The 262,958-nt window shown below is 39.5% G+C and overlaps 8 protein-coding genes, 2 long non-coding RNA genes, 3 other non-coding genes and 1 pseudogene across 39 annotated transcripts; 11 read left to right on the plus strand and 3 right to left on the minus strand.

Annotated features, from left to right (window-relative positions):
• Positions 1-25,051: 25,051 nt before the first annotated feature.
• On the minus strand, positions 25,052-30,728 carry LOC122873795 (fibroblast growth factor 20-like). Its single transcript, XM_044190964.1, has 3 exons — positions 29,012-30,728; positions 27,826-27,929; positions 25,052-27,640 (listed from the first exon to the last, which is right to left on the minus strand). The coding sequence occupies exons 1-3, from the start codon at positions 29,343-29,345 to the stop codon at positions 27,395-27,397; spliced, it is 684 nt and encodes a 227-aa protein (XP_044046899.1). The 5' UTR covers positions 29,346-30,728; the 3' UTR covers positions 25,052-27,394.
• Positions 30,729-33,979: 3,251 nt separating this feature from the next.
• LOC122873573 (calcium uptake protein 3, mitochondrial-like) lies at positions 33,980-68,635 on the plus strand. 14 transcript variants are annotated; one of them, XM_044190468.1, is made up of 16 exons: positions 33,994-34,369; positions 38,644-38,791; positions 40,277-40,308; positions 41,887-41,965; positions 46,107-46,154; positions 47,339-47,421; positions 49,051-49,122; positions 50,834-50,875; positions 53,323-53,418; positions 60,641-60,735; positions 60,862-61,033; positions 62,052-62,060; positions 62,779-62,887; positions 63,026-63,183; positions 64,830-64,894; positions 65,640-68,635. In XM_044190468.1, the coding sequence occupies exons 1-16, from the start codon at positions 34,106-34,108 to the stop codon at positions 65,644-65,646; spliced, it is 1,479 nt and encodes a 492-aa protein (XP_044046403.1). In that variant the 5' UTR covers positions 33,994-34,105; the 3' UTR covers positions 65,647-68,635. The 14 variants fall into 14 exon arrangements, with proteins under 14 accessions (XP_044046412.1, XP_044046409.1, XP_044046406.1 ...); XM_044190471.1 differs by lacking the exon at positions 64,830-64,894 and having other exon boundaries at positions 33,985-34,369; positions 47,384-47,421; positions 65,643-68,635; XM_044190464.1 differs by lacking the exon at positions 64,830-64,894 and having other exon boundaries at positions 33,989-34,369; positions 65,643-68,635.
• On the plus strand, positions 68,419-68,634 carry LOC122874142. The gene has a single exon (XR_006377568.1). It is a non-coding gene; the product is annotated as a small nucleolar RNA U3 (small nucleolar RNA).
• A 1,078-nt stretch (positions 68,636-69,713) lies between the features above and the next one.
• On the minus strand, positions 69,714-71,948 carry LOC122873574. Its single transcript, XR_006377472.1, has 3 exons — positions 71,800-71,948; positions 71,430-71,568; positions 69,714-70,239 (listed from the first exon to the last, which is right to left on the minus strand). It is a non-coding gene; the product is annotated as an uncharacterized LOC122873574 (long non-coding RNA).
• Positions 71,949-72,326: 378 nt separating this feature from the next.
• LOC122874151 lies at positions 72,327-72,540 on the plus strand. Its single transcript, XR_006377577.1, has one exon. It is a non-coding gene; the product is annotated as a small nucleolar RNA U3 (small nucleolar RNA).
• A 1,422-nt stretch (positions 72,541-73,962) lies between these two features.
• Positions 73,963-74,177, plus strand: LOC122874150. The gene has a single exon (XR_006377576.1). It is a non-coding gene; the product is annotated as a small nucleolar RNA U3 (small nucleolar RNA).
• A 1,658-nt stretch (positions 74,178-75,835) lies between these two features.
• Positions 75,836-84,581, plus strand: vps37a (VPS37A subunit of ESCRT-I). 5 transcript variants are annotated; one of them, XM_044190576.1, is made up of 12 exons: positions 75,836-76,332; positions 78,300-78,374; positions 79,181-79,298; positions 80,309-80,412; positions 80,849-81,074; positions 81,436-81,506; positions 81,654-81,781; positions 81,895-81,953; positions 82,102-82,170; positions 82,477-82,620; positions 82,760-82,840; positions 83,082-84,581. In XM_044190576.1, exons 1-11 carry the CDS (start codon positions 76,223-76,225, stop codon positions 82,838-82,840), a joined length of 1,185 nt encoding a protein of 394 aa, XP_044046511.1. In that variant the 5' UTR covers positions 75,836-76,222; the 3' UTR covers positions 83,082-84,581. The 5 variants fall into 5 exon arrangements, with proteins under 5 accessions (XP_044046511.1, XP_044046508.1, XP_044046509.1 ...); XM_044190573.1 differs by having other exon boundaries at positions 75,837-76,332; positions 80,846-81,074; positions 82,760-82,850; XM_044190574.1 differs by having other exon boundaries at positions 75,837-76,332; positions 80,846-81,074.
• An 8,068-nt stretch (positions 84,582-92,649) lies between these two features.
• On the plus strand, positions 92,650-98,653 carry nsmce1 (NSE1 homolog, SMC5-SMC6 complex component). 2 transcript variants are annotated; one of them, XM_044190797.1, is made up of 8 exons: positions 92,650-92,793; positions 93,112-93,243; positions 93,806-93,927; positions 94,547-94,624; positions 95,169-95,315; positions 96,867-96,983; positions 97,978-98,104; positions 98,479-98,653. In XM_044190797.1, exons 2-8 carry the CDS (start codon positions 93,126-93,128, stop codon positions 98,511-98,513), a joined length of 744 nt encoding a protein of 247 aa, XP_044046732.1. In that variant the 5' UTR covers positions 92,650-92,793; positions 93,112-93,125; the 3' UTR covers positions 98,514-98,653. The 2 variants fall into 2 exon arrangements, with proteins under 2 accessions (XP_044046732.1, XP_044046731.1); XM_044190796.1 differs by having other exon boundaries at positions 92,660-92,820.
• LOC122873716 (trace amine-associated receptor 13c-like) lies at positions 98,645-100,803 on the minus strand. Its single transcript, XM_044190795.1, has one exon. The coding sequence runs from the start codon at positions 100,645-100,647 to the stop codon at positions 99,652-99,654; it is 996 nt and encodes a 331-aa protein (XP_044046730.1). The 5' UTR covers positions 100,648-100,803; the 3' UTR covers positions 98,645-99,651.
• A 12,594-nt stretch (positions 100,804-113,397) lies between these two features.
• Positions 113,398-122,873, plus strand: LOC122873747 (annotated as a pseudogene).
• Positions 122,874-158,238: 35,365 nt separating this feature from the next.
• Positions 158,239-160,860, plus strand: LOC122873758 (homeobox protein MSH-C-like). The gene is made up of 2 exons (XM_044190888.1): positions 158,239-158,765; positions 159,444-160,860. The coding sequence occupies exons 1-2, from the start codon at positions 158,345-158,347 to the stop codon at positions 159,854-159,856; spliced, it is 834 nt and encodes a 277-aa protein (XP_044046823.1). The 5' UTR covers positions 158,239-158,344; the 3' UTR covers positions 159,857-160,860.
• A 1,168-nt stretch (positions 160,861-162,028) lies between these two features.
• LOC122872413 (ATP synthase subunit d, mitochondrial-like) lies at positions 162,029-165,955 on the plus strand. Its single transcript, XM_044188620.1, has 6 exons — positions 162,029-162,160; positions 163,637-163,767; positions 164,614-164,710; positions 165,167-165,238; positions 165,564-165,626; positions 165,771-165,955. Exons 2-6 carry the CDS (start codon positions 163,646-163,648, stop codon positions 165,900-165,902), a joined length of 486 nt encoding a protein of 161 aa, XP_044044555.1. The 5' UTR covers positions 162,029-162,160; positions 163,637-163,645; the 3' UTR covers positions 165,903-165,955.
• A 672-nt stretch (positions 165,956-166,627) lies between these two features.
• Positions 166,628-201,431, plus strand: pnpla6 (patatin-like phospholipase domain containing 6). Of its 8 annotated transcripts, none has more exons than XM_044188564.1 (37): positions 166,631-166,753; positions 171,582-171,670; positions 174,982-175,035; positions 175,370-175,457; positions 175,573-175,655; positions 175,819-175,910; positions 176,028-176,168; positions 176,508-176,667; positions 177,112-177,192; positions 177,594-177,722; positions 179,355-179,435; positions 179,720-179,855; positions 180,056-180,130; positions 181,184-181,284; positions 181,808-181,987; positions 182,944-183,021; positions 183,202-183,407; positions 183,758-183,889; positions 184,035-184,158; positions 184,555-184,668; positions 184,744-184,819; positions 184,947-185,096; positions 185,314-185,377; positions 185,628-185,796; positions 185,936-186,118; positions 186,380-186,498; positions 186,889-187,045; positions 187,248-187,364; positions 187,510-187,579; positions 190,503-190,619; positions 192,471-192,587; positions 194,566-194,714; positions 194,906-195,058; positions 195,936-196,052; positions 196,193-196,280; positions 197,458-197,603; positions 199,524-201,431. In XM_044188564.1, the coding sequence occupies exons 2-37, from the start codon at positions 171,623-171,625 to the stop codon at positions 199,596-199,598; spliced, it is 4,170 nt and encodes a 1,389-aa protein (XP_044044499.1). In that variant the 5' UTR covers positions 166,631-166,753; positions 171,582-171,622; the 3' UTR covers positions 199,599-201,431. The 8 variants fall into 8 exon arrangements, with proteins under 8 accessions (XP_044044539.1, XP_044044548.1, XP_044044499.1 ...); XM_044188573.1 differs by having other exon boundaries at positions 197,461-197,603; XM_044188581.1 differs by lacking the exon at positions 192,471-192,587.
• A 14,587-nt stretch (positions 201,432-216,018) lies between these two features.
• LOC122873392 lies at positions 216,019-235,959 on the plus strand. Of its 2 annotated transcripts, none has more exons than XR_006377436.1 (4): positions 216,019-216,292; positions 218,763-218,959; positions 233,436-233,618; positions 235,576-235,959. It is a non-coding gene; the product is annotated as an uncharacterized LOC122873392 (long non-coding RNA). The 2 variants fall into 2 exon arrangements; XR_006377435.1 differs by having other exon boundaries at positions 233,436-233,614.
• Positions 235,960-262,958: the final 26,999 nt, after the last annotated feature.

The following is a 262,958-nucleotide window of genomic DNA, read 5'->3' on the forward strand; positions in this document are numbered from 1 at the left end:
ACATGTTAATATATTGCATTGCTGCTTCATTAGATGGTGAGAGACAGAAAAAATGACATAATTTGGGTGTATGGTTTTCTGCAGTATGTGTGTGTGTGATAGAGAGAGAGTGCTGCTCTCGTTGCGCGTGAGATCATCCTGCTGGCCTTTTGACCTGGAAGTGCTTATGGTTCCTCAGAGACGCCCTGAAGGGTGTGGAGTGTTTCTGTCCTGCCCTGTTGTCTTTGACTCCTTGTTAGTCTGAACAATGTGAGGTGAATGGAGGAAATTCCACTGTGCAGGTTCAAGGTTTCACACACACACACACACACACACATGCAAACCCACAACGATGTACTCAGAAACATTCACTATTACATGATATTAAAAAAAATGCAAATAAAATGAAAATAACTGATCTAAATGACATGTTTATTGTTATCTTCTCTTATATGTGAGTTGAACATAAAACATGAGAGTTGGAGAAACATGAACTGTAACAGGGTCAATAATTCATTAATAATGGATGATAAATATTGCATAATTTTTCAGCAGTAAGTGCCACAAAAATGACAAGAATATTTGATATCAGTCAGTGTGCAAAACACACGCACATCTTTCTTGTTCTTGACGCGCAACACTGTGGAATGGTCCCTTTAATATTTTTTTTACTTTACTACAATTAGTAAAAGTGCATTTTGAGCCCAAATTGGCTCTTCATCAGCTACAGAGGTACGTCTGATTTTGTGTTCTGGATAATTATTGCCAAATGTGCAAAAGCTACAGCAAGAAACCACAGGCTCAATCAAAGCTCACAAACATAACCAGGCAGATGCTTGGTAATACTTTCTAATAAGTTTATAAGTTGTAGCTAATGGCTTTAATTCAATTCAATTTTATTTATATAGTGCCAATTCATAACAGAAGTTATTTCATTGCACATGTCCTATAGAGCAGGTCTAGACCGTACTATGATATTATTTACAGAGACCCAACAAATCCCACCATGAGCAAGCATTTGGCGACTGTGGCAAGGAAAAGCTTCCTTTTAACAGGCAGAAACCTCGAGCAGAACTATGGGTGGGCGGCCATCTGCCGCTGCTGTGTTGGGTTGAGAGAGAGAGAGAGAGAGAGAGAGAGAGAGAGAGAGAGAATAATAATAATAATAATAATAAAACTAATAATAATTGTAGCAGCGGGTGTTGAGCAGGAACACAGGGCAGTAGGTGGCCTGCAATCATAGATCCAGACTCTGCAGCTCTGGAGGCAGAAATACCTGCTGAAAGCGACAGAAGGAGAGAGACGAGAAAGCACAAAACTAAAGGGAGAGAGAAGATGTCGAGTTAGTAGCATGCATTAATGGGATTTATTAATGGTTCATAAATAATTTATTTTGCTTTGTCGTTTTAGTTGCAGGGCATTCATTTATTTATTATACTTACAAACATTTATAACTGCAGACTTGATTGAGAAACTCATTAGCATTTTGTGATTGACGTGATTATTAATCACTCCAACAAGAGAGATTTTTCACAACCTGGCAACCCAAAAGTCGCTCTTATTAGTGACTTAAAACTAATCAATAAAGTATTATAAGTATTTATAAACCATTAGTCATTAGTTACAACTAAAAACCCCCCTATTACAAAGTGGTGCCAGATTCTCAACAAAGTTGTACCTAAAAAAAGCACAAAAAATTGCACACAATTTAGTCAACACCTTTCTGACATTGTTTCAGCTGTAAATTGTGAATTGACAGTTGGTAATGGTATTAATCCTTCCATACTCTCCCTCCATTCCTCATCACTGTGCTGGCTCTTCTTTCCTTCAGCCTTTCTTTCTTTTCTTCCGTCTGTTCATTTGTCTCTTTTGACTTCTCTCCCTCCCATCCTCCCCAGTTCGCAGATCAACTTGAGGTGTCTATGGGAAATCATTAGTATAGATTGTTCTGCAGTGCTGCGTCATTACACACACACACACACACACACACACACACACACACACACACACACACACACACACACACACACACACACACACAGTAACTTGTGCATAATATGCCCTGTCTGCATCAAATAGTGGAGGGATGTTTCAACACTCTTAGCTGTTGTGTGTGTGTATATATATATGTTTGTATATATCAAACTTTCCATGTTCCATCTTTGCAATAGTAACCCAGGTATTTATTTCACTTCTGTCTACCAATACACCAAATGTTGTAGTGGTCAATGAAGAGTCCAAGTCAGTGTTTGTTTTAGAGGTGGCCTGCACCTTTGACTTTAGCTTAGAGGAAGCCTTTATGTCCAAGGTCATCAAATACCAACTAGTCCTAAATACCATCTCAGAGGTTATAGGTGCAGGTTTCATATTTGGCAGCCTAGGACATATTCACAGGTTGGTTGTAAGAGGGCTTCAACAACTTGGGATGTCCAAAAAGGGGGCTAAACAGCTTGCAAAATGCTGTGCTGTCTCCGTTATCAGTAGATGCTGCTACTTATACCCCTGACAACTGCTCTATGTTTTGTATTATGAAGAACTATGCCACTGGTCCATGATTTTGTGAATGTACTATACTGCACCTCCGATATTTGTGTCCTTGTACTGTTCTCCTCTATGTGGACATAAATAAATTGTTAAAATGTGTGTGTGTGTGTGTGTGTGTGTGTGTGTGTGTGTGTGTGTGTGTGTGTGTGTGTTGCTATGATGATGGTTGAACTCGGACACAGTCAAATACACACGCAAAAGGGATTGCAAAAAATGATGACACACTCATGCAGTGTGATAAAGACAAAGGTGTGCTTTGTCTGTCGTAAGTCAGCGGTTCTCAGATATCAAAGCCAAAGAGAGAAAAAGAACCACAACAGGATGTGGGTTAGAGTGACAGAAAGAGAGAGAGGGAGAGATTTGAGTGTGTGTGTGTTTGTGCACATGAAATGTATCAAAGATGGAGGGAATTTCCATTGAGAAAAGAAACAATTTGATACTGATATCAGACATATTTCAAATTCTCAGACACACGTACGTGAATGCTCGTGTTTATAATGCTGCTCATCAGTCCTACATGTTGTCATGCCTCAGGTATGGCTACTGTCATTGCATTTCTTCATTTCAAACATCTCTCACTCTTTCTCTTTGCCCTTCTCATTCTCCTTCTCATTCTTTGTCAGATTGGCGTTTAGCGCCACTCTATTAATATTTCATGTTGCCAGTCCAATACCTGCCTATCAATAACCGAGACAAGACACACCTCAGGTCCAATCCATCATGCTCACAACTGACCAGGCTGCAAAACTGTGTGTGCGCGAGTGAGTGTGTGTGTGTGTGTGTTGATAGATCATTTGTTTCTGCTGACAAAGCCCTGGTCGTTGGTTTGTATAAACAGGCTGAGGACTCCACAGCTGAGAGATCGAAATAAGCCATTTATCATTTCCCATAGACACAAGCATTCACAAGTCACATGTGCACATACACACATGCATTCACACACACACACACACACACACACACACATACACACACAGAGGTTTACTGGCACACAAAAAATAAAAAGTTTACGGGAAGTGGAAGCAGGAAACTAAGTTGAATAAAATTAATTATGATTAATCTTACAAACAGTAAATAAAATGTATTTTCTTTTCTAACTTGTAGTCATCAAACTCCTTAATTTTTAAGTTTTAAAACAATGCCAACTCTTCCAAGCACAACACATCTTTACACAGTGTCCAGTTTCTTCAGCAGTATGTCAAATTAACATCAGGTTTATGCTACTTGTTTGTTATTTGCTGTAAACACAAAGGACAAACTGTCACTTACAAGCAGGATGTGTGTGTGTTTTTTGGATGTGTCATGCACCATGACACAACCAAATTGTAGCAACAAGAGTTCATTAGTTATGGCATAAACAAATAAATAAAGATGGGGAGCTGTAACTGCGATGTTGCTGGTCAGATCATTGGTACATAGAGTAGTATTTGTGGAGTTTTATATGTATTTGTACCATGGAAACTACATTTCCTGTGTGTACTTGCATGAAAAAAGTGCAGGTGTGCTCTGTTGGATGTCATTGTAAGATTTAAGAAAACCTTTTGTCAAACGTTTGCCCGGATTAAGGTCAAGTGACTGAAAATTTGACTTTATTATTGAATATCCACATTGTGCTTAAGTATGCAGAATCTTTTCCATATTTAATGTTTTGCGCCTCAACTATGTCATAATATGTAAATTATAACAGCAATGCTTCTCCTAAAAATGTTAATATTGGTTGTGTTGAAGAATCACATGGTTTCAGGATATTTTTGCATGAGGACATTCCACATCCTTTTATAAAATAATTTCAACTCACACTGGATAAAACTGTGCAGTGTTCAGGCCAAAACAAGAATGTTTTATCCTGAAAAGAAAGCTACTGCTGTACTAACACATCCCCGATTTGTGGTGGCTAACTCCTGTGATGGTTACTACTGTTTGTGAATGCAGTAAAAAGCAATGAAAAGGTTTCACTGTATTGTCCTTAAACCAGCCCAGTCAAACTATCATCAGCATGCAAATGTGAGGCTTGTTTTAATCCACCTGTGTGCCTTCAAAGCAACTGCGCTATTTCAGCACGTTAGTGACACGCAGTAAAAGTGAGAGCAATAGACTAGTTTGTGGAGAAAGCACACCAATGCACAATCAAAGTTACTGGGAATGTTTTAAAAACATCCATCCATTTTTTTGTACCCACTTATCTCATGCAAGGTTGCAGGAGTTTTCAAACACTTATCCCACATGTTTGCCTGTATTTTGGACTATAACTACATACTCACGTGTAAATGCACAAATAAAGAAGTGAAACAAGGTCACACAATATAAAACTAAGTTCTCCATTTGCTCTGCACCTAAACCATGCGGCTGATTTTTTTCCAGTAACATGTAGCCTAGAAGAGACTGAGTGGCATTATCTGTGGATCAGCCAACTCCCCGTAACAAGAAAGGGAATCAAAGCAGTGGAGGAGAGACGGGGAGGGGCGACGGGGGCGCAGAGATGCATGGTAGAGAACTTCAAAGGTGAACACAGAGTTCACACAGATATGAGGCTCAGACAACAGGGCAGAGCCCACATAGACTCCACAAAAAAGACAGAGGGCAGAACTGAGAACATACACATAACATACACTTGGTGGGGGGTAAAGCTGCCAATACTGTCAACAGTAACATCCTTCATTTTTGTTGTGTGTCTGTGAGTGAAGAAGCCAGCTGGCAGGCAGAAAGGGGGGGAGGAGTTGGGGCTTTAGGGTCCAGTGGGGACTTTGGAGGGTGGGTGCTGTTGTGGGGGTGTGAGCCAGGTATCAGGTGTATCTAGGCTGAGAGGCCCCTCGCATGGGCATCCCCTATTCACCTGCTGCCCGGGCCTGGACAAAGGCTGGGGCTCTGGGGCTCCGCTGAGCCACAGACATACCAGGTAACTCTAGAAGGTCTTAATGGCTCCAAGGTGAAGGGAAGATGGTTAGAAGAAGATTATAACATGGGAAAATGTTGGGTTAAAAACCTATCTTTTTGATGATTTGAGGGTCCACCATGAACAAAGTCACCTTTTTCCCATACAGCCATTTTGAATAACTGAACAATGCAATGCTTCACAGAGTGTTTATTTTTGTATATTTATTTGGTCCAGAAATGTCTGTATTTATTTACTCATCATACAAACATGCAAGGTGAAAATCAGACTGAATAAATCAATAATGCTAATCACAATACCAGTACTGTGTTACTCATACACTGAACATTTGCAGCACAAACGTTTTGCAGTTTCATTGTTACCTTGATTCTGTCTCATCTGCAGCATGATCAGAAGATGTTTGGCATTTCTTACGAATTGTCTATCAGAAGCATGTTCTGAGCTGTCATTGCCATGTAAGTGCCCTGTTTACATGGTACAGCAGGAAAATAGAACAAGCTTTTTATAAAAAAAAGGAATGTAAAAAACTGGTGAAAACCAGTTTAAATGAAAAGTTTGACATTTTGGGAAATTTGCTTATTCACTTTCTTGCCAAGAGTGAGAATCGAAGATCAATACTACCCTCATGTCTGTGCATTAAGTATGGAGCTGGAGTCAGGAGCAGCAGCAAAAACATAACCAAAAACATCCAGCACCATGTAACTCCCTGTAAAACCAGGGACTTGTTTTTTCGCTTTGGTTTTAGTACAGACTAAACAAACAAAACATAAGTGTTAATTAGTGACCTTTAGAAGTGCTAGTAGGCAGATTTTGTTACCTTGGGACACAACCAGGCTTTCCCTTTGTTTCCAGTCTTTATGCTAAGCTAAGCTAATCGTCTCTTGGCTGTAGTTTCATATTTAGCGTACAGACATGAGAGTGGTATCGATCTTCTCATCTAACTCTCAGCAAGCGAGCAATTAAGTCTCTTTCTCAAAATGTCAAATCTATTCCTTCTTTACTCTCTAATTTAAAATAAAACCAGTGTATTTCTCTGTAAAAATTAGTATAAACTGAAAATAATGAACCTTGACTGAATGTTACAGAAAATATGTGTGAAAGTGTGAACATTTTCTAGTTTGACAATATATGTAGACATGAGGTAAATCTGTATGTTGCTAGTTAATGTGAGCATCTCTATTAATTAATTTAATGTTTTAAAACTGATGATGTAATTGTTTTCCTCTCTCACAAAGCATTCGGTTTCATTAACATCAGCTAGCTGCGGGCAGCTTATTGATGTCATGGCACAGGTTTTCTTAATACTCAAGCCCTGGCAACTCATCTCTTGCTGTTGTGTGTGGTTGTTTCGTCAATATGTACAAAAATTCCAACTGCATCTTAATGAATAAATATGGAATAAGAAAAACTGGTTCATGGTGTTGAACAGACAAGGCCAGCCTGATTTAGCTTTTACTGATTCAACTGTTTTAGTGGCCTTAGTTCAAATTCTTCAGATGCTCATCAATCTTGAAATGTTTGGAAATAGACAAAAATCCTTAGTGAAGAGTGAACATAGAAGCTCACATACTACATCTGTGTGTGTGTGTGTGTGTGTGTGTGTGTGTGTGTGTGTGTGTGTGTGTGTGTGTGTGTGTGTGTGTGTGTGTGTGTGTGTGTGTGAGTATGAAACTGATCCCTGTTTTAGCAGCAGGGTGTCCCCAATGCAACAAGAGCAGTGGATCACATACCCCACCTTTAAGTCTAAAACACATTGGTGGTGTACGACACATGTATATGTTTACATGTACATTTTAATAAGCTACACTTAACTTGACAGTTCATGCACTATTTCTTTATACCGTATTATTATCATCAACCGGTAAACCCACTTTGTACTTCACACTTATTTTGATTTTATACTTATACCCACTTGGTACTTAATTTATTTTCTGACCTGTATTATAGTGTATTATATTTTTTGCTTAGTACTTCTATTCCTGTGTGCACTGACGTGATAGTGAGCTGCTGTAGCAAAAGAGTTTCCCCTCAGGGATCAATAAAGTATTTCTGATTCTGATTCTGATTCTGAAGCAGCTTTGGGAGACAATAAGCACCTTGTTTTCTGTGTAAGACGTGCATCAAATGACACTTTGAGAAAATAATTTTTAATAATAATTTTGGAACATTCATTTGTCAGTTCATTTACTACAGAATTAGGTGACATCATTTTAGTTCCCAATGGCAGATTTCAGTATTCACTAATAGGCTAAATGACTTGTTGAGATGGGGGAGTTTTTACAGTGGTACTTTTGTAGAATAGTTGCAAAGTTGCTTGCCTAAAACTTTGATGTTACTTTGACATTAGATTCTTGACCATATCTATTCATTTCTCTATCTGAGCAGGACTAAATGGTTAAAAAAAGTTCAATTACTATTAGTTTTTAAATGTTATAAATGGTTGTAATAACATTATAAGAGATGAGATGATGGTATAGAGAGCTACTGTAGTGAACAATTTGTGTGTGTGAGAGACAGAGAGAGAGAGATGCAAGTACAGTGGGTAGGATGGAAAAAGTAGAGACATCAAAGAACAGTGGAAGAGAGAAACAGCTGGTCAGTGTGTGTGTGTGTGTGTGTGTGTGTGTGTGTGTGTGTGTGTGTGTGTGTGTGTGTGTGTGTGTGTGTACTGTATGTGTGTGTACATGAACACACCTTCAAAGGGGAACCTAGATGTGCCAGCCCACCTGACTTCAAGCTTCGGTATAGGGACACATACACAGTCCTGCAAACTCACACACACATACTCTGAAATAAACACACACAGTACACACAGCGACTGAACTTTACTCTCACATACACATGTACCTTATGTGCAAACCCCACCTGTCACTGATTCTGGGCATGTGCCTGCATGTGTGCATGAGTCTGTGTGTGTGTGTCTGTGTGTTTCTTGTCAGCGATTAAAGCACACAAAAGTTACACACAGATAAATCACTAGTTCTGTGGATGTTCTGGGGGCTGTACGTGTCCTGACATGTCCAGACTCAATGCACCACAGATGGGCAGGATCGGCCTTCAGCCTCTCTGAAGGAGAGAACCAGAAAGAGGAGCCGATGAGGCCAATGTCAAATTTTTGCTGTGCATAGTTTCTGCATTGTAGCCGGAGCATTCTGCACTATCTCTCATGTTGAAGAGGAATTTCATGGGAAACATTTTAACATTTAAGTCCAAGTTTTAGTCTTTAAATCCAGAGCTGCATGTCTAAGTCACATCTCAAGTCTCTCAGTTAAAATGTGATGTCCAGTCTTAAGTAATTTAGGCATGTCAGAATGTAAGGCAAGTCTTTCAGGTCTCTGAATGCTGATCATTGAAAATCACACGGCATTTGAACATTTTCTTTAAAACCTGTGTTACAATCAGTGTTTGTTACATAGCTGAGACCAAATCCCTTCAATGCACAAACTTATCATAATAATGAAATATCAAATTTCGAAATCAAAATATCAAGTTTTGTGCCTATGCAAGGCTTAATAATTACAGGATTTCAAACTCCAAAACACGAGTCTTCCAGTTTCAAGTCGTTAGGGAGTCAAGAAAGTAACTCACAATTTTATGATAGCTGTACTTTACTAGCAGTATTTTCATTTTATACTACTTCATAGTTAAACTTCACTACATTTCACAGGTTAATATTGTACTTTCTACTCCACTACATTTATTTAACAGCTGTAGTTACTTCAGATTAAGATTGTGCCTACAAAATATGTAAATATATGTAAACAAATTATATTTAATAGATTTAATTAACAGTATATAAAATTGTTTGCTCCACCTCAACCAACTAAATGCTACTTAGACATTAATGTGAGTTAGTGATAAAAATACAAAAATATTGTATCCAATAGTATAACACTCACAGAGGCCATTTTTCTGAATTATGAGTACATTTACTTTGATACTTTAAGTACATTTTGCTAATAATACTTACGTACTGTACTTTAAAGGTCCAGTATGTAACATTTAGGAGGAGCTATTGGCAGAAGTGGAATATAATATAAGTATGCTTTCATTAGTGTATAATTGCCTGAAAATAAGAATCGTTGTGTTTTCGTTACCTTTAGAATAAGCTGTTTTTATCTACAGAGGGAGCGGGTCCCCTTCCACGGAGGCCGCCATGTTGCACCGCCATGTTTCTACAGTAGCCCAGAACGGACAAACCAAACACTGGCTCTAGATAGGGCTGGAAGGGCAGGGTGAGGCGAGCGGTATTCAAATGGTTGCAAAGTGCAATTTCACCGCTAGATGCCACTAAATCCTACACAATGTATTCTCATATTGCAGTATTTCTACTGACTACTTAAGTAAATGAGCTGACTACTTTCTCCACCACTGTGAGTTTCACACTTTAATTTAATTTACTCACTTATTTACGCTTACCTAATATTTATGACTAAATGTATTGTCAGGGGTCTTTAACCTTTTTTACATCACAGAAACTCAAATTTGCAGAACTGGGAACCCTTCTATCCCTTTAATGGCATAAAGAACAGTAATGATCTTATCACCCATTGTATATATCCTGAATATGAGCGTAGCATAACTGCAGTATAATTATATGTCATGAACTAATTATTGATTTTGGTATCTAGTAGTGCACCAAATTTCTTCTCAATGACATACTGTTCGCCTTTTAGCAGTTGTTTTATTTTCAGTCATGCCTCGTCCAGTCCTGATCACCTCTACAGTACTAGGTGCAGCAAGAGGATAACACACAGGTCTGATGAGAATATTCAATGATAAAGCAGCTGCTGACCTGTCAGAGGCTGTGAAGCAGTGATGACCAATTGATGCCAATTAAAGGAACACTCCACTTTTGGGAAATAATTTGTATCTTCTTTCTCAGAGTCAGATGAGAAGAGAAACTGCTAGCATAGCTCCATCCAGAATCAAACAACTGCCTGGTTTCCATCCAAATGTAGGAAATCGGTATAAGACAACGCAAATTAATGCACATATCCATCCACTACTGTTGTGTGAATATTAGAAGTTGAGCGTAGTGACATAAACAGCTGGTGGTGCTAGTTCTCCTGTCAAGTGCTATTAAACCACTGTAGAAGAAGATGGTGCAATGAGATGATGTTATAAAAAAACGCCGGTCAAACCTTTAACAGTGGAAGATAGTTTAGAAAACGTGATGGAAATATGACATTTATGTTTGTTCATGTATTCATTTGAGGAATGTTATAGTCTCCTTATTGCTCCACACAAATCTTAGGTTTTCATCTCTTCAGAGAGGTTTCAATGGATGTTTAAGTCTCTTGCTTCATGTACATCATGATTTATTTGCAAAGTCTGTTTCCAGTGCATTTTGTTGCATTTTGCTTTTATTGATGCACCAACTTTTCCACCTCAGCCAAGTGTAAACACTTTGATGTTTCCCTTATAAATCTAAGTTTTAGTGTTGAAGCGTATGATTTACGGTGTCATTTACAGCTTTGTATTGTGATATGACAAGTGACAAAATTACTGAATGAGGCTCTTGATGAGTGAACACTGCTGTCTTTCACCTCCAAGGTTTATCAGTGTAGACCAACAATATGACACACTGCTTCTCTGTAGAGAAAATGTGTGTGTGTGTGTGTGTAGGTGTGTGTGTGTGAGTGTGCGGTAGTGCATGTGCTTACCTGCACTCATGAGTGCGTAATTGAGGTATATCTAAGAACAACCTGAGGTGACAATGTTGTTTATCTTCTGGCGGGTCAAAGCTGCTTGGAAGTGGTAAGGAGTACACACACACACACACACACACACACACACACACACACACACACTAATTTAATAGAGCTGCAACCAGGAAAGGAAACTCCCTGGCTTAGAAAGGCAGTGATCACTCATATCCTGATCTTCTGATAACAACACGTGTGTGTGTTTGGATGGTTCTTACAGTGTTTCATATGTAGCTATTGCCATAGTTACTGTCTGTCTTGCTGCTAAGGTACATATAAGACAAGCATTCCATAGCTCTGCTGCCATATATTCTGCATACAGGCACACACACACACACGCACACATGCTTTTCCAAATATTGTCTGTCACCTCCACATGTCGTAACGCCTCAGGTATGGATACTGTCATCACAGGCAAACACTCTCTACCGCTCTCTGTTTCTTTGTTGAGGTCTCTCTCCATTTAAAGAGAAATCATCGGTGAGGCAGAGGTGACACAACCACAAAATAAGACATGATCAGATACCTTCTATCTGTGTGCATGTTTGTGCATGTGTTTGCACAGCAGCTGTGACTGATAAGAACAAGCCCAATGAATAGTAATATTATTAGGGCAATCCTCTTTTTATTGTAGTTAACTATAAACACCTACAAGTTATTTTACTTACATTAAGGTAGTAATTTTGAAGCCTGGCTTCTTTTCCACAAAGGTCAATGAGGGAACCAGAAGTAGACAAGTCTGTTTAAAAATACGAGGCATAACTAATGGAGGATAGAAAACATATTTTATAACAAAAAGCAAGTAACAGAATTTGTTTTCAGATGCTAAAACAAAAACAGAGCTAAAAGAGAGGGAATATATTGGACTTACATTCATCAGGTGATCAGAAAAATGACACCAGGTAATTGATAATGTTGCTCTGTAACTTCTGGATGTGTAAATAAGCAACTGTTTTCTAACAAGTTTGCCATCTTGCCATGTCTTGGGATAAATTAAATATTAGGATTATTCTACTCAAAGATTTCCACCCTGCTAAAAAAATCTTGCAATTAACACAAAATTGTTTGACTTCATTATTTTTGGTATGACATTGTTGCATCAGCATATAATGTGCTGTACTCTCTCAGTAACCTGACGCACCAGATGGTTTGTCACATAGAACCATAGACTGTATTTAAAGATGGACGACACGCCTCCACTTCCTCCCACTGTACAAAAATGGAGCTAAAATATCCCGGATACAGGCGCTTCCATCTTGCACTGGAGACATCATTTGGAGCCAGAGTCCACGCAGAAGTGATATGGTATTGAGGTCCCGCCCATAATCCTGGCCCACTCAATCGCGAGCAGAGCTCAGCTGTCAATCATGATGTGGAACAACCCTTTTAATAGCATCAAATAACTAATTAAAACCAAACTTATCAGAAAAATGAACAATTAAACATACATCAACGTGATAAGAACTACCTAAAATGAGGATGCAGGGTTTCTGACCTATACTGCAGCCAGCCACCAGGGGGCGATCAAGACGTTTTGGATTCACTTTTGGGAAACTGTCATGTTGTCCATCTTGATATACAGTCTATGCACAGAACCATCTGAGAAGTCGTCCTTGGAAACTGTTTGGAAAAGGGCAGGCACTTTCATAAAATACTTGACAGGTGATTGGATGAACCATCTATCACCATATATCATGGGCTAACTTCAACCAATGAGATCAACGAACCATATGACACAGTAGGAGAGCCGAAGCCAGTTAGGAGAAGAGCGAAAACATCTTTTCCATCGAGAAAAGCCTTCAGTGCCATTCTTTTCTTCTTTCAATGAAGAAATACTCTACAGTTCTTATATACCTGATGCATTAGCAGCATCTACGCTAACCACTTTAGGAGCCACCATTGTTGTTTTCGAATGAACAGTCGCTTCGCTTCTTACTGTTGTCACGCCTAAACCACGCTCTTAGCTGCCAGTAGTTCTTCATAGGACCATTGTAGTTCGGCCACAAGTGCATAGCTTGAAGCCTGGCAAGCTGGAGCTCGCGTGATCTCGCAAATCCAGCTGCCTCACAAGGTAACTCTCTCAAAAGGTTTAACTCAGATTTTATTTTAAAAATTAAATGTGTGGTATTTTTTATTCACCGAGAAATGTTAAAAAATCCAGACCAGCTGAACCCTGTCTGTGTGTGGTGTTTGCACTGACAGCTACATGTTTCATTAAAGAGCAACAGATAAAAGCCTTTGTGAAGGCTGTGTTGTTGTGAAGTCATGTTTTGTTCTGAAAATCTGGCAACTCTTCAGCCTGACTGTTGTCTACACATTTCCCAGCTGAGAACACAGTAACACACACACTTTGCTTTTAGAAAAGGTGTAATAAAACTTCCCTGTCAGTCTTTCATGTGTGAGGCTTAAGAGCTGTCCCACTAACAGGAGGAAACCAGCATGCTTTGATGGGCCCTCCACACTGAACAGAAATCTGCACACAGCATGCATGGATATGTGTGTGTGTGTGTGTGTGTGTGTGTGTGTGTGTGTGTGTGTGTGTTTGTGCCAAATATTCTCAGGTTTCATTGCTCAATAAGGCCACTTGATATCTAAATATATATTAAATAGTGGTAAGGTTAAACAGCACAGACTGACTGTTTGAACTCTGCAGGACGCTATGCATCAATGTATCAAATCATATATTAGTTGCATTTAAAAAAATAATTTATTAATTCCCTAAAATTCCAATGATTTGAGATTTTAAAGGTACACTGTGGAGTTTTTTTACCTTTAGTGGCGCTATGGAGCAATGTTTAACTGAACGGGTCCCTGAGTCGTTTTTATTGCATGTTGTGCTCCACTAGCACGCACATGTATGTGCTAAGCATGTAGGTAACATGATACACATTCCAGCCAACTGGAGAGCACAGTAAGACAAATGTATAGCACGTGCAAATCACGGTATTCCACTGATTGACAGCTGGTAGTTGTAATGCAATAAGAAATGTAGAAATACAAAAGGATGCTAGCTGATGTAAACATGGATGTAAGTGCTGGGGCCTCATTTATCAAAGCATGTGTAGAACAAGTTGTAAATGTGTGTGTAGGAACTGTCTGTACAAACAAGACTATTGGTATTCATCAAACAAGCTATAAAATCTAAATGTAAATATAAATCTCACCTACATCCATCTGCTCGAGTACGTACAGGCTCATTTACATACAGAAACGCCTCCTGAATGCCAAATGTGGTCAACACATCACTTTGAAAGTCCTAGTATCCTTAATGCAGAGTTACCTGTTGTTAACAATAGTAGCAAGCGAGAAAGATAAAGACAAAAAGTGTCCCGGGAGCAGGCGTATGGGAAAGTTTCCCAGCATGCAGTGGGGCAACAAACCTATGGACATAAGTCTCATTTCCATAACTCATTGGTTGCAATGCAAGTGGTTATTATGAGCGAATGGGGTTAGTGATGTGGTTTGCACTACTCCTCATGATCTCCGTACTGTGGAAGCGTGAATGCTTAAATGAAATGATGTTGTGAGAAATTGAGAAACCACAGTGATAAATTCAATTCCATCAGGTTTATTATTTAAGTGGCTTGTCCAAAGATAAATAATGAGTATGGGGAGAGGTGATTGACAGATGACTCACTTTACGTGATGATTAAATAAAGATTTGCAGAATACAAAATAGCAATTGGCCACAGTACCACTTCAATGATATTCATAGATGACAAATTTATTTATTTTATAAATTTTACTTATTGTTGTACTTTTAACAGCTGAAGCATAACAGAAAACAGAGCTGTCAAATAAAATGAATGGTACTGAAACGTAACAGTTCATTGTTGTCAATGCAGATTGATAATAACTGAATGTCATTAACACATCCTCTAAATCTCTTATATTAAGCCACAGGTGTTCAATGGTACAGTACTAGAGAAATCATAGCAGCATTAATGGCATCATTTACTCGGAAAGAAATGATTATCTTGTTTTACAAAGAAAAACGGAAATGCACATCTTCACGAACAATAGTTTACAATTTATCCATTATTACATGGTTACATGGTCATCTTGCAACATGGTATCCGGTTCTCTTATTATGTCGACAAAAAACTCTGCAAAGTACTTTTAAAGGGTCGGTTCCCCCTAAATTACAAAAAAAAGAAAGGAACTATGTGTATGTTTTTGTGAATTTGGTTTAACCAACCATTTCCCACATTTACTCCTATTCATTTTGTGTTTTGAGCACCTTTAGTGATCATTTTCTGAGTAATGCATCCTTCCAGATGCCACTGTATCTAATTTATGTAGCTGACTTTAATTTAGCCATCCATCTTCATTTGCTTATAGGGGATATTTGATTTGTCTTTTACCTATTTATTGGAAAAATTCATCAAATCAAAAACAACTCTCATCAAAATGATATGTTATTGCAAATGTATCCACCACATCAAACACAACAAAATCAACACGTATAGAGAGAGAGAGATGGAGAAAGAATAAATGGAGGGGAAAAAGGAGCAGAAGCTCAGTCACACAGTGGAAGGACTGAGCCACTAGATGCAAACCCATTTAGGATTGATCACAAATAGGAGATAATCAATTCAACTCCAATTGAATTCTCATCAAGCAGAAGGGGAAAGGCATTTCAACAGAGCGGATGAGGCATTCTTCTCCTCCAGCTTTGACGGTGTGTTTGACACACATTTGTCATGTCGAGACCTTGTGGAGAATTCTAACCGATTATTCAGTAAAAATCCATAGCTTTCTACCTCACCGCTGTTTCTGGAAAATCTCTGCTGTAATTTGTTTTTCTTGTTGTTTCTCATTTGCAGGGTTTTGTCCTCGGTGCAGTGCAGAGTCACCTGGGGTATCGGGTATTTATGATGACTATACAGTCTGTGTGGATTTAACACACACAGGCATCTCCCCCATGATGAACACACAAACGCTGTTCCATTGATCCGCTAATCTAGTGGGGTGGGGAAGTGCAAGACTCTCATTTAGTTAAAATCATTACCCTCCCATAAGATAGATAAAGGGATTTAGAGAGAAAGAAAAAACAGAGAGGTGGAAACAGAGAGTAGGGCAGATGAGGTGGGAGGGAAAATATGAGAAAAAGAGAGAGAGGGGGGAAATGAGGGGTGAAGAGAGAGAAAAGCATGAAGGGCAATCCTAAAATTAGTTTTTGCAAATTCTGCTGCACAGAGCATCACTTTCTGTCTCTCTCTCTCTCTCTCTCTCTCTCTAAATTCTCCTGTCCTCTCTGCCTCTGTCCCTGTCCCTTTCTCTCATTCCTATCTCTCTCTCTCACACACACACACACACACACACACACACACACACACACACACACACACACACACACACACACACACACACACACACACACGCTGCAGAGAGGAGTGTTTTGCAGAGGGAAGTCTTTGCAGCGGTCGATAGCACTTGGCGAGTGATCTATCGACAGAGCGGGAGCGTGTGAGAGATGAGTTCAATATACTTCAATTTAGCTCCACTTGCTTTAATTACTTCCACCCTGTGTGTGTGTGTGTGTGTGTGTGTGCGTGCATGAGTGTGTGTACCCCCAGAGGCTGAGTGATGTTAGACTACCCGTGATGGCTGATAATAAAAAATACTGCTTTGGCCATTATTGAATTCAGGGTCTGCTGAGTATTTAGGAGGGTCATGGGGGTTGTGACCCCTCGAGCTTTGCATTTGTTTAAAGAATATGGTAAATTTTTAAACATTATGTCCATTGTTTTGTGATTTATCATCTTTTTTTGTTTGTAAAATAATAAATATTTGAAGCTGCTATAGTTCCTCTAGTGATTAAGAACATGTGACCCAGCAGGTTCAAGCCGGCCGGCTGGCTATAAATGGCAGCTTTCATGCTGTTGATGAGCCCACAAGGGCACATAACAATGGAAAACACATTATTCTCACTGGCTTTATTGTGTTTTAACAAATGCTGGGTTATGACCAGGATAGCCAAGTGGTTAAGGCATTGTATTCATGTCCTACTCCTGGTATACATGTAAATGCTTTAGCTTGCCTTGCATCCAGGAGAGACCAGCATATAGCTACAAACCATGTAGCTTTTCCATGAGAGACTGTCTTCGTTTGAAAAACAACAGCATCAGTCATTTTTAAAATTACTAAATGTTTACAACGAATATGACCTTTGTCTCTCAGAAACAAAGGCAGAAGTAGTGTGAAGTTCTTACAGCGCTCCGAAACCTCTGAGCTGTAGCAGTTGGCAGGGCGGGTCAACCATTTAAGAAAAAGTTTGCAATACTTTGGGAAATACTTTTATTCGCTTTCTTGCAGAGAGTAAGATAAGAAGATCATAACCACTCTCAAGTCTGTGCTTTAAGGACGAAGTTGCTTAAAGCAGGATGTGATTAGCTTAGCAAAGCACAAAGATTGGAAGCAGGGGGAAGTAGCTGGCTCTGTCCAAAGCCCAAAAATACACCTACCAGCACCTCTGAAGCTTTCTGCCAGCCAACCAGCGATTCTATACGTTCTATGACTTTTTATGCTTAAGTGTTGTGGGACATACTATAAATACAGTATGTACAACACGCAGTACATGAGCAGTATATGCAGTAATTCTTCTCTACTGTAGCTTTCAAACTCCCCTTCTGTATGTACCATAGCAGATTTTACCACTCCCTCTCTCCCTCTGTCACCCTCTCCCTCCCTGTACCCCTCCTTGTCTCGCATGTTAATGGATGTTTCCACTCCTATTACAAATTTAAGAGTGAATTTGTCTGTGAATCCATAGCATTGAGCGAACATGTCCGCCGAAAGCCACATAAATGATCTGACACCACAAGGGTGGAGAACCACAGGGGAATAAATGTCTGCCGTCTCATCTCTAATCCCTCCTTTTCCCTCCTATCGGTTCAGTTCCCAATACCTTTTTCTCTGCACTTCCACTCAGTGAGCTCTCAGAAATGACAGGACTTTTTAAAAGAAAAATTTAACAGCTTGATGCAGAAATGTCAGCAGTAGACAGCATTGTATCTGGTTTAGACTCTCACCCTTTTTTTTTCAAGTTTCACATTTGGTGCAGTGACAATGATGGTAGAAATTTACTATAAACAATAATTAGGACTATTTTTTTTATTTTTTTCCAAAATTTGCTTAAAGACATGCTGTTGTGTTTTTGACCACTAGAGTGGCTGTAGAGGAGTGTTGATGAGCATGTGCCCATATTGTATATATTTCAAGTTCAACCACCATGCACACAAGTGCACAAAAGCAAATGTATTGAGACTTTGTGCTAGATTTGTGTTGTAAACAATAAAAAGGGAGAAGAAGAAGAAAATTCTGCAGGGTACTATTAAAGTACTGTACCAGACAGTTGGTCCTAATCACTCAAGTGATCCCCTGACTTTTCTTCTAGTGCCATCATCAAGTCAAATTTCACTTTGTAGTAAAATTTGGTTTATGACTAAATACCTGTAAAACTAATGACATTCCCATCAGCCTCAGCTGTACTTTGTGTTATGTTAGTATGTTAACACACTAAACTAAAATTGTTAATATGGTGAACATTATACCTGCTAAACAAGAGCATGTTAACATCGTCACTGTGAGCATGTTAGCATGCTGATGTTAGCATGTAGCTCAAAGCACTGCAGCCTCAAAAAGCTGCAAACATGTCTAATTTAATACTTAAAATAGTAAGAACTTATTCTCCCACATTTTGAATAACTGAACCTACAAAAAATGTAAAGGATATGTGGCTGCAGTGATTCTTTCTTACTTGACTTATTTCTTTCCTCAGTCCCCAATTGACGTTCAGGAATAAGACCCCGGAGATTTCACACAGTACAACTAAAAGGAGGAAATTAACTTAAACTCACTTACTGTCCTATAGAGGACGTGCAGCTCCGCCAGGTTAGGTGCTTATTCTGCTTCAGTTCATCGTCACAATGAGCATTATCTGAACTTTTTTTTTTCAAACTGCTTCAGCTGAGATCACACCTGCAGGTTCAACTGAGTTTGTTCATTTTACATCTGTGTGTACTGGCAAATGTGCATTACGGGGCACCCTTGAGCTTGTTTCAGTCAGCTAAATTAATTAAAGTTAGAAGGTAGAAACTGTTTACAATTGTAGACAAACTGCTGATTTCATGTAGAACCATTTCACCACCAATTATGGCCTGTTGATATGTGTACATTACTTAAAAGGGAATTATTTTTATGTGCCGGCACTGTTTTGTGACCTTAGGGCCGATGAAAATCTTAACGGCAACACCCATTGTAAACTAACAAATCGTGATTGTCATAATCATCAAAGAAACAAACTTAGTTGTTTATAAAATATAATGTATAATATCTTGGGATCTGACAGAACTAGCGTTTTTATTCCATGTTGTGTGTAATTTGTGGTTTGTGGATATGAGCTGAAGACAGTGGTTAGATGGGTATTTGACATGGAATCTGCACGGTGCCTTCTGCTCAACAACATGTTCTACGCCTGCTGCAGAATTGTCGATGATAACAGGGTTGAAAATATGTGCACCGGTGTGAATCTTTCATCTGCAATATGTCAGGTAACACTCTTTCATTGAAACAGACCAAGAGAAAACAGCAGGAGGGTGTGGAGATACGTTTGGTTTACTTTAGCTTATGATGTGGTTTGACTGTGTATTGTTGTGTCTTCTGAGACAATTTAACATTTATTTTGGCTGACTTCCTCACACTATTTAGACTGCACTTTCTATGATTTTAAATGTATGCCCTTTCCATAATAATGATGCTTTTGCTACTCAAATACATTTCTGTTAAAGTAATAGTCTGCAACATTTTAATTCAGTAAATACAGTACATCTACAGTATATATGCTTAAACCTGCATTAATTGACTTTTTGGCCACTTGAGGGCAGTGGAACAAGCTGTAAACACAACATTGACAAGTTATTATGGAGAGCGTGTATATCCAGCAGACACAGAGCAACATTAGCATTTTATTTGGAGTCGTATTTCTGTCCACCTGGTGAATGTAAGTCTAATATTCACCCTCCTTTTAGTTCTGTTTTGCTCTCTACCAACTCCTGAGGGAAATATTTTGCTCTTTAGCTGCTAACGTCTAAATGTTCACCAGCTAGTTGTCAGCAACTTTGTCTGTCTGTCATTTAGTTAGTATAAAATATCGATTATTGCAGCTTTAAAACAAACAGTAGCAAAAGTGAAAGTACAGTAGCGTGATGCTACACTGCTGTAAAAAGTATGTGTGGTGACAGGTGGATGGTTTGGCGTACAAAGCCTGTGACTTTATAACACCTGAGACAATGGTTCATGTCCTGCCAACAGTTAACATTGGTTTCTTTTAAGGTAATCTTTCCCTTCAGTTTCAACTATACCCATGACCATGAGCTTTCCTAAAACAAAACACACATGGATTACCTTTTGAAGGCCCTGTTCACATAGAGATGTTTCAATTTGTATTTCAACTGTAAGGTGCAACTCCTAGATACTGTATTTGGTATCTTTGGAAATTTTAGGATATTCAATAGAATTTAAGTTTTGTGGGTTTTAACAGTGTATTGCTGCACAACGCGAGTTAAGATGGAGCCACTGGTTGGTACGTCAGAGTTTAAGTTTAAGAGATTAAGTCATTTGTTAGTCAAGAGTTAGATGAGTTCATAGCTGTCTAATATGTCTAAGAATTTTTTGTCTGTGTGTCTTAATTCACCATAGCTGAGTCACTGCACAGCACCATTAATCTCACACACAGAGAGGTGATGACAGACCGTGTGCGCTTGTGTTAAGTGTGTGTGCATGTGTGTTTTGACGACTGCAGGAAGAACACCTGTGTGGACTCCGCTAGTCGCAGATACGTACCAGCAGAGATCACTGACTTCGACACCTGCCTGCTGAGAAAAACAAAAAACACACACACACTTTATGGCACATAAAAGGGACAGTGGCTGAAAAGTGTTTGAATTGTTTTCACTCTGACAAATTCTCTATGATATTAAGTTTGAAGGGGCCTAAAAACACTGTTCTGTTCTTCTTTCAGTGTTGCTTTTATAAATACAGTACTTGATCACAAGACAAGAAACAATACATTAAAGCCATTTATGATTTAAATATTAGAAAATTTTCTTGCTTCTTGGGTAGAAGACATAAGAAGACATTAGTAATTTTTATAGAGCTTTATTGGACAGCGCACTGAAGAGACGGACAGGAAAGATGCAAAGAAGAGGTGAAATGATTTTAAGAGAAGAGAATCGTTTTTTCCCATTTTCTATTTCATTTGCCCTGGTTATCTCCACATGGACCATTAGCTGCTGGATCCAACAGTGGAGATCTCTCTAGTCGATGGAAAACCCCACAGAGGAAAGACAGACAGTGAAGGGAGGGGGTGGAGGCACGGTACTACACACACAAACACACACACAAGCCTTCACACATCAGTCAAACAGCCCTCTAGTCAGGAGAACCCCTGGCTCACCTTCACACAGATTCACAGATCACACACGCACACACACACACAAAAGTTGTGCTGACATGAATCTACACAGTCACTTTGACTCACATAAACATGCCCCCCCCCCCCTGCAAACACACACACACTTCAAAGGAAGATTGTAACCTGACAGGCCGGCAACACTAAGAACCCACATACAGCTTTTTTTTTCTCATTCTTCCTCTCAGAAACCCACCTGTTTCTTACAAACTTTCAAGTCATACCTCTCTCTCTCTCTCTTGCCTGGTTTTAAGATCTATCTCTCTCTCCCTGTCTGACATACACTCTCAGTCAGTGTATGTATGCTGGTACTCAGGCGCTGTCTGTCTGATGTTCTCTCCGTCTCATCCTACACTGTATACCCTTATCAGAGGATTATACACACAGTGAACCATGTCCTAACTAGACACAATGTAGCCATGCTCCTGCCTGTACAACTGGGCAGATGTGAACTGCAGAGCCTTGTAATCTTATCTGAAACACGTTGCCGAGCTGATGAGCCTGTATGCTGGCACCGACGAATACATGGCAATATCTCCTAGATGTGAAATGCAGCTGGCGACACAGAACAATTTGAGACAAATATGACAGAACTGGTGTTTCCCCAGTGTCAGGCAAACATAGGCCAGATGTTGTAGGGTACAGGCTGACAGGCAGCACTGAGGGGCTTCAAGCATCGTACTTTACTCACATGACCCTTAGCCTGTACTAAGCAGAACAAAGGTTACAAATTACTTGGGGGGTAAATTCCTACATCATGCGTGGTCCCCAGGTAATTTTAGTCCTGTGCAAGGAGGGCTTAAGGTGTGCCAAGGTAATTCAAAAGATTGACAAATTACTGAGCTCTGGTATCTGAATTATGCTTACTCCATTTTCACTCCACTTACAAAGTAGGCTATTAACTTAATCTGATTACACTTGAATTATTGGAATACTCATAAACTCACTCTCACCAACAAACTCACTTCAAGGCCCATTTAGTAGCTGTTTTGCAGCTTTTCATCATACCACAAGATTGTCCTCAGCAGATGGAGTTCGCCCAGTTATCATGGAATTTACTCTTCTAAGCCTCACCCCCTTAGTTACTGTTGCTACCCCTGTCATGATACTGGGGGCAGATATATCACTCTAAATTCTTAGTCATTTTTCAAACAGTGGGTCCTTAATTTCAAACAGAAGTGAATGCAGGCTTCTCAACTGTAGCCTCGGACCACCAATTTTGCCAGCTGAAATGATAACTGTCTGTCGCTAGCATATTTTTACTGTAGCTAGCTAATTATTGTTGGCTCCATGTGTTGGTTGAAAAAAGGGACTTAAATGTGCACTCTATGGCTACATACATAATATTATGCTAAACAACTAAGACTAAGCTAAAAAGCTATGCAAAAAGTTAGCATACTCACCAGATTATCGAGCATTATTGTTTTTGTACTGCATAGAGCTAGTTAGCCCTTACATACAGTGCAGTATAATAAGGTCAGACAGTTATTTTGTTTTGACATTATTGGATGATTAGCTTACAGAAAAAACATATGTTTAACTTTCAGCATTACAAGAGTAGAGGCTTTGAGGATGAGAACTAACCAATGTGTCTGGCAAACAAATGCTATCTCTAGTGACGACTGGGCTGGGGCTCCTGAGTGTCAACCTATACATATTAGAACAGAGCCACTGACATTACACAGTGGATGTCCCGGTCCTGAACTGGTACTTTTTCTAACGCAACCTGTAACCCCACAAAATAATGTAGTTAGGTAATAATATGCTGCTTGGTTTTGGAAGTAACTCTACATTAGCATGACAACTGTAGGTAGGCCTACTGCAGTAAGCTAGCTAGGCAGACATGCTAACGTTTGCAGTTTATGTTCGAGCAGAACAACACATTGATTCACTCCTTACAGGTTTGCTCTTGTGTTTTTGGTTTTAGAAAGGCTAAAAAATTAGACACCACCCTCCAAATATAGCCCCCTGCACCTGCTTCAACATGTGGAGAAATCCAAAGCTTGACAGACTTTCCGTGCCTAGTTATGGTTGCTAAGCTGTGATTGGACAATCACTGTTAAGCAGAAGGGTTTAGCAAATGGTCAATTGTCAATGTTTAAATTTCCATTTTATCATAAAATTAGCATCATATGATTGAAAGCTCCAGCACAGCTGCTAATTGGACTTTCAGGTGAGATTGTTTTGTCAACTGCTAAGGTCAAGAATGAACTTCAACTTTAAAGCCAACGTGGGCAGGTGGTCCTTTAAGTGCTCAGGAAATGGGAATTTAAACATCTACAGTTTCACGACAACTGGAAAAACTCCATCTGCTGAGGAGGTTCATGTGATACGAACTAAGCAGGACCTTGATGCAAGATTGTTTTGTCCACTGCTGTTTCCAAGGTCAAGAATGAACATTTAAACTCAACACACAGAGCTGCTTCCATCTGTATTTGTTTGCAATAGGCTGCAAAACAAATATCCCGCAACTCCTTCTTTCTCATACTCATCTTTCTCTGCCTTGCTACATCAGTTTCTAACTCTAGCACTCCTCTTTCTGTCTCCGTAGCTCTCTGTCTGTCTATGCCAGAGTTGACATCTGGTCAATTGAGTCTCAGGTGTCATAAGAACAAGGGATGACTCACCCAAGACAGGCGGATGAAGAGAGCGATAAAGGGATGATGAAGGGGAGGATGAAAGAGAGTAGCAGTGCACTTGGCCTGCCAGTCACTTGTCTAATTGCAGTGTCTGTCAGAGGAAGCGCGTGCTGTCTCTTCACACGGATGACTTTATGTTATTTTTCACCTCCTTTCCCATTACTCCCATCACTCTGTTTGTCTCTTTTAGCAGAACCACACTCTGAACCATTTGTGTGACACATTATTTAGGTCAGTTACAGTTAAGATATAAAACTATAGATTCTCCTCACACTAATTTTATCTGCAAAAAAATTGGTTAAACTGGTTATACAGTATGCTATTCCATAATAACACTGGAACCTGCCCATAAGAACCATTTGGAAATACAAAAATGTATGAAACTGAACTAGTTTTTTATTCTTGAAGAAAATCAGGAAAACCAAGCTTTTATTGTTACCTAGGAGACTGGCACACTCATTATCTGTCTCTCACTAAAAGACTTTAAATAATTTACAGGAATGGTTTTGACCTTCAAACTTGAAAAAGTTTGATCTAGAAGTTTTAATGTCACATACTTACAACATGGAGGAGTTTGTAGTTTAATGGCTGTGGCAGTGTAGCAGTTAAAAACACTGAGTCTCTTACTAGCATCAGTGGTGTGTAACTGTAACTGTAATTGAGCTTGGCCTCTTTCCCCCTGGATGCCGGCAATTGAAAACTTTACAGTTCACAGTATCACAAAGAATGGTCCTTTAGGTGTTGCTTTCAGCAGGGGGAGAAAACACAAAGCATGCAATTAAGATCTCTATCTTTATTGGTTATTATTAGAGCTATGAGCTACTACATGATGCTGTCATACATTTAGGACTGAGACATTCCTCAGCAGAATTGGACAGACATGGACCCATTCTTTATTGTTTAATAAATTAATATCTGCACATCGTTTGCAACACTAATCTTTCAGTATGGAGAAAACCAACAGCTTGCTAATGGTAACTACAGCAGCTCATATCCTGTCTAAACAATCTTGTGGCATTGCTGCATATTGCCCTTTGCCACTGCAAGAGCAAAAGGAAAGTCATAGTTGTTGTATAAGTTGTGCCTGTGAAGTCTGTGCTGCTGCTTCATGTGAATCAGCCACTGCATATCATGGGATATGCGACAGCTAGAAATACTACTCAACGAATGGTTGCCTTTGATCTGTTAAAGTACAATCAAGATGATAAATGGCTTGTCTCACATGCTCTCTTTTTAACAGATGTTATGGGCATTGTCAGCCAGGACATGTAGGACAATCCCATTGTCCATTTCTCAATAACATTATATGGAGAGTCTGCAGGTTTGTGCTGTGTATAGTTTGCAACATGGACAGGTACTGTATATTAAAGGGGCACTCCAGTGATATTACATGTCAAAGTCAGTTTACTAGTCTTGGGGAGTACCACTCAGCCTGTGTAAAAAAAGTTGCATCATGTCTTCTGTGGCTCTGCAGGAGCCTTGTCAAGTCTGAGAAAGTTACCAAAGTGACATCACTTGAAGACTACAAATATTCAACACAAACTGAGGTTGTGGAGTTTGAAACTCATGGACTTTAGTTGCATTATGGGAATTATTATTATTACTTTTTAGGATCCAGTGTTTTTGGTGCTTGACTAAAAGTCAGAATATTTCTCTCTGCTGCATCGACTTGGACCTTTCTCTTTTTTATGCCTCTTGCAAGTCCCCCAGCTTTATCAAAGTGCAATACTAAATCTCCACTTTAAGTATTGTTAAGTCTTTTGAACACCATCTTTAAGGTTAAGGACTTGTTGTTCCAACAACAGCCCCAGATCAAAATTGGGCCAGCCTCGAAGAACTGACAATTTTAGGAGTTTGTCAGCAAGCAAGGTCAAGTTAACCAAATCAGCTCAGATATCCACATTATAAACGCACTCAATGGTGTGCTGTGTTTGACTGGGAAGACCTTGCTTCATCACTGACCCATATGATGCAAGGCCGTTTTACAATTTTACAACGTTGTGAACACAAAGTCTGAAAAACTGATGTGAATATACTTCTTCAATCAGACTGTGAGAATGGAAAACAGCAGTGTATACTATGACACAATAAGAAAAACCTCTCATGGCTTGTTCTGAATATTTTTATTTTATCTCATACCTGTAAAAATATATTCTCAAAATAAATAAATATATGAAATAAATATACTGTATGTCCTAGGAAACAAAAAATAAATAAAATCTGTCAACAGGTTTGTAAAGGTATCTCTGTCGGTGCTTGTTGCTTGACTGCAGTCGGTGGGAGAACAGCAGAATGTCTTCACTGGGTTCTAGAATGAGCCTCTAGTAGAGTTCCAACAAAACACGCAGTATTCCGCCACAGAAGTCCTTATAAAACTCCATTGGATTTGTACTTCTCTTGTTCCACATGCAGAAAAGTCATATTTTCTGAGCAGCATCTGTCTTTGGAGCAGTTTCAAAGGGAATCCATCCCAACAGTCAGTCCGATACGGGTGATTCCCCAGCTCTCAGACCCGTTTCCAAGAACAGACATGGCTGCTTTCCAGTGCATGAAACTACCTTTTTTTTGTGTAAACCAGCCACACTGTATGGTTGATTATGCATTTTCAATAAACTGTTTACTTAGCAGCCACAGTAGTGTTTTAAATAAAATTAAAAGGCCTACTGAAAACAGTGGAATTGACAAGACTCACAAGCCACAGCAGTAAAAAGCTACTAGCAGCCAGTTGTTAATTAGTTCCACACTTTTGTCCTGTTGTACATGCAGTTTGGACTAGCAGGTAGTTGGATTTAATTAGTGGAAACTCAAACGAAATCCTTATCTGTTTGGCCACCAGGGCATCTGCATAGGCCAATGAAGGGGTAATATTAGGGGCCCAGTTAGCCTCTGTGTCTGTCATGGGGCCTTTACATCTTCCACAGAAGATCCCTAGTGCTGTTCAATCAAACTCCCCGGCTAGTCTGCTTCAGAGAGGGTCTCTTTCCTTCCTCCATGCCAGCAGTGGGGAGTGTTGATTTGGTGAACTTTTTATGATCCTGTTTTGTCCAGAGCAACAAGATCTTCCATCTCCCTCACAAGGGGGTGAGGATTAGGTGCACTTGGGTTGCTTTTCAGCTCAGACTGGCTCTGACAGGGTCATGGTAACACCCCTTCAGTCTCAGCTCTGGCCCAGTATGTCCCTGTACAGCTCCGGTACTCTATCCGGGTCTACAGGCCTCGGTAGGAAGTGAGTGAACCTCTGATGTCGCCTCGACCTCGTTCCATCCCTGGACGTCCCATCTTTGTTCAGAGCAACAAAGTAAAATGCTCCTTTTTCTCCATGCCGGTAGATGTTGGATGAGTAAGTGTTGTACCAGTTTTCTTCAAATTGCTCCCTAAAAACGGATTCTGCAGACAGCTTCTCCTGCAGAAGGAAAGACAAGCAGAGAAAAATATGAGTTTAGTGATGCAAAATGTGCCACCTGCTGGCCGGGGGTTACACATCAGATATGTTGAGAATTGGTATACAATGCCGTGGGCTGAAATTTACATCGGTGTGCAGATGGATGTGTGTGTGTTTAGTGTGTATCCAATAGTGCGTGTACTCACCGATCCATACAGTTCTCCCTTGCTGTTCATGGCGAGGTAGAGGCCACTGTCCACCCCTCTGATGCTAACCAGTCCCACAGCCAGACTGATGAACTCCAAAATACCTGCAGACACACAATACGTTACATTAATGGATTTCCTTTGTTTAAATAGCTTTACAATAAGCACATTCAACCTCAAGTATTGGATATTATGTGGCATTAGTTCTGCTAAGGTGTGTTCCACTGCTTCTTGTATAGGCCTACAATATCCCACAATATCAATTTTGTGAAATAATTTAGATATACAAGCCAAATGGAACACGTCTGAATAAGGACAACGGCAAGACTAAAATTTACATGCACTGGATACATTAAAAGTACAGTAAATAACTTCACACCAGCTGACTCTGACAAGCAAGGCTGGGCGTCTGGAACGGCCTCTGGCATTATGTTACATCCAAGTCTCAAATGGAATGAACCAAGTGCCAGAAGTGTTACAGCCGCGCAGCACTAAAGGAAATCTCTAAGAGGTCTACTTTTGATCTGCCGTAAGCTGCAGCTGTTTATCTAGATAACTGAAGATAAGCTGGTAAAAGTAAAGTAAAGCTTCTGATTTAATCTTAAAGAGGAAATGTGCAAACATAAAATACTCAGTGTCCCACCTGGAAAGCTTATTTATCTTGAAATAATTTATGTTTCTCTGGATGCATTATGACTACAGTTCAGTTCAGCAGCAGCTGCCATCACACTACTACAAATGCTGTTGGCATTTGATTAGTAACCTGTATGGCTGGAGAAGCATGTGTTATTGTCATGTGATATTAATAGTTTTCATGGTTATATAAAGTGGGTGCTCCAGTGGGTGGGAGTGATGCAGCTATATCCCCCTATGTTGTGAGCTAGACCCCCCCCCCCTCCATCGCTTTGCCATTTAAATCGAATTGTAATCTATTGCTCACTTAAGACCAGCCAGAGTAAAGACATTCAAATTAAAACATTACATTAAACTTTCACTTGTTTTTAATCTCTCTCGTCACACACACTCTCTTCATGTGTGTGTGTGTGTGTGTTCCAGTGCCTCCACCATAAGGGTACCTGTCAGTCTACTGTATCTATAGCAGAAATTTCGCAATAGACTAGTACTACTACTAATAACAATAATAATCATAATAATAATGACTATAGGCTTGTAGTGGGGTCTGTACCGAATCTGCTGTGGTCCTTCCTGGTACCCTGCACGGTGCCATCGGGACGGATCTCCAGGTGGAAGCCGGTCCTGCAGTAGAGCTGCCGCCGCCTCAGAATCCCCTTCAGATGGCTGAGGTCCGCCAGGCTCCGGGACAGCCTCTCCGCGGAGACCAGGCGCTCCTGCTGATGCCCCTGTCCCCCCATCATCAGTCCGGTTACCGAGTTGTAGTCCACCGCCCCGGCTGGGGTGAGAACGAAATGAGAGCCAACGGGAGCCGGAGCGACACCCGCGGGGCCAATGCTGTCCAGAAATCCGTTGGTGAAGCTCCCAACCTCCGCCGCTGCCCCCATCACAGAAAAGACACCCGATCCGGTTTACAGCACAGGAGATCCAAGTCGAGGTCCAAGTGATGAGCAGAGAGCCTCGGCACGAGCCAGCGAGCGAAGGTCAGCCCGTGAAGCGGAGAAAAAGAAAAGTTGGACGTTCGGGCTGAGAAAATCCCCAATGAGTGCGCGTTGTGGCGCAGTCACCAGCACCGTTAATTAGATTGTCATCTAACTGAGATTTAACTCCCGCATTACCTTGATGTACGCAGGTATCCCCGGTTGCAGCAGCCCGTGTCCCTTCTTCTGCGCTCTTCTGGTATTTATCCCTCTCTCATGTGCTCTGTCCGCTCCCTCTCTCTCCTCTTCACCTCGGGATACTCCCCTTTGCTCCGGAGCACTTCAGGGTTTTCCCCTATTCTCTCTCTCTCTCTCTCTCTCTCTCTCAATTCACTACAGCCTTTTATTTCTGCGGTACCCTCCGCTCTCTCAGCTCCTCCAGCAGCAGCGTGTAGCGCAGTGAGACCAGTACACGGCACTCCTCATCTATATAACGCAATACTCCCTATGGAAATTCACCCCGAGTTGCCTTTTTATGCAAATGCGCCCCGATCTCCTCCCTTTATGGCTTATTTCTGTTCCCGTTTGAAACGGCGCCCCTTCATCCTTCTGCTCATCGTTCTCCTGCATCACCTTTGATGTTCAGTTTCAGTGCAGAGAGCGCAGGGAGTTGGAGAGGAAATTAAAAACTACTAATAAAAATTTGCCTGCCAGGCTTATATTCCCTTGCTCCCCCTTGCAGCAACACAACGGCTTCACTGAAGCTCATATAGGCGCAGTGTCGTATTGCTCGTGGGCACGTCAGCAGTCAGTCAGTTCCCGATTGAACTGTGTGTGTGTCGCAGGGGAGTGCGCAACTCAGCAGCAACTTGTGTAAAATAGACGTAGAGGGACAGAGAGAGAGCGTGTGTATGTCAAACAGCATGAAAGTGATATTGCCATTACCCTAAACGCTTTACAACCCCACGCCCCCATTTCGAAATGACTCAGGTGCGGCGGGAGAGAGAGGAAAGCCCCCATTTGCGTAATTTTCTCACTCGGTTGTTGATTTATTGCCCCTGTTTTAAGTAACCCAGTCGCACGCTTACAGCGCCGCACAGACACAAACACGCGCTGACACACACACACACGCACCCACACACACCTGTGCAAACGACATCACTTGACTGTCAATCCCTTCATTGATCTTGCCACGATTCTTTGAACAGCACAGGAGCCCATATATCCTTAATTGTGGTCTTAAAAGACGAATCAAAGACACAGATGCTTCAAAGTGCAGGGATCTTGTAAGGGGATCAGGCAATAACAACCAGAAGAAGGGAATATAGCCTACCTGTTTGAACTGCAAGCTTAGATAATACCCCGACACTTGACACTTGAAGCGCCTCAGATAAAATAAGTATGATAATTCTTTATGTAAATTAACGCAGTTTGTTATGCATATACCATCTTTTTATTGATCATACCTTTGAATATATTCCATTGACCATATATTTGTCACTTACTATATATGTAAGAAACAATACTTGAACTCATTGCAGAATAAAGATTTTCAATTATGCTTTATTGGCAGGGAAAAAGCATTAGCCTACATTGCCTATGAATCTTTGCATGGGATATTTCGTATCAGACTAGTGTAAAATATGAAGATAATAAATTGATGGTTGTTGGCCTTATGTTCAGTCACTCATAGCTTGCCCACCTATTGTTTACCATTTACACTGCATATTAAAAGTGTCAACTGTTGATTGTCAAGTAATAATGCAAGATTGGTTACTTAGCCCACCTCTTTCCAAATATGCCATTTGGACTTGTAGCACTAACAAAATACACTTTTTTTAAAAATTCATGCCATGTGATGGATTCAGATGTGCGTTGTGAAACCGCAGTTTAGATGGTTGATTCAGACCGTGGTTTTATCCAAACAGTGGCACGGGGGCTCATGTTCCAACCTATATGGCATTGATTTTGGCAGCTATACGGACACGCGCACGCGCACACACAGCTGCCCCCTCCCTTGGGAGTTGCGTTGATAAATGAGTTGACGGTGCAGAGGTGTTTTTGTGTGTTCGCGCGCGCGTGTGTGGTCACTATACGCAGGTCATTTGTTACTCATTTGGATTTCTCCAGCATGACAGGAAGACAGAGGCATCGTGGGACGACCGTATGTATTTTTTTATTTTATTTTACTGTTGTCTTCGTCTTTTTATATATAGGTCTATATGTTATATCGTGGGTGTAGGCTACACTAATTGTGTGCATGTGTGTGTGTGTGACACAGACAAATTGAGTGGGCATCTATGCGTGTGGCGTGCGTCCTTCTCCCCGTTTCCCTCGCTTCATTAGTATTTATGACCAGCAAAAAAAGGAACTTTTTTTTAAAGGAGACGAGATCGATCGGAATCGCCTGCAGGCTGATCAGATCCTGATGCACTGGATATCGACCTGGCCACGATGAAGATGTCAACTACAATGCAACATGTCCACGCAGGCTTACAAGGAGCAAGTAAACAGTTCCCAGGGTCACATGGTTTGCTTTAAAATACATTTTCTATAGGTTTTCTGTGACATGTTTGTGACAAAGTGAAGCCAACCATGTAGCCACTATATCAGTCATGGAGGAGGAGGAGGCCCCCAGGGTTATACCCCTCACCCCCCTCCCCTCACCCACCCACCCACACACACACACACACACATACAAAGAAATTACAACCTAATCAATGCCTGGATAATGGAATAACTGAATAAGTAGCCTAGAGGTTATTAATGCAAGTAGTTTCCAAACTGGGGTCTGGGGAACTCCAGGGGTCCTTCAGAAGGCCCCTATCAAAATGTAGACTTGTTTAATATAATCATAATTCAATCGGCTACATGCCAGTTAGAAAATGCATAAGCATCTGAGATTTTACTCACCACTTTTATGTTCCTAGATATGAATAGGAGTTATCAAATTAGGGTGTGCAGTACCTAATGTATTTGTGCTTGGAGCACTGTTATATGTAAATATTTTAAATGGACAGATCTTATGCAACAGTCAATATTGAATTGTCAAATGTGTTGAATTAGATGTCAAAACTGTGGGCATTCAACATCTGATGATTTGTTTTACAGATCAGTTGTAAGTTAGCATTAATTATTAAACATTTCCATCTCCATCAGTCCACCATTTAGGGAACCCATTGTTATGATTAGTCACCAACACCTAATAGGCTAATCTTGCTTGGGTTATGAGCAAAAATAAAAATAAAAGGAACAAATTAAGGGCTTAATAACTATAATTAACATTTTAAAGGGGTTATTCCTACCAAGAGGTTTTGATAGTCCTTGTTTGATCTGTTTTCAACTTTTGGCTAAATGGAGCTTATAGGGTGATCCACCGTGCTTCATGTGTGAACAGGTGACAGGCCCATCTATTAGACTTCTCTCCTTTATTCTCTCAGCATCAAAGTCATAAGAAAAGCCCCATCAGGTTAACATTAGTCCTACATGTAAAGACTTAAATGAAGAGTTCATCTTTGATATTCGTTTGATTTTCTGCTCTCCACTGGCTCCTTTGATCCTGCACTTCCCACTGGAAATCTGATGCCACACTGACCCTCAATGAAAAGTGAAGATTGACAAATGTTGATGTCATCGGTCACTTATGATTTCCCCCATGTAAACCGAGATGTCTTTCAAGTTTATCCCAAGATGTAGACTCACTTGTTGTGAGTCTCCCTGACTGGTTTTGAATGTGATTTGCCAGATTTTGCATGTGTGTCACAGCATGCAGTCAGTTTGCTAGTTTCTCATGGCAGTAGGCCTTTGCAGTGGTGGAAAGTACATTTATTAAGTAAAGTTCTGAGGTGGTTCTTTACTTGAGTATTTCCATTTGATGTTACTTTATACTTCTACTTTACCACATTTGAGAAGGAAATGCTGCACTTTTTACTCCATTACATTTATCTGACAGCCTTGCTGGTTATTTAGCTGATTAAGATTTTACATACAAAATATCTGATCAGTTAACAAAATATGATGCATTGTTATGGATTAAACTACCCAACAGCAGCCTATAAAAATAAGCTTAACTTCCACCAGCGACAACATGAAAATGTTGTTTACACAGTAATGCATCAATGTTAATATTTCAAATGTATAACATAGCCTATAATGTCATAACTCTGACAGGGGCATTTCTACCGATTATTGAGTGTTTTTGCTGTTGATGTTCTAAGTAGCCTACATTTTGATGATAATACGTATGTAACCTACTTTTACCTAACTATTCCTATTTTTAATTAATCAAAAGATCTGATTACTTCTACCACTAGTTGGTATTAGAACGGTTAAATATGGTCTCCAGTCAATGAATTCGACTTTTAGCTTTGATGTAGGCCATCAAATTTAGTCATGTTATATCAATTTTATGTTACTGAATTTGATGTATAGCCTATTGAAAATTATGCCAGTTTATTGGTTAAACTAAATTCATGTAAACTGGGTGAACTGAGTCCACAGTTTATCTTCGAACACATAGGCCTACATGTTTATAATTGACCGCGGTTCAAATTAATCACTCACTCTCACTCAGTGAAGCATCAAATCCTCTCCACCCTGTGTGGGACTTTGCTCTCAGCCTCAGCATCAACTGAGTCTCGCGATGAAAGCGAGGAAACGCGATAGTTTTGTGCAGCCCGCAAAGTTCTTATCATAGCAGCACAGCGGCAGCAGCAACAACAGCAGCAATGGCCGCTTTCCGCAGAGTGGCAGCGCTGGCCGGTAAGCTAAACCTCTGGTCGGCGGCGAGAAACGAGTTTGTTGGCGGTCAGACGGCCAGTAGAGGAAGGGCACGGAGGTGTCTGGCTGTCGGGATGTGTCTTGCAACAGGAGGCGCCGTGGCGCTTTACTTCTACAACGATAAGATGAGCGGTAAAGGCAGGAAGAGGATGGGGAGTCACAGCATCAACGGGTTGCTGCCGTCCATCCCTGCCGTTGAAGCCAAGGAGAAGGTAGGAGGCTGACTGAAACCGGCGCTTCGATTGGTAACGGCGACAACAAGGCTTTAGTGCCACGTCGAGACTTGGTGGGTCATTGACAGAAAATGTGTTGTCCACAGTGTTGACATAGGGGCCTCGGTGTGGAGGACTGTGGAGTAAAAACGACAGACCACTAAGAGAAAAGGCAGAGAACGCTGAGTATTTTCGCATCTCCATCCGCTGAGATTAGACCCACATAGGCCCAGTTAGACGGACCTACTTCTGTTTTGTAGCCATGGTGTGGTTGGCAGTTTATATGTTTTCCTCTCTGGCGGATAAACTGTGTCATTCATTCCCAGCACGCCCAGTGGAAACAGTTCGCTCACTGTTTGGCTGCAGGACTATGTGCGCGCGCAGACGCAGTAATGGCGCTCTCCGCTCGAGCTGGTGCTGAAAACACAACAAGTTGAGGATGTTACTGTCAGTCAAGCAGCTGCACACAGCCAATGCATAGAAGGATGCTTTGAACAGCAACATTTTAAATTCAAGCGTACCACTCTAAAATAAGGTACAGACATTCCTGAGTAGTTACCAGTTCCTGCAAGGCCTAATTATTGAATAGCTTAGCTTAGTAGTTCCTGCAGTTCGGTGTTAAATGTTAAGCTACTTGAGAACAGACAGCTAGATACTATTTCAATGAACCAGTATCCAGTGGTGGAAGAAGTACTGAGATATTTTAGATCATTAAGAAAAATTACCACACATTAAAAACACCCCATTACAAGTTAAAGTCCTGCATTCAAAGTTTTGACTTTACTACTTTTAGCAGCAAAATATACTTAAAGTATCAAAAATCACGTATTAAAATTATTTATTATGCAGAACTTTTCAGAAGTTTATATTATTATGTATCTGTAAAGTACTGTGGCTGTCAAATAAATGCATTGAGGTAAAGAGTACAGTATTTTCTTTTGAAATGTGGAGGGTAGAAGTATTAAGTAGCATAAAATGGACATACTAAGTACCTCAAAATTGTACTTAAGGACAAAATGTTTTTAGTTACTTTTGACCACTGCCAGTATCTAAAGATTAGTTCCTAGTAGAGCTGAAATCAGTAGAGTAATCAGAAAAGTAATTGCCAACAATTTTGATAATCGATTCATCGTTTACATCAGTTTTCAAGCAAAAATGCCAAACATGATCTAGTTCCAGAATATCAATTGTAAGGGTGTGCTGTATTTTTCTTTGTCTTGTGTTATACTCAGCATTTTGGACCTTTGGACTGTTGGTTGGGCAAAACAGTACATTTAAAGATGTCACTTTGGGCTTTAATAAATTATGGAGGGCATTTCTGTTTTTTTCATTATTTATTTTAAATTAAAGACGAAATAAAGATTAATCATTAAAGAATTGTTCCTCAGTCAGGTGCTAAATGGCACAAACCCAATTACTATCATTACTTCCTTGTTATGTACATTTTAGTTATTAGTAAATTGGTGCGTCATATTTAGTTGTTACTAGGAATGCACTATTACTTAATGATTACCTAACTACTGTTTTTGTGGTCCCTCCAGTGAAGCAGAACACCAACCCCCTACACTGACAAGTAGCTTCTAAAAGTTGCCAGGGAATCCATCAGTAGTTTATAAATGACACAAGCTAGAGACAACAGAGTACTCAAAAAAATCATCATATTCAGAGCACATTTACATGAATATTCACATCCATATATCAGAAAGACTAACATCTTAACAGCAACACCAGATGTTAGGCAGCTAAATAGTGAACAAATATTAGATATACATTTCAGCAGCTTTATGATCAGTTGGGATGTCCTGATCAAGTTATTTTGGCCCAGCTCAGAGTTCTATAATATGGGTTATCTGCCGATACAGAGTCTGATCTGGTGCTTGTGTTTACCTTAATGAGCACACTCAAGCTCCAACGTGAAAATGAGACAAGATAGAACTTGATTTCAGAAGATATGCTGTGTTGATTAATTATGTATCTGGCACATTGAAATAACAGCTGTTTTTTGTAGGCCTACTGAAATGAACTAATGCAGTACCAATGGTTTATTGGAGAGTAGTAAATAAATACTTGTCGTAAAAATGACCATCAATCAATAATGTTAAGTTGTAAATGTAAGGTTATGTCTTCTAAACGGCCAGGGGTAGAAGAGTTGCTTATTGGGACACGATGAAGGACGGGTTGCCAGTTTAGAAAGGGAAAGGGAAAACAGCCATCTATTACTCAGTAAACGTCTATAAGGATTTTTAGGTTTAAAGAACTTGTGAGAACTTACCTGCAGGGAAAGAGAGCATAGCTGCAGGGGAACATAGGTTCTTACATGCTTGAAAACAAGACAGTAATTCTAAAAGGAAACAAGAAAACCATACTGCCATGAAACACAAGAGTGGGTCAGTTGAGGCTCCAGAGACTTGGATTTGGGAGGCTTGCTTGCTCTGGCCTAAAGGGGTCCAGAAGCTTGAGATGAACAGGACCAGATGTAGCTTTGGTTAGCCAAGACCCCAGAAAAGAATCCTGTCCAGATTCTGAATGACTGACTTACAGAGGGACTGCATGTAGAATCGCATGAGGAGGCAATGGCTCCACCAGAGTGATGCTGGGCTGCATTTGGGGCGAAGCTGGGCTCGAACTCTTGGGAATGTTCTAAGTCTGGCAGCTGTGTTCTCATTTACACTGGAAGAACTCCTCAACTTAGGTTAAGGAAAGCAAAGCAGCTTGGATACTGTTAGTATCAGAGGCACAGACTAAGAGGCAAGTTCAGCATCAGACTTGTATCACAACAGAGAAAACTGCTACTTCCTGTTTGGAATTGTATGATGTCTAGCAATTGAGAAAAGGGGCTGACAAACTCTGTTAGAAATGTCTGACACATCAGAACCTCAAGAGCTGGTTGATATCTGCTGGGACCTTAGCTGTCTAGATTGTACTTGAATTTAACAGAACTTAAAAAACTAAACTTGATGTCAGGAGGAAACATGGGAGGATTAGAGTTAGGACAGTTTAGCTCTGAGAAATCTGAGGAGATGGACTAAAAGCTGCAGCTGTGGATGGAGAACACTGGGTTGCCTGAGGGGAAACACCTGGAGCATCTGCTATGCAGTCAAGAAAACAAGACTAGGCGACAGGAACAGGTTTAGTTGTGGCTACATGACATTATAACTACACAAGAACACAGTGTACCACTCTGAATGTAATTTCAAATCACTGCCATGTAATTTTTTTTTTTCCAAGGAGCTGACATTACTTTTTACATCATGTTGTGCAGCATGGCATGTGAACCTAGCTGCCTTTGCAAAACTTTATAAACTTCATTCATTAGTGAGAGTCAAAGCCATGGGCGTCTATGCTCTTACACTTGATTACAGTGCATTCCTATGAAGCCGAGCACTCATCTCCTATTCATGCCTTCAAAAGCCCCCTTGGTGAAGGCAGCATCAAAGCTTTATGAATGAATCTGTGTGCTCATTAGCATGTTAGCTGAGCTGAGCAGGAACCTCTGTGTGCTGGGCCCTGCGGCCAAGCAGGTTTAAATTTGGAAACCTCTCTGCTAATTACACAGCTTCATGCAGCACAATCTGTTGGTGTAGCAGCTCTCCTACACTGCAGCTAATCAAGTTGAGGCCCTGGCTCCTCACAGATAGAGAGAGATGCTAATCATATAAGAACTAGTGACAAAGTATTTGTGTGTGTTCGTGTGTGCCCCTGTTCTCCTGTTATTGTACTGCGCCAGAGGTGCTGACTGTTTATAATCTCAGAGAGCTAAATGGAGAGAGTTGATGCCAAGAATAAATGGATCTCCTCATTATAGAGGTTCAAAAGCAGTGAAGAGGCACATACAGTTTAGATTCTAGTATGAGAGAGCAGAGAGTTTTCTCTTCACAGAAAGCTGTCACAGCTGGGGAAGTCGCATTCAACCTATAACCATTGGGGCAAATTATCACTGTGTGGATTATTTAAATCTGCTGGTTAAATAAAAAAAAGTACATTTTGGACACATACCTTTGTTATAGCTTACACTTTTCACATCACTAAATATGATGTTCATATTGTCAGTAATGTAATAATATTGAAATAACCAAAATGGACTCTTTTCATTGCTTTGTCTCCTGCTCCCAGCCTTGCTGATAGTTTTTTTGTAATTTCTTTTCAAATGCCCGCCACCTTAAAATATTTTGATTGGAAGAAATATCCTAAAAATAAAATAGTGCAGATGATCAAGAGGGCAACACAGTAATTAACAGTGTATTTTGTTTTGCATTTTGTTTTTTTGTCTGCAGGGACATCCGTTTGACTTTGAGGACGGAGACGTGTACATGTCGTCCCACGAGTATCGCTTCCGCACGTTCAGTTCTGTGGAGTATGAAGGGCAGCTGTACATGACTCCCCAGAACTTCATCGAGTCGGTCACCATGAGCGAACCCAGAAGTATGTTTCATAGATTCACAAATGAGCTTTTACACTTGGGTTCAATACTCTTGGCCTGGAACAGAATATACTAAAATGAATAGGCTTTGTATCCACATTTGAGACCTACCTAGAGAAGATTATTGTTGCTGTTTTTATATTGTGTAGAGACCATGCTTTCCTGGCCGATAATATCTTTGAACTTCAGTTAGATAACGTCTGAAGATTGTTACTTTGAGAGAAATTACGTCCTCTATTTGCATCAATTCTTAAAGCCGTTTCAATTTGATGTCAATATACAGTTGTTTTTATTACCTTGGTCCCACTTTCACCTGGCATTAACATGTGACATATCTGGACTGTATCTTGATTTTGATTGATTACATTTACACATGACATATATTTGGCATAATGTGGTACATTTCTCTTTCCCTAACAGTACAGACCTCATCCTGGTGTTTCACCATCTTTAAATATCTATTTTGCTGATGTGTGTGCTGGTTGCATCCAAATATTAAAGTTTAGTTACATTTCTGTAGTTTCCATATTTGTAGACTCTGTTTTGTTGTAAATGGGTCATTATATGCCTTTAATAACCAACTAAATCTCATTTGTTTTTAGTTTGTTGATGGCCATCTCAGATCTAAAATTTGATTTCCCAATATGGATGTCAGTGCCAGGTGTAAAATAGATCCTTTAAAACTGAAAGCAAGTTTTAAAACACTTTAAAATCCTGGATTTAAACACGTCTTTGCTTTTTCTGTCAGCCTGCTGCCAGTCGTAACAGATTAGTCCTGGCCATCCAGCCTCAAAGCAGATGGCTTTACCACTATTGTTTAGTCTGAGGTTAATGTGAGTCAGACAAACGTGCACACACACACACACACACACACACACACTCCTCGACTTGTCCACATTCCATTTGCTCACATTCACCCTTTCTCTTAACCAGTAAATATCTAAATCAGACACTTAACTTATTTTTTTCTTTGTGACAACTGGTTTAAAAATGTCCTTAACAAGTTGAGGTTATCACAAACACACGTCCAAGAAAGCTATCATTCCTTTCTTCAGCGGGCATGTGTTTGTATTGCATGCAAACTGTGCACCTGTATGTGTGTGTTTACATCTACCCTGGCTCACTGACATACGATACAGCCACACATACCCTCTCAGCAGCCGGCATCCTCTAATGCCCCCTTTGAAGTTGAATTAGATGAACTTTGTTGTATAAAACAGAACAAAAGTAGTATGTGCTTTTACGGGGACATTCCACATACTACAAAGACAAGCACAGGGCACTTTAGACGGTACAAATGGGCCTGTGATGATGACAGTGTATATACAGTGAGCGTGTATGTGTGTGTTGGTGTGTGTGTTGTGACTGTACCCGGCACATTAAGACCCATTTCTAGATCATACAGATGCTATCTGACCAAGCCCACCCAAACTCCCTTCTCCTCTTTCCCTTCTTCTTCTCTCCTCTTTTGTCTTGTTCCCTGGCAGACAAGAAGCCCTGGAGGTCCCTGACCAAACAGGTGGGAGACACACTCTTAATGCTTCTTTCTTTTGCTCCTCCATGTTGCAGGCATCTGTTGCATGTTACATCTGTTGCAGGCTTTGTACACTCTGCAAAGTTAAAATCCTGATTTTGCCAGGATTGTTGAGGAGTTTCTTTATGTAAATGTAGGTTCTACATGTAGCATTAGTGCATGATTGCAGACCCATATCGGATTCATTGTCACTCTATGTAAAGAATAAACAAGTGAGATGATTGCCAAGCCTTTACTGGCCTCCACACTGCAATTAACACTAGGTGTTGTAAAAGACCTGAGATCTTGTAGATTGCATTAGTGCACAGCACAAAGACAGACAAAAAGAGATACTATTTAAGTAATTTTTGAGAAGACAATATGTGAAGTAGAGGATATCTGTCCTGAGTTTATTGCCCACTTACGTAGGTCAAAGTTGTTGTTGCACTAGACTACGCAGAGCAGTCTAGGTGTTTACAGTGTGATATACAGTGGCTCCAGAGAGTATCCAGACCCCTTCCCTTTTTGAGCACTTTACTGTGTTATAATTTTAATTTGAAATGAATTAAATGTACTTTTTTTGCAATTAATTCTAAATGTACAAAAAAAAGAACAAATATATATGAATATGCAGCCTTATGATCCATTCATTTGGCACAAATCGGGTGCTTTGCTTCCATAATATTGTAGCTTAGTTGTTGTCAGTAAGATTGACTATTGTCAAATTTGTTAATGGTATGCTGGAAATACAGGAAATCAGTGCTATCACTACTTACCAGGTTGAAATCTTAATCCAATCTTAAAGGTACCCTGTGGAGTTTGTTTGTAAACAAACAGTTATGTTTACATTCAGTGTTTTTCACCAAAGGTATCGTGTGTATCCTTAAAGCGTAACAAACACGTTGAATGCATTTCCTTCCTCAGAAAACATTGGCAAAGAAGTTTTAAAAAAAATACTTTAAAACCTGCATATTTTACATCCATGTTTACATCGACTAGCAGTCTTCCTCCCTGCCTTCCCAGCGGCTTGCATGCAGTACAAATTTGCATTATTGCTCACTGCAGTAGGCAGGTCGTTCTAGTAGAGCATGAGATACAAGCAAAACGGGAACCTGCTAATCAAACATTGCTCCATAGCGCCACTAGTGGTCAAAAACTCCACAGGTTACCTATTTACAACATTTGGAATTATACAATTCATGTGTTCAAAAAAGTTAAATAGTAAAGATAGTCCTTATATTTCTCTTAAAAGCACAATCTCAATGGCACTTCACATGCAACATATATTATATACTCTAATACTCTTTTACTTGTTTTCAAATGTTTCTTTAAACAAGTGACAACATTAATCATTTCATAATATTAATTAATTAGATGAGATAATATCAACATAAAAATTACATGTTAAGATGGATAGTTTGTAGCGAATCCTTTCCTAATTTCCATGGCATGCTATCCTCTCTCTATCTCTATCTCTCTCTCTCTCTGTCTCTGTTTCTATCTATGTGAAAGTCATGGATTGAAGTTTGACGGTGAAGGTGACAACTCACTTGTCAATTGTGTGTTTTTGTGCGTGTGTGTCAGGAGCTGGAGAAGATTTTGACAGAAACTCCCCCAGTATGGAGAGGATCCTCCAAACTGTTCCGCAACCTGAGAGAACGAGGTCGGAGAGAAAACACGCTCACGAACACACATGCAAACATGCACAAACAAAAAAACAGGAGCAAAGGCACCTTGAGTACCTTTGCACTCACTAATACAAACGCACACAGAAAATAAGTAGCAGTCAGATAATAACAAGGTCAGTGAATGTCAGTGGATTAGGATTTTTAGTTTTTTTATCCATTACAGTTTAATTTGCTTTATAAATATACTTCAAATACTAATTTCATTAAACCTTATGTACAGTTTAAATGTTCTGTTGATATGAGGAGTAAGCGAGGAACAGTTTTATAACTTTTACAGGATTTTTGCAGCTTTTCAGTACACTTGCTTGTTTGTATGTATACCAGGGCTTACCTGCCGATGTGTGACTAAATAGTACATGTGAGCTTGTGTGTGTGTGTCACTGTAGGTGTCTTTAATCCGGGGTTGGAGCCATGCTGTCCCTCCTAACAGCCAAACAACCTGCTGAAAAAGCTAAAAATAAACCTCCTCTCCTCTTATCTCCTCTCCTCTCTTTGCATATGGGAACAGAACAAATTATACAGCAGCAAAGAGAGAGGGAGAGAAGCTCCCCCTAATTAAAGCATTTGCTTCAGGAGTGTGTAACAGAGGAATCACACAGTCTGGGAGTGAGTCCCCCGTAGTGATAATTACACACACGCACACACATACACTGGGAGAAGCTAAATATAATACATCCCCTCTTCCTCTACCATGATAATGTTTTACACATTGTAACTAGTGTGTTTGTGAGTGAATGAATGGAATAGACTGTACTTGTATAGCACCTTTCTAGTCTTCCGACCACTCAAAGCGATTCACATTACATATCCACCCCATTCATACACTGATGGCAGGTGCCAACTGCTCATCAGATCAAAGAAACTAATAATTCACACACACTCACTCACCCTTGGGCGCAATTTGGGGTTCAGTATCTTGCCCAAGGACACTTTGACATGTGGGCTGGGGGAAGCCGGGATCGATCCACCAAGCTTCCGATTAGTGGACAGCCCGCTCTACCTCCAAGCAACAGCCACCCCAGTGTGTGTGTGTGTGTGTGTGTGTGTGCGTGCATGCATTGTTTACACTTCGGAGACCAGCATCATCCTTCATCCTTTTTTTTTTTTTAAATCACAGCGATGGACAGAGAAAAGGCAGAGGAGCAAAAAACTGAGAGGAAATGAAAAAAAGATAGAAGGAGAAAGGGGAGTAGAGAAAAAGAAGACAACTAGAAAGAAACATGAGGATTGAGGGAGTGAAAAGGAGACATGTAAAAGAGGAAATGTAGATGTAGAGAAACTGAAGAAGTAGATGGAGTGTCAAGGAATATAATGAATATATACAGAAAACCAGACAAAGTAGAGGGAAAAATGAAAGAGAGGACACAGACAAAGAGGAAAGAGAGAACATTTGTAAACCTTTCCTAAGTCTTCATGGTAAGAGGACAACATTTTAGATATATACAGTGCATGTCTATTCAAATTGCTGGTGGCACATTGCCAAGACCACACACACACACGCACACAGTCAGCATTCAACAATACCTCTCTATGTATACTTATTTGTTTTTATTACCTCTAAGCCACTCGTTTGTTCCTTCACACATCTATTCAGTTCAGCTTTTTATAAGGTCGTCCCTGTGAATTAGCTGTGTGTGTGTGTGTGTGTGTGTGTGTGTGTGCTGATGTCAGGACATGCTTTCTTCTTCATGGCATGATGAGCGAGGACAGTTAAAATCCTTGGGATGGCTTTGGATTTCTGAGAATGTCAGACAAAGGAATGTATAGTGTTGCCTGAACATTGTTGACTGTGTGTGTGTGTGTTTGTGTGTGTGTGTGTGTGTGTGTGTGTGCGCGCGCCAGGGGGGGCTGTACAATATGTCAGTTTTGTTTGGCCATGTGTTTGTTACAGGCACAGTAATATTACTATTTTGGTTTGGAAACATCAAATGTATTCAGCCCTGTGATGAGTTTATGGTTAGTTGATTATTATACCATAGCATGCTGGGCATTTACATGACTACAGCTCATTGTAAATGTAAATCTATGTTGTCAGCTGTCAGACATTTCAGTTGAATGTACCTCACACAGTATAATGAGTTTATGTTTATCTTTTACCTGTGTAAAAGCTTTATTTATAACTAGAACAGTCCCATATCTTGGTGATTCCAAATGTTTTGATGCAGCTATATAACAAAGGTGCTAATGCACATTAACATGTAACATATTCATACATTCTATTTATAATGGTGTGTTATGTCATTATAATGCTCTTAACATGTGCTTATGATGACGTGTTATAATTTCTCTAACATACCTGCTTAAGTTTTGACAAACCCCAAATTTGACTGCATTGGGAATGATCTCATTTGAGATTTGTTCATGTGCCTGCCGTTGTTTTATTCAAGTATTGTTATGCAACTTTAATAAAGCTAGGAGGTTTTTCTTGTCTTCCTGAAGAACTTAATCTAAGTCAGGAACAGTTATTGATATGGACATTGTATGTGATAATGACTAACAAAAATAAACCAGACTTTGCTATTTTTGACTTACTATCAGCTTATCGAGTTGTGGCTAATGTGTTGTTGTGGCTAAAATGCAAGTCCAAAATGCATTTACATTTTAGCTCCTGTTTGGTCCACAAACTCTTGAGAAGAATATGTGGGAGTTTTTTACTTGCTTGATCCCTAACTCTCTTCACCAGCTATCGTTTTTACTTTGTGACTGTGGCATGTCACGTTGGACAGGTAGTTCACTGTGAACTTGAGTGAATTTGCAAGCTAGGAACGTCTGCTTTATGTGGAGAGTTGATGAGAGTTGTTGGTACTGATGAGGACCTGCCAATCAAATCAACTGAAAGCTGCAGGAGACTGTAGAGTTGATTCTCAGTGGGATCAGATTTACCAACAACACTATAACATATTACAAGGAATGATATGGTTTACACTTGAAGTCAAAACTATTGCAAAGTTGATCTTTAAGCAATTATTTAAACCCTCTGACCAGTTGAAAAGCATGATATATCAAAGTACCTGTGGAGTAGCAGTGATCAGTTTGAGTTCAGTAAATCAGTGCTCCTGTTCTAACAATCTTCATGCCTAATAGGGGTTTCCTGCAGAAAACTTCTGTTTAACTTATTAGGTAATTAGGGTTATAATGGAAGGCACTGCAAATACCAACATTTAAATTTACTGTAGTTATTAGCACATTTTTAGACTGACGTAGAATTTTAAAATGTACAAACTCATAGACACTATAGCAAATATCATTAAATGATAAGTTAATATGAAGATAAATATGTAAATTGCATACACAATAGTATCAAACTAAGTTAAATTCAGTTTAGACTGATCATTGACTTTGACTGAAAGTTGTTCCCCTAATGATATGTACAATCTGGGGATCAGTGTTAACCCCCCTTTTTATTCAGCAGCATATCACTGAAAGTATGTGAGTGTAAACATGCAGAATGTATTCCAGAAACCCGAGTAGTTTCAGAGTGTATCTCCTGCTCTTTGCACAGCTCAGGCTACATAGGGACAAAGAGAATTCAGTTCCAAACCAGCTCCTCTGCACAAAGCAGTCGAGCATCAGGAAAACACAAGGCTCACACCGGTCTTAGCTGGTGTCATGTTCACCTACACATACACACACACATACACACTCACGCGTATACACACACGGGAAAGCAGTCTCCCGTAACACTCAAGCGAGTCACCCTGAACTATCTGAACGATCAGACAGAAAGCGAAAAAGAGGGAGAGAGGGCTGAGATGGTGCTACAAAGATTCCTAAATGGGCCAGAGGCAAGAAAGGATCATCTCCTAAAACATTTTTCACTTGCTTATCCAAACACAGACACATACGCATGCACACACCCCTACCAGCCAGTGTCTTTACTTTGGACACTTGGGGTGTAGAAAAAGAAACGGTGTGTGGCCGAATGGCTGTTGGCAGCTCAGCTCCAGAAGACACATTTTAAGATGCTATCTTCATGAAAGGAAGGATTATGTGTGTTAGTGTGTGTGTGTGTGTGTCAGGAGGCCCATGGTCTTTGAACATCTGTAAACATTGTGTGTGTGTGTGTGTGTGTGTGTTGAATGTGACCTCTTTAACTCCTCTTGATCTCATTACCAGGCATCATCTCATACACAGAGTACCTGTTCCTGCTCTGCATCCTTACAAGTGAGTCAGTTCAGTCTCTCTATATATACTCCTTCACGCCATCTTATTTTATACTTTTTTATTCTATCTTTCTCTCACTTTACTTTAGCAGTATACTGTGCTTATTTTGGGAAAACAAGATTAGCTAAGGTACATGATATGAACTATATTCAGGCCCACCCACAACTTAGCAAGAGGCAATTATGACACAAATCTGGTGGTTTTCCCCTTCCCCTTGGGGTGAGACAGAAATTGAGATAGAGACAGCGAGAAGAAAAATACCTCTACTTATAACCTTTCAAAACTTAAATGTAGACAGGAATGTGAGGCTTGTTCCTTAAAAAAACTGCTGCACTCATTGTTCACTCATCAAGTCAAAGTATTTTTCTGCACTATGTATTAAGATCATTACACCTTCAAAATTGTTGACTGTCTGCTCTTTCCCTCAAAGTCAGGAATTGAAGGCTTTTTCTCTTCTGTAAATGATCAGGAACCCAAACAGTGTCAATGTTCTTATCCTTTTTTAACTATGTAAAATGAAAATTGCAGCAACATTTCCTCCTAGAGAAAGTCACAGGAGATTTGCATCTAGTGCAGCTCAGTGTGTGTCCTCATCAAATGGGAGGGCAGCCATTAATCATGATCAGGAATGGGTTTGTGTCATTGCTGTTTAATCAATTTAATCAATGTTAATTTGAAACTCCGGTGGAAAGATACAGAAAAGTAAATACTTAATTTCTTACAAGTAATTAGAACAACTGTTATTGATAACTGAAATTCATTTGGTAAATTTCAAACTAGTCATGTGCTCCTTGTACCTGCATGAGTCTCAATAATAATACTAAATTAATGTGTATGATGTCTTGGCTAAAGTTTTTATCTGTGGTTTATCTGTAGCAAACATATGCGTTCTGGTATTTCTAAAATAAAGACATAAGTGACCCAAGCTTTATCTGATTTGGTAGATCAACAGTTATACCTGGTCACTAAGAAACAGGTAGAATTGTATACAAAAATTCAAATGTTAACTGTAGCTCATAGTTTATATAGATTTATCCACCTGCCCCGTCTCCCTCCTGTCTAACCTATACGCCACTTCTTTCCATGCTATTTCTGGATTTGAAATTGCCTTTAACACACACACGCACACATGCATACACTCACACACTCACCCTACTGTATGTGCTCTCCTCTCTGTTCTCCAGAGCCCCATGCTGGCTTTAAGATTGCTTTCAATATGTTTGATGCAGACGGCAACCAGATGGTGGACAAGAGGGAGTTCTTGGTGGTGAGTACTGAGAGAAAATCTATCCCGTGACTGAATTTGTATGTTATTATTAACATCACCTTTTACTCCGATCACAAAAGGGCTAGGTTGGGATATTAAAGATATTGACAATGAGTGTGAAGTGACTATCAGTGCTTACAGAGAGATGTAAGATGTTAAAGCTTCCACTTGAAAATTTGACTCCATTATGTGAGTTTTCAGGTGAAAAAATAGAGTTTGGGGAACACAGAAGTAGAGAGATACAACACAATTCAAATCCCACAAAACCCAACAGAAATGTATTGGGAATATAGCATCATCATCTCAGGATGAGCACAAGATGAATTTATTTCATACATGTAAATAAATCACTATCCAATTAACCACTGACACCAAATATGATACCAAATAGCATTTTGTTTCAGTTTAGTTTGTCCCTCTGGCACACTCACTCTCTTTTGCTGTCGCTTCTTTGACTAGTTGTGTAGTCAGTCACATAGATTTTGTTTACCATTAGAAATCGCCATCCCTAATCCAAACCTGACTTATAAACAATGATAGTTTGACAGCTGCTCTAACATCTGATGGAAAATAAACTATCAGAGGAACAGGGATGGACATAGATGGGGCGAATCATGTTTTTATCTACCTTAAATTCCCACTGCCTTTAGCTGAAAGCTGCTTTTTATGTTTTATTTAAAAACTGATTTTAAGTTCACTTTTTCCAAAGACAGCTTATTTAACAGCTGAGTAGCCTAACTGTACTTGCATTTCTTTAGATTAAAAACCTATAAGGTCTACATGTGTCTTACTTTCCCTGTGGGATGGGACCAACAGATTTTCAATTGAAAACACTGCTGCAGGCAGGAAGTGATCACAATCTCTGTGGAGGCTGGTGGGAGTGGGATGGCACATCAGCGGGAGTGGGGGGTGATGGTTGAATATCCTGTGGGAGTGGGCAGGTGCAGGACCGAAAAATAATTCCCACATTGAGGGTTTGGCAATAAGGTCTGATTTTTCTGCTGTCTTGAATTCAGTCAAATGAAGGGAATGTTTAATTTAAATAAACCCCAAATGAACAATGTCAGTCACTGTTATCTGTTGTGATCACAACTCCTAAAATGTTCCTGGAGAATGTATCTTTATAATTGATATGGCAGTATTTGCTTTTTTGCTGTAGGTAACCATTTTAATTGTTAATTCAAATTAATAATAGAAATTGATTAATGAAAAAATGGTTCAGTGTATAAAATATAAAAGCTGCACTTGATGATACTTTCCTGGGCCAGTGCATTGTAAGAAAAGTACAAACAAATGACCATTTACTCACCAAATTAAGAAAAACTATTAATACGGAAATACTAATACTGATTGCTGCGCAGCTGCTGTTTTCTGCCCGATGTGATTCAACATTGATTTATCCTTTAATATATGTGACCATAAGTCCCCTCTAAAGAAAACTAGAAAACCAACACTCTCTTCATCATGTTGTCAGAAAGCCAATACTTGAATCACATCATAGACCAGCATGAAAGACTGAATGACTTTGTGAACTCAGGTAATGTTTGTACAGATGGACATTTAAGCTTCAAACAGAGCTTTGACTCTGGCTTTGATTTGTCAATGAGATCTTTCTTTCTCTCATTACAGCTTCAGGAGATCTTCCGGAAGAAAAATGAGAAGAGAGGGAGGAAAGGAGATGCTGAGAAGTCTGCACAATTGGTAAGAAAGTTGGTACGGAGGATGAGGTTGTGTTTGCGTGCGAGGAGAGGTACATTTGTATGGATGTGAAATTCAATTATTTTGCTAATTACCCTTAGTACAGCCAACAGTGGAACGAGCATGGATTATAAGTCTTTATGGACATGGACTTCATTAATGCTTGTATCATCAGTGGGGTAAACTTGAAATACAATGTCCTGGTTTTATTGAGGTTAATATAACATTACTGTAAAGTTACTTCCTTCTTAAAATGGCATTTTAATACATCCATGAGTGTAATGTGGCACAACATCTCTCCCGTGAACTCTTTAATGTTACTGAAGGTGCAAAATGAATGCTGTGTCAAACTGTACATGTGGATGTATTTAAAATGACATATCATCATCCAAGCTAATTGTCATCTGTATTTAAGCAGCTGGTATTAAAGTGAGCAAAACCCTTCATGTAACCATGTCTGAGTGCATGCCACCTTATAGAAACTGTTTTTAACAATGTGGTTTCTCTCTTTTTACTGTGACAGTTACCCCTACTGTGTACTTGTTAAATTGGATACACCCTTAAAATAATTTGTCCTTTTCAACACTTCTGTGATTGAAGTTTTGGAACAACACAGGTCATCTTGCTTTACTACACTGAATGGTTCAATTATGTGTTTTATGTTTATATCTGCAGGCTTGATGCCTAATCGTAAAGTGTAAACTTAATAATTTATAAAGCCTGATTCACCCAGCCTCAGTCAGGCTGGGTGAATATTAGCTTTTTACAGATATATCGGTAATGGAATGTATGTTGGCTAATAAGTAACAAGACATGTCAGTACAAAAATGTTTTATTCAAATGTAAATTGTCTCTCCATCTTGGTCACAGTTCTTTATAAAAACTAATTTAAGGGAGCTTTATCAAAAATGTTGGTTTTTGTTATGTGTAAATGTAAAGATATGAATATGGGCAGATATATCATTATCACATTTTTGAAACTCTCAAATATAGATATTGTATTTTCTTCAAAAATCCAGTATTGGTTGGACTATATTTAGCATTTTCAGTTATGATTTTAAAGATGGGGTGCACGGTGGCAGAGCGGCTAAAGCTCCTGCCTCCCAATAAGGAGATCGTGGGTTCGTGGGATCGATTCCCGGACATCACACAATTTCTCTGGGTGGAGTCTGCATGTCCTCCCCGTGTTACCGTGGGTTCTCTCCGGGTTCTCCGGCTTCCTCCCACCGTCCAAAGACATGCATGTGTAGGTTAATTGATAACCTAATGAATGTGAGAGTGAATGGTTGTCTGTCCTTGTCTGTGTCTGTGTTAGCCCTGCGACGAGTTGGCCACTGTCCAGGGTGTACCCTGCCTAAGGCCCAAAGTCACTGGGATAGGCTCCAGTCACCCGCGACCCCTAACGGGACCAAGCGGTAGTAAATGGATGGATGGATGGATTTTAAAGATAAAATCTGAAGAAGAAAAATATTACACTTTCCCTTACGCATACAGTTTCACAAATCATCCCTGGGAAGTGCAGTGCACAGTGTTATAATGCAAAGTGTGTGTTATAAAATTTAATCATAGATATGTTGAAAATGTCACATCCCTCTGCAGAGTGTATTTCGTTGCATGTACTAACATGTCTTTTACCTTCTCTCCTCCTCTTCTCTGATTGCATGCTCTGTCCTCCTCTTTCTGTTCTTCATGTCTATCTCTCTCTGTGTGTTAGAGTATGCAGCTCTATGGATATCAGGTTGCCCCCATGAACAGTGTATGTATCCAAAACCATAATGCCTTAGTCTCCTTTCTGCGCATCTTTAGATAAGGATGAACAGAGGAACAGAGAGCTAGGTGTTTCTATCAGCTGGGTTACTACATGCATTCCATTTTCGGGGGGGGCAGTATACTTGAAATGTTACGAGACAATACCACAATGGGGACTTAAACATGGTGGTGATAAAAGGTTAAAATGTCATGGTAGACAGATATTTTACTAACAACATTTCATAATATCTAGAACCTCTTCTGAACTCTGTGTTTGATTGATTAAAAAACTATCTGGTTAATCAAGTAAAATTCACCCTGTTTTTACTCATTTAATATGTTGTTTGGACTATTTTCCCTCATTCTGGGGACTCTAGTAGGTTTGTTAGGTGTAAATGTCAATTATATGGGGATACTAAGAGGACTCTGTTTAATGCCCCTGTCACCCACTTTTGTGTCCTGACCTGGTCTTTGAAAAGGCCTTAACCCTGACCCAGTCCACCTGATCCTCTGTTGTCAGTTAAATGTACACAGTAGACTCCTTGAAAGGATGGATGGATAGAAAGAATGAGAGGGATAGAGAGTGACTTCTTTCAAGACAGGGTGTCCATCTGTCAGGTCAGCTGAGTGATTGATCAAGGGATGATGGCAGAGGGTGGGATGAATGGAGAGAGGGATGGCAGAAGAGGAGTAATAGATTTAAGGGGTCAGGAGAGATGAACTCTTACAAAAAGAGAGTGATGTGATTTAGAATGACTCGAGGCACTCTAAAGCTCTAAACACAATCACACACTGTCAATTTTAGACTGTTTTAGGACACGTGCTGTTTGTTGGGCAGTGTGTGTGTGTTACTGAGTTTTGTTATTGCAAAGAGAGAGCAGGAGATTTTTATTGAAGGAGGTCTAGGCTACACACACATTCACATTTACATTACAAAGAAAGCAAACAGGTTACATGTGTCTGCTGAGTGGTATGACACCCAAAATTAAACAGATTACTTAAAAAAAGGACATTCAATTTACAGAACTATTTGTTCTCTCACATACAATAAAGACTATCTTGTTAAATTTCTGTTATTTCCAAAATCAATATGACAATAATTTAATATGTGAGATTTGGGCACTTTCAATACTCAAATGCCTCATATTGTGCAGAAAAAAAGACTTATAGGTCCTAGTTTCCCCTTGAGATACATTGAACTGTAGAAGTTTGCTCAATCAGAGTGGCAATGAATATTTTGTGATGGAGATCAAGTACAGTGTAGCAGATGTGTACTGTCCAACTTTAGGCTACCAGCCACAGTCTCTATTCAGACTATGAGTGACTTTCCTTCTTTCTCTCTCTGTGTCTCACTCTCTCTCTTACACACACACACACACACACACACTCCTTGTCCTGTCAGTGGTGTGATGGATAGCTGCATTGTCACTGTGAAGTTAAGAGCGGTGCAGGGTCATGTTAAAATGGCTGCTGCTGTGTTCTCCCTGGAGAGAAAGACAAGGTGGGTGGTCAGGAGCTCAGCACTGTGGTTGTTTTTTAAGGCAGAAACCAGCTCTTTTTTGTGGCATTTGGGGCAGCAATATGTTCCGCTGGTTCACTGTCATAGGAGTGAAAAAGGAAACTTGCTTTTGGGTGGAAGAATTGTGAATTTGCTTCAGAGATCAGTTAGATATGATTTTTATGCTTGTTCGTTGTTGATTGAAAGGCAAAGTAACGAATGGTAGCTTTAGTGATTTAAATGTAAAGGTCAGGACAGCAGATTACTCATAGTTAATCCTTATTATGTTAACCAAAACCACTGGAAGACATTAGATTTTTTTTTCTCCAGCTAATGTCTTTCTTTATCTGTGATGTACTGTATCCCCACTTGCAGAGTTTTTGCCTAAATCTGATGCTTCCTCCCTTTAATCCTGTTTTGTTTGACACTAGTGGAGTTTTATGCTTGGTGCTTTACAGTGGATGGGGTGAATTTATCGTTAAATCAAACATTACAAATGGATATTACCACTGTAAATTGAACTTATGACAGAACATTTTGATTTAGTTTCTTTCTCCCTAGTTGCATTAGCAGTTTTTGATCTAATAAACAGCATTTCATCAATGTAGGGTTAGCAAATAATGTACAGTTCCTATAGTTTACTATTTGTTCTATCCGGTTTGGCAAAACAGAATCGGTGAGGTTTCCCATATTAGGCAGTTCAATGAGCGCCTGATGCCAGATCAGAATTATCTTGATCAAGTATTTACTATGTATGAATGCTGTATGTGACACTGTTCATGAATATGCAGTATATGTACTCCAAAGAGTCAAGAGTCTCCAAAGAGTCAAGAGTCATCTTCATGAATCTGTTTGTATATATTGAGAATTGATAGAGTGAATATTGGAAGCTGAAGTTTACTTCCTAAAGTGGTTGGAGGTGAACTGACCCTGGCCCTGCTTGACCGCTCCTACAGGTGCTAAAAAAAGACAGTCAGGAGTTTGTGGCACGAAGTTACTGGGACGTTCTGAGGAGAAGCGCCAGTCAAGTCCTCTTTTCTGACCTGGCGGAGGTACACAGACCCAATTGTCCTCTGTCCCTACATCCCTCCGTTTTTCATCCTTCACTCCTCCTCATCAGTTTCCTGTAGTTATTGTTGATCCTCCAACTAGCCCCATAGATTCAGAATAATGTAGTTGCATCAAGCTTATTCAACCAGAATAAGATCAGAAATGTTGACCTTCATAATAAAAGCTTTCCTTGACACGTAAGCATGACGGCCTTAATCTTTGTCTTCTGGAGCAATCATGCCTAGCTGCTCAACTCTCAAATCTCAAATATTTGTCAATATGGGCTTGTTGTAAAAGTTATGATCACCCCAACTCTTTTATTCTGGTTTGGCTTGGTACCGATAATTTACATAGACTGACTTGCCATCTTTCACTCTTCTTTTCTTTCCTAAACATTACTTCATATATACTTTAAATTACTCTTTATCTGCCATACTTCTGTTTTACAAACCGAAGTAGGGTACAGAAACTGCTGTCAATACATTTCCCCATTCCCTTTCCCCGTGTGAAGTCATTTCCGTTTGGATGAGCTCTAAAAGACTTCCTAGCACTAAACACAATATGTCCATTAAATTGATCTCTTCTAAAAGAGAAAGTTGTAGGAAAATATTTCTTTCTTGGGATAACTTGAGGCTCCTCCAAATGTTTGAGTGTCTTCCCCATTTCATTGTGTCACTCACTTATTCCTGATGAACAAATTTGACTTCTTTATATATGTTCTTGTTGATTATTGTTTCTAAAGAATTTGTACTGGTGTGACTGTATTAATCCAATAATGCTAGTTAGATGATAGATATTGTAATGTTCATATTCTAATAACCTGTTTCTCACCTGCTGTCTGTCATTGGTCTCTTCATTATGCTTTCGTATGTGTATCTGTGCCTTGTTATCTGTGCTGTGTTGTAGCTTTGGTGTGAAATCATTGTCAGTTTACACCACAACGTGTTTAATGACACTGGTATAATGATAACAAGGCTGACAGCAGAGCACATACAAAAACCCTGATCATTATAGCACCACACACTTATACTGAATCACATAGAATTTATGAGTAATTTTGAGTACAGCAGTCTGTTGCTTCTATACTTTGAATTGCAGAAATGTATATATTCAAGAAAAAAATGTAAATGTATCACTCACTTCAGCATTTCAAACCAGATACCTTCAAACAACTCTCAAAAGCTTCTACTTCCAATATTAGACATCGTAAATGTTGTTTATCACACATTCAAGTCATTTTGCACAGAATTAATAGAAAAACAAGACTAAGAGTCTACAGCCATGCTAGCAACTCTCTGTACGTAGTCACGGCGGTGCTTTGAGCTAAATGCTAACGCCAGCATGCTAACATGCTCACAGAGATAATGTCAACATGCTCATATTTAGCAGGTATAATGTTTACCATATTCACCATCTTAGTTTAGTGTGTCAGAATGCTAACATTTGCTAATTAGCGCTAAACACAAAGTACAGCTGAGGCTGATGGGAATGTCATTAGTTTTGCAGGTATTTAGTCATAAAGCAAAGTGTTGGACAAATTGAAATTTTCACCTGATGATGGTGCTAGATGCAAAGTAAGGGGATCACCAAAGTTATTATAATGCATCCTGTGGGGTTTAAGAGTGTATGTACAAAATTTCATGGCAATCCATCCAATAGTTGTCGAGACAACCACAAAAGTCAAACTTATTGTGGCGCTCTCACAGGCAATTACCAAAGTCAGTAGGAGTCATCCTCTGGGGACCATGGATGTCTGTTTAAAATGACATGTCAACCCACCTAACAGTTGTTGAGATATTTCAGTCTGGAACAAAGTGGTGGACTGACCAACTAATACACCGCCACCCCTAGAGCCACAGCGCTAGCATGGCTAATAATCTGTTAAAAACAAACAGACAAACAGGATTAACATCAAAAAGGTAAAAATGCTGTCCATCAGCAAAATCTCACATTTTGGCAATTTGTGCTTCATAGAAAATTCCGAGTCATTTTTACCTTTTCATTAGCTTGGTCATGTGCAACACAAATTGTCTTTCCAATACGTCTAACACGAGGTGAAGATGCTGGTAATGATTAATAACAGCTAACAGTGCTAGCAGGCTAGCTGAGTAATGACAGGCTATGTGCTGTGGTGGCAGCGGAAACTGAGGTGGAGATAATGACAGTGGAGCGTAATGTGACTGACCTTGTATTTACACCGAGCAGCCTTTCATCTGCTGGGATGTCAGATGGACAGAACAGACGAATCAGACAGAGGGGGAGGATGGGGTGAGGAAAATAATAGGTAGAAAAACAGGGACATTAAAAGTGTGAGCAATTAAAAATTAAATAAAATTAAGCAAATTGACCAGAAAAGTGAGAAATGGGGACACAATAAAAATACCAAGGGATGAATTAAAGAGAAAGAAAACATTGGAATTGTAACAAATCTATAAGAACACCAGATCAGATAAGAAGAAAACCTGAGGGGGGAAAAAAAAGGAAGAGATAAAATCAGAGAGACAACAAACAGGTGAGAGAGGCCCAAAGAAGATGACACAGGTCAGCAGAGAGAACAAATGTTGGGGAACAAAGTGGGTGGGGAGAGAAGAAGTTCGGGAAGCACATTTAGGGGAAAAGAAAGAAGCAGGTTGTATTAGAGAAAGATGTGTTTACTCAACAGATTAGTCACCGTTATACCTCTTTGCTTTTGTCTGGAGAAGGAGGGACTGACTGACAGGCTGGGAAGGAGGGAGGGAAGAAAAGAACGATTCACCTCTATGTTTGTCAGGTGACGGAGGTACTGACGGGTAGCATGAGGAGAAAGGAAAGCAGAGTAATCAGAGCAGGGGCAGGATAAGAGGGAAAGAAGTGGTGATTGGAGAGGGAAAGAAAAAGAGAGAGAGAGAAGGTGGGAGATAAAGTTGGGAGGTTAGAAGGGAAGTGCAGGGAGAGAGACGAACAGGTCGTGGGAAGGGAAAGGGAGGGTCAGCTGTTTTTACCCTGCAAGGTGTGACTGATTGACAGTGTGACTGACTTGACTAAAGACCAACAATGAGCTCTTCCTCCAAGGTATTACTCAGATAGGGAGGGTGAGGAAGACCGTTTAGTGTGTACATCAGTAATTACTGTTTTTACCCTCGGTTTCATGATCAAAGTCTGTTGCAGCTCACACACACACACACACGGACAAATAGACACATGCATACACCAGGTGTTGGCCCGTGCCCTGTGGGCGTGGTAACCATTATGTCTTCATGGGGATGATGAGCTCATGCCGATGCTGCCACACTTCCAGTAATGATAAGCTTATTATGATCAGTTTGACATTACGTCTACCCAAGGTTAGACTGATATGGCTTCTTAAAAGGGTTGAGATTAATACCAATATTGAGCCTTCTGATTTGCTGACAATTTCTTACATTATATATCGGCTTTAAATTTGACCAACAAAACACAAATTCTGCATTGCACTGACAAAGACTTTTGAGTGAAATTCTGCCACATCACAAGTTTTTTTGGTCAAACATCTAATATAAAATAAGTAATAGTTAAGTACTATTATCAAAACAATCATTAGCTCTAATAAGGAAGAACCTCTCTCATCATGTTAGAGATTGAAAGTACTGACTGTTTTTTTAAGTACAACAACTAGTGTCAGTTATCAGATAATGATTAAAGCTACATTAATCAATATGTTGGCTCTAATGTGAAAGGTGTCACTCATAGTGATGAACCCACAGAGAATTTCCCTCAGCTCTATAAAGCGATTTAGCGTCATTCAGCTCATTGTTTCAGTTTGATGGCTCACAGCTTTACTGGTTTGGATTTACCAGCCTAGCTTTCAGCAGTAGCAGGCAGCTGTTGAAAAAGCTCTAAACCCACTGTGCACTACCCGCCCAGCACCAAACAGCAGACGCAGCCACTAGCTGGCGAACATAGGGGAGCATTTAGCAGCTAAAGAGACAGATATTTCCCTCAGGAGTTGCTGGAGAACAAAATAGAGCTAAAAGGAGGGTGAATATTGGTGGTCAGACACAACAACTCCAAATGTACGTTAACACTTTCACCGTAACAACTTTATGAGGTGATAATATGTCAATGTGTTTACAGCTTTTTCTGCTGCCCCCAAATGGCCAAATAAAATCACTTAATGCAGCTTTAATAATTATTTTTTTGACCTTTGTTTTAGTGGTGACAGGGGGAGAAGTTGGTCCATAGCAGGCTGATGAAGATGACCACCTCTAGTTCCATATTTGATTTCAAATATTTCCCAGGGTGCACGGCATCCAAACATCAATAACGTCTCTCGCTAGTTTGCACGTTCAACTAAAATCAATCACCACTACCAAAGTACCTTCCACTCAGTGCCACATGGACCCATCCCAACTTGAATCACGTGATCAACTGGATTTGTACTTAATTATACATAAGACATTTAAACCTCTTGGGGACAACTGATAAGTTACTGCAACAGTGATTAGACAATTATCAGATTCATTATGAATTCCTCAATCACATCCATTTTCAAAAGATGAACAAAATTATTGATTTTAGTTTACCTGTCTCTTGTTTTGGAAGTTGCAAAACAGCAAAACAAACAGTTTCAGATTATGAAAAGGATAGGAGGGATATGGTGAAAGGAGGGGAGAGAGGCAGAGGCACACCACCTGGATGCTGTCTAGATGTATGAACAGCTCATGTGTCATAAAGACATCAGTAATGCGTCAGTCATACATTAAAAGAGCAAAAGTATTTTTGTCCTGTTTGTCCGTAATCAGAGGCTTAATGAAGAGACCCTCAAATAAGTGAGACACAGAAAACAAGACACTGGAATGATAAGTCTGTAATTGTTTCAGTTTGTCTGTGTTTACATGAAGTCCCTAATCAAAGACTGGAAGACTAGACTGCAAAGTGAATCAGAAACAGACTGAATGTTGGGAGTCACACTTAAACAAACATTAAAAGTAAACCTCGTTTTAGGACCACCAACTAATGTTGTTGGTCCAAAATAGAGGTTTACTTTTAATGTTTGTTTCCCAGAAGACGTTTTTTATCCTGTGAGTAACCAATCTGCATCCATTACAATTGGATCTACTACAAAGCATTTGGTTAGTGCCTTAATCTACTACAACTCACTGTAAAGAATATTACTAGTGTGCATTGGTAGCCATAAGTACCCAAAGCTGAGACCCATAATCTGATTTGGCTAACTGATTTGAATGCTTACATAACAGACTTTAGCCAGTAGAGATTTTAGTTTACTAATAATCTATCCCAGTAGTTCCCAACCTGAGAAGATATGATCAACAAGTTAGGAAAGAAGAACAAAAACACTTCTGCCCCATAAAATTGTTTTTATTTATCCTTACATTTATCTTTGCTTTTTTCTTGAATTGAAAATACTGAATAGTTTTACCTCTTCAGGCTTCTAAAAAGTATTCACATGACACAATCTGAACATGAATATCAATGTTAGCATGAAGTGCTCACAGCACATAGAAATATATAACCTTTGATGAGGGGTCCTGAATTGACTCAGTATAATTTTAAGGGTTACACATTTTATGTCACAACAAACAACACAACTACATCTGTCAAAGATGTGAATCTGTGTAGTTTGACATCTTTTTTTTTTTTTTTATCAACCTGTGTCATCTTGTTTGACATTCTCTTCTTGTCCCACATTGGATTTTAGGATTTTACTCTTGAGGTAGAACTACAAATGGCATCGTGGTGATTATGATGATGGTGATGATGGAAATGGCCTAAATGCTCTTCCTCCTTAGAAGGACATGAGATTCCACCCAATCTGATGTCTGCATATACCTCAGCATGGCCATGGATTGGACAGGGGGGTTGGCTGGGCAGGGCATGGCAGGGAGAGAGAACATCCTCTATTTCCGTCCTGATGCTGGCTGAGTCTTTTCTTGAACTGCTCAAAAGCACAGTCACCTTTTTCTGAGATGTTAGCAAGCATAAGTATAGGCAAACAGTGAAATACACAGTTTTCAGTTTTCTTAAAGGCTCATAAAACGTTCCCATGCCACCTTGTTTTTGTAAGGGATTAAGAAAATGTTAACTAACAGATTATAGCATGAGCAAACAGAACAAACATCCCAAAGCCTGTTGAATGGGTTTCAAATGACCAGGATTATTCAGAAAACACACACTTGCGGAGGCAAGACAGAGGGGCTAAGATTGAAGAATATATAAACAGATGTAAAAAGGAGAAAAAAGATTCTAAGATTCTCGTCCGTTAACGGAAAAAGGTGGAATTGGCTCACATTCTCTGCATTTGTGCTTATGTGTGATTTGAGATTCTGTTCGGGTGTGTCAATGTGGCATTAGCAGAGAGCGCATGGGATGTGGTGGCTTTAACATGTCTGTGTATGTTTGGTTTGCTTAGTGTTATGTATTGTCTGTCTCACCCTTAGTTCTTCTTCCTAATGTCTTCTTTCCCTCTTTCTCTCACCTCTTCTGTTTCTCTCTGTCGACTATACTCTCCCTGTTCAATACTTTGCCCTCCTTCTTCCTACATTCTTGCTGACCCCCATCCCCAACCTCCCACCCTCGGCTCAATGAATATCTGCACGACTCTGTTTTTCATTGTGTCTCTGTATCTTTGTGTGTGCTACTACCTGAGGCCTTCTTGTGTCTTCACCAGACCAGTATTGGTCTGTGTTTCATGCTGCTACAGCAACACTCCTCACCAGTCTAGGCAGCATGGAAAAAAATAGCGCCCTACCTCTTGTTTTATTTCCTTACTTTTGCTTTCAAAAACCAATGATGAGGATGAGCTTAAAAGGAACCTTTCTGTAGATTTTACCTCATTACCCCATTTTACCTGTCCATACTTTATCTTACTGAAAGATTTGACAGTGAAATGTTTCCCGCCATGTTTCATTTTGCCATCATGGTGGCAGTGTACTGAACCCACCTGTTATTTATATTGCTATTATCCCATTTCAGAGGTTTAACTGAAACGTTATTGCTGCCTAGACTGGTATGGCTGATGTCATGATGGCCGCTGACTGTTTGTCTGAGCTGATTCGTTTGATTGACAGTTTGTTGTTGCTCATCCGGCGCACGTTCTGCACACGTGCAGCGGAAACCTGCTTCCTGCTAGCCATGTCGGATTGATGATGGACTCGTCCCGCCCACTGTATTTTCTCCAACCACAATGCTTGATGTTTATGGATTAGTCACTCATTGATCCCCTGTCTTATCCTTGATGATTCATAGCGAGCAGATGAGAGTATCACCATCGACACCACCCTATTGGTCCATTTCTTTGGGAAGAAAGGGAAGGCAGAGCTTACATTTGACGACTTCTACAGGTACTAAAAAAATATACAATGGACAGCATAAAATGTGTGCTAATGTTATAAACAATGTTAACCTGATCACAAAATAGAAACATGCTTCTTTTGATAAATCTCTTTCCATTCCTTGCTATTTTTCAGGTTTATGGATAACCTTCAAACAGAGGTTTTGGAAATAGAGTTTCTGACTTACTCTAAAGGGATGACCACCATCAGTGAAGAAGACTTTGCCAAAATCCTGCTGCGCTTCACCAACGTGGAGAATATCAGCGCTTACCTGGAGAATGTCCGCCAGTGTATACCTGACGAGAAGGTACATACATACTGTACATGCATGCTGTTCTTTACTGGGAGAGGAACACACAGACAAATCAACAGCTGTGAAAAATGTTCACGAAAATGCACAAACTCTCTATCTCTCTTATCCCAGTTAATTTGAGTTCACGTTGACTGTTTGTGCGTGGCTATATCTGACAATATAATGCCATTTTTTTAATCTGTTTTTGCTTATTTGGATAATGTTGGGTACTGTTGCTCTTAGTCCGCTATACTAGACATCTATCCTTGTCCAACAACAAGAAACATTACGTGAGCTTAGTAACAGACGTTGCAGTCCTTTTTAGAACTGTTTATGATTAATTGTGTTTCCCTGCTCATCTTACTTGGCACCTGTATTGCCTTTTGGGATTTAATGGCTCCCATAAGGATGGCAACGTGATAATAAGTTTACAGTAAAGCGGGTCCTCTTTGTAGCATGGACAGCTTCAGTAAATAGAAGTAAAAATATGGGGGAAAATACAAAAGAGCTGCAGAATAGCCAAATGGTGGTAGTAAACTGTGAAATTAAAGAATACTGCACATATTTACAATACAGTTTTAAACAGGATTTTGAATCGTCTGTTTTTCTTTAGTTAACACCAGATATCTTTTCTGATCCTTTATCGATCTGTTTAATTTCTTCTTCCTGCTTTATGGGTGCTCCTACCTCCCGGCCATTCAACCAGCCAATTTCCCACCACTGTCTCTTCCTGAGGCTGTTGTGGCTCTCCACACTTCAGCGCTCCACTGCTCCACTTGACCACACACATACACTCACACACACACACATACACCAACACATACACACCCACACTTGACTGCACTTCCAGCTACATGTGAATGTGAATGTCTATTTGTCTGTCTATCTATCTGTTTAGCTAGATAGATAGATAGATAGATAGATAGATAGATAGATAGATAGATAGATAGATAGATAGATAGATGGCATGTAGTTCTTATGCAACCCAACTCTATTTCTGTCCCTCCCTTCTTTCCTTTTCATGCTGTGGAAGAAGCAGGAGGTTGGTCTCTGCCTCGTACAACACACAGCCTGCAGTTACAATCTGTCAGTCTATCCTGCTATTTAGTTAGGTCGCCATCTTCTTTGTTTCTCCATACAAGGGAAGTGTAGGTTTAGATACACGACTACCTTGTTCTTTTTGTATTTATCTGTGTATTTTAATCTGCATCTTTTCATGTCAACCTACAAATACTGCATTTCCTTATTTGTTTCAATTTATGGATTTTTTTGTATGTATAATGTTTGTTATTAATCTAGCCGTCAGAGGTTTGATCTTGATTCCCAGCAAAGAGCATGTGGTGGTTACAGCTACTTGTTGAATGGCTTCAGCATTATTACTGTATGCAGCTACTTTAGGGTTATGAAACACTGCAAGGCTGCTGTTGAAATATTCCATATCATTAACACACAATCCTGTCATTAATGACCTTTTATGTCATTAATGGGACTATTTCATGGAATCCCTTGGTTATTGAATGATAGTATGAGTTTTGGTCAGTTGCATTTTTTTATTTTGGTTAGTTAATATTTCAGACAACAGAGTGGTTGTGCCTCCTGGAATGTTGTATGCACGTCTGTCAAGGTCCCTCTGGATGGCAGTCTGTGCTGAAACAAGCTTTCGCCAGAGAACGACATTTTCATCAATACTCCTCCCTTAAGTCATTTTCTGGGCTGGTTAGAGTTATATTGCTTCACATGTGTTTTTTCTGGTATTTCAGGGAATCACCTTTGATGAGTTCAGATCCTTCTTCCAGTTTCTCAACAACCTCGAGGACTTTGCCATCGCCATGCAGATGTACAATTTCGCTGCTCGCTCCATTGGACAAGGTAGGAGGAGAGCAGTGGCAGCTGGGGCCACGGGCACTGAGGGTCTCTGCTTACACTCACAGATTATGTGTTTTTCCCTCTATCCTGGTGTGCAACAAGCAGCCAAAATGATCAAAATTGTTCTCTCTCTTCTACCAGATGAGTTTGCGAGAGCAGTGTATGTGGCCACTGGGCTGAAGCTGACACGTCACCTTGTACACACTATCTTCAAGATCTTTGATGTAGATCACGATGACCAGCTCTCCTACAAGGAGTTCATTGGGATAATGAAGGACCGTCTGCACAGGGGAGCCAGGGTGAGGAAAATGATAGGAGAGTGACTGATGGTGGATCCGTAGTCCAAATAACAGAACTCCATTTGAAAAAGACTAAGAGGAGACTAAATCACAGCCAGTCACAGCAAGGAGGACGTGACGATGAATGGGATTTTATTGATCCCCATTCGAGGAATGTACCTCCCTCCATATAGAGGTTAGAGGTTAAAGTCTGCTACAGAAGAGATACATGGAGATTATTGGGATTTACAGCACTAACTTACAGGAAGCAGTGAAAATGCTGAGACATGCAGCATTACCTAGAAATCTTAACATTTTCCGTGTGAAAGTCATAAAAAAGAGCTTAAGTTGTTATTCTGATAAAGATGATCCAATGATATCACCTCTCATGTCGTAGTGAAATTCACAGTTAGAAGGAATCTTCTTTTGTGAAGCATTTCCAGGTCAAGCATGCAAACGATTGCAATGTTCTTGAGGGTGTATTTTATTCTGAGGACTTGGTAGAATTTGTTTGGAACAGAAGAGCTGAAAATTTAAACATAGGAGCTCCTCATCCACAAATGACTCTTAACCCTTCCTTCACCTGTGCTGAACTGTGTAGTAATGGACTAACACATTTTGAAAAAACATTATGTGGACAGTAGCAAATAATCTTAATAGGGCAGACCACCAGCTTTAACGTAGCAATCCCACAGTTGTTTTTGCAGAAGGGGCTTTGTTAGTTCAAACCCAGGTGATCCAGTTGAAGAAAAGTCTCTATAACAACTAGACCGCCCTGCAGTTTAAAAGGTTGTTTCCATTTATTGTAAATGGGTTTTAAAACAACAAAGGCTATTATTGCCTTTCCTCCACTGCCAAGCTCAAGTAATTACAGGAAATGAATAATGTGGCCAAAATGGAGTCAACGCAAGAAAAAAAGGACTTTGAAAATATTATAGGTAACATGTACACTGGCATCTGCAAAGACGACACTGACTAGAATAAATACATTTGAATTATGACCATGGCCATGTAGGGTGACAGCTTTTAGGAAGAAGCTGGTAACAACTTCAATGAATTACTTGAAGTGATGAAAAACTCCAGCTGAATTGGAAATCACTGAGTGACTTCATAGTGTTGTTTCCAAGGAGGGATACTGCCCTCTAGTGGTGTAAGGTGATGCAATACTACGGTCCAGAGCCTCATTTACAACACAAGTGAAACACATACATGAGATGCCAGGTTCTTACAAGCTTACAATTTCTTTGCCTGATATGCCACAAACATCTTTAACACTGCACAACAGTGAACCTGGAAGTGGTTGTATTTATGATCCTATAGGCTTCTTTGGATGCTGTCTTGGCCTCACAGTCTTTGCTTATTAACAGTGTCTCTCTCTCTCTCTCTCTCTCTCTCTCTCTCTCTCTCTCTCTCTCTCTCTCTCTCTCTCTCTCTCCTTGCTTTGCTTGCATCCTCAATCTCTTTTCTTTCTGCCACACTCATCTGTGCTGCCATCATCCTAACCTCTCCTGTATTACAACACCCATACATTACATTCTTCTTCTTTCCTACACACCCCCCTCTCTTTTGTCTTTCCTACATCTTCCCTGCCTCCTACCTCTCCCTGTGGTTTCCCTTCTTCCTCCTTGTCTTTTCTCTGCTATGATGTCTATTCACTGACCTCTCAGGGCTATAAATCTGTGGAGCGCGCCACCTCTTTTAAATCCTGTCTGAAGAGGGAGCTGGCAAGCAGATAAGTACCACCAACAAGTTGGATTACATTCATGATGTTCATTGTTTTCATCATTTTAATGTTATTTTTATACTTTATATCTAGAGTTTGGGTAATTTTTTGAAAACATAGGGGCAGTATGACTTCAAACTTCTCTAACATCTCTCACTCACCTGTCCTAACTTAAACATACAGTGTCTTGACTCAGTACCTGGTCCTACTGCAGTGCATTAACAGCATGGGTAAATCTGAGTTAGGTCAGGTGGTAACCACTTCATTACAGTAAAATGACAGTTACCTGATAAATTACTGTTTCACTTTGCTAGCTAAGTCTGTCTTTCATAATATACACCTCCTAAAGAAATACATGCCATGTCTAGATTCCTTCATCACATTTTACAGTCATGCTAACCATTACTTGTACTTCCTGTAAACCGGCAAATTTTCAAGGTCACTACATAGTGCGCCAGTAGGAGCACAGAGTTGCAACAGTGGGTTCTTGAATGTCTTTTGGAGACATTTTGGAGAATCCAGAATGTGTGGACAGCTCAAAATTATGTGCAAAGTAGTGAACTTTGAAAACTTTCCTCACTTCAACACTTTCATCCAGAAACAACAAACGGGGAAAAAAACCTGAATTGCTATTTCCTCGAGACTGGAATATTTTGTTATCACTATCACTTCATTTTAGTATAGCGCACAGTTTAAAGAACTGACTTCTGGCTCCCAGCATGACCATGCTCCCCCCCTTTTGCTCTGTCTTTACTAGGTGAAGGCCCGACACCACACCTCCTTCTCCAGCTGTGTTCGCTCTGGTGCCAGAAGACAAGTGCACCAGCTCTGGAGGAGGTACAAGGAGAAGCTGTAGAGGAGGAGAGAGAAAGAAGGCAGAAAAAGGAAGAAGTCTGATGATGGAATAAATCGAGCTGAGCTCTAACCTTTATAGTCAGTGGCCTGAGTTAACAACATTGTATTATTTAAGGGCAGATCTCTAATGGACCGCCAAAGCAGATAATAACTACAAGCATGACTACACACAGCTGACTGACGCTCTGTAAGCTGATAATGAGAAACATCATTCCTTTTTTGGTTCCTGTCATCTTGATCTGATGCCAGTCATCCCAAGTATGATTTACAGTGTATTAAAACAAAACATAATTAGATTACAATATTACTTTACTCTCCAAGCATGGCTCCTCCACAACAGTCAGTAGAACTGCAACTGATCATTATTTCTATTTTGGATAAATCTGATTAAATTAAGCTTTAAAAACATTTTTTAATTAGCTTACGTGTTCTGACCAGCCATAACAATATAATATAGATATAAATAAGCAAGTTTTAGCATTTTTGAAGTTCTACCAAACAAATGCTATTTTCACTTAACGGACTACGTTACCACTTACTAATTAAATATATGCTTTTTTAAAGTAAGAATAACTGGTTGAACTGCTGCACTACAAACTGTAACAACTGAAAGAGCACAACAATAAATAAAAATAACAATCTATTTGATAATGATAACATTATCCATATAAAATTAATAACAGTATATAATATAAAAGAGTATATAAACATACAGCAGAACACTAAAATTGTAGAATTAAATTAAGGTATTGTGAGTATGTATTGTCCTCACCTCATTTTAATCATCTCAGTCTTTCTTCGCTTAAATTTTGTTTGCTCTCATCTAGCCAGTATAGTGGTGGCTTTTTATTGCACTAAGAGAGTATATAAACACTATTGCCACAGAATGCTATATTATCCTAATATTACTAAAGCATGTGGGATGTCTTTGACCTGGATGTGACAGCATGAAAGACAAGGGAAGATAGTTTTTTTTACATTTCTTTTGTAATTTCAATATATGACATGACTGGATCCTTAATGTCTTGACCTGTTTTGTGTTTCAGAGTCTTAGTTGCATGTATGACGTACATAGATATCCACATAGGTGCCTTTTATCCATTCTCTTTCTCATCTGAAAAATGTCACATTGAAAACAAGACTTTTTCAGCAAATAATTCAGCACTGTGTAGCTGTGTAACAGCAACAGAACTGCACAACATGTGCATTGATCACATTATATGTGCTATCTGTGATCCATCACCCAATCTTTAATGTTTTATATATTATTAATTGTTAAAAATCTTTTTTGAATGTCTTTGTGTGAAATATGGAATATATTTTGAATATATTGAAATGAAGGAAGAAGTCTAGATGTGTAAGGAATGGTTGGGTTTTGCCAAGTTATTTCTCATAATGTAAATTATTGTCATTGTGCTCCCAATAATTAATGTATTTGTCACATCAGTGGACCTGGTGAATGAATTTTCATGCATGAATAAACTATTTTAGGAAGAGGTGCATATTTACTGAGCATGCTCAACGAAACCCTTTACGCAACAACTTTTTAATTAACGAAAGAGGACATGTTACACCTGAATTCTGCCGTTAAAACTTCTGCGAGATAAATAAAGTGCTGTAGTCCCACTGGCTGCTACACTGGTAAGTCAGTTGTCTCAATGTTTGTACTGAGGCAAAAAGTTCGTTGACACCACAGGAGGTTGTGGGGCATAACCAGATTTTTCTCATGTCCCGTACATTTTTATTTATTATACTATGTATGTATTTGTTTAAATTTATCTGTAAATTAGCGTTAGTTCATCGAACCACAGAAGCGGAAAAATTAACATAATCTCACCTGGCCTCGTTAGACACCTGTGGTAACTTTTGATGAAATAACATTAATCAGCTTTTCTAGAAAGTTCAGTAGTTAATGTTAGTGTTGTTATCAGTCGCGATGAGTTATAAAAGCATTACATATAATATAATATATAATACAACTTAATGACCATTTTGGTGATAGGCTATTTTCTACCATGAATACTTTTGGTCAAGTTTGAACTTGTGGCATAGCTGAAGACAGGACCGGTATGTTACGGCGAAATTAAATGCAGGGTTTGCACGATTTTCGACGTGAAGTGACTTTAGCTGATATCTTAGACCACTTGTTTTCCGTGTCTGTTGTCAACGTTTAACTTATAAATTAATGCCTCTGAAACCCCTTAAAACGAGGTGGAAATGGCGAGTTGGACACGGAACTATTTTGGTTGCCAGGTTTCTGTCAGGAACATTAAAAACGACGCACCGCTCAGCATGCATCGCATGTAAACGGTGTAAACCCAAAGTACTTTTAATACCTCAGTCATCGTCCCCGTTGTCTTATAGTTAATTCTCCAAACAGTCCGGTCTATTCTCAAGCTTTTGGCTGGTACAGTTCTTTAAAGAAAAATCAACAAATATATAAAATGCACGGACTTATGTGACTCATTTCGCAAAGCATTGTGGGTTTTATGAAATTGAACTCTTAACATTAAATCAACAGCATTAATGGCATTTTAGACTAAAGTGGTCTTATCGTGGTTTTGTTAAGGTGATACTTTATTAACTGGTCGTGTTAGTCATATGTGACAGCAGAGAGGAACCCTGAGTGAGGATGATGGTTCTGCGCATGACCCCCTGTTTTCACCCTCTTTCAAACTAAGACTATACTTTCAGGGATCATTTCTATAGTTTCTGACTTGAGAAATGTGTTTCTAAAGTGATTGGTCTCGCTAACCACGATGATGAGTCGTGATATTCCCTTCTGAGCGCGAAGCGGATGGAGAATAATGATTCAGTTCATATGTTCTTCATCATTGATGACCGTTCTTTACTTCCTCGTGGAGTATTGAGGAGGGGAATATGATCAGAGTGGTAGTCATTACTGTGAAAAGTTAACAAAACGACTGTAATTTGTACTGAAGGTGGTGGTTTAGTGCTGAATTAGAACATTACAGGGAAATTAAGATTGAAAGAGAAAGACAAAAAACTTTTATCAAATTCGTCATATTTTTGCCTTGCAAATATGAGAAATTATGATTGCAATGTTTTCAAAAATACAAAAATGGAATAACTTAAGAGTCTCAACATCAAACTCCACAGTAGTTTTCTCAACAACTTTTAACTTAATGATAATTTAATAACAGATCAGTTAGAGGAGCTTCAGAAATTTTGTTTCTGAACACATTATAAATGTTAGAAATGAAAATTTAAACTGTTAACTATGTAGTGCTGAACTGTGGCGTTGGACGTTGAACAGATGTTCAGGATTTTTGTGGGCGGGGCTGAAATCATGGCTCGATGACGCACTGGAGCCACCGAGCATGGCCCCTCCCCTAACACTATATAATAACTAGAGCGCATTAGCGTCAGTGGTTCGCGCTCAATCGCGAGTTACTGTCATTGCGGTTTGTTACCACAGCCACCTTGATGGAGAGCTGAGGATCACCACCAACACCCGCCTCTATAGTGAACATTTTACACCTGATAGTTTTACAAACTTTCATCGGAGACAACTGGGATTCACCGATAACCCGCTGTTACTGGTGAATGGGCCCGGACCGACTATCTCCCGCACCGGCCTTCATCCCCTTGGCACCACCTGAGAGACAAGGTGTAGTACATTTGCCAGTGCGACACAATTCCACGCAGTAAACAACATTTCTATTGAAGTTACTTTGGTAACAGTTTGTCAACAGTTGAGACCATATGAATGACTCAAACTATATGTTATGTGCTCTCCCCTGTGTTTTGGAGTATGTGACCTCCTCTTTAAGAGGTCATCCATGACCCTTCACCTTTTGTGGCTCAGGTGAATGGAGTGGCTGTTCCTGGATTCCTGTGCTCACAGTATGAGCGACCTGAGAAATCAGATGCAATTGCTGGCCATGTGTCCAGGTTCAGCTGTGTCTAACCCCACAACCCCTTCCCTAATCAGCTGTTTTCTGCAGGCATGTAAGTCATCATCTCCACCGTACTATTCTGGCCTTTACTCGAAATTTTATTTGGGTATAATATATACATTACATTAGGCCTGTTGCGATAATATTGTATGAACATGATAGTAAAGATTTGACAAGTGTTTTCCCCATGTGCAGTTGTCATCTTCCTCCAGCCTACCTCCTGCCTCAGTCTGCCCCTGCACTAGAGCGCCACCAGCCTCCATTTAAAAAAAAAAGTGAGTTGTGACACACATACAAACATGTCATTACTCAAAAACTGGTTGACAGCTGTCCAAGACTTCTATGAAATGTATTGAAAGTGTATTGAATAAATAATGTGTACATAACACATTACAAAACCATTACAATACAAAAGACCTTAAATGGGAGGTTTAAAGCCTGTGTACTCCCCATCTTCATCCGGGTACTCCTGATGAATACGGAGCACAACACAAGAAGGTATGACAACCCTGTTGTGCTTACCCAGGTATCCCCGGCACCAGGAAACAAAAACATCCGTAGGGTAGGCAGCGAGCACGACTGTAATGACAAAATAACAACAAAATGTCATATCATGTGGCAATTTTATATTTATCTAGGTTTGTTTTGGGTAGGTGGTCTTTTTTCTTATGATTGCAATAAAAACTGACACTGTGGAGTTGTTGACAGATTAATTCTCGCCAGCAGGTGGTACTATGAATGTAATATTAATGTGCCACAGCCAAGTTCCTGAAAAATATGCTTTGTTATTTTCTTCCAGTTCTACTCTGTCAACATTTTGAAGGAATCCTCTCAGTAAAGATGACAATACACCTCTCGAGGAGATTATCTGTCTGCTTAGCTGTGCTCAGGTCGAACAGTGAGGGCAGAACAACCCCTCTGAAAGGAGTTGAGTTTATGTGTTTGATTGATGCATTAAACAAAAACAGCCTTAGTCTTATTTTTTCCTCTCTGTTTTGGTCAGATCTTTCAGAACGGGACCCCAGAAGAAGTCCGTTTGATTCAGTAACCTGCAGTCTGCCCCAAATCATTTTGGCTGTATGGATGGACCAGGACATAGACAGCGATTGTTGTTTTTATTTCCAGTGAATTTCCACGACCATGGAGCAAAATTTTCAGAATGATTATCCCATTAATGCATGTTACTGCTGGAACAGTGCTGCTGTCTCTATGGTGGAGAGGAGGTGGTGTGGCTCAGATCCTACTTAGTGGGCATCACATGAAGCTGCTTAACTGTTCTTCTGGATCCATCCTCTTCACTTATGTTTTATAATCTACATTTTGTCATCATAATTGTATATACTATGATTTTCTGTTGTGAATCTATTCTGTACACATGACATCTATTGCATGTCTGTCCGCCCTGGGAGACGGATCCCTCCTCTGCTGCTCTTCCTGAGGTTTGACTTTGTTAAAAGGGTTTTTTCCTTATTTGAATCGAAGATCTAAGAACAGAGGGTGTCGCATATTGTACAGATTCTAAAGCCCTTTGAGGCAAATTGTGATTTGCAATATTGGGCTATATATATATATAAAATTGACTTTACTTGACACAGATCCATGTATACATTAATCAGCATCACTAATATGATTGCATAAACAGTGCGACTTGAGGTTCTTGAGTCCTAAACCTTACCAGTTTGTGAAAGACAGGCATACCATTTGATCAACACAAATGTAATTTCTACACATTCAAAATAAAATAAAAATTATTTTATTGTCTAACTTACACAGCTCTGTCCTTCATCTCCAGTGGCCCATGATCTGCCTGGTAGGTGTTTTGGGCATTTTCCAGGGAGTAGGGGTTCACGCAGACAGGCTCAAGGCCTGGATGAAGAGTCCTGCACCTTGGCTCTTCAGGAAGGCTTACTGTAAAGGTTGTAGCATTTTATTCACAGAATTTTCATACTTAATATGCAACATAACTAAAACCATGATGGCTGTTAATTTGACAGACAAATAATAATAATTTAAAAAATCTGCTAAGGTGGCAAAATATGTTTTATTCTGTTATCTAACTTTATTTGGCTATTCATGCTAGCCATGCTAGTTACATATTGCTATCTTGCTAACTTGCATAAAAGGGAGGAAAGAAATTACCATTGTGTTGCAGACCCGAGAGGGACGAGGTTGATTCTCGGGTAGCTGGTCATTGTCCTCTGAATTGGATTCTGGCTCTGGAGGCTAAAACTTGTATGGCTGGGTAAATCCAATAAAGCTGCTAGAGGGAGCCTCCATGTTTGTTTGTATTTGACAGGTGAGAGAGGCGCCCTCAGTGGACACGCCCCTAGCGTTTCAGAGCCGAGAATATTGCTTATTTTCAAGATTTTGATAAATCTTAATAATAATATTTTTCTGCGATGTGACAAACTCAGAACACATATTTATTTATTATTGCTTTACACGGACTTTAAGACTTTTTATTCCAGCGTTTTCTTTCTCTCCTGTCCATGTGCTCTCTGTTTCACAGCTGTGCTGTCAGAGTCATGCGGTGATTGGCTGTGCTATGCTGCGTCATTTACATAAACACACGTGACTGGTTGAGACGCAGGTCGGTGGCAGAGAGGAACCCTGAGCGAGAATGATTGTCCTGTGAATCAGAGTCTGTTTTCACCTGCTGTCATGTCAAGACTATACTTTCAGGGATCATTTCTATAGTTTCTGACTTGAGAGATGTGTTTCTAAAGTGATTGGTCTCGCTAACCATGATGATGAGTCGTGATGTTTCCTTCTGAGCGCGAAGCGGATGGAGAATAGTGATAATTTCACATGTTGTTCATCATTGATGACCGTTCTTTACTTCTCGTGGAGTATTGAGGAGGGGAACATGATCAGAGTGGTAGTCATGTCTGTAAACAGCAAGTAGAAGTATAGACACAGTCGTAAAATGTTATTAATGGAATAATGCTAGTGATTCAGTGCTCGAACAAAACATCATTAATTCACGTGTGATTTGAATGAAAGGAAAAAAAGAACTTTTAGAAAAACTCTTTAATAATTAGTCATTTCTTACCGTAAAATTCCTATTACTCTCTGTGTCCAGCTTCCAGGCAGCTTATGATGCTCATTTCTAGCTATTCTCTGACGTTTATACACCAAACAATTGATTTTAAAACTAATCAACAGATTTTCATTTTGTGAGTGTGAGAAAGGGAACATGATCATAGTGTTCTCAAAGATACGATTGTGTATGTTTAGACACAAATTAAAAACATAACAGTGTAGTACCTGGAAGTACACATGGACAACAAACTGGACTGGACCAAGAACACTCCTGTTTACAGGAAGGGCCAGAGCCGCCTCTATTTTCTGAGGAGGCTGAGGTCTGCCTCATCTGCCGGGCAATGCTGAGGATGTTTTATGAGTCTGTGGTGGCCAGTGCTATCCTGTATGCTGTTGCATGCTGGGGCAGCAGGTTGAGGGTAGTGGACGCCAACAGACTCAACAAACTGATACGTAAGGCCAGTGACATTGTGGGGGTGGAGCTGGACTCTCTGTCGGAGGAGGATGCTGGCCAAACTACATGCCATCATTTCCAGAGGACACTAAAAAGTGCTGAATACGCCTCGGACATGCTCCGTCTGTCGTCACTGATGAACCTGGTTATTATCTCTGATTAACAGTAATTTAGCAACTTTCTTTTTCCAAATTCCTTCAAATGTACCTTAATTTTCAGTTTCAAAAATGCTTTACAAATTTTTTCTTTGAATCTGCCTGCGCTTTATTGTAGAAGCTAGGTAAGCTGAAACAGAGGAGAAATTAGTGTCTGAACATTAGACTCCACAGTACATTTAATCATCTCACTCAACAACTTTTCTAATGATAATTTAATAACAGATCACTTAAAACAAATGAGAAAAGGGTTAAATGTTAGTGTCATGAATGTATGTAAGCCGAGACTTAAATGCCTGCCTGTCTTACTTCTTCCAGTCAGTGAGAGAAATTAGCCTTTTGTCTTGCCAGTATTTTGAACTTTGACTAAATGTAGTCATTGTAACTTTTTATAACTTTTCTTTTCTTACTTTGTTACTTAAGACTTTTTATGCAAGCGTTTTCTTTATCACATCCTGCCTTTCTCTCCTGTCCATGTGCTCTCTGTTTCACAGCTGTGCTGTCAGAGTCATGCGGTGATTGGCTGTGCTATGCTGCGTCATTTACATAAACACACGTGACTGGTTGAGACGCAGGTCGGTGGCAGAGAGGAACCCTGAGCGAGAATGATTGTCCTGTGAATCAGAGTCTGTTTTCACCTGCTGTCATGTCAAGACTATACTTTCAGGGATCATTTCTATAGTTTCTGACTTGAGAAATGTGTTTCTAAAGTGATTGGTCTCGCTAACCATGATGATGAGTCGTGATGTTTCCTTCTGAGCGCGAAGCGGATGAACAATAGTGATAATTTCACATGTTGTTCATCATTGATGACCGTTCTTTACTTCTTTTTGCAGTATTGAGGAGGGGAACGTGATCAGAGTGGTAATGAAATAGATGTGAAAAGTCAAAACTACATATCAAAGTAGTATACTGCTGTTATACCATTGCAACAGTAACTTAAAGGTTCATATGTGACACAAGGAGGTTAAAGTAGGTTTCATGGTTGATGATATAAAGAGGTTCAAGAAATGGTTGAGGATAGGTGAGTAAATGACTAGATGATTAACTGATTAGGGGATTGACAGGAACATAATCAAGAATTTTGATAATCAGTTCAGATCACCAAGTAGATCAGTGGGAATAATGATTCATTTCATATGTTCTTAGTCATTGATGATTATTCTTTACTTTCTCAGGATGTATTGAGGAGGGGAATATGATCAGAGTAGTAACAGGTCCTAGTATGATAAATTAGTATTATTAGTGATATAGTGTATAAGTGAGAGCATTCTATTAACAGTTTCACACAATTTCACTGATCTGCAGGTGGTGGTAATGCGCCACGAAATGCAGAGAAGAAGAAGACTGCTGTTGAGAGAACATGGATGTAAAGATTCTAGATTTAAAATACTTTAAAAAATCGGAAGGAAATGCATTCAACACATTTGTCAGAGCTCAAGTATACACTCAATGTGTTTTTCACTTGACTGATCAGACCTCCTCCCAGGACTGTGTAGGCATGTACAGGCCGTGCTAAGTGCAGCAGGTACAGCCTTCCTTCAGTGTCTGCCTCAAGTGCTCAGTTATGAGGTTCCATTTGTGCCAGAATGATGTTACATGCGCACTATGTCAACTGCTCACCTGACAAAACATTTGTCTGCGTCAATTTAACTTTAAAGCGATAATGTGATCGATGAAGTGAAGGCTAGCCTACTATTTCTATGACTTGTTTTTAGTCAATTAAGTTAACTAGCTAACTAAATTTAGCTAACTTGACTGATCTGATTGTCAAAATAGTTTTGTCACAACTGAAGTACAGTTCAAAGTTGAATAGACAAATGTTTTGTCACATGTTCAGTTGACATGTGACATTATTTTGGCACAAATGGAACCTCATACTCAGTTGCTCAACTGCTGTTGGGAACACGTTTGATTGTCTTGCCTTCCGCTGTCATGTCCTCATGTTTTGTGGGGTTTAAGGTCTCCCATTCAACCCAATGTCACCACAAGAGTCCTGTTTCTATCGCAAACAAAACTAAAGCTCAATGTAATATCCTACTAAACTTTGTTAGAAGTTAGTCTCTATGCCATTCATTTGGTAAGCTAAATATTGAATTTAGTTATCCCAAATTATTATGTGTATGTCATACATGAATTCAACTTTTGGTGAAACAACAGGAATGGATCATGCGTTCTCTTAATACATCCATGGGGAAAAAAACTTTTGTTAAACAACAAACAACAATGTATACAACACAGAAATGCAGGTATTATGGAAAAGAATATAAATTAATTAAACCACCGAAGATCTACTACAATAACAATATGAATTTAATAGAATTCTCAATAAATACAGTCTGTTGTCTCTTGGAGTTCCAGAAACGTTTACATGAAAAAAATAATCATCAAAACAGTTTTTAAAGGCTGTGTTTTTTTGTTTTGAGTCTATCACATACAATGTATTTTAAATAATTAATAAATGACATTTCTGTTTAGCTTCAAGGAATTTCTATTATGAAAACAACATAAAAACAGGAAGTTGCGCCTTACGTACTCTTGCTGCGTGACGTAATACGTAAATAAGTTGCTCAAGCTTCTGCTGCTTACTCGGAAGGTTGTTCTCTTCCTTTAGCTTTAATTATCTCTCTTAATATTAATGACAATGCTGCATACAAACTCTTGGAGATAAAAACAGAACTGACATTTTATACGACACAAGGATATGCCATCTGACTTTGTAACGTAACTACAAAGTAAGCCCCGTGTGGCCAACAAACCGAGTCGTTAGTCAACGAGCTAACAGCGGTTAGCACCACAAATCTCCACACCGTGTGCTGTTCAGTCTCACTTTCTCTTCCATTCCGTCTTCATCTGTAGTCGGCCTTTAGATTCTGTGACCAAGTTCAGTCCGTGGTTTCGCCAGGAGAGGATGAACTGGCTTTTCCCCCTGTCCAAAGGCTCTGGACCGCTCCCTCCTCTGAACAGCCTACAGCAACAAAGACAGCGGCAGATCGAGTCACTCAAAGCCGCTCATCCCAGGTAACGTGAACGGCAACCCGTCATTAAACCAGCACATTGGTGCTGCGGATTAACTTATTAACATTAATGTTGTTTTTTCAAACTCAGAATATGGCTAATTTTTCTCGACCACTTGACTGACGTTTATTACTAGAACATGTTGAGTGAGTTCAGTGTACACATACACAGCTGATGTTTACCTAGCAATGCTAACTTTAGCCACCTGGCTCACAGTTAAGTCAGAAGAAGTACGTTAGGCTAACAAGCAGCTTATAGCCTAGTTTTTCGCACACATTTGTCCCCGTGATTCTGTAAACATGTCAAAATGCCACACAAGTCACACGATTTTACGTGAACCCAACCACTGCTTTGACATGCCACAGTGTAGTCGTTGAGTGGCTAATGTTTGCTAACCTTTCCTTGTAGCTGATTAGCTAACTTAGATGTGATTTGCCAGTATGCTGTGTTAGCTGGCTAGCTAATCAAGTCAGCCAGTGACAGTTACAGTGTCTATTTTTAGGGATGATGACACAAGTTGTAGCTGGCCTGCCATGTCCTGTGATCATTCCAGTGTTTGCCACGCCAACTTGTCACGCATGTAGTTTTAGGAGGAGCTAGCTAATTAGATGTGGAGATTAAAGTATTAGCCTTTGTTTACTTTCATGGAACTGCAGAGGCCACAAAGGCTGATGTGCTGTGGTGAATACTGTTCATGACATGGCAATGATGTTAAGGAATAAGTGGATGGCAATAGATAATTCATACTCTTTAAAGAGTATGAATTATTGTTAGGTTTAGCGTGTACGGTACAGATTGTCTAAAAAGTTTATATTAATTTTGGGACCAATATCAACATTACTAGCCAGTGAATTTCTTTGTAATTTATATAAACTCTTTGAAGTGATGACTGCAGTAAACAGTATAGCATTACAGTTATTGTATATAGTAATAGTAGTTGAATGTCAGTGGTGGAACATAGCCATGCAGTGGTAATGAGACAAATAAATACTGGGATCAGCATTGGGCACAGTGAAATTTCTTGTACTCATGTTTTCTCACTAGTTCAGATATAAATAGTGTAACACATTTTTGTTGTGCCATAACATTGACACATGCTCATAAATAACAGTAATTAAACTCATACATTGTACTGTATATACTGTAGTCAGACTAAGCCATTGCTGACACCTGTTTCTCAGCCATTAAATGCCAATCCACCAACATATTGCCTTTACACATGCCTGAAAAGCTGTGTTCTGCTTGGTGAGGATAATTAAATACCTCTCTATGAAGACTCTATGATGACTCTCCCCACTGGAGTCTTTATTGCTCAAGAACAATCTGAACAAACACATATATCACAAATACACGATTCACTATCTGAATACTCTGAAGGCAATACAATAGTACTATAAGAGAAATGGGAAAAGGATCTTGAGATCCAGATCACAGATGAACACTGGAGCGAGATTACTGAACAATCGCAGAGAATTAGCATTGTACCAGGTGTAAACTCTGCATTCTAAATTCTTGTGCTCCCTTGGAGAAAATAACCTATACCATAAGAGTTAGCCCACAGCTATTCCCTAGGACTAGGCATCCATGGATGATTTAGATGGAATCTATTTAATTTACTAATCATTTTGTTTTACCTTTTTTTTTTACTTTTCATCCCTGTATCTTTAATTTGTGGGGTGGGAAGGATGTGGGAGGCCTTGTGTCAGTGTAGGAGGGAGAAGTGGTGTGTATGTATGTGTTAAACGCAAGATATAATGTTTCTTAGTATGGCACTGGTTTTATGTTATGTCGTGCTGCGTTATGTTTGTTATGCTGTGAATATGGAAAATGAATAAACTGAATTTTCCAAGCTAGCAGAATTTTCATAAACATTGATAGACGACGTATAATATGTTTTCTAAATGTGCTGATCATGACTACAGATGCAAGATTACAGATCATGACATTCTTGTGTTACTGTTTCCCAACAGCCTTGCAGAGATCCAGAAGGATGTGGAATACAGAATACCATTCACAGTCAACAACTCCACAGTTAGTGTTAACATGTGAGTGCATCTTTGCACATACAGTCACAGAGTCAGAGTGTCAAAAGCAGGCGGTGGGCTGGCTTCACAGTCACTCTGTACCTCAGCCACTGACGTGGTTGGAATTCTGACTTCAGTTGGAAAACTTATTAACCACATGACACTTGACCATGAATTTGTTCTTTTTATACTTATATAGTTGAAATTACAAAAACATGGAATGGTAATTTCATATGAGGTTGAACTGCTATTGTAGGGGATTCAAATTTCTATGCCTTTTTAATTTATTTTTAACAAATATATAGACATGCATTAATTACAACTAATGCGCATAAGAGCACAAGGATTTGAATGTGTTGTATTAATAACTCACAAATTACAATGGCAGCATGGAGTGTCAGAAGACGAGGTGACCCCAGCCTTTCATTGAGGAAACTAAATCCAGAGGACTACTAGCATTACACTAGAAACCAGATTTAAATTGTCATATTTTCACAGGGCAGTTGGAGAAGAAAGACAAGAAAAGGCACTTTAGCAACTAAAACAACATGTCTCATTAGCTTTAGTCCCCACAGCATGAACTAGTAATGTTGTTTGCTCATGAGAGCTGTTAGTGAACACATTAACCACATTCCCGCCAGTGGTGCTAAGGCTTCCAATTGTATCACTTGTGAAGCCTCTGAAAAAATAGAGCTGGGTTATATATGGACAAATAATTATTACACTACCATAATACCTTATTACAGTATTAACAAACTGTTTATTACATATGTTATATCTTGTTAGATATCCTCTTACTTACATACTTTTTCTTCTCTTTCCTCTAGTCTGCTGCCTCCTCAGTTCCCCCAGGAGAAGCCGGTGGTTAGTGTCTACCCCCCTGTTGGTCATCATTTAGTCGACAGCAATAATGGTACCATGATCACTAGCCCCCTCATCACTAATGTAAGTAGTTGTCCAGGTTTTTGACTTTGATTGATTTGGTTAGGCTAGTGGTTACCAAACTTGGTTTCTTGAGGGGCTTTCAGGAATGTTGAAGGGGTTCAAGGAGATCAAGGGGTTTTTCCAGATCTGCAATATAAAACATTCAATAAAAGCCACCATCTGCCAATTTGTTAGCTGGGTAGATGGCAGTATTGTATGCTGTTGTTCACACTAAACGATGTTGTTGTTTGTCTCTTAATTGAATTGCTATGATTATATATCATATATATTATATATTTACCTCGTTAACAATAACCTTATTTCATGGTGTCCATACTTGTTGATAGAAACCCAGTAAATAAAACACAGGACAAGGACAGTATTGCTGTGGCAGCAGTATGGCGGGATAAAAGAAAAGATAATTACTCATAGCTGTATCCAAAATGATTAAAACTCACATCTGACTAAAACAGAAACTGAAATGAGTAAGTCAAAGTAAGGTGATTTCCACAGCCAAACAGTAGGTCTTTGCAAGATTCAGGCACATGTGAGTAGGAAAGAAAAACTGTGTGCAGAATAAGGGCTTATCCAGGTTTCTGAAACAAGGATATGTTGTTTACATGCACAAATACATAAACGGCATACTCTTATAAAACTGATCATAACAGAGATACTAGTGTGCATGGAAACATATTCAGAAAATATGCCAGACTTAATTCAAAACAGAGATAGAGGGAGAAATCTGATTACTGGCCAGCTACATGGGTCTCACAGTAATCAAACAAATGCCTTGTCCAGATTTCTCCCAATAGCCTGGTTTCTTGTGTGCATGCAAATGTAGTGTTGGTCAACTGTAGTAACGTCAACTTGTTTTTTTTCTTTTTCCTGGTTCTTTCCTTGCTTCTATCTTCTCCATTAAGAAGATCCACCTATTTAATTTAACTTTTTTTTTATTACTAAATGCTTTTGTTATATAAGTCATGTTAATCTCGCTTTCCTTTAAGTCATTTTCTTGTTTGTGTATGTTGTAGTTTGGGATGCACTCAGATCTGGGTAAGGTCATTCAGAGTCTGCTAGACGAGTTCTGGAAGAGTCCTCCTGCCTTGATGTCCACTGGCCCTGCTGGATTTCCGTAGTGAGTGTCCTCTTACATTCATGAACACTTGTCTCTCAGTACTTTCTCATTACAACAGAAAGGTGTTCTGCAACCTGCGTCTTATTTAAGTATTTTTGCCATCATGCTTTCATTGGGGCAGTGCAGTAAGAAAGTAGCCCTAAAAAGCAGTTGATCATTATAATGGAAATGTGGGGCAATACTGTGTAACTGTGTCATGTTTTTTTTTTGTCACTTCCAAACAAATTGTGTAAAACTTACCTTCTTTAAACATGTCTGAGGCCTGTGTGCCTTTGCCCTAATAGTCACAATTGAAAAGCTAGTAAATAAAATGATCATGGTAAATAAAACAAATAAAGTAAGACCCAGCTTTTCTCAACATTGTTTTCTTTCAAATACATATATGTTTGTTATGCTTCAATGAGATAATCTTCTTTCCCCCCGTGTTTAACAGCAGCATGTACAAGCCATCAGGCATCGCTCCTTACCCCACTCAGGCTTTCCACTATGGTCCTCGCCATGTGGGCCCCAGTCACACGGCGCCTGCTGGTCCAGGCCCAGCTCAGTCTCCAGCTCCCATGCCTCACCCAGGGGTCGATAGTGCCCATGGGCCCCCTCGAGCTCCAGCCCCATACGGACTGATTTCTGACCTGCCACTGCCTGTTCCTACTGGAGACTCACAGGTACACTGATTATCATTATTATTAAAAACAGCCGTTCTGTAAACAGCTTGTCATGCATTAACACAGGGGAGTTTTCCCCAGCTCCAGTGCTTTGAAAAGCAAATGTCAAGTTAAGCAATGACAGTTTGCAAAGCATCAAGTTCACCAATCTATATAAAACATTACTGATAAAAGCAATAACATCTCAAACACTTACACTCTGACAACCCAGCAAAGTATCAGGCCATTCAAGGAAATAGGCTGGCTTTTACTTTTAAGATATCTTTACCTGCAACTGATTGGCCAGATTCAGACAAATCTAGTGTGGACATAGACATAAATTCATTGAAGAATGTGCTTACACTTATGCTGTCTCTTTCAGGCTGGACTTAACGGACACATGTACAGGATGCCTGAGATTCCTGAGTCTTTTCCTGAACTCTGTGACATGAAGTAAAGTTTTTTGTCAACTTAAAATTTTTAATATTTTTATATTTTATTATGGAGACATTGTTTATTGTCATAATGTGTGTTTGAGATAAGGGCAAACATTCTTTGTTCTCCTGTTCTCTGATCACCTTCTGCTGTACCCCATTCTAGTCTAACCCAGTTGTCGGACATGTCTGAAAACGAGGATGTGCTACTGGAGTTCTTCGTGAGTTTGCCACAGCTCAAACAGGTCACCAATGATAAAGAAGAGCTGGTTACCAATATAGTGGACATGGCTAGTAAGTTCCTCTTCTGCCCCTGGACCAAAGGTCTTGATGGTCAATCATGAAAGAGAAGTTTAAATTTAGTTGAGCTTTACAAAGATTTGTGCATCTCTGTTTGTCATTTACAGAGAAAAACCTTCAGATGGAGCCACAGCTGGAAGGAAAAAGACAAGAAATGCTCTACAAGGTCAAATATTATTATAACATCCCATGTCTTTTTCTTTCTTTCTCTCTCTCTCTCTCTCTCTCTCTCTCACACACACACACAAACAGACACAAAGCATATTCATGCTCTTGTTTAGCGGCTTTTGATGTGTGTTTTTGTCTGTTGACAGTACGAACAGCTGACGCAGATGAAGTTGGCCTTTGAGTCAAGGTTGCAGAGACAGCATGAACTCAGTGAGGTAAGAGGCTACACTCATCACACTATGGTTTGATTGATAATAGGTTTTGAGTGCTGGGGCACTTTTTGGGATTGAAGCTACTGAAAGCATGTTTTTTGTCCTGACTTTCAATTTTTTATTTAATTTTTTTTCCATTTTGATGACTCAAAACTTTTTGGTTGTTCCTTGAATTGTGCGAGCCCAAACAAATCTAGTCGTACTCGCGTTTTGAGGACCCTTTTCTGTTGTTAGATGGGATTATGCTCCCCTCCACTGAAAATCTTTGTCTCTCTGTTTCATACTTTTGTGTCTCTTATCTCCCACTAGAGTTGCAGTCTTAGTACTCTTCAGGCTCGGTTAAAAGTTGCAGCCCACCAGGCTGAGGAGGAGTCGGAGGAGACGGCTGAAAACTTCCTGGAGGGACGCACAGACATTGACGAATTCCTGACCAGATTCATGGAGAAGAGAACGGTGAGAAGTCAGGAGTGCAGTATTTGTGTAAAGATAATCGTAATATATTGTCTTTTTTTGAGACTGAATGTAATCAGAAGTTCACTATATAACATCTTAAGAAGAAAGATGTATTAACTGTTATTGTGTTGTTCCACAGCTTTGCCACAGCAGAAGGGCCAAAGAGGAAAAGTTGCAACAGTCCATCAACACACATGGACAGTATCCTACCAGCCACTAGGTAACACAAGGTACTACACACATAAACAGATTACAAGTGTAATTACACAAGACTGTAACACTCACACAGTCATATGTCTCTTTGTGGAGGGAAGCTGATAGTTCTCAGCTGACAGTTTCACAACAGGCAGTCCTTGTGGGTTTTTGTTTACAACTAAACTTCCCTCCATTTTTATCAGGAAAAAAACATTTGTCATCATCTTCTGTTCATTCTGCTTCTTACTCTTACATTTGGTTCTCAGGATTGGTGTTTTCTCAGCCAACTGCTGCCAACTAAAAGGATAAAGACATCTGAGAGGACGAAAAGCACACTGAGTCAACAATGGGCACTTGGAAGAAATGGGAGAAATAGGAAGACAGTGATTGCAGTGGTGGGCTAAAAAAAAGAAGCCCACTGTGCCCGGAGAAAAAAAAAACTGTTGAAGTTGGATTGTGTGAGAACAAGATGGAGAACCTATTGAGTCACCACAAGAGGCCAAAACTGGGAGAATGAGTGACACATGTCTAGCTTTTCCAACCACATTAGTAAGGATTGCTCATATTGTGGATAATTTCTGTTGCACATGCTGTTTTTCCAGTTTTGACTTGACAGTGATGACAGATTTTCCTTTCCAGAATTTACGTCACATTGCTCAATAAGAGCAACACCTGCACCTGATCAGAGTGGCTGGTGATGTGAACACATTTGGAAGAAAGTATAAATTGTTTTGGACAGTATTCCCAATCTTACACTTTTCCACGCAATGAGCAAGCAAATGTCACTATGAAATAATTCTTAAAATGCTAACGTCGGTGTCTGTACTTCCCGTCTCAGATATCATTGTCAAGTCCTTGCTTTATTATCCTAGAAAGGTCCCATTTGTACTGGACAGACAGAAGAACAATCTGCAAATCTCCTGTTTACATTGGAAAGGTTTACATGAAACTCAGCACTGACAGTGTCACTTCAACAAGTCAAGATAATCTCTCTTGATAAGAACCAAGGACGGGGCAGTGTTGTCAGGGGACTTTTAGCTTGGGCTGTTAAAATTTGAACTCTTCATATGAATTGTCGACAGTTAAAGTTATAAAGTTGGTGGGTTTTCAGCTTAAGTAATGTTTTGAACGCAGCCTCAATATCAGTGTGTTTGCACAAACATTAATAATTCGATTAAACTTGCCATAGTAATACTCGGATTCGCGTAATGTTGTTACACCATAACCGAGTTTATCTACTGTACGTCAAAATCAGTGTCAACATAATCCAAATAACAAACCTGGTTACTGCTAAAAATTTAATTGCTGTATTAGGTTTGTGGCAGGCTAATAAAATATTTTTTGGAGGTTAATACAAACTATTTCAGATATTGACCAGTTTAACAAACAAATTCTTTAAACTGAGGTTATTGGAAAACAGCACTGTAAACTACATAAACAGTTTAATCATACTATTACCTTAATTCTGTGCTTTTTACATGAATCGGGTTATTTGTGTACATGTGAACATACTGATGGCAATGAGCACCATTATGATATCCCGGCTATTTTATGACACTATTTGAACTTGAAATGTTTTATGAAGAGCCTGAGACGATTTGGGATAATGTTGAGGAATTTTAGGTTAAATGCTGCAGTAAAGCTATGACATTGGATACTGTATTTAAATAATGTTAATAATAGGCTATATTGTAATCAAAGACTCAGACACCTTGTATTATATGTTCTTATTTAATTTGTTAGGGTAATAAAGCATTTAGAATGAATCTCGTTAGCTTTTCTTGATGTTTGACAATCACTATTAGCACTCTGACCATTGAACCTTTGGTTAAGATCCTAACACAAATACTGTAACACTGCATGCATTGTCTTGATTATAACAATAATTCATTAAGTTCAGTATAAATATTTTTAACATGCTTACCCAGTCTACCCACTTCCTTGTTAATCTCATAACAAGCAAGATACTATCAACACTTACGCTGAACTTCACACTGTTGCACATCATTATCACCTCCAAACTTAAGTTTCTCATTGCATCCCACAACATACTCCCGCTGCATAATATCAGCAATGTGTCTAACGGTGACATCTAGGGGTACTTTGTTATAGGGTCAGGGTTCATTATAGGCCTTAACATTCAGTTACACGTTTCACCAGATAAAAGGTGATACCAAAAAGTAATCAGTACCTTAGAGGATCTATTTGTTTCAACACGGAAAAGCAGTCATTACAGTTGCTGTGTTGGGTGTCCTTCTACCAAAGGGGCATGTTCACACACCTCCTTAATAAGTCAAACCACAGGTGCATTCCAGTTAAAGGTGTTAATAGACATTTTCCATCTTACAAGATGGCACAGACTTAATATACCATTCTGTTATCCGACTTCTTAGAAAGTGTAACATTGGCACCAATGCAAGTAATAAGAGGGTTTATACATTTCTGAAACAAAAGGATAGTTGACACAGTAGAATAAAGTTGGATTAATATTTTAATGACCAAGATCAGCCCCTGACATCATCATCATCAATCCATTAAAGTGTCTTTAAATGACATGTAGCCTTTCACAGTTTTTCAGCCAACCAATGTCTGGTTAAAAGGTCAAACATACAGTATAGACATATCAAAATAAACCATCATGCCTCTAACAGGAATGCTTAAGTATCTACTGTAAATCTCTGCTCCATTAAATATATTCAACATACACAGCTGTGTAAGGTTGAATGTAGACAGGAGCTGCAGAAGCACACATGCACACAGGGCTGATGGGAAAATACTTTTACTCAGCAGGTTTATTGTTGTATGGGAAATTAAGCCAACACAATAGAAGCCACTGTGATGGAGTTTTCTTATATTGGAAGTGTAAGAGCCACATTTTCGAGGAATTTCCTCCTTTCGAGGCCTCATCTGTAGAAATATGGGTAACATATGAGGGACAGAAACCTTGCTACAGTCACATAGGGGTCACTTGCTACCCTAGAAATGGAGATGTGCTCTCTCCGCCGTAGCTCACTGTACTGTCCTCCTATCGGTCACCTCTGTCTGGAAGGAACAGCTGGACATGCAGATGGGGCCTTTACCTAGGCAACCCCAAGGCCACTGATAGTAGTTCTTGTCTCTCTCGCTGAAGGAGATACTGACTTATTTGCCTGAATGTACTACAGTTGTTCTGTTAATTCCAGCATGACTGTAGGTGAGATTTACTGTTCATCCTCCAATAGGAAGAGCACACATATTTAGACTAAAGGTTCCTAACCTTGTAAGGGGAACATTAGACACTATAGTGCTAGTAAGGGATAAAAATTGTGGAATAGGAAGAGATCTTCAGACTTGGTTTAGGCACTGCACTGGGTTCACCTTGTATTGCTGATACCATAGTCTCCTGAAGTCTTCTTCTTCTGAGTTGACCAGCTCACAAGATTTTTCCATCACAAATGGCATCACAAACAGGATCCTAAAAAATCAACAACTGGTAAGTGCAAAATGTATTTGATTTTGCCTTATCATGTGTGTAATTGACGGATCAAAAGAAAAAGGAAAAATTGTGTAATTTGTAATTTGACAGTGAGCAGCTAAGACCTGACAAAGGGTCACAGCTCAGTGTCTGCACTGCTGCCGCTATATTTCAGGCTAGGGAGAAAAAGAGACAGAAAAGAGGCTCAAGCACAGGGCGACGGACAGGATAGTGAAAACTTCACACTGCCACAAAGTAATTTTGTGTTACAACAGCCCAAGCAACATTCCCATTTTGCCAGTTCCAAAACCAAACCACCCAGATGAATGGCGATTTGTTCAAGATTTACAGGCAATCAATAACATTGTTGTGTCTATGACTCCAGTTGTGCCTGACACAAATTCTATTCTTGCATCACTGCCCTCTAACTCAACATACTACACAGTCATTGATTTATGCTCAGCTTTCTTCTCTATCCCATTGCATTCAGATAGACAGTGTCTGTTTGAATTCACATTTAATGGTAATTAATGGTAAACAATTAACTTGGCGGCGCATTCCACAGGGGTACGTTGAAAGTCCTAGTGTTTACACAGCGGTGGTAAAACGTGATCTGGAAGATTTGCAGTTACCAGGAGAGAGTTCCTTCTTGCAGTATGCTGGTGACCTTTTGATTGCATGACCTTCAAAAGAGGCCTGTCAAACTGACTCTATACTGCTGCTCAAAAGACTGGCTGACTGTGGTCACAGAACATCACTAGCTAAGCTGCAATTCTGTCTGCCTGCTGTACCTACATATTTAGGTCATATTTTGAAGAATGGCCAACGCATGCTGTCACCCAAGAGGGTGAATCTGCTGAATAGCATGCCTCCTCGCCTCCTCCTAAGACAAAGAAGGCCCTCCACTTTTTTCTTGGCATGGCTAATTACTGCAGACAGTGGGTTACTAATTATGCTGCTATGGGCTCTGTTTTACAGGCTGCCACTACTCAATCAGCCCCTCCTGTTGTGCAATGGAATGAAAGCATGCACAAAGCTTTTCAAGATCTCAAGAATGCTTTCACTGCAGCCCCAGCTCTGGGGCTCCCTGGTTATCATCACCCATTTCACCTGTATGTTCATGAGAAGGATGGTTTTACCACGGGCATCCTGGTACAGAAACATCACCTCCCCGGTTGCGTATCACTCTTCCCGACTGTCACCAGTAGTCCTTGGTACTCCAGGCTGCCTCAGATCAGTGGCTGCAGTTGTCACCATGATTGAGATATCCTCTCCCATTTTTCTGGCTCATGACTGTTTAATGCACATTCCACATTCAGTGTTGCATATATTAAATACCTCTGCTACTCAGCACATGACAGCTGCATGCCACTCAGGGTACGAGGCTATCATTCTTTTCAGCTCCCAGATCACTTTAAAACGCCCACCATCTTCTCCCCATGATTGACTTAGAGGATGAGCATGATTGTATTACTGCTATTGAAATGACCTCTCTTTCCATGGTGCATCAATGCATCTTTATGCAGCCTGCTAATCAAAATTCTGTTCCTCCCTTAATGATGTTGCAGACGTGCAAAACCGCACTGATGACTGGGAGAAAAGCATTTGGTTGCGCAAAGGTTGTAAGACAGATGTGGAGTCTGGCTTGTGGCTCCATCCCGATGGTCAGCCTGTCTGCCCCCGTTCTCTCCTCCATGTGTTGGCACATGTTTCTCATGGACACACACATGCAGGAAAGGGAGGGATAAACAAGATAATTTGCTCGCAATGGTTTGCACCAGGTATCACACAAGTAGCATACATACACTGATGTATGATATGTCAGCAGACCAGGAGAAAAGACCAATAAAACATGACCATTTAGAACCCCAATCAGGTCCTTTTGTAAATATGCAAATAGATTTTGTACATACGTTGCCAAGGCTACAAGTACCTGCTTGCACTTGTGGACCAATTCTCTTAGTGGGTAGAAGCATATCCAACTAGGAGAGAAGATGCAAAAAAGTGTTTGCTAAAAGATTTGATACCCAGGTACAGAGTACCAAGGGGCCTAAATAGTGATAGAAGCCCACTTTGTGTGTCAAAAATAACACAGGGTCTAGCTCCTATATTGGGATTTCAATGACAACTACATGTCCCTAATCACCCACAAAGTTCAGGTCAAGTTGAACAAATGAACTTTACCATCAAAGAGAAACTGACCAAAACAATAATGACAACAGGTCTGATGCGTTACCTATTGTGCTGTATACCATTCAAAGTACACCAAATGCAACAATAGGACTCAGTCTCCATGAAATTTTGATGGGAAGACCCATGTCCACAGGGGTGAGTCCACCTTTGACCTCACACCAAACTACTCTGTTATGGACTGATGAATATATGACAGTTATGAGTAAAACTAACTGAAACCTTGAGAAAGTTTCACTTGCAGGTAACCAGCAGGCTGCCAAAACCGTCTGATGAACCTATACATTCTTTTTAGTGGATGATTTTGTACTAATCAAATCTCTCGAAAAGGTATCTCTGTCTCCCAGGTGGAAAGGCCTGTTCTAGCTGTTGTTAATAACCAGGACAGCACTTAAGGTCGAAGGCAGAGCAGAATGGGTTCATGCTTCAAGGTGCAGGCCCCAGGGGAGGTGGAAAAGTGCTGTTGATGCGAGACGTGTTTCCTCCTGCTCCCACTCCTGCGAGGCGGCACATTCCTGCTAGGAGGATTCGAGTCAGGAGACAGAGCAGGGCAATCCAGGCAGCCCGCTAAAGGAGTGCGAGGTCTCTCGTGCTCACACCAATGGAAGTGTCACTAATCGAGTGTCACAGGTGGAAAACAGCACACCAAGGAGCAATCCAGCACAAAAGGATGCTGAGATTATCTTAGGACTCGGAGCAGGGTCCGACAACATCACCCTAGAGCTCAACAGCAAAGTAAGATTGCATACCACACAAACAAACAAGAACGAGACCACTCAAACTGTCTGCAATACGGTAAAAGACTGCAAGAACACTTCCGGTGAGAATGAAGAACATTTTCTTCCAGATCTATCTCAGATGAAGAGACAAGTGCCACCTGTTGTTGTTTTTGAGTGTCCTGATGATAGGTGCAAAATGAATGATGTTTGATGTTTTATTGCATATTCACAGTATTATGCCGATGGTAAATGGTGGTGGGCAACTTTTGAGGCACAGCTAACTGAAGTATCACGCTACTCTCCAGCTGTAATGAAAGTAAGATACACACCAACTGTCTCTGACTGAAACTCTAGATTTGTGGTGCTTTACTAAGAAGCAATTAAGTGGTGATCCTGATTGTAAAGTGTGGAAAATGAATTATCAGATGGTGCCGGGAGAGTCAAAAAGTTGTAAACGTATTGAAGCTGATGAAGAAGAGTTTCTTTACTGTATTTCTTTCTCCTCTAAATATACAATAGAGTGTAAAGCCAAGTCACTGTAACAGGATGGGGCAACATGCACTGGTCTGTTACCCAAAGTAGAAAAATCTAATTCTGCAATTAATCTGATGGTTGCATATGCATGTGACCATTATCTGAGTAATTATTAGTTGTGCCAAAGCATGCATTCTCCAGTGTTCAGTCCAATCCCTTTTTCCAAAGCTGACTACTTTGTGTTTGATTGGAATGATCTGGGCACCAGAATGGAAGATGGTGGTTGTTACACTCCAACTTACCCACTGGAATCTAACAATGTTATGGCCACGCCGGAACCTGAGGCGTTTCTATGTGTTGTCCCCTGTTGGTCCCTCTCCTGCATTGTGTGTGTGTGTGTGTGTGTGTGTGTGTGTGTGTGTGTGTGTGTGCTGGCAGGGCGCGGCCCTGGGACACTCCAATCAGGCAATGACACACCTGCAGCTCATCCACGCTGACACACCTGCATTCCATCCTGCCATCTACACCCAGATCACTCTTTAAACATCCACGGTAGCACACGGTTCTGGTTCCCAGACACAGTATCTTTGTTGCTTGCTCTGTTAGTTTTACTAACCTCTGTTTGTTGTGCCCAGGATCATCACCTACCTGTCAGTGTGTCTCGTTTAGCTGCACTGCCTGCCTACCTCCCGGTCTACCCAGCTGTCTACGCCACCTGTCATCACTACCTCTCTGCTCCCGTCACCGGTTCTGGACCCTGGATTTAGCTTACACTCCGGTGGCACCATCAGCTGGTCCCTTTCCCCAAACGTCTCCATTCAGGAACTGGACAATAAAACCCCTTTGCCTAAATCTATCTCCTGAGTCTGAGTTTGCACTTGAGTCCAACTTCATAGATCTTAACAACCAAATCCTCACGATATGCTAAAATAGCTAACTACGTTACAAAGACCATTATTTACCAATACCTCCCAGCTGCAATTAATCACACTGTTCTTCTGCGTGTCATTCATGTTCAACAATATGTGAAATTAGATTTTGAGGTCAGGTGCTCTGGCTCAAACTAATTGTTCTGCTCCTAAAGATCATGTGTGTGTGCCCCAGCCCTACACCCCTACTGTGTTAGCTGAAGTTATGGTCTATATTCAGCCCTGGATTGGTACCTGGTCTGTAGGATCAGTTAAAGTAAAACTACATGATAGTACACCACCACTACACAATGAAACAACACCTGTCAGAGACTGTTCAGTTTACACACCTCCTGTGTCAGTATATGAGTTGACTAATGTTTCTCTGTGTTCCCAGGGTGTGGAGAGAGGTCAGCACAATGACTTGGGACAGAGCAGCTGTGACTCAGTGATCGAGGTCACGCTTAAACAGTCTCCATTGCCAGAGAGAGTTTACCTAATGTGTGGAGACAACACTTACAGCTGTGTGCCATTTGATGGAGCTTATGGTACCTGTTATCTAGCAAATCTGATCCCTTTAATAAGGAAAGTAGATTCTACAGAGATAGCCGTGCTTTACCCTCCATTACACAGACACAGCAGAGAGATCTCAACAGCTCAGCGAATAGCTAGTGTCTTCCTACCATGGTATGGCATTTATGTTTCACAACAGGAAATTAAATCCTTATCTAAGGTTGTAGAAAGTCACCTCAACACTTCAAGTAAAGCTGTGTTAGCTGTACATGAGGAATTGCAGGAAGTTAAAACTGTAGTTCTACAGAATCGTATGGTATTAGATCTTCTGCTAGCAGCCCAAGGAAGTGGAAACTTGTAAAGTTATAGATACTGAATGTTTTCCTATATTTCAGATGCAACCCCTGAGGTGTTGGACGTGGCCCATGACACAGCACAAGGTGTCAAGGATTTGCATGAATGTCATGGATTCAGCTTTGACAATTTCTTGGGGATGTTTGGGTCATGTGGATCTGGTTTGATTAAATTTCTGACCACTCTTGCAGTAACAGCGATCCTCCTACTTGTGCTGTGTTCATGTGTCATCTTTGTGTTTAAACTAATGCTCTACAGGGCGACAAAGGTTGCTATTCAAGCTCCCCTAAGGGTGACAGGAAATGAAGGAAATGAGGTGGAACTGAGTTATTATGATTTTCAGGGTGTTGAAGTATGGCTTCCACCAGGTTTGCCAAATGATGATGAGAAAATGTTTGATGAAGAATATGTTTAAGTGTGTTTTGAAATAAAATGGAGTTTGATAATCACATGTGCTAAGTGTAAGATGATAAAGACCAGATGGAGATTCAGATGAAAGATTCAACTGAAGCCGTTGGATAATACATGTCAATTCAACACCATGTAACACCAAGATGGCGGTGTATGTACATTGTGAGGGTCAGTGTCACTCTAATATTGCTCTATCCTGCATTTATGCACATACTTCAAATCCTGCACTTGCTTATTGCACTTATGGTTAGACCTAAACTGCATTTTGTTGCCTTGTACTTGTACATGTGTAATGACAATACAGTTGAATCTAATCTAATCTAATTTGAGGGTGCTGCTATTTTCTTTAAGACTGAACTCAACAACCTGACCAACTGGGCCTAAACTTTGCAGGTCACATCATTTGACTGGGCAAAGTTGCTGTTACCTCCCCCACAGACATAACATTAACATAACATTATATCTATGTAATTAGCAATACATTTTGGGGCTAATGCTTTATCAAAAGCCCCACAATTCATGTCGCCATTCCTTTCATCCATTTTTTCATTCATTTACAAATGCAAAATAGCATCTTTCCAAAGGATGGGAAAAAACTCCCAAAAAGAAATACATTTTTTATATTTTATTTTGTATTTTGCTGTTCATTTTCCAAAATAGGTTGGAGAATTGTAACTCAGAAAAAAACGCTATGTGGACACAAGCCCAGCAGATCAGATTTATGTTTAAAGTTGAAGTTTACATTACTATGAATATAAGTTACACTTACAGTACCAATATGTTGTTCCGTGTTTGGAGAGACATTTTTTTGTTGCGCTTCATGGTGCACATGATCTTCCCTTCCGGAGCAGCAGGTGGCAGTAATTCACCATAAATGCCAGCTACCGGAAATGGGCAAGGAGGAGGAGGAAAAATAACAACACAGGAGGTGCGCATTGCGGGAGGAGATCTGGTGGTAAACTTGTTCACGACTTATTTTAACGTAAGAATCTCGTTTCTGCTAAGTATTCTGAATTTGAGCCGCCGTAAAACTAAACCGCAAATGACCGAGTTCAACCGTTAACCAACAAAATCTGGCGCTACCCGTTGTCGCAGGAAAACAAACAGTTAACGGTTAGCTTAGCTGACTTGGGGTCAGTTACTCCTCTGTAGGAGTTTGCAGTCTATATGTGTATTGGGTACCCATGTGATTGTTGGGTGTAACAGTACTTTAATTTAACAACCATTTCCCTACGTTGAAGACTGTATATGCATCTGTGTTCATCCTGTCCAGGTCAGTCCAGAGATATGTCACGACAGATGGGAGACAGCCATCGAAGGTTCCTGCAGACCATGATGGCCAATGGCATTGTTGATGAACAAGGGGCAAAGACACTCTATCAATATTGTTGTGAAACCCACAACAGTGAGTCATTTTATATACATATAATCAGCCACTGATGATGTTAATCCAGAATAATTCAAGAGTTCACATCTGTATCAGGAGGCAGGATTCATAGCAGGTCAAGGCCTGTGCAGATCCTTGATTGACAAGAATAGCTTTAATGCTGGGAATATGTAAGCTTTTGGACCAATAATTAGCCTTACAATTAATTCTGAAAATGTTAAAGACAGAAATTTAAATCTCCATAATAAAAGTATTTAAAAGATGGCCCATCCCTCATCTGCCCAAACTTCCTATGTCATTTAACCTAATAAAATGACAAAGTAATATATTTTATTTTCTTATAACAGAAGTAACGTTTCTACCCAAATAACTATATTTACACCTGGAACCAATAATGCCAGGATTTGCCAGGTTGTTGGGTTTACTGGTCTTGATTGGGACAGGTGAACTGTGACAGTTCCTCCAATATTGAACTGTGTCACCACCTTATTTGAGAAGACTGGAGAAGTGCAAAAATGAGAGTTACACACAAGTCTTCTTGAGACTAACAAACTCGGTCTTCCTTTGTCTTTTTTTGCAGCACAGCACGCCCCTGACAAACTGGATGATTTCATCGATACCATCAACTCAAAGCTGCAGCCCATGTTCATGCAGATTAGAAAAGGGATGTCTGAAGACAACGGTCAGCAGTATTACACCTTGGTCAGTCAGTTTAACTGGGCCACTTTCTGGCCTCCTTTTCCTAATTAGTTACTACTTTAAAGTCACGATTTTGGTTGGTGAGTCGAGGTAGTGAGTGCCACAGGACAAGAACCTGTGACATTATGCAGATCTGGGGATGTGAAACACAGCTTCTATTTGCCTGCATGTTATGCAAAGTCAAACATGCACAAAGACTTAATCAAGAAAAACAAATAATGGTCGTTCAGATGTTGCTCGATTTACCCTACAGTATTTGGCCAATTAAAAAGATTAGATCTAAAAACAAATGTTTAAGTCTGTATAAAAATGGTCAGTTTAAAAACAACAAGCAGCTGCTGTATTTTGGCTGTGAGATCTGTTTGAGAACCACATTATGTTGTGATCATTCATCGTTAATGGTTGCTCACTTAATCCAGGATTATGGTCAACTGAATCAAATTGCAAGAAAACATTTTTATATGTATCAGTTTGAGTATTTGCTCAGTATGAGGTAAAATATGTCTGAAATTCAAAAATAGATTTATAAACCTATATTGTCAGAAGAAAGTTGTCTGCATTAAAAGCATATTGACCCGCCAGGAGGCATTGTTAACCACAGTTTCACTTCAATCCTGTCCAGGTCAACATGGCCGAGACAGACGTCACCAGGATGTCGTCAGATTATGCTGACAATGAGCTGGAGCTGTTCGGGAAAACGGTGAGTTAATTTCACAGAAGGAAGTCCTGCAAAGCAACATTTTGTAGACATGTTTCATTCAAAGCCTTTTACAGCACAGTTGTTACTTTAAAAAAATAAAAAAATGATGTGGGGCTCTAACAGAAATCCCACCCTGAAATATCAGCTGACTGTCATGCTCTGGTCCTGTCCAGTAGTACTGCTGTTTATACTAAATGAGCTAAAAAATAGAAACCCCCCCCTTACATTGTAATGGAATCCAGTGTGACAGCTTAATAAGAAAAACTACCTTTGTGTTTATATCAGATGGCATATCACACACGTCACCAGTCTTCCACCACCCAAAATACAACTTCACTGCAAAGTAAAAGTAGAAGCTGGTGCTAGGGGAACCTTCGAGTCAGATGCACAAATTTACCAACATACAGAAAATGCACCGGAGAGAGTAGAACTTAACCTATTTTCTATTATATTTTAGTTCTAAAACATGTATTTATGCTTCTTCAGAACCTGTTTTTCCCCTCTACAAAGTGTGTCACGACTAACTCAAGTTGTTCTGATTCAGATGGACCTGATCGTGGGCTCTGAGAACGGCAAAGCCTCCTCCACTGACATTCTAAACAGCGCAGACACCCTGACCACCAAAAAGCTGAAGAAGAGCGAGACAGAGCACCTCTTGAACCGACTCGTGCATGACAAATGGCTGAATGAGGTAAAATACAGTATCTCAATCAGAATTTCAAAATCAACTTTTACTTTTTTCACTTGGTTCGGTTTCTTTTCTTAATCTGTAAGCACTTTTTGTGTGGACAGAAAGCTACGTTTTTGAGAGAGACTGAAGTACTTAGTTAGGCTATCTACGCTATGCTAAGCTAACCTGCTGCTGACTGTAGCTTCATATTTATCGTACAAATATGAGAGTCAATCTTCCCATCTAACTCTGAGCAAGATAACGAATAAGAGCAATTCCCAAAATGTCCAACTATTCCTTTAACAATGATGATGCCGATTATCAACTGGTTGAGTTAACTATGAATTGCTTAAATAAAGCTTTGTGCACACATTTAAGAGGTATGAAATGAAACCAACCACATGCATCATCAACAGTTCAAATGTAGTGTATTTAATAGAGATGAAATTAGAACACTGAAGGTTGTCACAAGTATCGATACTTTGATACTTTCTTGATACCACGTGTTTAAAACGATACGCTCTCCGTTAATTATACATTAGATAGTATCGAAAGTACTGAAGCTATTAAAAAAAACAGATCCACAATCTTTAAACGGCATCTGGCACGCCCCCAGTTTGGAGAAGCAGACAGGGGTACCAGCACAGAAGCTAAGCAATGTACTGCTGTGGACCTGGGCAGCAACAAAATGTATCTTAGCCACCTAAAAAAGGCCCACCTAAAAAAATCTATCAGTTTACTATATTTACAATATTTTCACCACCTTACCTTTTCTTTTCCGAAGGGAAACTGAAGCCTTATATCGCTCTCTCCAAAGTCACCACCAGACTCCTTTGACAAATTTGCAGAACACGGGAGTTGTTGGTCTACTGCTGCCTCGACCCCCAGCAACTAACATGTTAAAACACCAAAGTCACACAATAACACAAACACCAATCGAGGCAGCGGCAGACCAGCAACTCCCGTGTTCTGCAACATAAAATTACAATTTTTGTCAGTGGGGTCTGGTGGTGGCTTTGAAAAGAGCATATATGGATATAACAGCTTTAGTTTCGCGTCGGAAAAGGGCTGTCGGACGGCAGTGAAAATATTTTAAATATATCGTACGCTACTTTTGCGGTGTTATCGAAAGGGGTATTGAGTATCGTTTTTCTTTTTTTTTTTTAGTATTTTATCAAAGTTTAAAATTCTGGTATCATGACAACCTTACACTGAAGTGTGAAAAAGTTTTGCAATTCAATGAGATGAAAGCTAGGTAAACTATTAGTGCACAGCAAGGTGTTCACCAGAAACAAACAATACCATCTGAAACTTATCTCATGTATGTAGCTTTCACAGATTTGTTCCCAAATCCAGACTTTGCTGTTCAAATCAAGGAGAGGTAATATGTCAAACAGGTCAACACAAGTAATCATACTACATTTGGAATCTAGATTTATTTTTCAAAGTAATTTAAATCACATTCAGTATAAAGTCTACTAACCAGATGAAATCTGCCCAGTATCTTTGCTGTAGTACCTAACCACTTCTTGCGTTATTTGATGTGTAATTGATTTCTGTTCATTGATTTAGAAACGGGGTGAATACACTTTGTCCACCAGATGTATCATAGAGATGGAGCCATACATCCGCACAATGTATCAGGACCAGGTCAAAGTGTGCCACATCTGTCACAACATCGCTTTCCAGGTAAATGTTTCTCTGTTGTGTACAAACTTTTCCATCCTTACACCCCTGTGATAAATACCTGAATGAAATTAATTAGAATCAGTTCTTTCCTTTAGAAGCTTTTAGGTGCTAATTTCATTAAATCACTACTTTTAAAGTAGAAATGCTATGCCTTACTGGTGAGAACTATTTTTTTTTTATTTGAAGGTAAGCTACTATAGTCACATGACCGCATTCATAATTGTTACTGAGAAAATTATCCTTACCAGCAATTTTGTAATTGAAAGGCAGTGACATTATAGATATCTTATTTTTTTGGTTGTGACTATAAAATAAAAGTCTGAAATGAGACGTTTTAATTAAATTAATTAAATAAACTAATTGTACTATTTTGAAGCTGTCTGGCGATAAACGTCTGAGGGGCAAAAGTAATTATGATTTATAGTGTAAAGAAGCAGATCACTGGGCTCCCTATTAGCTCACCTGGTAGAGCATATACCATTAAGGTTGAGTTCTTACTGCAACAGTGCAGGTTCGATTCCAACCCGCGGCCCTTTGCTGCATGTCATCCCCCCTCTCTCTCTCCCAGCTTTCCTGTCTATCTCTGCAGCTGCCACTATCAAATAAAAGGTCAAAAAGTATTAAAAAAATATTAAAAACAAAAAAGAAACAAATATAGATGACCAAGAATTCACCTTTTTAATTATGTGATTTTATGTGTTGCTGCAGTACAAACAGATACAGTAAGTTTCATATGTAATGGTGATGCGTCCCGGTGCTTTTTTTCTGGCAGCTTCAGTTATTCACTGAAAACTATTCAGTTTTTACTTCCTGTGTCATGTTAAGTTGTTTCAGCTGCGTTTACCCTGCATTAACATTGGTTACTTTTGTAAATGGCAAATATCATTTTTGCTTTAGTTCAGCTAATGTGTGACAAAGCTCATCTATTCTAAATGAGTTTACTCACAGTATTAAAATGATCTGATTGACATATAAAACTTTTTCTTTCGTTCAGTGCCAAATTTGTGAGAATCCTACATGTGGCATAAAAATACACAACCCATGTGTAGCCAGATACTATAAAGGAAGAGCAGAGCCGCGGTGTCCAGCTTGTGATGACTTTTGGCCACATGAAATCCCTGGTATTTATTGTTCATTTATAGATGTTGTTTCCACACATATTAGACCTACAATAATTGTGCTAAAATGCTTAAAAAAAAAAAAACAACTGATGCCTTCATATTACATATTATATCAAATTACATTTTGCTCTTTTTTTAATTTTTGGAAAATAAATATACATTTGGAATTGTGTGGTACGATATACTGATCTACTGCCTGAATTGTTTCTATAAGATGAATGCATGAAAAAAAAGACTACACTGTCATCATAATAATTTTTTACCTTTTAAAACCACACAGTATATTAGGCTTGCTTTAGATGCATTAAATGAATATAATTAAAATTAATGCGTCTGCTTTTGTGTTTGACATATTATTTGTTGTGTTTTTACAGAAGTCAGACGGCCCCACTCTCAGTCCAGAAAATGAGAACTTCAGCATCAAATGTGTTTTGTGCTTGTTAAAACTATTTAGTATTTTTTAATGTAACTTTGTAATAAACCAAACTATTAATATAAATTTTTTATAGTTTTTTTTACACAAATAAATGAGAATGTGTTTTACTGAAATGTCTTTATTATTTATTTACACACAATCAAAAAACAAAAAGAAACAATACACTTTATTGTGCTAATTTTGTGCACAATAGATCTGCATCTGAGCATTTTTTGTTTTATCTCTGCATAACACATCCATCATCATCTTAATAATAACTAATAATTATTGATCTGACAGAAACCAGGCCTTATTATCAAGAGCAATAATAGTTTACTGATGCAGAGGAAACATAACATCAAAGTCTGCTGTTAAACATATTTTCTCATGAAGTGCACATTAGTTTTGCATTGCTGCTGAATGCTTACACGTATAATTAACAGGTTAACTTGATAATCCTGTCTGTCTGCTGACATTACAGATGAAATACGTTTTTACCCAACTTACTCATGTAATGAAAATATTTGTCACAAATATTTCACCTGAGCTCATCAGGTTCAGTCTGTTAAGGTCCATACAGGTTCAGAATTAAAGGTATGTAAGATGCTGTATTAGATAAATAGACTAGAATAGAATGTTTTCTTAAGAAATGGCTGTTTAATAAAATTATTATACCAGGGCTGCAACTAACAACTATTTCCATTATTCAATAGTCTGATGATCATTTTCTGATTTAATTGACTAATAGAGAAAAAGCAAAAAATGTCCATTACAACGATTTCCTCAAGCCAAAGGTGACCTGTCCAAATCCCCTTCTTTGTCTGACCAACCGTCCAAAACCCAAAGATATTCAGTTTACTATAATGTAAGACAAAGAAAAGCAGAACATTCTCACATTTAAGAGGCTGAAGCTATCAAACATTTGGAATTATTTCCATTAGAGAGAAAGGGGGACAAATGAAAAAAGACTGAGATGTGAAATGTCAGTGAAATCGAACACCCAAACATATCTCACATTCTGCATTTGCAGTGATTACATATTCTACCCCCGCATATGACCAACAGCACTTTGATTTTTGTTACGCTCTCGCTTGCCAGGTGACGCGGGTCATGAAAAAAGTGTGCAGTGACTTTAAAGTATATTTGCCTGCGAGGAGTCTTGCTCTAGTATCCTCAGGGTGATGATGAACTTGATAGCTTTTCTAAACCACGGATAGAAAAAAGCATATATGATTGGGTTCAAACAAGAATTAAAATACAACAGCCAGGACACAATGGCCCAAGATGAAGCACTGTTTGAGATGTCCTGTCCTGCGAGGGAGGGGTAGTAATACGGACAGAAACTCATCAAAAACACCAGTATGACAATACCCAGAGTCCTGGCTGCTTTTTTCTCTGATTTCTTTGCAGTGACTGTAACTCTACCGACTGCAATAGCTGTAATATGAGACTGCATGGCACGAGCCTGAGACACTGCCACAATAAACACTCTCATGTACAGAACAAGGATGACCGAGCAGGGGCCGATAAACGTGAACACAAGGTCGACGGTCCCAGAGACGTAGTTAATCACCACCAAACACTCCCCATGGCAGGAGCTGTGCCTCTCTGGCTGCCTAAGATGCTCCTTTAAAATCAGCCCATTGTAGAGAAGTGAGCAGGCCCAGCACAGGCACACAGACACCTCCACCCTGCTGCGAGTGATTTTATTGGGGTACTGCAGAGGATAACAAATAGCTACATAGCGATCGATCGATATGAGCACCATGTTCCCCACAGAGGCTGAGGTGAGAGTGAAGCCGATAATGTAAGACAGAGCACACATGAGATCGCCCAGCAGCCAGCAGGTTTCTACGAACCGCACCGTTTCCACCGGCATCACCAGCAGCCCAACGAGGAGGTCTGAGATCGCCAGGGAGAGCAGGAGCAGGTTGGTGGGGGTGTGAAGCTGTCTGAAGTGGGAGATGGAGACGATAACCAGCAGGTTGAGAGCTACAGTGAGCATGGTGACGGAGGAGAGCAGCGTGTAGAGGAGGACGGCCTCAGAGCGAGGACGCAGTAAACCCATGCAGGACGAGTTCAGGAGCTGAGGGTAGCAGAGCTGGGATCCCTCCAGGCCGTCCATCATCCAGGACTGAGGGGAGGTGATGACCTGAACCTGCTGAGCTCCAGCAGCTGTCTAATTGTACAAGAGTAGTGCAGCTCACTTATCTCTAAACGCACTCCTCCTCAACTCCTCAGTCACCCTCTTCATCACTGTCTTGCTATAGGCTAATAGGCTGCTTTTGTCAGCCTATTCTTTGTTTCTTTCATTTCTCCCCATCTCTCCCTTGCTTATCCCACCCTCCCTCCTCCCTTTTAATCCCACTGTTAAATGATGCAATATATTAGTTTCATGCAACTGATGGAAGACTTTTCTCTGAACTGAAAAGCTTTGTTAAAGTTTTGTCAAAGTCACATCAACCTCGACACGAGTTGTAGTCATAGAGACTTTACAGCAGTGGTTTCTGACTAAGGGCATATGACACTCGAGCACCACTTTGAAACAACCGCTGTTGTGGTTTAGTGCAAAAAGATGTTTCACATGTACAAGCACGAGCACAAAACCGCTGTGGTGGAACTGAAGGCTATTCTGAGGCCTACAGCACTTGGTGTGGTGATGCTTACAGGTTTGGTCACTAAACTCTGCAGTTCTGTGTGGATGTCAGTAGTGCTGAAACAATTGGTTGATTTGTCCATTGAAAGAAAAATAAAAAAATTAATCAACAACAATTTTGATAATTAACAGGATTTGCTGCTTTTCTGTTTTAATATCGTTGTACTTTGAACATTTTTTGCTTTTAGACTTTTTGTCAGAAAAAACTAACAAATTGAAAATGTCAGCTTGCCCACACCGAACAATTGCAGCGGGAATGTTATGACATTTTATAGACTAAACAAGCAATCAATACATCAAAAAGATAACTGACAATGAAATAAATTGTTAGTTGAAGTCTGGATACAGTGTTTTTATCGAAAGCGCTTCACAGTTTGCCTTTTATTCACACATGCTTTCACACAGACAATAACAGAGCACTGGCTTAAGCATCAGGAGCAATTCGGGATTCACTGTTTTGCTTGATACTATTAACAATACATCTGTAGGTTCCGCTGACCTGAGTTAAGCTGCAGAGGAGCCCTAACGTCTCTCCTTTGTGTCTCAAGGCAGCTGCACTGGACAGAAGGTTCAGTGAAGCATTTTGTCCTGAGAGGTGGGGGAGTTGACCACTCAGTAGTCTACATCAGGTGGACTTTCACTTCTCAGCAGTAGTGTTACAACACTGTATTGAAGGACTGTTAGGGCGCTGTTTCAGTATTTTCATTTAGGACAACCCACTGGCTTCGAGACACACAGCAGTCAGCCAGACAGTGCTTTACTTAAGTTGTTGATTGGTGTAGTATTTGTGCAGTTCATGTATCTGTCTGGGGCAGCAGAGGTAGTCCAGTCACAGCTGCAAGTAGTTAGTAATCAGGACAATAATCTGTTTATCTGTTGCAGACTTGCGGGGGCCTCGGGACCTTGATGACACGTATATGGAAGTCCGTCTGGAAAGACACAGCACAGTTTACTGCTCCACTGTTAGTTTGGTTAGGATGTGGAGTTCAGTTCAGAGTATTTCCCCATCCTCCCTGTGTGTTTGCTTCTGCAGCTGTGTGTGTAGGCCTTTTTCACAGAAGACATTTTGACATGTCACAGAAAGGCACAGGTGTAAATTTTTAAATGAATGATGGCTGAATTCTATTTCGCTACTTCAGTTTCTGGGTCCTGCTATTGTGCGTGTTGGCTCCCTGTCACACTGTCACGGCTTACTGGGACACTTGAATAGAACAGGGCCATCGCTAAGGTGTTACACCTGGGCTTTTCCTACTATGACAAACTTCTACTGGGAAAAAGGCCAACTGACTTGATTTAATGGAACTGAGAAAATACAATACATTATTACTCCTGTCAGCTCCACAATGGTTTAAATACATCTGTTGATACTGTATATTTGACCTTTAACCATTCTTTGAGTCAGCTGTCATGACTGTAATGCTGAATGATATACAGAAGGGTGACTTCCTAATATGCAGCCTTTCTCAAACAGTTGCCATCAACATACATTTCAGATTGTACTATTTGTGCCTTTGAGCTGATGAGAAACAGTGTGAATCTAAGTTGTAGTGGAACATAATCTATTTGGTACTGATAAGACATTTTCAGGAATTAATGTCCTGTTATGAGTTGATCTTGCTCATTTGAAACTACTAGTCAACTTTATTCTGTAAAACTTTCACCTCTTGTCAGTTTGTTTCTGAGCCCCTTGTTGAGTTGTGTTTGTGCCTAAATCTCGCTTTCTAAGAACTTACTCTCACATTGTTGGATAGCAGGAAGTTGCATTTGCTCCTTTCTACCGTATCTAATGTATCTTTGTGAGTTTTTCATGAACTGTTTGACATTTGTCCCATTTTCAGCTCAGCTGTTTACATCCATGTTTTCTGCCACAGCTGTGGCTTACATGTGTAAAGGGGATATGGTTGCATCATGTGTTGATGTTAAAGTGTGTTTATTAACACCTTTGACTGGAATTCACCGGTGGTTTAATGTGTTATCAGACATTATTACAACAACACGTCCCTCTGGTACACAACACAGCTATCAGCTATCATGTTTGTTTTTTTTATGTTGAAACTATTGTATCCTCTGAGGTACTGATGAGTGTGATGAGTTCATGTGTTTGTCGGTCCTAAATAATATCTATACAAAACTTAAATCTTTCTACACAGTGCTTTCAGACTATTTATTTTAACCAATTAGTTTAGGATCAATTGATGTGATTATTCTGAGATTACTTCAGTAGGTTCTTTCCAGTCTGTTTTTAAAGAGTTTTTTTGTCACAGACGCAGGCAGTGGACAGTTGCATATGAGCAGTTTTTTAATGTTATTTTTTCTGGGAATGTCAGAAGATTTTGTGATGTTACAAATGTGTCTGATTTTGGTTTTACTCAACCATATATCAGTGAGCAGTTTTGTTCTTTATTTTTACCACACCAGAATTATCTGATGGCTGTAATTACTACTTGTTCTGCAGAATTAGGTTTTGCATCAAAAACAATAACTAGCTTATAAAATATGATAAATAGTTAAATGAATTGAAACTAACCAAATCTAAATGGTGATGTTACGCCACAAATCCATCACTGTTTAATGCTGCTTAATTTACATCTCTGAACTGTGAATGTTCTTCAGACCACTCAACAGTGAAGTGTATTTACTGCAATATGCTCAGAAGATAATAATGGGTTGTGTTTCCATTACTACATTGCTACTTCTAATGAGGGGATTTTAATCACAATGATCAGTCAATTAATCAAATAGTTAATGTTGGTTTTTCCTGATTTGTCACATTTTAATGGATAATAAATTGCACATTTTGGCATATTTTCAGCTTATGCCACAAAATGCAGCAAATCCAGTTGAGTAGTCATATGGACCTTTTGTCTAGTGTTTTGTCCTTGTACTCAGCTCATCAAGTTGAGTAAAGAATTAATGCTTTTTAAATGTCCAGAGCTAAGTAATTGTACCTGCCCTGAACAGTATAAATACCTCAAATTTAAGGGATCAAAATTGAGCCATAGTTTGCACTTTCTGTCAGGTTTTATTGACCTTTTCTTTTGGTTACATTCATGCTGGAAACTTGGAAAGCATGCTTTGTGGCCTTCTTTATGTAGACCATCTAAAGATGTCTGAATTTATTGTGAATTCCATGCTTTAAAAAACGTTTTTTCCTTTTTTCTTAAGGACCGAAAACCTGCCCCATTTGACTGTTGACGGATTCTCAAAACCAAAGCTATTGTAAGATTGTTATGAGGTCAACTGTGTTAAACCTTTCAACAAGATCTAGGTTGAAAATCAGTGAACTTATCCTTTAACCATGTTTTTTTTAATCAGCAGTGTTGATTCCCTTTCAGACATCTGCATGACAACCCAATGAACAATTGCTGAAATGACTGTTTTTCAGTGCAGTTTGTTTTATGTCATTATTAGCAGAGCCTGACTATTTATTTGGTAACACTTAATGATTAAGAGTTTTTATAAGCCCTTATGCAATGACTTCATTTGGAAATAAGGAGTAGTTCATTATTACCTGATTTGTCAAGTCTATCCTTGATGTAGGCTATGGATTTATATCAAATTCGCAGACTGCATCAGTAATAAATAATGTCATTACTTAAATCTTAGCTTGTCTTAACTCCTATGTATTTTAGATTAAGAGAAGTTTTGCTTAAACATGATTTATTAAACATCACCTTCTGTAGTGCATAGCAGAACTTTTATGAGAGCATGACAATTAACAAACTCTCATCTCATTAACCACTGAATAATGTCTTCATCATTAACTCCTGATATCTAAATCTTCAACAAAGCATTAACTCACAATTGACATCTTGGTTCTAATTTATTTGTTAGCAGAAAGTCAGTCTCTCTGTTGTCGGGCTCAGCCTATGCTGGAGCAGCCATGTGGCTGATCAGACACTAGATGGCCCTGTTGGTAAAGCAGTTGATAGTAACTTAAAATACTTCAACTGTGTTGACAACTTATTGCACTTTGCTCCTAGAAATACATGAGCATGTCACGGAGTGCATTAAAAAAGGCATTTTGTGCCATACGAACATTGGTTTTGTGTTTGGATACTTTATGTTACTTTAGGTTTACCCAACTACCTGCTGTACATCACCCATAACAATATATTGTACTGAGCGGCCTGTCCTGGTTACAATGAAAAGGATAAAGTCAGTAACTGCTGCTCACATTATACAGGAAACAGATACTGGAGAGCAAATCAATCAGAACTATTAGTTTTAATAAGTGGAAATATATTGTTATCGTCATTTCAAAGTGTGAAAACGAAGATAGATTTAAATTTCATACTTGAAAAACATTAAATGAATGGAAACAAATTAGGATGATCTGATAAAGCATAATTGCTCTTTTTGTATTGTTTTTTGTTAAGAAAATAAAAGACAATAATAAATAATATTATAATGAGGGTTGTTGTGGTAACAGACTATACAATCCACATTACTCTTTACATAGCACATGTTGTACTCTTTTTATTACCACACGTCTTATATTTCAGGCATTTCACTGATGTTCTTACTGGTATTTAGAATGTTGAGTACTACAAAATAAACAATATCAAGCAGACACAAATATGAGAAGCAACAGCCACCATGACCTTGGTTTTCTTTTAATATTGGTGTGACTAACAAGGAGGGAGTGCGGAGAAGGAAACAGAATTAAACTGAGAGAGAGACTGATGGGATATTTTTAAAGAGCATGGACAGGTTACATTCTTCAATGGGAAGAGGGCGATGTTGTTTAGATGATGAGTTTTCAGTCAAGGAGGGAGGAAACGGGTGCTTTGTTGAGCCAGAGAAGAGGTGATTGAAGGTCGGATGGCAGAGGAGAGCTGAGCGGCCAGTATGTAAAGGACTCCATCTTAGACTCGATAGATGCTGCTGCAGATCTCTTTGAGCTACAGTGTCTTATGTATCCCTGCATGAAGGTTGGATACCTTGTACCTTAGGTTGCCTTCATTTACTGTATAATTCACTGGCCCTTACAGATGTAGTCTAGAATGAGGGTCTGAGTTTAACTATTATATTTGGGTTTGTTTACCATTCTTTTTTCTGTACAGTCTCTGACTGTGTTACACAGTGTCTTCAAAGGCCATGAGCACTAGGCATTTTGATGACACTGAGATTACAATAAATCAATCAATGAATCAGCATGCTCTCACATATGTCAAAATATGTAATTATTTGTATAAAATTAACATAATGTTTAACATCAGAAATGTATGGAGATGAGCAGACATTATTTAAGTAATGACCAAAACTTCACCCCAACCTTTAACCAAAGTAACTTATTCTAACAACATCAAACTGAACTAAAACATTTAAAAATTTGTATTTGTGTTAATAAGACAAAAATATAAATTTGAATTTATGTTAAAAAAATGGCGTTGTCACTTTTGAATTATATGAAAATGGATGGTCTTCATACATTATTTATCAACCATAGTTAACGGCTGTGAGAAAACGAAGCACTGCGCTTATATTGTTTATGGTGAACACCAAAGTCTATTCTTCTTTTTCCTTTAACCACAAATAACCTCTGCCTCAAATAAAACAACACAAAAGCTTAAAATCCAGTGAGTTGAAGCGAGAGGGAAATGCAGTATCAGCTCGAGGATTCATTGTGTTGATCAATTTGACAGGAGGACTGAAAATAAAAAAAAAAAGAACTTTCTGTTTCTGTTGGTGATATTCTAAAACGGGATCTTATGATTAAAGCAATCCGTTTCAATAATTTATAGTTACAAAAATTGACTGCAAACATTTTTATTAATTTTGGTTTTTGGTTTTAAGGACATCACTGTTCTTTTCATTTGATATTTTGTCTCTCCTCGACCTTCTAATGTCAAAACTCACTTTGCCAATTGTAACCAATTTACTGCAGAATAGTTTTGGTGCTCCTGGGTAACTGTAGGAGCAGTTACCCAGGAGTCCTGTAGTCCTGTAGTCTCCTGTAGTCCTTGCTAGGAAAACTTTTTAGACCTCTAAAACTAAGAAATTGATAAAGGTCCTAAAATTACCATTAATGACATTGTCTGACTCAACAACAATAAACGGGTTTAAAATTGTAGTTTGATTTGTTTTAAAGCTTTGTATGGGACAAATATGACCATTGATTTCAGTTTTTTGAGTTCAAAATATATCATCATTAACAGAATATTTTATTGTAAAACAAACAAACAAAAAACATATTACCATAGGGCTTCACAAGCTGTGGATTGATCACCATTATGTAATGTTGAAGTAGGAGTAATATATTTTTAAAATACAAAATTTTAATTTGGGAACTCTCAAACCATCAGAATGTCTCAAAGGTTTATACACACGCAGTTGTGTACACACACACACACAAACAAACATGGCCACACATTAACACGCCCGGTTTCACCCAGTTTTTCTTCCATACACCGCGCCTAATTGATTCTCATTTTAATTATGTTGACCCAGACTCAGTCTCTCTTCTTCACTGACATTGAGTAAAGAATTAATGCTTTTAAATGTCCAGAGCTAAGTAATTGTACCTGCCCTGAACAGTATAAATACCTCAAATTTAAGGGATCAAAATTGAGCCATAGTTTGCACTTTCTGTCAGGTTTTATTGACCTTTTCTTTTGGTTACATTCATGCTGGAAACTTGGAAAGCATGCTTTGTGGCCTTCTTTATGTAGACCATCTAAAGATGTCTGAATTTATTGTGAATTCCATGCTTTAAAAACGTTTTTTCCTTTTTTCTTAAGGACCAAAACCTGCCCCATTTGACTGTTGACGGATTCTCAAAACCAAAGCTATTGTAAGATTGTTATGAGGTCAACTGTGTTAAACCTTTCAACAAGATCTAGGTTGAAAATCAGTGAACTTATCCTTTAACCATGTTTTTTTAATCAGCAGTGTTGATTCCTTTCAGACATCTGCATGACAACCCAATGAACAATTGCTGAAATGACTGTTTTTCAGTGCAGTTTGTTTTATGTCATTATTAGCAGAGCCTGACTATTTATTTGGTAACACTTAATGATTAAGAGTTTTTATAAGCCCTTATGCAATGACTTCATTTGGAAATAAGGAGTAGTTCATTATTACCTGATTTGTCAAGTCTATCCTTGATGTAGGCTATGGATTTATATCAAATTCGCAGACTGCATCAGTAATAAATAATGTCATTACTTAAATCTTAGCTTGTCTTAACTCCTATGTATTTTAGATTAAGAGAAGTTTTGCTTAAACATGATTTATTAAACATCACCTTCTGTAGTGCATAGCAGAACTTTTATGAGAGCATGACAATTAACAAACTCTCATCTCATTAACCACTGAATAATGTCTTCATCATTAACTCCTGATATCTAAATCTTCAACAAAGCATTAACTCACAATTGACATCTTGGTTCTAATTTATTTGTTAGCAGAAAGTCAGTCTCTCTGTTGTCGGGCTCAGCCTATGCTGGAGCAGCCATGTGGCTGATCAGACACTAGATGGCCCTGTTGGTAAAGCAGTTGATAGTAACTTAAAATACTTCAACTGTGTTGACAACTTATTGCACTTTGCTCCTAGAAATACATGAGCATGTCACGGAGTGCATTAAAAAAGGCATTTTGTGCCATACGAACATTGGTTTTGTGTTTGGATACTTTATGTTACTTTAGGTTTACCCAACTACCTGCTGTACATCACCCATAACAATATATTGTACTGAGCGGCCTGTCCTGGTTACAATGAAAAGGATAAAGTCAGTAACTGCTGCTCACATTATACAGGAAACAGATACTGGAGAGCAAATCAATCAGAACTATTAGTTTTAATAAGTGGAAATATATTGTTATCGTCATTTCAAAGTGTGAAAACGAAGATAGATTTAAATTTCATACTTGAAAAACATTAAATGAATGGAAACAAATTAGGATGATCTGATAAAGCATAATTGCTCTTTTTGTATTGTTTTTTGTTAAGAAAATAAAAGACAATAATAAATAATATTATAATGAGGGTTGTTGTGGTAACAGACTATACAATCCACATTACTCTTTACATAGCACATGTTGTACTCTTTTTATTACCACACGTCTTATATTTCAGGCATTTCACTGATGTTCTTACTGGTATTTAGAATGTTGAGTACTACAAAATAAACAATATCAAGCAGACACAAATATGAGAAGCAACAGCCACCATGACCTTGGTTTTCTTTTAATATTGGTGTGACTAACAAGGAGGGAGTGCGGAGAAGGAAACAGAATTAAACTGAGAGAGAGACTGATGGGATATTTTTAAAGAGCATGGACAGGTTACATTCTTCAATGGGAAGAGGGCGATGTTGTTTAGATGATGAGTTTTCAGTCAAGGAGGGAGGAAACGGGTGCTTTGTTGAGCCAGAGAAGAGGTGATTGAAGGTCGGATGGCAGAGGAGAGCTGAGCGGCCAGTATGTAAAGGACTCCATCTTAGACTCGATAGATGCTGCTGCAGATCTCTTTGAGCTACAGTGTCTTATGTATCCCTGCATGAAGGTTGGATACCTTGTACCTTAGGTTGCCTTCATTTACTGTATAATTCACTGGCCCTTACAGATGTAGTCTAGAATGAGGGTCTGAGTTTAACTATTATATTTGGGTTTGTTTACCATTCTTTTTTCTGTACAGTCTCTGACTGTGTTACACAGTGTCTTCAAAGGCCATGAGCACTAGGCATTTTGATGACACTGAGATTACAATAAATCAATCAATGAATCAGCATGCTCTCACATATGTCAAAATATGTAATTATTTGTATAAAATTAACATAATGTTTAACATCAGAAATGTATGGAGATGAGCAGACATTATTTAAGTAATGACCAAAACTTCACCCCAACCTTTAACCAAAGTAACTTATTCTAACAACATCAAACTGAACTAAAACATTTAAAAATTTGTATTTGTGTTAATAAGACAAAAATATAAATTTGAATTTATGTTAAAAATGGCGTTGTCACTTTTGAATTATATGAAAATGGATGGTCTTCATACATTATTTATCAACCATAGTTAACGGCTGTGAGAAAACGAAGCACTGCGCTTATATTGTTTATGGTGAACACCAAAGTCTATTCTTCTTTTTCCTTTAACCACAAATAACCTCTGCCTCAAATAAAACAACACAAAAGCTTAAAATCCAGTGAGTTGAAGCGAGAGGGAAATGCAGTATCAGCTCGAGGATTCATTGTGTTGATCAATTTGACAGGAGGACTGAAAATAAAAAAAAAAAGAACTTTCTGTTTCTGTTGGTGATATTCTAAAACGGGATCTTATGATTAAAGCAATCCGTTTCAATAATTTATAGTTACAAAAATTGACTGCAAACATTTTTATTAATTTTGGTTTTTGGTTTTAAGGACATCACTGTTCTTTTCATTTGATATTTTTGTCTCTCCCTCGACCTTCTAATGTCAAAACTCACTTTGCCAATTGTAACCAATTTACTGCAGAATAGTTTTGGTGCTCCTGGGTAACTGTAGGAGCAGTTACCCAGGAGTCCTGTAGTCCTGTAGTCTCCTGTAGTCCTTGCTAGGAAAACTTTTTAGACCTCTAAAACTAAGAAATTGATAAAGGTCCTAAAATTACCATTAATGACATTGTCTGACTCAACAACAATAAACGGGTTTAAAATTGTAGTTTGATTTGTTTTTTAAAGCTTTGTATGGGACAAATATGACCATTGATTTCAGTTTTTTTGAGTTCAAAATATATCATCATTATTGTCATACAAACAGAATATTTTATTGTAAAACAAACAAACAAAAAAACATATTACCATAGGGCTTCACAAGCTGTGGATTGATCACCATTATGTAATGTTGAAGTAGGAGTAATATATTTTTAAAATACAAAATTTTAATTTGGGGAACTCTCAAACCATCAGAATGTCTCAAAGGTTTATACACACGCAGTTGTGTACACACACACACACACAAACAAACATGGCCACACATTAACACGCCCGGTTTCACCCAGTTTTTCTTCCATACACCGCGGCCTAATTGATTCTCATTTTAATTATGTTGACCCAGACTCAGTCTCTCTTCTTCACTGACAACAAAACCAGTGCAGGCCGGCAGTCTGCCTCTCACACTGTGAGGATGACACCTCCGTCTCCTAAAAGAGGAACAAGCGGAGGATCCACTTTGATGTCACTCCCCCGCAAAGGAAAGGTCAAAATAATAAATGTAGGCCCAATTGATGGGTTGGCAGGGGGGCGTGGGGGGTTTCAGTGCTGATTTTTGGACGAGTGCTCCTCTAAAGGCATAATGAATTCATACAGTCAGGCACGGCCAAAGAGGAAAACAGCATGGGTCCTCTTTCCATGAAAAGGTTGATCTAAATCTGCAGACGAGCCTGGCTCCTTCTTCCCACTCATTCTCCAACACATCACTCTCTTCTCTCTCACTCTCAAACATAGGCTTGTCTCACACTCACATACACACACGTATGAATAAATACTCAAAAGTATCTCTGTCTTTCACTTCTCTTTGACACGTGCCTCTGCATATACATCACCTTCACAGAGAGAGGTGAATCTCATCACCATGGATTAAAAAAAAACCTCAGTAAGCTGCTCCATCTAACTCTTCCTCACAGCAAGACGCCTTTGAATCAAGAGTCAATAACCCGGGAATACAGAAATTCTTAAATATGTCTTTGAAGATTCCTCAGGTCATCCAGGTCACAGGATATCTGTTAGTAGGTCAAAGGCAGCCAAGCTACACCTGGTCTGCTGGCCTTTGACCTTTTGTCCATCATCACAAACCAGTGGTAGAACTGTTGAGATCTTTTACTTAAGTAAAAGTAGTAACACCTCAATGTAAAAATACTCCATTACAAGTGAAAGTACTCAATTCATAATGCTACTTTGGAGAAAGTACAGAGGTCTTAGTAGCAAAATGTACTTAAAGTATCAAAAGTGCTTATTATGCAGAATGGCCCCTTTTAGTGATTTATATTACATTATTACTGACACATTATGTAAGCAGAATTTTAATGTTCATTTTATATACACTGTTGGGAAGTTAAAATATCATCTCATATTTATTTCATAAATAAAGTTTTATATGTAAAATCTTAATGTGTAAAGTAGCCAGGGCAACACAACACGCATTTATAAGCAGTATATCAACATGTAATAAATGGTTTATAACACACTATTATGTAGTATTGTGAGCAGATATAAGTGTTTAATGTAACAAAAGAGTTTCCCCTCTGGGATCAATAAAGTATTTCTGATTCTGTTTCTGATTTATTAATGTATTTGTCAACTACTATAACTCCTCCTGTGGGCACCCATAAGTGGAGGCTGGTTTATAAACAGATAACGAATGACAATATAATAAAACACAGTTGTAACACTATAAAATAATGTCTTCATGGGAGACTTTATAATTGTTGACAAAATATCTCACATTAATAAACACTTTGAAATGTACTTATATCTGCTTACAACTACATTATAGTGTGTTATGAACCATTTATTAAATGTTTATATACTCAGTATAAATACTACATGGGGGACTTAAAGTTTCCCTCTGAAATGTAGTGGAGTAGAAGTAAGAGTAAACGTAAAGTCAAGTAGAAGTAGGCCCATCTCAAAACTGCACTTGAGTCCAGCATTTGAGTAAATGTGCTTAAGTTAGGCTACTTTCCACCACTGAGGTCAGCAGTCACAGAAACACACGTGATGCTGTTAAGGAGTGTGGAAAAATGTTTTGTCTAACTTAAAGACAAATTAAAAGGAAATTTAAGGGAAATATTGAGAGATGTGGATGGTTAAAAGCGTTAATTCAGTTTGAATTTTACAAAAAGTAACGTAATTGAGAAAAAAAATATATACCTAAATATCCAAAATAATTCTAAATACAGAATCAGTTGTTGCATGTGTTACAAGTGTCAGTGCATTTTTAGTTTGGACTGAGCGATTTGCATAATAAAATGTCTTACTAATACTACTATTTATGTTGTTTTTTAATATATTACAATTGCTTGCATTTCATTGATCCTATCAGTCCTGTGTTTCCACGTGAAAGTGCGCTTAAATTCTTTGCAGCTATTGAATAACTCTGTGGTTTAAAATTCAGACTCTTTGTGTGTTTCCATTCAAAGTCAAAACTAACCCTTAAGGCCCGTGTCTTACCGCACTGATGACAAACACTCAGATAAACCGAGATATGATTATTTCGAAACGCAATTTCCTGATCAGCCACAATCCCCGTGAGCCGCGTGAAGATGCGCATTCACGCTGAGCTGCCAGTTTCCACCGGAGGACGGAGCCGCTCCAGGCTGAATTACATGCGCAGTCCTGCCGTGAATCACACATCACCACGGCAACCGGCGTTCACACCGAGTCCCCGTCAGCATCAGTGGGGTCCGATCCCATCCACAGGCGACAGGAGAGCACCGAAACCCACGGTAAGTTTATAGTCTTCTCTGCATTCGCATTTCTGAGAGTGCAGCCGTTTATTTGTGTATTAGACAGATGTATTTGTGTGTGAAGAGAGGCTGTACCGCTGCGGAACATCTCGCTATACGGAAGATATTTCTTTCTATCTTTACGTGACGTGATTCGGTGATTTAGCGCAAGTAATTCATTAATCTGCTTTAGGGAATGAACGGACAAGCATCACATCTTTATGTGTTGTATGGGACTGTATGACAGGCTGAATTGCGTTGTAATTTGCGCCACCTCCACATTACATAAAAGGCTACAATTAAATACGCTGTAATCTCTTGATTGCACTTATGACTTTAGGCTACATTAATTAAGTAGGCAACTCATTAAAAACAAGTCTTATCATTGAGAAAATGTACAGTGTGAGATTTAAGTATGAAAAAACGCTCTTCACCGGCAGGAATAATGCTTAATTCATATCTATAATTGGATGAAAATTTGTTTTTTTTTATCTGCCTTCTCTCTATTTCATGTGCGTCTGTTGTAGTCCATCTCTGCACTCTGATTCCTGGTTACACAGCCTGTATATCTTGTCGCATCAGTCTTCAATGCAGCAAGTTCGGATATGCATGACAGGTGAACCCTGAAGAACTTGAGAGAGGCACAAGCGTGAACAGCCCACTGTTACCTATTCATAACACAGCATGTCTTCACCTTCAGAAAGCTGAGTCTTCCCTGTCCTGTAGGTCGATAAATATATGTCATACTGTGATGATGAATTAAACTATAATCATGCCATCAGTCTGATATTAACATTATTTTACAGTGGTTAAAATGTGCATTTAAAGTGTGGGGACGCTGAGGGTTTGACAGCAACACCTTCTCATATGTTAATGACAGATTTAGGATGATTCATCATACCCACACTTCACTCCAACTGTGGGGAAGAAAAATGGTGGTCAGCACGGATGATCACTTTAGCCACCCACTCATCAGAGACACCAAGGACTGTGTACTGTAGTCTTGAGTAATATACTCATTCAAGATCCTGTTTTTTTTTACTTGACAAAAGCTGCTCTTTAACTCAAACAGAGTCTGCATCTGAAGACAGCTCTTCGCCTTTTACACAATTGAAAGGTGATTATTTTGCACCAGTATTCTTGATTGATTGGTTTGTAGAGTTGGTCTGCTGTAAATCTAAGTCCAATGTCCAGAATGAATTTGCTTTTTGGTTTTTGAATTTTGAAAATGTTTAATGAGAGCATGTTGTAGAGTTTCTCAACCAACAGAAAAGCCTGAAATTAAAACATAAAAATCATCATATACTTAATGACAGTGTACTTCCTTCTTTAGCAGATCATCACAGTGGATGTGTCCGGCGGCCTATGTTAATAATCCGGTATCTCCTTTATCAAAAACACATTTCCTGTGCATCAGGGATTTCTCCTGCAGCATAAATACTGTAGCTCTTTGCCTCCTGCTGTGTGTATCATCATTGTGAGTCACTGGCGTCAGTGTGGCCCGTGGGGTCCTTGGCTGAGGGAAGGTGTTGTGTTGCGCTGTGTGAACGAGATAAGTGGCTCCTCACCTCTTCACTCCACATTTAGATGATCATTTGATCGAGGAGAGAAAATAGAATCATTATCAGAGCAGAGAGGTGTTCAGTGCCGTGTCGGTGGCGCGTTAGATTCACACGCCGATTATAAACATTAAAGATAAGCGTTCAGAGGAAGAGATGGGGCTGAGATATACGAGATTAATCATACACAGTGGTTATGAAACATGTTTAGTCTAGATGGTTGGGCTGGGTAAACAAGAGGAAAGCAGGCTTCCATATGAGGATGGTGGCAAATACAGAAGTCTGAAGTCATTTAAATACTTTAAGTCACATAATAATAATTCCACTCACCATATCCTCATTGAATCTTTCAATTATTAAAGGAATTGTTTGACATTTTGGGAAATATGCTCATGTGTTTTCTTGCTGAGAGTTAGATGAGAAAATTGATATCATTCTCATATCTGTACAGTATTAAGCTGCTGCAAGCAGCCGGTTATCTTAGCTTAGCACAAAGACTGGAAACAGGGGGAAACAGCTAGCCTACAAAATCGACCTACCAGCACTTCTAAAGCTTACTAAATAACACGTTGGACTATATCTCATTTGTTTAATCCATACAAAAACTGAAGTGTAAAAACCACATGTTGAGGTTTTACGGGGGGTTATGTGCTGGACTATGTCTTGGCTTCGAGTAGTTGCCAAGCAACCAGCAGAGGCTTTAGGAAGTCACTGCTCCCAGCCAAGAAATAATCTGGCTCATAACCTACTGTAAAACAGCAAAATGTCATTTTTACACTTCAGTTTTTATAATGATACAAATACACTCACAGTTTATGTTTTCCTATTATGTATTTATAGTGTTTTATTTGATTTAACAAGCTAACAAGACTAAGAGTCTACAGCCATGCTAGCAGCTCTGTGAGGCTGTACTTCAGCATAGCGGTGCATTGAGCTAAATGCTAACATCATCAAGCTAACACACTCACAATGACAATGCTAACATGCTGATGTTTAGCAGGTATAATGTTTACCATGTTTACTATCTTAGTTTAGTGTGTTAGTATGCTAACATTTGCTAATTAGCACTAAACACAAAGTCATAAGTTTTGCAGGTATTTAGTCATAAACCAAAGTGTTGGACAAATAACAATTTTGACATAATGATGGGGACCTAGATGTTGAGACATTTCACTAAAAAACACAAATGTCAAACTCTTGGGGTTGTTAAAGGAAAAGTCAGAGATCACCAAAGTCAGTAGGATTCATCCTCTGGGCACCATGAAATTTTAATTTAGCAATCTAATAGTTGTTGAGATATTTCAGTCTGGACCAAAGTGGTGAACCAACAGACCCACGTTGTATCTCAAACTAATTTCTTGCAGTTTCAGAAATACTTTTTCTTTTGTTGTGGTCTATATAACTTTTGTCCTGTCCTGTTTTTCCTCATCACACTCTTCTCCACCTTCTTTCGTGGAACCTCAGTTTGAGCTACAAGCAGCCCTGTCACATTTGGGTACAAAGCACACAGTCTGAGTCAGTCTGAACTGACTGACTCTCTCTCTCTGCTCTCTAGATCTGTCCAGGCATTTTCAGGCAGCCGAGCAGCCATGGTGAAGCTGGGCAGCAATCTGTCTGATAAGCTGGAAAAGCAGCCGTTTGCGGACGACGGCTTTGATAACATCCCACTCATCACACCCCTGGAGGTCAACCAGCTCCAGCAGCCATTCGCAGACAAGGTAAGTACAGCCTATTAGGTCTGTTTATGTTTGTTTTTCTCTATACTGTGTTTCTTCTGCACGCCGACTACACTGTAGAACACGTCTGGACAAACACCATTAATGTACTTACCTTGCAAGCATAAGCCCCAACACTGAAACTGCTGTATTTACTTTCCCTACTTACTGTCCCAGGTTAAACCCTTGGCATCAGCCCACGCATTACAAGCACCTCTTTCAATGCATAATGCAAGAAGAAAGCCCACACAATCATATTTTTGTTGGATGAGCAGCAGCACAGGATGTTCCACAGGCTGATTATATGTTGCTGAAAAATTAACATAAAAAACACTCTGTAGCTCCCAAATGTCTTTTTAAGGCCTCGATTAAAACTGGCTGTGTTTGCAAAAGATGCTTGTGTATTTTTACACATGCAAAATAATATTTTCAGTGGATGCAGGATCACTGAACCTGTGCTGAACACTGGGGACAACATCATCCATCAACCATAATGTAAACAAATAACGGCTAATTAGGAGTTCTCAGTTTTCTCCAGAAGAGTCACAATGACGGTGCATTGTTTCTTCTGCAGGTCATTGTGAAGACGTCAACACAATATCAGCTGCAACAGAAGAAGAAGAACAAGCTGTATGTGCCCAATATCAAGAAGCTGAATATAAACTTCTACCGTGATGTTTCAGATAAAGCCAAGGTACAACAACAACCTGATGTCTGGAAATCGGCTCAAGTTCTGATTAAAAGATAAATCTGGTGATATTCTATATTTTTCTTATTGTCAACTAATCCCATGAAAAGACCAAAACCAACAACAGATTGATCACACTTACAAGTATTGACTGTGTATCCAAAGCCTCATATAATTTACTCCTCTGTGCCGTAGAGCTCCATTGTTGTCCAAAAACTATTGAAGTCTAACTAAAATCACATTAAGTCAACCCTTGTTGCAGTCAAAAATAACGTCAGGGTGTTTTTAAATGTATTATTAATAGTTTTGTATTATTAAAAGGAAGAAAAATGGTCAAGTATAGGGAAATATCAGAAATGTTTCTTTTTGTCTCAGCCAGCTGGAGGGACATGTCGGTGTTTGATTGACAGCAGCTGGCAGGCTGCAAGAGTGCCGGTGTTACACTGTAGTGAACGAGAGACAAAGTAAACAAAATTGCACTGTAGTCTACATGTCTAGAAGTCACATGTGAAAATAGTCCCCAACAAATGCACTGTATTCACCTGAGTAAGGTTTGCTAAATACTCCAGTGCTCAGCTTTTGTAAAATGAAATTTTATATTTGTTACCTGTGTTTTAAGATTTACGTCTTCAGTAGGAACCAGTGGGATTGGGAGATTGACAGACGGACTAATGCATCGTAGGTTCTGATCTTTTTGTGGAATTTGTTGACAATAACAAAAATATATTTCCAGCCTTGTCCTTTAAGCGTTGATGATGCTTGTTGCTGAAGTGGTGTATATGTATATGTATGTGTGTGTTCATGTGTGTGTGTGTGTTGCTGCTCAGATCACTGGTCTGATTCTCATCAGTTTGGCCTTCCTGACCAGCCTGCTCCTTCTGCTCATGTACAAAGCCATGTGGTATGACCAACTTACCTGCCCAGAGGGTTTCATCCTGAAGGTAGGCAGCATATACACACACGCATGCACACGCACACATAGATATGCTCACATACACAGTCCAAGCCATTAAATCGCTGCTTAGCCATGAAGCCATGTGTCATTAAGCAGTTTTTTTAAGTTTTTTGATTTCACGTTCACTATCCTTGCAGAAAACTGAGTGTGCATTAACATACATGTAGTCTCTCAGGCATGTGTCCACACACACACAGAGAGATGTATGAACGTGGATTTACATGATTTAGGGAGAGGAAGAAAATCTGAATATCTTGGCCATCATCTTCCTGCAGTACAGCAGAGACCAGCAGATGCAGCTCATATCAGAGCCTGGTCGTTGGATATCACAGACTTCTTACTGCATTATCCCGACTGAAGTAGTCTGTGCGACACCCACTTAAAGTGTACTTACACAGCCTACAATGCAGCTGGTGCTTTGTTTCCCGGCACACCCTTACATCAGTCCCTTCAGGAGGATTCTCTGAAAACTGGAGCTGGAAACCCAAACTCATTATCTCCCGACGACACCTTGGAGGCATCGTGTAGCGAGCCGGTGCTGCTATGCATCTTAGTTAAAGAGCCTGTTTCGCAGAAGAAAATGAGAGAGTGGGAGAGACAGAGAGAGAGGGAGAGGGAGCGACAGAGCCCTCTTTCTGGTCAGGCACAGATTGGGACGCCCGCCTATGAATCAGAGGGGTCTTTAATTAGGGCTGAGCGTGACTAAACTGTGATTAAAGGCTTAACAGTGAGGGGGGAAGCGGGGGGGGGGGCTTCCGGCAAGGCTTTTGAAGTTTTTGCCGGTTACAGTTGCTTTCAGCATTTTTTCCCTCTAATGCGTTGCTGGAGACATTAAAAGAGAAGTGAGGATGGAGGATGGAGGAGGGAGGTGTAGTCACTACTGCGCTTTTGAGAAGTTTGACTCCTCACTATGAGGGAAGGTAAGGTAGTGGATCCTCCAAAGGGAAACACTCACGAGGTCAACACCACTCAGTGGGCTCTTTCTACAACATGACATTATAATGTTTGATTTAATTCACCCACAGTTTCACTCTCCTCAAAAACAAGTAAATCTGAGTTTAAAGATGTTGCAAAAGAACCAAGACTTAACCATGTCTGTGCACTAGGATAAAGAAAAAATGCTTTTGCAGGAACTTAAATGTCTGTGACCTGAAACATTCTATAACATTAACCTTTAAGAACTTGTGATGCTTTGGTGCTAAGTTCTCCTTTGCATTTTAATTGCATTTAAAAAAAACCCAGCATGCTTTGGAAATACAAGCCAATCAGTGGGCCGAAACAGCGTCCATTGCATCAAATTGCCTTGTTGTTTATGCTTCGCTGTGGATTGTGGTCCCTGATTTTCTTTAGTCTTGTTTCATTTTCTTATTATTTCCTTTCACTGTGATGCGTCCCAAAGCTTTCCAAACCTGCATTATCCTCTGATACAACTTTTTTAATTTGAGCCTGAACATTCATTGTAAAAAAAAAAGCTAGTAGATGGACCTTGATTATTCTGTCTTGTTGTGACGTGATGACATATTTATTTGACCAGCCTTGACCAACACTACTAGCACCACCTGAATGTACAATAATGGAGTATCACTACCTGAGCGGGGCTGAAATTTGTTTCAGGAACTTCTTCCCAAAGTTTACTAAAACAAGCAGAACCTGCAACAATCTCTGCACATTACATTACGTCATTAAGTCCCTATCATGAAAACGTGGCACCAGAAAGATCTAGAGATCAGCAAATAAAAACAAGGTGAAATGTACAGAAGAAGATTCCAACATTTTGGAATGATTTTAAATTAATTGGGCATTTTTACCCCAAGACTTTGTTAAGTGTTTACCCTGACACACACCAGAATACAATATAGCATTACTGTAGACAGAAACCTCTATGACAACTATTAATTTTAATGTGCATCATCAACATACCTCTCTCTTCTCTAGAGCTTCAATTAAGCTATGTCAACATTTTTGATGAAATGTCTGACTTGCAAAATAAAAATAATTGGATAATTGCTTTCCGCTCCATGGATTGTACTTCCTAACTCATAAATCAGACTGTATCCAAGTAAGTTTATTAATGATTATCAATGTTTATAAATTAATTTCAAGAACAAATCTACAGGACAACAAAGACTGGGTTCTTTATTGTTAATGTCATAGCAGTTTGTCACCTAAATTGAAACAAACTAATATATTTTTGTCTTTCTGTTGTAACAGCAGAAGCACTGCACCCCTGCAGCTCTGGAGATGTACTACACAGAGGAGCAGCAGCAGCAGCAACAGCAGGAGCGAGATGTCCACAGCGGCACCGAAAACTGTGTGCCATACGCCCTCGAGAGGACTGGGACTGAGCTGCCACCGCCATGGTTACAAGTCATCAGCGCTCTGAAGGAGGCCGAGGAGGCCAAACAAGGCAGCGAGCCGCTGAAAGGAGTGCTGGAGGGAGAGGAGTGAAGGGGCTGATAGAAATGCAGGTGTTAGAGGAGGAAATGGTGATGGGGAGGTAGCATAGGTTATTTTTTGAGTGTGTGTGTGTGTCCAGGAATTGTTTTTTCTTCCCTCATACAGTCCATTAAATCACTTGTTAATACTGGTGCTCCAAAACCTTAAAGGTGTCTATATATTTACTGAAAATTTAAATCAGTAATGCAAACCACAACTTTATTCAACTCCAATCCAGTTATATTCTGTTCATATTTAATACAAGCCAATCCCCAACTGTGGCAGTGTGTGAGTGAGGATGTGTGTGTGTGTGTGTGTGTGTGTGTGTGTGTGTGTGTGTGTGTGTGTGGCGAGTTGTTGTGGTTAGAGGCAAGAATATTATTAAAGTGTTGGAGAATGTGCCTGACTTTTACAGTATTACTGAGTCGTGACTAAACTCTGCCATTTGCATTCTGTGTGTGTGTATACGCTCATGTAAATACTGTACGCTGTAAATGCTCATATGTACTGTATGCATCTTTGCTCTGTGTGTGTTTGTGTGCGCGCGTGTATGTGTGTGTATGCATACATTTGTGCCCTCGTCTGAGAAAGTTGGAGGTGAGAGAAGACAGGCGAGGCGAGAGCTCCGAGTGAGAAGTGAAGATAACAAGTTTTTAATGAGATTATTGCAAGTTTCTCCTCATCACTCCGTCTTGTTATCTTGGCCTCTCTTCATTTGGTTTCAGACGGGAATTTATTAAATCATCAGCGAATGTGCTCACAGTTTAACCATTAGGGCAAGGAACTATAAGTGACCATTTTAATTTTAAAACGAAATGAGTTGATTACACATCTTATTGTCTCACGTGGGTTTTTAAAGTCAACCACAAGCATGCTGGCTGTTTTAAAACAGTCTCACACAGCAGCTTTGGAAAGTATCAAACTATCAAAAGCTATAATCTCTGAAAATGTATTTCTTTGTCATTGTGGGTTATTGTGCGTAGAATTAATAGCAAAAAAAGTACATGTAATCCATTCTAAATTAAATCTATAACACAATAAAGTGTGCAACAAGTAAATGGGCCTGAAAACTTTCTGAAACCACTGAACAACTCCTCATTTGAACTCTTGTTATGTTACATCATGATGTGAGCTGTTAACTGTCATTATGGATAAGACTTGAGAGCTATTATTACTACAAAATGTTTAAATTTAAATAATGCTGTATGTTCATGTATGTAAGCTAATTGTAAACTATACAAGTTTTGTTACTAAATGTTGTTTTTGATTCATGTTGCTGTAAGTATTCTGTAATGCTCCTATAAATGACCATGTACAGTATAACCACAGGGTTAACTCATCATGATCCTTATATGAATGTATGCAGTAGCTGCTCTAATCATACAGTAGATATAATTAGTGCTTATAATGTACTACCTAAAAGCTTCTATTGTCTTAACATTTTTTTATTTATTCAATTAACAGACTATTTATGTGTATATTATTTGGTGTCTTTTCAACTGTGAAGTTGTGTTTGCAAATCTTGCTTTGTTACGTATGAAGAGTTCTTTTCCAAGTCATTGTACATCAATTTTTAAAGGCAACTTTTTTGTGAAGCAAATATTGTTTTTCTTCAGCCGTAAGAAATAATCCACAGTTCTCTGACAAATCATGTCATTTGTCCCAATTATCTGCCCTTACTCATTTTGACCTTCCTTTTCGCTCTGTCTTTCTCTAAAGAGTCACTTTTTGTCAAATGGCGGATATCTTATTTTGGAACAAAACTCTTCATGTGAGTAGGACGAATGTGAGATCACAGCACAGCTTGTTCCTTTGGGTTCAAGTGCCAAACACTTACATCAGGCCCATCTGCTCTGATGTCACTTACTGAACAGAAATAAATGACTCAAGTGTTGAGTTCTCTCATTCACAACTGGCCCTGTTGATTTACATTCATTGCCTCTAATGAGCTGAATTAATGATTCGCCAAGGCTGGTGAAATATTGGTGTTTGGATTTAACAGGAACCATATATTAGGTGTTTTTTTTTAGCCTTCAGGAAACAAACTAACTGACCTTTGTATATAGAGCACCAGTGGTGGAAGGTTGCTATGTACATGTGATGCACTGTAAGCTCATCAAATGTTTTTTTTTTATGTGAAATAATTAGAATATGTAAAATAACTAGTAACGTTTCAGATAAACGCAGTAGTCAAAAATAAGTTAACAATTAAGTGCTGTAATTAAGTACAATTTTGAGGTATTTGTACTTTACTTGAATTCTTCTATTATATGTAACTTTACACATTTCAGAAGCAAATTAATACTATACCTTTACCATTAACATTAACATTTATCCAGTGGTGGAAGAAGCACTCAGATCCTTTACTTAAGTAAAAAATAGTAATACCACACTTTGAAAGTAGTCCATTACAAGTTAAAGTCACATTTTACTTAAAAGTAAAAGTATTGGCCACAAAATATACTTAAAGTATCAAAAGGTTGTTTATATTATTATATATATTACATCATTGGATTGATGTTGGACATGATATTTTATGATGATAAATTCTGAATAAACATTTTTAATCTGTACTGTAACTAGTAACTACAGTTGTCAAATAAATGTAGTGGAGTAAAAGGTACAATATTCCCCTCTAAAATGTAGTGGTGAAATATAAACTTTAGTTACTTCATGATTATCTTGCCATTATTCTTGCCTTTTTCTGCTGCCTCAGCATCATCCTAATAAGTAGCTAGTGCATTTATACTGGTAATTCACAATTAGATCTTAGTATATTAATAATCTTGTATTGCTACTACTTAAATAGAGGATTTGAATATTTCTTTCACCTCTGCATACCATTCCTACTCTTTGAGCTACACAGCAAGAAAGAAGTCAATGCTTACATAGGTTTTGGTGAAATATTTGCTATTTAGAGTCAGGTTCCTAAATTACCAGCAGAAGCAAAATGTACAGCTCCTTTTACACTCAGTTGCTCAAAGATGATCAGTATGCATAGAATTCAAAATATGACTCCTTCCTCTTCAAACTTTAGTTTAGCAATTCAAAGCCAAGCCACATCCTCTCTCTCTCTCTCTCTCTCTCTCTCTCTCTCTCTCTCTCTCTCTCTCTCTCTCTCTCGCTCTCTCTTCTCTCTCTCTCTCTGTTGGGGTCACTGCTGTGAGCCTGTCTGCATCTCATTTACACTCACATATTTTCACACCATCTCTCTAAACCCAGGGATGTGTGGCATAAAGTTTGTGTGTGTGTCTTTGTTAGAAGTGTGTGTGTGACTATGAAATCATTAACCTACAGTTATGTGTGTGTTTGTGCTAACTCTTCAAAGACACTCACACTCTTGTGTGAGTGTGTTTGTGTTTCACGCGTGCATCTTTGTGCTTCTGTGTCTGTTAGTGTGTGTGTGTGTGTGATCCCATGCTTAGCTTGTTAATTAAATCTACATTATGCCTTGTTTAGCCTTTAGGGATTTTTTTTCTCCTCACTGTTACTGGGTGACATACTTTAGATGCTGTTGGCCCAGGGCATGGAACTAAATAAAGTGCTAAAAAATATTTATTAGGGCATTTACAGATCCCATGCTTGGTCAAGGCATGGCATGTTGTGCCAAAAAGGCTTAGATTCAGGGCCGGGGGAAAATCACGTAAAATCAGCCGAATACTCATGTAAAGGCCGCCAAGCCCAATTTTCCTGCTTTATAGCATCAACAGATCTGAACAGTAAAATAGCAGGTTGGCTTTTTAATTTGTCCTGACTGTTCGGAGTCCCCCCTTCCCCAGCGTTCTCCCTGAAGACTGTGAGGGAGAGCCGTGCCAAGAGTCATTTAGCCGTTAACATCCCACTAGAATCAAATTCCTCTGAACCCTGATGTCACTTAAATGTTGGAGAGAAGGAAGGAAGCTTTGTGGTGATGTAAGTACTGTCTCCCTGCTTTTCTCTTTCCTGTGTCTCTGAAGCTGATCAGAAAGGAGGCGTTATGATGCAGCTCCCTCTTAAGCAGCGTCAGCATTTCAATAATATGGAGTATACAATAAAATGATGGGTAGATGTGGATCGAGGGGGGAAGAAGAATGTGAAAACAAAGGGGAGGGTGTGATAGAGAGCACATTTATTAAACTTCTAAAAGTGAACTTTTGGACTTAAGTGAAAGTAAAAATCCCTCACTTTTATCCTACTCATTTTGGAAACTACGCTTATTCACTTTCTAGCGAAGAGTTAGATGAGAAGATCGATACCACTCTCATGTTTGTACGTTAAATATGAACCTGGAGCCAGCAGCTGGTTAGCTTAGCTTAGCATACAGGCTGGAAACCAGGCAACCAACAGAGATTCCAGGAAGTTATTGTTCACAGCAAAGACTAAGACGGTGTACTCCCTCATTCGTCCAGGAGTGTTCTATGTAACTCAGAGTAGCTTAAATTTCCAGTTCCCGTCCAATTTTTTCACAATTGAGAATGACTTCCGGATGGGAGCCGAAACGTCTTGATTCTGAAAACAGTGTCCAGATGACTACGACTGAAACCTTTTCTATCACAGCAAAGACTGTATATATAGATGGACGACACATCTCCCCTTCCACCTACTATATAAAAATTAAGCCACAATATCCCGGATAAGGGAGCTGCCATCTTGCGCTGGTGATGTCATTTGGAGCCAGAGTCTACGCAGTAGTGATCGGAGTTGGAGCTCCCGCCCATACACCTGACCAACTCAGTCAATCATGACACGAAACCCCCTTTTTATAGCATCAAATAACTAATTAAAACTGGAACTTAAACTTAAAAGAAAAAGAACACTTGAACACACATCAGTGTGATGAAAATTATAGAAATCTTCTTTGGGAATTTTTTTTTTGACGTGTACTCTGATTTTTTTAGTTTGGACCATGTCCCATCTGTTAACATGGAGGGGGCAGGGTTTATGACCTGTACTGCAGCCGGCCACCACTGGGCGATCGAGATGTTTTGGCTTCACTTTTGGGGAGCTGTTATGTCATCCATCTTTTATATACAGTCTATGGTTTAGAAAAAATAATTGGTCAGGCACATAAACCCCATAAAACGGCTTTAGAGATGCTGATAGGTGAGTTTTGTTATCTTCAAACAGAGCCAGGCTAGCTGTTTCCCTTCGTTTTCCTGTCTTTATGCTAAGCTAAGCTAACCAGATTCTGGAGCTTCATATTTACTGCACATATATGAGAGTGGTGTCATCTAACTCTCTGCCAGAAAGTGGATAAGCCTATTTCCCAAAATGTAGAACTTTAGCTTTAAGAATAAAAGCTATTTTTCAATTTATTTACAACTTAAAATTACTCTTTAACGTATGAGAGCTCCAGAGGTTTCCTAAGTTTGTTAAGAGTAGATCTTAGATGACTGCAGTACAGAAACAGAGGTGAGAAGACACCTTCTGAGACATGTTTTAGAGTGAATGTACATTAGATGAAGCAATATAGGAATTGTGATAGTTTTAGCCTATTACTTGCTTTTGATTTGAACACTTGATAGGATACACCACTTTTTTTCTCTTTTTTGCATTTATCAGGGGTACAAACAATAAGAATAAAGCTTATATTGATTTTGTTTGCAATCACTTTCCATGCATCTTCATATTCTGCACTTGTCAATGTGGAACTAAATTCTCCTTATTATGTATTCTTTAATGTACCTATCTTTCCTGCTCCAGTTTGGTTTTCATTGTGTTTCTTTTAAGCCATTTTCCAATTATTGCATCTTTTTTATATATTTATAGATTATAAATATATTAGATTGTTGTTCACATAAATAAATGAAAAGATTTAATTTACAAATTACAATTTGACATAAACACATATCACAGAGTAAAATGTAAAGATTATTTTAAAAGAATGGCAGATGTATGGTAAATCCTTGTCTCTGATTGGCTGGTCCTGCTCAGAGCATACATGTGATTAATCATGTGATCACTTGAGAGTTGCTCTTAAATGTTACTCCTACACTTAACTGTAAGTGTATCTGTAAATGTGTCTTATTCTTTACACTCAGCAAACAACCTTTCTTACTCCTAAATTGGCTCTTTTGAGCATTTTTAAGTGTAAAAAGTTTGATAAATACAAAAAGAGAAAGTGAGGAAGAGAAAAGGAGACAGCAGAGAGACTCAAGGAAAAGCAGAAGAAAAGATGAACAAGAGAGAAAGAGCAGATGAGAGGCGGCGAGGCCTGGGAAGGGAAGGCGGGGGGTGAGGGTTTGGGGTAGAAGAAGAGGAGGCGGAGGAGGCCAAGGGGCATGGAGGTGGTGGAGGAGGAGGAGGGTGAATCCAGGCTGACCCCTGTGTCTGTGTGTGTTGTTGTGTGTCTCAGTGGGTTTCCTCTGCCCTGGCGCCAGCTGGAAATGCCTCCACTAAGCAGAGGCAGTACACACATCATCCTCCATTCACCCCCATTCAGTCCCCTTTGATGAGAGTAACACTATACATGCCCAGTGCGCCTCACAGATCCTATCAAGCTGCTGTTTAAAGGGTGGGAGCGAGAGCTGGGGCAGCTGATCATAACTTATCGAGTGTTTGAACGCACTGTCATCCAGTTTCGTTGCCCTGCGGAGCAAATAAAAGCAAGGACAATTGAGGAGGTTTTGTAATTGCAGTGATGTTGTTACAGTGGTGGAGGTTTCATGAGGTACGCTGCCACCTAGGGGTCACATCCCATGGTTGCAGAGAGGAACATGGTTTCTTCTCTGCTTATTTTGAACCACTAGTTTGATAAACAGTATTTAAGTGGATTATGTTCTCTTAAAAGTCTTTAACGTCACTAAGAAGCCGATGTGGAGACATCATACCCTTCATATCATCAGACATAATACCCTTCTTTTTTCACTTTACAAGGGAATTATACCTTGTTGACCATACCTTGAATACCTGCAGTCGGATTAGTCACAGTTGCTCTTTAAAGTTGATCCTCATGATGGTCTTTTTAAAATGACTCAATAGCCATGAAATTAGTCATTAGTTTGTTATCCTGCTGTGATGCTGCCCTCATGCAACAAAAACCTTGATTATTCGACCGACACAGCAAGGTAAAGGCCCAAATCTGCAGCCCAGACATGCCGTGAGGAAGAAAAACAACCGGCTTTGCTTAGCTTAGCTTTAGTTTGCTTTGTTCTGGCTATTACGGAGCCGAAATATTGTCATTACTCATAGACCAAATCATTTTACGACATCCTGCAATTAAACTTTAAGCTAATAGGTTAATGAGACAAATGGAGTTTGAACGCTGGAAGTTGGTTTCTATTAGGGATGGCAATGCACTGTTGCATGCTCTGCACACACACTCACTCACACTGTGTTTTTTCCCCCCTTTTTCTCTCTCTGACACACACACACACACGCAAACACAAACACAGAGAACAGACTGATTTGATTTAGGTTTTGCGGTCCCCTCCTGGTGCAGCCTCAGACAGGCAGAGAGGACCAGAGCGCAGTGAACTCCAGTTCAGCCTGAGCTGTCTCTGCTAAGCTTCAAGTTGAAACCCTCCAAATTGGGTTTAATCTGTGTTTTGCTTTGCCAATTATCGACCCGCAGAGCTGCATGGCAAATGGGGATGAATGAGCTTTAGATGGGCCTGGTTGAGGGGAAGGTCACAGTGTGATTAATAGTGATCTGTTGAATCCATGACTCGGCCAGCTAAGACATAGCACAGGATGAGTTATCAGAAAATGAGCATCTGTAGGAAAAAATGCAGAGCATGATGCAGCAAAAAATGCAGTTTGAAACGCTGAATGTATGAAATGAATGTCAAACTGTTGCTAAAACCAAAGTGGGCTTACCATACAGTACATTTGTTTTCCAATCAGAATGGTTTCTAAATGTATCCAGACAAGAGGTCTGGTTTCTGTGTCATGTAATACCAGCGCTGTGGTATCACTAGTTTTAGAATTTTGTTTTCCAAATTTCACTCCACTGATTTTACACATGGAAATCAGTGTACTCATCACAAAGGAATACTACTTAGCCTGTAAAAACTCTTCTCTTCTTTGGCTCTGAAGTGAGCTCTCTGAAAAGATAACCCTGATGATGTTGTCAAGGTCATCTCAGCTTGGTCTTAAGACTGTGTTACAAAAATAAAGAGAAGAGAAGAGTAAGGGGGTGGGGTCTAATGAAAGGTGCTATTAAGTTGCATCATGGGAAATGTAGGATCCACTATTTTTGGAACTTGACACACACTACAGAAGAAAAACCAGGATATCTCAGTCTCCACTCTTTTTTAAATATGTCTCTTGTGAATCCCTCAATTTTATGGAAGTGCAATAGTAAACCGCTGGAGTGTCCCTATAAATCAACTACAGAAGATATTCCATGTTTTTTCTTGTATTACTGTGAATATAACTAATGAGGGCTGAAGGTAATGATTATTTTCATTATCGATGAATGTGCAGATTATTTTGGTCTACAAAATATCAGATCTTGAAATGCCCATCACAATTTCCTGTGCTCAAATGTCTTGTTTTATGTGACCAACAGTCCAAAACTTTGCAGTTTACGATCACATAAGACAAAGAAAAGCAGCAAATCCTCACAATTGAGAAGAAGAATTACTGAAATGATTACTTATCAAAATAGTTGCCTATTATTTTTCAGATGCTCTACTAATCGACTAATCGTTTCAGCTCTATAACTCATGATTTTTATATTTAACAACTTTGCTTGTGGTCCGTATTGATACATTTTTGCATTTTGTGATATTATCTGTGTTAACTTGAAAAACACTTAGTGACAGAGTGTGTGTCTCTCTCGGTTTGGGGTATTTCTATCTGTCTGCCTCTTCCTTTATTTCAAGATTACCTCTCTGACCTGTCTTTCTCTCCCTCTGGGTGTCTTCATCTCTCTCTCTTACATGTGTCATTGTTGACACACAAAGCATATTTGGGATTCCATCATTTAATTAAAGGAACACAGTGTTCATATTGAATTACTCGTTTTACCTCACTGTAACCAGAACGCTGAATGCTCATTATCTTCTATTAACCTTTTACCGTCCATGAAACAGTCCATAACATAGAAGCTGTGTCTGAAATCACTCCTTGTTTGCTACCTAATGCAATATACATATTTGCTTTCCGCCATTTGAGTGTCCAAATTGTGTGAAATACATGCACCATATAGTGGCTTCAGAAATTCCTAAAATGGAATGAATATGTAGTGTTCAAAGCGTGTACACCACTTTTTGCTAAAGTCCCAAGCTGCAATTCTTTGATTCAGATAGATGTAAAGATTACAGTGATAAAATACATGTCAGTGACGGTGCAAAATGAAGATTCATACATGTAATTTACTGCTCATAGAGTAAACTATAGACTGACCGGAGTGATTTCAGACATGGCGCTGTTTCCATTATGCTTCATCATCATCATGTTTTAAAATCCACTTGATTGCCAAGAACTGGCTATTAATCACAACAAAATGTGTTCCAAGTGCACTTAAGACGTACTGTACTTTGCCAAAAAGCTCTGAAAGAAAGGAAATACAGCTACGTGTTCCTCCACATCACTCACCTGTACCTGAAATACTGAGCTAACCACTTGTCTATTCTAATTGCTCTGTACAAACTGACTCTGAACTCACTCACTGAGTCCGTGTTAGCCAACCATTCATGGCGAAACTGAATTAGGACTCATCAACATAATCTTTCAAATAAATCAAAATCAAATTCCCCTTGTTTTTTCTTCATGACCGTATTTATCCGAGAACAGTTTTGAAGGATATGACAAGTTTGTCAGGTCCAGACCACAGGGGTGTGGCTAGAAATTCTTGGACCCGTGACAACATCTCACAACCCCCAACGAGTTTCTAATCCCAGACATGTTCCAGGGACTCCGTCCAGCATCTGAGCTTCCCAAAAACGCGTCACAGCCCAAGAACCATGTTATACGCTCCAAAACCCAATGGCCATTTAGTTATTTATTAACATTTTTGTATGTCACTGGTAATGCTCGAACAGCCACTAAGTGACATCTCTGCTCTGCAGTAAAACTCAAACAACACTTAAAAAAAAGGGTAACTGTGCCCTAGATACAGTTGGTTTCACTTGGGTGTTCTGTTGCTAGTAGCCAATAGCACTAGTGGCAATTCCAACTGACATTGTGACATCCGCCATTTTGTCGGATCTGTGTCCAAACAAATATTGACAGGCATCTTTTATCTACTCCCTGAATGCCCGAATTCCCTTGTTGGAGCATTATCTGTCGGTAAGCCTTTTATTACAGCTGTTTTGCCAGCCTGGACCCTCATCAGATTGCTTTCAGAACCAACAGATCCACAGAGGATGCCATCTCCACTGCCCTCCACTCAGTCTTCATTCACCTTGAGAACGACAACACCTACATCAGAATGCTGTTTGTTGATTTCAGCTCAGCATTCAACACAATCTCCCCCATTAATCTGATTGGAAAACTTAGCACTCTGGGCTTCAGTACCACACTCTGTTATTGGATATTGGACTTTCTCACAAACAGACTCCAGACAGTTCAGATTGGCAGTCACACCTCATCCACTCTAGTGCTCAACACTGGAGCCCCCCAGGGCTGTGTGCTCAGCCCCCTCCTGTTCACACTGTACACCCATGATTGAAACCCCCGACATGGAGACAACTCTGTTGTGAGGTTTGCGGATGACACCACCATCATCGGCCGGATTACAAACAACGATGAGACTTCATATCGGGAGGAAATCAACAATCTTGCTGAGTGGTGCACAGAGAACAACCTACTGCTCAACGTCAGCAAACCCCTGTCTACCTCAGTGGAGCTGAGGTGAAGCAGGTGAACAATTTTAGGTTCCTGGGAATCAGCATTACCAAGAACCTCACATGGTCCTCTCATATCTCCACCCTGGTCAAGAAAGCTCAGAAACGACTATTTCTTAAGGAAACTTAAGAAGCCAAACTTCCTGTGCCATGTTCTTATTAACTTTTACAGAGAAGCAATAAAAAGCATCCTGACTGGAAACATCACAAACTGGCATGGGATGTGCACGGCCCAGGACCGAAGGGCTCTGCAGCAGGTGATTAAAACCGCTCAGGAGTTCATTAGTACCAACCTACCGAGCATCAGTGATATCTGTGAGGTGCATGTGCAGAGTCCAAAGGATACAGAAGGACAGTACCCACCAAGCCACAGCCTGTTCACCCTGCTGCTGTCTGGAAAGAGATACAGAAGTATCTGCTGACGTACCACCAGACTACAGAGCAGCTTCTTCCCTCAGGTTGTGAGACATCTCAATTTATCCTCAGCACTCCACCATGTAAAACAGTTTTCATTTCTATGACTTATTATTTCTATGACTTATTATTTATTCACCGAATTACTGTATATATACAGTATACATACATATATATATATATATATATATATATATATATATATATATATATATATATATATATATATATATATATATATATATATATATATATTTTGAGTAGCATAAAGGGAACTACAAAACAAATCTCACTATACAACCCTGTGTTGTAAAATCATCAATAAATCTATCTTGTAAATCTATCTTGATTTGGTAGAATTTTGTTTTTCTATGCTCTAAAAGCCGCCGTCTGGAGCTAATGTGTTGCTAATGTAACATTCTAAGTAACTGCTGAATTATTGTTCGGATACCATAAATGTATTCTACTCATTTAACCTTTACTCTGGTGGACTTTATGTGTGTGTTTAACAGATTAAATACTGTACTGTATTTCCTATAGGGACATAATGTCGACTGGTGGTGATACATTGTTTCTTCCTGGTATGATGCAAAATAATTTGACAGCTAGTCTAAACTTTAGTGACTCCAATTACCTTGTTACTGTACCAATTAATTTTTATAATACATTTGGTCTAACTCTTGTTTGTAGAATCTCATCATTTTCTGATTTACAATTACTATCATTGAATTTGTTGTCCAATACTGTTTCACAGTTTCACAACTGCTTCCAGTAAAAACCTCAAAGGCAATCCACTGTCTTCACCCTTTATTGGAAATGTGTATAGCTCGCTCCATAGCCCCTACACACATAGTGAGGGCAGAAGATAGAGCCTGCAGAAAATCCTACATATTATACATGTTACCATGAGGAGCCTGACATGAAGTCTTTTCCCTGTCTGCAGCTTGTGTTCACAGTAGTTTTAACATTAGCAGGTGGTTACAGTGTGTTCAAGCCGTCCTCAACACACCATCAGTTCCACTTCTGCTCTACAGTGTCATTATCATGTGGGACCTTAGTTAACATGCAGCTTAAGCACAGATTTTTGCAGGATTAACATTGATTGCCACTGCTGACAGATTCCCCAAAATCCCTCAGTGGGGCGACTCAGGGCCACTTACACACTGAGCCGACTGTCAGCAAACCCCACTGAGATTCAGTTAAAGCTGACACAGAGCGGTTCAGCAGCAGCACTCACTCACACTGCACAGGAAAATCTGTTGTTAGGCAACTACAATTTCATCACTAGATGATATATCATTAACATTATTCTCCTTTATTAAGGGAATGAAAATGTCACTGTCGATTTGAGGTGGTATTCCAGGTCTCTGGGTCTGATTACATGGTGTAGCATAGAAGCCAAATGTGAGACAAGAAGCTCGTGTAAAAAGGTTATTGATATTTATGAGAGGATCTCTTGAGCAAGATTCTTAGCAACACACAAGGATGGTTATTATAAGAACCCCCCCCCCCCAACCTCACTTGAAAAAAAAGATGTTATGTCACAAGCTCGTTGCTCACAGTGGCCTAATTCTTGACATGTTTTCACCCCTCACTTCATTTGACAGTGGTCATAACTGCAGAGAAAACAAAGAAATACTTTCAAGAAAACACAATAAATTTGGAAAAGATGATGAACAACTGTCAACAAATAATGACAGTCAGTATTAAAAACTGAAGCGACCCTCTTGCCACAAGCCTCTCTCGAGGGGGGAGAGGGAAGCCAGAAATAAATTGCCTGTCTGTAGTCATTTGAATGCAACATTTAGCTGTGATTTATGTGAAGGCAAAAAAGCATTATGAGAAAACATTTTCCAAGTGCAACAGCTTGCAGCAATTTACATTATATAGGGGGAAAACCACTGAAACAAATATTTGACTGGCCTCCATAATGAAATGGATATATTTATACACACTGAATTGAGTCAAAGGCTCTGTAACAAACGCATGGCTTCACCAAAGGACCTCTCTGCGTTCTTGTAGTAAACATTTTACTGATGCTACAGGGGCTTCGAATGAAAGTTATTAGAGCCATAATTCTCCCAGCGGGCCAAGAGATACAAAGATAATCCACATGAAGAAAGAGACGATACGCTAGACGGAAATCAACGCTGTGTTTGTATCGGTGACAGAAAGAGATTCAGCGATTTACTAATTAAATTCCAATTATTTTCAAGATGAAATAGATTTGCTTTTGCTTTGCTAATTAGTGTGCCGACCGTGTTACCCTTTAATCTCCCATATTTACTTTTCTGCACAAAAGTCACTGAGGATAAGGTACATATATTTACAGCATATTTCCCAGAGTGACCTCATAGATGATGGGTTTTTGTAAGCTGATTTTTTACAGTATTGTCAGACTTAGTATGTTTAAAGCTGCACTAATCACGATTTTCATGTTAACAATGGAACAACTTACTATGTGACACTGTGAAAGGGGTCGCTTATTGTGTTCAGACTTATCACCCAACTCTGCAGTTCACCTCAGCTCTACAGAGGGTTTTAGCGTCTTTCAGCTCATTGTTTTGATTTTCCGACCCACAACTTTACTGTTTTGATTCACTCTTACTGCTTTCATCAACAGCAGCATGCAACTGATTTCATGAAGAAAGCTCTAAAAATGTACTAAACACTTACACTTACTCAGCACCAAACGACAGACAGACAGACACAGTTAGAGACTAGCTGGTGAACATAGTGGAACATTGAGCGGCTGAAGAGTCAGATATTTCCCTCAGGAGTTGGTGGAGAACAAAACAGAGCTAAAAGGAGAGTGAATATTGGACTTACATTCATGAGGTAATACATAAATAAAGTCTTCAGCGTGAGAATGTTATTCCTGGTAGTGCGGAGAACGCTTTGAAAAAGCATTTAGACCTTCCAGTCGGGGAATAAAGAATACAGAAAGTATATTTGAACAGTGAACTAAATAAATAAAACATTTCAAATTCTAAATAATCAAACCTTTTTGGTTTGTGGTCAACATCTTCTGCAGATTTGTTGGGAATGCATCATGGCCTCAGTGTCTTTAAAATTCTGGCTACTGCCTTGTTTGCTAGTTGGAAAGTTAAGCACAGTACGTGTAACAGTTAAACTTCCAGTATGAGTCATCTTAAGTCATCTGTGTATTAAATGATTATCCGATGAGTTACAGATGGCTGAAATGTGTGTACAGTTATCTTGTCCCTGTTCAGTACATAATGTAGCATGAATGAAGCCACACACATGCACACAAACACATACACATGTGTAAGCAAGCATGCAGAACTTAAGCACTCTTCATGTGCAGGCGAGAAGACACGAACGCAACACTCTAATTAATATGTCACAGAGAAAATATTTTAATGACTTACAAATGGGGGTGACTGCACGCTGCCCTGTGCCATTTATTTACAGTGAGGCTGAGACTTACTGGCATGAGGCAGCACATACAGCAAACTCTTAGACATCTAAATTAGAGGGGGCCTGGAGTGTCGTGGCTTCAGATACATGTGTGTAACCCCTGTGGTCTCCAAGCCCCCTCCTTCAAATTTGCGTCTTCCCTAATCAGTGCCAAATGGAGATTTTTTTTCCCCCTCTTCCCCAGCTTGGCCAATATAGGCAGCGAGAGAGAGGAAGGAAGTCATTGTATTCAATAAGAGCCTTCCATTTTTATTTTTTACAGCCGCGTCACATTCAGTCGTCCCCCCCCCCCCGCCACATAAACGCAGCAACTCATACAATTACCATCGCTTTCATGTGTCCCAGTCAGTGGTCGGTGGGGAAGGAGGGCCAATTGCTTATAATTAAGAGGTATTTGTTTTGGAGCTGCGGGGTGCTAAATTCTTCATACACATGGCACTTTTTTGCCATATTAGCAACACCGTAAGACAAAATCTCCAGTGCAAATGCAGTACAAAAACATGGCTCAAGACTAAACCAAAGATACTGTAAGCTCTATGTTTTCTCAGAGATATTTATGTGATTGAGCTCCAAATGTGATTTTAAATAAAACAGAATAGGTTATCAACATTTTTGCCTATTTCAGGACAAGCAAGCTATCAGAGTTGCTGTTTAAAGTGAACTTGTCTAAACAGCCATCACTGCACTTTTAATGTCATTTGCACCTAATGCCACAGTAAAAGATTTCCACACTTCACCCAGCATATGCTAGTGATTATTAATTAGTGTTTTGCCTGCAGTTTAGGTAATAAGAGAGAGAACCAGTAAACTTGCGAGTCCTCATACCCAAGGCAAATGCCTACAATTAAAGTTTACTATGTGTTTGTTTTTCAATAGGTTTTTAACATTCGGCTGATGCAACAACTTGGCAGACGCAGGCTCAGAGCAGCTACAGTTCTTCCTGCAAGATAAACAGAGCTGCAGCGAGTCTGAATGAGGGAGAATGAAGTTGAAGGACGATGTCACTGCAAACGTCTTCCTAACTGCATCTGTGAACTAGTCAAGGTGAGAAGGAGGAGGGAACAATTGTGACAGAAATTTCAGTTTATTGGTGAAAATACAACAAGGAGCTTAATATGTGAAAAACAAATCTTGATCCAATTCAGTAATAAAAAACAAACACACAAACAAAATAGAAGTTGTCTGGGTTTTTAAAAAGTTAGAGCTATACTCCACAGCAGCATAAATATTTTATACTGTGTTTTCTAGTATATCGTGTATATGATATATGTTTTAATTAGTGGATGGTTTTGGTGTGTTGAATGATGTCCTGTCTGTCCTGTTGCCCCAAGGCAAGTTCCTGCAACTGTTTTTATAATGATGATAAAGTAACAGAAAGTAAACTAAAATTTAAACAAAATATAGTACTTTCAAACAGAGGATGAATAAATTATCTCCTGGGTTGACTAATAACATTGAATTTTATATTTTCTATCATGTTTTTCTATACAGCCAATAACCTTTCAGTATAATCCTTCAAATGGAAATTCTTTATATATTGACATCATATTGTAAAAGTTTTCTTAAAGGATAAGTCTGGTGATATTCTATATTTTGCTTATTACTGTCAACAAATCCCATGAAAATACAAAAGACAATCTGTATCTTTATCTGTAGTTGTAACTTTATCTGTCACAGAGCTCCACTGTTGTCCAAAAACTAATTTAAAACAAAACATAAATGAGCCCCACCGCTACACTGGCTGACATCATTCATTACCATGAACACACACATTGTAGTTTATTTTGACTCAATTCCACATTCACCATACTGCTGCTGTAAATAGTTGCTAGAGCACCAAAAGTGTATTAATCCGCAGCTGAAATTAGTCCCCAACAAATATATTAATTTCAACTCTTTGAGTAACTTGTGAATGAAAGTATATATAGTATATATATATTTTTTTAACAATTTAATCTTCAGTAGGAAAGAATGGGAGTGGGTCTGAGAGCCCCAGACAGCCAGTGGAAGTATTGAGAGTTGGACTGTTGCTAGAATTTGTTGACAATAAGAAAAATATAGAATATTGCCAGCCTTATCCTTTAAACACAAAAAATTGATGGATCCTGCTGATTCAGTTTCTCATCGATCAAAACTCAAACACTAAACCTGCATGTGTTGTATGAACTTTTGATCCTGTTGAGAAGTGTCCTGCTGCAAACACTGAACCTATTGCTGCTCAACCTGGTCGACGGTACAAACAGGGGGTCACTTTTTCTTTGCTCCTCTCCGAGGGCGACGCAGTCATTCAGCTGATTGACAGAGACGATGTCTAATTCTCTACAGTGACACTGTGCTCGGCACTATTGTGTATTTGTGTGTGTGTGTGTGTGTGTGTGTGTGTGTGTGTGTGTGTGTGTGTGAGTGAGTGTGTGTGGAGGTATTACTACCATAGCACTGTCATTTGGTCCTGCTGACATGGCAGAAAACCGTCTGGGTCACAGAGTCAGCTGGCACCAGAGCTAATGGGCCTGGCCTTTGTGTGTGTGTGTGTGTGTGTGTGTGTGTGTGTGGACATGTGCATGTCTATTCAAATTAATCGGCATGTGCATGCAAATACACATTAAAGTTTGTGTGTGTGTGTGCTTGTGTGTGTTGTGTGTGTGTATATGTGTGTTTGTGAGTCTGCCCCCCCCTCTGCTCTCTGTCCACAATGAGCCGCACTCTGAAATGTGGAGCCGTGTGATGACAGGCCGATCGGCGGGGGACAATGCGCTGTAATTTGTGAGGGGCCTTGCCGCGAGAGGAATGATGGGTAATTAAGAGGAAGACACTGAGAGACACAGTGGGGGCTCGGTGACAGGCGACAGGCCATTGGCTGTGTGTACCGACAAGCCAACAAACCCTCCTCTGGTTCTCCAATAACAGGCTGGTCCCCTACTCTGTTTCACACACACACACACACACACACACACACACACACACACACACACACACACACATGCCCTGTGTTTTGAGATGAAAAAGTGAAGTCTACGTATTTTAAGGGTACTTGAAGGATAAATCCAAGTCTTATTTTCATAGTTCTGGCCATCATTTCTATCAGTTATGATAAGATTGTACACACCACGTCACAGTGAAGTTACAGTGATTGCACCTGAAATGTCGCTAATAATCCCTCATTGCACAGAAAAAAGTTGTGTCAGCTCAACTGCGGCAAGTATAAGGTCAAAGTTGAACTGGGACATCGGCCTGTAAACTGTAATGGATGTTTCCAACAGACAGTTAATATTCATTTTCCAGTTTCCCATTGTTTTCTCTTTTAAATGAGTTTGGCTAACCTTGGACTTTGTTTTAAACCTCTCTGATTATCTGACTTCTTTTTAGCATTGCCACCACTTTCACAGATCTCAGCCATTAACTCTGTGAGTACAACATTATTAGCAAAAACACAAAAAAGACCCAAGTTGTAATAAACTGGAAGTATACTTCAAAATGGCAATTTTGGGAGCTCCTTGCCTCTTGAAAAATACACTCAATTGTCAGTTATGAAATACTCTTAGCCAAGACTAATGCAGTCTAATTAAAAAGCCTACAATTAACCCAACCTTTGCAAAAGTTATAATGTTCAGTATTTGTTGAAACAGTTTTAGAGAGGTGTTGATTCAACTTTATGGTCATTTTTGAGGATTTAGTTTGTGGTGCTGCTGAGCTGTGTTGTGTTAAACTGAGGTGTTTCTATTATTTTGTCCACCCCATTTGAGAGTAGCTAGGTCTGCCTAAAACTCCCAATGTAGTGCACTGTAAATATGAGTATATGACTGTATTAGTATATTATATTGAACTGGGACCCAGAACCTGTCTCTCTCTCTATCTCTCTCCCTGTCTGTGGGTGGGACAAAACCAAACTGAGGTCTTTGTAGGGACCTGAATGAAGGACAGAGGAGGCACTGATGTGTAACATATCAAATGATGAGAAGACACGTGCTACCTATGCTGTTACACTAACATGAAATACACTCCATCTTTTTAACAGATCTCCTATCTCCAGGTACGACAGCAACATGTGTCTAGAAGCTCACCTATCAGTGTTTAACAATTACCGTCTGCTAGATGTTAATGAGTAACACCTGCGAATGTGAAGAAATCCTATCTCTGGGACATGTGTGTACATATTAATGCATGTTGATGTGAACACACTGCACACATAAAAGGGTCATGCTCATGTCTGGTCTTAAAGGAAAAATTAACTCCATGAAACATATCATCAGTCTGTAAGTATCCACTCACGGGGGGGGGGGGGGATATATCTCTGGAAATGCCAGAAAAAAGTGTTGTAAAAAACTGTTGTATTGATAAAGCGAATACATGCTGAATAAAAGACGAGTTAAGAAAACTGCTTTTTCTTCTAATTGTTTTATTTCCAGCAGTGTGGACGTCAGCATGTTGCTTCCAGCCTTCACCTTCATGCAGGCAGACAGTAGAGACAAATTATTCATGACAGCAGAATAAAGCAGGAGGTCTAGGTTGTCCTGCGAGATACAGGAAACAGCATTTTGATGATATAATGTTGCGCCCTCTTCAGAATATTCACATAAAAGGTGTTGTTGAAAACACACACTGATTTTCTTTTGAAAAAAATTGTGACAAAGTGTTGGAAATGTGCTCGAAATGTGTGCAACATGTAAATAAGTAAAATGATTTCTTACATTTCCCCGAATTATTTTTAACTAACTGAGAATGTGCCTGATTTTGTGTTGAAGCTGTATGTTTTTCTGAAGGGAGCAATAGTGATATCAACACAAGACAGTAAGCGTTTACTTGCCACTTTATTAAAATACAACATATCTTGTAGCTGCATTGAATGATGGACTGGGATTTGTTCGGTCTCTGTAAATAATATTCTAAAGAGTACGGTCTAGACCTGCTCTATAGAAAAAGTGCAATGAGATAACTTCTGTTATGAATTGGTGCTATATAAATAAAATTTTATTGATTTGAACTATTACAGCAAGTCAAGAAATAAATATCTCCTCTTCTTCAGGGATGGAGTTTTTTAAAAATACACCAAACAGACAAACAACCAAAAAAATGTCGTGATGATTTAAGTTGATTTTTTTCCTTTGAAGGCAAAGTCCAAGATCAATATACAGTATTTATACCTTTTGGGTTTTTTTATCTTATAGCATTTCCATAGCATATCACAGGAATGTGAGTCTTGCGCAAAAAAGGCTGTGGTTGAAATTCAATACATATGAAAAGAGGCATTTAGCCTTCCAGAAAATCTTCAATATTTTCTCTTTCCTTTGCATTTCTTCTCTTCCTTTGCAAACCTTTTCATCTTATGGAGGTTTCACCACATTACTACAGGGACCCTAAACCGCAGGACCAAATCCTCAAGGTACATAGTACATAGGCTCCGTTCCCACAGACCTTAAAAACCCATATCAGCCCATGTCTGCACATCCCTACCTTACGTCTCCCTCACAGTCTGTAAATCACCAAAGCTCACTCGCGGCCCCATTGAATAAACGTGCTGGAGTCGCTGACTAATTGATAGCGTTACAATCTGAACTGGTTCATAGTGGCGCTAAATTGAAAACACCAGGAGAGGAAGACAGGGGGATGTTGGTAGTAAAGAGAGGGAGGAAAGGCTTGTGAGGAGAGAGACAGAGCACAGGAGGGATGTCGGGAGGAGACAGAGGGAGGGAGAGGAAGAGGTTTTGATGATAGAGAAAGAGGAGGAGGAGGAGGAGAGAGAGAAGAGGGGTAAGTAGGATGCTGATAGGAGAAAGGGAGGAAAGGCTGCTGAGGAGGAGGTTCAAGGAGAAACACAGATAGAGTAAAAGAGAGGGAGATGGCCGGACAGAGAGGAGAAGAGGGAGGAGAAGAGGGGCAGTATCAGCAAGATAGAGCAGGAAAAGTGTCTGAGTCATTTTCAGAAATATCCCTGCCCACACGAAAATGCCAAAACAATAGAAAACCAGAGAAATCTCTTCATCTTCTTTAAGTCAGCAAACAACAAAACTGGACATCACAGCCAAGATCTGGTGAGGAACTTGACAGTCTGGTTACTCTATTGAGCCTCAGTTGGTTAAACCTCAGTTCTGTCCCCTCCTGCTATGTGTGATCCAAAATATTCTGTTTCAATACAGCTAAACTCACTATTTAGTTCTTCTCATTTACATATTTTTGTTATAGAAAACTGAATGAGCAGTAAATAGTTTTTCTGTTAATCAGAAAATGTGAAAAAGTGCTTCAAACTAAACAAAATATGTCCTTTTTAATTGCCCTCTGGAACGACACAAGAATTTTCTGACCTCCCACCACTATAGTTAAGGTTTAGTGAGTTTAGGCACAAAAAACGTTTGGTTACAGTTAGGACAAAATTCTTGTCATGGTTAGAAGAATGACTTGGTGAAGGTCAGAGACGGACCGCGCTCATGGTTACAAAAAATCTGTTGACTGTCTGTAAGAAATTAGAAATGAACAGGTGCATGTTCAAATCACATCCCAACCATCCACCATGAACTCCACTCTACAAGGTTTTGTGGCTCTATAACAACATCACTGCATTTTTTTGTGACAGACAGGAATAATGATTCCACTAGAGTTCCTTGCCATAGTGCATATAAACACAGGTTGTCGACAAATGATGTTTTTAGCCATGCTAGTGCCGTGGTTCTATAGACGGCAATGTCAACCTTTTGGTCGTACCATCACTTCGGTCCAGACTGAAATATCTCAACAACGACTGGATGGATTTGCCATGAAATTAGGTACAGACGTACCCTTCAGAATGAATTGTAATAACTGTGGTGATCCCTTAACTTCATCTAGCACCGTCATCAGGTCAAAATTTTAATGTAGGTAAAATACCTACCAAAACTCAATGACATTTCCATCAGCCTCAGCTGTACTTTGTGTTTAGTGCTAATTAGCAAATGTTAGCATGCTAACACACTAAACTAAGATTGTGAACACGGTAAACATTATACCTGCTAAACATGAACATGTTAACATTCTCATTGTGCGCATGTTAGCATGCTGATGTTAGCATTTAGCTCAAAGCACCGCTACGCCTAATCACAAAACCGCTAGCATGGCTGTAGACTCTTGCTTGTGAGGACAGTCTGGACAAACAGTCATTCCTGTGCTAAGATGGTGATCAAATCAGGACAAACACAATGTACTCGGTTTGAGTCGAGCCAGAGACCTTTGTTTTATGTCATTCCCCATCTCTCTCTCTCTCTCTCTCTCTCTCTCTCTCTCTCTCTCTCTCCCCTCATTTCCTGTGATCTCTCTACTGTCGACTCTAATAAACGCATAAAAAAAGATTGATCCACTTTGGAGACTATTTTTGAAAAACGCTCAATTTTCTTGTGAGGAAAAACATGTGCTTAGTGTGGACGGAGGGCAAAAACAGAGAAAAAGACGCACTTGTAAATTTCAAGTGTAGGCGTACTCTTAGAGGATATAGACAGAGGGAGAGAAGGAGATAGAGAGACAGAGAGCTGGATGGGGAGGAGGAGCGGGGGGAGGAGGAGGGGGGTTGTCTTTGATCTCAGTGCATGTCTGCTATGCTGTTTTCCTTCAAGGCTTCCTGGTAAGTTTCAGTAGACACCAGCGGGTCCACTCTCGGGGATCGGACGCTAATGGATCAGTTAAAGGGGCCTATGCTTTATGGCCGGGCTAAGTGTTATCATCTGGGGTTAAAGACACTGACCATGGAGCAAACTCCTGCCAGATAGCCGCTCCTCTGGGGGATTACAGTAGGCCCTTTGCCAAAGCAAGGAGGCAATTGAGGGAAAGTGGTGCTCATTCTTTGTTTTGTTTTGGTTCATTTATCTTACTTAGATCTCTCTCTTCTTTCTAATTTTTTCTCTTTCTCTCTGTTTCTCTCCACCTTTCTCTTGTTCTGTCTACAGACACACATCAGGGAATACCTCTCTAAAGCTTCCTGAACCCTGTTTGAAACTATTTGTCAGTTGCGCAAGACAGAAAGCTGACGATGGATTCCAGAGGTTGAGGTGACCTCTTTCATACAGCAGTTTATCCATGGGACCTGTCAGGGCCGACTGCTTCAAATACGACGCAGGGCCCGTCAGATAAGGATCACAAAGACAGAGACATGCCTCCTAAAGTGATCATTCCCCGTCTGTGTTTTTGTTTAGCGAGCGGGCCGAGGGCTGGATTGACAGCTCATAGGCTCCATCTAATTGAATGTGATAGATTCAGTCATTAAGTTAATTGGCAGCTGGTTTTGATTAGTACCTGTCACACTCGCTCAGAGATTTTATGGCATCATTTTTGTAGTCAACTGGGAAAGTCGGTCTCACTGTGAATACCAGGTCTGTGAGAACGCACCAGACCTTTCAGTTGTGACTTTTCATCATGTCATGTTAACAGCATGTGTTGTGCTAACGTGTCGCTACTGACACAAAGGTAGCGTGGATCAGAAGACCAGGTACTGGCTATTTACAGTTTTTGTCATCTTAATGTGTTAGTTGTGCAAATCTTGTCCATATCAGTAAAATGTCATTAAACATTAAGTCTTTTCACATGAAAAGTAGAAAACAAAACAAATTTCATGCAGCAACATGCTCTTAAAAGATAAGTCTGGTTCTCTTATTGTCAACAAATTCCATGAAAACAATAAAACCAACTATGAACTGATTTTTACTAACTAACAAGTGGCACATGTAAACAAACTGATATATCTTAGTCCTCTGTGTCATAGATCTTTGTTGTTGTCCAAAACTATTAAAAAACATTAATGAGCCACATCGTTGCACTGGGTGATATCTCCCTTCATTATGATGAACACACACACTGTAGTTTATTTAGAGTCAATCCCACAGGGTGCTCCGGTAGCTCACCTGCAAGGCTGAGTCCTTACTGCATGTCATCCCCTCTCTCTCGCCCACATTTCCTGTCTCTCTTCAGCTGTTCCTATCAAATAAAGCCCCCCCCCCCAAAAAAAATCTCTAAAATCTTTAGGGTCAACCCCCCCCCACTGCTGGAAATACTCACTAAACAGTCCCCAACAAATATACTATTTACTCATGTTTGAGTAACTTTCGATAAGAACTGCAGAGCCCAACTGTTTTGTGAAATTACTGAGACTTTTTTTTTAAGTGAAACCATATATTTGTGACCCATTTTTAAAGATCTATCCTGTCTCCAGTAGGAACAAATGGGCTTGTGGCTGAGTGCCACGGACAGGGTAGGACAGTAACGCACTGTTGATATTGATCTTTTCATTGTGATTGTTGACAATAACAAAAATATAAAATATCACCAGCCTTATCGTTTAATAAAGGAATACAACTATGTCACAGTCATTAAAAAGGCTTGTGGTGCACTTTAAAACAATGTTTGACAACCCTGCTCAGCTGCAGAAGCTATTTTGCTGTGATACAATTCAAAAGGGTAAACAAAGAGACTTTTAAAAAAAAGATAAAGAGGTTTAATTTCAAGGGTCAATTCAACCAAATAATAAACAAAACAAACATATTTTCTGACTTACCTACACAGACTTCATTATAGTAAAGTTACAGTTGGAACTGTGTTTTACAATGTTATACTTCCATTCACTCCCATTGTATTGGAGACAGATATCTCAAAACTTGGCAAACGAAACCAAAAGTATCTGCACAGCTAGATTCTGTACCCAGAGAGGTCTGTGAGAAAAAGGCGTAAATTTCTCAATGGGTGTACCAGCCCTTTAAGGTAAAAAGCTAAAGTAATGTTACTTTTCACATTCCTTGTTACACACCAAAACATCTCAGTCAAGTAGAAGAGGGGACCTGTCGTAAAATAGTCAATAACACGTGTTTCAAATTGGCCATTGGTTATAGATTGGTTTACAAGGCTGGCTGGTTATCGGCCCAGTGGCGTTTCCCCGTGTTGATAAAGCACCAGGGAGTTGTGGGTCAATTAGTTTGCCACAGCAGAAATTCCTTCAGACAGCCAATTAAAGCTCTTGGCCTGTAGTTATGAAGCACACTCTTCCTGTTGACGGCTCACACAGTTATTCTGAGCCCCCGGCAGCTCCTCGCTCTGCCAGTGTAAAATCTTATTCTAAGTCCACCGCTATTATGAGAGTGCTTTAGGAGATCTCCATAGTTAACTGAAATTACTTTGAAACAAGCAAAAGCATGTGTGTTTGTGAGTGGCTGACAGACGGGTTATTCGGTGCAATGCAGTGATTAAGTTCCTTATTTTGTGCTTTTAAGTCACTGGAAAGCGTATGCAAAGAGATAAACACAACATGAAAAGAAATAAACAAAATCAAAAAGGGTTAAAACGAGTTCATCTGTTCAAAGGAGCAGTCAGTGCAGGGATGATTGGAGTGTAGGCCAAAGTGGTGCCGAGTGTAGACAAAAGACGACAGGAGATGATTGCAGGGAATCAATTTTCCATTCTGCTCGCTCTGTCTTTGTCACAATGGCCTCCGAGAGCAAACCTATCTTCTGCATCGAGGAGGATAAACTATCTTTTTCCCTTTGTTTCTGAGTCAAAAAAAAGAAAAAAAAGCATCTGCTGTCACAAGCTTTTATTATGAAGTCTTTTGTTCATGTACGGGCTGCAAATTGTTGTTTTTGTGACGTGACGCAAACGGAGCATAACAGTAAACACTGGTCCATTGTGAGATGTCGGCAGAGGTTTGGAGATCACCAGATTCTTTGTGAAGGGCAGGGAGAGCAGCAGCTGAGTCATAAGCTGACATGTGCGTGTGTGTGTGATAGAGAGAGTATATAAATGTCCACTGAGCTGTCATTCTCATCATCCTAATAAGAGCCTGCAAATAAAGACAGAACATTCACTCACACATGCACCAGTGCAGTTTTTATTTTGGGGGCAACATTTCGATCAGAATACAAACATCACCATCACAAACATCCATTTTGCAGAAAGTGTAAAACTTCAAAGATGAACCATATAATTTGATCACATTCGGTCACGAGCAGTTTATCTGTGTCTGTGTGTGCGCCAGGGGCCTCAAATAAAACAGAGTTGGTTCCTGGGATCGCTATCATCCTTGCGGCTACGAGTACATGCATAACCACTTATGATCACTTATAACAAGTCTATAGACACGCCAGGCGTCAGCTGATCCACGCCGACAGGCACAAGGAGCGGCACCCCGGGAGAATCCCCCTTTAAAGCCCAATTATACCGTGGAGCCGGTGTCGTTTCAAAGGCCAACAGTAGAAGATGTTGGCCCCTGATAAGGGACACATGTGTTCCATCACACTTAATTGAAGCAGGGTTTCCTGAAAAAGAAACAGCTCTGGAGCATTATGACAAAACAAACAGATTTAAGGACATAACAACTGTATTTGTAATAGGAACGTTTTTCATGGTGCATGGAAATTGCTTTTTGTGGGGCATATTTCTTTTTGCAAAAGTCATAGTTTAGCACTGCGTGGTGAATGTGTGTGAGTGTGAGTATTTCTTCTTTTTTTTTTTCTTTTTTTTACTGGACATCATTCTGTCTTGGAGAGCACAGCATGACGAAAGGTTTCCAAACCTTCCCAAATTTGATTACAGGTCTGCAAAAACCTCAAACAATGCCGTGGCAAGCATGTCACTTACGGTCACAAGCCAAAGTCCTTCTCTGTTTTTTTTCTTCTTCTCTTCTCTTTCTTTTCATCCTTATGATCTGAAGTTAAGAATAAAGACGTAAGTCGTGTGTTTTAACAGGAAACACGCCGAACAAATTTACAGTAAAAAAAAAGAGCTGAGCTGAATGGAGGAAAAAGATAAATCTTGATTTGTGTGTAATGTAAACAAAAAAGCAGCGTATAGTGGCTTTACTTTTGTAAAGGGTTAGTGAAATTTGTGTTTGGACGCATACAAAAGTACCCCCTTTTAAACAATTCTGAAGAAAGAAAGTGAGAAAAAGAAGGGGGAGAAATGCAGGGTGAATGCTGATGCAGTTATTCTCAGTTTTATTTGTAGGAAAAAAAAATGCAGGAGCCTTCTGTATCTCAATGCAAAGCGTTGCTCCCAGTCTTTTCCCATGATCTGTAGGATGTATTTAGCATTTACAATTTCTCATTTACGGGGATATTATTACCTCTCTGGCACTGAGCCCCATTTTTGGAATCCCTCCCTTTAATGTTAAATCATGTGGACATTAAAGTCTTTCATTGACTTACAAGACATGACATCTCTGGAAACATACAACCCAGGTCAAAGATGGAGCTCGTTAAAGGATTGCACACGACCACAAATTCACAGAGAGAAAAGGGGATAAAGAGAAAAAATGTTTAGTTAACTCAGACTTCAGTCGTTGGGGGGGAAGCTCGGCTTTGTAACTGGCCGCTGGAGATGAGAGACAAAGACGGTTTTGTGCAGACTGCTCAATAAGGCTCCCCTGTCGTACTCAGTTTATCACAGGAAAATTGTGTTTGTTATCGACAATGCCTTTTAACAAGCAACACAAGCAATGAGAGGATATGACTGTAAGGAGATAAAACCTCAAAATAACGCACACTGTACTTTTCCCTCTCTCATGTTAAATTAAGACCACGTTTTTTAAAAAGGTCAGATATGATTAAAAGCTGGTGCGTGCACAAACAGTTTCCCCTATTTTCAGTGGCACCTAACTGATGCAATTTTGGCTTTTTTATCAAGCAAATCATCCATTCTTCCACATGACTTAGGTATGCATACTGCACCTTTAATTATTGCTAAACAAACTAATCTAAAACACACTTAATACGTATCATCCAGCCAATGATTCTCACCTACAGAGTACAGAGAAATCTCAAATTGACTTGTTTAGTCTTCACAGCGTAAACAGCCAACAGTCAGCCAGGCATAACTACAGCTAACTGTTTGTCTCATTAACTGCAGTTTGTTTCCCATTAAACCAAGCCAGGGGGACACTTAATGACCCCCCAGACGAGCAAATTACAGAGATAATATCATGATCTTTAATTAGACTTTACTAGCAGCTTCAGATTTGGAAAAGTTATTTTGAAGTCTTATTTTTCCGTCGAAATCCAAAAGAGAAGAGTTTACACATGCCATAACTGGTCAATAATCCCATTCGCTTCATTTGGAGCACTTTTTCCCCTCTCTGCTAAATTGCCCAACATCATGATGCAATTTGGGTTTTTTAATCACCGTTTTAGCAGTTACAGCGCGGCTGTCCGATTTCCTGCAACAAAAGTGTGTAGTGCCATTAGTGCGAGTAATTCCACACAGCAGGCCTCCAGTTGTGCATGTGATCGGAGGAGAAGAAAACAACAAGCTTCACAATGGAAAACCTGAGCTAATGTCCTCGATCGTCCCACCTTGTTGTGGTTGTTTACAGAAATTACTTTCTGTAGACATTATGGGGGGAGAAATACCCACAGATGGGATATAATACCTCGGCTCTGTTGTTGTGTGGAGTGTGTGTGTTTATGTGAGCTCACACTGAATTTCAGGTGTGTTTAGCATTATAACATCTCACATGGAATACTGAAACGTGTGACAGTCCCTTAAGATTTCCTAAATGGGTCTGGAGGAGAGCTGGAAAGTTATTGCAAGGTCAGCGGTGAGTCATGGAGTTGATGGCAGACCACTGGGGAGTGTGGTGCAGCGCTGGGATAGTTTGCTACTGTGTCACCGTTACATTAAGAGATGTCAAGGTCGGGCTTCCACAAAGAATCCCCTCTTCTTTCTCTGAGCTGGCCTGCACAAGTCATTTTGTGGACAACCACGCACCTATAGTAAAGTGTATTTTTACATATACCCAGGGCCATATGCCTGACAACATGGAGGCTAACCTCACTGTTTTGGCTCGCTCCACATTTCAGTCCAACGCAGAAGTCAAACAAGCAAAGCCACGCAGCGGGTCAGATATTGAAAATTGTGCACTTATAGAGTGAAAAGCAAAACAGAAAGAATTCCTGTCCTGTTTTAAACTTTGTCTTATATAAACGTAGCCAGGGCTGGGGTGATATCTGATAAAATAGATCAAAATTACATTATTGGCTTTTATAGCCCACTGAAAACATAGCCCAAAGGTATGCTATTTGGCAGAGAGCAGCTCGTAATATGTCTAAGAATTGTTACCATCTGGCTTGACTGCAGGGAATGCTTCTCTCTTAAAAACCTCAAAGTCAAAATGATACAAGTAAAACCCAGCATTCATAACCAGGTTGGCTTTTTATGGACGCCTGTCCACATCGATTTGGCTCCACAGTGTCTTGAAGATAACTCATGCTATTTAGAAGTAATCTTTTTTTCCTTCTAAAAGTGGGTTTCACCTTTTCTCACTGATGTTACAGCATCCGAATACAGTATTATATTTGGTGATTCCTGCCTTAAAGAGGAGTTTTGTTATTTTTGTTTGAAAAAGCAAACCGTGCAGCATGCCGTAGAGATAAGAAAGAAAACAGGGCGCCGGTATCAGCTTAAAGTTTGCCTGGTAGGTTTCATCAATACAACCTCCCCAAAACACTAACATACAATATGCAATCCCTCTGTCTGGACAAGAAAATGTTATCCCCTGATATTTTAACCCCCTTTTTCGGTGCTACACCCTTCTAATCGCACCCCTGTACACAGTTTCAGCCCCCCATTACCTTATTATGAGATTACAATGTCAATGCGCTCAGAATTGTGACAATTACAGTAAGTGGTGGAGTAATTTTCAGCATTAAATGGGGTCTTTGTGTGTTATGTTGCTGTATATTTCCGTGGCCTGTCATAGATTGAAAGAGGGCATTCTGGCGTTGAGTCAAATACATTCTCATACGTTCAATAAGGATAAGGTGAGCAGGAATACAGATGCATGTGTATATATAGGAGCATTATGCCCGCATAAATGCAGAGTTACATATTCATATTAGCAAACACACTCAGAGTCACACTGACAAGCTGCCATGGAGCAGGAATCCCAGTGTGTGTGTGTGTGTGTGTGTGTGTGTGTGTGTGTGTGTGTGTGTGTGTGTGTGTGTGTGAGTGTGTGAGTGCTGAGGCCTGTGGCATATGAAACATGAGTCCCTGTTTAGCAGTGTGAACCGTGGGGGGGAGAGGGAAGGGGGGAGGCTGTTTTCTCAATGCCTTCTTGACCTGTCACTATTGATGATGTGTGTATGTGCGTGGATCTGTGCATGTATGCATGTGCATGTGAGTGTGTGAGAATCCGGCAGACATCTACAGGGGGACAGCCACCCCCTCACCCTCCTCCCCCACTGCAGATATCCTCTCATGCCACCACCACCCCCTCCCTCCCCACCTCTCCTCCCCTCTCCTGGCGCCCCGGTATGAGAGAGAAAGCTGTTGTTAATAAAAAGTTTTCAAAGAATGGGATGAAAAGGGAGGTGAAATTGAGCGGCCCTGGCCGTATTATTTCTTCTCCGTATGGGAGCTGGCCTCTCGCGGTCTCTCCGACGCTCTCGGACCGGGAGGGGGTCGCTGGCTCGGTGACCATTACTGCCCCGGGGCCAAAGCAAATGATTTGCCTCTCTGAGGCTTCAAAGGGGAGCAATTACACTTAAGTAACCAAATGAAAAGATAGCCCAGCTTGGCAGCAGTTTGAGGGAAACAGTGGAGGCCTTTGAGGGAAGAGGCACCACACCTCAGGAGTAATATGTAACAGCTCGCATCACAGAGAAAAAAAAAGAGAGGAAGAAAATAAACAACAGAATATTCTGCCACTGAAACCTGCCCAAACCAAAACAACAACATAATTTAGAGTGGTTTACCAATGCAGTGATAGCTTTTAAAGCAATTGTGGCCATACAGAAATACAGACTTCTGGCCACTTTGGCTAGCATATCACATAAACACATACTGTATGCAACATTATATTGTGGCAAATTTGGGAGAAATTAGATATGAATTTTTTTTAATTGTTCTTCAAATGTGCTGTACTATAATTTCACTGCTTTGTTTTTGTTAGCTAATTACTTGAGATAAGCCTCAGAAAAGATCCACTCTCTGCCACAGAAACACTGTTTGTTTCTATGATGCTTGCATTTGTTTGTTTGTTTGTGGGTATTGTAATTACTGTCTACAGAAACTTCAAAAAGATATGTGAATGTCGTGCATCCAATTGAGCTTGAGAAGATGATGCTAAAACAAGATATAAATCACCCCCGCGCTGAATTAAACTGCATGTGTAACACACAATGAATAACATTAATTGCAATCTTGAGAACCATGAATTGCGGTTCCGTGAGTGGCACACATAAAGTCAGCCTCTCCCCACTGATAAAAGACTTGAAAAAGGCCCTATTGAGAGAAGTGGAGACTGGGAGTTTGGTAGGGGAGCTCACCTGTGGAGAGGAGTCTATAGCTGCATAGAAGGCCCAACAGCTGCCAGGGTTGTAAGTCTAGGCACCTAGCAGAGCCGCAGAATGGGAAATGCAAGGCGCTCTTTCAATGCACTGCCACTTAGTAACAGAAGGCATGTGCCAAACTTGCAGAATGAGAATGAAAACTCCCCCTTCGGAGTTCACTAAATATCAGCAGCGACTCTCTTTTTATCCCCTCCCCTCCTCTCCCCCCTCCTCTCTTTCTCTTTTCTCCCTCTCCTTTAGTCTATTATAATTCCTCCATAAAAGAACAATGGTTAACTGAAAGACCCCCAAACCACAGAGATATACCAACAATCGGCGGGGAGAAGGAAAAAGGGGGGACTCAGCTGAAGTGTGGAAGCCATCAATTACTGAGGGCCTAAAGTTAACATCCCAGCAGGATATGTGCATTAGAATGCAGATATACCCAGGCTACGGGCAGCAGATGCCTAGCGGAGCGGTCAAAAGAGCACCCTGAGCTCATGAGAGGACATATGCAATGTGGGAGACTCTCGCCTCTCAACTCTCGCCTTGGAATCTACAGAAGAATAGAAAATTAAATTGAATGATGATTGTAGTAGCGGCTCAAAAGAGCCATTGTGTGGAACTAACTGGAATTATGGCTTTGAAATGTGACAAACAACTGACATCTCACATAATAGATGCCAATACACATGGCTGTGGTGCAGCCTCAATAAATCTCACACATCAGCAGTGAGATTGCCATGGAGCTGGGGTTCGCCGCTGCAACAAGTGGTCCTATCGGCTCCAGTCGGGTTGAAAACGTACCGTGATTCCTCCACATGCACAGCCCTAACAGGATTTTCCCCTCTCACCACATCTCTCTATTCTGGCCGCTCAGCAAGACTCAGCCCTCTGGGCTTCCTCGCGCTGCTAATTTACACTAGCCTGCAGGCTACCTTCACAGTCTGAACAGTGCAATTGTATTTTCAGGCTCATTAAGCAATAGCACAAAAAAGGGGAGCTCTTACCCCCCATCTACTTTCCCGTCCACGCTCTGTTCAGCGGGAGAGAAAGGGGAGTGCAGAAGAGATAAAAGGTGGGATAAAGAAATGGAGCAAAGTTATAGTTGTGAGGCTCTCTCAGGTTGTTTGTGTTTACTATGTCAGTTCATTTGGGAGTTGGGGATGAGGAGGAGGAGGAGGAGAGCCTGCACAGTCGCTGCTCTCGATCTTCTGAGAACCAATCCGGCTGCTCGGTAGCAGCCCTATTCAGGATCAACCCATGCTTGTTTATTTGAAAGAGACCCCGCTTTTTTATCTTCCCACCCTCTCTATTGTTCGACTTCTCATGGGGAGGACTTTGAAATTGTAATCTCAGGATATTCAAACACACACATTTGTTCTGACCTTTGGTGCCTGCAACAACATTATTACTATCAGACAGGCATTGCCAATTTGGATCTACGCTGCATTCAACCACTTTGAGTTGAACACTGTTGTTGACTTATAAAAGATTTATATGATGAGTTAGACTAAGAAATGACAGCTGAAACAAGTAAAAAAAACATCCATTGTTTTGTTGTTAAAAAAATAAAGGAAGTTATGGTCTGAAGAAAATTTAAACATATGTGTTCTCAAAATGCAGGAAACATATACTGAGAAACATCAGTTTAACCCAAATATTATCAGTAACTGCCAGTTAAGATTCCCTGTAATCAATCTATTTAGTGAGTTTTTCAATATTACATTTTATGATATAAAGTGCCTGGAACCAGTTGTCTTGAGATTGTGTCAGTTTCTGTCATTATCTGTGAGATAATTATTGTTTCCCTTTCCTTTCTAGAGCAATAAAATGATACATCTATAATTGATCAATGTAATGTATCTGTCATTAAGCTGGATGAGAACTGTAAATTTAGCTACAATCAACTATAAAAAGTTATGAATTTTCATCTCAGTTACAGTCTTATTAAATTTAATGATGAAATGAAACAAAAACTATTAATTTGTAGCAACAAATTTAAAGTTTAAATACCAGCTAATACATTTTTATGACGCGCAGAAGAAAAGATTTCATATAATGTATACCAAATTGCTGTAATTTATACAATAGTTGCTGGTTTTGGCTTCGCTGGGATCTGAAGCCAGCAGTAAAAGAGAAAATTGATGCTGCTGCCTTGTTTCTTTCCCCCTCAAATCTACTGCATCGCAGCTTTGGCTGCTAAGAGCGTATGAGATTGTGGCGACATTCTTCGGTTTGTGAATGAGACCACAGAGTAGCCACACAAAGTTCCTCGTCCCCAGTCCTCAACCTAACTCGCCCACTCGCATTGTCTCTAGACTTTCCTCAAGAATGTGGATTTCTATGGCCAACGGCAAGCCAGACAAAATTGCCAACTGCATTGTCACCTCTTGTGGTTTTTCTCCTTAACGATCTGTATTGGCAAAGGAGTTCAGGAGGAACCCTCTCAATGAAAACATCTGTTTTTGACGATGCTAGAGTGGGAAACTGTTAAAACTTTTGCCATCAGGATATGAGCAAACATTAATTTCAGCTTGAGTTCAAAAATGCTAATTCCACCACCACAGTCGAAAGAAATAAACCCTGTTGTGTTCAGGTTTGAGTTAAAAATAGCAGCTATAACAGAACACTCCATCCCCTGATTGCTTTTTTACAGTCCAAAAAAGAAGCCATGATGACGGCAATTTGCTTCCTTCACTTCAGCACAGAAAGAATATTTCCCTCATTACCCTGCATTCAAACACAGGGCACTCTGATGCCACAAGAGGAAGTGGCTTTGGCAGAAAATGTCAAACCAGCGTTTAAGTGCAGGATTGAAGCCGGTCTGATGTGGATTGGATCAACTTGTTAAGTCAAATGAAAGGTCAAGATATTTTTCCACAGCGTTGAGCAACCCTACGAACAGCAATTTAAAAGGCTGTTAAACGGAGAGTGCAGTGCTGATCACCTTATGTGAGGAAGGCACACGAGTTGGGGTGCTGAACATTAAAGTAATACATGTAAAAGATAGATAGCTACCTCTCGCTTTCATGCAGAAATGAAGACTAAACTTCCCAACAGAAATGTTCCTTTCGCACACCTAACATGTGATTACTTGAGTTGGACAACTTTGCGCAACTTGAGCACAATATTCCACCCTCCTTCTGCTGATTTCAGACAATAAAAGTGAGAGCAGTGTGTGAGTGACGTGTCGGAAAACACTCGCTCGTTCTCATCTACTCTGCACTGTCATGTCAGCAAAGTGTCCATCTCGTTGAGGCCTGTAGCTACAGGTCTTTGTGCCACTGTCGACACATCTCACAGGGATTGGGTTCCGCGGCTTGCTCGCTCCTCTAAATGATCTGTTTGTTTGTCAGAGGGCCTCGCTACAGCAGGGAATTCACACACTGTTGATGGAGGACAGACACCAGCTCACCTGGCCTCCCACGAAGTCTGAGTTCATCAGCTGGTGCACCTGAAGAGTTCAGCCTTGACTCGTTTAGAAATGGACTGGATCATGTTTTTGACTAAGAAAGCAAATGTGTGACATGAGAGTCACATATAAGCATATAGAATTGTTCTCTCACATAGCTTCATCATGCCGCCACTTGGCCTTTGCACTTTATGAACTGGCTAAGTGGTTTCATCGAAGCATGAGAGTATTGAAAATGGCCCCCCGCACGTACGAAAAGTGAAAAAAATTTCATTTCTGGTGCCAGCTGAGGGGGAAGTGCTTCCCATCGAGCTTGCGCCGACCTTGAAGGACAGATCTGCTTTCAAACTTGCTAACACCTTCTGACACAGTTCACTCGCCTGCACGCTGTTACAGAAATGTCTTTTGGGGTAGGGGAGAGGGGGCCCGAAGCTAAATACACTGGACCAAACACCAGGGGAGGAGAGGTAACTGTACTTCTTGTGTAGATTTGTCTCTGGGTGTACCTGTATCGGATGAATCTCTGTATGAGTCTGTGCGCTCCGCGAGCCGACTCGCATCCCCTTCTTGCACGACACTATGGATGTGAGATAGAGGGAAGGGTACACGGTCACTGTGATTTAAACCCAAACCAGCTGGGTGACGGGAGGCCCCGGTGTGCGGGGAGACAGAGGGCCGGCTTTGTCAGATAGAAAATGAAGGAGCGGACTCAACATCAGGATTTACTCAAGTTGAATAATCAACCAAAGTTGTGCCTCTCACCTGATGAGGGGTAAATTGTTCTCTGCACCTGAGGGCTTTCAAGAGGCCGACCATTAGTGATCTCATTGAAGAATTTTGTCAATCAAACAAACTTTTGTTTTCTATTGCATTCCAGTTGCATGACAGTCATATGCCCCAAGACAGGGCAGCAAAACACAACCAACTACTTGTGGTTTGTGAACAAGTCAAGTCTAACAGGTTAATTACTCATTGTTTCATCCAATTAAGCATTTTAGTATGAAGAGGACTAACAAAGTAATTTGGTAAAGTAAAAGAGGCCGGAAAAGTAAAGTTGTGACTGATCAAGCACTTCTTAATCGTCTATTTGATAGTGTTGACGATTGCGGAGCTCTCAGTGGGGTCTTGTGTTGAGTTGGTCTCATGACGTCCAGGAGGCCACAGTATGCGGCTGACACATCTAATGTGATGTCAGCTTGGACATGTTGAAAGGGAAGAATTTAGATTACAGACATCATGAAGTTTAAGGGAGTTTTACGTCTCCTGTTGCAAAGCAATGAGCTTCTTGGAGGGAAATCATTATTTTGTGATAAAGTAGAACCAAACGGATAACAACCACTCAAGTACTGTTCATACAGTACAATTTTGAGGTACTTGTACTTTACTTAAGTGTTGTTATGCAACTTTATACTTCTACTTTACTACACCTCACAGGCAAATATTGTACTTTTTAGTCCACTACATGTATCTTAGTTACTAGCTGCTTTGCAGATTAAGACTTTATTTACAAAACATACGATCAGCCTCTAAAATATGATTTATTATAGATTTAACTGTCCAATAGTATATAAAGTAGCAAGAATTAGCTCCACCTCAACCAACTACAACAGTAAATGCCGGGCAACAGTAATAATTATCCAGTAATGTAATACATATGAGAATATGACACTCTGAATGGGGCTATTCTGCATAATGAGTACTTTTGCCGATAATATACCTTTCTTTTAATATTGAATGCAGGACTTTTACTTGTAATAGACTCATTTTATACTGTGGTGTTGATACTTTAACTTAATGTAGTAGGTGGGACTACTACATTAAGTTAATCTGATCTGAATGCTGACTTTGAACATGAACTTTCATTCAGCAGCAATTGTCAGAAAAGTGACGGCAGATTATGCACAATAATGGCACTTCTGAAACATTTTCCCATGATTCTTTCAGATAAATTCACATTAACTCGATTCAATTACTTTTCAGACCTAACAAAACGTACCTTTCTCCTGTTGCTGTAAGTCCACGATGGTGCTGTTGTGATTTTGATGATGATGATTTTGTATTGCTGTTGTAAACTTTTAATAAAACATGTCAAAATGAATTAAATTCGACTAGACGTGAAACAGTTAACTGTCAGCGCCTGCTTCCTCCCAGCTCCATGCAGTGGACTATGAAATATTTGGAGGACAATTGGTTAAGTGGAGTTAAACGTTGCCTTTTCTCCCCGAGGTATCTTCCTTTTAGATCCTGCCGTGCCTGGCGCCTTGCAAAACGCAACTTGTCTGGCTTATTAAATAGTATGACCTGGAGAAAGAAAACGCCTGTTGCTTCTCAACTGAGGCCATTGTGGAGGAGAAGAGCTCATGACAGCCCTTAAATTGCTTTAATGCTGTGTGACCAACAGTCATACCTAATCAATTTCTATCCTGGTTGCGCACCTTTTCTCACTTGATTTGATTTTCAGTTTAATTGTTTCACTCGTTTTTATTCTCAGACTGTCGTTTCTAGTTTATGTTACCTGTTTGTTTATTCACACGTGTAATTCCGCTTGCTATATTTTAATCTGTGGATTTAAGATATTTTTAGCTTCTTCTTTGATTTGAAGCATGGCTTTGATATTGACATGTGACTCTTTAGTTCCTGCTCAGCTTTACAGTAGGAGAATAATTCCTTGAATAGTACCGATGGAGCGCCCGGCTAATGGGTGTAAATGGTCAAGCGAGTCCTCCCCACTGGTTAATTGCGCTAAAATTGGGATAAGCTACTTTGTGAGGGCCATCAATGGCCCCGCACCGCATGGGGTCTGTATGATTAACTTCTTCTTCCTTTCAAAGGCCTCTTGATGTTCCCTTGGAGGGCAGCGGGCCAATCAAAGCCGCACTCGGAGACGTCACGAGGCCAACTTGACGAACTGATTGGTAGGAGCGGGGCCGGGGGAACAGCCCCTGTCCTTTTATAGACGACCCCGTACAGCGCGTAAAAGCTACTGGGCACCGCTGTCAGCGCGGAGACGCATATTGGACACCGTACACCTCAGCAACTCCATTCCTCTGAACGGGCCACACGGAGGTGCATGGCCCCATCCCCTTGTATCATGATGAATCCTGTGCAGGGGTCGCCGTCCCAAGACGCCAAACAGCTTCATCAAAAAGAGGAGACGGATACGGAGGGCGAGGAACTTCAGCCCAAAGACATGACCACTGAGAAAGGATACAAACTCCAGCGGAGCAGCCTCCCGTTTAGCGTCGAGTCGTTGATTTCCAAGAAGACTACCTGTCGGACTTCTTATTTCTCCTCAGACTTAGCTGTGGTCCTGCCGAAGCCCGTGGCCGGGCAAGGCGCGCAGTTCTCTCCAAGGACTCTTTACGCGGAGAGGAAGGTTTCCGCGGAGAGCTCGCAGGGTGTTTCCAGTAGTTCCAGCGAGGACAGTCCGCAGTTTTGTGAGAAAGATCAGAGCACTTGGTTCCAGACGTCTTCCTTTTCCACTCCGTCTCGTAAGTCCGTCCCTCTGCTGTTCTGAGGGGTTTACAAGCTTTAAAACAAGGACACACTGCATTTATTCACCATCTACTGTCGACAATCAAAGCTGCAAATAATATCAAGTGTTATTAGGCTGTACTTACACAAAAATATGATCCCCTCGTTGTGTCACAGTAATATTAATATTGCCGATAGCTCGACAGACTGGGCGTAAATTTATTTCTTGCATTTCGCCTTTCAAACTGCAGATAAATGATGGTAAAGTGTTGTGCCACTGAGCATGTACAGCACATTAGGCTGCTGCATTAGTTCTTTGCCAGATAGTGCTTTCTTATATTTATATTCTATATATTTCTTAATATATTAAATATTTACCTGCAGATGCAGGTGAAATATTTAAGCAAATATTAAATATGTGAGGGCGATAGCGTGATTGCCTGACCTTACAACCAATGTTTGCACGTGTGAACGAGATCATTTTGTGATGCAGACTGACATAGAAGTTTAATTTGTCAACAAAAATATAGTAAAGCCTATTTATCGGCGTGTGTTTACTTGCTGCATCGTGATTGTGTTTGCATTCAATACTGAAGGCGTTCACCTGCTGTGGTGATGGAGGTTTCCCACGACAACAATTAAGCTTCCATTTAATCTAACCTCAGCTGTCTTTCTTTGTACTTTTCCTCTAACAGGGAGCGCAAGTCCAACTCAGTGTACTTTAAGGAAACACAAAAACAACAGGAAACCTCGCACGCCCTTCACTACCTCCCAGCTACTGGCGCTGGAGCGCAAGTTTCGCCAGAAGCAGTACCTCTCCATCGCCGAGAGAGCCGAGTTCTCCAACTCTCTCAACCTGACGGAGACTCAGGTCAAAATTTGGTTTCAGAACAGGAGGGCCAAAGCCAAGAGACTGCAGGAGGCCGAGCTGGAAAAGTTTAAACTGGCCTCCAAGCCCGTCCTGCCCGCCTTTGCGCTGCCGTTCCCCCTCGGAGCGCACATGGGGTCTCCGACATGGGGCCCGTCAAACGCCTTCCCGAGGCCCAGTCTGCCGGTCCCAGGACTGTTCAGCGGACCCGTCACTTATGGGATGTACTATTTGTCTTAGTATTACTGTGTGTGTGTGTGTGTGTGTGTGTGTGTGTGTGTGTGTGTGTGTGTGTGTGTGTGTGTGTGCGTGTGTGTGGTTTTAAGAGAAAAATGTCTTCTGTCCCGGTTGCAATACACTTATGAATGAGGATGATGCGTTTTTCTACATCTCGGAAAACATTTTTGGTTGGGTTTTTATTTTTTCAATTTGGAGTTTAGAGAAATGTTCTAAACCTCCAGAACAGAAAACAATTAAAAATGGGACACATTTTGATATATAACTGTGTGTGTAATTGGACTGAGTGAGTTCACTTGCTCTCCTCATTGTAAGACAGCGTCCAGTTCTGTGGATTGTGGATTCACAGGCCGAAATTACTGAGGCGATACTCCAAAAGTAAATGTCAGGTTTTTAAACGACATGCCTTAAATATCTCATTCCAGTCCTTCCGCCGTGCTCCGCAGTAGTTTGTGTAAATGGCCATTTAAAGTGTGTCCAGACATGAAAGCAATGATCTACTGAAGCGGAGGGAAAATTGTTTAAAAGCAATAGAAAAGTACTTAAACGGTGTCAGTGCCTTAAGACCATTGTATGACTTGAAGTATTTCTCCTCATTCAGCATTGACTGTTTCTGGTGAAACTGCAGTTTTCCCAGAGTTGCTGTTTGAATGTTTGCCTTTCCTTACAGCAGTTCCTGTCACGATTTCTATATTTTGTAAACATGGAGCAAAATTATATTTTAGAAAAACACATGTATTAGATCTTTTGTTTTGTTTTTTTGTTTTTTACTCTCACGACGTGGCCTTTATGGGAGTGATACTAGATTTTTCTTTGAGGAATTTCGCTGTAACTGTAAATAAAATGTGTAGTGTTCATAAAGCCCTGCAGCATCGCTTGAAGAGCAGCAGGAAAAGTGGTATTTATTGAATATCTTTGTATCTGTACTGTGTACATACATCACTCTATCTAAATGCTCAGTTACTTGTAAAAACTGATTTTAGTAAATAAACATTATACAAGACCTAGAAGTGGCTGACTCATTTCACAACCTTTGTCACAGTTTATTTTTTATATGAATAATTACTTTTAGGCCTGAAGATTTGCTGGGGGTTTAAATAAAGTGTTCCTCCAAGAAATATGACTTCATCAAAGGTAGCACAGACTCAGACTTGTTTATTGATGTAATTTTTAATAAGAGCTGTGTTTTCTTGGTAAGCATGCCAAAAGCCAATCGTTGTTGCCAAAAACCTCATCACCTGACCTACATAATTGTTATTATTTTCTAATTTGAAAATGGCCCAATAATTATGTGAATTTTCCAATATCTTAGCTATTTAATTCAAAATGCAGACTATAATTGACTTATTAAACACTTTGGAAATAAATTGACAGGGAGTTAGTTATGAGCCTAATAAGACAATAAGACCCCTATTCTGTTCAAGTAAAAATGAGTTGTAATATTTTTAACATACCTTTATGTCTTCTTTGGCACATCCCACATCTGTTTGACTTTTCACCAAATACATTTTAATCCAACAATAAACAAATGTGTAGTAGAAGACTATACACACATAAGCTACCGCCTGCACAGTAAAAAACGTTTCTAATAAGACAGCTTTAGTGCAGTTTTAAAAATGTGGTGTAGCCTATGTCGTTGCCGTCCACCTCAAGAGGCCAATATTCACCTGCGTATAGCCTATGTTGTTATCGTGCCCATAATAGTTTCAGAAATATTGCGAAAATATTAATGTATATTGCACAAATGATCAGTACGATACAACCGGGGGAAATTCCATTTTTATTGGCCCAGCTGATGTTAATTGTGGTGCATGTTATTGATTCTAATGTTTCTATAGCTTGGTACACTTGTAACACATTGGTGTAGCCTAGTTACACACTGGTGTACTGGTGTAGCCTACCAGTGGCTTAACTGTTAGTTCTCGTAACTAGGCCTATATAAACTAACGTTTAACACAGATACATTTAAAAAAAAAAAATACTTTTCTCATTTTCCCATTTTAATTTCATGCTCTTTTGTTCTCGTCACCATACCAAAAGTGATCCTGTGTCGCCAAAATAAAATCACAGAAACACGACTTACAGTTTATTGTGGGGTAGGCCTCTTTTAACAAGTGCAGATATCCAGTAAATCATATAGGCCTGGTTGCAGATGTAGCCTTCTGTATAACGGCAGTATAACTCGCTGTAGGCACCGTGTCCGTCCAGCAGGGGGCGGTGGCGGACTCTCTGTTGCTCCTGGTCCTGACGAAGAAAAGCCACTTCCGCTGTTCCATCCTGTCACAGACTACACTTTGGTACAGCGAGGTGAGTACGCTAGCGGGCGGTTTACTGAATGAAAGACATCTAATGAAAATCTGTTTAAATAATGATTTGTGCAGTTCACACATTTGTCGTTGTGCACGAGATTTAAAAGTAATCTTGACAATCACTCGGTGTCTTGTGAAAACCCTGGCGTTACAGAGGGACTTCTCTGACCTTGGCTAGCAAGCTAACGGAGCTAGCTACGGTTAGCTAGTTTTGCAGGGGTCTTGAATTGAACAAAATGTCAAGGTCCCGCTGTCATTGATTACCTCTTGTCAGAAATGTGTTTTTATCAACGTATCTTCTCTGTTAGTTATTAAAAACATGCTTTACCATTTAGCACCTGCAGTGGGGCGGTCTTTATTGGTAATTAATATCATTAATGTCTTAATTTCTACCTGCGTTAACGCGAACTTCATTTCCAGTGCGGTTTAACACAGACTTAATGCTTTCTCATCGTGAGACATGTGTCCTGGAGTCAATCATTAAAAGTGAATTTGCCACACTGAATTGAGTAACTGCATTATGAAATGACGTTGCCGTGTACTTTAAATTGGAGGTGAAGATGTTTTTGTCCAGGCTAAAACTAGGCTTAATTTATTTATTAAGGACATTTCCTTCAGGTTGTATATCCGTTTTGCTAGCAGCATGTAAATATCTATCCATGTATATCACTACATAGTATAAAAACATTGTGTAATACAAAGGTACATCTGCCAAACAATGTGGTCATTGAAATGCAAAGAAAGTGGCCACATACACTCAGTTTCCAGTTAATTAGGTACAACTAGTTAAAGCTAATGTAGTCTTAATACAACAGCCCTGCAATAAACCCTAACCTCATGAAGGTTATAATGTCAAGTTTTTGTTGAAACCGTTTATAGAGAGGTGTTGATTAAACCTTAAGGTCCTTTTTGGAAGCTGTCTTTGTGCATTTTTGGTGCTGTTGAATTTTATTGCATTATACTGATAGGTGTTTCTAATACTTAATCAACCCTCACTGATATAAATGGAGTAGATTAAATATTAGAAACACTTCAGTGTAGTGCAGTACAGTTCATTAGCAACTGCGGCATCCAAAATCACCATAAACTTGAATTAACACCACTAAAACATTGCGTTTGAAAGTTCAGTCTTTATCTTGGTAACAGTAGGATTACAAAAAACCCTCAAAAAGCTAGTAAGTGGACCTTGAGTTAATTTATTTTTGGCAACCTCAAATACTTACAACATATACCGAACATTAACCTTCATGAAGGTAGGATTTATTGCAGGTCTGTTGTACTAGTTTTAGCTAGGTGTACCTCAAACTGGCAACCGTGTGTGTGTGTGTGTGTGTGTGTGTGTGTGTGTATATATAACCTGAAAACACATGTATGTACACACACACTTTATTTTCTTGCCGCATGTAGCCTTAATTATTTTGAAGCTTTGAAGAGGGTTTGTCTGGACTAAACAAGAATACTTTCTACCTTCCAGACAGTCGAGATGGCAGGCCGTCGTGTTGCCCTGAAGGCCATTGACTGGGTGGCGTTTGCTGAGCGTGTTCCACCCAACCAGAGGGGCATGTTCAACGCACTGAAGACTCGCAGTGACGCCATCGCTGCCAAGTTAGTTTTACACCAACAACTACAGGCTTTAGAAAGTCAGTTGTGGGACAACACAACAAACAGTGCAATTGAATATTAATAGTTCATTGAAATTAGTGCTGCTTGGTGGTGGATGTGTTTTCTTGCTGATAAGCAAAACAGCATCAATCTGAGGGAAGTTTCAAAGGAGTCAGCTGTGAAGTTATGTTCCATGCAATGACAGAGTGGCGCATATCAGGGCTACAGAGCTCAAGTGTCCACTACTCACCTGACAGAAGCTTTGCAAGGTGCTGGAAGGACAATCACATGTAAATACATAAAAGACCATCTGCACACTAGGATTTATTTATTTATTTTCTACAGAGTGCAGTTGTGTGTGTGGATGTTCATTTTTTGTATACATACATCAGGGCTAACGTCAGTATTAATTCTTGGCAGTTTGCTTGAAAGTTTTTAGAAAATTATTTGGTCAAACTGATCATGTGCTCAACCTACAGAAGTGCCTATGAGATGCTTGAGGGGGAAAAATTAAACTGTAGACAATAACTGGTAAATTAGTGCACCAGTGATTTGATATTTTACTTCTTTCGTGCATCTTATCAGGTCCTCATTATCAGTGAACTGCATTGGGCTATTAGTTGGTCTCCTGGAAGAACTATACTCTTTCTACAGTGTTTGTCTTGCACACACTATCCAACTATTAAGTTGCACCCGTTAGTCCATCTTTTAACATTTTTGTCAACTCATGAACACATTTGCTCATTGTTAACTTTTTGTACTGATTTGATTCTTTGATCTCCTTCTTAGTTTTTTTCACTATGACCTTCATTGTCACCTGTTATACTCCATCTCTTCTCTTTATACCAGACTAAACTCTCTGCCAGAGACTCCTGCAGCCATTGACTGGAGTTACTACAGGAGCGCAGTGGCCAAAGCCGGGATGGTTGATGAGTTTGAGAAGAAGGTGAGCTTTACTCGACTGGTTTATTCAGCGGGTCATGAGCATTATGCTGTCTCTCCATGTAATGTGGGTTAAAATTCCACTTCTGACACTACATGGCAACTTTCACTTTAATTGATTGTGGCATGTTTCTATGGCTGCGTCCGGCTGCAATGAGACTTTTTTGGTGAATTCGGTGGAGCATAAATACATTGGAGGCGTCTGTAGAGGCCATAAAATCTGACAAATCTTAGCTTGTCGCTTTTAGGATCTCTTGAAATTACTTTTTGTCTGAACAGCTTTGAGGGTAACTGAATAATTGTGGTAGGCAAACTACAGCTTAAATTCCCTTTTGGCCCCTCTGCAAAAATAATCAATTCAGCTGGTGGTTGTATAGCTAAGTCATAATTTCATTAGTTTGTTAAGCATTTGCTTGTTTTTGCTACAGTGCTAAATCATAAATGTTTCTCCTACACGCAGTTCAAAGCCCTGCACGTCCCTGAGCCTGTTGACACACAGACGAGCGCCATCAATTCACAGGAGGCTGAAGCTGTAAGTGATTACATCAAACAAATCCATGTGTTGCCTGAGTTTCAGCTTTACTGTACCATTGTAAAATTTGTTGACTTTTAATTTGAAAACTGTTAGTTAAACCAAAATTGGCAATCATTTGTATTTATGTAACGGCTGTGGGAATTTTAGTGTGCACAAAATGTTCGACAACCATGAAATTCACCCAACACGAAAACGGGCATTGTAAATTAAAGCAAGAGAGACAGACACCACAACTGGAATTAATTTTATGTTTATCAGTGATATGATTTGCTGTTGTCATTGTTGCATTGTCAGATGTAATTATTTCACGTTTCTCTAACAGAACAAAAGTGCATCAGCCTACGTCGAAGGATCTAAGGCTCGCATTGCTCATTATCAGAAAGAGGTGAGACAGTAATTGCATTAGTTGCTAAAACACCTCATGGACGACTTCAGGAAATCTGTGTTTATAACCTTACTGTTTTGTTTTGTGTTTTTTTTTTTTTTTTTTTTTCTGCCTCTCTTTCTGTTCTTTCGTGTTTGGTCTCAGTTGGATAAGTTTAAGAACATGATCCCCTTCGACCAGATGACCATCGAGGACCTCAACAACACCTTCCCTGAGACCAAGCTGGACAAGGTCAAACATCCCTACTGGCCCCACAAGCCCATTGCGGAACTGTAATCCTATTCCTGGACACTCACCTCACAATAAACATTATGTATTTTAAAGAGAAAGTTTGATGATTTCATCATTTGATAAACATCTGGGGGGGAAAGTGTGAGTTGTTTTGAAATATGTACAGTACAAAGTACAGTAAAGGCAACTCACGATATTGTAGGTCGTGGCCATGAGGGGGCGATGTTGCTTTAGTTTTAATTTGAAAGGTGAACTGGGTGGTTAAAATAACGATTTACTAACATTTTGACATGCACTATAACGTTATAATGAATCTACTTTACAATCGGATTGATATCTGTAACCACTGTATGATGGATATGTCTTACCAAGGCTACTGTGCTTCTGTGGCCATTAAATCAATCGTAGTTTTTCAGTCCTGATTTAACTGTCGGCAGTTTTGAGGTACAAAAGGTCTTGTAAATAGAACTGACGTAATCACTGTAATAAAAAAAACTTCAATTGTATATTAGCATACAGTATATTGTACGTCAAATATTTACTCATCTCAACAGTGACTCATGTCGAAGATTAAAACGCTCAAAAGTTAATCTGCAATTACAGGTTAACGAAATATGTCACTAATTCCTGAAATATGTCACTAATTCCTGAATCATGGGTCGACTGTTTGTGTCCCTCAACAATCATTGGACGCAGACTATTTATTTACATAAAAGTGGGAGGGATATCGGACCTTTTGCCCCAGCTTTGCATTTTGATTGGCCCAACTTTACAGCGTCTCAGTTGTTGATTGGCCAGAGTTCTGGGGGAAGTAAAACAGGAGGTGTCTCGTGAAAACTGCTTTCCGTTAAATGTTATTTTACAGTCTGACGATAGACGGGAATCCATCAGCTCAGGTAGATGCCTTCTCTTATAACCTATCTATAATTTAATGGTGTGATTTCTGTACGATGTGCTCACGGTCGTGTGATTTACTGAGAGTTTTCCGTTAGCGTTGGCAAGTAACCAGTGGTGAAAACAGCAGCTCTCCGTTCATTTGTGTCAATAACGGTATAAAAGAGCTCAGATAGCTTGCTCGTGCGGAGGTTAAACATGGGAAAACATAACTGCATCAGAAACTATTTTTGTTGCAACAATTATGATGGTATGGAGTTATTGTACTTCCACATCCGTGATGATAACCGCAGTACACCGTTATCAGTAGCATCGATAGCTAGCTAACGTTATCCAGCGACAACGTTAGCCACAGGAGATTACGTTATAGATGGGATAGTCAGCCAGGTGCCCTCTGCCCTGGATGGTGGATAGATGTTTGATTATGCTATTTTCACCCCAACGAATTTAGCCAAAGATTCATAGTAATATCACCATAAACGCTTAATGTCTCTCCATTTGGAAAACACTCATTTTACACTCCTCCGAATATAAATGATAAGGCCTAACTATATCTGTTTGGCCACAATCACCTATAGGCTTCATGTGACTGTTTAGCTAGCTAACTGCACACCACTGCGTCAAAACACCTTGTCCTGGTGGGAATGAGCTACATTTCGTGCAAGCTTGAGGTTTAATGAAAGAAAACTCCACTTTTTTAGTATTTTGTTAAGATGTTCCCCGCCGGCATGGTGTGTTTACAACACAATTCAACAATCTTGCCAAGGGATTTACGAGAGGTCAGTAAGGCAACACCGCTGTGGGTGCAAATTGTGCAAAACTATTTTGGCTGGAGAGAAATATGAGCTGATGTCCTCTGAATTCACCTTGGTCAGTACTTTCCTGTCGTTTGTATTAGGGCCTATGTTGTGTTTATTTCCTTCCAAGCACACATTTGCTTAGACTTTTAGACATGTTAGTATAGAGATGTAGTGTGAAGTGAAATTTAACAGTTTGGTTTGACTTCCAGGGCCAAAGGTGACAGATCAGCTTGTGTCTAAGCTAGTTGGTGTAAGTTTGTGTTGAGAGTAGCACATTCAATCAAAGACATGTTTCTCAGCAGTTATCCTCTTCCACTGTGAAATCATTAAAATCCGGATGTAGTGCAGAGTCACAACATTGTGTAATGTTTTTTACCTTGTGTCAGACATTTTCCAACCATACATCATCTAAATGATGGGTTCAAACACATCATAAGGCCTCATAACCCTACAGGCTTTTTATTGTTATTGGGAATCTCATGGCCGAGAGTGCGTGTTGTGTTAGGTGAAAACAGACATGCTTGTGTTAGTGCTCGGCCCAGGTTTGTCCCTGGACAGTGGAGTCAACACTAGCTTCATTGTTCATAGAGAACAATGGGAGTAGGCCTGCCTGGAGGGAGGCACTACTAAGAGAGGTTGGCATCTGTTTCACCCCAAGGGGATAGCAGGCCTGTGCTTTTCTTACAGTGGTATTACCACACACAAAGCTATGTAGAGACGAAGAAAGGCAATCTGAAGCAAAGCGTCATGTGTAGCAACAAGTTTTGGTCAACTTTCTTTTCCAGAATGACGGAAGTATTGTTACAGAGGCTGCTGCACAGAACACATGAGTAAGAAATGTTTTATAGCACCAGGGACAGTAAATGTCACATCCCAAAATCCACTACCTGGGCTCAATTTTCGAACAAGCAATTTCCAAAATAGAAAAGGATTTGCAAATGATGGATGGCTACCTGCCAAACAATAAATGAAAAATGCAACTTCAGCCAAAATATGCTAACATTTGGCTGGTGTTGATTTCCCACTCTGAAAGATTGACGGACATGTATTGGGTCAGGTGAAGGTGTCAAACACAAATTTCCATTTATTGATGTCCTTTGCATGCAGCATTATGAGATCACTTATATTTAAATCTTCATTTACAATTTCTTTTAAAAATTTAAACCGTCATATACTTATGAATAAATATAAATATTGGAGGATTAAATGTAGTTTTAATAGACACATCTTTAAATGTTATAAATAGGAGCTGAACACAGAATAGTCAACGTTAATGCTGAAGATTGCGAGAGTATGGCTTTGAAACTGTGTATCCCTCGCACCAGCATCCTGCTCTGTGGTTTGTTTGTGACACACAGGGTTACTTCATGCAACATGACACTCCATCCTCAACCTTTCACTGATTGAATTTCAGATGCAGCAGTTCAGCCCCCCGCTCCCAGCCAGTTATAGATTAAGCAGGAGCCTGGGTTGCTACTTCATATGTAGGCTGGACAATATTGGGACATTGTTGGTATCATTCACAGATATGTCCTCCAAATTTTAGCAATCAATATTAGCAGAAAACATAAGTCATTGTTATTATAACCAAACCTCAGATTAGTGCTGAAACGATGAGTCAATTAATCGATCAACAGAAAAATAATATGCAACTGTTTTGATGATTGATTAATCGTTTCAGTAATTTTTCAAGCAAAAACAGTGAAAAAGATTCCCTGGTTCCACCTTCTCAAATGAGATTATTTGCTGCTTTTCTCTGTTTTTATTTCATTGTAATTTGAGTATCTTTGGGTTTTATACTTCACACAAACAAGACTTTTGAAGAGATCACCTTGGGCCATTTTTTAAAAACTATTTTTTAATCTTTTATAGACCAAACAATCAATCATTAGTTGTAGTGCTGCAGCTAACAGTTATTTTCATTATCGATTAATTTACCCATTATTGAAGAAGTTTGAACCATATAATTTTTTGATATTTTTGCTTTAAAAACGACTGAAGCGATTTACCGATTATTAAAATTGTTATTTTTCTGGCGATCGAATACTAGATTAATCAACTAAACTTAGTATTCAACTTAGTATTCAACTAGAGTAACTAGAGTAGAGTAATTCTGAATCAGCTGCATCACAATGTATTTTCAGACTAGCCTGGGAACCAGACGAATCTAGCAAATTCGTGTTTTATTTGGTCTGACAGGTACGCCTGGCCCTTCTCCCGTTCAAACAGATTGCCACCCATCTTGGATTTGGTTGGGACAATCATAGCCATTTATCTAATATGGGACGGGTTTTTTATGACGACTGACAGAGTAGCATTACCAGTCCAGATTTGAAGTCACACGTTTTGATGCTCTGATTGGCACTAGGCTCTCGAAACTCAGATCAAACTGCATTCCTGTTTCCCGCCTCAAATGTTTTCAGAAACACATTTTAGTGTACTGTTTAGCTGTAATTTGAGAAAGTTTGTGATCAGGCCGCCAGTTTTTTCCTGCTAGAAAACGGACCAAGCACCGCCCTGACTTGCATGTGTCGCTGAGCACGTTTTGTTGCTCTGTTTGGTTGTAGATCTTTCCAATTGCGTCCAGAGGAATTTTGGTCTGTGCCCCTTGGAAATCGAAAATGAACTGAGAGGTTTGTGAATTAGTCTGGCGTTGCCAGGCTATTGTCAGACTAAATGGCAATCAGTAATTGTTTCATTTTATCTATCAATATTAACATTTATTGAAACATCCTTTAGATGATTACTTGGGACACAGAACAAGAGGCCTATTTATAGTCTATTCTATGGCTATGGTAATGTATTTCTTCCAATGGTCTTGAAGTTTTGGCTATTAGCCATGAGACGCTTGCTTGTTTATAGGCTTCTTCATGCTAGTGCTGTAGCCTACTTTGTATGCCCTTAGCAAACATAGAGTCTGTGTTGTTAGCCAGCTTGTTTTCCCTCCAGCCTCACTTTCTACTGGAGTCGTCAGAGTAGGAGTGGGAAATTGGTGGACCTCGGTGAGCTAAGCTAGCATAGCTCTTTATTTGTTCATAGACAGTGAATGAAGCTTGCCACAGCACATACACCTGTGTCAGCTGAATCAGTCTGGCAGATGTGGGCAGGGAGGTGGTATGTAGCTGGCCTGGATGGACTTTAGGAATTATTGCTCCCGTGCAGTAGAGCATCAGAGGATTACTGTAAAAAGGGGCAACCTCACTACTGCAATCGCTCACACATAATAACATAAACACATACAAACTGACATGCTCACAAATAAAACTAAAGAAGAAATTGTATAGAAAAACAATGCTCACAAACTTTTCATTTTTTCATTGTGCTGGCTTAAATGTTCTCTCTAAATCCCCAATAGAAGTTGTACCAATTAATTGGGACTGTAAGAAGATCATCTTTATAGGGAGGTGAATGAGAGGGATGGATGGATAAAAAGAGGGGTGGGGGTTACCATCTGGATAGGGTTTTATCTGTTATCTAGATAGCCTGCTGTGTTTTTGTGTGTGACAGAGACAAAGCCTGACTCAGTGTCAGCAGTGTACTGCTGTAGGATGCAATAATTTGATCCTTCTCTGATTCTAGTGCTCACTTAAAGCGATTAAAAGGAGAGATTAAGTATAGTTGTTACAACTAGACAGTTAAGGACTTTCAAACCCTCTGCCCCAGGGCAGCTGAAAATTCAGGAAAAAGATTTAAATTATTTCTGTATTTGTTTGTGCATGAGTGAACATGAGGCATGTTTTCCCTGTGATACGCAGACGAGACCATTTTCACAGCAGGCATTTTGAATTGTCATAGCAGGAAAAGCACAGGTGTTACTAATAATGTTAACAATGGCGCCTTTCTATTCAAGTGTCCCAGTAAGCCACGACAGTGTGACAGTGAGCCAGCATCCACAATACCAGGAGCAGTTAAATGGAATTCAGCTATCATTGATTTTAGTATTCACACCTGTGCTTTTCCTACTGTGACATGACAAAATGTCTTCCATGAAAACGGCCTGTTTAGTGTGCCTGTCTGTCTTTGTTTCCAGTGGCTGTTGATGGACCATCCCTATGAAGAAACAGGGTTACAATGGGACAGAGTACCTCGGAACAAGAGGTCCAGGGAGACAACCCTGAGGTTGGTTTGTTCACTGTATTTATTTGCATAATTATAAAACACACAGAGTGAAGCAATAAAACCGAGATATACAAGTACAGTAAATGCAGCCCTGGAACAGGGGTGTTTCATCAGAAGTTGGTAATGGGGCTAACAGAAATGGGTTTGACAGAAATGGCAAAGCCTAATTTGTACTGCTAAATTTCATCCTTTAAAATGAAAGAGAAAGGCCTGCTTTAGATGCACACAGAAAGACTGTCACAAATAAAAAATAAATAATCTGTGAACAGCCACAGTGGTCCTATACCAACACAAAACTCTGCACTGGTATCTTATATTAGCTAATGAGAAAATACTCTTAGGTTACACGTTTAGTAGCATTTACACTGCACAAATTGCAGCCAACTAGCAGTACAGGACACCATACCAGATCACAATAGCAAACCATATGCCTTACTAGCATCAAACTCTACATGACCTTTCCCCAACATTGGTCAGATGAATGTGGCTGGTAAACTCAGATGTTCTTTCCCAGCTTGACAGTTCAAATGGCCACAATCAGAGGTCATAATATTCCCACAATGATGCAGCCTTCCCCAAGTCATCTGGGATTTTGAGCTTCCCCTTGAAATCACGTTTTAGCATTATTTTCTCTATTGCAGACTGTTAGTTTGGCAGTCTAATGCAGCAGACAGGCTATGCTCTCTGTCTTTCTCTTTTTTCCAGCTGAACATTGCTTCTCTTACTTTGAAAATAGCTTAACCAAACCTAGACCTTAGCCCAAAGCTGTACACAACAAAATGTCTTGAACCCGACCCAGAACCCAATACATTGTCTAGACCCGCCAGGTTCGGTTTGGGTTATTATATTCATTTAGGAGACACCTAAATGAATGCACCGTATTGCACCTACTTGAAGCCTCCAGCTAAAGTATATTTCTGTGTGCAAATGCTGCCTATGCACTCACCCATCTATCAGCTCAACTGTCAATATTCTCATTGTACAGTTTAAGCCCTTTACTGCCAAATAACCCTTAACTCCTCACACACTAATCAATAACCACTGATAACAGACATGTAGTTTCATTGGTTGTCAGCCATAACACTAAAAACACTACTTACTTACAATACTGTGTCTGATGGCTAGCTAGCCAAACACACACACACAGTGATTGTTTTGATAAATCAAGAAGTGCTTAGGTTGATGTTAGTAAAGTGATAAAAGTCTCCTTAATCAAGCCAAAAGGAAAAACTACTTTGCTTTTTATGAGTATTCTTTTCCCTTGTAGCTGATTGTTTTTAGAAGACAATGCATATGATTAGAAATAAGCCATTTCCTTCTTGTTCTTTTGCTTTCCTCTTTTCTTTCATGCTTAGTTGCTTTCTACGGTGGCCGACAAGGACAGACGCACTGCAATTTAAGAAAGCACAAGCAAATTAAGAAAACATCTTCATCAATTTGACAACACGTGCGCAGCATTTAGAAAACAAGCTGCAAATACAGAAACACGCTGCAAAAACACAAAACGACAATGGAAGTGTTTCCAGAGGACACTAAAAAGGTTTGTGACTCGTGAAGTCAGGTCCATATCATCTGTTCATTGTTTTTCTGTTTCGTACTGTTTCTCCACTTTGCGCATGCGCAGTCTGGTCTGCAGCATGCACCTACCTCGCAGGAGTAGGCAGATTCAAAGAAAAGGTTTGTAAAGCATTTTTGAAACTGAAAATTAAGGTACATTTGAAGGAATTTTTTTTTAAAAGTAATAATAACCAGGTTCATCAGTGATGACAGACGGACTGTAGCTGTAGTTATGAACTCTGGAGTGACCAATTGCACATAAATAGCATTTCCTACCTTCCTACAGCAAGGTTTCCTACATTAAACCAAACAGTGAAATTTTTGGTCCTCACATACAGTATACGTTTTTAAGCATGGGAGCTTAGACAGTTATCCTGTGATGCACTATGAGGAGACAATTTTGACATGCTCAGGTCGTACAGCGGCATCTTGTGACCACGGTCGTCTAAGCAGCTTCATTAGTGATTTAATACCTGTAAGATAATTACTGCATGAGAGCGAGTATAGTGATAGTGACAGACCCTGGACAACCCTGGATCTAATAATGCCTAAATGATTATCATTCAGGCTACAGGTCGTCTGTCAACACTGGTGGTAGGATAATAAAGGTTAATATCTGTCATAAACACTAAATCTCCGCACAAATCATTAAAATTACTGATAGAATGCCACTTTTTTGCTCTGCAAGGTCTTGCGAGGCACATGCAGCGGTCACTTTCAACGCATGCGCAGAGTAGAGCAGTAGCAGAAGACAGAAACCCACAACATAAACATGAACAGATGATACACGGACCCGACTTTAATAACTTCATGAGTCACAAACTGTGGCAACAACAAGCATGTCCAAGCCCTGTTCAGCACGTTTTAGTGTCCTCTGGAAACACTTCCATTGTTTTGTGTATTTGCAGCGCGTTTCTGTATTTGGGTGTGTTGTGTGTATTTGCATGCATTTTCTTAAGTTGCAGTGTGTTTGCCCTTGTCGACCACCATAGATTTCTGTCTCCCTCCGCCTCCCCCAAAGTCCAGCTCCATCAGTTTTCATTATATCTTGGTGTCAGCCTATTCAAACCTAGACTGGACTGCCCCAACCGCTGGAGTAGGTTAGGAATTAGGGGAAGTCTGGGCCTGATATTCAGCACAAGTTATCTAGGATTTTTTTCTGAGCATCTTCTCTCTTTATTTTCAGGCTCAGTCTGAGCCCCCGCTAACATTAAGAATGAATTCCATTTAGTGCTAACTGCATTATTTGGATCTATTGTAGCAAAACAAACAAGCTTATCTTATCATCCAGTCCGGCCTTGCCCTTTACAATGTGCCAGTTTGTAGCCTGTGAACCCAACAGCTTCACATCTGGAATGCTCAGTCTGTACATAGGCAGCAGAGCAAGGAAGCTCCGAGTGATGCTCACTGTTTTAGTATAGAGTGAAAAGTGGAAGTAAAGGTTTGGGAAACATAGTTGGAAGACACATGCTAGGGCACAAGTGTGGAGAAGGTCAAGGTCAGTTAAGATATTACATCTTCGTCCCCTCGCAGCCAGACATTCCTGCCTCCAGGGCAAATCACTTATTCCCACATTCCATTACACTTCAATGAAACTGAAGCCTCCAGGCCCAGGCTCACACCGTGTTTCAGTCTTAATATACTGTAGGAGGTAGCAGCCATTGGGTATGCTACTAAGCAACTAGGATTCTGCCTGTAGAGGTTTTGGTTGTTTGTTTCGGATTAGTAATTTCTCTGTATTTCTGTTACATTAGGACAGGTTTAATAACATCAAGACATTTGTGGAGGAGGAACTACAGACGAGCATGGTGAGTTTCATTTACATATTTACACATTGTCCTTTTCCCATTGCTTTCATTTAGTTGCTGTTGGGTCATCCCTGCAGGAAATTTGTATCACTACCATACATGATTCACCATGGGAAGAGAAAGTCAGAAAGAAAAGAAAATTTAGCTCATTGATATTTAGAAAGCACAAGCATGTAGATGAAATAATGAAGTAATACTTTTAATACATTAAAACATCCGAGTAAATATGATTTTTAGTGCTGCAGCCAGTACAAGCCATTACATTTTGTCATTATGCAACCTTTGACCCTGTCCACACATCAACTCTCTTCCTCTTTTGTTCTCTTCTCTTCAGATGGTGGGGATGGTGATTGGTGCGGGCATCGCCATAGTCCTCATCGCCATCCTCATCTTCTTCATCTTGCGGAGGATCCAGCTTCGAAGTCAGTAATGAGATCCCTATCTCACCAATGCACTGAGAACACATAATGATGGTAATGAAAATTGAGAACTTGTATGTATGTTCTGTGGTCATTTGTTATTTCTTATCTTTCACAGACCTTGAAGCTCAGGAGGCACCCAAATACCGCTTTCGCAAGAGGGACAAAGTCATGTTCTACGGGCGAAAGATCATGCGTAAAGTGAGTGTGTGGCTGACAGGAAATGATAATGCTTCCAACATCCAGTATTCAAATCAGTGTTGTAGTTATCATGGGCTGGCTTACATGTCATTCCTCTAGTTTTTTGTCTACTACACCAACAATACCATGGGAATCCTATATCAAATGTAATGTTTCCCAACAGGTCTCGCAGTCTACCTCTTCCCTGGTGGGTACGTCCTCTTCTTCTCGGCCACGCCTAAAGAAGAAGCAGAAAATGCTCAACATTGCCAAAAAGTACATCAGAAAGCTCACTCTCACCAACAAATTAAAACCTCTATTACTGTCATGACCCGTTCACTGTTAGTGGTTTCCACTCTTTCCCATCTGTCTTCCTGTCTTTCTACTGTGCAGGATCCTGCGCTTTAAAAAGGAGGTGCCCATCCTGCAGGCGAAGGAGCCCCCTCCCTCAGTGCTGGAGGCTGACCTCACCGAGTTTGATGTGGCCAACTCCCACCTCCCCTCTGAGGTGCTCTACATGCTCAAAAATGTCCGGTAGGATGGTCTTCTTTGTCATGTCTGTGTAATTGTATTATAATGTATGTCCTATCCTCAAAAGGCCCAAACATGTCTGTACATTACAGAGTTGATTTGCAACTCCTCTTAAGCATGAGCATTGCCTCAGAGATGTGTGGTTCTGTTGTGAAGCGGTTGCCTAGCAAACTGTGCTCATAAAGCTCAGTTAATAGCATTCCACACAACTTAACAAAGATTTTTTAAAAAGCCTCTCATTTTTGAATATATAAACCGGACAGCTTAGTGTTCACACCTGTACATGCCTGTTTGTGTGTGTGTACAAACCTCCTAACCTCTCTTTGTTGTCCTTCACTGCAGTGTGCTGGGTCACTTTGAGAAGCCCCTCTTCCTGGAGCTGTGTAAACACATGGTGTTCGTGCAGTTCCAACAAGGGGAGTACGTCTTCAGGCCGGGCCAGCCTGACAGCAGCATCTACGTGGTTCAGGATGGAAAACTAGAATTGTGCCTTACTGGAACAGTACGCACACTTGTGTCTGCATGCATTCCCGTGTATACTGATTACCTGTGAATTTCATGCATGTAGCAGTTGTTTTTGTGTTTGAGAATCATATAGTCTAATGTCTAAAAACTTAGAGCAAATCTACTAAGGGGCTTAACCATGGGAGTTCTGGCTTTAACAGCACATTAGCATCTATTAACTTTTGACTCAGATAATCTCATTAGGCAATTAGGGGAATATGGCTGTTAGTAAAGGTTGCTCTCTTAATGACACATACCTGTCCTACAGCCAGTCTCAATGGCATTTAACAAGTCTTAAATGGGATATTTGTCCTGATAGAGATTTCAATCCAGGCGTTATCTGTAAAACTAAGTGTAGCTACTCAAGTTCTAAGAAAAACGTGAGAACACAAGTTGCTTCCTGTGCACACCGATATGCATATGTCTTATTCCTGTCTTCCAGGATGGCAAAGAAAGTGTGGTGAAGGAGGTTTACCCAGGAGACAGTGTCCACAGCCTCCTCAGCATCCTAGATGTCATTACAGTAGGTCACTCCCACTTCTTGTAGCACACACAAATCTGCACAGACAAGGGTGCTGCGTCACACCTATACACTCATGCTTCCCCAATACACACATACATATAATGCACGCATTCTTGAATGAGATGCAGTCCTGGATATCCGTGTGTTGGACCCCACCTCACATCATTCACATTCACCAGCTGACTCCCCCAACCTTCTCCACTGGCATACACATGACTCATGCATTGATCTTTAGTTGTAATTCAGTGAAACTCCTGTATAAAGATAAAGAAGATAAAGATTTCCATTTCTAAGACTAAAAGCAATACTTGAAGAATTGTCTAGACGAAGCAACCTCCCACATCAGAGCTTCTTAAAATGTGAACATTTTGTGAAGTATTCTGAGGGATCTCTGTATCCAGGGCCACCAGAAACCTTACAGAACAGTGTCGGCACGGGCTGCAGAGGTTTCCACTGTTCTCCGTTTACCTGTAGAAGCCTTCCTCTCTATATTTGAGAAGTACCCGGAGAGCCTGGTGCGGGTAGTACAGGTGAGTTGTGTGTGTAATTCTGTTACACACACACACACACACACACACACATACACATATATGTGGAAAACAGGAAAACAGCACCCATATATATATATATATATATATATATATATAGCGGCTGGATAGCTCAATTGGTAAGTCACAGGACTTTCACACGGGGGAATGAGCAATGACCCATCATCCAGTGTGGGGTTGAGGATGGTTACAAGTACCTTGGAATACCACAGGCAAATGGCAACCTCGAAGAGGCAACAAGGAAGACGGCAACGGCCAAATACCTCCAACGAGTAAGGCAAGTCCTAAGAAGTCAGCTCAATGGCAAGAACAAAGCCCAGGCAATAAACAGCTACGCCCTGCCAGTGATCAGATACCCTGCGGGAATAATAAGATGGCCAAAGGAGGAGATACAGACCACAGACGTTAAGACGCGAAAGCTCCTCACCATGCATGGAGGGTTCAATCCCAAATCCAGCACCCTGAGACTGTACGCTAGCCGTAAGGAAGGCGGCCGTGGACTAGTGAGTGTGAGAGCCACTATCCAGGATGAAACATCCAAGATCCACAAGTACATCCAAGATAAGGCCCCAACAGATGACGTGCTCAGGGAATGTCTCAGGCAATGGAGAACAGAGGAAGACGTGCTGGAGGAAGGACCATCATGGGAGGACAAACCCCTACATGGGATGTACCACCGAACATAACTGAAGTGGCTGATATCAAGAAGTCCTACCAATGGCTAGAGCGGGCTGGATTGAAGGACAGCACAGAGGCACTCATTATGGCTGCACAGGAGCAGGCCCTGAGCACCAGAGCAATAGAGGCCCAGATCTACCACACCAGACAAGACCCAAGGTGTAGGCTGTGCAAAGAGGCCCTGAGACAATCCAGCACATAACTGCAGGGTGTAAGATGCTGGCAGGAAAAGCATACATGGAGCGCCATAACCAAGTAGCTGGCATAGTGTACAGGAACATCTGCACTGAGTATGGACTGGAAACCCCGAGGTCAAAGTGGGAAACACCTCCAAAGGTGGTAGAGAATGACCGAGCCAAGATCCTGTGGGACTTCCAGATCCAGACTGACAGAATGGTAATGGCGAACCAGCCTGACATCGTGGTGGTTGACAAACAACAGAGGAAAGCCGTTGTGGTTGATGTGGCGATACCAAGCGATGGCAACATCAGGAAAAAGGAACATGAGAAACTAGAGAAGTACCAAGGGCTCAGAGAAGAGCTGGAGAAGGCCTGGAAGGTGAAGGCAACAGTGGTGCCCGTGGTCATTGGAGCACTCGGGGCAGTGACCCCAAAACTGGAGGAGTTGCTACAGTAGATCCCTGGAAGAACACCAGACATCTCGGTCCAGAAGAGCGCAGTACTGGGAACAGCAAAAATACTGCGCAGAACCCTCAAGCTCCCAGGCCTCTGGATGAGGACCCGAGCTCGAAGGATGAGACCACCCGCGGAGGGTGAAGGACAAAGTTTTTTTATATATATGGGTGCTGTTTTCCTCTACTGTTGGGTAGAAATGTAGAAATGTATGCACTCATCAAACTGAAGTGGTTTTGATAAAGTCATCTGTCATTTTGCATGTGATATGTCAAATGACTCACTTCCTGTTGTATCTGTTCAGATTATCATGGTTCGTCTTCAAAGAGTAACGGTCCTAGCACTGCACAACTATCTGGGGCTCACCAATGAGCTCTTCTGCCATGTGAGTTTGTCACACACACACACACACACACACACACACACACACACACACACACACAGTACACCAGACCACATCACCCACCATCTGTGGGTGATGTGGTCTGGTGTACTGTGTGTGTGTGGCATTTATCAGCAATTCTGCATCATTAGCTCAGCACACATACTGTTTTTATTATGATTTGAGTCACTAAATGCTAATGTTGTGTCTCTCTTTCCACTCTCTCCCATCACACACACAAATGAACACACACATCATACCACATATCACTCACACTTGTCCTACAGGAAATGCAGCCCTCGCGTCTGCCACCTCCGTCTCCCCACCCGACTCGCACCAGTCCCATCCGCCATGGCAAGCGCTTTGGCAGCCTGACAGTGGCTGAGGAGCACCGGGAAGCTGCCATTAAGGGTGAAGCTACAGGTGGGGAGAATAGGGTGATAGAATGTTGTTTGTAAATTATTAACTGCTAAAGTCACTCTGAGAGATTGAGAAAATTAATCTTAATTATACATTTATTGGTTTCCACTAAAGCTTAAATATATAAATATATTAACCTCCAGTGTTAGTTTTGTGTTTGATTGCTTGTTAAATTCTGTATCTGTGATTTACTATATCTGCAGGAGGGGAACAAGGGAAGGATGGAGCAACAGTGCCAACTCTTAGTAGGACCATCTCCATGCCTGTGGACATTGCTGGTGAGGGACTTCTCTCCTGTTCAGAGAGATAATGTGTTCTTAATGTTCTTTAGTTTTACTAATAAACAGGACATGTTTTAACTGTACGATGTGCTATTTTGAAAAAGTACTTGCACACATGCCCTAAAACCACCCCACTCAGCTCCTCTGATGCCATACTTATCTACCATACACTACATGTACCTAGTCTTTGGGCATGTTCACACCAGTCATCTTGAAAGCCATTTTATTCAAGCAATGGACCCCTTTAGTTTGATTCTTTTGGACAAGTTATTAACCTCACTGTGGCTGCCTGAAGAGACAGGTCTCTGTTCTCTTTCGAATGAAGCATACTGCGTTTAGAAAGGCGACCAAAACTTTATAACCATCTGCAGCTAACGGCACGTTAACACAGAGAGGTTTATGGTTATGATGACACAAATGTTGACATGTGATAGCCAGCAGTGAAGCCATGCTTGGAATGCATGGCAGAATGAAGTGAGGGCAAACTGCAGTCTCACTGCACACTTCTACTCACTAATGCCTTTATGACAATAAAGGCAGACAGGGGCATCGTGCTAAACATGGCTGAAGTTACAGACATTGAGATTTGATCTGTTTTGAGCTCCTCTGCAAGAATGAACGGTCAATTAAACTGTCCAATATTTTTTTTTTTATATTATTATAAACTTTGGGCGCCTGCATTAAGGAAGTACAACAAGGCAACAAAGTTAGCTTTCCTGCTCTTGTTTATACTCTAAAAATCACAATCATACAAGTCATCTGATTGTTGCTTTTTCTCTGTCTGTTTTAGACTCATCCTCACAGTATAGTTGCTTTTAGATGGAGACTTGTGTATCCAACAGTTGGTTGGTTAGTTTCTTCTGGCTTATGAAAACCGCTGTAGATAATAGATTGATGACCGCTTTTGAAAACATCCTGTTTGGGCTATTAAGCTATTAATTTGTTCTTTTCAAATATAATAATCACAAGTTAAGATGTATGTTTTTCACCTAACAAAAGCATAATGTTGATTAAAGACTGAAGAACACTGTCTACATTTTGTCTCTGCAGGTATACAGAAAAGTCTGAGATCAGACTTTGACATGGCATACGAAAGGGGACGGATCTCTGTCTCTGCAGAGGACGGCAACACTCCTCCTACTTTCCCTCGGGTCAGTATACTGCAGACTCTTTAGACAGAAATGAGACCAGGTTGACTTAACTGATCTCATGACATGAAATTGGGTAACTAGCAGCTAAAAGTTCACTACAGGGCATGAATAACAACAAAGTAATCCAGTAAAGAAAGTAGTCCAAATATTTAAAATATATAGTCTCTCTGAGGCTGCTAAAATGTTTTTTTTCTTGACAACAATGATTTGTTATTAGAAATGATTATCTATCAATTATGTTATGTGTGATATTAAAATGTTTGTATTGTTCCAAAACATTCTATCAGTTTTGAAAATGTAAATGTGATGTTTATTGTTCAGTATGTCAAAAACACAGCTAAGTATACGATATTATCTGACACTTATCAGATTGTAAGATAAAGTCTTAGTTAATAATCTCATCATGATAATTCATAGATAAGTCATGGTTTTGTTTTGTAGGGGCAGATCTCCCTATTTTTAACAGGAGGAAGATTTTAGATTGAGATTCATCAAATACTTTCTTGTATGTGTACCATTACAGTCCGTATCCCAGGACCAGCGGGAGAGGAGGGTGACCGTAGATGAGGTTCCCTCAGGGATCTATCTGTATCCAGAGGAAGACTCGGGTGTGGACAATATTTTTACACCTGTATCCAGTCGATCCAGCACTGCTCTGTTTGAGGAAGCTCAAAAGGAGATCCTCAAACTCATGAAGATTGAGGTTTTTTTTATTTTTTATTTACTGATAGTGTATCTTGATGTTATTATTATGTAGTGGTATCACATGGCACCTAAGTAGTATGCCATAAACACTATTGAGAAGAGATGAACAATAAAACATAAACTCTTGTCAAATATTTTTCATATGCTATTTTACACATCCTGAAGTGTATACATTTTTAGCATTGTAATCAAACCCATAGGGACTAAACGAAAGCACATTCCAAAATCAAACTCAAGCACTTAATAGAATTTCCTAGTGTTTGCATCAAGAAAAATGTTTCTTTTATATTTGTGTCAGTGACGTCTGTGTATAAAGAACAGAACACATTCATCACACTGGCAGCAAAAGTATAAAAAGTAGAGTATAAGAGTTAAAATACAGAATTGCAGCAAGTCATTTACACTTACTCATAATTCCTCAGCTTTTAAAAACAAGAAAGATTTCAGCCCAAATTACTTATCTTGTTTGGTGGGACCATAGTACTAGATGTTTTCTATAATATGTCAAATGGTGTTATCAAATGTGTTTCTGTACAATTACTATTGCAAGTAAAGCGGGATCTAAACATGCCAATAGCGCACTGCTCTCCCACTGCCTTTGATACATCTATGCAGATCGAATTCTAATGCAGATTTCAGCCCAAGACTACATTTGGTAGGATGTTGTGTACATGTGTTTGATGCAATATGTGGTAAACTCCTTTTCTGGGTGCTTCTTAATAGGCATTGCTACACCTAATATTTCAAAACATTGTGTTGGTGTAACTAGATCAAAGTATGATTGATGAAATAAATGCAGAATTGCAGAATCATCTGCAGCTTGATTTTCATCCAAAGGTGAACAAGGTAGAGTGAAGACATTTCATCCACATTGTTTGTCCACTGTGATTCACTCTTTTGTCACTGCTTGACTTGACTTTTTGACTCTTTGACTCTTTTTCTTCTTAAATCCAGGACCCATCCTTGTTAAATGGGAGAGTTACTTTGCACCATGCAAAAGCTGGAGCCGTCTTAGCCAGACAGGGAGACCAGGTACTTAACAAAAGACATACTGAACCCCTTTTCTGAAAACTTATAATAACTATAGTATAGTAGTAGTAGCAAGTAAAGTAATCAAAGTAATCACAAAAAAAAGAATGTGTAGGATAATACAGCAAAGTTATTTTTAAACTCCAACGTTTCTGTTATAGTTTCCTCTTGTTACTCTTTTAGGACGTGAGTCTGCACTTTGTCCTGTCTGGTTGTCTGCATGTCTACCAGCGGATGATTAACAAGCAGGAAGCCGTCTGCTTGTTTGTGACCCACCAAGGGGAGATGGTGGGCCAGCTCGCTGTGCTCACTGGAGAGCCCCTCATCTTCACCATCAAGGCCATCCGAGACTGTACTTACGTCAAGATCTCAAAGTCGGATTTCTACGAGTGAGTCGATCACCTTTAATGTGGACAAACAAGAATGGCGACTATTTATAAAAGTTTGTTTTACAGTCCACTTTCAGCAGGCATATAACTGAGTCTAATATTATTTATGTGCTCTCATTAATAAAGCAACAATGCCCCATTATATGTGCAATACAATTACGCATCCAAAGTCTTTGAAGTAAGAATTTCAAATTGAAGTTCTCCATACAGACTGACTGATCTTTCGTAATTGTTGGAACCATTCAGTTTAGCTTTAAAACATCCACTTACAGACACTAACTAAATACTGTAACTACTGTGTAGCCAGTATTGCTCAAGTCTGTGTCTGTGCTGTATGCTGCCCTCTGCAGGATCATGAGGGAGCAGCCCAGTGTGGTGCTGAGTGCAGCTCACACGGTGGCCATCCGCATGTCAGCTTTTGTCAGGCAGATGGACTTTGCTATTGACTGGATGGCTGTGGAGGCTGGCAGAGCCCTCTACAGGTACTCTACTTCAGTTTTTTTTTCTTGGATAGACACATAGACAATTACTTCTCTTCTTTGTGCAAACATCATTGCCATGTTTTAACATATAATTTACTTGTAATAGTTACTGTAATATCTGTGTTTTTTCTCTTCACATCTACAGACAGGACGACCAGTCAGACTGCACCTACATTGTTCTGAATGGACGTCTGCGTTCAGTCATCCGCAAGACAAATGGCAAGAAAGAACTAGTTGGGGAATATGGCAGAGGAGACCTCATCGGAGTGGTGAGAACAAGGCTCTTTTCTGCCTGTGTGTAAAAGAAACCTCAACTATCAAAATTAAATATGGAGCTGAAAATTAATGCCTTGATGAGCTTTTATTCCAAGTAGTGCAGTTTTTTTGTTTCAAATTGCTTGTAATGCTTGTGGATTTTAGCACATCAGGACAATTTTAATAAGATGTCTTTTCTCTACTAGATTAGTAGTTGGAACAGAAACGTACTGTGTACTGAATACTTTCAGATATTTTTGCACAATTTTGTCTGTAATGACAAACCCAATCATCTGCGTGAATTGTTGGTCAGTTATTTATCATTATTATTACCTTCCTGCTCGAATATTGGTTTTTAGTTCTGTAACATCTCATGGCGTCTCATCTCATGGTCTTGCCTTATACTTTAGGTGGAGGCCTTGACCAGACAGCCAAGAGCCACCACCGTCCACGCTGTGAGAGACACAGAGCTGGTCAAACTGCCCGAGGGAACACTAAACAACATCAAAAGACGATATCCCCAGGTCAGTGACTTCGTCTTGATCTGGCTGTGGTTGTGTGTACAGCTGAAATGGTCCTGATGCTTGATGTCTGTTCAGGTGGTGACAAGGTTGATCCACTTGTTAGGCCAGAAGATTCTGGGGAACCTGCAGCAGGGTCGCGGGCCTTTCTCAGGTAAGGTCATGATAAGGATCGTTTTATGTGCACATAAACATATTTCCTCCCTATGCCTTTGTTAATCCAGCCCGATGCATTTAACGTACAGTATGCTCCATTTACACACTGTGATCCTGTCTTCAAGGTTCACCCCTGAGTATGCCCAGTATGACAACCAGTGCCGATGTCACCAACCCTGCTAGCAACCTCTCAACTGTGGCTGTCCTGCCTGTATGTGATGAGGTGCCGATCAATGCGTTCAACTTGGAGCTCAGCCATGCCCTCAGTGCCATTGGTAGGCCCACAAATCATTTTCATTTGTCCACAACAACCCTTTTTGCATCTGGGATTGCTGAATATCTATTTAGTTCCTGGTTATACCAGAAGTATGCATTACTGCATGACATGGTACTAAGTTAATTTGTACCATGTAGTGCAGTATGCTGAAGTAAAACAGAATACACACGTGGGAGTTCATACAGTTCATTTATACATCTGTTTGACACTTGCAGGGCCCACTCTGCTATTAACCAGTGAGATAATCAGAGAGCGACTGGGTGCTTCTGCTTTGGACAGGTCAGTCTGACTCACTTCTTAGTCTTATCAAACATCATCACAAAAGCTTTTCAACTGCAACCTTTTTTCATTATCTCCCACACTTTTTCTTTTCCCATTTTAGTTTGTCTGTACTGATCACAATCATTTCCACTTACTATATCTCCCAATTCATTGTTCATGTCATCATAGCCTTTTTTCTATGCAGCGTTTTGGTGAATTAAAATGCTGTTCTATATCCTCATCCCTGCTTTTCTCCTGTATCTATCAGTATCCATGAGTACCGTCTCTCTGGCTGGCTGGCCCAGCAGGAGGACATCAATCGGATTGTCCTGTACCAGACTGACAACAGCATGACCCCGTGGACTCAGCGCTGCATCCGCCAGTCTGACTGCATCCTCATTGTCGGCCTGGGGGACCAGGAACCTACCCTGGGAGAGGTATGTGTGTGTCTAGGAGAGGAAAGGGGAAGGTGGGAAAATTCCGGTAACAAGCAAACGTTTCAAATACAAATAAGCGCATTTACTCTCTCTGTCTCTTTTCTAAGTCTTGTTTCCCTCCTCTTCTCTTCCCCTCCAGTTGGAGCAGATGCTGGAGAACACAGCAGTTCGGGCTCTGAAGCAGCTGGTCCTTCTGCACAAAGAGGATGGACCGGGCCCCTCCAGGACGGTCGAGTGGCTCAACATGCGTAGCTGGTGCTCCGGGCATCTGCACCTCAAGTGTCCCCGCAGGGTCTTCTCCAGACGCAGCCCCAGCAAACTAGTACAAAACAAACTTTACTGTCATTTCTAGCTGTTTTTTTATGAAATTGTTATTCTTTAGCATACAACATATATACTGTATTATGGTATGCTCTATTATCTAGAATCAGGTGACCTAGTGGACAGTGAAATTGATTAGCCACTCCTTAACTCCATAACTGTAAACTAAGAGCGCAGTCATGAAATGATGGTCTGGTAAATGAATGTTAATGTGAAGTTGATGCTTTTATTGTATTTTCATGTGTATTTTCTGTTTGTGCAGAGGGAGGTTTATGAGAAGGTGTTTGAGAAAACGGCAGACAGGCACAGTGATTTCTCTCGGCTGGCCCGAGTCCTGACTGGAAACACCATTGCCCTGGTGCTGGGAGGAGGTGGAGCCAGGTGAGCAGGGCTGTCCAAAGAGGGCTGAGCCACAACTATCAGTACAGACATGTAGTTTGTGTCTTAAAAGTCTTAGTGTTTTGTAATATTAACAATGCAGTCTACCCACCTGACATGAATATTATGTAATGTATCAGCAGGCCTTAGCTCTCCTTCATTTTACCATTATGGAAGGTAATACACCTGTCTTATCACCTAAAAACATGTCCCACTTTTTGAAACTTCAATGATTTGTACTTTTTTTTAAAATGATGATGAAATTGTACTCTTTTATATCAAAGGAACATCTCAAGTCATTTTTTACCACTCAGCACCATGTGCAGCTTACAACATATGAAGTCATCTAGTGTACCTGACTGTTGTCAAACATGTTTGTTTTCCCGCATGCAGAGGCTGCTCTCATGTGGGTGTGATCAAAGCTATGGAGGAAGCAGGGATTCCTATTGACATAGTGGGAGGGACCTCAATCGGCTCATTCATTGGTGCATTGTACGCTGAGGAGAGGAGTGCCGTCAGAACCAAACAGAGAGCCAGAGAGTGGTCCAAGGTACAGCGCACATCTATATCCATCATTCAGTCATTTCTGTCTTGCTCATATGTCTAAAATGACTTCAATTCATTGTCTTTCAATGTATTAAAAGGGGAATGCCTCGTAACTGATAAGAAACAAAAAGCTTACGGTTTCAAACAAGAATAGGTAATTAACAATAGACTTCCGTCCAATTTCTCTGTATTTTGTTGTTCAACAGGCAATGAACTCAGTATTTAAAACAGTCCTGGACTTGACCTATCCCATCACCTCCATGTTCTCCGGTTCTGCCTTCAACACCAGCATCTATAAAGTGTTCCAGGACAAGCAAGCTGAGGTGAGGGAGTTCAGAGAGAATATATTTACCACTGGCACTGCAGTAAGGTCTGCCAGAACACAAGAGGGTCATGATTTTGAGTCAGTCACTGGGAAAATGTAAATAAGGTTTATTTTAGACACTGAAATACTTTCTGTGTCCCCAGGACCTGTGGCTGCCATACTTCAACGTCACCACTGACATCACAGCCTCAGCCATGCGCGTTCACCAGGATGGTAAGTGACAGCTGAGCTGACTGCAGGGGTTGCCACCCCTCTCTATCATATTACTGTTGTGATTGGCTAATTTTTTTTTTTTTTTTTAAAGCTTTAGACAAGCTCAAGTCGCTGCTTTTGTACGTTACAGCACTTTTACAGTACATTTTAGTACAGTACATAACACACACACACACACACACACACACAAACATAGACATACACAATAAAGGGCATAATAGTAATTGCTTAAGTCTTTCTCAATATTTAACACAACTCAATCAATAATACTACCTTGAATGACAGAGAACTAATGTGTGAAATTGGCATTGTCATCAATTCATGTTCAAAAGTAATTAAACAGTGAGTAATGCTTGCACCCACTCAATTTCAGAAGTGACTTTAGGCACTGTAGCATGTTTTATCCTTTACAGAACAAGTCTATACATATTGTATCAGTAGGCATAACAGATACATAAAATGGCTTATGCATCATCTAGAGTGACTGGACTGTATGCCCTCAGATTTATGGTTTAAGGCCGGTATACTCCAAACTAAATTGAAGTTGATGTGTTTTCAAACTGCACTTTGAGCAAATGCCAGTATAGTTACTACGACTCTAGATGTGTCCGTTTAATAGTGTACATGCCAGCTGAAAGACCTTGCGAGTCTCGCTGGAAATAGACAAGTTTAAGTTCCTCACAACAAGAAGTAAACATGTTAAAACAAGTACAATCTAATGGCTATAATACAAGAGGCTCAGAGAACATTGTGTAAAAACTGCAGCCATTTACATCACATTATGGATGAAGTGCAAGCAAGAGTATGTTAGGGAGTGGTGAAATGACAGTTTGAGTGGCCATCCTGCATATATTACAGCCATCAAAGCCAAATGCATTGCTTCATTTTAGTCGCCTCCACAAACATGCCAGTTTGAATCTCGTTTGGAGTAAGCCCGCCCGGCCAAGGGCTTGGAAGGATATTTCACTAAATATGTACAAAAGAAAACACCATGTAGATGTTTCTATGCTTGTGTCTGACTTTGCTAATATAAACGCAAATGTGTTGCCTTGCATAAAAAATGCACCATCACTAACATTAGCTAAAGTAGATCTATCCTGAAAGGACAACCCCACCAACCCCGCAAATCCAGTGTGCCATTCTCTATGCAGTGTAATTTTTTAGCATAATCAGTGTAATGCTACTTTGTAATTTACAGTATTGTGCATCAAATTAAGGCATTGTTAGTTTCATTGTAAAGGCAATGTTTTGAATTATTAGAATTCAGGCTGATTACTGGATTTGAGGGGTTTGTAGGCCTGAGTCCTGCAGGGAAACACAGAATGCTTATGTTTGCATTTTGGCATGTGTATGAACTAACTGCTGGAGCAAAGCCTTTTCCTCTCTGTCTCATTGTTTCCATCATCTGCCTCTCTTAGTTTACTGCACTTGTTTCTTTCCATTTTATTTCTTTCTTTCCTTCTTTCTGTCTTTCATTCATTTTTCCAATGTTTGACCATCTTTCTATATCTTCTATATCTTGATTTTCTTTTCTGTCTCTATTAAACTCCTCTTCTTCTTCCTTCTTAACGTCTTCCTTTTCATACACTAAATTGATAAAGCTGTAGCTTTTTCATTGTGTCTAAATCTCCCAGAAACTGTATATCCCTTATGTCAAGTCTTTCTGCACATAGCGATCACAGAGCTGCCCATCTCTAGATTACGCCATAGACAAAATAACCCATGTAGTCGCTGACCCAAAAATGCTGATTCCCCTCCCATGTCCATGTCAACATGTAGGATCCAGAACACTCCACCCTGCCTTTCACTTCTCGCTCCTTAATGACATCCCATGTTGCTTCTCTCACTCCTTTACCTCCATTCTGTGCTTTCTGTAGTTTTTCTGGTGTGCTTTTGTCAAACATCGCTAGGGTGATGCAGTTCTGAATATGTCACTTTGGCCTCAGCAACGGGGGGGGGGTTAATTGTATGCCATTTTGATGGGTGTAAGGTACACAGTGTCATGGGATTGCATTATATGCCTTGGTTTTAACCAGTGAGAAAAACTAGCAAGAATGAGATCTGAGAAAAATCTTTTCTGTAAAACCTTGTCCAGTTTCCAGTTTCCCCTGCAGTTTTCTCTTCATTGTACAGTTTGGAGAATTTAGTTTAACGCCCAACAGCACTCTTTGCAATGGTGGCCCCTCTCTCTCTCTCTCTCTCTCTCTCCTTCTTTCTTCTTTCTCACTGTTTCTGTCTGTCTGTCTCTCTCTTTCTCCGTCTGCTTGTCTTCCTCCAACCTTGCTTGTCGGACCAGTCATCTAACATTGCTAATACAATTTTTTTAATATGCTTAATGAACACATCAAACAATCTTTGCATCACTGTTTTTAGGTTAAGCTCATTTACATACATCTGGTGTCATTCATCTGACATATTTGTTGTCATTTATATCAGAGACTGGTTTTAATGATACTTAGCCTAAATTGTGTTGTTTCTAGCAGCCACAAAATTTTATTGTGTAGATATCTTGGTATCTTGTCATCATTCTGAACAAAGTCTATTATACTTCATTGATTAGCCTTCAAGTAGTTTAATTCAATTGGCCATATAGTTGTTCTAGAGTATGCTTTTATTTTAAATTGGCCTCATATTAGAATTTACTGCATTTGGTTAGAAACCGTAGGCATGGGTAAATCATTTTGTTGACCTTGTACTCCCCTTCCTCTCTGTCTTGCTCCTGGCAGAATCTTGCACTTTTCTTCTCTATGTTGCGGGCATTTCTTTCTTTCTCTCTCCCTCCTTATTCTTCTCTTTTTTTCAGCATTCTTCTCTCTGTCTCTCTCTCTATACTCTATCCATCCTTCTCTCTTATTCCATCTGTGATGTGGAGTCCGGCCCATATTTGATGTGTTCCTCCTTCTCCATTTCCATTTCCCGACAGGTTGCGTCTGGCGCTATGTTAGAGCCAGCGCCTCCTACACCCCCTATTTACCTCCCCTGTGCGACCCCAAGGATGGCCACTTGCTTGTGGATGGTTGCTATGTTAACAATGTCCCAGGTCAGATTTTAAACACCCGCTCACCAAAACCTCCTCCCTCATCCCTAAGTCGACATTCATCCACTCGGCTACCCTCCTCCTCTTTCTTGTCCTCTCCCTCCCAAGTTCTCACTCGTAACTAACCCCGCACTGACCAGGTGGACATTGGGGGCCCATGGTTTGGAAGGAAAGACTACATGTCTTCGAATTGATCCAATCAGTGCCTCATCTTTCACTGAATAACGGCCAATAGTACATATCATTCTCTCCAATTGGCTTTTTGTTTCACACACACAACACACTTTCTCCAGTTGGCTTGGTGCCTCTAAATATAACTGTTGACCTTTATTTTCGTATTAGATTTGAGGTTTTGCCCACGCATGTCTGGACATCTATGGGACATAGAGAGATGCATGATGGTCTGGCTTCTTCTGGCCCCCTATATTTGCTAAAATGTTACCTTTACCTTTTATATCATAACATTCTGGATGTGACTTGTAAACACTGATGTCTTCATGCACCTCTGTACTTGCTTATTTTTAGCAATACTTTTTACAAAAATACAGTTATTAACTTGCAGGCAGCTCAGCTTGGCCGAGGTAAATCAAACTTGATTGGTTTGCATTTAGCTGGATTTTTAGTGTAAGATCCGGTATAGAAACCAGATAGTACTGTGTGTTTTGATTAAAGGAAAGCTGATAGTGTTGAAGGTGTCATTTCTGCCTCACTGGAGATAGTAAAGGGCTGCACCATGTCAACATCGCATCTGTCTGTTGTGGATCATTGTGCGTTTCAGTGGGCCTAAATGTGTCTGTCGTTTGGACTGAACTGCAGCTTGTTTCCCATGACGAGGTCCCTGTGAAATAGATTCTATTTCATTTCAATCACCTCTATCTACAGGAACATGTTCAGTCTCTCCTACACAGCACCTGTCATCTCCCCTGGCTTTGCTTGCTTCTATGTGCATGCCAGTTTTAGACACTGTGAGCCAATCTATATATTTCTCATGAATATATATTGATGGCATGTGTTACCTTTTTTGTTTATCTGGTGTTTATTTTATTTATCAGGAATATGTGTTCTGGATCCTGCTGTTGCCCATTGTAGCTCCTGTACAAACTGAATAAAGCCCTTAAGTTACAATAAATCTAAGTAAACAAATGGAAAGTTTTAGGTGGTAATATTTCAGTAAGATAATTCTGCCTCAGCATTCACATCCACGCAGAGTTGCACCCTTCGCTTTTCACTGCGGTGCTCCCTATCCTTCCAACCCATGCAGCACCTGGCCTGCTCCTGCCCCCTGCTGGCAATGAACTGGACTGCAAGACTGGGCAGGCTGGGTGCTTCCCTGCTATGTTCACGGTGAAGGATCTCCAAACATTGTCACAACATCTGCCGCTGCTCCTTCTCTGACATGTAGACAATTCAAGTAGGTCCATTTCAATATTTTCTACTTCTTCTCCTCAGGTTACCAGGATTAAATATTAAATAATACATAAATATATCTGTGGATTTTGCAGGAACAAATTCATATGATCACATGCTATAAAGCGCTGTTGTTGGGACACAGTTTGGAGATTCAAACAGCCTTGGTGCTCTGTGATGGTTGCCATTTACTTTTTTACCTTACGCACAAGTCACACCGGGTCTCTGTGCAAGGTAATGAGGTTTGCAGTGGTGTACAACAGAGTCTAAAGGTGGGCAGAACCACAGTCCTAGCCTTTGCAGGGATTGGCTACCTTCCTTTGTCCAACCTCCCTCTGGTGTTTGGACTGCGGTCTGTGTCGACACTAACCTGAAACGTATAGCAAACATTATTGAGATGTTATTCCCCCCCTCCCTCCTCCCCTCCCCCCTCCCCTGGTGTGTCAGGCTCTCTGTGGCGCTATGTGCGAGCGAGCATGACCCTCTCGGGGTATCTGCCGCCTCTCTGCGACCCCAAAGATGGCAACTTGCTAATGGACGGTGGCTACATCAACAACCTGCCAGGCAAGTAGAGGTGGTACTCCCCCACCCCTCCCCCCACCAACACACAATCCTCAATGTCCACCAAAGTCCTCTCCCCCACAGGAGGGGGGAGGTGGAGTGAGGGACGGGGATGATTATTATGAGGGGTTTTAATCAAGTTGTTTATAGGCTGGGTAAGTATATAAACGTGGGCTTGTCTTAATGCTGACAGAGGGAAGTCAGGTGGTAGTGGAGGAGTGTGCTGAGTTTTCCCCATCTGAATATTGAGCCGGTTTAGACCATCAATTATGACAATTTCAGTCTAAAAACAAAACCAAAATGATAAAAATTGAGTGAGCTCAGTGAGGAAACAATCTTTCCAACAATCACACCCTTAAATGTTCTGTATTACTAGATGGGGGGGAAAATTCAGCATTTAGAGTTATATTGAGAGTTGATTCAAGTGTATATAATGACATGGTTTCACTTAAATACCACTCAATAAGAAATACCACATTGAATAGGGGGAATGTGGTATTTGTCTGTCAAACAGCCTGGTGTCAGAAAGGTGTCTAAATTAAAATGGGGGGTGGGATTACCACTAGTACCAAATTTGAAGAGGAAAAAAAAAGATTCAAGTTGCTGACATTAAAATCATAATGTAATTTTTTTTTTTTATGCCATAAGACATCAGCCTGCTTTGATATTAAAGTCTGGTTCCCCTCATGTGGAAATGAGCACTTTTCTGTAGGGCTGGGTAATAATTCAATATTATCATTTATTCACTTTCAGCAGAATCATACTGCGGTGATAGTGATCGTTCTGTTGTCCAAATTAATGACTCCAAGCAATTGTAATTTAAAACTAACAAAATTAGTTATTGAAGTTTTTGTTTTACACCTATGAGGAGTTCGACCTCATGTAACGCATAACTGATACGGGAAAAAATCCTTCTTAATATTGTGATAATGATTTCAACCATATCGCCCAGCCCTGCATTTTTTGTTCATTGCACTGAAGCTTAATTTTTAAATCAGTATTTGCTTCTATTTCAACCAGAGGAAAAGTGTGTGGAGTCTGTTTAGACAGAGGCAAGGAGCTGTGTTTTGTCTGCGGACCATTAAATACATCCTCATTACCTGAAAGCATTTTAAAAAATGCACCAGACCAAATGTACACATTTCTGTAATGTGTCCAGAAGTAAGACATAAACTGTCTTTAGCTTTCATTATGGTGCGCAGATGAAAACTCCTCTGAGTCTATCTCTGTGTAGTTATGATAAAGAATGTACTCTGTACTGATGAAACACAGCCATATTTCACAAAGCTCTGGACTGAGCTATTGTAATTCTCTACTTGGTACGGGAATCACGTCTCATTATCTCCCAAGCCATGTTCATTCTTGAGATTTGTGAAGCATGGTGCTTTCTGGGCCCAAAGGTTGATCCAACTGAAGGGAGCCTTGTAAAATCAACATCCTTTATTTCTGACTTTTGTTACTCTGCCTTCTCCCTGAAGAGTTTGTGCTCCATCAGCTACATTTATAGTTGTTCTTGGCACACTGGATCAGTGCTTTGGGCATGTGGGATGTCTTCCAGTTTTTGTCTTTGAATAGGCTCAACACCACAAAAATGCTCACTGCCCCAGTGCTCTTTTTTTAACACTTGCAAGTCACTGAGAAAGGTCAGGACCTTAGGCCCTGTGCTCGTTGGACCAGGAAAGTATACATTTCTTTTTTTTTTCTTTTTTTTTTAAATGCAGTGTTTTCTGTCACTAATTGGCCATAAATGCTCTGGAGTGTTTCTGACAACTTAAAAAACTGATGCTTTTGTGGTGTAAGTCTGTTTGAACATTGTGGCTCCTAAAATGAAGGTTTTTAAGAAACTGATATTATCCTGGAACAAGCTTAATAACACAAGATTTGTTGTCTTACCATCTCTGCTGCTGGATTTTGTTGTGCTGTGTTTGTACGTCTGTGTGCATGTGTGTGAATGCTGGTGTATGCCTTCCACGTCCAACAGCGGACATTGCAAGGAACATGGGTGCCAGAACAGTCATTGCCATCGACGTGGGTAGCCAAGATGAGACTGACCTCTGTAACTATGGCGACTGCCTGTCTGGCTGGTGGTTGCTGTGGAAACGGATCAATCCCTGGGCAGAGAAAGTAAAGGTACACTATGGGTTGGCAGCAAAAGGCATTTGTAACTATTGGTGACTCTTAAAATATAGAATACTATATTTAAGCTTTTAAATGCTTCCAGTCAATATGTAGCAGGGGTGATTTTGCTGCTCAGTCTGCAGATCAAGAGATATTTCTGCTGATGAATTCTGGTAGAATTCTCACACCTGCCTCTCCCGCAGGTGCCAGACATGGCAGAGATACAGTCTCGGTTGGCCTACGTGTCCTGTGTGCGGCAGTTAGAGGTGGTAAAGAAGAGTGCCTACTGCGAGTACATCAGACCCCCCATCGACCGCTTCAAGACCATGGACTTCGGCAAGTTTGACGAGATCTATGTGAGTTACTTCATGAATATTGCCTATGTTTGTGATACCTTGATTTAATTACAGCAAACAAATAAGAGCATAGTCAATATTGCCTCAGTGTCATACTAGTTGTATTGACAGGGGTTGATGTCAACCTCATTGCTTCATTCTGTAAAGAGGATGTTGCTACTCTGGCATCGCTCCATGTGCATTTGTTCTGAAGGCTACAGCCATTCTACAGCCAAACATTCTAAAAAAGACGAAGCCCCCCTCAGTGAGGCCACTGCGTTGGCCAATCGCATACATGCAAGCGCACATTCCTGATAGATTACTTTGTAATGTCAAGTCATACTTCTACTGTTAACATCACGATCTTCGAGACTCAAACAACAAGCCCCCAGCCAATCCTGCATCTTTAAACACAGTGCTGTTTAAGGTGTGAATGCCTGGTAAGAAGAACAATAAGAGCCACTAGCAGGAAATATGCATTAACACGTTCCACCTTCAACTTCAAGCAGCAAGCTTTAGCTGTGCTACTGTAGCACTTCCTTTTTCCTGTCCATAGGATAATCCAGCTGATATTCATAAAATCCAACCCAGCAGCACACTATCTGAAATACAGTCCTCTTGACGATTGTTTATTTGTATGATTTGATGATTATTAGAAAAGACTTCTCAAAATGAAGGCGGTGATGATTTGTACAAGTATAGATGATTCATACTGTAAATGTTAAAATGCCACAAGCTTCACATTTTTAATATATATTTACTTTTATATATTTAAAAGCGTCATGTTACCAAATAAACTAAAAAATACGTCATAATCAGAGTTACATAACATTTCCTCAAAACATGTGTTTACCTACTTTATTTAAAGTACCATGTATTTCTATTTCAACTACTTCAGGATGTGGGCTTCCAGCACGGCAAGTTGGTGTTTACTGGCTGGGCCCGTGGTGACATCATCGAAAACATGCTGAAGGACCACCGCTCAGCCGACTACAACAACAGCAAGAGAACTGATGTGAGAAGAGCACACACGCGAACACACACACACACACGGCATAATTGATATGTAATATGGTTTATGTGTAACTACATACTGTACATGTACACCATCAAAGTTATTACATCAGTATATAATAATAGTTTTGTGTCTCGTAGTCCTGCACGTATCCAGGAGCTGACTTCACTGACCTTGCAGAGATTGTATCCAGGATAGAGCCGGTCCAAAGCTACGTAGCTGCAGAAGGTGAAGGATCGTCTGCCAATTCATTATTATCTAGAAATAATTTCTCAGTGGTGGAATGTAACTGTAAGTACATTTACTCAAGTACTGTACAAATTTGAGGAACTTGAGTCTTTTCATGCCACTTTCTACTTCTACTCCACTACATTTCAGAGGGAAATATTGTACTTTTTACTTCATTTCATTTATCTGACAGCTTCAGTTACTAGTTACTTTACAAATTTAAATTTAAATTATGAATTAATTTTTGCATACAAAACATACAAGCTTATAAAATATGTCATAAATTACAACAGTAATACACGTACAGCTGAAATTATTTGTCGATTAATCAATTAGACTATTGACAGAAAATTAATTGGCAAGTATGTTTATCATCGTTTAGGTCACTTTTCATGCAGAAACATGGTTCCAGCTTCACATATGTGAGGATTTTATGCTTTTCTTAAATTATTTTAATTTATTTTTAATAATTTAGAATTTTGTACTGGTTGGACATAATGAGCATTGTGAAGGTGCCACTTTGGGCTCTGGGTAAATGTGACGGCATTTCTCATTACTTCGAGAATTTTTACAAACCAAACAATCAATCGGTTAATGGAGAAAATAATCAGCAGATTAATCGATAATGAAAATAATCATTAGTTGCTGTCCAATACAAAATAGTTAAAAATAGCTCCACCTCAACCAACTACAACAGTAAAATCCTGCTTTTACATTAATGCATGAGTAATAATAATCTAATGATATAATATATAATAGAATAATAGTATAACAGTCACTGGAGCCATTTTTCGGCATTAAGTACTTTTACTTTTAATACTTTTATTACGTAGTATTTTTACAGTGTATAAGTACTTTTACTTAAGTAAAAGATCTGAATACTTCCTCCACTAGTGTAATTCCTTTTATAGTGGTTAAAATATTTTTTAAACAGCTTGCACGCATAGTGTTAAAAGTCCTTGTTGCAGCAGTCTCCTCCTCCAGATGTACAGTTCCCCTCCAAGATCATGTCGGATTTTATCAGTGTAATAAATGAGGGGTCATAGCTTTCACTTGGTCTATTTATTGAAATACAGTAGCAGATGTCCCTGATATTTTATGGGTGCTATCTAAACCTGGTGGGTCAGTCACACAATAAATTCTCTCTGTAATATCTCCTCTAAATCTTTCCGTTCAGCAGAGGAGTCGGACTGTCTGACAGAGTACGAGGAAGACGGGATGGACACGGTGAGAGAGGAGGAAGGGGAGGAAGAAGAGGAGGACGCAGAGGACCCTGAGGACCACTCCCCTGGAGAGTGGGGCCAGAATGGAGTCTTTCAGACTGTAAGCACACACAAAAACAGAAAACATGATGAGACCAATCCATATTAAATACAGTTTCTTATGAAATATTGTCAGTGTTTCCCCGATCAGTTACATTCATTCACTCACGGCAGGCCACAGACTCGTTTTTAGTAAAAAAAAAAATCTGTATTGGTAGATATCCTGAGTTGAGGTAACGGAACCAGGTGAGATGAAGTCAGATTGGTGCATCCATACACAAAAAGACAAAAAAAATACATACACACAGGTATCTCATTCCCAATTCTTCTTTTATTCTACATGGACACCACATTTGTTGTTGAAACATTATCATGTCCATGTAGAATAAAAGAAGAATTGGGAACAAGAGAGGAGTGTTCGGGTATTTTTTTTGTCTTTTTCAGGGCTCCAAGCTAACTTTTTACATTGGTGTTACTGGTGCGCCTACATTTTTCATTTAGGTGCATCAGCACATAATTTAGCTGCACCTAATAATACATTACCTTTTCCTGTTAATTCCCATACACACTGGTAATTTCTTAACACATAGATAAATGATTGCAAACAGGAATAATAATAAATGGTAGGTGCAGATAAATGTGTTTTTAATGGACTTAAATTTAGTAAAAGGTAGCTCTTCTTTGGCTATATTTTGAGTGGTGATGGTTGTATGTTAATGTAAAATTTTATTATCATTTCTGACTCCTCGCTGCTTCGGTTTGCTGCTGCCTGGCACTGAAACGCAGCAGGGCAGGGGGCTGCTCTGCCGGCCACGCACCTGTCACGGCACAGGACGTGCTTCTTGGAGACATTGTGCTTTTTAAAATTTCAATTCGGAACGTAGACAATCCAACAGCAAAAGCAGCGTTCCCAGTAGTGATGCACGGATCGCAGTTATATCTGCGGGGCCTGCGGCTAATCCGTGGATCAGGTGGGCCGGTTATAAAAATAAACATTCTGATTAATAGCGGACGGGTTGCGGGTGGTTGAAATACGGTGAAGCTCTCCCCATTAAGATGTGCGCATTTACGCACGAGGCACAGCAGCATAATTTCATTGATTATTTAAATCTCCCGACACGCTGACAGGATCGGTCAGGATAATTAATGTTCTGTGTTCTCCACATACAAAAGGTCACACAAACAGTCCAGGTTCATACAGTGAAACTGTTTGGAGTAAAGCAGCTGTCCTCCTGATAAACCCTGAGCTCCATAAAAGCTGTCTAAAAAATATTTTTCAGAAGCTAAAAGTTTAATTCTGTTCTGCTTAAATGTCCCACAATATCTGCTGTGACATTACTGCTTGCATGGAAACGTTTAAAATGATTGACAGCAGCCTCTCTAACCATTAAAATAAATCGTTAAAGAAAACACTCATACGTCAATACAACATAAAATAAAGAAATCACCTGGAAAGCTCGCGCAGCTCGACGTCATTTCAACGGCAATATAACCTACAGGGACCGGTAGAGGTGGAGTGAAATGTCCATGCGGGTGCGGGTCTCTAAGTCGGAGAAAATAATTTGTTCGGGTAGGTGGCTGGTGGATGATCCGCGCATCACATTTGTTAAAAATATATTTTTATACATAATTTTTTAAATCAGACCTGTTAAATTTCAGGTGCACCAGTGTGACCAATGAAAATGTTTAGTCACACTTGACAGATTTTTGGTCGCATGTGCAAAATGGTCGCACCCTGGAGCCCTGTTTTTATTCAGAGCTTTACCAGTAGCAGGGCTACAAATGTAAACTTGGTACTAGAGGAAAAGGGGTCATGATAATCAAAAGGTTTTATCTAAGTATAAATTATGTCTTTAATGTCTTGGGTGCAAAGATGACATTTTGGCACTTGAATGTGATGCTAGAGGAACAGAGAGTTCCTCTAAGCAACCTTTAGATTTCAGCAGTACTGAACAGGTGAAAACTCTCTTCTGCTCTATAGGATGAGGAGAAATCTGTGAGACAACGCAGGAAATTCGCCAGTGACTCCAACACCTCCGAAGTCTCTGACTGCTGACAGAGGCCCCTGGAGGAGTAGAGGGAGTTTAAACAAGAACAAGGACTAAAGTACGGGTCCGTAAACTGTCATGGCTACACACTTGGACGCCACACGCTCCTGCAACTTCTAAAACTCTGAAATACTGTTTTTGTTTTTCTGGATGAAATCACCGTTCATCCTCTAAATTGTTGTTGAACCTTCTTTGCATCAAGGGGCTTCCTCCTCGCTCTCACACTGGCTTCATCTGTTCACATTACGATCACAATATGACCCCACCGTCAAAATGCAACGGTCCTTTGAAGGTCTACCCCACCCATCATTTCTCTCATCACTTTGACACCAAACTTGACCCATTGCCAGAATCCCTGCCTGCCTACTCCCAAACCTGTCAAAACAGGGACTCCCACAGTAACCAACACAACAAAACTGGCACACTTTAAACTTCCAATTCAATCTCCTGTTTCTCAGTTTCAAATGGCCAGAAGGATCATTTCTGTGTCTCTGAATCTTTATGTATGTCTCTAATGTCGGTACATTTTCAGTGCACTCCATTATTGATGTTTTGACGTAGTACACATTCATTTCTTGTGTACACTTGTTCGAATGAGTGTGTATATGTTGCCTGTGTGTTGGGATGACTGTTTGGTACAGACCTGCAAAGCTGTGATTTGTTTACATAATAGCAGGGACACTGAAAAGAAAAGTGAGAAATACATGCAATAGAGCTGTAGTTAGTAAGAGTTATGTAAGTTCAGCGTAGATGAAGTAGAGAGTCAGGTATGGGAAGCTGTAGGCGGAGTAGATGTTCATGTAGACACCAAAGTAGACTTTATGTTGAATAAACAGAGCTGGACCAGTGTTAGGAAGCAGAACGAGTATGGATTAAAATTAGGAAACATTTATGGCAAAAGTTTTGAAATGTGGGTTTAAGAAAATAAAGAAGATAAAAGTGTGTAGACAAGAAAAGTGATGGGCCAGTGAGTCAAGTGTTATTTTAATTTAATTTCATTAAAATTCACCCACAATAGAATGAGCTTGATGCATTGTAGGTAGACTAAACTGAACATGATGGATGATGGAGAAAATGTGTAATGACAGTCAGTGAGTGGACATCGTGTCTGTGTGTTTGAAATTTTGTGTTTCAGCTGTTTTGTTTGAGATAAAAACGATGCCTTTTCGACCAGTGTTCAATCCACTCACAGTGAACAGTGACTGTGGAGAAGAGAGCGATCATTTGACTGACACTACACAACAAACCAGTGTGAGTCCACCTCTGCTTATATGAGGACACACATACAGTACTCAAGGTTCCTGCGTATAGTGGACAATAATGTGTGTATGGAAGTGTATCTGAGACTGTACAGTACTGAAAATCTTTCTTTTTTTTAAACTAGCCGCAGAAACCCTGAGTAATCCTTAACTTCAAATGGGCAGAAATTCACCTTATGTAACTATTAACACTTAATTAATATGGACCTATTGTAGAAATTGTTACAAGATTATATTATAATATACACAATGTTGATATTAATATATGTATATGAGGTGGAAAATTGTTAGTTCATGCTTTGTTGAAAAACAAGGGAACCTACACCTCTTAAAATCCATTCTGTTTTATTTATACATGTTAACTACTGGCTTTTTAAAAATGATTTTCTTTTTTTTAATATTTGGGGGTGGGGGTTGTCTTACTTTAATTAACTTGGCTTTAGCTTTTTTTGCACTGAAATATTTGGAGTATTCCTTGCTCAGAAGATGTTTGGTTTAATAAGATGAAATGCCATGGGAATCTAAAGAAAACCGATCGTAATTTAATATGCATATTGGAAAATAAATATATGCGTCATATCATGTGGCCTTGTGAGTTTTTTTCTTTCTTATACCTTTTTAATACATGTTATGAGCTCCACCAAAATCTGCGTATGTCACAAAGTTGACACAGCTGAAAAGTTTAACACAAAAGATGTTTAATAATGAGCCAATCAGATGATCTTAAACTAATTTTAAACATGCCACTTATGTCACTCATTTCATTTTGAAACCTGAAGGCTGCGCTGAAATGCTTCTTAATGTGAAACCTCAAGTTCAAATTCACATGCTGTTAGTGTTTTTAGAAGTACTAAATAGTATTTAGACATTAGCACCAAAGAGGAAAAAGAATTTTTCTGGTTATATTGGTTCCTGCTTTGAAACAACCACATTTTGGCAACTGTAAAAATAGATCCCTCAAAATGTAGGATAAATGTCCCTATTAAGCCCACGTACCATATAAGCTTGCAACTTCTGAGTCAAATAAAAAAGAACTAATATTCTTAATTTTTGTTGTGTGATGTTTCTTCCAATGAAGCTGCTTGTTACATAAATGACACTTTTTACTGTAAGCCAATCAGATTTGTCGATATTGAGTTATCGAAGCACATGTGTGACATGTCCGTGCTGATCCCAGAAGAAGTCGGTGATTTTGGTACCCTTAAAAGATTTTTATTTTTGCATATTTATACGCCTGTTTTTGATAAGTACTCATTTGTTCTGGAAATTTAAGTGATTAGTGTTTTAAATAAGACATATTTTAGAATATTACTTGAATTAGAAATATTGTTTCTTTTGAAATAAACATTTTTATCATGCCAGCAAAAAGACTACATCCTGCATCAATACAGTAGCTGCACAGTGTGGTTCATTGCAATGACATAAAGCATGATAAGCATGTATAGTTGATATTTTTGTTTATAGTGTTTGTTAACAGTTTATATTATTATACTGTTAAATAGACAACAAATGTGCATGTTTATCTTTATTTTTAAATCTTAATTAACATTTTTACCTGGTGGGCTTAAAGGAGACGCTAGCAAAAAAATCACTGTCTAGGGTGGATGAAAATGAGTATAGCTGATTACTTCTCTGCATGATCAATTTATACTTTTCATGTTGTTAGTGCACCATATATAAATTTATTTCACGTAGTTGTTTTTAATGTCATGTGCGTAGAATAAAATATTCTGTCTTTTAACCATAAATTCACTGATATTCCCTTTAAGACCACCTGCTGCTATTAAGCCCACTTGACTGTGTTTTAATGGATGTTTTCTTCCTTTTGACCTTTGAACCATTTTCCTCCCTAATTTTGACCTCAACTGATGAATCCGCTCCATAATAATTCAGATAATTAATACCCATATTTATTGATATATTATTTATGTGATTGTATATATTAGATACAGTCACCTCAAAGAGCATAGGCCTATGTTTAGCCTAGGAGAAAGTAGAAAGGGCAGAAATGTTGACATCTTTTTTTCTATTTTGCTTAAGTTACAGGTTATAGTGTCCTCACAATGAACTACATGTTTTAATGTTACTCCACAATGAACTGAATGGTTTTAAATTGTGTTTTTACAATGTTTTCAAACTACTAGCCTAAATGTTTAAAATTTACATTTGAAAATCAATTTATTGTTTAATTGTAAATCCTGAAATTAACACATTTACTATCCGTAGAACATACAATACAACAGTATTGAACCTGCAAACTGTTTTTCTTTCAGTCAGTCAGTCTTCAGAAATCTGCACTTTCAACCAGCTGGCTAGACCAGATGTTTTGGCCAATTTCAAAAGCCAACAGCACACCATAGGATATTGAAAGATGGAGTATTGAAGAGTAATTTCCACTATAGTTTTGATTTTGTTCGTAAATAGTTTTTTTGGCTACATTGCAGAAGACATGTTGTAAGTTTAGCTTTTTCTGCATTGATAACACAGCAGAAAGGCTGGTCAAACCTATTTCAAATGCCATTTCCAGGCCATAAGATGGAGGAGTGGAGACAAAATGAAAATAGCTATTGAGAGCTAAGAGATTACAGATTTCAATAGAAAAGTTTGTATTGTTAAGATTTTTTAAGTATATATATTTATCTATCAACAAATCATGAAGTGGGATTATTTGGAATACCCATGGGTTTAAAAGGTACGTTAGGTACCCATTAAACCCATGCCAGACTTTTGACATATTTTGACAAATTAAACAAAAAAACATTTGAAATTGGTGTAAATGAATTATTGACACTAAAAATGAGAGATTAGTCTTTCATTTTAACTAAAATATTCTCACTTAAATTGGGGCAGTATATATCAGAAAAACAGAGTTGGTGGACTTAATAGGGACGTTTACCCAATCTTTTCACTTAAAGGTGCTATTGATAACATTGATCAAATCCAGCCACTAGATGACGCACTCCCCCCTCCCATTCATTCCAGTGGTTGCCAGTTCATTGGACAACCTGCATATTTCACGGTCGAGTGGAGTGAGACTCAGTCATGTCAAGTGATGAATCTTTCGTCATAAAGTAATGAATTAATTTTGCAACAAATAGCTACACATTAGCTATAGATTTAGGTTACTTTGTGCAGTGGTGTTTCGTGTAACGTTATCTATGGTAATCTTAGGACATGGCTAGCTTGCTTTAGCTAACCCTTTCCCCCCCATCATTTAATAGATATAGGGGCCTTATATTGCAACACTTACTGTAAAATAACATTTCAATCATCCTTACATGTAAGTTAATTAATCTAGTTTCAGTTTTGATTAATGTGCTTTTTACCGATGTGGCTGTTGGACAGATGATTGTTAAGCTGATGCTACAAACACCTTCCTTTACTTCAAAGCATACATTTTTAGCTGATTGTTTAAAGTGGTTTAATCTGTATATTTACTTTTAAACAGAATATATTCAAGAGAATTTTTAAAAAAGTGTTCTCTCATCTACCAGAAACTAAACTGTCATTATTTATCCAAAACTAAGGCCCCACACAGGTAATACTGAAGAATACATTCAGCTTGTGAGTGACAAAAATTTTACCAGGAAGAGCCTGCATTAAATTGAAATACCTAATGAATATTTTGGAGCATTTTGACTTTTACTAATACTGCATATTAATACCACTTATAAATGTGTTTTTAAAGCTGGTGCTTTAACTTTAAAACAAATTGCTGTTTGAAAGAAGCAGTTTTAGGCAGAATTATTGTCCTTAGTGCTAAAAAAAATATCCTTAATAGGCAGCAACACACTGTCTTTGCAAGCCAAGTAATTTTCATGTTGAGCACAAAGTAAAAATAATCTGAAGACCAGTAATGTATAAATAAAGATAACATATCTTGAGTCAGAAGCACAACTACAGAAAAGTGTACATTAAATTAATTAACACTAAAAATTTGAATTTGAACTTTACAATTCACATTTTAACAATGAAATGTTCAAATGTTGGTGACAGGAAATCCCATTCTATTTTCCATACACATGTCTTGTGTCCATCTGGGCTTAAATGTGTGTAGAGGAGTAGGCATATTCATTTTCAACTAGACAGTAACCATTAACATGTGTCAAGGTTTATCCAGAAAAACTGCATGGCTTCCCCTCCACAGTCACCAGACTTCAGCTCCATTTCACATCTTTAACAATATTTTAAAAAAGGAAAAATGCTAAACTTAAACATCACAAGATGCTTGATGGGATTCTTTCAAAAAAATACTGGAGCAATTTAGCTTTTCTAACTGTGTTTTTTTTTTATTGATTTCATTCATAGAACAAGCTGTGATAAATCAACTCATTACATTTCATGTTAAAGTGAACATGACATCAAGCAAATACCAGTTAACATAACCAGGTTTTGAGAAATTCTGTTCTTAATAGACTCATAGTGCTATATGAAGTTGTTGTTTGTATTACTATTTAATATTGTTTATGTAATTAATATCATTTCCATTATCACTTTAAACATTATTCTTGTTGTCATTGCTATGACCTTGACAGAGGTAGAGGTCGATTGTATTTGATCGACTTTCTGAACCTGCACACATTTTTGATTTTAATCAGTAAGCATAGCCTCTGCGTTAGAGGCTATGCATTTAGTGTAGAAGAAATATAACACAACATATTCTTATAACATATACTTTAGGTCTATACATCTATATGAAAAATACACTTTTTTACTGACTGAATACTTTATTAGTTCTATAATTGAAGCTTTTTTTGCAGATAGCTATGAAAAGACATGATACAGCACTCAATAACAAAAGAAACCAGACGAGACTAAAAGGTATATTTCAGAAGAAGAAGTAACACAAAAGTAAGGAGGCATGCACTGTATGCATTCATAGGTGCTTCAGATAGAAGCAGCCCAGCAGGCTGAGGAAAATAAGCAGGTGGAGCTGGAATTTGATGCCGAGATTTGGAAAATGAAAGGCAGTGACTATGGCCGACAACCTGCTACATGAATCCAGCCATCCATATTTATGATTTAAATTTGGAACAAATACTGTGACTAATTACCTCTACTGTTGAATAATTAGTACATACTCACTGAGTTGTATCTTAAATTCCAAGTACGTTGCCCAACAGCCAATGTTGGGCAAGTTAACACTTATCTGCCAAGACTTAATTAACCCTTAACATTTCTCCTTTGGTTGCTTTACGTCTGGAAATCAAACTATTCCAAACTCCCTGTCAGTATCATATATTGTATACTGTAGTAGTATAATTATACAATATAAAATTAGATAAAATATAAGTCAAGTCAATTTATTTATAGAGCACATTAAAAACAACTGTTGACCAAAGTGCTTTACAGAGAGAAGACAATTACAGTCAGATTAAAGTACAAAAATAATCATGAAAATCAATTAATACATGAAAGTGTGACAATCAACAATTATGTATAAAATTACAAAAACACAACAGGCATATTGCACAGAGAACTAATAAATAATAAAAATACAGTGTGACCAATCATGTTTTCATGATGACTATCAAAAAGCTAAAGAAAAGAGATGGGTCTTAAGGCAGGTCTTAAATATATTATTATTATTATTTAAATACTATTATCTGTATGAGCTGAGTGAAATATTCTAACCCAAACTCCATGTTTTTATGGCTGCACCAATTAATGAAATTAAAATATTCAACAGGTAGTGTGCACCTTTTTATAAACATTACCCCAAAATGCCACCTGACACATTTGATATCTTTTGAAACTTTGGGATCTCCACTAAAGTGCTGGGGGTTCAAACTAAGTTTGGCTGCACAGCAGGAGTTTGATGTCTGATCCGTTGGCAGTCAGAGGGGTTTAAGTAGTGAAAAAAAGACACATTTGTTTTGAGTGCCATAGCCATACTGTACAACAATAAACGGTTCCTCAATCAATTATCAAATAAAAACAGTTTTTAATACAGGAGATTCTGTCTCGGCATGATTGGCCACAATTTTGAATCATATCTAATTTTTAAGATCACACAGTACTTCTGGCCCTGAGTCACAGTTTAAGACATCATTGTGGCATCATGGTACATAATGTGCAGTCTGCTGTTCCTCGTACATGATGTTCCATTTTTGTTCCATCTGTGAAACTAACTCTGTGCCAGCGACAACCCAAATGTCAAACAGTCAGCAATGATTCTCATTGTTACATTTTTGTTTATATTTAAGCACCTTCAACTGGGTAATCGGCAACTCAAACCCCATGTATTACATCCCTCCTTTCTTCTGTGCTAAGTCTAAACTGGAGGAGACAGAGACACCAGATACCATCTTCACTAACTTGGAGTCTCTGGCCTTGAAGACCAAGAAAGAGGAGTAAACATCTGGAGCATCTCACCAAGATAATCACTAATAGTCTGCTCCTGTCAGGGCAGCTGAGCTAAATTTGACCCAAATTATCCAGTAATCATCATGGAATGTAATGCTATTTAGATTAACATGATTTCCAAGGTTGTTTTAACCTGCTAAGCCACCATACAGCCACCAGACAACACAACAAGTCACAGGGATGTATGTGAAAGTCATTTTAATACACTCTTGACACGTCACTCGACCCTGTTTGCTTTGTCGTAATGGTTTACAATCCGCACACCTCATTCCTTGGTATTGCAGGTTAAAGGAAATCATTAGCAGGAGAAAACTAGACTATTAGAGTGAAAATTTGAGGTACACAGTGAGAACAAAGTAAAGGAGACCTTTCAGTAACAACTTGTGTAGCTGCATCCCTGTTATGTATTCTATCTCTGTCATCCTCTTCAATAAAATCAATTAAAAGCATTGAGTAACACTGTACTTATTTGGAGTTGGATGCTTGAATGGATGAGTGAATAAGAGTAGAAATAACAGGGAAAATAAATACAATGTAGAAGAGTACAAAGTCAAAGACATTAATGTTAACAGTGAAATGTAAATATAATTAATCCATATGTTTTTCATACTGATATATGAAGTATTCAAATTTTGACTTCAGAAAGTCTATCTCATTGTTTTGACTTATGAGTATTGTTATTTTTGTAACTCTTATTTCATTTTTTCTTTCTTCTCCTGATGGAAATGGGCTTCCATTTACTTCCATAAGATTTAATAATACCAAACTATTATTTTGAATATTATAAAGCCTGACTAACTAATTTGACTGAAACCATTTTAAAGTCACATACTTTAAAGCAGCTTTACATTCAAGCACAAACTTGGTGCTTGAATGTAAAAATAAGCAGGTGATGCATTGCATAATATTATCATTGGTTATATGTCACGCCAACTTTTCTCTGACACACTTTCTACAAAGGAGGGCTGTTAATTATTTGGTCATATTTGCCTTCTTGGATACCTTGAGAAAGACCTAGGGGTTGAACTACATGATGTGAGCAGGTATAAATGGATGTGTGTATCATTCCCTGAGACCAGAGCGTTCACAGGTTCTCCTCATCTGGCTCCTAAAGCTTCTTAACATGAACTCCCTCGCTGTGCTGTCTTGCCTCAGCCTGCTGCTGGCAGCTGCTGTCGCCAAGGAACTCAAACCCTGCGGTGAGTGTTGACACCCCTGCCAGTGTCCACAGAAAAATAATTGGTATTTTCTGCATACAGTGGTAATATTAGACTGAAGTCTACTGACTGTATTATTACTGATGCTCTATGTAAAAGCAATAGTTGGATTAGACATGCTCAATGTGTAGTGTGTGTTTGACATTTTGGCAAATACGCTTATTCACTTTCTGGCAGAGAGTTAGATGAGAAGATCAATACCACTCTCATATATCTGAGTATGAAACCTCTGAATGTGCCAGCAGCCGGTTAGCTTAGCTTAGCACAAAGACTGGAAACAGCTACCTTGGCTCTGTCCAAAGGTCACAAAATTTGCCTACCAGAACCTCTAAAGCTCAGTAATTAACACGTAAAACCAACATGTAAAAACAACAAGTCGGCATTTTACAGTGGGATTATTTAGTGAACTATTTCTTGGCTGGGACCAGTAACTCCCTGGAGTCTCTGCTAGTTGCCTGGGAACGGCTCAGAGCTGAGAAATAGTCCTGTTCTTAACCCCTCGTAAAACTGCAATTTGCTGTTTTTACGCTTTGGTGACTGTACAGATTAAACAAACAAGATTCAACAGGTTAATTAGTGAGCTTTAGAGGTGCTGATAGGCTTTAGATTTTGTGACCACTGGACAGAGCCAGCCAAGCTGTTTCTCCTTGTTACCAGTTTTTGTACAAAGCTAAGATAACCAGCTGCTGGCTGTAGCTTCATATTTACTGTACAAATGTGAGAGTGGTATCAATCTTCTCATCTACAGTAAAAAAGAAAAAAACAAGCTAACAAGCATCAAAAAGAAAACAAAATTGGCATGAAGTAATCATACATGGATATAGTTTTCATTATTCAATAGTCACAATGAATAATATCTAAAATATAAAGAACAAATATAAAAACAAAGCACCCAGCATGCCATGGTTTACAGTTGAAATTGGATGTTTTAGAAGAAAACTCATGATGTAATGTATGTAATAATAGCATTGTTTTGAGACCATATACTCATAGTAACTAACACAATAAATGTGTTACTGTACTCATTTTCTCTTCTCCCCCGACTAATTTCTTACTTCTCGTTGTTACCCATCTCGACCTCCCATTGGAGTATGTGTGTGTCCATACCATACATATTCAAGAGCAAGAGGCCTTAAAGGACAGACCCATGCCAAGTGATTTCTTCCTCTCCCTTCGCTTCCTACTGTCAGATGGCTGAAGACAGGTTCTTCATGTCCAAAGGAACAATAAACTATGATGCTCTTGGTCAGAGGATGCACACTAGAAACTTTGGGTAGAACGGCAATAAGACATTAGTTGTGGAGCGAGTGTTGCTTTTTAAAAAGGGAACAAACCTTGGTCAGATTTGTTTCTGATAAAGATTTGCTGCATGGGAAAATTAGAGACTGTCCTCCCAAGAAGAACGACAACATCAGACTTTTCAGCAACTGCCCCAAAATGACATATGTTCATGTTCAAGTGACAAAACCCTCTGGTGGCCGTAGTAATTATGACGGAGTAGGTGGAAGTAAGGTGACAACAAAACATTGGATTTTAACTCAGGAGACAGCTGTTCATTTCCCATTAGAATTTTCACCTGGCGCCTGAATTTTGTGTTTTCCTTTACATAAATAAAGACATTTCCACTATAAATGGATGCAGAAAAGGCACAAAACGGTGCATAAAAAATCACCACAATGCAGGAAAGTGTTTGACGCTCAAAATTTCATGGGGGATGTCCCAACCCCCTGCTTAATATATGTCCCCTCCAATGTTTAAATGATCATTGCTGCCTTTGAATCGAGCCTATGAGACTGAAAATCAGGGGCACACAGCGTGAACAAAGGGAGGGAGAACTTTATATGACACCGCATATAGGTGTATCCCTGCTTTGTATTCTTCCTCTGTCACCCTCTTCAATGACATAAAGTCAAAGCACTGAATAATACTTATTGGAGTTGGAAGCTTAGATGGATGAAGAAATAAGATGGCAGCAATAAAATGATAAATACAATATAGAACAGTGCAAAGTTTGAAAGAGCATATAGTCCTTACCAAACATGTATTTCATACTAAGAAAGGAAGTATACTCGTGGCAAATTAATCAGTGATGTTCATCACCTCAAACTACACAAGTACTGTGCGCACCATAGCCTAAGTACATTTCACATACATGTTTTCAAAGACTGGACATCTTATTTTGAAATGAAAGTGTTTATAAGAGTTGCTCCTGTTAAGTTTAGAAGACCGTTTTCGGTCTGTTTAAATATCCCTGTAGAAAACTGCAGTGCTTGCTGTCCCACAGCACATGGAGGCAGCATTGCTCTTATCTCAACGGTTCCTGCTTTAATTTATGCATTTGCCTAATTTGTTACTAAATCTGAAGGTTTACTGAAAATAATTAACCTAATGAACCTATATCTGTTACTCGAGTACCCTAGGTGACAACACTTTATTTTAATCCTCCTATTTAACACTTATAAGGAGTATATGAACAATGAATGGTTACAATACTATAACACACTATAATGTAGTTTTAAGCAGAGAAAAGCACATTTTAAGTGTTTATTAATGTCACTGTCGACAACTATAACTCCTCTTGTCAGGCAGGATGCTTCATATGAGAAGTTATTGTTTACAAATACATTAATTAACACTTATATCTTTTTACAGCTACACTATAAGATGTCATTAACAATTTAGTAAATGTATACTGCTTAGAAATGCTAAAAATGGCAGTTAAAGTAAGGTGTTACCCACAAGGCAATATGTGACTTGTAGTCAAGGTAAAGTAATTCAATTGATACCAACACGAAACAGGCTGCGGAACCTGTGTATTCTGCCAAGTTAAACATCAGTTTGCCTACAGTTAGAGTTCTCTGCTACTGTATAAGACATTTCCACATGTAAAGGGAAGCCATCCATTTAAAAGTTATCCTTGGTTGTTTTATCTTTGAATATATTTGAAAACTTCTTGAATGACTGAATCACTCCACTGTGTCTTCTTACAGTAATGGCAGACTAACCCACTGAACATCAATAATAGGAGCATCTCTTTTTATCATTAGAGGTTCTTCACACTTGTTTCTCCTTCAGGGATTTGTGAGTCATCTTCTATTAAGGCAAGGTGTTCGGAGGTGGCCACCTAACCCCACTGTCAAAAATGACTCATCAGTCCTGCGTGATTAAAGAGATGAGAGCCTGCTCTGGAAGCATCAGCAGCAATAATAGCCTCGCTAGTCTGTCCAATTATCAGTCTAATGATTATCTAAGCATACTGGGACTTTGGCGTAGGACTGCACAGGAAGAGACGGGCTGAGTGTAAAGTCCCTGTTGTGTTAAGGAAATTACATTGTTAAAGTCAGTTCTACCTTCCAATTTTACCAGATTTAGCTGAGCCTTAATGGTAAAGTGGGAGACGCTGATTTGGTAATTTTGAGCCTCACTGCCAGTCATTGACAAAGTCAGTGGAAAGTCGAGGTAATTTCAAACCCTGTTGTCTTAAAAGTCTCAGCAGTGTCACATGAACAGACCTGAAATAAAGCTCACTCAACAGCTGCACACAAGAACTGAAACAGCAAAGAACTTAACACAAAGGTAAACATTGCACGTTGAACATTTTTATTGTATTATTGTTAAGTGATTTTGTTGTCAGTAAATCAGTACTAAGCTGCCCTTTGCAATGAGGTGCTGACAACCAAAGAGAGGAAGATTTAAACCCTGCTATAAACCTTACTGTGATTTTAGTCAAAGGCCTTTTTAGACCTTTTGTGGCCTTGTAATTCCAACATTAGGATTAATGTGTAGATGGTTTTGCTTCTTCATTATTTTATTATATATTGTATTGGTCAAATCCTCCACTGTCTATTCCTGGGCTTTCTGGAATGATTTTAATATGTACTCTTTTTTTACATTTCTGGTTTGAGGACAATTTGTATACTTTTATTCATTGCAGTGTGTTTCAAAGTTGAGTTCGTTTTTTGTTTGTATTTACTTGTTAAAGTAAACTTCTGAACAAGACTAAGAGTCTACAGCCAAGCTAGCAGCTCTGTGAAGCTGTACGCAGGCACAGCAGCGCTGTGAGCTAAATGCTAACCTCAGCACGCTAACATGCTCAAAATGACAAAGTTAACATGCTCTTGTTTAGCAGGTAATGTTTACCTTTGCCGACATCTTAGTTTTAGCATGTTAGCTAACATAAGCTAATTAGCACTGTACACAAAGTACAGCTGAGGCTGATGCGAATGTCATTAGTTTAGAAAGTATTTGGTTGCAAACCAAAGAATTGGACAAAGTCAAATTTGACCTGATGATGAAAAGTCAGGGATCACTAAATTTATTAGGATTGGGGGACAGGGCACCCATGCAAAAGAGAGTAGCCTAATCATTGTGATATGACCACCCTGTATAAATGACAGTATGATTGAATGAACAGCACTTATACAGTATAATAGTAGAGACAGTTGACACTTCCAACGCTGGAGTGATAAAATTCAGTACAGACCAGATGTTGCATTCTCACATTTTTTGCTTTAAATCTTAGGGAGTTAATGAGTTGACTCCCAAAGCAGTTGGTACAAATCAGAATGACTTGTGCCACTGCACTTGGTGCAGTGTGACTGTAAATCCAAGCAGTTCCATTGATTACAGGGTTTCTCATCCACAACTGATGCTTCATCAGATATGTCCAGATACAAATTAGTGCATACCATCATCTGGAGAATTTTAGTGACTTAATGAGCAGCCAGTACTTTTCCTCGATTAGAGTTGGCCACATTTCTAAGAGAAAAGTCAACACAGAGAGGATTAAGCTGAGGCAGTTTAGCTTTGGGTTTATGCAGGTAGAAGAGATAGCAGAAGTTTTTCCATTCGAAAATATTTGGTCAAACCTGTCATCATTTGGCCACATTTCATGATGGATGATTTTCGAACATTGGTGCAAAATGGTAAGTGTACAGAGTAGCTCTTGTTGTTTGATGCCAACACCCAAAGTGTTCCTACAAAAATATTTCCCTGATGTAATGTCATCTGCTTGTTTGACCAGTTATCCAGGATAAAAATGCCCCAAAACACACGTTTAGCAGCAGATTGCAGCGCTACATATTTTAGTGTTTCGTCCCCAGACACAGTATGAATTGGGTCTGGCGTGAGAGTTTCATGTCTTTGGATAATCCCTCTATATTATGAAACACTGTCACATGAACCAGTCACTGTGTATTAACCTCAATTCAAGAGAACCCCATTTTTTTTACTTGTTCTGACAGGTTAACTTTCTGCTATGAGCAGCATACCAGGAAAGAAAAAAAACACATCAGTAAATGCATGCATGAACCCACTCATTCACCCACCACACACACAACAAACACCTCAAACACCTCTTTTATTACTACCATACTTAGTGTACTTATTGAGTACTCATCCAGCCTGATCAAAGAGCCCTAATTACACGCATTAGTGGGTGATGACTCCACTGAGTGGGTAAGACTCTGTATGCAAGGTTACAGGTTTTAATGTGTGTGTATGAGAATTTGTGTGTGTGGGTGTGTGTTTGAGTTTGGAGTGTGAACTGCAGTGTACATTGGAGCTTGTGTGTGCAAGTGATGCAGCTGCTCCTGGTGCACTGGAACAGTGTTAGTCACTGCCACCCTGCTATTCAGGAGAGGATGATGGACATCGGAGGGTCAGCCACCAATTAGACTCTTTACACTGATGAGAGAGGCTGACCCTCCTCTCCATGCACCTCAATCTCACCCCCCCTTTCTTTCTCTCTCTTTCTTTGTCATTCATGTTCTCTCTGTCCATCACAGTATGTTTATCTGTTAGGAAGAAAAGGAGCATAATAAACTTTATTCGTGGAGCAGATTTTACTGTTTATAGACCCACATAAATCTATTTGGGGTAAGTTCATAGCAGCTTTAACCTTAGTAAAGTGTGTACAAGGTCACACAAGGTCATTTAGGGAAAAATTGTCTCATTATTTTATGATTCTCGAACCCCAGGTTACCACTGTGTTGTTTTATGTTAAAAAAAATGTATGCTTTTGGTTTATAATGTGAAAATGTGCAAAATGATTAACTTTAATTAGAAAATAAATTGGTAAAATTTAATATTTGTTCTGTACAATTAACTTACACTTTTTTATGGCAGAAAGTAAAAACAAAAAAGATAAATCACCTTAAAAAGGAAGACATTATATTTATAAGTTGTTATTATTTTACTGTGGGAACATAAGCAGCCACTTATTACTTTTATACCTCGAGCCAGTTATGTGTTAGTGGTTGTTTTGAACTGGAATTCATTTTTGACTTATATACGTCATACTGGGATTAGCAGGATTGAAGGATGAGGAGGGAAGGCCACTTCTTTGTGAATTACATTTTTCATAAACTATGACAGAAGTGTAAGCAGCTGCTCTCGAATGCTGTCCCGCTAGATGTTGTGAAATTTACATTGTTATTCAAGGGGAGAGAAAAAAGGCTGAAGTTAATGGGCAATAACACACTTTATGACTTCGCTGAGTGGCTTGTTCTGTGACACAAGCTTGTTTAAACAGGCTCAAACATATTGGGACAGCATATGGCCAATAATATGTTTATGTACATACACATGTAGAATCCCAGGCTCACACACAAACCTGACATACACAGCATCTGCCATCTGTAAAAAAAAGAAAAAATGGTCATCATTATTCTATTTGCGTCACATGAACACTTACATAAGGAGCTGGTGAAACGGGTACGTGATGTATTGGTCATACACGGCAATAGTGTGTGTATGTGGAAATGAAATGAAAGCCATAGGTTAAGATTGGAGGGCACACATCAAAGTAAACCATGCCATTAGTCTTTTTTGATATCTGTTGCAGTTATTAGCGTTATTTATACTGGCTGACAGCGTACAAAATGTCCAGACAGTCCCCTTGAGAAAACATATTGTTCTCTTTTCTACAATTATCCAAGAAAATCTCCACATACGGGTACCCCATCTGAGCCTGTTATCTTCTCACAGAGGGTGACTTTTAGCAAAAAGTTAAACAGGATTAAAAACTTTTCCCAAAGCGTAGGATTAAATTCAGCCACAGGCAAAACATGTTGACAGAGGGTTTTAATCTAATTACATGCCTGTTTTGAGGTCTGTCTCCCAATGTGATCTAGTAAACTGAGAGTAGGAATTTGGTCTCAAGAAGCTATGCCAGTTCTGCATATAGATAAAAGGACATAGCAATACAGATGACGTCACTGCACCAGCCTAATTTGGCATTGCATGCTTTCCAAAGTACTGCAAATAAGTTTTTTAGCCTAAATTGTTAGGAGTGTTCTACTAACTGAGCTTTGTTTTTTACACTAATTGGTTGTAATGTATCAGGTTTAACAAAAGATGATGATAAATTTTGTTTGTATTATAATTTCGCTGGCAAACCGGGTCCCACCCAACCTGGCATGGAGATTTGATGATCCGTATATTTCATTTGGTATAGGCTTTTTACACAACCGTCACGATTTATCTGAGCTTGGGGAGCAACCCAGGGTTCAGTGTCTTGCCCAAGGACAATTCAACATGTGGACAGGAGGAGGTGAGGATCAAACTGCCAACCCTGTGATCAGTAGATGACCCACCCACTCTACCACCTGAGCCACAGCCGCCCCATGTGTGTGTCTGTGTGTGTCCCATGATGCTTGATTCCAATGTGCAAGATATCTACGTTTAAACAGGACTTACACCAACATTAGCACGTATATGCGGGCTTTTTTAAACGTCGGTAAAAACCTGCTAAAATAAGTGATTGACTCCTTTCACGTTGCCATTGAGTTTGCCTTTTCTGTTTGTTTGTTTTTTTTTGGATGTGTCGCGCTCGAAGTCACAAACGTGTCGGAAAACGCAGTAAGTAAACAGTAGAAAGCAGCATGGAGGCCAGTGACAATTTTAATGTGGTTGCTGTGTGTAGCCCATGTAGACTGTATAAAAATAAGGTGTAGCCGCTGTGTTTCTGGTTTAACAGCACCGCGCGGTCGGGTCACAGGTGTGTTTACAGTGTTTGTGCGCTCCGAAAGACATCACAGTGCAGATATAAAGTCACAGCTGACAAACTGTTAGCCTATCATGTTAATACTACATAAACTACATGGATGAGACGTTTGTAGACATCTGCAGATAGAAACAAATGAAAGAGTCATACCAGAAAGGGGGCGAAAATGAATGTGCCCACCCGGGAGTCATGTTTACATCACTGCCGATCTGAGCCAGAGCCGATAAGACTCTAAGTGTCTACTGCAGAGTCATTTGACCCGGGACTGAATGCTAATTGAACCCTTTCACACTGAAGACCAAAGACAGATGTTCATGTTTACAATGTTCATTAGGTTAATCTGGGGACCATGAATGTCTGTACAAAATTTCATGGCAACTAAATACTTGCTGAGATATTTCACTGTACCAAAGTGTTGGACTGACTGTCCGACCGACTTTATAGAACCACATGGCTAGCTTGACTAAAAATGTTTGTTCAGTAAGTATTTCCTGATAATTCTAATTAAAGTTTTGGTAAGAGCCTTTAGATGAATCCTAACTTCCAAAGTTACCTATAAATGGTTTTATTTCAGCCCTGACCATCATTGAGTTAATAATAAAACCCCTCAATGTAACTTTCCCCACATAAAGAATTTCGCACAAGCATTTGAGATTCACAGTGAGGGGACAGGCCAGGTTGAATCTGTAAGGCTAACCCCTCATTTACAGCCCAAGTCTGATTACACCACTTAATGGCCCTGACCTGTCCTCTTTAACAGATGGGCATGCCAGCACCATCAGCAGAGACAAACAAGGCCCTGAAATGAATAGTTTAATTGATTTTTGTGGCAGAGTCTGAGCAGACTCTGTCATCATCAGCTATAGGTATAAAAAGAGGAGCATCTGTGTAATTACTGAGGCACACGGTAGAGGGTCTGTAGAGGTTTGCTCTAATTCTCCAATTACTCGTGTGTCACAGTATGTGTATATGCATAAGTGTGTGTGTAGTGTAAGGGCACCCATGGGAATGAAAAACACCCACCACACTGCTAACATTAATACACAACCCTACATGCAATATAATACTTCAGAGCCTTTCATCTCCGACAACCTAAACATTAGGAATTGAACAGATTTCACACTTGTTGAAAGTCCACACTGGTATTTAAACGACAAACACATTATTGCAGAGTCCGTTTTTTCTTCTTGCTCCCATTTTAAAAGGTCACTTGCTGCAGCAACATACTCAAAGTCAGTTGAACTAAACTCACTCTTTATAAGCCATTAGAAAGGTTACAGCAACATTTTGGGCAAGTTGAGCCATCAGGCGAGCAGGTAATAACGTTTCAAATGGTAATGAGAGACTGCAATTTGTAAAGTGCAGGTTACTTAAAAAGAATTAGAGGGGAAAACACACATTATCCACTTCTCTCATATTGTTTCTCCTCCTGTTTCACTGCATTCGATTGTCTCTCTTCAGATTATCTGCACACAATAACAAAGACTCAGTGTTTAATGTGGCACTCATTGTTGACTGACCCTCAAACGCTCCCGTTAGACAAATGAACACACTGTGCAGACGTTGTGGTCCTGGACTCTTTGCTCTGCAGCTCACCATTAACTTGTGTGGACGCTGATTCACACGGTGTGGAGTTTCTGTTGATTTATGAACCTTTATTCAACGGACAGCGGTATCACGCGGTGGTGGCGAGAGATCCGGCTTGACATCCGTCATCCAGGGCTCATCACTCATGATGTCAATGCTGCATAACAAATAACAACTTTTAGTGGGACTCCAGTTTGCATGTGTGTGTGTGTGTGTGTGACTTGGTTTCTGTTTATATTTGCTTAAAGAGAGAGTGTATTTAAGCATGATTGTTCTTGTTTGTTCATGTGGGAGGATTCTGTTTTAATACTACTAGGGATTAGCAATATATACTCATGATAGCTCCAGTCAGCCAGGAAACAGTTTCCTATGAAATATCTTGTTAATTACAATTTTTGACATTTTAATCATATAAAACTGTCTCTGCAGTTGTTCTGGCTGGAGCTGAGAAGATTGTTTAAATTTCGTGAAAAATCCAGGCGACAAGTCTGTGAATTCAAGCAAAGTTACAGCAGTGATCTAAAACATTTTCATATGTGTAAATATTCTGACACCTTATAAATGACACAACCTACAGCAGATGGTGAAAGTGTTTGTATTTGCTTTTTCTACACCTATGGAGGCCAAAATGAAGAAATGCAACAGTCATGGATTAATACTTAAATGACCAGTTGTTTGTCATATATTAGCCTATTCATTACATCCATCCATCCATTATCTATAACTGCTTATCCTTAGAGGGTTGTGGGGAGCCGATCCCAGATGACCCTACATGCTGTCGCTGCCTCTCTGATGCCCGACCATCCTCTCGCTCCTCTCCTGCTTGACGACTCTCCTGACCCCACCTGAACGCGCCATGTCTTCGTCTTCTCTGGAGAGTCCTGGTCAGAGCCACTGTAAATCACCTCCATACTGTATTCCCTGTCATCAAACTGGTAAGCTAATAGGGCCGCTAGGTTAGTTGCACGGCTAACTGAGCTGATTTATTTGTATGTAGTATGGAGTATGAATTCCACAGGTGGAGAGTAGTCTCAATTCTTACATATTGCCCCTTTAAACTCTTAATAAAATAAATAACAAAAGATGTTGTGTTTTGTTTGTTTAAAATTTCATTGCTTATTTAGTCATGGATATTTCATGTTATAGAGAAATAAGAAAGATATCAAGCCAAATTTTCAGGGGCTTTAAGTAGTTACATTGGACCTACAGTAAGAGACTTCTCTTTTCTACAATAGTTTCTGGCCTTTTTGTAACTTAGCATTATGTTGTGTCTTCCAAGCAGCCATTACCAGTCATTTCCATATGGTATAAAAATGTATTTTCTGAGAAACTTGAGACAGGTAATCCATCACACTAAACATACTGTAATGTCTAATTTCATTGGCATCATATTTACGCAATTGTGTGATAATTAGAGCTGCAATAATTTGTTAATTAATGGATTAGTTGATTAAAAGAAAAAATAATAAGCAGATTAATTAATAATGTAAATAAGCATTAGTCGTGTCGCAGCTCTAGTAATAATGCAGTATTAAGTGCAGACTGAAAACCTTTTCAGACACAACAGGAACTCTGTTTATGCGAGAGGACAAACAAATCAGGGTTTCATTTCAGCTGGCTAGACTGTACCTTGACCTACAGTAAAGGACCCTGGTCCAAAATAACAACACCCGCCATTACAAACACCTAACAACAGATGATGGAAGAAATAATGGACCCAGCCCATCAACAACCTGCCATTTTCCACTTGTTAGTCCTCACATATCCGTTTTAAGTTCTGTTTTCGTGTGTGCGTTTGTCCCCGTACATGCAGCTGCTGAAATACCCTGCTGAGTGGTTGTGTAATGGGGAGCCAAGGTTAAGAATGGGTGGCCTCCATTACCTGCATAAAGATAGATAAGCTAAATAAATTATATAAATATTTTTTCATTTTCAAAACCTGACAATTATTGTAATCTTAAAGATCATCATCAATGTGAAGTCTTCTTTTTACAATGTCAGCATATGATACATGTGGTACACATGATGCATCATGATGTTGACCTCCTTCCTTGGCATTGTTGTTGTGCTCCAAAACCAATGTAATGTTTTATTGTACACAACTAATATACTGAACACAGTATTAATGATAAAAGATTACTGTTAACGTAGCAGGATCAGAAGATAGATGCTTTTAGTAATCAAAAGCCCTTAGGAATGGTAAATTAACACAGAAAAGAGTTCATGTCTATATTTTTCAAAACTATTCAATTTATTTTTCCCAAGCCTGTGAAGATATTATAAATATAGGTAAACTAAAAGTTTAAAGTATACCAGAAAGGATTAATATTATATATGTTTATACTATTTCAATGCTACTATAACTTACAGAATTAAATGCACAAGCGTCAACAACTAACAAGTTTCTATTTGCTGAAAATATTGAAACAAAATCCACTCTCAGATATGGGACGGACAGGAAGGCTGTTACTGTTACTGATGCTCAAATGTTGAACTTAACTGACAATAACTGAACACTATGGTATTTGTATATTTTAGTGTTTGTAATACAAATGACTTTAATGTCAGTGACAGCAACCTGAATTAAATTTCTTAAACTGTCTTAATATAATCGGGTTTATACATAAATATCGGAATCAAAGAATAGTTTCTCCTTTCAGCTGGTGGTTGATTTATTACATATAAAGGTTTAAACAACAAAGCACTTATATACACTTATTGATTCAAACAATGCGTATGCTTATAGATTACGTACAATTATATGTGAATCAGGGAGAATTAATACAATGTGTGCAGTGGTATTATTTTTACACTTGTTTACAGTCAGTTTTCAGAATTCCAAAGACAAAGAGCCACATAGAGGAGATGGACAGCAGGACACCTGTTAGACAAAATGGAAACATTCTGTATGAGTTAGAAACCACTTTTACTGTACTGTAAAAGTGGTTACTGTATTTTAAAACACCAAACCTGTATTTCTACCATTAAAAACATTAGGAGAGGCTCTGGATCCGTCTCCCTCGGGTTCCTCTGTGTTGACTCCAGCATACTACAGATGGACGAAGTAACCACAACACGCTAGAACCTTTTGCCTCCCGATTGGACAGTTTGACTTCCTCTGATTGGATGGTCAGCGGGAAACGTACTGATTGGATAGTCAGCACAGGCATCAAAAAACAGGGCCAAAATTCGTGCTTGTAAATGGTAGCTTGTAACTTCAGTCTGGCATACAAAGATAGGACATTTGTGTGTCTATCTCTCAGACTGTGTGAAACCTCACTGCTGAAAATATTGCTGCACATATTTTAATTACACATGCACAAAATATTTCTGCAGCTTTTCTTACAAAGTCACACATTCAGATACGAGTATGCAAATGTTTTTCACATGCACACAAAAGGTGATATACAACTGCAGGCTGTGAAATTATTTGTGAACATCATTTCACAAGCTCAAAATATTAATGACCCTAATTTGCTTCCATGTGCTAAGCACTGAAATGATTGTCCTCCATCCTTATGACAATGCCTATGGTGCGTGCATAAGCGCTTGAACGTGCTGTAAAGTTAAGGGTCCCAGTTTGGGGGTTTGAAAATATGGTCAACCTAAAAGTCAACATTAAGTAAGTTATCTTACGTAACGTATTAACTTATGTAACATACATAACTCAATTCAATTAATTAATGTAACTTATGTATGTAACTTAACTGACGTGTCTAACGGTACTTATTTGAACAAGATTTCAAAATGAAGCAGTTGATGATTACTTGCAGCCCCTACTGGCCGGTTACAAGGAGTCAGCAGTCATGGTGGTCAAAAACAGAGCAGTCAATAAAATAGGTTTTTCAAAAATTGTGAATCACAACCACGCGAGGTCCTTGAGCATACGGTCATAAATGTGCACCAAAAACATTAGGCTGAGGGTCCAGTAGTATGCGAGATTAGCTGCAGACACACACAAAGGTATGATCCCCTCCAGGGGAACAGTAACTCAAATAACCACTCGTTACAACCGATGTATGCAGAAGAGCATCTTCGAATGTACAACACGTCGAACCTTGAAGTAGATGAGTTTCTACAGCAGCAGAAAACCACACCGGGTGCCATGAGTTCACTGTACTCAAATAGCCTCCCCAGTCACCAGATCTCAATCCAATAGAGCACCTTTGGGGTATGGTGGAGTGGGAGATTCGCTTCATGGATGCACAGCCGACATATCTGCAGCAACTGCGTGATGCTATTGTGTCAATATGGACCACAATTGCTGAGGAATGTTTCAGCACCTTGTTAAATCTATGCCACGAATAGATTACAAGAATTAAGGCAGTTCTGAAGGCAAAAGGGGGTCCAACCCGGTACAAGCGATTTTGTGTGTGTGTGTGTGTGTGTGTGTGTGTGTGTTTGTGTTCAGCTCAGCGTCACTCACACCACCTCTAAAATTGCCTTTGCACTCTGCCTGAACACACAGTAAGACAGGTTCAACTGTGCTTTGAAATTAAACTGAAAAGTACACAGCAACAAGACTGTGTGTTTTCTCCCCAGGTGTGATCATAATGAAAAGAATAAAAGGTTGATGCACCCTGGAAATTTCTTCAAACTATTTATGCAGTGGAGTCGAGATCAAATTTGTCACCCATTTTGTTAAAAAAAATACAATACAAGCAGACCCCCCCTCTCATTTATAATGAGAATCCGAATGCCATCCACACATCCATTAGGAATTAAAATACCATTCTCCAGCCCATTCAAATCCTAACGCCTCCAGTAATAATCATACTGAACGTCTCATCACTGCGCACACAGACATGTGCACACAGAAGGACAGTCGACACTCTGCAGATGGTGTCCAGTCTCGCAGCGGAGCAGCATACATATGAAGGTTATAATTCTGCCAAATCCTCTACACTGAGACCTGGCAGAGCACTGAAGGTCTGCAGCCAATTGACTAACATTTACAGGGAAATCACCCACCTGCACTCGCAATCCAGCCACAGATGGTGCTGAGTTTCTGTTCAGGGATAGCAGAAAGGACGTGGCCACCAATTCTGTCAGCAGCTGTGTTTGTTTGCAGACATAAGAGAAACGGTCGGAGGTGACGGGTGCTTACATTGGGGAGTGTTTCCTTCTCAGGCCCACTGGAGTCTTTTGAATTGTTAGCTGTCAAGGTGTTTCAAGTGATATGATGGTGGCCTTACAGTGAGAGATCACATGAGGAAAAAAGCTTTGTTTGCCCCAAGTGAAAGAACTGAAACTATTAAAAGCGGTGCTTTGAGGAGCCTACTTCGTAATCGCATTCATTTTCAATGTGATGCAAGCAGTCCACTTCTCAAGGCAGTGTAGCCGACAAAATGTGATGCGCGTCAAAACACCCACGCCTGTTGTTTTCTATGTAAAGTTGCACACACCGGCGGTGTCTTGACGCACGTTAATGCTCCAGAAAAGCAGCAGTTTTATCACATTCCCTCCCCGGATCGGCACATCTCGGCTACTGTACCCTGACTACTACTTCTGTCAGCATCTTGCGTCTGATGTATGCTGCCTGCCATCCGCAAGTGTAGCAAAGAGGAGGCGAGGAGTGGTTGAGGAAGAAAGAGGTACATGGCTGAGCAGAGACGACGCATTTGAAATCAGGCCAAATGACAGAAAAAATTATTAGGGTTGCAGCTTTCTTAGGTGGATTATTTTTTCAATCATTCGTTTAGTCTATAAAATGTCAGACAATAGTGAAAAACACCCTCCATTATTTCCCAGAGCCCAAGCTGATGTCTACGATATTTAAGTTACAATAATATAAAACGTGTTTCATTACCAGAAATGATGCACTGGGGATTTGCAGGTGAATGATTACACTGCGAGCTGCATAAGCTAAATTCCTAAAAAAGAAAACTGTAATCAGAAGAAGAATAAGTTGCCTTGAAATTCATTTTCATGACAAAAAAAACTTTTCACCAATCAGATACAGAAATGGACTCTGACATTCATCAGCCAGTTTTAGCTCATCGCTGCCAAAATGGTTTCAAGGTAGAAAAAAACATGACCTAACACAGTGTAACTGACAGACTCTCGGCCACAACATGCCAGGACCTGGTCTGTGCTTGGTGTGATGTTATTCTTCTGGATCAACACACAGGATCACAGATGACAGGCAGATAACCTAATTCATGTTTTTTTTATTTGTGTGATACATACAAACAACTTTTTTTAAAATTTGAAATGGTTACAGGTTCTGCGTTTTAAAACAGCTGGGTACTGTAGTTTTTAGCAGCTGTTCACAGGAGTAAATAATGCATTTGTTAAGGGCTACTTTCAGCTGCGGAGGAACCCACATTTGATATTCTAGTGAATATTTACAGCAGCAGGATAGTGTGTGTGTGTGTGTGTGTGGGACTGAAACTACAATGCCTATGTTCATCATAATAAATGAACATGTCAATAGATCTTGAACAACAATGGAGCTCTGTGGCACAGAAGAATGAGATCTATCAGGCTTTAATACACAGACAACACGTGTTAGTAGGATCAGTCCATTGTTGGTTTTGGTCTTTTCATGGGATTTGTTGACCATAAGAAAAAGATCAGCCTTATCCTTTAATGCTGCTGCAAACATTCAGTTAAAGCCCTGAATAAGCCAATCTACATAAATCAACTCTGATTATAAGTAGAAAAGGCAATTACAGAAAAAAAAGAGTGTGGGTACATATGACTGGGAGCTTTCACTGTTATGGCAAAAATACATGTAGGCAAATGGTATTAACTTTTCACCAATCACTCATAGTGTCTAATACAAGCTCAGCAGCCAATTTTATTTCCTCACTGCCAAAGAAGTTTTAAAGCAGATTAATTTACCATAGGTTGGCTACTGACAGACTTCCATCTGCATTTTTTCAGCATTTTATCAGTGTGATGGACAATAGTGATTTCCCCTAGTTCAACACATAGACATGAAAAAACAAACTAATTATTGTTGCTAATTATTTTCTTTCATAGAGGTAACAAGACTCAACTGCAATCATGTGTTTTTAGTTGTGTACAAGTCAGCAGGCTGAACCTTGATTCTCTGCCTCTCCAGCCAGAGGTGAATTTTCCTATTAGGCAGATGTTTCAGGCCTCCCCCAGAGTGCCCTAAAATGTAAATTAGATGAATAATCGATATTGTCAATATAGGTTATGCCACAAAAGTCTGCAAAAAGTGCTTATTTGATCCATGTCACTGACAGGTAATAATGAATGATTTAAGCTCACTTAAAGGGGCAATGTGGCACAAGATCTTCTCATACTTTCCACAACAAAAAAGAAATGTATTTATTCAAGTGGGGCAGAAAAAAGAGAGGAGGATAGAAGAAAAGAAGCAAATTGCTAAATTCCCAAAGGTACCATTTGTTTTTTTCTCTACAGATGATTCTGCTTACAAAAGTTCTGCTAAAGATCAGTCCAGCACAAGTGCAGTAATGGTGTTGATGATGATGATGACAATAGTGCCTCTTTCCTTTCCTCTTTCCATATTTCAAGACTGGAGACATAAAGGGAAGCTAAATATATTAAATGCTTACATCAATAACAGTCAGAGATCCTGAACTGTTCATGTTTATGGTCTACAGTGTAAAATTCCTCTGCTATGTGCAGTGTGTGTTATACAATTTTGAGTACAGATTTCTTTCATTTCAGGCAAAATAAGATATACAGTATATAATGGAGAATATGTAATACAAGTAGGTCTGATTGTTAAGACAAAGAGGAATCTCGGGCCCCCAAAACCCTAAAGGGGTCAGTGTTTGTTCAATCGTCAAAAAGCGTCTGAACCCCCAATTTAATCAACCCAATCACTGTTTTTTGCTTATTTGCCTGACAGTTGGTTGATGATTTTTGAGAGATTGCAACTGCCTTAATGAGAAGATATGGAGGCTTGTTGCATTGCTAAAGTTTAATGAATGATCTTTCATCATAATCTCGTTCCTTCAACTAACAAATCCAAAGCAGGAAGGTTGCTGGATTTCCAGCAGGAATTCTTGTTCTCTTCACTGTTTGTTCTCTAACCTGGTGGCTGTTATTGAACTGTGCCTGCAGTTATCCAGAAAAGTCAACATATTGATTCTTTGAAGGGTGAGGAATGTGAATATTACTGAATAGTTAAATGATGACGCTCCATTGGAACCTCTCCCGCCTGGTTAAAACTTCGCTTGGGCGTGTTTGATTTTTCAACGGAGCGCAAAATCTGCCATTGATGTGTGTGTTCCTCTCAGCTATTCCTACCTGGAAATGAGAGCAGTGTTTTTTAAACGCACAAATATCAGCCAAATAAATGTCCTAAAGGGACGCAGGAGGCTATTTAAAAAAAAATTCTCAGTTAAGCATGGCTGCCATTATCCAAGCACTGAACTCGGCACTAGAACAGATAAACCTCCAGAGGATCAAAAATCCCTCTCCTGTCCTTACACAGCCTCTGATTTCAAGTGACGGTAACCAAGCAACCGGCAGCAACGTGATTATCATTCATGTGGTAAACCACTTACTTTTGCAGAAAAACTATTTTCCTCGCTGCCCCGCCCGGCTCAGTGTTCAAACATAAATGCTGAGGTCGAGCAACGGGGGCTGGGACTGTCAGTTGTTATGGGAGAACGGTAACGGTAAATACCATTTTCTGCAACTTTCTGCTTCTGATATTTTTTTTCTTGTATATATCAAACTGGGAGATGGATCTGTTTCTAACAATCAACAGGAAAATCGCACATCTACAATATACGTCACTGTTTTTGTGATACAAAATGTCACATGTATTGATCCATTATTTGGGCACTGTGGCTTTGACCCTTTGACCTTCTGTAATTGCTTATTGTGTTTCTATCTGCAATTACTTTGAGACTTTTATTCCACTAATAATGGGAATAATGCCTCATGTAACAAACCTCATTGAGAATAAATTGTCTCTTTTCAAAATAAATTCTGTAAAATTGTTTTGTATTCTGTACGACAGACTATATTGTCATGCAAATGCTCCCACTGATTACTCTGTTCTCATAATATCTATCATCTATACTCGCTCTGTGCAAATTTGCTCTTTTTTAATATCCATTGTGGTGGTTTTTCCTGTTTGAGTCTGTTTAATTGCATATGGCACACTTTATTGCTGACCATTTTCCAGAGCAGATTGTAAGTTAGATTGATTTCTTTCCAGGCAGCAGTTTTTATTTTAGTATGGAAAATCATCTTCAATGACTTGAAACTTTCCTGAGAACACTTTAATTTATTTTTTATTTTTATCAAAGCTTTCTTTATTACGTGGTAAGCCTACTGCAGTTACAAGCTGAGATCATTTTTAAAACATCTGCATGCAACTTACAGAGGCTTGATTCTTGCTTGAGACAGGCACCCCATCACAGGGCCTTTATTTTTGTTGCCATAGTTGCGTTATTATCGTGAGGGACTGCAGCTGCAAGGAGGGACTGTGTTTAAAACTCTTCCTGTTGATACGTTCAAGGACACTATGACATCTGAGATTTGAGTGTGAGCTGCTAAATAGCAAACTTCTTAAGTAAGTATGTTTATATAGAACCTTTCAAGAATGTCACATAGTGCTTCGCAATAAAAATAAGGCAACAGGCATAAAATACAGACTTAAGAAAAGTAAGAACACAAAAAATAGAAATAAATATAACAGGCAACATAAAGGCAAGTCTAAACATCTGGCTTTTGAGCTGTTTTTTAAAAGTGTCCACAGATCTTAGGTCCAAGTTATGTTAAATGTTCCTTTTATGATGTCTATTAGTTTTAGTTTTCTAGATTTCTTATCAATACAATCCAGTTTGGTAGATAAGTAAACGTTTTCAGGTGGCAAACAGTCCTTGATGCACAACTGAGGAGGGCTTTAAAAATGTTCTCTGCTCACAACTGCATCAGAGTTTGGATTATGTCAGTGTTTGATCATAATCAACTAACACATTGATAAGTGTCAGTTTGTCAGTTTTGAAAAGTTACTGAATTTACAGGTGCAGCTCATCTTCTGTCCAAACACAAGAAAGGAGTATTTAGCTGTTTTAAGACTGTTTCAGCAGAACTTCTGAGAGTATATATGAGTATATGTTTGCCTTTCTAGGGTCGTCAAGGTCCATTAAAACAGCTTAGCATAGATGATAAAATCAGGATGTATAGTAGCTACAGTATATTGTAGGAATTATTATTATCCCTCAGCCATGCAGGCGTCCCTTTATGAACAGTTATTATACATATTCCTGATTGTTGGGTTTTGTGAACTTATTACCATAACAGTCCTAATCAGATGTCATAACCAAATTTTCCCTCTATTTAAAATCTGTCTAGGGAAAATAGTTAAGCTTTTCTCTGCTAGAAAAGGCTGTCCAAATTTGATTTCTGCCTGTTCCAAACAAACAACAGTTCCAGCTGCATATTTTTACATTTAGTTTGCACAGTATATAGAATTCCACAAAACCTTGCTTCAAAATCATAATGCTGTGAAGTAGAACTGACATGTTTGTAAAGCTCAGCATGCTTAGTCCTTCATAATATTACACAGAAGATCATGAACAAATATAACTAATTTGCACCGTGCCAAGTTAAACCTACCTGCTGCAGCAATAGGAAGATATTATTTGATACCACTCTGGCTTGTGCCCTCAAGAGGGGACATTGGTGTTTCCTGCCACCATCACCTTCCCACAGTCCCCCTTATTCTCTCCTTTACCCTTCTCTCGTTTCAGGGAGCTAATTGGCCAGTAAAGTTGACTCAAGTGCTGAAGCTCAAATAGAATTAGCCCCGTTCTGCCTCATTTGGCAGAAGCAGAATAATCTAGCCCCCCGTTGCTGCTCCGCCGGCAGCCCACTCCGTGGGCCGGCGTTCCCTGGTTAAACAGCTGAGGGTAAACACAGAGGAGGCAGGATCACAGCCTCCTCCTCCCGTGGATGTTCAGTATAGTGCTCAGGTAACAGAGCTGCTGAGCCAAAACAAACACTTTTGTTTTCTCTGATTTGTTGACCATTAAAGAAAATTTTTATTTCTTATTATATCGGCGATAGAAACGACTGTAAAAATTATATAATATCTATGCAAAAAGCAGCAATTCACTATGGCCGGTAATAGATGATGTTTGAGCAATCTCTTACTCACAAAATACTGACATTTGAGAATCATTTCACATTTCACTTTACTCAAGTGAAAGTAGCAGTACCAAAGCATTATTAACAAAATGTACTGAAGTAAATGTACTCATTATGCAGCAGAGCCCCTGTCAGTGTTATGTTGTCATACATATATTATATTATTGGATTATTGATGTGTGCATGTAAAAGCAGCTAATTTTAACTTTACATACTATTGGATTGTTAAACTACAGCTGTGAATTGTATTTTACAAACTCATCATATGATTTGGTATGCAAAACTAATCTACAAAAACAAAACAACTAGTAACTACAGCTATGAAATATAGTTGAGTAAAAAGTACAATATTTCCTTTTTAAAGCAGTGGAATAGAAGTATAAAGTCGCATAAAACAGAAAGTACAAGTACCTCAAAACTGTATTTTACTGTAGTACTTGAGTAAATGCACTTGGTTACATTCCACCACTGCTTAATTTACCATTACCAAATTATAGACTATACAGTAGATTGTGTAATTTAATAGTTAATATATTAAATAATTACCTGTAAATATGTTTTGCAGGGGGAAAAAAACAAAGTTATTGTGAAAATCTTATAATCATTTAGTAGCACAGAGGAGATTATACCTTTTTCAAAACAGGTATGCTTGAGTACAATGCCATAATGTAGAATTAGATGTTAGCACAAGTTTCTTCTCAGTGAAGACAGTTGTGCTTGTTGAGTCAGGCTCTGTGTCACTCAGGCTCCTGATCCTGCTGAATCTAGACAGCTGCTGTTCGCAGTCTTACTATACCGCATGCTGAATGCACTCCTCTTACCTGGGAATGGCTTTAAAATTGTATTTTGGTTGATCTACTGTGCTGTATCGCATTTGCTCGTGATATTGCAGATTTCACGGTCATGTCTCTTTCTACAACCAATTTTTTCTTTTCCTATCTCAACTACGCTACCAGGTTATATGAAGAATCAAACAATACACTTGTTGTACATTCCAAGGCTTAATCTTCTGGGAACACTGAGATCTTAGTTTGTGGAAACAGATGAGGCTGTGTGCATTTGTGCGATTTGGACATCTTGACAATAACATGTCTAAATCGGGAGTGCTGGCTGGTTGGCTCTGGATTCTGGAGGAACCGTCTCCTGGTGACACTGAGAAGGAGCAGGTTTTACTGTGTGGTGGAGTATTTATATGAAATACTGGAATATGAGGAGGAGAGAGAGAGGAAGGGAGGGACGGAGGAGGAGGAGGCCCCGAGCTAGTAAATAACATTGGCCCATGTAATGAGCTGCAGGCTGGGCACAGACATCCTAAATTTGCTATTGATTTGGACACATCGGCCTGAGCTGGACCACTGCTGTCAAATCTGGAGGTTTGTGGAAGGGAACAATGATAAAGTGTTTTGATTAATTTTACTATAACAACTTGTTTTCTGCTTATTCTTTTATAAAACGAGACAAAAGTCATGGAGTAATACAGTATGTGTTTGAGTGAGATGTCTGCATGTAATGTTTTGTAAATCATTTACGAGCATTTACAATGTTGCTTCAGCCTCTTGGCTATATTCCTAATAAATCACATGGTTACACAGACACACACATGTACATGCTTTATCCAGAGCACAACACATTACAACAGAAAAAACAGTGAGCGGCAGAGACATTGTCTGCACCTTCCCAAACATTAATAACCTTTTCATTGACACGGTCACCGTTGCGCCAGCAGCTCTGTGGCCCTTGTGTGCTATTTCGCACCATTAATCTTGTTCTGTTTACTCTGGTTGAAATCACTCACCCAGACACCTGTAGGGAGGGTTTAATGACAGCTCCCGTGGAGAGACTTGTGTGGTCTAATGTGGTGACTATTAGCCCGCAGGCTTTGCTTCCATTTTTATTCCTGCACATTGTGTCTCTCTGTGTGTCTTTTACCTTTTGTGTTTGGCTGTTTTTCCCCCTTGCCGTTTTTTTTTTACCCACTTATAAGCAGGCTATTCTGCCAGTGTATCTCTTACTCTCTTCCCCCACATTTCTTTTTCTTCTCCATCTCCCATCATCCACTCTCACACACACAGGTTCAAACTATTCATCTTGTCTGCTGTCCTCTCAATCATTTGACTCTTTTGCCAGAGTACAGAAATGACACCTGAAGATGCTTTCCTCTCTCTCTCTCTCCTTCTTATCTCTTTCTCTCTCTAATTCTTTTTCATTTTCTTGCTCTCCCCATTCTCATCCTGGTAGATTCCTTAAAAACTGTAACCCATTTTCTGATGTATCCTCAAGCAGACTTTTCTCTCCCAAGAGATCATGTTAGCCAACTAAGGATAGCAAAGTGCTCTCACTGCTCAGAATCACTACTAAATGTGTTCAACAACCAGAGAGTTTCTTTTTTGTTGAAGAAAATGTTGTGTAGCAGTTAAAGTTAATTTGTTAAAGCACGAGTTGATGTTTTTTGGTCACTTATAACTTATATAACTATTTTCTGAGGAGGCTGAGGTCGTTCAACATCTGCCGGACAATGCTGAAGATGTTTTCTGAGTCTGTGGTGGCCAGTGCTATCCTGTATGCTGTTGCATGCTGGGGCAGCAGGCTGAAGGTAGCGGACGCCAACAGACTCAATAAACTGATCTGTAAGGCCAGTGACATTGTGGGGGTGGAGCTGGACTCTCTGGCGGTGGTGTCAGAGAGGAGGATGCTGGCCAAACTACACGCCATCTTGGACAGTGTCTCCCACCCGCTCCATGACGTGCTGGCTAAACAAAGGAGCACCTTCAGCGGAAGATTTATCCCCCCAAAAAGCACCACAGAGCGCCACAGGAAGTCATTCCTGCCCGTGGCCATCAAACTATTTAACTCCTCCCTCTAAGGGTTAGTCTGAATGACCCTAGGTCACTAAACTGGACATTGATCATTACATCTCCGCTGTAATTGTGCAATATTCTGTGTACTCCCGTGCAATATTAGTTTCCCATGTTAGTTTTTCTTTTTCTTATTTATTGTTATTGATATCATATACCTCTATTACTCTCAACAGTACATGCACCACCGCTTATTACTATTACTTATTAGGTTACATTAGGTTGTATTATTATACTGTACTTTCATCAGCAACCAGTAAACCCACTTGGTACTTCACACTTAGTTTATCTTATACTTATACCGACCTGATACTTAATTTATTTTCTGACCTGTTTTTATAGTGTATCATATTGTTTTCTAGTACTTTCTCCTGTGTGCACTGACGTAAAGGCAAGCTACTGTAACAAAGAGTTTCCCTACGGGGATCAATAAAGTATTTCTGATTCTGATAAAGATATGGCTAACGTGTTAGCAAAGTTGCCTTTTTACACATCCAAACGTGACAAATGGAAGGCCAGTCTACACTCTCTTTTAACTCCTGAGGGAAATATCTGGCTCTTTAGCTGTTAAATGTTCACCAGCTAGTTGCTAACTCCTGTCAGCTGTCTGCCATATAGTGCGGAACAGGTTACATACAAAAGAGTTATCAGAGCTTTTTTGCTGAAAACAACTGTGTGCTGCTGCTGGAAACAAGGTTGATGAGAAACAGTGAAAGTGAACCAAAACAGTAAATTTAAGGGCAGTAAAACCAAAACAATGAGCTTAAAAATGTCATTAAATGGGTTTACATCCATGAAAAACAGATATTTCACTGTTTGAGATTTGACTGGTGCTCATTTAATTATGCCATTGTGTTGCATCCTCTTATTCTACAATGGTTTAATGGCACCTTACTGGAAAATTAGCACCAACAGCTGTTTATCTTGATGAACCAACTCCTAATAATTGCATAACAGTTGTGGATGGAAACATGCATTAATTTGCATTTTCGTTTGCCGATTTCCTCGAAATTCAGTTAAAATTAGCACTACATTTGAAAAGAAGCCTAGGTAGTGATTCAAGGTTGTCTCTGTGGATTTGTCACAACAAACTACACCTTTCACATTACACATAGTCACTTGAGCCATTGTTAATTGATTATTATATTGATTAGTGCAGCTTTAAGTTGTTTTATTTCCACTTGTTGAATATAGCAAGGTACAGACTGTAGACAATCACTTTAAGTTTAGTTTACTACAGGATTAAGATGAAAGTACAGAGCCAAAAGGAGTTGTTCAGGATCTACAAGAACATGTAAGAAAACACCATCAAACATTACATAATTAAATGCAAGGAAAACTCAAATGAAAAGCAATTCTGAAAACGTGTCTGTATGCAAAGATTCCTCTGAAGCTACAGTATGTCATTATGATTGTAAATTAAACATTTATCTTCCTCCTCACACAGCAACAAAGGGAATAAAGAAGATTTCATTGCCTGGAGGTGGAAGAAGGAGTGAATATCTGAAAGTTCATATTCAAGCTCCTTCTCATTTATCCCTCAAAAGTGCATCATTGTCATGGAAACCATCTCCCATAACTGTAGCGAGAGAGGTATGGAAATACTCCTCCAGGCAGAGTCATGCAGTAAGTAAGTCTCCAGTTACTTCTTTCTGCATACGCTTTGAGACAAACTTTGATTCATCGGAGGGTTTACATCATTCGTTATTCCTACTAATTCAATTTCCCTACAGTGTAAGAGACAGAGAAAGAAAGACTGTTCTCACGCCTGAACTGCATTTAAAAAGGAAGCAGCACAGCAAAAAGAGGAGACCATTTGGGGAATGGGTTTGTCTGCAGTGCCTGACAGAGTTTCAGTATAAAGTGTGAGAGACAGATCAGCTCAGAGCTGTGAGTTTTCGTCCTACAGCACATCTCAGCCTTGGCTTTCAAATGTTAACAACGTTATATATGAGTTTGGCATGAACTCATATATGCATCATTGGATCTGGTACATGAAAGTATCAGAGTCATGAGTCCTCACTAATATGCCATATTTACAGCCAATAAATGTGTTAATGCACATCAATCATGTCCCCTCTATAGGAGTCATGAGGTTTCCTAAGCTGCTGTTTAGACCTTGCATAATGATTAGATGTTGGAGTATATGTGAGCAAGAACATTAAGCCTGAGGATATCAGCACTCCATACATGCACTAAGTTGTCACTGTTATTCACGGAAGAGGACCTTTTCAACATGTGAACAACAGCTAAAAATAGCAAAGGTTTCAAGTCCTCTCTCCCTATATTGTGGCAGAGAAATGGATTCATGTTTTTAGTCACACTAGCAGCATGGCAATGTCAGTCTCTCAGTTGGTCCTCCACTTTGGTCCAGACTCAGATATCTCATCAACTATTGGATGAATCGCCTTAAAGAAATTTGACATTGATGGTTCCAAGACTGTATCCTGATGACATTGGTAATCCCCTGACCTTTCCTCTAGCGCCTGTATGAGGTTGACATTTGTCTCTATTGGATGGATTGCCGTGTAGTCCAGGCTGAACTCTCTGCTAGCCTCCCTAATACTCAATCCATGGTTGATCACATGGTCAACCAATGTGGCCCTGATCTCATCTGAAACAACTGTCCTTCCTCTTCCTCTTCCTATTCCTCTCACTGCTTGACCTCTAGCTCTTGCTTCACCTTTGATCTCCATTTTTCTCCAAAACAGGAGAGCTCATCTGTGGCCTTTTTATAGTGCTAAAACTCTGATTTCTAAGTGAACAATTACTAGTGCTTACACCTGTGAGGAGTGTGTGTTGCATATTAACAAATTAAGCTTGGCATTGTGCTTGGCATTGCTTTCCAAAGGAACACAAGAGATTTAAATTTTGAATGTTGTGCCTAATGTAGAGAACTGTGTGTAGTGTTTTGTGTGATTTAGAATTGAAAACTGAGTGTCAAGCTAAAATTGTGCTTGCAATTTTGCTGACTTGGTTTAGGGATTTTGTACATGAATTTCAGGTTTCAGTGATTGCATTTTAAGTTCCAATTTTAGTGCGTAAACAATTGTGAAAAACTGTAATTATAATAACTTGATCCCGTAACTTTTCATCTAGCGCCATCTTCACGTAAAAATTTCAATTTGTCTTAAGACCTAATACCTGCAAAAATAATGATATTCCCTTCAGCCTCAGCTGTACTTTGTGTTCAGAGCTAAATAGCAAATGTTAGCATGCTAACGCACTGAACTAAGATGGTGAACGTGGTAAACATTATACCTGCTAGATATCAGCATGTAAGGATTGTCATTGTGAGCATGTTGGCATGCTGACATTAGCATTTAGCTCAAAGCACCAGCCTCACAGAGCCGTTAAGGCACAAACATGTTCCACGCAAGTACGCAAACAAAAATGACATGGCCTGTTCCTGCATTTCCTGTTCTTGGGTGGACCATGTTTGTGCCCTTAGTCTTGTTTACCAGTGTTTTACATTTTACAGTCCTAGTGTTCATCTGTTTATCCAAACACAAGATACTTGCTGTGAATTCATGCTGTGAGCGACATGATGAAGGTCTCACCAGAAGTCTGTGTTTCTGTTTTCACAGCTGTTTTCAGATGTACTATCAGCTGACATTCGCCATCAAAAGCCAATTAAATTTGGAGATTCGATTCCCTACTATGACAAGAACTTGATTACCACCATTCAAATGTTCTCTGTATTATTTCAAAGTGTCTTAAAAAGTGATGCTTGTAGAAAACCTTGCATTCATCATGGCAGCCAAGGACAAGCTCTAAAGTCATTTTGAGTTTGAAGGCTTCTGTTTTTTATTTTTCTGTTTTAATTTGTGTGGCCAAATAAATGCTTTGCAACTAACAAGATCAGTCTTTGTGCAGACCTCTACATAGATGTATACAAATCAAAACTTGCTCAGAGTTTGATTGCAGTTAAGGTACAAGATGATTATTTAGGAGTGAATCTCCAACTTTCTGACATCCCAGTGGCATCAATTCACAAATGCTATGGCATTGTCACCTGATGCCACCAACATACTGTATATGGCCAGTAAGCATGTCAGAATCAGAATCAGAAATACTTTATTGATACCCGCGGGGAAACTCTTTCGTTACAGCTGCTCACTATCACATCAGTGCACACAGGAATAGAAGTACTAAGCAAATCAAAATATAATACACTATAATACAGGTAAGATAAATTAAGTACAAGTGGATATAAAGTATAAAAGCTAAAATAAGTGTAAGTACTAAAGTGGATTTAGAGGTTGATAAGTATGTACGGTATAATACAATGTAATAATATAAGTAATAAGTAATAGTGCAATAATGAGTACTGTCAAGTTAAGTGTAGCTTATTAAGATGATTATGAGACAGTGGATATTGCACAGTAGTAATAGAAGTATGAATAAATATGAATAAATAAAATTCAAAACAGAGTATATTGCACAATTTTTTCAAGTATTACAGTGATGTTATTTCTTCACAAAGATATAGCAGAGACTAGAGGAACATAACCTAACAAACGGTTTCTTCTGTTAACCACCTTTAGCCAGAATTCTTTATGGCACCTCCTGTATATAACATCATGACTAGCAACTTAAGTGATTTAACTGACCACATCATATTATTAAGCCAATGGCAAGACCCCATACAGACTGCAGTAATAACATTAGAATCTGCTAAAAGAGTGGAAAAACATTTCTAAACTGAGCATGGCAGGTACATTTAAAGCAGCATTAATGGTTTTTGGTAACTAAGTTTTGGTAAGCAGAGCAAGCTATAAACACAACACAACATTGACATACAGTAGTATCACCATTTAAACTTGTTATTGCGAATGTATCAGCAAACAGTTGCCTATTTACACATCCAGCAGATATGGAGCAACATTATCATTCATTTGGAGTTGTGTTTTTGAATGTAAGTCCAATATTCACTCTCTTTTAGCTCTGTTTTTTGGTCCCCACCAACTCCTGAGGGAGATATCAGGCTCTTTAGCTGCTAAAAGTTCCACTATGTTCACCAGCTAGTTGCTAACTGTGTCTGTCTGCTGTTTGGTGCTGAGCAGGTTGTGTTCAGTGGGCTTTTAGAGCGTTCGTGCTGAAAACAGCTGCCTGCTGCAGCTGGAAATTAGGCTGATGAGAGCGGTGAGACTGAACCAGAACAGTAAAATGGCTGTTAATACAGAACAATGAGCTGAAAGACGCTAAAACGCTCCATAGAGATGAGCAGAACTGCAGTCGGGTGGTAAAAATCTGTTGGTTTATCACTAAGAGTGACCCCTTTGACATTACAGGTAGACATTTGATCCATTGCTGATATAGAAATATCGATTAGTGCAGCTTTAATGTCACATAAGAATAAATATGCAATAAAGAAATTATTTTACATCTCCTGGCTGACTACATTTAATCCAACGTTAGGCAATAAATCATTCAGCTGGGTTTAGAAAGGTCTCAAACTTGCAAAGTCAATGCCGAGGACACCAAGATCTAAAAACAAATGTGAGTTTCACAGCTGTTAGAATGAGATAAGGTAACCTGTAATCAATCATCAGCAGTCATGGTCATCAATCACCATGTTCTCAACACATGCACCATTTGATATCAGAAAGAGAGAATTTGTCAAAATGTTTTTGAGAAGTCTACTAGAATACTATTTTGAGAATAATTTGAAACAGTAAACGTTTTCAAGTGTCAAGTGAATTTTAACAGTCTAAAGTAAATTTGAATATTGACCAGGGAGCTGAGGTGTCAGCTGCTGAAAACTGATAGTGATGCTACAGTTAACACATGTACCACAGAACTGCACAACTCGTTACTGCTTAGTTTTACTGAAAGCATGGACTCCTAATGTAAGGTTAATCCAGTGCATGTGTGAACAAATGTTTTGATGTTTTACCAATTTTTGTTACACGCTGCAATTTAGTCACTGTTCTCTCTCAAGTTGACCACAGGTGAATAAAAAATTCATGAGCTGAAAACAAAGAGTGTTCAAGTGTACTCAGCAGCACTGATAACGGAGAGAGACGACAGAGACAGAGGGAAACAAAGTATCCAACTAATTTTCACCAAAGCTATAAATCGATTCATACTTCTGTTTTATACTATCCTTGAGTCCCAGGAAATTGGCTTGTGGTTGATGAATTGCAGCATGAGAGGGGTATTTCAAAATTGATGCATCATTATCTATATCATTATGCAAATATGTAGAGAGGAGAAAACAGTGCATTATCATGTGTAGAGGCCATACGTTATGATAGAATGGGTAAACAACATTTCCTTCCAAATTATCTTCCTCCACATGCAGAATATATATTTTTTAAATTCTCATATGTGTAATGTAAGTTGTAGTCTGAACAGGTTTTCTGGCAGAAAGCCAAGTAGCTCACCGCTCATCCTCTGGAGGGTGGAGAGTGTTTCAAGTAGTGAAATCCTTCATTCTATTGTACTTCAGTCGGTGAGAGGAGGCGTACCATGGAAAACAAAACACGAAATTACTCAACGCCTTCTCAATGAATACATGGCTGGCCTACACACACAGCTCTCTACTGGAAACTGTGTGAGATTTTGTCCTTCTTTATGTGGTAATTCAGAGACGTATGCATGAAAATATTTATAGTATACTTACAGTATACTATGATGCATAAAGTCATCCACCACATATTTCTTAAAAAATAAAAGAAGAATTAATAGAAAATAATAGAAAAATTACATTTTGTGTAACACCTGTATGGCTACTGATACTGTACAGATCATACTGATACAAAAAATTATGCTATTAGATTTATGCCAATATATGACATTATGACATTAGGTTTGCTGTGATTTTAAAATTACTACTTCCCATGAAAAAATATTCCTTTTTTCCTAGGATTCCTCACCATAAATTAAATTAAATTAAATTATGCACACAGAACTGCAGAATTTTAACCATAAATTATTTATACCTGCAGTTTCTGATATTATTCTTATATATTCATTGATGTGGTAGCAGAGCAACAAATTCCTCTTAAAATGAATAACCATACAAAATTACATGGTTGCAGGCGAGTGTATGATTGTATTAGTGCTGATCCCAAGTTATTAGTGTGTGGAGCGGCAGAGAAGGAAAATCGGTTACATGCAGCCATTTCAGCTTGTTGTTTCAGTGGTTTGGATCATTATCCCTGGATGTTTAGCTGTGACTGCTGGTCTGATTAAGCTGCTCGTTGAACTGCCTGCAGAGTTTTCGTTTACAGATACGCTTTGTCTGCTTATTCTAAAAAATATTTAACCACACAGCTGGACTGTAAGCTGCCATTTTAGAATAAAACAGAAACAGCTAGCCTGGCTCTGTCCAAATGTGACAAAATCCGCCTACCAGCACCTCTAAAGTTCAATAATCAATACTCTTGTTTGTTTAATCTGCACAAGTTTAAGAGTAAAAGCCATAATTTAAATGGGGGGTTATGGACCAGACTATTTCTTGGCTGGAAGCAGTTGCCAGGTAACCAGCAGAGACTCCAGGAAGTTACTGCTCACAGCCAAGAAATAGTCTGGCCCATAACCCCCTGTAAAATGTTGAATTGTGGCTTTTTTGGATGTTGTTGTAAATTTAAAAGCTGAAATAATAGACAGCAATCCTAGAAAGTCTTGTTTTCTCAAACTTTCTGCCAATAGTTTTCTTCAAACAAAGCTTTCCAAACACAATGGTTTTTGTTCAACTGAACAGTCATAATTCCAGACACGTTCTTTGTCTCCTAAACCCATATACACCTACATATCCACCTGCACAGCTCACAATAACCTTGTATTATTTAAGAGCCCCTCCTCTGATCTTCACCTCACTGAGGCACAAAGCTTTTCTGAGCACAACAAGCTCATGATGCAGTGATCGGCCCATTTGGTGTTCTGCAGATCCGACAGAGTGAGAACAGAGCACCAAGCTATACGTGAGGGGCATTCATGCTCACTTTCTCTCTGAGCTTATGAAATCATGATGGACCTTTTTTTCCCCACCCCACCTGCTTTCCCAGTCTGTGTGATCCCTACACTCCGCTGCTTTGCTCCTCCATCCCCTCCGAGATCGATTCCAGGCGTTCTGGGAAAAAAGCTTTTCTCTGCAGACCTGTGGTGTTGACCTACTCACTGGTCACAGCGGGGTTCTTCACTAGCCAGAGGGCTTTTATATCAGTAATAGAAGAAAAAAAAAACTAAAATGCTACATGCCTTATATATCATTATAAGTTTTGTCTCCATGCTGGGAGCTCATTTTAAAATGTCTTTCCTGTGACCATGTTTCATCACATTTGTATTATTGTCATCATTACAATGGAAAAGTGTTGTTTTGAAAATGCAGACGCTAATTTTTGTTTAAGTGTCCTCAATGAATAGACTGTGGCTGTTGTTTTGCTCTTTGTGAGAGAAGTTTGACAGTTTTTTAGCATTTCTTTTCTTATTTCTTCTCCTTCTGAAAAATAAAGAGAACTTTTTCCCTGACCTGAATTTATCATCAGCCAGCAGAGATGTTTAAGTGTCCTTCCTTTTTTTTCTGTGTAGACATGTATTGGTTTTTTAAAAACAAACTTTTGTTCACTATTGCATGCCTTTTTCTCCACCAAATGTGGTGTAATTCAACAGGGTCGTCATATAAGTCATGTTTTTAGTTGAATCTGTGTCATATTTGTACAACACAGAAAGTGTAAATACCTAAAACAAATGTTTATGTTTTACAAGAACTTGAGAGTTTGAAAAGAGACCGAAAGAAAGAGGAAGTGCCTGCCAAAATAAGGCAGATGTATTGACATACCGTAATTAAAAGACAGTTGGATGTCTCTTCTGTTGCTGCCAGCAGTCCTCAGCAAGGACATATTGGACATATCGAACACCACAGGAGCCATCCATCTGATTGAGTACAGACTAAACACTGTGGAATTTCTGACACTCATATTTGATATAAAAACATCAAGTACACATGCAGCATTCACTGTGCCTTTAAATCACCAATCCTTTTCAGTAGTTTAGTACACAGTCCTGTGGAGGAGGTAAGGAAGGGTAGACTGACTGAACTAATGAGAATTAAAGATAACTTCTGAATACTGGTGTGGAAAATGTACCCCTGGGTAATTTAATAATTACTGCTGCTGAATGACATTAAGTTCTGCATGCTGAAAAGTGAAAACAAATATAGTTTCAAAGGCAGTTGGGTAGCTGCGATTGGAAAGTTTCCAAGGGCATGCTTTCACATTGTTAGCTAAATCATGTAGGCAGGGTCCAAATGCAGGTAAGAAACAAATTGCTTTTGGTTGTTAAAGGTGCATTAATAAATCTCCCACCACTAGGGAGCAGACAGCCCCCAATACAATCTCACAGCAGTTAACCTTTAGCATATCAAGTTGTTGCAGCTAACATATTAGCAAACAATTTCCCACTTAGTCCTCCTGCAGAAACAAACATTGGAACTGTCTTTCTGGGCAAATGTAAGTTCAGTATTCAGGTAGCCTTTAATAAATGACTCATTTGATTGGCCACAAACCAAAACAATAACTAAATTAAACTGCCTCCTGACTGGCACAAAACAAACAAACCACTAAACAGTCCAAACTCAATATTGTTATTATTGTTTATTATTTATCAGATTGGTCACGACAGTTTTTTTTCCCAGACAGTTATATAGCCCCAGGTTAGTGAATCAAAAACATTTGGACACTTGCTTATATGAGTATAAATTTACTGGGTTTTTTTTAAATAGATTCTTGATTCTGTTCCTCTATTTGTTGCTTGTACCTGGCTCAAGAATATGTTAAAGGTTATGACTCAAAATGTTAATTCAAAGTGCAGTTATAGTTTAAAGTTTGTCTTGAAATGCTGTTGGACTGGAATTGCTTATATTTAGAAGTTCAATTCAAAGATTTCTTCCTTAAATGTTTTGTAGCCCACTGCAGCAGTCGTCCTCAAGGCCTTGCACTTGGAAAACATTTATCCCTTTTGGCTGCTGGTGAAATAACAGCAACAAGAAAAACAACAGTGGAGAGAGAGAGAGTGACTTTTAGCTCTTTACACAGGTAAGTTATGAAGTGGGTAGCAACAACATCAAAGACAACAACAACAACGATGTTAAGATGGATGGCCTCGGATGAAATTGTAACGACATGTTATCAGATATATGCTATCAGTATCAGATACTGTATTTGTATGCTGTTTTCATGCTTTACATGATTTATGGTGCTGTATTAAATCATTTAGGATGTGGCTGGGATGTGGAATTCACCAAAGAAAAGGATTTTGCAGTTTTAGTCTTGTTTTTTGTTTATATTCTGTCTCTCTTCCTGGGATTCATGTTCAGCTGTTTAACTACCTACACACAGTATACTGTTTTGTGGTTTGTTTTTGTTTGCTGCATTGATCTTGAAGAATTGTGCCCTGCAACTATACAGATGTATCCATCTCTGGAGTTCAACTCTTTACCTCAAGCTTGCTGTATGACTATTGTGCACCACAGGAACTATTTTTCTTTTTGTAAAATTCAAACTGTGCCCTCGTTTTGCCGTCTTTTCAGCCATGACAAGAAATTATTTTGCACCCAGTGATTTTAGAAATATGAGTTTTGTGTTACAGAAACATTCAAACCAGCATTGTCTGCCTCTCCTGTGGAATAGGTGCGGGATGGGCTGCTTCTGCCTTGGTTAGCAGTGCAAGACAACAAGAGCTCAGAGAAATACAAGATGCAACATGGCGTATGATTACATCTTTCAGTTGGCAATCAAACTTTGACAGCATCTGGGAAGAATTTGGCAGTCAAACTATAACAGCATCTAGGTTGAATACGTAGCTTAGAGCTGCAGAACAGAAGCCCTGACAGTGCATTTGTGTGGGTAATAGCACCTGTCTAGAAACAAGTGGCAGATGTGAATTCAACATTTGTTTTCATTGAAAGACATTTTAAAACTTTCAAGCATAGGCAAGTAGATTAAAAAACAAATTGTTTTTTGATAAAGATGGCCTGGGGAGGTAAAGAGCTTCTTCACAGTGGGGAAGCATGTTGGGATTCAAATAAAAGACCAATAAAACACTCAGCAGAGGGAGAACGGGACAGTGGAGCAGAAAGAGTGCATAACGTGCAGCAAATGAAGCAATGAGGCTAGCAACTGGAAAACCCGTAAAAAGAGATCAGCTGCACAAATCCAAGCTGTAAAGCAGTAAAGAAAAACTGAGTAAAAGGAAAAGATGGCTACCACAAATACAAATAACCTGAGAGGCCACTTCCACCTGAGGGGAAAACATGTTTGTTTATGGCAGATGGAGAGCAGCAGGAGCAAACACAGCCAGAACATGGTGAAACAAACACAAAAGCGGTGAAGCATTAATCACTAATTACACCTGTTCATTTGCAACAGTCTACAATAATTTAATTGGATTTTTGCAGGGTTTTCAGCTGCTGTTTTGATAATGTGAAAGTTTTTACCTCCTTTTCTGAACCGATTTGTACAGTGCATCAGTGTCAGAGCTGTGGTTGTAATGTTAAGGTGGAACAGTCATATTAATTTCCCCTGTGAATCATATCTAGTCGCTCATGTAACCAATATGAATCACTGATAAAAATGAGCTTCCCTGCTTCCACTCTTCAACTGTTTTTCATTTTCATTTTTCATTTCATTTCCCTCACACGTCTCTTTTCTCTGATCAGTTTCAGGTCAGAGGAATATTTTCTGTAAGTCTTCACAATACGGTACACAAAACTGTGAGTACTAAGTTACTGAGTTACTAAGGAATGAGTGAGGAATGAATCAGGAACAAACTAATAATTAATAATAACTCTGAATAGAGGACTATATAGTAGATAATGATGATTTACTAGAGAACTGACTGGGATATACTATATTAATGAACCATCAGGTAATGATTTATTCATTTTACAAATGCTTTGGCAATGTTAACATCAGTTTCCCATGCCAATAAAGCCCAATTGAATTGAATTTACAGTAACAGTAACTAATGTTTAAGTAATTAGTAATGAATGAGTTGTTACTAGTTTATGCCATTCACCAGCTAGTTCAGAGTTCATCATGAAGGACTCATGTAGAAAGTGGTCAATATGTCGATTCACAGATATTTATGAAGTAAATAATGATTCATTAATATAATATATCGCAGTCAGTTCTTTAGTAAATCATCATTATCTTCTATATAGTTATTCACTAGCTACTTATTAACAATTCATTAATTATCAATTTGTTCCTTATTCGTTCCTCACTTGTTCCTTAGTAACTACTCACAGTTTTGTGTACCGTATTGTAAAGTGTTACCATATTTTCAAATAAGTTGTGTTGTTGTAATATTTTCTCTGATCAATACATCGGCCACTTGTCATGTTGCTGATCTGGGAATTGACCATTCGGTTCCCCTTAGTTTGTTGCTACGCCTCCAATCAAGCAATGCACAGGCAATTAATAATGATAATGTTGGCAGATAGATTTACCATTTTGAAAATATTAGTAATTTTTTTTAACAGTGGGTCTCACAGATGTAAACAAAGGCAGGCTCCTTTAATTTCTAAGTCGAAGCTGTGGCTAGCTAGCTAATTGATGCTAACTACTTTAAAATGTTTCCGGCTGACTCACTTTAAATGTGAACCCTGTAATAATGTCTCAAATATACACATGTTGATGGCTGATGGCAAGTTGACTACTGAGGCTAAAGATCTTTTTCCAAGGCAAAAGTCAGCCACCTCACCAGTTGATGATCCATGTATAAGACACAGAATAAAGAAATAACATTGTTCTTGTATTATAGTGTAAAGCCACTTAGACCGAGTATTATAGTGCAGGATGCTGAGGAAAATGTCATTTAAATGTTATTCATGCCGAGCATCCTGTTTGGATGCTTTCCGTAGAAAAACACACAGGGACAAGCAACACACAGTTTAGATTTACGTTTTATTGTTTGTATATTCAAACAGTATGTTACACTTTTACAGGAGAAAAGGCTTTGAGGATGAGAAGTAACCGATGAGTTTGGCAAACGTAAAGCTACCTCTGATTCAAACTTTCCAAATCTGATAAAGAGCAGGACTGAGCTGCTAACATTATGTTAAACTCTGATATAGAAGCATCTTGGCTTCAAGCTAATTGCTTTGCAGCTTACATCAGAACAGATAAACACACTGTTTAATCCATTACTTACACTTTTGCTCCTGTGTTTGATTATTGCTACTACTTCGGCAATCCAAATCTTGGTAGGCCAGCTGGTTGTTATAAGTTATGAGTGGACATTTGCTGTTCGTTTAGGGGTTTAGTGAACGGTAAACTGGAGATCATACTGTTGCACTTGTAACTCACAGTGGACAAAAGCAGTAAAATGTTGCAATAGAATAAGATCAAAGACCCAACACAGTTTTCCCATGGCAACTCTTCCCACATTACCTTCCTCTCAAACCAACAAGCTTTTAATTGAGCATCTCCAATGCTTCAGCGCAGCCTCTCTGATAGTGAGATATTAACTGCCAACTCTCGCCCTTTCTGAGGCCTTGCCTGGCTGTGTTGCATAATGCAAGCTGCCACCTTAGCCAAGCGGAGCAGATACCAACCCCCTGTTGTCTTTGCATTAATTAATTGTACTAAATGTCAGCAGCTGCTGGCGAGGGTGCAGGCGATTAAAGACAGCCATCATTTAGCAGGTCATGATTTTGATAAGGGCAATTAGTCCACAAGCTGCTGCAGAAAATCGATGGGCAAAGGAAGAGGCTGCCTCCCAGAAATTCCCAGTCTGCCAGCGTTAGAAGGCAGAAGAGGAGAGAGAATCACAACAAGACTCATCTGAAGATCTCATCAGAACAGAGATGGATACAGGTGAATCCTGAGGCATCATCATCTCCCAGCAAGCTTTGAAAAGTAAGGCAAAAAAGTGAATAAAAGCTTGCAAAACAGGAATTCAAATTGTCATAGATCTGTCGACGGATGATTAAAGTGAGAGGCGAAAACAGGAACTTTGTAAACTTTGTAAGTTTAACTCAGATGAGAAAAGCTTGTATCCAACTTTTTTATTTAATGAAAGCCCAGTTTTCATACAACTCCAATCAGAAGTGCGCTTTCATTTGTTCCAAATCATCTATCGGTTTCAGAGACCATTATTCAAACACAATAAAACCCTGCAACGCTTATAACAAAGCGTTATTGATTCATCCCTATCTTTAAATAATAACAGTCATTTCCAGAAAAGACTTGATGTGTCAATAAACGGCTCTCCCTCTCCCGTCCTTTGAGTATTCATCTCCATTCCTCTGATTATGTGCCCGCTGGCATGTTTGGTTCACATGCATATGAGTGATGCCGAGGGCAGATAAACCATCCTGTGGTAATGAAATACTCTGCAGCTGACAAATGGCAGTCTTCACAGCTCAGGCTTTATTAGGTTTAGCCCTCTTTAAATGCCTCCTCGATGGCTCGGAGAAAACTTTACTTTCAGCTGTGAGGAGCACACAGCACAGACAATGTTCAGGAGCATTAACATTACTCGTTCTCAAGGTGGTGACGGGCTGTCGCTGAGGTTTTATCAGGTGAAAACCTTTCATCTCCCTTAGCTATTTTCTCACAAACAGAGAAAACAGCTATGTGCTCATATTGATGTATGGCTGAAATTTTACTGTGACATTTAATCTCCTACACAGAGGCTGTTATATCGACGTGCTGTGTCTGACACGAGAATCTGTCAGCTATACCGTGACGTACAGTTAAAAAGATGATGGAAAAGATTGTATTTGTCAGTTACTGTATGTTACAGGCCCTCAGGTCACTAAAAGTTTCTTAAGTGACCATAAAATAAAGGAATAAGCCAAAAGGTTTTCATAGCAGTGGTAGAATTAGTGCAAGACGTTGTCTTTAGGGGATTTTTTTCCCCCGACATTTTGTGGGTTATTTTTCTTCAGCAGACATTTGTCACATTGTGGGAAAGAGGCTTGTCATTGCCCTTTGGTTTCCGCAAAGTGTCTTCGTAAGCATTCCTCATTGAAACCACAGAGATAGTTCTGCTTCATAACTTCAATGATGAACTCTATATACTTTCCACTCTGACATAAGTCTATGATGAAGGGGGAAATGTCAAAATATATTTATTGTATATACATAGGCCTATTGCAGCTTTTCTACTGACCACATCTGGTTTGGGATGCAATTTACTTTGTCTCCATTAGCTTTGATTGACTCTGATCCAGTAGAGATGCCAACAATGTGTAGTGAAGAGTTCAGGTTCTTGGACATTTTCAACACACTGGGATGCTTGTCCAAATGCTGACAAGCATCCCAGTGTGTTGCATGTTCAAATGAGTCATGCAAATCTGGAAGACGACAGAGAAAATGTCTTTCCAAAATGTTACAATTGTTGTTGAACAGTTTATTCTTTGCCTTTAGGATGTTTTTACACTTTTTACCCAATTCAAGGGAGATATGGTGCTGGTGTTATGTCAAATGCATAAATATAGATTTATATATTATAAGTCTTTCGTAGAAAAGGTTTCAGTCGTAGTCATCTGGATACTGTTTTTAGAATCAAGACGTTTCGGCTCCCATCTAGAAGTCATTCTCAATTGTAAAAAAATGGGACGGGAACTATAGACGGGATGATAGAACACTCCTGGACAAATGAGGGACTACACTGTCTTATTATAAGTCTTATTATAAGTCTTTGTATCTTTGTGAAAATACAATAGGTTACACTATAGTTTCTTTTTTAATTGCACTGACTGACAGTGAACATATGGGGGATCCCACGCATGTGGACTGGGAACTACAAAATGGCAATTAAAAATACATTTATAATTATAGCAGATGTTGGAGAGGAATATATTAGAGAGCATAATGTTGTAATGGTGTATTGCCAAAGTTATATTATGCTAATATTGCTTTACTTTGATACTTACCACTGGAAGTTAATACACTTTTGTTTTGTTTGTTTGTTTTTTTTTTTTGGGGGGGTCTTGTCTTGGCAATTTTTGTTTAAAAAAACAGAGTAAATCTGCCATCGTTGAACATTTATATTACATTCTTAATCAGCAACAGAAACTCTACTCTGCTCAATTTTGAACAAAAGTGTATGCCTACATTTATATAAAACCAATCATCATTCAAAACACACACACACACACACACACACATATACACACACATACACACACACTGTGAATCCATGTAAATAGCTGTACTGCAATGATGCTCAGTTAATTCACTGTCAGCCCACTCCAGCTGCTGCTCTCTTCTGTCCTGATGCTTTATTTATCCACCTCCACCTGTGTGGTTCTGCCTTTTCGTACTGTACAAAGATGATGTACTTCTGACCAAAGTCTAAGGCATGTACACCAACAAGCCATAAAAGCAAATCTGGAGTGTCCAAACCAAACTTATCAGCATGTCTTCATCATAACCATCAGCACACAAACACTGTCCTCACTTACTTTCCATTGTTATCCTGCGATTGTTTGATGTTTAAAACAACAGATGACAGAGAGGATGACTCATTTAAAAAAAGGACACAAGGAGACCAGAGAGGTTCGATCACCCTCACACTCACATGAGCACTTTGAGATGTTTGATTTATTTCAAGATCTTTTCTAATGGAGTGTTAATTTTTATAGACACTTTCTGACACATGATTTTTATGTAGTGGGAGTATGGTTGTAAGGAAATAGTTAATGAACATTAGTGCATGATAGTGGCCTCGACAAAATGTGTGTGTTACACAGGGCTGTTGCTACCACTCAGTTGAGTTTATAAGCCAGTTGATTTTAGTAGGAATTTCCATAGAAGAACAGCTCCAGTTACATAAAAGTTGTACTGAACACATTTACATTGACAGTGGAAGCAGAGATGTTTGGGTTAATCATGGTCAACAGTCCAACAGATGAAGGTAGTCTGTGTAAATGTGGAAGCTATAAAGTCTCAAAGCACTTATCTGAAATTGGCTGTGACACAGGGTTTGTGAAAAAATAACATAAACATACCACTTCTGTTTGACCATCACAGTCTAGATATGAAAGGGCTGTGTGCTATGCAACGGCTGCGCATGTAGACGCAGAGGCTGGTAGCTCCTTCAAACTTGCTACATTTTTGTTTTAAATTGTTTGGGTTTTTTGGCTTTATTGCTGAAACATCATTGAATGATGTCTGAGTGGATTTGATTTAAAGGGCTAAGCCAAAATTGTTGTATGTATTAATGTAAATAACTGTAGGATATATATATATTGTATGTGTGTAGCATGAAGGGACTACTAACTCAATTTCATTGTACAACCTTGTGTTGTATAATGATAAATAAATTACCTTGTACCTTGATGTAGATAACTAAACCCAGCAGGAATTACTGGTTAGCTTATGATTTAAATAATCAAACTCCATGATTCCTTGCCTTGTAATCAGATGAGATGCATAATTTAATAAAAATCGGAAACATTTCGGCCAAGAAATGTACCAGCTAGCAAGAGGCTCACCATTGCCCCACATAACCAGATTGTTGGTCTTTAGCGGTCCCTGTTTCGGTCAGCTCATAATGCGACTGGAACACAAGGATTTAATAATAATGGAGATTTAGGTAAAGTAAAATTTAAGTAAAATTAATTTCATGGAGCAGATGCTTGTGGCTTTTACTTTCCATTTTCGCCGAAGTCTCAATTTGTTGTTGGAGCAGCTGATAACAGCAAAGCCCGGGAAAGCCCTCAAGCTGTCTGTTAAAACTAGACTAAATTTAGTTTTGTAGATTATAACCTTTATTTTAATGGACTTTGATTTGAACAGGTTCCACCTGATCTCCTGGACAGACACGGATCCATCTAAAGATATGTTTAAAGGTTTCGTGTCAGTCCAGTTGTGTGAAACGGTGAATCCTGAAAGAAGCTCTTGATCTTTCATTTCAAGGGGCTGACACCAAACCCTGACCTTTTCTGTTGATATTTTAAATCCCTGAAACGCCATTAAACACCATTGCAACTTCACTGGAAATATCTCAGTGTGACGACTTCAGCGTGATGTCATCTATGTGTAGTTATCTGCAGGACCAAAGATATACACCAATCAGCAAACTGAGAGCTTGAAATTCATCATACGCCTCCAATCTATGTTTTTAATGATGTTAAACAGTTTTATTACATATTTCATCTTTCAGATTACACACTGAGGCATGTGGTAGTGAATCACTGATGCTCCCTGATGCTCTGTTATACTGGGCCACTCTCAGGTATGAATGTGTCTCCCCCGGGGCTTCTCCTCTACATAACAAGCTGGTCTTTGCCAGTTTAAACATAGGCTGAAAAATGCTACGATGCAATACATACACAATCAACGTGGTAATTAATTGTGTTAATCTCCTCTTCCAGACTTCATCTAATTGTCCAAAAACAACAACACTGACTTTAAATGAGTTGCTGAGTCACCGCAACACACTGAATACAAGTATTGTTTAGCTGAAGAATGAGAATATGTAGAGTAGAAAAGAATAGAAAAATCTGTTCCATTTTTATACAGAAAATGTGTTGCATTATAAAGCATATCTAACCTTGTACATTCTTCATACCTCTTTGCAAATATTTGCTCAAGCAATTCAGTGGTTTTACAGATAAACAAAGAGCTGTGATCTGTGTTCAGGCGGTCCCTGTTGTTCCTCCAGAATAACACCTTGTGAAAAGTCATACTGCTTTTCTTCACTGCTCTCCGTTTCATTGTCATTTCGCCATCAAAACATAAACGGCACAAACTGATAGAACAATAGAGCTTGTCCCATTTAAAAAACACAATAGTCTGTGTAAAGCTGTGGGAGAATCGGTTCTCTCTCAAACTCTGTGCGTCATGACAACATTTCCATTTAGGAGTAAAGCTGGGAGTGATTCATGTATGTGGTGGTTGCTTTTTTACATAACAAGGTGTTTTATTAGTACCACCTCTGTGCACTTTGGGGAGATTGAGCAGAAGGGACGGCTGCTAATGCTAGGAGCAAACACTAACCTGAAAAAATCTCCCATTGGGAGGGTTGAATGAAACACAATGCATCAAGTGGAAAGCGGATATTGCAGAGGCCAAAGCGTCATATGATGAAACCATTTCTGCAAATTAGATGTTTACTCATCTTTGGGAGAAAAAAGGAAGAGGGCAGTCAGGTGGTGGCTGATGTAATGTCACAGCACAGAGCAGACAGTGTTTAACGGTAATGTCTAAATGCAGAACAGACCCTGTGGTTTGGGGCACACTAAACATCCATGTGTTCGTGGCCTAAAAACACTATAACCAACAAATCACTACCATTAATAAAAGACTCAGTTTTCTAAGTGTTTGGGGTGGTAAACCATGGCACAAGGTTTTATCATATTACAGACACATATGATGGAGTAGAGGATAGTATTGTCACAAACCTGCAATTTTAATATGAATTCTGTGTGTCGTTCCAGAGGACATGGGCAAACAACGTATTTTGTTGTTTTGTCTTTTGGTTTCACACAGGATTCAAACAGCAGCCTCCTAGGTGAAAGTCCTGTGTTTGTTTGAGCCATCCATCCACCTCACCAACTCAATATGTGGACTTTCCTGCTCTTTAAGCTACATCACCTGACTTTGAATACGGGTGCGTCCAGAAATGACGCTAGAGGGGTAACCTACGGCGCCTTATTTAGAAGCAAATGGACACTGACCAAGCTTCAGTATTTGACGACTTGGGGGCGAGAACGGGATTGGCCCAACACCAAATGGCAGACATACTAGGGCTGCATGATATATCATTTCAGCATCGACATCGCGATGTGCACGGACATGCAATGTCAAGTAAGCCAAATTAACTCAAACATGTCATGCTACATCTTTTTTGCTGCTTCATACCAAAGGAAAACTTGTAAGGTTCTCATTTTCCATGGCTAATCTACTAGAGAAGTCTGTCTGATATTACATAATTTACTCAGATTTAAGGGTTCTTGGATACATGGAGTTTGATGCTAGTGAGTTGACATGCAGGCTCTGCATGCACAGCGAACTATTAGTGTGTCTCAGAGATGCCAGTGTTTTTTGGTCAGTGGAGGAGAGAGCTTTACCCTCGGCATCAGATCGCATTGTAAAGTTCACATCACTTTCTGGAGTCTCTCTCCGGAGGAGAAATAATCCGGTGGAGGTGTGTGTTTCCCAGTCGGAATTTCTCCAGGAGCTAAGGCCGACGCTGCAAACCTGACTGACTGACTGACTGACTGACTGACTGACTGATCGACGGTACCGTGAATACCCGGTGTATATACATATATTGTAAATAATCACTGTTACCGAAGTACGAATATAGACGCTGCTATTTCCATTCTGAGTTCCTGATTTTATTTGTTTTGTGGGGATCCGCGGTAAAACCCAGAGCAGACCTTTGAGTTGTCTTTTTGTGGTTGTGAACTGAATTGGATCTGAACTGTTTTGGGGTTGTGGGGAAAACAAAACAGACACTTTACCAAGTGGATTGAACTCTGGGACTGTGGGACAAGTCTTTTACACCCACCCACACCAATATTGCTTTGCTTGCTTGATTTAATACACAGATTGAAAACTGAATTGAGTTGTGGTCTAATTGTTTTTGCAGAGCTGGTTTTTGGAGACAAATATATTTCATTGCTACTTGCTATTTGCTTTATTGTTTGGTATGGTTTGACTGAGCTGTTTTATTTCTGTTTTCTAATTATTATTTGTCAGACGTGGCTCTGACTGGCACCCCTCTTCATTTAAAAGTGTCAAACCCGCTACAAAAAAGTTCTAGAATGATTAATTCTTTCCAAATAGAGCTATTCAAGTCATCTGGTGAAAATTCATGTATTTTTTTAATTTTGCTATATATATCGCAGGAAGAAAAAAATATCGCAATGTCAGTTTTTTCCAAGCAACCCAGAGACAGACACAGTTAGCAATTACAGTAGCTGGTGAACACAGCATTAAGTAGCTAAAGAACCAGATATTTCTCTTAGTGCAGAACAAACCAGAGCTAAAAGAGAGTGAATATTGGACTTACATTCATTAGGAGGCCAGAAACATGACATATTAACTTAAAAGGGGATGATATGTCAATGTTGTGTTCACAACTTGTTTCCGCTGCCCCCAAATGACCAAAAATATTTCAAGTGAAAGTATTATCAGCAAACTGAAGAATGACCCCTGTTAAGTGTTAAATTCTTATGTTGTTAATGTGTATTTCCATGTTGTAGCTGGTCCCTGGTGCTGAAGTCAAACTACCTGTTCATAATCCACTGCAGTGCATAATATTACAAAAGCTTATCATACTGTAATTAAAATTGTAGTAAAAAGCCCAAAATATTTCCCTCTGAAATGTTGTGAAGTAGAAGTATAAAGTTGTACAAAATGGAAATAAAGTACCTCAAAATAGTTCTTTACTTGTGTTAATGTAAATGTTAATCATGCAGATGCGGTGAATTCAGTTAACTGTCTAAAGCAGCACAAAAATGAAACACTGGCACATACTGTATCTTCTTAGTTCTTTTCAGGCAATTGGTAAGTTTGCAAAAGTTGCCTTTTAGCTGGGAACCTGAGTACAGCAGCAGTTTAGCTATACCTCTATTCAAATACTTCTCCTGCTTATTGTTATTCTCGAAATTAAATTTCAGCTTCCAGAGTGAAAATGCATATTGCATGAAAACTCAATTCAGTAGTTCAGTAGTTTTCTTAACAAAACTAACACATTACTTCACTGAGTCATGGAAGTATAACCGCAGTAATAAAATTGCAAAAAGCACTCAAAAACCATTTCAAGAAAGCCGACTAAAGCCAGGGTAATACTGACAGACACAAGCAGTAAAAACCACAAATAGTGAGTGAAATAAAACAATTATAAAAAGGGTTTGTATAAAACATTTCTATAAAACCAGGCAATTTAGGAGATGTAGGTGCAGAAATAAACCTCGGGTCAAAAAGACAAAAGAGAAGAGTGGACCGATGAAATCTACACACACACACACACACACAGGTAGACACACTCATTCAGTCACACTGAAAGGAAAACCACTCTTGTACATCAATGCAAACATCCATTCTCACAAAGACACTTCTGATCATAACAACACATGCATTCAATCATGTATACACACACACACAGGCTAACTGTCAGTGATAGGGCTCAGCTCCTGTCCTTCATTCTCTCAGTCAATTACTTTTGTTTTATGATGGACAGACCTTCCTCTGAGTAAACACTGTAATCTCTCTCCAATCAAATATCGCCGCGGGCTGTGTTGAATAAAGATACCTCCACATTCCCTAAAACTGTCTTGTCTACCCATGTTTATTTGCTTTTTGTTTACAACTAATAGCCAGCGTGTTGCTGGTCACGTCTACTCCAAACTACAAGAAAAGGATTATTTTTCTGCTCGTTCCTTCTCTTTTGGGCTGTGGTTTGTAACCTCCTGGGTCCACATAGCTGCGCTTATTTTTCCACCACAGCAGATTTAGCACAGTGAAGCGCTGCAATATTAATTGTACTGTTTGTGAATGTTCCTGTTTGTATTGAGTCTCCCCAGTGTCACATCAAAATGATAAGTTCATCATCCCCTTGCAAAATAACAGTGTAATGGGAGTATGGATGCAGCACCTTTGGGAGGTCCATGGAAATATGCACCCAGTCCCTGCAATTGACTCCCCCTCTGGTAATAATATTGTCCACCAAAACGTAGCAGCTATTACATGCCTGCTGCCGTACGTACAGGAGACAGGGGTCGAAGATGTGTGTGTGATGGGGAGGAACTCCAAAAACCACAGGCAGTTTGTTCCTTATCTCCTGGCAGCAGTTGCATCCCTCTGCCTTGTGCCTGGCTTGTTTTCATATTTCTGCAACAAGTTCCCACTTTGTCAAATGGTCGCTGGGGAGGAGAGGTCACCAGATGCAAGAGAAGGAAAAGGAGGAGGAGGAGAGAGGATGAAGAGAATGAGTAGTGACAGGGAGGAAGTGAAATGAGAGGATAGGAGAAAATGGAAGAAGAAAAGCGGAGAGAAGAAGAGAGGAGGTAGGAGAGAAAAGGAGAAGGAGTAAAGTAGAGGAAAGGAGAGGAGATGAGGAAAGGAAGGGAAACAAGAGAAAAGATGAAAAGAAACATAAAGGGAAGGAGAGGAGATGAAGAGGGATGGAAAGAGGAGAGGATGGGAGGAGGGGGAGGAGGAGGCGCGGGGTGGGCAGCTCCAGAATAAGCTTGGCTGTTTACCGTTTGATTCCCACAGGAGGGTTGAAATCCTGTGAGAACTGACTACTGTGGAGCCCCCCCCACACACACACACACACTCTGGAGAAGCCAGCTACGATCATAACTCAGCAGGGCGCTAAGTGTTGAGGACTGTTACACAGCATCTTGCCATCTGCTCAGTCAAAATCCATTTTGACAGCAGAGATATTAATAGAAATGTGTCCAGCGACAGTTTTATCAAGGCATTAAGACATGAGAAATAGATTTTTCTAGCTGTCAGGATGTTAATGATGAATAATGATGACTGATAGCCAGATTGTAAACATCCGCTCGCTGGGTTTGATCGACTTCTCAAGACGAGCCTAGCGAGATTGTGACATGTTTTATGAAATGGAAACAAAGGTTGTGAACTGTTTCCCATGCATTTGTGTTAGGAGGGCATGCATTTTCAGCATCACATCACGTAATTCTTGACTAATGCCCAACCAAGTGCTGAGAGCACTACTTTGCTGTGTTTCTATTTCTCCGGCATGTTATGGGAGATTGATGTCTGTATTTCCCTCAGATAATTCCCCCACGGCTTGAGTAATTCCCCCAGAAACAAACAAGAACTCGAAAAACGTGCCGAGGAAAGAGTGAGAGACCGCGCCAGATGTCATCCTCTCCGAAGCTCGGCTCTCGCTTTCTTTCTTCTTTTTTTTTCTCCTCCTCCCCGGGCCGACGCTGACTCGCTTTTTCAAAACACAAATGATTATCCCATCAGTATTCACAGCCAGGCCCTCCCACCGCTGCCGTCTACCTCTCAGCCGCCCATGTGTAGCCGTTTCTCTCTGTCTCATTTTTCACATTTTGCATCTCTTTTTCAGCCCACCTCCCCCGCTGAAAGGCTCGGTGAATTAAAGAATGAAAGAATGAAATAATTAAATAAAAGCAGAAGTTTGACATGGAATATGTGTTGTGCTGGGTATTTTGGAGTTTCATCAAAATATAGCCACATGGGATGGGAAGGGAAGAGGCAGATGGAGGAGAGGTTAAAGGGGAAATACAGTGTGTGGAGCCTTTTGGCAGCAGATCTGGAAAAGCAGAATCTTCTCTTTTTCTTACTACCAAAATGTGTGGTAGTCTGAGTCTAACTCCTACACTCTCAAGTTAACACACATAGAAATCACACACAGGAATGGATGGATGGACACCAAGACACCATGCTGTATTGATCAACAGCGCCCTGTGAAACTGACAGCAAATAATGTGGCTCCCAGCAGAGAGCCACATTATTGATGACCTTTGTTGGGAAGGGATGCTATGAATTTATTGGCTTAGTTTAAAAGGTGTTTCTGCTGAACACAACCTGAGCAGAGATCAGTGAGCAGAGAGTCTTCATAGAGGAAACTCTCTCAGATACGGCTGTGTGAACAGTTTTGTGTGAGGATAAAAGAGGTGTGCAATAATAGGCCCTCTTTTTTTAAAGCAGCACTACTTAGAGTGAATACTGTGTTTTTGGAACAATGCCTTATGCTCTCTTTCACAAATAACAGCCTATTATTTATACAGTATAATGCAGTCTAATGTGCTGCAACAAGCCTGTGTTATCGCTTCATTTGAAGGAACAATGCCGACATGATGGCAAAGTCCAGCCAGCGTCGTCACTTTTCCCTTGGTCCAACAAAGGAATATTTGTCTGCCACCTGATTTCTCTTGAGCAATTATGGTTCATGTTTCACAGCTCAAACATCTACAAACGCACTCTCACAGGGGAGCATTAAACTCAATTTGTGGGTAAGCACTCTTTGGGAGAGGCCATGCTGCGGGACTTTGCTTAATTTTTTAAAAACACAGCGCAATGCACATTGATTTCGTGTTGAAGGAAATTAATGAAGGCAGTCAGTCAAAGTGAGAAAGCAGAGATTTGCATGGCGCTCTATTTGGACGCATTACGATATGCAGCCGTTTTTGTAATGACTTTTTCAATTGTGCACAATGTCCCAGGGGTTCCAAACCCATATTCTCCCAGCTGCTCCACTGTTTAATGTATACACTGCTTGTCCACTGCCTTTTGATTAGCTGGGAACGTTCCACTGAGAATAATGGTGGTTTTCTTGTGTTTGCGTTTGCCAGGCACATAACCCAATTCACCCATAAATATGGGCTATCATGTCCATTTTCCATGCCTGGGCCTCAGACTAATTTACCACTGGCATTGATATGAAAGATGAGCCTTTTGTCTCAGGGAAATAGGATTATTCTCATCGATGGGAAGAGGCAGAATCCCATCAGCTTTGACAAAAAGGGGACTGCTACATGAGAAGATGACGGCCAGAATGCAGTTTGGTTAGGATGTAAAATATAGAGGAATTAGCAGGGCAGAGCTTGTAGAGGTTTCAAAATCTTGTCATGCAAACAGCGCAGAAGGCTTTGTCATATAGATGAGATGGACTTTAAAGTGGCTTGTGTACTCACTTCACTCTCTCTCTGAATTTCTCTGTCTCTTTCACCCACTCTGTCTCAGACACATACCACACACCTGCTGCTTGTGAACCCTTGGCTCTAGTCTCAATTAGCTGTCTGTTTTCACAATATCAAATCATCCAGGGAGTTTACCTGCTACTTTTCATATCTCTCCCTGCTTCTGTCTGTCTGTTTTCTTCTTCCTTTCCCATTGTCTCCTTTCTCTCGTTATTACATTTCCACTAACATTTCCATCCATCTGTCTCCCATGAAACAAATGGGATCTATGGCATGATAATACACATATTAGATTATAATCTATGCCGTTTGGATTCATGCTCACTGGTACACCCCTTACAATTTTCCATGGTACTGATAATTACCTATAATGCACTTCTTTTCTGTGATGTGCAGGCTTCCAGTCCGCACGTAAAATACCATCCTTCTGAATTATTCATATTTATCAGGCACTGACGTGACTACTATTGTGCTTGTGCTGTATTTATAGTGAGCACCTATGCAAAAACATGGCTCGGGTGTTAGAAAGAGGGCTGGATACATGGATGGATGACAGTGATAATGAGGGGATTCCACCGACTGTACGCCTGACATGAAAAGACAAGTTGAATTGTTTCCACAAGTGTGTATAATTACATTCTTGCAACATTTTACAGGAGATTGCCACTTAAATTAAAATAACAGCTCAGATACATCTGCAGGAGAGAAGATCAGAAAACAGTGAGGCTGTTAGATGAAAGTAAGAACAAGAACGTAGGAGTGGAACAAACCACAAAAAACTAGGTTACACAGCAACTACAAATGTACTGAAAACTGAACACAGAGAGACTTAAGAAAATACACCTTGTCTGTGGTCTTTTGCATGGCCGCACTTGTTGAGCCAAACAGTATAGTATACTTTATTTACCTAATACTGTCATTCTGTTTCTTTACGTTGTAATTCTACTACTGCCACTCCTTTTTAGGAGTTTTTCCTTATCCAAATCGAGGGATAAAATGTGTCGTATTTTGTAAGATTTGACTTGACCACACTTTTTAGCTGAGGCTGGACACCACAATATTGTATCGCTGAGGGGCCACGGTGGAAATGTCCTCTTTAGTTCTACGGTGTCTTTAATATTTACAACCTCAGCTCGAACAGTTCACAATAAACAGGAGACCCACAATGAACGAGAAAAGTAATTGAACATAACACATCCCATTGTTGCTATGGCAACTTATTTAGCTCACCTAGTCCTGCTTTTATGCTTCTTTATAGCTGTACAAAGTAAGTTTTGCATGTCTTTTCAGACCACATCTTAAAGGCCCTGAAAACTTCAATCACATCAATGAGTGATGGGCTCCTACATAAGACATCAGACATTTCGCTGCACTCTTCTCACTGGTTTGAAGTTGGAAAACGGTGATACATACATGCACTAATCAGAGTTTAGTAACATTTGAATCAGAGTCTTTTGGCAGTTGGTGGTGGGTTGTTTGTTTGTTTCCAGGCCACTTTCAGTGAAAACTCATCAAACTACACACACACACACACACACACACACACACACACACACACACACACACACACTCACACAGTTCTGATGAAGCAGAGTTATAAAGTTGTTTTTTGTTGGTTTGGTTAAGGGTGTTTTTTTTCTCTAAGTTCAACTTTGAGTGCTTATTTGTCATGAATATGTTTTAGTGAATACTTAAAGACCAACTTAACACCCCAAGACAGGATAGGCTACATCATAGATGTGTAGAGGACAGAATTACTGGACGTTCTCTGGAAAAAGGAAAATAACTGCAATAAAGACTATAAAATGGGACCTGGGTCAATAGACAGTGTATTAAAGTGACTGTACATGTGATTTACTTACTCAAAACCAAGTTTTAATGGGCTTTAAAAGTCTGGCAGCAATAAAACAGAACAATCCATCATGACCAGCTGAAGCCCATACATTTGTTCTGGTGTTTATAGACATTCCTCGGATCACAAAAAAGAACAAATGAGTGAAAAATGAAAGAGAATCTACGCAGCATATGAGAGAGTGCTGGGCTTACTAAGAGATCTTGAGCATGTTGCATCTGTTTGGTATGAAACACCACAGTCCAGTCAGGTTGTATACTGTACAGTTTACTGACAACACCTCACAGGATTTGTGGGAGTTCACATTATTTAGTTGCCTGCCATTTAGAACCACTAATGTATGATGTTGCCTAGAGCGACTTTAAAGGCCCATTTGATGACTGTTTTATAGTAAAAGATTAACTTAACATTACCAGCATTGTAGTTAACTCCTATAGGATGTAAGGGGGCAAAAACCCTTTAGACTTGCATATTCTGATCTATTGTGGTCTATTGACTGGAGTTTTAGTGCTGCGCAGGATATGATGCATTTTTGTTAATCAATATACAGAAATGATAAAGGGCAATGTTACCATTTCACATGAGATTTTCTATTCAATGTAACCTGCAAGCACCAGACTGTACAAGCTTGACACAGGCAGTTGTGACTTGCGACCCTCTGTCCAGGGGGCCACTATTGTGCCGAGATATCCCATAAAGCTTTAAAACAAAAAAACAATAAGTCTATACCATAGACTGTATAAAAAAATGGACGTAGTGTCTGTGACGTCACCCATAGGTTTCTGAAGAGCCGCTATGAAGCTTAAAGTGGGCAGTGCCTGACTCCAGCTAATCCAAAAATGGGCAAAGAGGTGGAGCTGAGGCGGCCGAATGAAGCCTGGTTGAAGAAACCACCTAGCGGCAAACCACCTGGGAGGCACCCACCTGTCACTCAAAGCGGCAATGTCCTTAATTATGAGTAACTTTAAGCCTTAACAAAATTTAAATAGGTGAGTTATAAAAAACTTCACCCTCCTCACAGTTGTCTTGAAGGGGGAAACTAGCTATAGAGACCAAAACTGTTTTTTGTACCAGACTGTAAACATGTTTATTTCTGCTGTAAAGTTGGGCATTTTAACACGGGGATTAATGTGGATTGACTCGCTTTTGGAGCTAGCTTCAAGTGGCCATTCGAGGAACTGCAGTTTTGGTACTTGGTCTGTGGACATTCCTTTAACAATGGTCATGTGCTTACGAGCACTCGTTGCACCCTAAAAATCACATTACCAAATCAGGGTCATGCTTCCACAAAATCTGCTTTTACACACCAATACACAAACATTCCTGTACAGTAAATATATTTTATATTTACACAAACTGAAACAGTCCATTTGGCAAAAACAGATTGTCTATGTCTCCCTGTCTCTTTAAAACACACTCACAAACACTTGTCTTGACGAACGCAACAAGCTACTATTCACGAACCAGCTGCTTTCATTAAGTCACCGTCATTAGGGGCCGCAGCAATGAAGCAGCAGAGTGCTCAGGTATAATCTCCTTCAAACGCCCACCGGCCTGTCCATCAGTACACACTAGACAGTCATTACAGACACTACAGCAACCCACTTCAACTGGCCTCACTGCCTCACACTGACTTTGATGTTCACGTATCACTGAACAGATGTTCTTCTCTGCTGTCCGTCACTCGTGGAGAGACAGGAAGTTCTAGCACAAAGAGCCTGAATAATGGAGCGAGAGAAAGAGCTCAACTCTTTGTCACTTTTATCTAGAATAATTGCAGAGCCACGCAGTGTGCTAGGGGCTAGAAATGTGTTGGTTGTTTTTTAATCTTCCACCTCTGTTAAACAGTCTGTGTGAAGGTCGTGTGTGTACATTCATATAGTGCTAAATGGATTACTCAATTAATCATTTAGTCAATAGTTTTGATTATTTAGTTGTTTATCCTTGGTTGTTGATTCTGTTCATTTGATGTTTTGATACAATGTACTATACATAATTGTAGCTGTCCAGTGAAAACCATGTATCTCCAAATATGGAGATTTTGAATTTTTCAGATAAACTGAAAGATTAAGTGTTCTGTTACAGGTGGAGAAAATTCACCTACTTCTTAACATACATATATATATATATATATATATATATATATATATATATATATTATTGTAACAACTCAAAGACCAGAATAAAGATCAGTTCAATAACTGATTTATCGTTTAAGTCATTTATGTGACTCAAGTTCCACACATAGATCAAGCCGGGGAGATGCGGTTGAAAAGCTCTGTAAAAAGTTAGTAGCATTTCAGCTCCTTCATGTTAGCAGCCTGGTTTGCAGTAAAGCTGCTGGGCTGTTTGTGTGCTCAAAAACTTATCTTTTTATCTGGTCAAACCTGAGGTACTTTTTGAAACGAGAGTGAGTAACATGAGTCAACCGAGATGTTAAGTATGGCAGCATTTCTATGAAACAATAGTCTGTTTTGTCGGTCTACATCACAGAACAACATCGCCACTTACCCTTTCGATTCTTCCTTTAAATTCTGTGAGTAGTACACTACATTTTATTACATTTTCCCTTAAATTGTATGCAAGATTAACATCAACATTCCAGCCTTTCTCTCAGCCTTTACATTACTGTAAATTAAATATCTATACGTTATGGGTGATCGGTCAGACAAATCTTCAGCTTTGAGACATTTTAATTGACATTTTCACTATGACATTTTACAGACCTAATGATTGATCAATTGATCAAACATAAAGGAATAAATAAATAATAGTGAAAATAATCAGATGCAATCCTACATTATTCAAAGTTCAGCTTGTTATTACTGTCACTAAAACTGAGTTTTATCAGCATGAAAATAGACACACTTTATTCATATTGTATGAAAGGCTTTTTAAATGCACACAGCTGTAAGAGGTCAGAGATGTATGAAGTATATGTGATTACTGTTCTAATCATCTCTGTTGTGCAGTTTTTGTGCTTGAACTATGTATTACAATGTATTACTCTGGAAGTTGTTTAAATGTCTCTGCAATTAAAAACTATTTCTTCATTTTCTTATTGCAAATTCCAAAACCAGATTGCAAAAAGACTAATTTCAGGTACAAAATTGGCCTTTTTGGAAATTGAGCTCCTGCTGCTCCTACTCCCAAATGTTTTTTTTAATGCAGGGCACTGCAACGTCAAACCCTGCACCGTCTCCTTTGTTCAGCCAGAGCGAATTACCTCGCAGGCCTAATAATCATGTCGCATAATGCTGTGTGGTCTCTGGGATGTTGGGAGCTGATTGCTCTCGATCATAATGAGCTCCTGGAAAATAGATTTGTCTAGACAAATTATTTTCCAGGGAAATATCCGCTGCCCAGTGTTGTTTTGTGTCTCCAATCAGACCCAGAGGCCTGACAGCTAATCAGGTCGCCGAGACTGGGACTCCATTTTAAATGATACCTCTGAAACACTTTTTAAGAGTCCTCCCTCAAAGAGGAGCTGATAGCCAACT

The sequence above is a fragment of the Siniperca chuatsi genome, linkage group LG3 (genome assembly GCF_020085105.1).
Source record: "Siniperca chuatsi isolate FFG_IHB_CAS linkage group LG3, ASM2008510v1, whole genome shotgun sequence".
In the NCBI taxonomy this organism is placed as follows: Eukaryota; Metazoa; Chordata; class Actinopteri; order Centrarchiformes; family Sinipercidae; genus Siniperca; species Siniperca chuatsi.

Bases quoted from the DNA above. Each gene is read 5' to 3' on its own strand.
- LOC122873795 (XM_044190964.1), bottom strand. From the start codon at position 29,345: ATGGGGGCAGCGGCGGAGGTTGGGAGCTTCACCAACGGATTTCTGGAC. The intron at 27,930-29,011 runs GTACAGACCCCA...GTGTGTCTGCAG, and splicing joins GAAGGACCACAGCAGATTCG to GTATTTTGGAGTTCATCAGT. The intron at 27,641-27,825 runs GTGAGTACACGC...TTCCTTCTGCAG, and splicing joins AGGGAGAACTGTATGGATCG to GAGAAGCTGTCTGCAGAATC.
- LOC122873573 (XM_044190464.1), top strand. From the start codon at position 34,106: ATGGCCGCTTTCCGCAGAGTGGCAGCGCTGGCCGGTAAGCTAAACCTC. The intron at 62,888-63,025 runs GTAGGAGGAGAG...CTCTTCTACCAG, and splicing joins TGCTCGCTCCATTGGACAAG to ATGAGTTTGCGAGAGCAGTG. The intron at 63,184-65,642 runs GTGAGGAAAATG...TGTCTTTACTAG, and splicing joins GTCTGCACAGGGGAGCCAGG to GTGAAGGCCCGACACCACAC.
- vps37a (XM_044190573.1), top strand. From the start codon at position 76,223: ATGAACTGGCTTTTCCCCCTGTCCAAAGGCTCTGGACCGCTCCCTCCT. The intron at 76,333-78,299 runs GTAACGTGAACG...GTTTCCCAACAG, and splicing joins CTCAAAGCCGCTCATCCCAG to CCTTGCAGAGATCCAGAAGG. The intron at 82,621-82,759 runs GTGAGAAGTCAG...GTTGTTCCACAG, and splicing joins GATTCATGGAGAAGAGAACG to CTTTGCCACAGCAGAAGGGC.
- nsmce1 (XM_044190797.1), top strand. From the start codon at position 93,126: ATGTCACGACAGATGGGAGACAGCCATCGAAGGTTCCTGCAGACCATG. The intron at 93,928-94,546 runs GTCAGTCAGTTT...AATCCTGTCCAG, and splicing joins GTCAGCAGTATTACACCTTG to GTCAACATGGCCGAGACAGA. The intron at 95,316-96,866 runs GTAAAATACAGT...TCATTGATTTAG, and splicing joins ATGACAAATGGCTGAATGAG to AAACGGGGTGAATACACTTT.
- LOC122873716 (XM_044190795.1), bottom strand. From the start codon at position 100,647: ATGATGGACGGCCTGGAGGGATCCCAGCTCTGCTACCCTCAGCTCCTG.
- LOC122873758 (XM_044190888.1), top strand. From the start codon at position 158,345: ATGGCCCCATCCCCTTGTATCATGATGAATCCTGTGCAGGGGTCGCCG. The intron at 158,766-159,443 runs GTAAGTCCGTCC...TTCCTCTAACAG, and splicing joins TTCCTTTTCCACTCCGTCTC to GGAGCGCAAGTCCAACTCAG.
- LOC122872413 (XM_044188620.1), top strand. From the start codon at position 163,646: ATGGCAGGCCGTCGTGTTGCCCTGAAGGCCATTGACTGGGTGGCGTTT. The intron at 163,768-164,613 runs GTTAGTTTTACA...TCTTTATACCAG, and splicing joins AGTGACGCCATCGCTGCCAA to ACTAAACTCTCTGCCAGAGA. The intron at 164,711-165,166 runs GTGAGCTTTACT...TCCTACACGCAG, and splicing joins TTGATGAGTTTGAGAAGAAG to TTCAAAGCCCTGCACGTCCC.
- pnpla6 (XM_044188564.1), top strand. From the start codon at position 171,623: ATGGGACAGAGTACCTCGGAACAAGAGGTCCAGGGAGACAACCCTGAG. The intron at 175,911-176,027 runs GTACATCAGAAA...TCTACTGTGCAG, and splicing joins ATGCTCAACATTGCCAAAAA to GATCCTGCGCTTTAAAAAGG. The intron at 176,668-177,111 runs GTACGCACACTT...CCTGTCTTCCAG, and splicing joins AATTGTGCCTTACTGGAACA to GATGGCAAAGAAAGTGTGGT.